Consider the following 245942-nt stretch of genomic DNA (forward strand, 5'->3'; position numbering starts at 1 on the left):
TTCCGATGCAATGTTCCTATTCTCCCCTGCAACAATGTTTTGGTCCCAGGAGGCATTGCACAAACTTCACAAAACACACTGATGCAAGTTGCACTTTGGGATAGCTACCCACAATGCACTGCTTTGTGCATTAAAGCAGGCGCTGCTAGTGAGGACACACTCCATCGAGATAATGAGCATAGTGTGGCCACGCACAATCAATTTCATTAATTCGGAGGTTCGAGGTCAAATTAGATAAAGTCAGCTTCATTTTGTAATGTAGACAAGCCCCTATTTTGACACCATCAGGGCATGCTGCTAGGCTCAAGCTGAGAGAGACTGGGAGAGCTAGCAGGAAGCCATAAAGATCGGATCTATGTTCTTGGCTGCTGTCTTATGATTCATGTTAATTGGTTGGAGGCGGGTACCTAGAGAAGCTTGTGTGTTGAACTGTATTTTTAAAATGTGCCATGGAGCATCTAGAGCAAAGGCTGGAATGTGCGTTTATACAATTTAGGAGAATGTTCCCTTTCTTTGCAGGAGTTTTTATCCCATCCTTGCCATAGGCTAGAGAAAGAACAGGAGGACTTGTGGCACCTTAGAGACTAACAAATTTATTAGAGCATAAGCTTTTGTGAGCTACAGCTCACTTCATCGGATGCATAGAATGGAACATATAGTAAGATATATATATATATATATATATACACATACAGATAAGTTGGAAGTTGCCATACAAACTGTGAGAGGCTAATTAGTTAAGATGAGCTATTATCAGCAGTTCCACTGCATGCATCCGATGAAGTGAGCTGTAGCTCACGAAAGCTTATGCTCAAATAAATTTGTTAGTCTCTAAGGTGCCACAAGTCCTCCTTTTCTTTTTGCGGATACAGACTAACATGGCTGCTACTCTGAAACCTGTCAATATGTGTAATGACCCAGCCACTCCCAGTCTCTATTCAAATGTTCAGATTTGTGTCCATTTATTCTTTTGCGTAGAAACTGTCCTGTTTGGCCAATGTACATGTCAGAAGGGCATTGCTGGCACATGATGGCATATATCACATTGGTAGATGTGCAGGTGAATGAGCTCTTGATGGCATGGCTACAGAAGTGAGCCCAGGATTGGGAGTCAGGAACTCACAAATTCTAATCATCTATGCCTGTGCAAAGTGGCTGTTAAGTGTTACCAAAGCAGCCTGCCATTCTGTCCTTTCTTTGCACAGGTGTTAATTCGTACATAAAGTGCAAGGCAGTGGAGAACTGGGCCCTGGGAGTGTAGAGATAGTGTGTGTGTATATAGAGGTTTTGTGAGAAACAAATCAAGGATTGTTATTCAGTTACATGTGCATGCTAGAGTATTCCACTATTTACTATGAGTCACATATTTATTTTATTATTTTGGGCTAATTATGTGTATGGAATTACTTACTATGGGTAGAAGAATGAAATTAATAAAGTGTACAGGTAAATTGATATAACATGTGGGAACCCTGGGCAACAGGGCCTGATATCCTGTTGCCAACTCTCCTGATTTTTATCACAAGTCTTGTGATATTTCCTGTTTTTTTTAAACCCCAACACCTGGTGCTGAGAATCTCAGCTTGGTTTAAATTTTTTTTTTCTGGACTTCATGTTTGTGGAGGAAAGCCTTGACAGTGTGAATTGAATGTAACCTAGAGGCTGAGAAATCAAAAGAAAAAGAAAAAGAACCCAACATGTATTTATTTAAAATCTCATGATGTTTAAGCCAGTGGTTTTGGGGGGTCTGACTCATGTGTTTTGGAGGACTGGGGCTGGCAAAACTGCACTAGCAAAAGAGCAAACTTGTCTGCATCATAAATACTTATTAACCAGTGTTGTGAACTCTAATGATTTTACGGTGACTTTCACGATGTTGGGTGGTGGTGGTTGTTTTTTTTCCTTTAAAGCCTCAGATCCTGGATTTATGTGATTAAAAATAAGAACTAAGTTTCTATCCCTGATGGTTGCAGAGAACATGAAACCTAATGGCTCATAAAACAGAAGGCAAATACCCACCCCCTCCCGATTTTCTTTTTAAACCTCATGATTTTCAGCCGACCGCGTGGTCAGGCCTGGGGGAGCTGGCTCATGACTGTGTTGCCTGGGGTTGGCAGGGCTGTGGTAGTAAGAGCTCCCATGTAGTGGGGGGCCTAAAGCACTAGGAGAGCACTCGCCAGCCTCTTCAATGAGCTTAGGGTGACCCCACCTTCCGATATTGCCATCCTGATAATAGGGACTTTGTCTTATGTACAAAAAGAAAAGCAGGACTTGTGGCACCTTAGAGACTAATAAATTTATTAGAGCATAAGCTTTCGTGCGCTACAGCTCACTTGAAGTGAGCTGTAGCGCACGAAAGCTTATGCTCAAATAAATTTGTTAGTCTCTAAGGTGCCACAAGTCCTCCTTTTCTTTTTGCGAATACAGACTAACACGGCTGCTACTCTGAAACCTGTCTTATGTACGCAACTATACCCCCCTCTCCCAGAGAAAAAAAAGGGGGGGGGGTCCCGGTTGCTATTAGGTCACCCTATGAGTGACACTGCAACAGCTCCCAGGAGCAAAGAAGGACAGAGCAGGGCCAGGGCGTGGGAAGGAAGGGGCCGCCCAGTGACCCAGCCCGAGCGAGGCAGTGTTAGGAGCCTGGAGCAGGGGAGGGCCCGGCTTTGTTCCAAAGACTACAGCTCCCAGCTGCCCCGGCACGGCCGCCCCTTCTCCCCGGGGAGCGTCCCTTGCACTTGCCGATCAGCAGCGGCTGCAGCCCTGGCTCTGCGCACCGCGGCGGGCTCAGCCCCCCGGGATCCCCCCCCACCAAGGTAAAACTTCTGGGGGAGTTCTTCGGAGTTGCTCTGAGCACCGGGGGGGAACTTCCCTAAGCGGCCAAGTGCTGCTTGGGGAAACTCCCGCGGGGGGGGGGGGGGTGGCTGGGCTGGCTACTGCCCGGGGAGTGGGGCTGGTGGCGGGGCTGGGAATGGGTTAGGTGGGGTGAGACTTTGGGGGCTGCCTGGGGCGGCTGTGATGGGGATGAGCCAGCCTGGGCTGGAGTTGAGGGTTTTATCTGCAGAGGGGGGGAGGAGGCTATTTTGAGTTTCCCTGCCTGGCCTGGGGGGGGGGGGTGTCTCTGCATTGTGGGGTGGGGAGGGAGGCACTGGGCTGGGAGCTGGGTGTGTGTGTGTCTTCTGTGCTGAAGCTGTGGGAGGGGAATGAAGGGGGTGTCTTTCCTCTGTACCTCTTTTCAGTCCTGCCTTTCTGGGGGACAGCAGCTCTCAGAGTAGGGTTCAGTTGCCTCATCCCTCCCAGCTGCCTTGGGCTCTTCTCCCCCCCCCCCCCCCCCGGCTGTGTTCTGGGGGCGCCTGTGGTCTTGCAGGTGGGAGTTCCACTCTCAAAGGCAGGCACTGAATTCTGGTTTCTGTGAGGTTTCAGAGTAGCAGCCGTGTTAGTCTGTATTCGCAAAAAGAAAAGGAGTACTTGTGGCACCTTAGAGACTAACAAATTTATTAGAGCATAAGCTTTCGTGAGATACAGCTCACTTCATGAGTGTGTTTGTTTTCCTGGTGAAGCTGGCTCCTGGTACCAACACTCCTCCATCGCAGGACTTGCTGCTCTTTATCTTTCCAAAATTTGGACCGGCACTAGGCTCCCAAAGCCCCAGGGTATTTTTGGCTTCTGATTTTGGCTTTTGTGTGTGTGTGTGTGTGTTAGTTTTGGATCAGTCTCTTAAAAGTTAAGACACTTGTACAGATATTGCAGTGCAATGCTTTAGAACTGCCACCTTCCTCTTTTCCCTTCCCTTATAACTTTCTGTTGGTGTCCTTTTGCTTTTGCATGATAGTAGACATTTTCCTTTTTGGGATTCTAGCGAGACGGAAAAACTCTTTCTCTCTTCCAAAATCATCTGGGGGGATGAATGCTACAGGTGACAACTTTCAGAGTAGCAGCCGTGTTAGTCTGTGTCCGCAAAAAGAAAAGGAGGACTTGTGGCACCTTAGAGACTAACAAATTTATTTGAGCATAAGCTTTCATGAGCTACATGCATCTGATGAAGTGAGCTGTAGCTCACAAAAGCTTATGCTCAAATACCTTTGTTAGTCTCTAAAGTGCCACAAGTACTCCTTTTCTTTTTACAGGTGACAATGTTACAATAGATATGTGAGATTTTTTCACCGTTAAGGTTTTTCTTCTAATTTAATCTCATAGATAAGTAACTAAACCAAGACCCATGCGTCCTCCCCTCTTGCCTTCTGGTCCTTGGCTTTGGGTTACATTTAATGGGAAGGATTGGGCCCAGTGATGAAACCTGAAACTAGCCTTGGACAACAGTGTTGGTTCACCATTCTGACTGAATGCCAGATCCCTGATTATGAAATGTTAGGGGAGATGCTGCTGCTGACTCTATTGTCCAACACTGTGCTGAATGTTAAGTTATCTATGTATGTGCAGCTACTCAGATTTCGATTTCTTTCAAGTGGGAAGCAGAGCTTTTCTCACCATGTAGAAGAAAAGGCATCTCTAATTTTAAAAGCTTTTATATATCAGATCTGAGCTCATTTTATATATGGCTCCAAATTTTGCAAACATCCTGAAATTTGAGGGCATGACTGCATCTGGGATTTGATTCAGGCTCTATCTCCATTTTACATACACACTTAAGTGATCTTATCAGAAAAAGAGAACCAGTTGTTGTGTGAATTGGCAGCCTCCCTCATTCTTCTGTCTCCCAGCAGGCCAGATCTCCCAATGTGAAAGGTGAGCAATAGTGTGTGTAGGTTTTGATTTCTTGTTTTTCCCTGTTGCAGGCCTGAGGACAATGGAGTCGGTGGAGAAATGGCACAAGGATTTCATAGCCTTCAAGCTTCTGGACAAAAAATGTAACTCAAAGAGGAATGGGGTTACAGGTGAGTGAGAGAAGGGGAAATAGGATGTGGGCCCAGACTCGCCCAACAGGAGTCCCTGGAGGAAAGGGTATAAGAATTGCAGCAACATCAATCTCAGTTAGTTTCAAATGCTGTAATGTATATTTCAAAGCCTGCTGTATCCCCTTCATGCCACCACCTCCAAAGAAGGGTTGTGGCCTAATGGTTAGGGTGGGACATGGAAATCAGAATTCCTAGGTTCTAGTCCCAGTTCTGGTAATTACTCAAGTGAATGCCCAAAGTCATACCCTAACAACTCTATGCCTCAACTTCCCCATCTGCAAAATGGCAGATACTGACTACCTCACAAGGGTATTGGGAGGCTAAACCAGCCTTTGGGAGGTGCTCTTGCCATCTACAGTCCTTACAAAAATGATATGATAAAAGCTTTTAAGCCAAAAAATTCAAATTAGGGAGCCTAAAGTGAGGCCCTCCCTACAGCCAAGCATATGGCCACTGGCACCAGTTTAACTAAAGGTGTCTTTCAAAACCAACTTAGTTAAACTGCTGCAAACCCCTGTGTGGTCACTCTTATTTTAGTTTAAGGTAAACTGAAATAAACTTGTTGTCTCTTAGGAACAAAGTTATGTGGAACTGAAATAAGGCTCCTGTTCTGCTAATCCCATACGTGGGCATGCTTGGGCCAGGATTCTGCAAACACTTATATATGTGGTACACTTCACTACGGTTAAGCCCTGTTGACTTCAAGGACTTAAAGCTCCCTGAGCAGTGCTGAGTACTCACTGCTCTCGCTGAAGCCAGCAAGAACTGCAAATGCTCAGTGCCTATGAAAATTAGGTCATTTTTATGCAGATGCCTCTGTTTGGCTTTAGAGCCCTTGCTTCTGGCTCCCCAATTAGAATGTTTTGGCCTTTGTGTTACAACAGCACTGCTCAGGGAGCTTTGTGAAGTTCAGATGTAGATAGGAATATTGCTTATGTCTACAAAGTCCAGAAGTAAATACACTAAGGGCTCTATCCTGTATTCTTTAAGCAGCTACACGGAGAACTCAGGATCCAGCCTGGTGGGGAAAATTCTCCTCTGACATGGATGATACTACTTGGTGTCAGTTCCACCCATGTACAGCAGTGGGGGGATCTGCCTGTGCAGTGGTAGCAGACTGCCAAGGCTTGATACAGCTGTGTGGGAGTGAGGGGAGTGCTCTTCTCTAAGGCTGCCCATCACTTGCCTTACTCGGGTGCAACAGGATAACACTTCATGGCTGATGGATGGTGATCAGCTGCTGTTTTGAGGCACCATAATGCTAGAGACAAGGGGATCTCATGGATGGAGTGGAAGCGGAAATGTCACACTTGCCAGCCTCAGGAGAGGTGTGAAGATCGTCTGAAAATAGTGTTTGTGTTGTCCAGTTCTGAAGTTAGCTGGAAACTGGCGACAGCTTAAATGTGTGCTTTAGGGAGGGACTCTGTAATAAGGATGTTATTCTGGGGAAGCTGGTTTTAGGACATTGTGGAGTGAATTCAGTACAAACTTGATTATTTTAAGATCTCTGGCATGGGAGGTGGGTGGGTTTCAGCTAATTGAAGAATTGGCCCAATGATCTCTGTTGTCTGCACTGTATCTTCTAAGCCATGATCAGAGTGGAAACAGATTGCCAGGCCATTGGTACTTGGAAGCATCTGCACTCTGGATTTGTGGTTTGTACAGCACAACGAGAAGTTGCTGGCCAGCAGAGCGTTACCCTGTATATGTGGCATAGCCGGGGCTGTACTGTACCTGTTTAAATGATGCTTAGTCATAGGCCGTGGCAGGATGCTTGTGAGCAGTTGCTGTCTGTCCTGTGGGTCTATACTTAGAAATACTCTAAATAAAGTGGGGTTTTGCTCTGATATATCAGGTCATTCACTATGCTCTTGCTAATGTGCATGTCCCTCTCAATTTTCCAGGCTTGATTGTAAAGCACCTTGAGAAAACCTTTAAGATGCCCAGCTCCTTGCAGCTCTCCTCCTCGATGGCTCTCTCCCAGCACTGCACAGGTGGGTGTAGGCGTATGAGCTGTTCCAAGTGGCTGCCTATGTTTAAACCTGGCTTTTACACAGCTTCTGAGGAAACATGGAGAGCAGCAAAACAAATATTGAGGAGCAACTGGTTAGGAGGGAAGTGACTAGCCTTGGGGTTTCGTGTGGAGTGCAGTTAGGCTCTTGCTCCCTTCTTAAAGATGTATAGAGGGTTTCCAGACGAATAGCCCTGCTGTTATTTCTTAGTGGCTTAATGTCCCCTGCTCAGATGCTTGCCTCTTTAGATTGTAAGCTCTTTGGGGGCGCGCGCGCGCGCGCACACACACGGTAGTCTCAGTTTGAGCACAGATTGGTGAATTCATGGTCAGTGCTTCTTAAAATCCATGGTCTTGGATTGGCAAAGCTAATTGTTAACCTGTTGGAGTGAGGTTTTTAGGAGTACTTTCTGCTGAACGCTATAGTTGAAGAGTATGTGTAATTATATCTCAGCTTCTTAGCATGGCAATTTCTGAGCACAGGGCTGGGCGCTAGAAACATATGGCTTCTAGTCCTGGCTCCAATTAGAACATCTGGTAGGTGGGAGGCTGACATTCAGAGGGTTCTGTTACTCAGGTTCCACACACCCTACTCCCAAACCAGCTGTGCATGAGCATAATTAGAGAGAGCTACATGCAGTCGGGTGGGTTGGGGCTTCTCTCCCTCCTGTAGCCTATCCTCCCTTCATTCCCTCTGCTCTCTCTGTGCTCTACGTGTGCGTGCGGGAGAGTGAGACTGAGACTGACCTGTCAGTTTCATTTGTTGCTGCTTCCATGTGGAGTGCAGCATTTGGTGGGGAGGGGTAGGAAGTGTGGCACAAAGTTCTGGCTCATTGAGCTTTTCTGTGGCTTGTGAGACAAGTCGTTTCACCTCTTGGCCTCCGTTTCCTCTTCTCCTTTAAAACTTGCCTTACAGGGACGTGAGGATTGATTAGCGATGGTGCTTTTATAGCTATGTGATACTGCACAGTAAAGCTCCCAAGCACTATCCTCTATGTAAATAAGGGTTGTCGGGAGCCATTGGGTCTGTAATGAAACGCTCCGGAAACAAATGGATTTCCAGCTCAATATTTCATTGTTTCACCTCCCCAAAAAGTGGGAAAACCACAAGCACACTGACAAATTGGACTGAAAGGTTTCACTGTAGCTTCTGAGTCCCTCTGAATCTCCAGCTAAAATGCTCGTCCCATAACTGGCTCAAGCTCTTCTCTCAGTGAATCACAATATTCCTGCAGCAACAGCAGAACATTAAAGGGAGCGTTGAGGAGCGGCTTATTAAGATGCACAGAGCCCTGTCTCTCTACAAGACGGATCTTTGTAATGAAAGCACTTTCTGTGCATGGGTGGCTTTTTCTATCCCTGCAGGCTCCTGTCCAAACTTGACGATGAATAGGAATGAAGCGCTCGATCGAAGGCCTGACAATGTGTCCCCTGCACCCCAGCTGCCCACCAGGAAACATCGAACGCTCTGCTTTTCGCTCTCATCGGATGGGGATGGCCACTCTGATGGCCTGGTGTCCCAGGGGTGGCGGAGGAGTCTGCAGGCTCAGGTGAGGAGTGATTTGGGTGTGTTTGTGGCATGTGCTCTGTCTGATACAAGGGTAACTGGCTAGTTAGATGTCTGGGCATAGACATTTTTGAGGTTTTTAAGGCCTCTAGTGTAATCTGCTCCAGTGGCAGTTTGCTATCTTGGCTGCTTGGCTGGGCCTACTGCCATCTCTGGCCCCTCTGCTGCTCCAGCTGCCCGTGAAGGTCTGAGAGAACAGGGTGCCAGCAGTCTAACCAGTTTCTTTGTCTTGCAGATGGAGCAAGCTCACAGTGGAGGAACAGCCAGCAGCACAGGGTCTCTGGAGCGGGCATCCCTTTTCTGTGCCTCTAGATGCAATTCTTCCTCTAGTTCTACCCTGTCCAGTCCAGTGGGTCCGCTCGCCAAAGCCAAATCCTCCAGCCGGTTCTCCCTGTTCTCTCCGCCATCTTGGAACAGCACTGCTGAGCTGGATTCCAACCCTCAGTCCTGCTCCAGCTCCAAGAAGTCCCGCAACTACAGCCAGAGGAGCGGTGTGAAGCCTGAGGAACCAGGTGACCCAAAGCCAGGAGGACCGGAAAACTTCAACTTCTCTGAGCCGGTCATTGCCAGGGTGATGGACTGCATCTACCTGGGGAACCTCAATGCGGCCTACTGCGGGAGGGTGCTGTGCAGGAACAACATCGACAGCATCATCGACATGAGCAGCCTGCCCCGCAACTGGAGTCTGAGTGTCATTCCATGCACATGCAGCCGAGGAGGCCTCCGGCACAGCTGGTCCCGCCTCAAGGTGGACATCCAGGGCCCCCTGAATGGGGAATGTCCTGCCCTGAGGGAACCTTGCTTCTGGGACATCAATGAGTGCATTGAAGCCTCTCTGGAGAAAAGGAAGCGGGTTCTCATTCACTGCCTGGATGGCTATTCCCTGGCCCCTACCTGTGTCATCCAATACCTGATGGTGAAGCACAACATGAGGCTGATGGCAGCTTATGAGTTTGTGAGGGCCAGGTACCCGCTGAACATCCGTGAATGCCATCAGGATATGCTGGTGGGCCTGGAGAGGTCCCTGCAGCCTGGAGATGTGGACATGGAGCGCTTGAAGCATTCCATGTCCCGGAAGGTAGCATGGACTTAAAAGGACAATGCGGCGAGGGACAGAGTGTTGTAACTGCTTGGTACTAGCCCTGAAGTGAAACCTGAGGCAGCCGCACACACAAATAGCCTTCATCTCCCTTAACGTGGTGACTATAGCTGTTCCATATGGAAAGAGGACAATGCTGGTGCATGCTCTAGAAGCTGTGGCTAGTGCTGCAAGGCAGGTGGCTAACCTGGGCAGTCGCTGCAGTGGCCATAGGGCAGCAGAAATGGAGTGTGGGAAGGTCTCTCAATCAGTGTAACACTTCACAAAGTCACTCTGGACAAGGATTACTGGGAGGGAACCTCAAAGCACGCCAAGGTGTGTGTCAGCAAGGTCCTGAGTTGACTGTCTGTCAAGCAGGGATAGGTAAGACATAGGTTTGTTCAGTGATTCTGGACACGCGTTTCTTATGACCACTCTCCCTACTGGGTATCATAGCTTGGTTATAATGGAATGCACCGGCTAGAGCCAATTCTTTCAACTGTGTTAGGGGAAGGGTTGTGATTTGGATAAAGAGGACATGTTAACACCTGAAAACAAGTGGCAATTCTGGCACCAGAGCACCCTTTGGAACTGTAGATAAACAGACCTTGGTTCAGTTATGAAGGAAGTTAAACTAGTATCTTCTGGTGCCACACTGGATTTATTATATGACACACATGGAGAGCCTGTAGTGTGCAAAGTGCTTTCAAGTAGAAGAAACAGCACCTGTGCCCCAAGAGCTTACAATCTAATAATAGAAAAGATGAGAGGATGCAGGAGGTGAGAATGACAGTGAGGGAGGGAGGACAAGGGTTACAGCAATGGCAGTGGGTAATTGGTTAATTGTATGCTAGTCGGCCTAGTCTTCCTCCATCTCCTAGCAACATCTGCGGGTGGATTCCTGAGAGCCCAGGACAACAGTGCAGTAATCAAATCTCTGGATTATTGGGCAGATCCTCTGTGGTGTGCCCAGGTCTTGTCTAAACTTCAGACAGGAGGAACCCAGGCTGAGTTGTTCCTGGAGCCATGGTCACATTCTTCATTCTGGGGGTGTTGTACCAGTTCATCAGCTCTATGGAAACTCCATCTCTTCCTGAAGTTTCAAGTGTCTGCTCCTGGTCAGGGTGGCTTTCATGTCCTCTAGCCGCAGGTGTCTTCTCTTATAACTCAGAGCAAAGCTCCTCTCTGAAGAATCTGATCAGAGTTTCCTTACATTTTTCCTAAGTTTCTGCATGGATCTTCTCTTCCTTCAGTCTCTAGCTAAGTATTGCTCTTCTTCAGTCAGAAACTGGTGCCCTTTCTCACACTTGAACATCATCACTCTCTGACTGGCTCTTTGATTTTCCTGACACTTGTTGGGTTTCCTCCTTGCCTTGGCTTCCAGTTTGAGCCTCTCTGATTATTTGTACAGAACACAAGGAGCTTGCTGGAGTTCCACCTTGCACTTCTGGGCTGCCTGCTCGAAGGGAAACCTCCCAAAGGCCTGTGACCTCTGATCTCACCCAAGGTTATGAAGGAGGTAGCCTGGTGCCTTTGTTATCATACTAACTGATTGGCTAATCTAAACCTTTCACTTAATAGGACTGTTTGATCCCCCTGTCATTCAAAAATACTACGTTACTTTATTAAAACAACAAAGTGACGGGACCATCAGGTTCTCAGCTCTCCTTAACCTTTCAGGCCAACATTTGAAGGTCTAAAGCAGTAACAAAACTCTTAAATAAAAGTCTATTCCTGTCTTGCTTATGTGGACTCTGATGCTCCTCTTTCAGCTTGGCCAACATACAAGGCGCTCTTGAACTCTGGGAACGGTGTGGAGCAAGCTTAGGACTCTTGTGTATTGCAGTGGGTGTAGGAACTGTCTGGGTGCTGTGGAAGTGAGTTGGGTAACCCAACAATTCTGGGCATCACTCCTAGTACCAAGCAACAATCTGTAGGGCTTGTGGGCAATTTATTGCTGAACTGTGTAGTTTTGTGTGCTGCAAGAATGTTGTTTTGTTGAATAGCTTGCAGTAGAGTCCTTGGAGACAATAATAAAGACTTGTTTAACTTTGGGAAATGTGGCTTGCCTTGCTGGTGATAGTAAGATCAGAAGCAATGCTGTTAACCTGTTTTGCTAAAGGGCTGCCTTAGCCCGATGGGGGGAAACCACCTATTTAGAAATGCTACTGTTCTCTCTTTGTTTTTCATTCCTAAGGAAAAATCTCTGAAAAACAGCCTCTTGCAGAAGAATTGAAGCAGCAGGAGCAGATATTCCTCCCAGGAAGTTGTGGGTATATCTACACTACAGAGGCTATACCATCATTGCTAGGGTTCTACCAAATTCACAGTCCATTTTGGTCAATTTCATGGTCATAGAATTTTAAAAATAGTCAATTTAATGATTTCAGCTATTTAAATCTTAAATTTCACAGTGTTGTAACCGTGGGGGTCCCAACCCAAAAGGGTTTTTTGCGGGGGTTGCAAAGTTATTGTAGGGAAGTGACAGGATTGTCACCCTTACTTCTGCACTGCTGCCTGCAGAGCTGGGTCCTCAGCCAGCTGCCGCCACTCTCTGGTCACCCAGCTCTGAAGGCAGCAGGCGCAGAAGTAAGGGAGGCATGGCATGGTATTGCCACCCTTACTTCTGCGCTGCTGCTGGCGGGGTGCTGCCTTCAGAGCTGGGCACCTGACCAGCAACCGCCGCTATCTAGCCACCCAGGTCTGAAGGCAGTGCAGAAGTAAGGGTAGCAAAACCACATCCCTCTTACAATACCCCCCTCCCCCCAGTGACTCTCTTTTGGGTTGGGACCCCCCACTTTTGAGAATCGCTGGTCTCCCTCATGAAATTTGTATGGTATAAGATAAAAGAGTACACAAAAAGCCAGATTTCACAGTCCATGACACGTTTTTCACAGTCATGAATTTGGTAGGGTCTTAGTCATTGCTGTGTTGGCTTGGCTATGTCAGTATAGCCTCCTCGTATAGAGGCAGCCCACAGCTTCAGAAGGAGTTTTTCTGTCAATGTAGGAACACTAACTCCCCAAATGAAGTTAGCTATACTGACAGAAAGTCGACATAGCTGTGTCTACATCGGGGGTTCTGTCAGCATGGCGACATCGCTCAGAGAGATGTTTTTTTCAAACCCCTGCCTGATGTAGCTATGCAGGTGTAACTTTTCAGTGTCGACCACAGGTAGGCAAACTATGGCCCGTGTGCCAGCCCCCGGCCCCTCCCCTGCAGCCTCAGCTCGCTGTGCTGCCAGTGCTCTGGGCAGCGAGGCTGCGAGCTCCTGCCGGGCAGCCTGGCTGCAGGGTGTAGTCTGTTAAATTGATCCCTGTAGGAATGTGCCACATACAGTGTACTACTTATGGCTGCCAGTCCTGGTGCTCTGAGCGGCATGGTAAGGGGGCAGAGAGCGGGGGCGGTGTTGGTTAAGGGGCAAGGGGTCTTGGGGGGGCAGTCAGGGACAGGGAGCGGTTGGATAGGCGTGGGAGTCCAGGGGGGGCCTGTCTAGGGCGGGGGTGTGGATAGGGGTCGGGACAATTGGGACAGGAATCAGGGGAGTTGGATAGGGGGTGGGTTCCCGGGGGGGCAGTTAGGGGCAGGGAGTCTCGGAAGGGGGCAGTCAGGGGACAAGGAACAGGGGAAGTTGGATGGGTTGGGGGTTCTGAGGGGGGCAGTCGGGGGTGGGAAGTGGGAGGGGGCAGATAGGGGACAGGCTGTTTGGGGAGGCACAGCCTTCCCTACCCGGGTGTAGTATATTTTAATACACTACGCCCAGCCTTCTATACAGTTTTGGAATCCTGATGTGGCCCTCAGGCCAAAAAGTTTGCCCACCCTTGGTGTAGACCAAGTCTCTCTCTCTCTGCTGGCAATATTACACTCCTCGGTAGTAGCCACTTCTGTCATGTAGACCTTATCTACAGTACCATTTTTCATCAATTTTCCCAGTCGCGTTGCCACCAGTTCATCTCCACGGCTGGTAGCCACTAACATAGGCAGGATGCTGGTAGCTATAAGCGTCATAAACTCCACATTTGCTAGGCCCATTCTGAGCATGGAATAAAATTCTGGTGGTCTGTCTAAACTAGTGCTCCCATCATCACTACCATTTCTGGAGCTGCGGCAATGAGGAAACTTGATGGAAAGAAGTCAGTGTAGACAGAGCCAAAGGGGAAGACTAGTGTATGGCTCTGATCCCATGAGGAAGGGTGATCGACGGGATACAGTACTAGCCTTAGACTTGAAAGACCTGGGTTTGATTCCCTGCCCTGATTGTCAAGACTTCAGATTACTTAGTTTCACTGTACCTCAGTTCCTTATCTGTAAGAGGGGGATAATAGTACGTCCCTACTCACAGGAGTGTTGAAGATAAATATGCTGGTAACGGGCCAGATAACTACTTCGGGTCCTGCTCCCGTGGAAGATAATGTCAAAACTCCCACGGACATCATTGGAAGTAGGATTGGACTGTGGGGGTGGAATAAGCAGCTGGAACAGATAATAGAATCAGCAATAGCTACTGTCAATTCCTGACAAATGGCCTGAGTAGCAACATCAGGGCAGAGAAATAAGTCTATAAGGAAACTGGCTTGCAGAGAGGCCACAGTTTCCTAGGACAAGTCCACCAGCTTCTCCGTTATCAAACCGCATGTAAAAATAAGCATGAAAGTCAATGGGATGTGTGCTCCTAATTTAGGCTGGTGCTTGCCAACATCCCACCTTCAACAACGTGTGTACTCTTGCAAGGCTGGCTGTTTCCTAATGCAGGGCCTACCTGAGCAGTGTGAGCTGCAGCAACTATTTGAGGAGGGCCCCAATTATTGTTAGGCCTCAGAAAGGTGCGTTGCCCCCAATAGTCCAATTTGGCTATTAAACCAAACCTTACAATCTGCTCTCTTGGCTCCAGGGGAAGGAAATGAGGGGGTGGGGGGTAGGGCTGGGAGGAGGGAAAGGAAGTGAATCTCTGCTATGCTGCTGTTCTACCAGCAGATGGCAAAAAGGAGGCTCCTTCCCAACCGTGATACATGCACTATAAAAGCCAAGTTTGTCTTCACATCTTTTTTAATGTGTTCACTGGAGGGGAGTGCCTTTTGCATGAAGTTTTAGTGTGATTGCTTTAAAAAGAGAAACTTGACTTGCAGTACTATTCAGCAATTGCGTTGTGCTTCTGTGTAGCAGAGAAGCTCTGAGAGCAGGGGCTATCTTTGTGATTTGTCTGCACAGAGTCTAGTTTACATGGGGCCCTTGATCTTCCTAGGTACTACCAGAATAGAAATAATAGTGCAAAGGAAAAGATTCCCCTCCCACACAAAGAAAGAACTTCCTGGCCAAGGTTATGAAAACAGGGATGTAATTTTACACACATGCTTGCTCATAGAATGAGAGAGGCAGTACCAATAGCACGTAATAGTGTGCATCTCCTTCCCCCCATTAGCAAGAGGCTTTTGATGAGCTAAAAATCTTTCTATGTATTTCCAAGAGCCACAAGGTGGATTACAGCCATGGGGTCAGATCCTCAGCTGGTTTAAATTGGCATAGGTCCATTGACCAGTGGCACTGCACTGGTTTAAAACTGCTGATGGTCTAGTCCCTGATGTTACAGGATGGTTCCTTCTCACCTCTATCCCACAAAAGGGTTGCTGGGTATGGGGGGGGCGGGTTTCCATTGAAAATTTCACTTCTTGCAAGGGGAAAAACTCATTTGCTGCTAAGGTGAGAAATTGGCCCTTCACGCTCTGAGCTTTCTGTTCCTCTGCCATGGTGCAGGCAACAGTGTCTGTGGCTGCTCTGATGCTAGAAGATAGCAGAACAGGAAGTCTGCAGCAGTGAGTCTGCCGCTTGCTCCTAAAGACTTTTATTTATTTTAAAGATAATGCCAGAGCTGAATTTGTATTGGCCTTGAAACACCAGTAGAATTGGAGTGTGAGGGGGGACCAGAGTCAGGTAGAGCAGGTACAGGAATGGGAATCTAGGACCCTGCTTTCTAATTCCTACTTTGTGACCATGAGCACGTCACTTCACCTCTGTGCGTCTCTGTTTCCTCATCTGTAACATGAAGACTCTGACACTAGTCTTCCTTTTCAATGTGCCTTGCGATCGATGGGTGAGGAGTGCTAAGGAGCAGAATGAAATCCTGACATTGTAGTTAGGAAGAATATTGCTATTTACTTCACTGGGGCTAGTATTCTAATGCCTCTCCTCCCACCCCTCTGTTTCCCACAGTGCAGTGGAGTTCTGCCATGCTCACACCCTCCCTTGGGCTGCTGGAGGAAGAAACTGTATCCGTTTTGCTGCCCTCAGCAGACTACCTGAAAGAAAGACAGAAACAGGCCTGTCCATGTTGTGTTGCCAAAAGCATGATCATTTCTTCCGTGGTGGAAATTTGGGCAATAACCTATCCTGCCACCCTCTGTGTGTGGATAGATGTGTGGGTGGGTTGTTAAAGAGATCTGAAAGAGGTAGCTATTTGGGGCCTTTGAACAAACACACACACACACCACCCCCATTGTGGATGTGGATGAATTCAGCCAGCCACAGGCATGCTACTGAGATGAGGCCTCAGAACTACTAAACTACCTTTATTTTCTTCGGTACACATCGGGATTATTCATTTTCTAAAACTATAAAGCATGGGTTTTATTTAACCCCCTCTTTGGTTTGCTTTTTAAAAAAGCTTCTCATTGTGTTGAAGCATCATGTGCAGAAGGGATGGAGGGCCTGCCAGTTTTGATCATGTGACATTTGAAGTTGAAATGAACTTATGATCATATTGTGTGTTTGGGGACCACTGTTTCACATGCTACAAGTGCAGGGGGCTGGGAAGGGGAGATGGTGGTAGGGAGTGAAAGCTTCTGAGGTCATATCTACTCTATAAACTATTGCTGACCCCTTAAGGCCACAACGGCTGCTGATAAAACCCACAGAAGTGCCATTGTCAGTACCGTCACAATGGAAAGGGAACGTTCAGGTTCAGAACTTCCTTCCCTTGCTCCCCTAAAGTTTTAAACAAGACCTGCTTATTGCCACTTCTGCTTCAGAGTGCTTGTGGATGGCGCCACTCATTGGGCCAGCGTGGTGAGTGTGGCCTACTGGGGTGAGGGAAATGAGGAAGGAATTACTCTGTTGCATGTAAGTAGATGTTGGCGTATAGGGCAGTGGCAATGAATACTAGCCCCGGTTTCCACAGGGGGTAGTGATTTTATCTGATATCTCACTCCTATGGATAATAAAGGCACAAAGAACACAGTTGCTGGAGTTCCAAAGCCAGCAGTTCCAACTGCTAGCCCGTGTACTGCAATGGTGCCTGCCGAAGTTATCACCAACTGGTGTGGGAAAGTGCCCCACCACGGAGGAAGAAATAAGGCAGCCGTCTCCAGAAGTCTTCAGGAGGGGATTGCACAGTACCTGCTTGAAAGCTATATTAAGATCTCTCAGGAAGATTCAAGGGACATCCCTATGTATGTAAACAAATTGCTCCGCATGGTCCCCCATGCCTACCTCTACAGGGGAATGTAAAGCAGATAACTCTACCTCTCTCTGCTGTACCGCTACCTCTTCTAGTTGAGTAAAGTAATGAAAAGCTGATAGCTGTGTCCTGTTAAGTGAGGGTTACCATCAGTACATCCTTGTAATGGGGAATAAATTTACACACTTATCTGAGGTTCCTACTCCTGCAATGGGCTTATCTGTGCTTGACTCCCTGGACTGCAGTAGAGCCTCAAACAGGTCCTGGCTCATGGCATAGATGGAACCTCCCAGTTGCAGGTCCCCCATCCTCCTTTTTCCTCCAGCTCATCCTCACTGTTCATAGCAAGAGCCTGTGACTTGGGCTCCTCAGAGGTCTCTACAGTGGTGTGCGGGGTTGTGGTGGGGTCTCCGCCAAGGATGGCAAGCAGCTCTTTGTAAAAGTGTCAGGTCTACAGCTTGGCACTGCGTTGATTGTTGGCCTTCCTGACCTTCTGGTATGCCTGTGCAGTTCTTTCTCTTCCACGTGGCACTGCTGCTGGTTCCTGTCGTACCCCTTCTCCTGCATCCCCTATGCAATCTGCTCGTAGATGTCAACATTCCTATGGTTGGTTTGGAGCGGTGCCTCCACAGCCTCTTCTCCCCACCGGCCCAGAAGATCCAATATCTCCTGTCTACTCCAGGCTGGCATACGTCTGGAGCATGTACCTCTCGTGGTGCACACAACAATGGAGAGTTGCTAAGGGTGCTCAGCAATCCGGAAAAGGTATTTTGAAAATTCACTGAGTTTTAAAGTGGGGCGGAGTGGGCCTCCAGTCTCCGTGACCCCTGGGCAGCAGAGTCACAATTGTGACCAGAGTGGTCCGTGTTAGGAAGACCGTTCTAGTCGACATAGGTAACTCAGTGTCTAGGCTCACACTGCATTGACCTCAATACATCAGCCAGGGCTCAGCACTGCTTGAGGAGATGGCATTACTGTATTGCAATAACAGGGCCCTTACATCGGTGGGAGACAAATTTAAGTGTAGACACATGCACAACTAGGTCAATGCAAGGTGGCTTGCGTCAACCTAACCTTGTAATGTAGACCAGGCCTTACATCCCTAATTCGCACTTAGGCCTGGCCTACACTTACAAATTAGATAGCCTGGCTATGCCGCTCAGGGCTTTGAAAAATGTTGTGCCCTGAGTGCTGTGTTAGGTTGACCTAGCCCCTGGTGTAGACATGAGTAAGTCAATGGAAGAATTTTACTGGATTAACTACGCTGACGGAAACCCCCCTTCTGTTGATATAGGAAGGGTCTACACTATGGTGCTCTAGCCGTTGTAGGGTAGACATGACCTCTGTTAAGGTAACAGCTACAAATAGTCCTGATCTGCCTGCCAGAGCCCTCTCTTGTCTGACTCTGATGTTAGTGGGTCATGACATTGAACCTTCCCTTAACCAGCTTCGCCGACTCCTCTTTTGGAAAGTTTTGTCTGACCTCCACTCCTCGCCACCTAGGACACCTCGATGGGGTATTGAAACCGCTAAGCCCCATGCACAGGAGGGGGGTTCACCCCAACCTGAGTGAGCATCCAAAGAAGGAATGTTCTTGCCTTTGAGCCATGCAAATGCTGTGCCTTTATCAATGCTTCTAATGATGAGATTCTTCCTCCATGATCACTGCAATTCACCCCCGAGTTGCCCCCCCCACTCACAAAGTTGTAAGCCTCCATCTCCCTCCCCTATAGAAACTCCTTGAGTCACTGCAGCTTCTCTCTCCTCCAAGACGACTTGAATGCTGGCTGGATCGACTGCTCCAGCCTAGGGAGGTGCTCTGTATTTCTGGACCCTTGCACATCATTGGTCTGAGGAGATCTCCATGCCCTTAAAGAGTAGGTGGCTTTTCTGCTGAGCCATCGGAGAAACCCATTTATACCTCCTCCCTGAGCCAGCTGCCTGTGGCTTGCCAGTTGATCCTGTCCTTCCACCAGTGCTGTCTGTTTTTCTCCTTGGGACTTAGGTGAGCCCTTTGCATGTCTCTTACTGACCCAGCTTGCTGTTACAGGAGTGAGGGGGAATGGAACTTGCTTTTTGAATTTGAGTTAAGTGCTGGTGTGTCTGGACCTTTGCTGGCACAGCTGAGGAGGGAAAGCTTTAAAGCTCCAATTAACCGGACACCCCATCTCCAATAGTTCAGTCAGCCTTAGCTTTCTCAGATACGTCTGTTTATATTTATTGATCACGTCTGAAGTGGTCCCTCCTGTTCGCTGCAGGTATGCCCTCAATATTTGATTCTATTAGCCCCCCAGTCAATTGCTTTTGCTCACGTAACTGAGTTAAAGGAAAAGCAAAGACCCACGATGCTTAAATCTAAACTTGGATCTAGTTCCCAAGGCTATAGGGGCCAAATCATCAGCTGGTATAAATCAGCATAACTTCATCAGCTACCCTGATTTACCCCAGTTGATGATCAGGTGTTAGGGGTTTCTCCCACACTGAATAGATCTGCAGAGTATGGAACCCTCTAGCTAGGTCTCCCAGTAGAGAGTTCTGATTTGCTGTCAATTTTTGCATGCCATGTGTTAAACAGGCAAGTTAAGGCTATAGGAGCAGATGCTCATATAGTTAGTAAAATAGAAGAGAATGTGAGGCTCTTCTTGTCTGGCTTCCTTTCAACTTGCCATTTAAGAGTCATTAAAAAGAGCAGGGAGAATTTTCTTTAAAAATAACCTGCCTGGAGCTCCCACATTCCTCAGATGCCAAGTCTCTTGTTTGTATTGTTGCCTCTTGTGGTTGCACTGCATTGCCTTGACCTCCCTGACTCATGAGGGCTGGCACAGCAAAAGGCTGCAGCCCAAGGAGACAGCTGGAGCTCCTTGTGAGCTGCCCTGACCATTTTTAGAAGCACTTTCTCCCCAGTTATTTGATGGCCCCCGCGCATTTTCCAGGATAAAGTTTCCTTGGGGAGATCAGCGTGGCTTTCTGCGCCTTCCCCTTGACCTTTCTCTTCCTTTGTCCAAATTAACTTCTTACATCCTTCCCCAGCCCTCCCAAATCTCCAAATAGCTACATTCCGGGATTAGCAGGCACAATCTATGATGGATTATTTATGTTGCTGTAGCACTTGGTACCCCATTGTGCTCAGAGGTGTACACACCCAATGAAAACATTGTGCCTTGACCACCCTATCTATGGCTCTTCTCTGGTCCCCATTAGTGCCGCACATCTGTCATGGATTTATCCCCACAGTGCCCTGGAGAGGTAGAGAAGTGCTATTATCCCCATTGTAAAAATTGAGGAATTGAGGCCCAGAGGGATTGCGACTTGCCAAGGCCACTCAGGAAGCCTGTGATGAGGAAGGGACTAGGGTTCAATCCCCTGGTCTATAGTGCTTATAAAATAAGTACATGATGAGTCACCATGTAGCCCAACATAGTGTAGTCTCATAGCGTGCTTGATGCCTGGGTGATCAAAGAAGGTCGAAGCCGGGGAGGAGAGGGGGCTGCAGTGGTCCTATCACACATGAGGACTTTTTGCCATGGCTGTCATGTTCCCTAAGTATTTTGTCCAATTCAAAAGACTCCGGGTGCTGTAGTTTCCCTGGTTTTGGGTGAGAACATGATTGGCACCTCTCCATAACCTGCAGCCTACTTCTCTAGGAAACTGGATTTTGCGGAAGTTGGAAAACAAGCACAAACCGTTTCCCCTTTCTGATGAAACTGTCCTTTTCTGATTAATCCAAGAAATTTACTTTGAACACAAATAATTGTTACACTTTTTTTTAATTGCAGGTTCTAAATCCACTAAACCAAGATGTCAGAGTAAGTTTCTGGTTTTGTCTCTAACATGATGGCATTGGTTTGCTTTTTAGTCTTTAGAAAAAAAAGTTGGCACTTATTTTAAATTCCTTCTCTTGTTTTTGGTTCTGATGCTAATCTCCTTCTTTTTTCTCTTCTTTTCTCCCTCTCTTTTTCTGTCTCTTTCTCCCTGAACAGTGAAGAAGTAAGTCTCTCTCTCTGGGATTTTTCTCTTAGTAATGTTGCATGAGGATAGTATCACATTTGGCTTTGTGTTATCTTGTTAAAAAGACCAGCTCCTGGAAGGAAATGTGGATCTTCAAAACTCCCCTAACTAAATACATGGACTAAAAGGATTTAAAAGGACAAGTGCCCAGCAGCTGAAAGGCAGTAGATAGTATTTTGGAGGTGGTGTGTTTCTTGGCTGTAGTTTCCAGGTTGAATTTTTCCCGCAAGAGCATCCCTGCTTCCCAAGCTGATCACAAGATGGTGCTGTGGAAGATGTTCATGTACCTGCTGCCCCAGCTGAGTAGAAGGTGTTCATGGTCCATTAGCTGCGTAGCTTCTACCACAACAGAGGCAATTATAGAGACAGGAATGGCTGCAGAGGTGCATCCTCTCTGGCTCAGCTAGCTGTGGCGCACGATGTTGATTCCTTTGCACCCACAAATCCTTGTCTAATCCCTGTTTGAAGGTGATTCTCTGTGACCTGACTCTGGCTGCTCGTTAGAAACTCCTCTTGACTCCAGTCAGAACAGGATCAGGCCCTTGCAGCACTTTGTGTCATGCTGTGCCCAACTCTGGCCAGCATGGAAATGGCTCTGAAGGATTTTGAAGAGTCCCCTCAGCAGTGTAAGCCTGGATGGGGAGGGGCACATATGGAATCCCCTCAGAAGATTTCCTCCCTCCTTGTAGAATCTCTCTGTTCCTTCTGCTGTGTCTGGCTTGTCTCTGACTCAGTCTGGGTGAAATTCTATCCCTGTTTTTTTAGGCATATGTGATGCCTAGGCCTTGAGCTGGGGTGGATTTAGCCCAGAGAGCTGTTACAAACTCAGTATTAGGATGAAGAAAAGGAGTACTTGTGGCACCTTAGAGACTAACAAATTTATTAGAGCATAAGCTTTCGTGAGCTACAGCTCACTTCATTGGATGCATTTGGTGGAAAATGCATCCGATTTTTCCACCAAATGCATCCGATGAAGTGAGCTGTAGCTCACGAAAGCTTATGCTCTAATAAATTTGTTAGTCTCTAAGGTGCCACAAGTTCTCCTTTTCTTTTTGCGAATATAGACTAACATGGCTGCTACTCTGAAACCTGTCAGTATTAGGATGAATTGCCCCATAGTAAAGTAGAGGAGTGGAAGCAATTCACTGCAAGGCTTGATGCTGGTTCTGTGAGCATCGTCCAGAATACCCTTAGCAAGCTGCTCAGTGTGTTGCGTCATGGTGGAACCTCACCCGATCTCCTAAGCAACACAGAATTGGGTCTGTAATTACTTGGTTAGGGGAGAACTCCAAGGAAACCCCAAGCACTGCATGGTGGTGCTTTGATTCCCTCTTGCACCAATGCCACAACACAGGGCTAGGGGGACACTCAGGTGCTGGGGGTGCTGCCGTTCAGATGACAGGTAAAACCTAGGTTCTGCTCACTCATCAGATCAAATCATGGGGTCCTTACCCAGTTTTTAATCAGTCATTACTTAAGCTAACACCCACTGAAATCTAGTTTGAAGGAAATCCCCTGGCACTTCTTTTCAAAGTAAAAGTTTTAGCACCAACATCCTGGTCAAATTTCAGCTGAAGTCACCATAACTCACCTCTCTAATTCTCCCTCTGCACTTTCAGTTGTGTGTAGGGTGTTCTTCAGATGTTCTAAGCCACTGTGTGCAGCTAATCTGCTGCTGCATTCCACCTCAGAGGTGGCTGCCTTTCTGCCATGATGAAGTGATTTTTATGTATTCCATAGCAGGCTCTGCACTCTTTCCGAATGAAAGGTGCAATTGAAATGTAAATAATTATCTACTGAGCTGCTGGTTTTTATCCCCTTCCTCCCCCCCCCCACCCCCGCCCTCCATAAAGCACAGAATGCTTCTTCCCCTCCCCCGCAAATGCATATCAAATGTGTGTATTTCCCCCACCCCAACCATACTCAGACGCACCCAATCTCCATGATGAAATGCTCAGGAAACAGCTGCAGTGCAGTGTGGGACAGAGGTTGTGGCTTCTGTAAATAGAATTGTTGCTGCTAGCCCATGTAGCCTGGAAACGAACAAAGTTTGGTGCTTTGTATTCATTTGAAAGACATTTAAATTGCTCAGTGAGGATTTCTTTTTCATGTTAATTTTTTTAAAAAACCCAATGCAACCTGTCTCCTGCACTCCTGCAGCCCCACCCCATGGGCAGCATTACCTGATTGCCCAAGTGCTTAATGGGGGAGGGATTCTCACTTTCCTCTGCAACATCAGGGTATTGGCCAATGCATGAAACTTGGACGTAGACTCTTGTCCTGTAGAGCAATTCCTTATTGTCATAATCCTCCCCGCCCAAATGATAGTCAGGTAACCGAGGTATGGTCACAAACTAGGGGTCGGGGCGTAGGTTCATGGCCAGCTCAATGCACACAAGGCAATGGAGTGTATTGCTACGGAGTTGTTGATGGCCTTATTGCATGCCTGCCTCCTGCCTGGCAGCTCCCATGGCCCCCCTTGCTCTTTCTTCCTCATGGAGCAATGAATCTGGCTTCCCCACTCCCACAGCCCCAGTGCTTCTCTCCCTCCCCTGCAGTGACAAAGCTGGCTATGTCCCACCCTTCCTTGCTGCAAGGGTGAGGGGGAGTGTGTGGGGGGGGAGATAAGTCTGGCTTTTGTCCTGCCTCCTGCTGCTCTGCCTGTCCCCTTGGAGTGATGAATAAAGGCGCTTCCCTACATGCACAGCCCCACTGCTGTGCTCATGCCATTGTGATGAGGAATCCTCTCATCCCCCACAGCCTTGTCTCCCCAGTCAGCCTTAAAGCCATAAATAGAAAGATAATTAACTGTTAGGCCAGGGATGAGTTGGAAAGTGGGATTAATTCTAACATGCTACCTTCTCCGCGCTTCTTTCCCCTGCATTCCGTTCACTGGCCCTTTAATACTATTGACTTTTTAACAGAGTCGCTATCTCTCATAATTTTGATAGAGTCTCACAATATTTGGTGTTCTTAAAGCCCCAGCTCCTGGAGGCCTGGGATTACAATCTCAGTTTTCAGTTTTTTAAGCACACACATTCCTAGCTCTCCTGGTTGCGGAGAAAAGCTATAACTCTCATGATTTCTAAGCCAATCAGGATTTGAGGTTTGACTCATGTTTTTTCAGTGCTTAGAATTGGCAACATTGGGGTTAGCAGGGAAGATCTGTGTTGAACTCTGCTGGCAAATCTGGATTGCAGCAAACTATCAGTGTCTTCTAGTTTGGGGATTAGTTGCCAAGGATTTGGCTGGGGGCTTGATGCCAGATCCGTTTGTGCTGTGGATGCAGTTCTTCTCTTGCTTCCCATTCTGGGCAGGCTCTGGGGAGGAATATAGATGCTAAAACTGTCATTAGAGTTATATGGGAAGGGGTGGGGAGGAAGCACGTGGTGACCTGCCTTGTCTTTTTTTCTTTCCACCTGTAGAAAAGGAAGAGGGCAATCACTGCCCGCCGGCAGCATCTGAAGGTACGTGCTATTCCTGACATTGCATGATGTACGGGATTTGTCCACAGCCATCCTACTGTCCATTCTTGAGCCAGCCAGTGCTCCTGCATCAGTCCCCTCCTTGCAAAAACCAGCAGCTCCCAAAATTGGCGCTCCCTCCTACCCCATTCCAGACAATGCCTCCTGTTGGGACTGGAACAGCTGAGAGTTACCCATCATTGGTGAATCCTCCTCCAGGCCAGCCAACAGCTGGGATAGCCCGAAGCTTCCCAAATCACTGCTCCTACAACATTCCCTACAGCCAGGATCTCTTGCTGGAAGAAGCTGGTCCTGGGAGTAGCTGTGAGCTCCCCACATCCAGCACTCCTATGCCACCTCCTACACAAAGCAACTCCTGTGGGCAACAAGTTGAACTGGAGTGCACATGACCCCCCTGTGGTGAGCACGCCTTCAGTGATTCCTGCTCGGGTTGGAGTAGCTGGGAGCTCCCTCCCTCCCTGTTGCTGCTCACTCAGACAAGTAACTGGATTTATCTTATTTTTTCCCCCTCCAGAGTGTTATGCTCCAGATTGCTGCTACTCTCCTAGAGAAAGAAACAGCAGCTAAAGAAGCAGAAAAGGCCAATTACCTTGCCGAGCACTGTCCTCCTTTGTCACTCCCACACTCCATGCAGGAGTTGCAGGTAACAGCTTTGTCTCTTCCATCTTTTCCCATGCAAGAGCTGAAAGGTTCGGGGTTCTGCCTTCCCCACGTATATGGCTCTTCCATCTCAACCAAACACACTGCCCATTTCCCTATATTGGTGCTTCTCAACCTTTTCAATCCCATGAAACCCTTGCAACTGAGCAGGGACGTGCCTCCTATTTGGGAATTTAGGAAAGGCAGTTGGTTGTGACCCCTGTCATCTCCTCATACGCTCCCTGGTGGTAATGACTCACAATTTGAGCACCCATGTTCTACATCCTCTGCTCCACTTCTGGCATAGTAGCTAGTGCGAGGTGAGGTCCTGGCTCTACAGTGCATTTGAGGTGTTCTCTCCCGCACAAAGTAGAGATGAAAACTGTGGGTCCAGACATGGATTCTGGCTTTTTAAAAATTTCTGAAGTAGGCTGGTCAACTCTGAATGTACCACTCAAATCGTTGGAGAGGGAAGCTTGCTCAGCTGTTTCCATATGTCCAATAGTTTTGATCATGAACTCAGAGGTGAGGTATGAAGTTGATTTTGTTTGGGACCTTTCAATTCACAGTCATACTAGGTTGCATTTATACAACAGATCCTCCTGCCCAATGCAATCTTTCTTTAAGGTGGAGGAGAAAGGAGTCCTCCAGGTTCCCCCAAAGACTCCATGTTAGGACGACTCATCATTCCCACGTGAGGGGCACAGGGGAATTCTCTTGCCTTGCTTGAGCGCATTCTATGCTACTCAGTTAAATGCACTACTTTCCCTAGGGGGTGGGCACCAGACATTTCCAGCACCATTGTATTTGGATCTTTGACTGGAAATCAATTACAGTTGAGGAAGTTTAAATGCAAAAGCCTCATGCAAAGCCACATGGAGCAATATTTGGACTAGTTTCTGAGCTGTACTAGAGCAGAGCTTAGCCAGCTGAGCTGGGGGAGGCAAAAATGGCTTGAAAGCCTCTTTTCTGTCTCTCCTGAACCTGCCCCCTTGGTGGAAGTACAGCCCTGAGAAGCAGCCTAGAGCTGCCAAGGGGTCATTCCAGCAGCAGCACTTTGACCGCACCTGCTTGCCTCAGTCATGCTCCTGACATGCCTACTGCCCTGGGGCAGGCAGAGAAGGGGCTGGCTAGGGGCTGGCTATAGTGGCCATGTGCAACCTGGGAATTCCCTTGTGCTAGAGGAATCCCCAACCGATGGGTAAGCTAACTTGTCAATTGCGTTAAGCTGCGGGAGCCTTAGAAAGCAGGTGGAACAGAGAGACCAGGAACTGGTTCAAATGCATCCCAGGTGGCCTATCCCAAGTACAGAGATTCGGAGCTTCACCTGAGCTGGGCTCTTCCAGAACTGGAGGAAGTGGTGGAAAGGGTAGGCGGTGTGAGTCACATGCTTTCCAATGGTCCATATCCTTTTCTCTTTCTCTGCAGGAGGTATGCAAAAAGCTCCATGCGAAGATAGAGATGGTGGATGAGGAAAGATATGACACTGAGGCTAAGTTACAGAAAACCACCAAAGAGGTAATCTTCCCTGGCATGCCCATCTCTGCTAACGTGGAGATCAGTGGCGTGTGCCCAGCCCCACGCTTTGTCCCTCTCCACAGCATGTATCTGCCTCCTATGCTCCTGCTACACCGTCCCTGTACCTGCCTGCTCTCCCGAATGCCCATGTCTTCTGCGCTTCCCCGTCTTCTGTGTTTGCCTAAGCTTTGTCAGACTAATCCTTTGCCTTCTTAGGTGCCGTTTCCTTCCTATCACACTCTGCTATATGCACTTGTGTGTGCGCCTGTCCATTCATGCTCTGCTGTGAGTCCATCTCGCCACATCATTTCCCTCTCTCTCTCCGTCTCCTCTTTCTTTTTGTAGCTTGAAGACTTGAGCCAGAAACTGTTTGACCTGAGGGGCAAGTTCAAGAGGCCACCCCTGCGTAGGGTCCGCATGTCTGCTGATGCTATGCTGCGTGCCCTGCTGGGCTCAAAACACAAGGTCTGCATGGACCTTCGAGCTAACCTGAAGCAGGTCAAGAAGGAGGACACTGAGAAGGTACCACACAACTTCCCCTATTGTAATAGGATCCAGGCATTATAGGCTGGAAATCAGACTTCCCTGTGTACTGGTGTGACAGCCACATTTTGGCCAACACACTGGGGACTAAACTGGGGACCCCCAGAGCTAAAAGCATGAGCTACAACAGCTTAAGCTAAAGAGCTTGATTCCCCACCTGCAGCCGTTGTAGACTCTCCTCCTTGTGGGTTGGGTGAACCGGGGACCTGTAACACATACACGCAGACCAGTTGGCCCATGGATCTCTGGACTAAAGACCCTGGCTACTCAGAAAAGGCTGCGGTCTCCCAATCATTGGCCTTATGTACTTCTGCTAGCCAATCTTTGTATTGTTTGCACTTGGCATTGGGCTGCTCTCGCCTTTTCTAACATCCTGAGAGTGGTCCTGTCTCTGCCACATGGTCATTTCCCTATTTCCTCCTATCTCTAAATCCTCCCAGCTGTCATGAGGATGTACACATGGCTGTGACCCCAAGCCACGCAGTGGGAGACGGTTTGGGATTCTCTCACTGCCATACATTTTTACTACCAAGTGGTAAAACTCTAGATTTTAGTGGCCTCCCCATCTGTAGACGGATTAAGAGCTTGGTGTCAAACTATTTTACTTTGCCCGTTCATGGTTGGTGTGTAGGGGAGGATATTCCACTCCAGTTACAGATTAGGTGACATTAGCAAGAATGTCATAGTGAGCAGACCTGCAAAATTCAGACTTAGATCATCCAAATGCTCTCTCCTGGCCCAGCTGTCTATGATTTTATGATGTATCTCTACAGTCCTGATCAATCTCCAGTTCAGGGTAATATCCTTCTAACCTAAATTCCTCTTATTAGATAAACTCTTCTTCACTTCCTGTCCCAAACTGTTGTGCCGAGTTGCTCTGCACTGTTAAAGAAGTTGCCTCATTCCACATCAGAGGGGGCTGCATTTCAACAGTGGGTGAAACAATCTCTGTATGGATGGTTTGGAAAGCACTGTGGGATGAAAGGCATTAGGGGTGCATTTCACCCCGAACTAAGGACCAGCACAAGGCCTAGACATCACTTAAATCACAATCAAGTCCTTCAAAATATGGTTTGTGGGACATAAGCTTTGAGCCAGTCCTCTGCACAGGGGTGAATCTCACCCCTTAGGGATATTAGGTTTGCTAACTGGAATCCCAGGTGGTATCTGTGCTACACAGGGATGGATGTGGGGAGGGATAGCTCAGGGTTTGAGCGTTGGCCTCCTAAACCCAGGGTTGTGAGTTCAATCCTTGAGAGGGCCATTTAGGGAACTGGGGCAAAAACTGGGGCTTGGTCCTGCTTTGAGCAGGGGATTGGACTAGATGACTTCCTGAGGTCCCTTCCAACCCTGATATTCTATGATTCTGTGTTAGTTAAAGAATACAAGGATGGGCATGAATACCACCCAGCGTTGTCAGTACTTCCATTGTTTTTTTTCCCTAATGCCAACAGGAGAAGGATCTGCGTGACGTGGGTGACTGGAGGAAGAACATCGAGGAGAAGTCTGGCATGGAGGGCAGGAAGAAGATGTTTGAGACTAGTGAATCCTAAATCCCACGCAGATGTTCACTGTAATCCTCCTATTTCCTAGTCAATTTCCAAATGTTTCCTCCTCCATCTCTCCTGGCACCTATTTTTCAAACCAGCTCTCTAGCAGCGTTGTTTAGGGCTAAACTTCCTGAGCCCAGGGTCACATTTCACAAAGCAATCCAAGACACAAGACCTACTTTCAGCCCCACTCCCTACTGTTGCTATGGAAACAACTATCTTAAATCATGCAATGTCTTAACTACATTTGGAAACAATGCTAGTGGCATGAACTGAAATCAAATGCAGTTTAACCCTGTAATTTTGTAGGATCTGGTGTTTCAAAGGCATCTTAACTGTGTAAATAAAGCTTTGAAAGTATGGTTGAAATTTTAGCGTTGGAGACCAAGGCATACATTTACTTTGTGTCACATGACCACTTATTTCCTGTGGTGGGAGGGGCTATTAAATACCCCTATAGAGATTGCCAGAAATCTCTTCTCAACAGGCAAGCCCCCATTGAAGTCAGTGGCAAAACTTCCACTCACTTCAATGGGAGGAGAATTGGGCCCAGTATGGGTGTTTGGTAGAGCTCAATTAAAACTAAGCTGCCACTCAGAGCAAAGATGGGGAGATAAACACGCTAGCAAAACCCCTTCAGCAATGGGAGACGCCTAGAGACTGTGGACAGGATGGGGGTCCCTTTGCATAGGCACTGTGTAGCCATAGAGGGAATCCCCTTTGCCTCTCCACCACCTAGCCAGGCCTACTGGGGAAAGCGCCTTGGTGACTGCTATGCTCTTTGAGCTGCTTCAGAGTTGCAGGAGAAGATGCTCCATTGTTGCATGAGCAGGTTGAGAAAGAGTGCAGGGGATTAATGCAGTGAGAGAGGCCACAGGAAAGAAATGGGCGCTGTGTGCTCTACTGCCAGCCGCTGGTTCCCCTCCAGGTTCTCTTGTTTCCTCTTCTTCCACAAGAAGAAAGGCAAAACCTTGCATGGCTCAATCCAGAAATCTGTTCCCCGTTTTCCCCTCCCAGAGGTTGTACTCAGAGCCCATATCTAGCCGAGCCAGGTGAAATGTCCCACTCCCACTGCTGGAATCAGCCTGGTTTCTGCTCCGAGAAGATGTTTGGGAAGCAGGGAAATCCAAACACCAGCTGGCTTCTCTCCCTCCTTTCCTCCTCACTTTGAGCCCTGCAACCTCTTTTCCTATCACTGCTGTAGGGGGAATGAGGTGAGTTCTAGCCACTTCCCTGTCCCACTCCCTTGTGGGTTCGATGGCTCCCTCTCTGGCTGTGCAAGGAGCACAAGCTAAACCAGTCCCCCATCTTCTGTTAGCTTCAGCTAAGGACAGTTACCCCTCTCCAAACCCCCAATATCTCCTGGGAGAGGGCAGGGAGTTCTCCTATCACAGAAACTCTGCACTGTGTCTCAGGGTATATGGCACCCCATAAACCCAAGCTCGGGAGCTGGGAAAGTTTCAGGGTGCCCTTAGTGGCTGGGGAACGATGCAGGGGGCCCTACGTGCTAGCCCTTCCCCTCAGCTGCTCTCCTGGACAGCAGGTGATCAAATTGTATCTTCTCCCCACCAACAAAATATGTAAGATGAAGGACTGGCCACCCAGGACTCCTGAAGAGGGCCCCCAAGATGGGGAACAGATAACCAGGCCTTGCAATGGTCAGCAAGATAAGTAGGAGGTGGGTACCAGGCCTGATAGTGGAGAGGCAGGGTGGTTTTTGGCAGGACATATTCTACTGGAGATTTGAATTTGAACTTCTGTGTAATAGGAAGGGGCTGTTGCCACTTCCCCTGTACTCCACTGCATGGTTTTTTTCTTAAGCAATTCTGCAATCCGAGCCTTGCTGACTGAGCACAGCACACCCTTGTGCAATTGCATCTCCACATAGCAGCTCTGTTGGTTGTATTTTAGTTGGGCACAGAAATCTGATTCAGGTGTTTTTTTTTCTTGGTGGCTCTCCCACACTCAGGACAGAGAAAATATCCAGTTCATGTCTTTTCCTGGCCAAAACGTACACAACAGAGGAACTCCCTTACCCACGCCAGCCTCAGCTCTTTTGGCGAAAAGGTTTGTTACCTATGACTGTCACAGGAACGTCCGAAAATGAACTTTTGAGCCTAGGTGGACTGGATTGCTCAGCTGCTTCTAAACATTGTCCAGTTTTGCCTTCAAGAATCCCTTGCCCTTGTGCGAGTGCCTGAAAGTATTTATGTGGGCACCAGCATGCACAAGAAAATCCACCAAGCACTACAGCCTGGCTAGATTGAGGAAAGGGGGCTGTGCAGAGTTGCAAGGCCCCCCCCCCCCAGGGAAAACCCCTAGCAGAACACTCTTGGGCAAAGGGGGCTTCTGGGCTGGGCCAGAAGTGGGTGGGTGGGTGTGTGGGTGTGGGTGTGTGTGTGTGTTGGAGATGATAGTGGCAGTGGCTGGGGCAGTCTTGCACTCTGACAAAGGGATGCTTCAGTGGCTTTGTGACCAAGGTGTTGTGGCCCGGACAGAACCAATCCTTGGCAGGTGAATGTTATCGAATGTTGCCATTTAAAGATGCAGCCATTTAGTAGTTTAGTATCCACTACGCCATGAGTGGCTATGGTCTGTCTCTCAGACATCTTTCTATTCTAACAGGCCCTCTGAGTGGCTGTTGCCGCATGCTTCCACTGCAGCTCGGGTTAGTACTTCCTGATTTTTAGGCAGTAGATTGAAACAAAACCTTAAATATAACCTGAAAGTAAAAACTCCCAACCCCCTCAAACCTCAGAGGCTTCCGGCACTATTTGTTGCTGGGTTAGAGGACAGGAAGGGTGGTATGAAAGTGAACACACACATGCGCGCACATACATGCTGTACTCTTACAGAGCTCTTTGCAGAGCTCGTTGATTTGACAAGGTTGTTAGCAAGGAAATAAAATGTCAGACTCTGAAGAGTGCCATGGAGACCCCGAGAGCAATAATCAGGACGGGGAAGAGCCCCCGACTGACACTGAAAGGTAAGGCCCTTGGGAGTAGCTGAAGTTTACCTCATGGTTTGGTTTGTAATTCTGAAAGGGCTACAGGTTAGCCAGAGAACTTGAAGGTAGAAGCAAAACAAGGGGTTGAATGAGCCCACAATGAACTTGAGCTAAGAGTCCTTGCAGTTGGCAGTGCATGCACAAAGAGAGGGAAATGCAAAAAGGGACCAGCCATTGGAAGCTCTAGAAAGTTCTTGACCAGGCTCACTAGCTCTTCTCTGGCTTGCTCATGGACACAGGGCTGCAAGACAATCAGACTCTTTGCCTTTCCCGCCTCTTTTGGACTTCAGAGTCCCTGCTGGGGACAAACTAGAGACTGCAGCTCAGGCCAAACTTGGCACTGCTAGACTGAAGCTCCTTGGGTGTTTGGATCTGAGGTTTTGACTCATTGTGGAGCCATGAAGATCAGATGCCCCTGTTCTGTAGGATGCGCACATGTCTAGCATGAGAGGGGACGGAGGGATTCTATTCGCTGTGTTATTCTATTGTCCATTCCTCCATCTCCCTGTAGCAATTGTTTTGGGGCACTGGGGAATGACTCCCATTTAAACTCTGAGTGAGTGGGACTTATATAGTCCACTTCTCTTTCTCCCCAAAGAATTTTGACTCCATATTCAGGCTGTCCATAAATCTGATCTGGAGGGCACCTACTGAGCTAGAGCTGTGTGTGAAGGTTATAATGAAGTGTGTCTGGGAGAGTTTCATGGAAGAAGACCAGGGCAGAGAAAAAAAGTCCCTTTTGCGACTCTGTACTGTGGAAAAAAGCTCTGCCATTTTTGCCACAGCTATCACGAAATTTGTAGATGGATGAGAAACTGGATTTTAATACATTGAAAGTGAGGCACTGGATGGGAGTTGCTGCAGTCTTGATTTCTTTCCCTATATATCATATTTCTCTGGTTGAATTAGACTGGAAGCCTCTCAGAGCAGGGGTGTTGTATTTTGTGTGTTTGTAAAGCTCCCTGTTCACTTACATCATCCCCGAAATAACAGCAATTAGATAATGACACCTCCCTGGTTTGTTTGTCACCAGGGACTGAAACTTGGACTGTTAGCTCCAAGGCACAGACAATCTACCATTTAGGTTAAAAGAGTAAGTCCATTAGCTGGGAGCAGTAACAGCTGGCTTTTGTCTGTGAATTGGCTACTAGAAAAGGACAAAGACACGCTTAGCCAGTGTGCTATCTAGACCTGGGCTCATCTAGATCTGGGTTCAAATTTTGAGCATCTATAAAGTTTGGGGATTTGGCTCTGGCCTCTCCAAAAATAAAATGACCAATATTATTCACCAAATCATATCCAACGCGTGTTCAAAATATATAACACTTCTCCACAAAAGGAATGTCTTATGTAAGTCGATAAAAGAAAATCTCTGTCTGTAGCCCTCAATACTTTTGGAGTAATGGGGATCAGGAGAAGAAGGATTCATGTTCAGTGCATGCTTTGCAGTATCCAGTAACAAAAGGATTGATTGTCTCACAGGGAATGGACATGGGCACACTAAAGCTCTTGAGGGTTTCAGTGCTGCTATGGGTTTGGGGAGCCTTGGCACAGACAAATAGTGATATATTGTTGCAACAAATATTCTAGTTGGCACCTGTATGTAATTAGTCAGGCATTAGCACAGCCCTGGCATAGTGCAGCTTTTCCACTCATTCCTCTGCCTGCCATGTTTGTGTGTGCAGATATGTCTTTTTTGGTGGGGACAGCTCTGCAAAGGCTTCTAATCAGACTACAGTAATGTTGGAACAGTATTCTATGTGTCGGGGGGTTCCCCTCTAGGTTCCTGACCCAGACTTTGAAACAACCAAAGAAAAAGCTGCCTGCAGAGACTGCTCTCCAAGTTGCATGCTGGGGCCAGGGCATGTTTTTGGCAGCACAGGCATTGCTGGTGGGATGCTCGTGCAGTGCCAATGTGATCAGTGGCTCTCACACAGTCTCTCCACTGAGTCTCAGAATCTGGGGTTAAGGAACGCCTTTATGACTGGGGGTATAGCCGAAAGAATGCTTTTCTGTGGTATGTCAGCCTCTGTGCTCCCAGGGAGGAACAGAGGGAGCAGAGATCACAAATATTAGAAACTAGCGCAGATTGAAACTTTTCAAATTTTGAAACTTGGACCAAAAAAATGGAGGGAAAATACAGATGAAATTGTTGTGATTCCCTCCATCCCTGGTCAAATTTGGAAATTGTCACAAATTTTTAAATTTAAAAATTTGATAGGGGGAAGAAAAGTGTTTGTGTGTGTAATTTTGTTTTTAAAATTAATAACCACTTTCCCTCCAAAACCTCTGAATAGGTCCAGTTCTAGGTTTATTTCAGTTCTAGTTTAACCTGCAGTTATTTTACTATCCCCACTCCCCCAGGTGAGCAACCTCTCCTGAAATCCACCTCCTAAAATGTAGGAAAAGGGTTTGTTCAACATTTGAGGTGGGTGGTCTTTATCACCGAGTGGTCAAGGCTGTTAGCTCAACTCATCGTCCTTTCACTCTGTACCCAGTCTGCTTTCAAGCTAAACCTGTTGCTGATCAAGTTACAGCAATGCTCCTGAGACAACTCTGAGGGCTGAGGGCCTGGAGAGAGCCAAACAGGGGCATGGGGATTAAGGTTTGTGGAGGGAGAGTGAATGAGGAGCTGACGCGGGTGGAGGCAGGGCAGAATTTGGTCAGAGTAAGACGAAGGCTAGTCAGAAAATTGCCCACAGATTCCACTACAACGGCACAGGCTCTTTTCACTCCCTCATGGTACGCTGCCAAGCTAGATCCTGCACAGGTTCTACACTGTTATTCTGGGACAGTCGGACACCAGGAGTCAGCAGTGTCGCTTCGATCACCTAGCCTGTGTGCTTCCAACAGTGCTCCTGGCTCACACAGGCCCCAAGGCCTTGCGAAAGTGGGGCCCATAATTCACCTGTGGTAGCAACTCTGGAAGCTCTACTGTAGAGGGGGCTCAAGGCGGGTTAGACGACATGGTGGTCAAAATTACATAGCCCTGTCTACGCTACAGCTTCCTCGGTGGTTGCTGCTGCTGGAGCTGGACTGGCAGTGCATGACATGTGCCGCTTGTGCCAGTGTAAATGGGGGAGGAAGAGGGGGATTTGGCTAACCCTGCATATCTTCAGGCTGCGCATCAGCCTGTGTATCTAACAATGCCTGGTGTACGTATGAGACGTTTAGGCTGTTCTTCCACTGTCGCTCTAGCTAGCAGAGGTGCAGCTCCACTGGTATTAGCTCTAGTGTGCAGATCGGACTCCAGGAATAAAGGCCAGGAGAGACATGCTCACGCACTGGGGCCTGTTCCTCTCTGCCTGTGAGGTCTGGATAGAGGGATGGCTGCTGAGGAGAGGAGGGACAGGGAGGGAAATGGCTGCTTCCTGAAGATTGGATGGGAGTAAGTAGGCCAGCCCCTGAAGAAATCATGCACTGTAGTTCAGGGGGAGCTGGCGCTCCTGTCCCAAAGAGGACAGCTGGCTGATTTGAGAGATCAGGGAGCCATTGTGCGGAGAGCGCACAGCTTACAAAAGGCTGGGATAATTCAGTACACAATGTGAACCTCTGAACCTCCGAGATCCCCCCGTCACTCAATGCAGCATATCCTCCCCATCCTCCTAGTGATCACTTTGGAACCTACGGCAGTTAATATGACTGGTCTTTACACACAAGCCACTTATCGCATATATATCTATATCTATATCTATCTATCTATATATATGCAAGGCAGGTGCTCCTCTTGTTAGTGGGCTTCAGGGCATAGTCAAGAAAATAACTTCTTATAGACACAATCAGCCATTCTAGCTCATCATCCAGTGTCCCCTTCCTTCTCTGGCCTCCTATCCCCCGGGGCTGCAGGGAGCTCTGGGCCGACCATGTATGGTCACTGGCTCGAGATGGCTTTGCTGTGCTAGCAGGCCCCATCCCTTCCTTTGCCACGTCCATCCCCAGCTGTCTTGAATTCTCCAGATCCCTTAGAGGAGGCTTGGAGAGTCCTAAGTAAGATTACCACAGTTGCTAAGTATATCCGAGGCTGGAAAGAGATTGTCTAGGGAAACTGATACCTCAGGAGCTATCTTTGAACTCCTTAGCACCAAATTCCTGGGGGAGGGGAAAGAGGCTGTTAAAAATTTAACTCAACTCACTCAAGGGCATGCTGCCCCCTCAAAGAAAGGAGGCGTGGCGGGGGGGAGGAGGAATAGGTTCTAGTTGAATGAATAACAAAAAGAGCTGGAAAATACCCTAGCTCTGACAAAAGAGTGCCATGTATATGGGCAATTTGCGATTGGCCCTTTGAATTTAAGAATCATCTTATTTAAAGGTGACATGTAAAAAAAAAAGTGTCTTGTGGCCCTTTTTACTTCTTTAAGATGGGGGGAGGAAAACCGGTATGAAAGATTATTAATTATTATTATGTCTAATTTCTTTTTTCTGCTTCATTTTTATCTTGAAAATTCAGGGCCAGCCTAGGTTGGAAGACTCTATGACGGGGTAGTCTATTTTTTGTCAAGGTCCAAATTTCTTGATCGAGGTATAGTCAAGGTCCAGACTCCAGAGAAAATAATAATAATGATAAAAAGTAAATAAAAAGATTTTGGGGTCTGTTCAAAAGCGCCTGGTGGTCCAGATTTGGCTCGCAGTCTGCCTATTGACTACCCCTGCTCTATGATGACAAGTGAACAAGTCAAATGGCGACAGTATAAAAATCGAGAGCAGCTCTCAAGCCTAGTAGTAAGGCAGGGTTTAGTTCCAGAGGCTTGGGAGTACACAAGCCAGTTTTGCACCTTTTATCTTCATGAAAAGACAGCCCGATTTGGATTTTCAGTCTCACACAGGACTGGGTGGAGAAGCTGAGTGAGGACACAGCAGGGATGCTGGGGGCTCTCTCCCTGTTTGGAGATGAACTAGAAACAGTTTCCTGACACATACATCATCTTCCCTTTTAGCAGCTGTGGGTCAGAGCACTGCTATTTTTCCAGTGAGCTGTTTAATAAAACAAAGCCTCAGAAGGAGGAGTGGAAGAAGAAAGAGAAAATGACAGAGAGGGAGGGATGAAAGAGGTGGAGGGATACGAAAGATTAGGAGCAGAGACAGGCTTATACCAAACCGCTGCACCTCAGAATGGAGCAAAAAGTTCCAGACTCTGAAACTAAACTTTGCAGCTCAAAGGAGTTTGATGGGGGCACATGCAAAATGAGGGGAGCTGTGTGGTGGAGCAAAGGGGTAGTGAAAGCAAGAGCAGTGGCATGGCCCAGGTTGGGCTGGCAGTAGCTGGGCTCTGGCAACACACAGGTTGGCTTGGAATAACACAGCTGCAGGGATGTGGCGCTGTGTGGGCTGGAGGACCAGTGGCAGAGCTGGGAATGGGTGGGCAGTGGCTGTAGCATTGTATGGAACAGGCTGGAAATGACAGTGTGTGGCAGATTTTACAGGTTGCTCCTGGAATGGTTGCGGCACTACCCAGGTGAGGTGGGAGGTGGATGCTGCGTACAGTAGGTGATGATGGCACTGGAGAGATGGTGGCAGTGTCCAGGTTAAGATGGTTTCTGAGTTCTTATTAGCAGTGCACAAAACAGCGAGGCACTAGAACGGCTGGGGCACTGTGTAAGGGTGTCGGTGGGTGAAGGAATATCTTTTATTGCACCAACTTCTGTTAGTGAGAGAGACAAGCTTTCAAGCTTAGGCAGGGCCCTTCTTCAGGTGTGGGAAACGTACTCAGAGTGCCACAGCCAAATACAAGCTGAACAGATCGTGTAGCATAAGCAGTTAACACATATTTCAAGGGACACTTCAAGGTGAAGTGGCCTGTTAACACCCCTTCAGGAAAGGAAGGAAGGGGAAGACAGTTAGGGGAGTTGTTATTGGGTTACAGTTTGTTGTCATAAGCCATCAATCCAGTGTCTCTGTTCAGTCCATGAACATGGAACGTGTTGTCTCTTGCATTGCACCGGTTAGGCTTTCAGAGTAGCAGCTGTGTTAGTCTGTATTCGCAAAAAAGAAAAGGAGTACTTGTGGCACCTTAGAGACTAACAAATTTCCAGCAAATGCATCCAATGAAGTGAGCTGTAGCTCACGAAAGCTTATGCTCAAATAAATTTGTTAGTCTCTAAGGTGCCATAAGTACTCCTTTTCTTTTTGCGGATACAGACTAACACGGCTGCTATTATAGAACCACCAAGCGCTGTTTGCTGCTGGTTTGGATGCATGGAAAATGGGAGGACTCTGCCACACGAACACCTGTTCTTAAGCCCAGGCAGCGATGTGAAGCATTTGCCTCCATCAGCCACAAGGGGGCATGCTCTGCTCATGGTTATTTCATAAGGCAGCAGGAAGGAGAGAGCTAGAATGCGAAAAGCCGGTGTTTCAAGGCAAAGTTCTGGGGGAGTGGAAGCTTTAACCCTTGCCTAACACAGCCAGCCATGTCCTAGTCAAGAGGGCAGCCTTATGGGATGTCTTTGTGAATGCCATTGCACAGATTGTTCTGAGCTCAAATAGAAGACAAGATTTGCAGCTTCGTTCTCAGCTCTGCTACTTACAGGCTATGTGACCTTGGGAGAGTTATGTAATCTTTGTATCCCTCAGGTTTCTCATGGTTAAGATAGCATTAGTAACCCTTACCTCCTTCACCGGTGTGCTTGGAGCTTAATTAGTTAATGCTCCCAAAGCACTTTGAGAGTCTCAGTGAGAGGATGTGAGAAAAGGGCAAAATATCACCTCCTACTGGTTTTATGTGTTTGTTCCGTCAGCCATCAGTCCTCTAGCAGATGTCCTTACCCCCTACACAGCTGCCAGAATGTACCTGGCCCATAATCACAATATACATATAAAATGATGGGGTCTAAATTAGCTGTTACCATTCAAGAAAGATCTTGGAGTCACTGTGGATAGTTCTCTGAAATCATCCACTCATTGTGCAGCAGCAGTCAAAAAAGCAAACAGAATGTTGGGAATCATTAAGAAAGGGACAGATAATAAGACAGAAAATATCGTATTGCATCTCTGTAAATCCATGGTACTCCCGCATATTGAATACTGTGTGCAGATGTGGTAGCCCCATCTCAAAAAAGATATATTAGAATTCAGAAAAGGGCGACAAAAATTATTAGGTGTATGGAACGGCTGCCATATGAGAAGAGATTAATAAGACTGGGACTTTTCAGCTTGGAAAAGAGATGACAAAGAGCGGATATGCTAGAGGTCTATAAAATCATGACTGGTGTGGAGAAAGTAATTAAGGAAGTGTTATTTACTCCTTCTCATAACACAAGAACTAGGGATCACCAAATGAATTTAATAGGCAGCAGGTTTGAAACAAACAAAAGGAAGTATTTCTTCACAAAACACACAGTCAACCTATGGAACTCCTTGCCAGAGGATGTTGGGAAGGCCAAGACTATAACAGGGTTCAAAAAAGAACTAGATAAGTTCATGGAGGATCGGTCCATCAATGGCTATTAGCCAGGATGGGCAGGGATGGTGTCCCTATCTAGCCTCTGTCTTCCAGAAGCTGGGAATGGGCGACAGGGGATGGATCACTTGATGATTAGCTGTTCTGTTCATTCCCTCTGGGGCACCTGGCGTTGGCTGTCAGGGATACTGGGTTAGATGGACCTTTGGCTGGCCCAGTATGGCTGTTCTTATGTTCCCAACTGTGAATGCAATTTCCCTTCCATTGTCTGGAATCTTGGGATTTATCACAGCTATCTGCCAGGAACACTGGGCCCACCCCACTTTTTTTAGCTGGATCTGATATGTCATTTAGCAACTGAGTGGTTAAGAGCAATACACCTCCATCCTGACCTGCTGCATGCCTTGGGATTCCAGTCGTGGAGCCCATAACAGCTTTGACCCTCAGGTCTGATCTCTGCTATTCCAGGCCCTCTCACAGCCCCACCATGCTCCTTATTTTTGAACCACAGCATCCCCTGTTGTTATTCCCCCACCCCTGTAGCTCTGCCAATGCACCTAATTATGATTCTGCACAGTTATTATGCATGGGTGCTTTACCACTTCAAAGTGCTGCACAAATGCTGGCTAATGTTTAATGAATTATGGTTAATCATGGTGCCCCACCTTTCCCTGGCAGACAGTTCAGCAAGCAGCTAGGGAGTTAAAACTCATGTCCTTCAATTCTGACCTGCAGCAGCCCTGGTTGTTCCATTCCCAGGACTGACAGACAAGGCTGTACTTACATCGCCACTGTCCATGTTGGGCCCATTCTGTGGGCAAGCAGAGGACTTCTGTGTGTGAGGAATAAATGCACTTTAAACACCTATGCTTCCCCAGAGCAAGGGTCTCAGCAGCATGAACTTCCCCATAGCAGAGTTTGACCGGTCTATGAAGTAACCGGGCCCAGTGGATAGTGTTGGCTTGGGAGCAAGGAGACCTGGGCTCTGTTCTTGTGTGACCTTAATTGGAAGCACTTTTGGGCAGGACAGCACCTGGCACAACAGTGCCCACCATCTTGGTCGGTGCCTCTAGCTGCTACCATAATACAAATAATGAACTTTCCCTTCTCAGAGCCAGCCAACTGCCCCTGAGGCCAGTGGGAGCTGTTGCTATCCGGTGGCAGGAGGCTAAGGCCCCAGTAATGCATCGTGGTATCCCTGTCTACAGTCGTGAGGGCTGACCATGCTTGGGACGGTAGCTTGCTTCTGGACAGCTCTAACTCAGCAAATGCCTCTCTCTCTTTCTCTTTCTTTGTACTTCACAATGGGGATGGACCATAAATGGCTGCCTTTTCCTCCACTCATCTTTCCTCCTGCTTGTGGACGCTCGCCAGATTGGCTGCTGTCTCCTCTGTGCACTCTTCCTTCTCCTACTCCTGCCTTCCCCTTGGAGGACACCTCAGAGCAACTGCACGCATCAGACCAACAAGTCCAGGAGGGGAACCTACTGTTGCCAACAGCTCAAAGCAGTGACCTCCTCACTGAGTGTCACTGAGCAACTTTGTTTCCTCCCATTTCCTCTGAATGGGAGGGCCTGGGGGCTGCACTCTGAAGAGACCGCTTGGGAGTGGGAAGATTTGGTTTGGTATTTTCAAAAGAGTCTCAGGGATGTAGGTTGATGCCCAGATCCCATTGAAATTCAGACGTAGTTGGGCACCTAGGCCTGACAATCCCTGTCTTTGGCTATACTGGACCGCATGCTCTGAAGGAACCGCTATGGGCCTGTTCATCCCTGGGCCAGGGATCTGCTCAGTGCAGGGACTGAGTGGGATGGAAAAGGTAGTGGGGGCAGGCTGGGGCTGGTTTGGCCCTTGGCACAGGTTAGAGCAGCCTGAACCCATCTGCCAACAGCGCTTGTGGGCTGGCCCAGCAGCCAGGAGTAGTTGGGGCATAGGAATGTCCTGGCTACATCTCCCTCCTTGTGGGACTTGCCCTTGCACACCCTGTGCATCAAGAGCTCCTGAGAGGGGTGCCCTAGAGCTGCTGATACCTTAATCCACTCTTATTTCCTTGTAGTGTCTCTCTTTCCTTAATACCCATTTATCTAGTGAACAAATTCAATGTGCTCCTGAAGTCACGCATTGCAAACACTTATTTTGCTTTGCGTCTCTTCTCAATGTGAGCTTCTCCACAGCAGTGCCCTGTAAGCAGGGCGATTGCCTTGGCCCTCATGTTGCTCCGTGCTTGGCTGTGTGTGAGATATTTTTTCTCGGCCAGCCAGGGAGGGCAGCGCCAAAAACATTTTCCGCCCTTGGCAGCAAAAAACAGTGAGACTCCTAGGGCTGGCCCTGCCTGTAGGTATCTGTCTGGACTCCAGCACTGTGAGCTTTCCCACAGCAGCACCCAGCGAGGACTCCGGCGGCACCAGTCACAATTTTAGCAGCATGAGCTTCCTGGCAAGCTTCCTGCTCTGTTAGGGCTAGCCCCCTCTGTCTGGGAGTAATGGAATCTGCTCTCATGTTGCACAGTGTGTGGGCTATGCTTTCCCTGGGAATACTTCATTAGCTGACACTCGCTTTGACCTCAACTAGCCTTGGCCTGGCTTTCTGTGCCCTAACCCATCTTGAGTCTATCACTCTTCTAATAGGATTTCACGTCTAGTGTGATGGCCATTGGGGTCCCCCTGGATCTGCTGCAGGAGCTAGCCCTCCTGGAAATATTTCCTCGAGTCTTCTCTAAGGAATCCGGATAGCCTAAGAAACATTCTGGGAGGTATTTAGCATGGTACAACTGGAATTCATAGGTCCCTCTGTTTTAGTACTCCATGGTATTCCAACAGACATGTGCCACTGGGAACACTACCAAGCCAGTCGCTTGCTCCAGGGCAGCTGTACCTGGTCTATGTGCCACAGGCATCTACCCCGGATGCCGCTGTGCATACTTTGAGATACAGGCCCCTGTATAGTATGGCTGTACAAAGCTGGTATTATTCTCATACTTTGTAGGACCATAGCACCTAGAGGGCCTAGCTGAGATCAGCACCCCATTGTGCTCTGCAATGTATAGATACATACGTAATAAGACACAGTGTCTATCCCAAATAGTATAGAACCAAAATATGCCAGGGAGAGAGGAAGCATGATCCCCTTTTTCCCAGATGCGGACCTGAGACACAGAGACTTTAAACAAGATCACTTCGGAAGCCTGTAGCATAGCTGAGAATTGAACTTCTATCTCCTGAGTCCTAGCCCAGGACCTTAGCCAAAGCCTATCCTTCCACTGCCTGATGTTCCACTGAAAACTGCTACAGGAATGCGTGCCTGTGGTGACCTAGCAATGAATGGGTTAACCATTCTTGCTTGGAATCGCAGTGTATTTTCTTTGCCAGTCTATCCGTCTTAATACACACCAGATGTGCGAGGCAGCTGCCTGAGTGCCTTAATCCTGGGCTTCAGCAGTCTGAGTTGTCTCTCACAAGGGGCAGGCCCACTCCAGACTCACTGGGGATTTCATTTAGTGCAAAGTAGGGGCAGGACGGCTGGCAGCCCCCTCCCTCATGGGAAAAGTGGGTGATGACCCTGGGCTGCTAAATATTAAATCAAGGTCTTTTACTTACTGCAATGAGCTAGCCTTCCTTGGCCGAGGAGTTGGGACTGGGGATAACACCCTCACTGACTCAGCAGTAACGGGACTGTGGGCATACAGCAGAGACATCTCTGATCTAAAGATGGGTACTTAGAACGGATCAGCTCCACAGCTGGTGTAAACTGAAGTAGCTTTATTGACTTCAGTGGCATGGTGCTGGTTTAACCAGCTAAGGATCCAGTCCACTATATTGGCCGGCCCGCCGCCCCCAGCCCCGGGCCACCTGGCATGCCACCCCCAGCCCCGGGTTGCCAGCCAACACCAGCCCCAGCCGCAGTGGATGGAGCAGCCCAGCTGCGCCGGCCTGCCAACTCCAGCCCCAGCCGCATCGGCCGGCTGGAGCAACTCCAGTCATGACTGCTGACCAGAGCCCCCCCAGCCATGACGGCTGACCAGAGCCCCCCCAGCCATGACGGCTGGCCGGAGCCCCCCCCAGCCATGACGGCTGGCCGGAGCCCCCCCCAGCCATGACGGCTGGCCGGAGCCCCCCCAGCCCCTCTCCCTTTAATTGGTTAATTGATTAAATGATATAATTTTAATTGTTTAAATGGTTAACTTTTTAAACAATATTTACATCCCTACTCTCAACCTTTCCAGACTACCATACCCCTTTCAGGAGACTGACTTGTCTTGTGTACCCCCAAGTTTCACCTCATTTAAAAACTACTTGCTTACAAAACCAGACATAAAAATACAAGTGTCAGACAACACTGTTAGTGAAAAATTGCTAACTTTCTGATTTTACCATATAATTGTAAAATAAATATTGTACTTACATTTCAGTGTATAGTATATAAAGCAATATAAACAAGTCATTGTATGAAATTTTAGTTTGTACTGACTTCGCTAGTGCTTTTTATGTAGCCTGTTGTAAAACTAGGCAAATATCTAGATGAGCTGATGTACCCCCTGGAAGACCTCTGCATACCTCCAGGGGTACATGTACCCCCAGTTGAGAACCACTGAACTAGATAATCATAATGGTCCCTTAGTCTTCCAGTCTATGATTCACCATCCCAGCCAAAATAACCAACACTGGAGCTTTGTCGCTGGTTTTCCTACTGACCAACTTAAGTAGGGGGGAAAAAAATGGAGGGGAAGATTCCATGGCAGAGTTTAACTCCCCGGGCTGTAATATCAGCAGGAGATTTTGGTTCAAATATGGAACAACAATTGAGTTGAACGTGTTGGTCTCAGTGGACACTTGCATACGTTGCACAAATGCCATTTGGCAAAGCAGGGGCGTGGCGGATCGCACCCAGTCCTGCCTATGATGGAGAATAGAAAAGGCTGAAGGTTTCTTCTCTGATTGCCTGTACACCACCCCCTCCACCACTTAATAGCCTCGTTTCTTTTCCAGCTGGAAAAATAATGGACATCAAATACATGTTCATATTTCTGTAATTGGAAAAATAAGGAATGCATCTCATGTTTAAGGCTGTGGACGGTTTGCAGAACTGCCCACGGGATTTGGGTGCGCAGTTCCTGTTTATTTCATTGGAAATGGGGTGTCCAATCCCTTAGGGCAGCTTTGAACATCTCAGTCTAAATGAACGCTGTCTGGGGTGTGATCTAAGAGCTGCCTTCTTTGTGGTTGACCTAGGCACCACCTTTCTCTCCCTTTTCTCTCCTGGTTATCATCTCTCTCATGCTTATACCACCCATGACCAGGCCACCTGCAGGTGCTACACAACCAAAAGTCCTGAGACTTTTCCAGCTGCCTTGCAGGCCTGAGAGATACCCCCAGAAGCCGTTTCCAAGCCCCAGATCCTGTGATTATGGGGCTCTAGAGAGGAAGATGCTCTTGTGGTTGAGGCAGTGGACAGAAGCTCAGACAATCTAGGTTCAGTTCCCAGCTCTACTATAGGCTTCCTGTCACCTTAGGCAACTGCCTCTCTGCCTTAGTTCCCTGCTTGTCAAATAATGTGTCTATCTTAATCTGTAAAATCACTGGTACAAGACGTGTCTCTTATTACATGATTGTACAGCACCTAGCACAAGGGTGCCCTGATCCCAGCTGGGGCTCCTGTTATATGAATAACAGTGGTCTCACCAACTCTCTCCCTTGCCCACTTTTTTTTGTCTTTTCAGCATCTTTCTCTCAGCCTCTCTCCCCGCTTGTCCTCTTTTCTTCCCTCTCTGCCCTCGTCTTCGACTCTCCTAAGCAAGGCATCCTCTCCTGGGATGCTGTGAAACACCTGCTGTTCCTAGGAGTCTGTCACCGTGGTCCTAAACAAACCGTTTTGCCTCTCAGGCTGTGGAAAGGGAGGTGGGTTTTGCCCAGCGGGAGTGCTCTGCTTCCAGGGGCAATCCTGAGGAGAATCACAGACTCTTCTCTCCCTGTAACTCCCTTGCCTCTTGATGAGAACATTTTGCATGTCTATAGCCCTTCCCATCTGAGGATCTGGCAAGGCTATAGAGACATTTATGAATTAAGCCACCTAACATGCTTATCATGCAGGTAAGTAATTTTGTTTCCATTTTTCACTGGAGGAAACTGAGGTACAGACTTGCCCCAACCAGCAAGTATGTAGTGGAGTCATGAACACAACTCAGATTTCCTGACTCCCAGTTATCTGTTTTATCCAATTGGCCATCGTCTGCTTTAACCAGCAGACCACCCTCATCTCACACACATTCACACCCACCTGGAGTTATAGAAGCTCTCATTAGAGCCATCAGTCTGCACCTTGGCCTTTTTTCGGGGCCTGGCAACGCTGCTCCTAAACCAGCGAGTAGGGTGTTGCTAATGAGCGACAGAAAACTCAACACTTGTCAGCCCCTTAAGGGAGAGAAGGGACCATCTGCTGGCTCTTCCTTTCTTTCTTACAGGATTAAACCCTGAAAATCATAATAGCTTGGTATAATCCCACAAAATGAGCCATCCTGTCCTAGAATCCTGATTGTGTATTCAACGAGTTTATAAGTGGCTGCTCCTACTTGAAAGATATTTGAGACTGTTAATGCCCCTGTTTCACTGGGATTACCTTTAACGTGGTTGGCTGCCGATCTTCAAGCTTCAGCAAAATGAGATGGGACATATTAATTGGGATCCCACACATCAGTAAGTAACATTTCTTTCACAGGCTAGAGCACACGCACCATTGGTTACTTACATATCCATTAGACTGGCATTCCAATTAACACGTCCCTTCTCATTGAGCCAGGGTTTGAAGATGAAGGACAAATGCTGTAAAGATAATCCCAAAAGACCTACTTCTGTCAGACTTTCTGAGAAATGTGGGTCCATGGGGCGGGGGGGGGGGGGTAGTGATGGGAAAAGTAGAACATGAAGATGATGGTGTATGAAGGATTGTACCAGCTAGGAAACAGCGCACCTCCCTGCCATATCATCAACACCAGGGCTCTCAACACCAATTTTGCTGAAAAGTCCAATGCAATGGTTCACTGGCAGGATGGTGTGTAAATGACCCTTTTGAGAGGCAGAGTGGCCATGCGGGAGTATTACAGACAGAGTAATGGCATGGGGTGTGCACTCACCCCGTCTTACTGTGAGATCTCCTGAAAGTAACCTGTCACGTTGGGGTGCCTTACCTGGTGGATAGGGCATGTGGAGGTGTGCCAATGGGCATTACCGATGTGTAGGAAATCGGCAAAGGGCACCAAGAGAATCACTGCGACTGGACTATTTGAGCTGGCAGCTAATACAAGAACCACCAGGCACAGGTTGAAGTTGACCAAGGGTCTCGCTAAAGATGCAGTTAGGATGCAATTTCTTTACCCAGAGTTCCTGTGGGAAATGGACTCAGTGTAGTCAGTGAAGAGGGGAAACAAGCATGAAGAGCTTCTAAAAAGGAACCATGGGGAGGAAAAAAATATGCCCAGGACACGTCTTCCATGGGACTTGAGGGAACACAGCAAATGGGCTAATCTGAAAAAATTAAAGTTCTAGGGCCCGATTCTCCAAAGCACCCAAGATCCTTTATGCTTCTCTTGTGGTGTAAGGGGGTCTTAAAGGACATGAAATATGGTCTGTGTAAAGGGGAACCTCTGCTGGAGTAGAGCAGCCCTATCCTGGCCCCACTCCCACCCCTCCTGGAGGGACAGAAAAGGGGTGTAGCTGAGTGCACTGAACAATGGGCATTTTGTGCTCTTGCAAGGGGCTGTGAGAAGTAGAACATAAGCTAGAGCAGCCTCCAGACTGCTCTAAGTGAAACCAGAGCTTGGACAGGGCCAGCTGCCTCAGACTGTGGGGAAACACAAAGGTGGCTTCCTTCCCCTCCATCTAAATGAAGTGCCTTTCAATTCATCCCCATGTTTTCTAGTCATTTTGAAGCAGCCCGTGCTGCTCCATCAATAATTCCACTCATGCTTAAAAATCCAGGTCACTCCCGTGCTCCACAGTGCTGGGGCCTGATCCCAGGCCTGTTGAAGTCAGTGGAAAGGTGGGGCAGAGGGCGGATGATCGCAGCGGGTTTGGCATCCCAACACGGTAAACAGGCACATTCCACAAATGCTGGGGCTGATCCTGTCAGGTGCTGAGCACCCTCTGCTCCCATCTCTGGGAGTTGAGGGTGCTCAGGATCTTCAAGGACTGGGCCCTGAACTGGCACTAGATATTTTACTGTTCTGGCTGGAGCTGTATTGGGGAAGTGGCTCCTGGCTACGGGTGCAGAGGGAGCACACTTAAAGGGGCAGCTCCCCCTGCCAAAAGCTGTGCTGGGGGGTCAGGCGGCCAGAGCAGCCAGGATCTGCCCAGGGGGGTGTCAGCCCTCTCAGACAGTGCTGTGTGGGGTGTACTTAAAGCAACAGCTTTCCAGAAACTGTGTTGGTGCACAGCAGGGCAAGGCAACAGGGCTGGAGGTGCCCCTAAAAGATTGGGATCCTAGGTAGCCAGATTACATGCTCATGCCCAATCAGGTCCCGGACTGGGACCTTTGATTGCAACGGTGTTAGAGCAAATCACTCTGGTTGCATTTCTTTGCTACAGTCTTGTTTTTTGCTAGACATACTTTAGCCTCCAAAATGATTTTGCAACCCGGGCTACATAGCAGAGCGATTGTGTCATTAATGAGAACTGGTGCAGCCATATCTCTCTGGGACTCCCTCCCTCCATCCCAGGGCAACAGAACTGAGTCATTTCCGCCCCATCCCACTCACCTTTAAAGCTTTCCCTTTTTGTCTGTTGCTGGAAAGTTCTTTATGAGCCTCTGGCTTAGAGGATGCATGCTAGGCACTAGAAAACTGCCCTGTATTATTGTCCCTGTCTTGTCTTGTGCTAAATGCACCACACCCCTGCAGGGATTTCTTTGATTGATTTTTTGTTAAACTCCAGCAGGAAAACGAATCGTCTTTTTTTTGATTGGTGTCTTTTTCTTACCGCAGCATCATTGCTGTTTCTAGAATGGCACCCTGAGGTTTATGTGGGCAGTGCTATAGGAGCTGGGCAGATGGGACCACGGCTGATGCTAAGCCCTAGCTGCCTTTGAATGGAAGTATAAATCATGTTGAAGCAGCTATGCTCCATCTTGAGCCGGGGTGGTGGTGGTGGTGGGGGAGAGAGATTGCCTATTCTATACAGAGTGGGGCTGAGGGCTTCCCCTGCACAATTGCCTCTGGCAGGCCAACCATGTCGAGCTGTGAGGGGGTAAGATAGGGATCCCCCTTGCTCATAACTTTTGTGATTTTTTTTTTTAATTTTTAAAATAAAGTTGCAGTGTCCCCAGTTGAATTAAGTCAAGGGGAATGGATCATCCCCAAGTGCAATCACTAGCATTTTCCTTTCGCACACTGGAGAGACGGGTCTGGGAGATGCAGGCATTTAAACAGAAGCACTCCCCTGGCCCTCATCGGTGGGGTTCTGTGTGACCATCCCACCGCTGGACATGTATGTTCCTCCCACCAGATCTCCTGCATTCTCTGACAGAGATGAAAGGGAAGGGATGTTGATTAATCTTCACTATAGGAGGAGCATCACAAACCCATCACACCAGCCTGGGGAATTTGCAATCAGGGAGTGGTACCTGGGAATTCCCGTACCCTGTATAATGCAATGGGAAGTGTAACCCCCCGCCCCCTTTGCATATCATGGTGTATTCTGCCCCCACCCTCCAGTTACTTTGAGTCACCCTCCTCAGTTCATTCCAAAGATCTTATCTCCCCTCCCACCTTTCACCCTGCCTGATTCCCCTTAAGACAGCTAATCCGACCAGCTTCTCCTTGATCCTAGATGCCCTGCTGGCTCAGGAAATCCATCTGCCATACAGCGAGCAAACACCCACATCCTCCTCTGCATTTAGGCTTCTGCACTACCTGAGGACATGAGCCCTTGAGGGGAAGGGCGTTGTTTATAGAAGGGCACCCACTTCTAGCTTCTATGCAGAATTGACTATGGTGCTGGATTTTAGCACCACTGGACTCTATCTCCTCCTCTAGGCTAAAAGTTTTGGTTTGAAAACTCTTATATATTTAACAGTCGGCTGTTTCTTTGGCTTCTTTGCCACCAGGCACTGGTGTTTATTGAGTGGAGGGATGTGGGCAAGATAATTATCTCTGGACCAGTCCTCAGCTGGTGTAAATCAGCATAGCTCCACTGAAGCAAATGTTTCTGTGCCAGTTTACACCAAGTGAGGATCTGGTCTCATATGCCTCCCGGTAAGCCCATGTCCACCTCTCACAGCAAGCCTGTGCTCCCAGCCTCCCCATAGTTATCAAACCCAAGTCTTTCACATTCCTCTCTGCCCCTCCTGAGTTTGCTACGGATTGTGTGGCATCTCTGGCTATAATAAGAGCTGTGATTTCATTCAGCAGCAGTTGTTCTGGCCATGCCATAGTTAGCTTCATCACCTCTTTGTCTCGGCTCGCATTCACCACCAGCCCCTTATAAAAACCCTAGAATGGTACCATCCGGATGGTCGGCCCTATACTAAGAGCTGGATCCTGCCTCATTGAAATCAATGAAAGTTTGCTGGATCAGGCCCTCTCCTCACCCCTCCATCTTGCAGGAAGCCATTGGGCATTCGGCCAGTGACTTCAAAAGACCATAGGCTCTGATCCTGCAAATGCTTGGACATGTGCTTAACTTTAAGCGTTTGAGCAGTCTCAATTAAGTCAGTGGGAGTGAGTCTGCTTAAAGCCAAACACACGTATACATGCTTGCAGGGGCAGGGCCTTTATCTTTTTGAATATTAGAGACCTTCGCTGATTGCTTTCCTAGTTCCACCTATCCTCACAGAATTTAGAAGTGTAAAATAAATATACTCCAGCACATAGTCCATCCGTGACCCTAGCGCAAGAGCAACTACTGTGCTTAGCTGCTTTTATTATTTCTCATCATTTATGGGCTGTTTGGTAAATACATAACAAATTAACAAAGAAACCCATTTTTAAGTGTTTTTTTTTAAACATTTAATACCCAGAGGCACAGTAACTTGTCCAACATCACTTGGCGGGATGGGGCAGAGCCAGAAGTAGAATGCACGTCACGTTCTGAGGCATAGTCCAGAGCCGTATCCAAGACCACCCAGTTGACATCATAATAATGACACCAAAATCTGATTCAGCACTTTTCAGTAGATTGCAAAGCACTTTATGAAGGAGGCCAGTCTCATCACTCCCATTTTGTGGATGGAGAAACTGAGGCACAGAGCACGGAAATGATTGACCCAAGCTCACCCAGCAAGTCAGCAGTAGAGATGGGAACAGAACCTAGTTGTTCTGAATCCCAGGCCAGTGCTCTGTCCACTTCAGATGCAGTACTCTGAATCAGCCTGATGCAAACGGGATCATATTGCACTTCATTCTTTGATACAGCATTTTTAACCACAAAGTGTTGCAACCCCTTTGCAAGTTGCTGAGACTTGAAATTAATTTTTAAGCGTAGATTTAGACTATGGAGGCTATGGGTCAGATTCTCAGCTGGTGCAAACTGGAGTTGCGCCACTGATTTTAATGGATTGCTGCTGATTTACGCAAGCTCAAGATCTGGCTCCAGAGTTGTAAATCTGTCCTCTGCTATCTTTCCCCTAATCAGGTTTTGTGTCCCTGAGTGGCTTTTGTTCCTAATTTATGCAATTAGTTAATGCAGAAAGAAACAGATCAGAAAGTGAAGAAAAAGAGAAGGAAAATGAGGAGTGGGGGAGGGGGAACAGAAGGAGAGAAAAAGATGAGAAACAAAGAAACATAAACCAGAAGGAGTGTAAGAGAGGAGAGATAGAAACAGATAGCCAAAGAGAAGAAGAATAGCCTTTAGAGCAAAGGAGAGGTTTAAGCTTTGCATTGAGCTCACTCAGCAGTCAGATGGGAGCAGGGAGGGGACCCTGCTTTGCCTCGAACTACAAAGCTGCTCTCTGAAAGATTTTTCTCTGACATTTCCACTAGGCTGTGGAGGAGGTAGAGGTGGAGGAGACAAGAGGGGGGCTGAACAGGGGCCTTAGAGAAACAAAAGGAAACCAGCTGCAGAACTTCCTGAAGAGAGAGAGTGGGAGAGGATTATTTTTATTTTTTTTTAGAAAAAAGGAAAATTAAAAAAAAGTAGGAAAAGGAGGTTTAGCAGCCAGGATCTGTGAGCCTGCCCTGAGATCAGCCTCTCCCACAATGACCAGTGCGATCCTGAGGAGGAATTCCAGCAAACAAGGCTTACAGAACCTCATAAGGTAAGTCTGTACCTGCCTAGCAAAGTCAGAGAGGCAGGATTCTTTGTTCCATGGAGCTCAGCCCATTGATCTTCCACCATGCCAATTTGATTTGGCTAATTCCAAACTCCATGGGTTGTTTCTTCCACAGAGAGAAATGTGTCCGCTTCATGGCAAGAAGAATATTGTTCCGTTGTGGTATATTTGTGCACACGTATATGTAAATCAGTTGAACCTATTCATTAACAGGGCTCTGAAGCAGACAGAGCATCTTGGAAGCAGGGAAAATAAATAAACCCCAAATAACAATATCAGCAAGGCAGAGCTGAGCTTACTGATGGCTTTTCCAGAAGCACATAGTTAAAATAGCTAAACATGACTGTACTGTGATATTTACCTGAACCTGCTGATTTTTCCTTTAGGCTTGGAGAGTTTGTGTGTATCTCAGCTGAAGGAGAGGGGCTCGGTCTAGCAAAGTTTTTCGGGGCTATTTTGTGCAATGTATGTGTGTTTTTAGGCAACAATCCTTAAAGGGCCAGATCCTCAGCTGATGTAAATCTGCATCAGTCTATTGATTTCATTGGAGATGCTGATTTACACCACCTGAGCATCTGGGTGTAACTGCTTGGGCAGATTGTTGGACAATTAGAAGATCCTTGGTTCCTTTTTTCAATAAATGCTGAGCCCAGATCTCTCTGGGAAGGATGGCTGCACTCTGCTCTGTTCAGTTACTGAGACTGGGACTCCACTCAGTTGCAACCATGCTGCTTTCTAATGCGGTGTAGAAACACCACTTTTGCTCCTTAGACCTTTGCCTCAGTGTCCCCAACACCCGGATGATTACAGGCATTATGGAAGCTTATCGTGAACCATGCAGGAAGGTGTCGAAAACTCAGATTCAACAGGGGAAACTCCCTGCTCTGTTCTTTACTTTAATGCTAAGTTTGACGTAGTGGTGTGGGAAATGGGAGCACTGGAGACTAATGCTCTCCTTGGAACCACAGTTTGGGCATGTTAGTCTTCCCTGGGGTGTATAACTTCCTCAATGGATGCTGGTCCCCGCCTGCAGTGTGTGTTTTTGGGTAGGGGGGATTCCAGTCTCCAGGCTCAGTTCAATTTGGGGATTCCCATTGGCACTATTGCAGCCTCAAACCTTACCTCAGAAGGGCGTTTCTCTTCCTGGATGCAAGAGGAATTTGTTTTTCATGTCCATTCAATCCAGGGACTTCCTGTACTACCCTTTTTGGGGGGCAGTTCAATACCTGCAGGAGACCACAGAAAAACTCCCATTGACTTCACCTGGCATTGAATTGGTCCCTTGGAGAGACAGGTGGATGGTCACCTCCATTCTGACCCATTCATGTTCCTCTGCTTAGCCCTGGCTCAGGAGAATCACCCCATTTGATGGAATCTCATTTTGTAACCATGACATTTGGGGCTGAGTTGGAAGGTGTGAAGAAGTGCAAGTGGAATAGGACCATCAAATGCATTCAAACACAGGACACGGAGCTCAGAGAATGTACCAGGATTGAGGGCTACTGGGCAAAACAGTTACACTAAAATAAGACTCCCCTGTTCAGTCTTCCCCAGAACTCAAATCTGGGCTGAAACTCTTTGGAGGAGACAAGGGTGATGGATTCTGGCGTGGGTGTTTGTATACATCGCCCCTGTTCCATGTGGGGAAAAAGAGATGGATTTCACCTTGGGTTACACAGCTATAACCCCACTGAGGTCAACAGAAGGCAGGAGGCTTGCTCAGATATAAGCAGAGGATGGTCCATACACTGTGCAGAAATTTTCCTATACAGTGAAACTCTCCTGTAGAGGAGTTATATTTCTGCACAGAACTTTGTTCTAAGTTTTGCTATAAGCAGAATTGCCGATTGCACAACTAAACTATTCAGGACTTTCTGTCTTCCTACTCTGTAACAGGACTGGTGTGGGGCTGAACTCATTCATGTTCCTAACGTGCTTTGGGATTCTTGGACTCAAGATACAACAGAAGTGCAAGGGAGTATTGCTATTATTCTGCTTTGCTACATGAATGGAGTTTCCAGGTTCACTGTAATCCCCGGGTGGTTGCACTGCAAGCCTACATAGTGCATGTGCCCATCTTGGTATGTCACATTTATATGGGTAACACAGGGACAGACTCTGATCTTAGTCACACTGGTGTACAACTAGACTAAACTCCAGTGACTTCAGATGCTGCTGAATCACTGAGCTTTCTCCCACACTTGCCTGTTGGAGGCAAGAAGTTGCTGATGGCGTTCCCCACTTTTAGTTTTGACACTAGGGCTCAGTAACTGTGTCCAATGAAGGGACCCAAGGGACCCAGCAGCCCCAAGTTTGCATCTAATTTTCTGGAAATAAAGAGATTGCATCCATGCTTGTCTTTAATAGGGAGGCGCGGCCCGCGGGGACTACAGATCCCAGCATACAGTGTTTAATAAGAATTCAAGCAGCCCAGCTATGCTGCATGATGGGAACTGGGAACAGTAGCCTAACGGGGCTTCACCTTCATACTAAAGAGAAGGGCAGCCATGGGCTCCCTCAGACTCTGTGGGCTGCACTTAAGCCTTCACTGGCCCCATTGCCCCACATAAGCTATTCACTGCTGTGCTCCTGTGTGGTGATATACTCAGTATGTGGTAATGTACATGTTGTCCAGTGTAGCCCAGTTGGCTAGTTTACCATTGTTAATATTCACTGCTACTGAAGCCCAGTGGGCTAGTTTGCCTTTATTATATTTACTGCTTTGCATTGTATCTTGCTTTGAATTATATCCAGCAGTAATACAAGAAACCTACAGGCCTATAACCTGAAATATATTAGCTTCAGCAGGTTAGCATAACGCTTGAGGTCTATGAACTTTGAATAGATAAACTTTGCACAGATAAATTGCCCAGTGGAAAACCCCAAGTATTTTGGGAGCTGAAAATAAGAGTTTAAGGGGAAGTTCTGACCACAGGTACATGAGTCAACCACAGAAGTGTCCCGGCAATGACTGATGCTGTTTCCATAGGCATCATTTACTATCAGTGAAGACCCTAGTGGAGAAATACAGGAATGATGATTGTTCCAAGTTGTACAGACTTTGGATTGAGGCCTTAATGCCCAACGGATGGCATGATAGTGAGTGCTCTCTCCCCTGGCAGTTGTTCCCTGAAGGGCCATGAGCAGTATCTTGTTGCATCCTGGAGGTGGATTGTAAAACAAGCCCTTCTTGCTCTTTTTCTGGCCACTGACAAAGTGGGGATACTGGGGGTTGCTTTGCATGAAGACACTTGATAGGAGCACGTCATTTGCATCTGAAAAGTTGGTGACTGGAAAGTGTCCATCAGGCTAACAGAGCCCAGAGATATGCCTGATGATTGCAGAGAATACCCAGCGCAAGTGACTGTAATTAACTAGAAATGACATCCGAAAAGAATAGGCAGTTTACAAGCTTATCTAATTCTTCTTCTCTCCAATGTGTACCTAGGATCTCCCATTGTTGTGTATGGTCTCTATCAGTCAGTGGATTGCAAAAGAACATCCATCAGACATCAGGCTGCTTTGTCTTGTTTGTAATAAGTTAGCAATGATAATACCTGCGAGACAAGGTGGGTGAGGTAATAACTTTTATTAATATCTTGTAAGAGCTCTGTGCAAGCTCAAGAGTTTGTCTCTCTCACTGATAGAAGTTGCTTCAATAAAAGATATTACCTGGCCCACCTCATCTCTCTAATGTCCTGGGATCAACATGGCTATAACAACATAGCATACAATAATAATAAAACCTAGCTATGGGACTTTGTATTTTCAGATCTATCTATCTATCTATCTATCTATCTATCTATCTATCTATCTATCTATCTATCTATCTAATGGATTCCTATCAATAAGATATGCAACTATTGCTTGTCCTTTTGATTAATTCAGTTCACCAGCCACCTCTGCTAGAATTTTATCTTCTTTGTATTTATTGAGTCTCAAGTGTTGTACAATAGAATATTACTATTTAATTAACCCACAAATCAACTTCTTCATAAAACTGTTGTACTGTAAGTGCCTCTGTTCAATAGTGATTTAAATAGCATCTTTACGAATGCAGCTTCCACTGTCTTCTGAGTATGAGCAGCAACCTTGAGATGGTTTCATGTAATCAGATTTCCTTAGCCGTTTCATTAATTATTACAACTGAAGAAGGGGTGTGTGTGGAGGAGGGATAATAGAAAAGCCTCTGCTCTCATAGCACCTGGTTCTATTTTCCCCCTTCTTTGTGTGGAGGGACTCAAAAGATTTAGGCTCGAACTGATTCATGATCAACTCCCCGGGGTGGGGCTCATCGGCTGGTTCTGTGTTTGTATAGCACCTAGCACAGTGGAGTCCTGGTCCAGGACCGGCATTCCTAGGTGCTAATGCAATACAAACGAGATAATAAGGATAATTTCCAAAACGTCAACATCTGAACTCTGAATATCATCACAGGAAAAAGGGAGTGCCAAGGAATCAAGAAGAGATGTGGAGGCTATCAGTGGAGAGAAGGATCTAAGGCATTTTTTCAGTCATTCCGAATTATTGCTCTTCTGGTATCTTATCAGTCTGGGGAGTCATTAATACTTGCAAGGAAAGCCAAAGTATGGAATTTTAAATTATACTCCCCTTACTTGCAGGCCCAGTGTAGATGGTACCTTAACATGGAGATGCAGCCTGTGGAAACTGCATGTCCATGCATGCAATGCTGCATCTTGAGCCAAGCATCCTTGCTCCAGGTACCTACAGGCTCCATGGCTTGTATCTCTTGATTAAAAGTGAGGGATGCTGTGATCTGCATTGTGGAACTCTGTGAACCAGTTCGGCCTATGGGTCCTGTTCTAAATTCTCCTGGGTTTTAGGCATTCTCACAATTCCACTGGCTCCTCGGATTGTGGAGTCATCTCCATTTTTCATAGCTCTTGGGAGGAACATTTTGTTTGATGGAGGATCACCTTGCTCAGTTGTTTTTCCCGCCCCTATTATTCTGCCTACCTTTCCTCACACACCCCCCAACTTTCCCTGGGGTCACAAGTGTTTGTGTGATGGAAAAAATCCTCTGCTCAGTTCCTTGGTGCTGCTTTGTTTGACACTCCAAGCACTGAGCTTTCCAGACAAAATCTGGGAAGGGAGTGTTCGAAGGGGTGGGAGGTGGGCTGGATTGGGAGTGAATTTCTGGGCTGAAGAGGGAAGCAGCTTGTGGGAGGGTGCAGGGGGAAATGGCGACTGGGGTGCAGGTCACCTGTGACTGAGATTCTGGAATCAGGATGGGAACCAGCAGTGGGCGGTGCGGGGAAGGGTTGGGGTAGGTTGTCTATTAATCAATCACATTTTTATGTGCCCATCACCGAGTTATCTAGGGGCTAGATACCAGGAGGTGGGGGAGAGAACTTGCAATGAAGAAGTGGGGCAGGTGAAAACAATTGTCTGCTGGGGAGTGAGGAGGGAGCAAGTTGCGGGTGGCAGAGCTACTGCAGTGAGTGGAAAGGCAGAGGCAAATGGGAGGGGATCAGGCTACTGGATCAGGGATCGGTGGGGTCCTAGGAGCAGCAGGAGGACTTAGAAACTCCAGCTGAGTATCCCAGTGCAATTTACTGAGGACAAGTACAGCCCTAGGGGTTAAAAACGCTGCCTTCCACCCTGCCTCCATCTTTCCCCAAGAGCCCACAGATCCACAGTGGCGTCTCTCCTGGTGCAATACCCTTTCAGTCCCTTTGTTGTCTTCCCTCCCCCCCCCGCTCTTTGCATCATTACTCACTCGGTCGGGGCATAGCTGACAAGCACCTTAGCAAGCTCATTGAGGCAGAGGAATGAGTGGGGGGTGCGGGAGAGAAATGTCCATATGCCGTTTGTTGGGCCTTTGCGCACGGGCTCTGCTGGGCTCCCAGGACACGCTACCAGGCTCGGTGTGCCAGACTGATGGATCACACAGCACTGGAGGGGTGTGCCCTGATCCTTAGGATTCCCAGGGTGACCACCACCCTGCCTCCTCTCCCTAAAGCTAGTACTACTCTAGTGCTGTGCTGTTTGCAGGCCATATTACTCTCCTGATATCTGAGGGTCAACACCAGTCCTCATTGTCTGGGTGGGAATGATGCATGTTATCTGGGAAGCAGCTACCCTCTCCCCACCCGGTATTGAGTGTTTCTCTGGGTGCACATCTCCACACAGGAGAGGGTAAGCCTGCCTGTAAGCCGCTCCAGCACCCGGTGTCTGGGAAGCTGTAAAAGGGCAGAGGGGAAGGTCCTCATTGCAGTCCCACCCTGGTGCTAACACACCCACATGCATGTTGTAGTACTGAGCTCTCTCTTGGCTTTGAGCAACACTGAGCTCGGCCAGAGGAACTGACTGTTATTTCAGGCCATGGACAGTTAGGCCCCTTCCTTCGCTGTGAATGAAGGAGTTGGGAGCAAAGCAGGGCTTGGACAGCAAATATGCCATCCTCCTTCCCCCCACAAAATCTGTCTTCTTTGTTGTGATCCAGCACCCTTCAATTAAAGGATGTCAAAGGAGCACTTTGCAACTTTTAATGGGTTAACCCTGTGAGGTAGGTAAGTGTTGTTAACCCCATTTTACAGATGGAGAATCTGAGGCTAAGTGACTTGTCAGTGATCACCCAATGAGTCAGTGACCATGCTGGCAACAGAACGCAGGAGGCCTGGCTCCTGTGAAGCACTCTGCCTCCCCTAAAACAGTTAAATCATCAACCGTTAGCGTCATGCTGGCAAATAGATTTGCAGCACGAAAGCCAGATGCTCACAAGCAAAATCTTTTCATTTGCAGACAGAGCTTCACGCCCACCTCTGGAGCCTCGGCTGGGAGAATGACACCCTGCCCCATTTGAGCTCACTGGTTGGCTGTGGAAGGCTCCATTTCCCTTCCCCGGAGCGACTTTGCATTCGTAGGATACCCACATTCCACTGTTCCTGCCCACCTGTCCCCCCAAAGTCTGCTGAATAATCCTGCTCTCGCCAATAGAGGAATGTGAGCGTTCCCTCCTGAATACCATGTGGATTCATTCCCAGAATTTCCTAGCTCTCTGGTCTGTTATATCAGAAGCTCTGCAGCTGCCACGCATCTAGCCATTAACTATAACGTTACTGCTCTATATAGTACAGGGGCTCCCTATGGCGTGATCAATTTTATTGCATTCTGTTACCACCATTCCACTTACCCTGCTTCAGAGCTTCAATTTCTCCAGACCTATAGGCTATCTAGGGCCCATTTCTTGTTCCCGTTGAAATCAGCGGGAGTTGGACTGAGCCCTTCAGTGTCATGGAGTGCGGTTTATTCCTGCCAACCCTGAACAGTCTTAGTAAAGCAAGCAAATCCTTGGGGATTGATGGAGCATCAGCTGATGGTGGTCAATGAGCATGTTGGGGGAAAGGGTTTGGTTTGCAAGTCTAAAAATGGCCAAATCAATCTGAGAGCTCTTTTCAGTAAGAAGAGGCAGTGGACAGGACACTGGTCTGGGTCTCAGGACACTTGGTTCTGTTCCTGGCTCGGCTGTGTGATGACAACAGGCAAGATGCTTCACTATCATGCTCCTGTCACCCCCTCCCAGCCTTTGTCTTAACTGTAAGCCCTTTGGGGCAGGGGCTGTCTCATTATGTGTATGTACAGTGCCTGACACAATGGGGCTCTGAGCTTGGTTGTGACTTCTAGTTGCTACTGTAAGATAAATAACAGTAATAAAGGAAGCACACCGTAAATCCCACTGAGAACTGAAAAGCACATTCCCATTGCCTCTCTGCACTCCGCTGTTCAGTGCAGTGCAATGTGCTGATCTCTGCCCTACATGTCAAGGACTCAGGGGAGTTCTGTAGAATGAGTGAATGAAGAACTATTGTTGAGTGCCTGGATTCTAACCTCTCGACTCATCAGTACTATAAAAAGCATCAGGCCTCATTTTCATCTCACTTATGCTAGTTCTAAATTGGCATAACATTATTAACCTCTGTGTGGCCACTCCTGGTTTATACCCGTGTCAACGAGAGCAGAATCAGGTCCCCATTGAAATTGGCCGGGAACGGCGAACCGCGGCCGCTGGGAGCTGCCGGGGACCGAGCCTGTGGATGGTCAACGTCAGCAAAATGTCTTGTGGCCCACAATCAGATTACCCTGATGGGCTGCATGCAGCCTGTGGGCTGCAGATTGCCTACCACTGATTTAGAGTATAGACTCTTGGGGGTAAAGATAATCTCTTACAATGCAGAGCTGAGATGAGCTACGGTGCATTAAAATGAAAACTCATTAGAAGAAGCAGTGAAGACAATTCTTTGGAAAGCCCAATCCAGTTTGGTTCAATTTCTGTTCAGGAGATGGGTGAAGCTTTGGGCTGCTGCTTATTTTACCTGTACTGCTTGGCCTGTCCCTGTCTCAAGATTTGCTTTGTTTTGTTTTTCTTTTAAGCAAGCAATGTTTCTTTTCCCCAGCTCCTTGCACCAAACAGGTCAGCAGGGATGAGATCGGAGGTGATTCAAGGGGTGTGGGGGCGGGGGAGGGGCAGCTCAGCCCTATCCTGCTGCCTCGATCCTGTAGGCAAAGCTGTGATTTATAGGATGGGCGGGGGGAAATGACTGAGACAGGACAGCTACAGGCATGGCAGAAAAGCTTGGTATGAGAGAAAGGCATAAGATGAATTATATGCATCATTTTTTCCCCAATGCTCTTCTAGTCTAAACTTTGTAACAAAGACTCCAAACTGAGCTTTGCAGCCCAGTAATTGAACTAATAATGGCCCAGCACAGTAATGTCTTTATATTCGTGTCTGAACAATGACCTAATCTCTCAGCGCCAAAATAAACATTTCTTCCCTTGAGGGATAGGTTTGGGAGACTAGCCTCCCTGCCTATATGGATATCTGTCACTGGGTTTCCCCTGTCTTCTTCACACTATCCAACCCACTCCTACCTACCAAAGTAGGTAATGATTTTACTGAGTCTTTGCTATTAAACAACATTATTCATAGGTCATAGAATCCTATCTCCCAAGAAACATGGCTCCATTTTCTGGTCATCTAAGTTAAAGATACCTCCCGTTGTAGTAATTTTGTCGGCCGGAGGGAAAATTGAGCCTTGTGTTGAGGAGTGAAACCACTTTCTCCTGCATTCCATAGGAAGAAGGATAGTCCAGTGGTTGAGAGCTAGCTGGAGAGCTGGGTTCAGATCCCTGCTCTGCTACAGGTTTCCTGGGTGACCTCGGGTAAGTGACTTGGGGCCTGATGTTTTAAAAGGTATTAGATGTCTAAAGAGGTAGCTGGGAACCTATTCGGACTGTCAAAAGAAGAAGTCCCTAGGCACCTACCACATTGATTTCCATTGATCATAGGACTGTGTGAGAAATCAGGCTGATGCTAGTTTGACCCAAGGGATGTATGGCTAGCAGTGATGGGAGTAAACTGAGCAGAGGAAAACTTACAGTACATGTCCTCAAACAGTGATGTCTGACAGACACACTGCAACAATCTCCTCAAGGGAAGCACTGGAAGCCCCATTATTTGGGTAGACAAAGACTACAAGAACATGCCATAGACAATGACCAGTCACATTTGGTATTAAGGGGACTTTTATTTATCATTTATAAAGGTTAATACATGATTAACGGATGGTTTAATCAATTGTTATAGGGTCCAACAGGTCTTGCTTATAACCATGATTTATAATCTTCTGCAGATGCCTTAAAACCATCTATAACAAGACCAACTCATGTCTATAACATGCTTATCACATCTATTAATCCTTTATGAACTAATGCTAAATGCACCCTTAATATTAAGTCAGCAGCAGGAGGAATCAGTTGATTGACGTAGGTCTTTGTCTATCATGATGTCTTGTGAGTCACTTGGGTCACATTTGCTGGTGGTCGCTAGAAATGAGTTTATTGGCAAAGGGAAGACCCCATGAATAAGTCCGGGGGATCTTCCTCTCCCTTCCCTCTTGGCTAAAACTAATGGGAGGGGTGCTGGAGAAACCTCCAGAGGGCTGCCATTGCTACCTGCTTTCAGCTTCAGACACCCCTCCTTCTCTATGGTGGTTTTTTCAGAAGCACTCAGCATTGGCCTAACCTGGCTCCCATTGAAGTCAATGGAAGTTTTACCATTGAGTCCAATGGAAGCAGAGTTAAGTTAACCCCGACTGCTTTTGGAAATACCATCCAGAATGTATGGCGGCACATGTAATACATTCCTGCTGCGAGTGCTAGTAGGTGATTCCAAAGCCTGAGGCTGCCTTCACCTAACCTGGTCTTTATGTATGCGGGTGGGGAGAAGGGGGACGAGATTGTCTCACATACACAGGCACCAAAGAAAATAATTGTATAGCACTTGCTGCCACTGCTAGTTCAGGAGACAGGAATGCTGAATTCACTTGCATAGGGGTATTGAATTCTGGCACAGATCCTTGAAGTCTAGCCCCCATTGGAGGCTTTTCATTTTCCTTTCTGGAATTAGCTTCGGCGCTGAGAGCTGGTTCTGGGCCAGCAAAACTTCCTTTTAGCTGTGAACCATGCAAAAGTTTCCCAGAGTCTGGGGCACTTCCCTTAAAGACGGCAGAAGCTATGCCAGAAATTCTCCTGCCTGGTCACTATCATTTCCTCAAGCGTGGGTGAGGAGTATGCCCCAGGGAACATGACCTTCCTTGAAATCCTTGGTTGTGGGGAGTGGGAGTTAACAGCACCTTGCCTCAAAAGAGCAGCGTTAGAGGAACTCCACATCTGGATCCAGAGGTCCCAGCTGTAGAGAAGAGAAAGAGTTAAAACTGTTACGGACTCATGGCTGGAGAGTCTTATTGCAGTCCACAACTGCCCTTGCTTCACTGGCTCTGTACATGGTAATATGGCGTAGCTGATCCATTATGCACCTCTATACCATGGTGGGAAGGGAAATGATTACTCCATGCATAGCACAGAGGCTTCAGGACAGCTACAAGATCACTGGAACCCCATGGGCTGGAGATGAGGCTTTTGTCAAAGCATTTGGAATGAATGCAGTTCCTCCTTCACTCCTTCTCTCTTTCCCTCATTTCATTAATTCCACACAGAGAGATCTATCATGTAAGGATGCACTGTCAGGCTTCTCCTGCTCTCTGAGCCCATCCCATGGAAAGCCTGTGAAGAGGACAACAGAGATGGAGGAAGGAGCTGGTGAGCGTGGGGTGGTGAAACCTTTGGCTCCAAACTCAAGTCCATGCTGACCCATTGTCCCTCTTTGAGAAAGCCCTGGGCAGACAGACAAGGGGTGGGGGAGAATCTGGGTCAGACGGGATAGCAGCTATTATTGTAATGGCTTTTTTGTCCCAATTCCATTTCAGCAGGGAGATTGTATCTGGGGAGAACATGCCCTGTGGGCTTTGGGGAGCTAGATGATACATGACTGTTCCCCAGGGTTCAGAGTGCAGGGGATGGGAGGCAGGATCATAAAGGTTACTGCAAAAGAGCCATATGGCAAGTGAGCACATTTTAATCAGTCATAAATAATCCATTCCATGCGTTTAAATATGCCTTTTGGTATTATCATGGCCTGGCCTCAATCACACCCTATGCAACCCCAGGGATGGGGTAGAAAAGAGGTCAAACTCAGACCCACTGTGTGAGACTGTACAAGTTTTCCCTCTTTCTCCACCTCCTTTTCTTTCGTTCTTTTCTGCACATTGACCTCATGTCGTGTTCTCAGGACATATTTGCAGTTGTCTCTGCATCAAGAAGTTAGGACGTCACAAAAGTTAGGACTCCTGGGTGAAAGGATAGGCGAAGGAAGATGCAGGTCTATGGTAGGGAGTGGGGTGGGGGGGAGGCTGTGCTGTGCAGAAGAGTCTTTACATTGTTTGGTAGAAAGGCTGCATTTAAAGCAAGGGAGATTCAGAGGTGATGAATGTCAAATGGTCGCTAACACATGTGCAATTTCTGGATCTATGGGTTATTCACTGTGATGTACATTTGCAATTGAAAATAGCCAAACTAGCTGTATGTTGGGGGGCAGGGGAGGGAAAGCCTGGATACAGTGAGATAATGGACTGTACTAATCCTTCAGCTGTGATCCTTACCCATAAGGCTAAACCCCACAAGTGTAATGAACGTGGGTGTTCTAAGGCTATGTCTACACTACAGATCCTAGATTGGCATAGCTGTGCTGGCCCGGTCCCCTAGTGTAGACTCAGCATATGCCGACAGAAAGAGTGTTTCTGGCAGTATAAGAACACCATCTCCCCAAATGATGTTAGCTTTGTGCTTTTTGGTTGGCCAGGTGTGTCTACAGTGTAGGTTTTGTCAGCATAGCTATGTCCTTAAAGTGTGTGGGTTTTTTTTCCACATCCTTGACCGATGTAGCTACGCTGGTAGAAGTTTTAAGTGTAAACCAGGCCTAAGTCTAGTCCCTAGTGGATAATATCCAGTTCTTTAAGCCACTGTGTGATTAGCAGCTCCTACTTAGGACTGGAATGGCAGGGAGTAAGCTTGGGCACGTGTGTTGCATCCAGGCCAGTTTAGAGTCACGTTGGCAGAGCTGTAGTGAAGAAAGCTTGGCCAGAACCTGCTTGTGCAATGCCCGGATCTGGTCAGTTCTCCCAGACCCTACACTTCTTGAGCACTGAAATTCACCAAATCTGCTCAAAAGTTTTGAAGAGGGGACATCTTTAGCAGTGCCATTGACAAACAAGTGACATCAGAGAGAAACCCCAGCCTGAGCTGCAGCTGGGACTGTTTGGTGTGCCCCCTCTTCCTGACAGAAGCCTGGGAGAGGCTTTCAGCATGACAGCACTTCCCTCCAGCTGGAGGCCCCGGGCCTCTGAGCACTGTGCAGGACAATAGAAAGCAGCGTGCCCCGTGTTTATGGCAAAGAGGCTCTCAGCACTGGGATAACTGCAATGTGAGTCAGTTGGAAGAGAAGCCAATATGCCAGGCTGTCCTTTGGCAGGGTGAATTTGGTGGGTATCTTTCGACTGGGCCGAGCAATGATTTTAATTCCCACCCCCCCGTTTGTTCTTGTTATTATTGTCCTCCGCTCACTTGCCACACAGCCAGTTCAGAAGATGCAGTGACAGAATAGTGAGCCGGTGAGGTCATGGAGAGAGAATTAGTCACATCCAACAGGGAAACAGAGAGGGCTGCAAGCCAAGCTCATTTGATAATGTAAATGACTGTCGCACAAATTTCTACTGGAGCCCCCGGGAGACTCCAGCTCACCCCTGGGGGGTAGGAGGGGGTAATTATAATTCTTCCCCACTGCAGCCCCCTGGGGAATTCCAGGTGAATTCTAAAAATCCCACTCATTCTGGGGCCCTCACACCTTATGTCTGGGGGAGTCCAGGACAGACGGGGTTAAGAGCCTTTCGGAAACAGAGACTTTATCAAGTTCTGTCACATAAGAAAGGGAGGTCGAGGCGGAGCTTAATGAATGACTTCATTTATATATCTTACCTCCCCCCCATCCCACCTTGGCTCCTGGCCAGGACCACAGACAACTGTTTCTATGGGAACTATGGAGAAAACAGTAAATATGAGTATGGAATGAATAAAGAAGGGGATTTGCTTGGGTCTTGTTTCTTGTGGCTTCACGCTCTCTGTGCCTGTGTGGAGTAGGGCAGGGTGGAAGAGGCAGGATGGGAGAAGGGGGGTGCAATTTAACTCACGCAATGTAATTTTTAGAAAATGCAGTGTCCCTTCTGGCGGTGGTGTTGGGTCGTGACCGGCAGGAGAAGCTCGTTCCTGTGGCGGGAGAGAGAAATCCGGGCTGGTCTGTGCACGGTAGCTTTGCTACACCCCACTAGGGTGCTGGAATCACCACTCTCTCTGTGGTCTTTCAGTCCTCCTCGCCAGCTCCTCTGAGGTCTTTGGCGTGCTTGCCATGTGCTGTCGTGCCACACTGGGATGGTGAGGAGCTTTAAAAGGAGGTGAGCTCAGACACACTGTGGTCTGAGAACACACAAAAAAGGGCTGGAAAACAAGCTGGTCAAAGAAACATCAAATATGCTGGCCAAGGTTCTCAAAGGTCACTGATGATTTTGGATGCCGGGCTTGAGACACCTGAGTGATGGCTCTTGACAGCTGCCTGAGGAAAGCACTTTGCAACAATTACTCTGAGGCAGTGTGATCTAGGGACTATGGCAATAGACTGAGAGTCAGGGACCTGTATTCTCCTCCCAGCTCTGCCAGTCACCTGTTGTGTATCCTTGGATAACTTACTGTGCCTCAGTTTCCCATTCCCACACTTTCTCTGTCTTGTCTGTTTAGATTGTAAGCTCTTTGGGGCAGGGGCCATCTTTCTCTATGATGCTGTCTACACATCCCTTTGCATCAGGTTCGTTAAGATGGTGCAAACACCTGTGGGAACATACGTATTCTGGTTTGAGTACTTTATTTAGGTTTTGCTTAAACCTGTCCCTAACCGATTTAAGGTAAAGATTTAAAAATGAGCCTTGTTTAAACTGCAATAAGCGTGTCCATACAGCCTTTTGCACCAGTTTAGCTAAATCACTTTCAAATCTCACACTTTTAGTTAAACTGGTGCAGCTCTACATGTACACCAGCCCTCTGGTGTGTATGGCACCTAGCACTATGTGGCCTCGCACCTGGAGCCTCTGGGTGTTACTCTCATTACAAATCATCAACATAACAAAGGACCTTACTCTTTGCTCAAAAACCAATGCTTTCCTCAAAGCTCTCCTTTATATATGTTTGCAAAAATATCTCCAGGGGAACATCCAGGGTCAGATAGACACCCCTACAATGAAGCAAAAGGATTGGAGCCCTTGCTATTGCAGCTGGAGCCTGGCTGATAGGGGCCATGAATGACTCAGCCCTCACTCTATTACAGCTATAGTCTGAGACCCTAAGAAAGCAGGAGCCTGGCAGGAATGAGCTGGTGTTCCACTGTGCTGAAGTTAGACTGGTCGGGTCACTGACATAGCTTGTCCTTCTCACACCGAGATCAGCATGGTGCTGAAAGAGGCGAGAAGGGGAGGAGCGGATCCTGCGTGAAAATTCATGTTATCACCAGTGTAGGAATGTTGCCACGGTCTTATCGTTTCCTCTGGGATCTGAGAGGTCACTTTGCTGACAGAGGCTTTATTATTTGGAGGCTGGGACATTCTGGGAGAAGCCAAGCCAGGATTTTCTTCTATGCAAGGGAGGAAGGAAACAGCACAGAGCACAGCTGGAGCCCGGCTGAGCGATAGCACTGGGTACCCTCCTCCAACATTCCCTGCACCATTGTAGCAAGGGAACAGCTTGGCACAGGAATTCTGATTAAAATATAACTACTCAGCTGATTAAGAAAACATGTCAAGGTCTGCTCCGTGTAGGGCTGTCTCCCTGGGAGTGCAGGGGCCCACAAACCTGGATTTGGATTTCTCACAGTATTGGGCAACCTTTCAGCTTCAGGGCCTGGGATTTCTGAGAGCTGGATCGTTGTTATGTATAATATAATATTTGTCATTCTTTTTATGTTACTGCAGGGGGGCAGAACTAATGGAGCTGAGGGCTGAACTCCTTCCTTTGGCCCAGAGTATGGAACAAATCCTTGCTCTGCGCAGCACTTGAGCATGTGCTGAAATCCCTTTCAAGTGCACTTGCTTAAGGCCTTTCCTGAATCAGGACCATCATGTACAGAACAGCTAGGCAGCACACTTCCCCCACGCTGCCCTGTCAAGGTGCTTCAACTCTGACCTAGGGGTTAGAAGGTGATTTAGTTTCCCAGGCCATCCAATGCTAGATCTTTTTGTTGAGGCTGCCAGAAGGGCCACCAGTTGCCATGATATCAGTGTGATAGGAACAGCTGCCCCCTGGGCGGAGATCCAGACCCTCTTTTCACATGCCCTTTTCGGTCACTGCCAGATGAGGCTGGATGACACACAGGGAAAGTGACCAGACGATCAAACTGAAAAAGCAGGACATCTATCCCACAGCAGGCGTGGGCGGGCTGTGGGGCGATACCTATCACATAGGTGGCACCAGGTGCTGTAGGGAGAGTTTCCCTGCAGTCTGGGATTGCTCGGCAGCACCCCTGCTGAGGCAGTGTGAGTCATGCTGTTGAGCATCCAATAGGATACTAGAGCTGTTTGGAATCCAGAATTTCTGTCCTGTGGGAAATTCCAGCATTTGGGGCGGGGGGGGGGGGGGAGAATGGGGAGGGAAAGGAGGGAATTCCAGATGGGAAATAAAAGCTGAAATTTTGAAATTTCCCACAGAATGAAAATTCTGACAAATTTAAATTCGGGACCATTCAAATGGTTTGTTTTGATAAAGTCAAAATGTTTAATTTTGTCCGTGTCATTTGAATTTATTTCATGTTGATTTTCATATTATAGTAAAATATCACCTATAATGTATTAATGTAATGTAATGGTGAAATCAATATTTAGTATAAAGGGCAGCATGAAATGACTTGCAATGAGAGTCAAAAAGAAATGTTTTTACCTTATTGAAGCAAAATGAGAAACGATTTGTTCTGACTTTTTTCCCATTGAAAATTTCATTGAAATGGACGCATCCCCCATGAAACGTTTAGAGTCTGACAAAACTGCATTTTTGGGGAATGGAAACCAGTTCCATGGAATCCATTTTGACCAGCTTTACGGGATAGTTAGGTATCCTGTTTTAGTTTCGAATTTCTGGTATAGGCCATTAGAAAATGGGACTGCATTGGAAAGAATGGGACATATTGTCGCTTCCTTTGTGAAAGACTCTACAATAGACATAGTTACCCATCCCCTAAGAAGCAATCCAGCCCTCTCAGAGAAGGCCTAATTCTGCAATCCTATTGTTTCATGTTGTGTAACACTTACACAAGTGGTTTCCTTAGCTTCCAGGCATGCTGCTAGCGTAAGTAAGTGCGCCTCGGCAGGAGTGAAGCTCGCAGAATGAGGCCCACCCAGTGCTGTGTTTTATCCTGGGATTCCAGGACATTTTCCCTTTATTTGCTTCTCTTGGAACTGGCTGCCTGCATTAAGAATGCATTTCCCTTCTGGCTGACAGGCTGACAGCACAGTGGAGTGTGGAGGACGAGGAAGAGGCAGCAAGAGAGCGACGTAGAAGGGAACGGGAGAAACTGCAGCAGTCCCAGGCAGAAGATGGCTTGAACAACGCCAACTCCTTGTCAGAGAGTGGACTGCCAGTACAGGAAAACCAGTAAGAAGAGCTTGAGTGTAGAACACTCTTCAAACACGCGCCATCCTAGTGGAAAAAATCCTCACTTTTGGCGAGTGCTTGTGTTACCCAGATACCACTCACTGTGCTGCTCTGCCCCGTCTAGCGGTAGCTGGGCCACATATAAAGGTTGATAGGCTTGGTAAAGCCTTGGCTGGCGATGGAGGGTTATTTATGCTTATGCTTTAAAATTCAGAGGTCCCAGTTTCTAACCCTACTGCCGCCAACCCTTTTAGGGGGACAGTTTTAAATTTTCCTGTGAGATAAAAATGCAGGGAGCTGGGAGTTTAAATGAGGAGAGTTCAATAAGGGTTAAATTGATGTACAAGAACCCAGTTCAGCAAAGTGTTTAAACACATGGTTAACTTTAAGGATATGCCTAGTTCTGTTATATGCATAACTTTAAGGATATGAATAGTTCTGTTGAAGTCTACAGAACTTGTTTAAGCATATTAAGTGTTTTGTAGGATCAGGGCCCAAATTAAACAAGAATTGGAGCTGATTGAAAAAAAAAGTGAGAATTTTTCATTTGAATTTTTAAAAAGTGTCAACCAGCTCTGTAAGGCCCTGATCCTGCCACCACTTATACATGTGCTTAACTTCACCACTGATGGCTGAGCACGGGCATAAGTGATTGTAGGATCAGGGCCAAGGCATAAAAACAACAAACAAAATAGTGGGGAAAACAAATCAAAATTTGTTTGTGAAAAAAAATTTCAGGAAAAAGTCTGAATTTATTCATGAAAACAACTCTAATTTTTTCATGAAAAAGTGCAGAATTTTTCATGAAAAAAATTCAATTTTTGTCAGGAATTTAAAAAATTTTCTCAAGATTTTTATTTTCAAATTCTTGTGAAATTGTTTCTTTTTTTGTGAGAAGCATTTCATCAATATTTGGAAAATTTAAATATTTCTGCCAGCTCTAAAAAGAAACGTATTTCATTAAAAATGTAAGATGTACCTTATAATATTAATTGAGAGCATTTCTAGACCACCTTTCATACAAGGATCACAAAGCACCTTACAAACATTCATTAACAAAGTCTCAAATCATCTTGCTGAGGCAGATATCTCTACTTTACAGATGTCTAAAGGCACAGCAAGATTAAGTGACTTGCCCAAGGCATCAAAGCAGCAGTTACAGTAAAAAAATAACACCCCCCAATAATGCAAACACTGAGGCCCTGCCCTGAAATAACGTACACACATGCTTAACTTTATACTGTGAGTGGTCCCATTTACAGCAAGGGGGACTATTCACAATGTATAAAAGTTAAGCATGTGCGTAAGCCTTTACAGGAGTGGGCCTTATGCATGTGTTAAGGTTTAGTAGTCCCATTGAAAAGAGTGAAAAAGACACAGTGAAACAGAGAAGAGAAGGAAAGAATAGAGAAAAAAGGTGTGTATGTGGGGAAGCAACTTTTGGGGGGAGTAATTAAAGAAAATGTGTTTGATCCATTTGTCATATAGGATACAGTGGGCGGTTGACAGTTCCTGACAATATACAATAAATAGGAACAAAATTCCCAGCTGTATTAAGGGGAGACCTGCCCTTCCAGACTTGACCTTTGGCTCATGGTCATTCTCTTTCTGTTGATAGGCAGGGATTCATTTCCCAGTCCAAGCTCTCATTGGTTTTACTGGGAGCTTTAGGTGTGCTAGAAAAAGAGGAATGAATCAGGCTCAAAGCCAAAATTTTGTAACCTGAATGTTTAAATTTAGGCACTTGGAACCATATTTAGGTACCTAAATAAAAGTGGCCTGACCTGCTTGTCAAAGGTGCAGAGCACCAAGAAGTTCTTATTGTCTTTGGTGGGCTTTGTGGTGCTGAGAATTTTCTGAAAAATCAGGACACTTTTATTTAGGTGCCTAAATATGGACTTAGGAGTTTAACTGTAGACAGGCATGTTTGGAGATTTTTGGCCTGAGTGACCAAAGATCCAAGCGTACAGTGGCAGATTAGAAGGTTGTTGATAAACATCAGCCCGCAAAGAAGGAGGAGAAAGGCGATATATCACGCAGAGAGGTCTGAGGCATGGTTTACAATTTAAAATAAACCATGGAGAACTAGCCTCACTCACTGAGGATGGGGAAAAGATCGGAAGCTTGTGGGCATCTTTCCACCGGGGCCAATAGAGACCAATGTAACCCATGCTAGGATAGTGTGACTCTTTGTGCCCCTCTGATGGGCAGACAACATAGAGAGATTTAAGAGTTTGTTACTAGAGGTGAGCTAGTCCCTTAGCTCAGGCAGTGAAGTTTGTGCTTTTTTTTTTTTTTAAAAGATCCAGAGGTCCTGGGTTCAACCCCCCATACAAATACACATGCAAATATTTGTAGATGGAGAGCTGAGGGTTAGGGAGAGTGCTGGGAAACCTATAGGTATCGTTTAGATAGGGATGAGCCTGGACCCAAATCCCACATCCAGAGGCCCCAGAATAATGGGGAAGTTTGATAATAAAATCCGTCATCTCTCAAAACATGCCTGCTGGCCATCTTAACTTCTTATGGATGAGCCTTAGCCAGCCTCTTTGCTTTGTTATATGCTCTCACCGGTAGCACTGAGCCATTTTGCCGCAGTCCATCTGAAATTGCATTTCCTTCGCTCCAGCCTCTTCTGCAGCTGCTGATGGCCACCTGGGCTGGCTTGCTGAGCTGGGGTCAACCTGCCATTAATCTTCCAAAAGTCTTTGCTTTCTGTTGTGTAAACACCACGCCCCCGTACAATGACTCACCCCATTCATGCAACTCATCTTTGTGTAAACAGGCCCTCGTCGTTTCCTTGGGGTGAGGGGCTTTGCACAGCCCCAAAAGAAAATCTGAGTCACATTTTTTTTCCCCCAGACAGCTATGGTGGCTTCCCTGTAGGCCTGGATGCTGGAGTGGCGCGAAGCCATTTAGAATTGAAGTGTGGGAGCGGTATTATGCCAGCCCCACTCTTACCCCTTTTATTTCTCCTCCCCGGTGATCTTGAGTTCTGAGGGGAGACAGGGGGAGACCAGGCTGTGAAATCAAAATTGCCCCAAACTCCAGCCCAGTGGCATCCGACCTTTGCAGCCTGAGCGCTGGGGGTGGTATTTCAGAAAGGTAAAGGAGCTGCAGTCGGGACATTGGGGCAGATTCTTGAGCATCACAGAGGGAATGGGGACCCCTGCCAGTCCCCTGCTGTAGATTTGCCACGGAGCATAGCGCTCTCTCTGTCCCTGGCAAAGGAGGGCATTGGGGTCAGGGAATGACTGGAGTGGGCTGTGCTCTGGCTACCTGCAACTGGAGTATGGCCTTTATCTATGCCTTTAAGGGCTGAGCTTCCCACTCAAGGACCGCTCTTCCCCCAGGCACTGACCGGGGATTTGGAAAACCTGGAGTCTTTTCCTGGCTCTGCCACAGAGTTCCCTGTGTGTCCTGGGCAAGTCACTTACCCTGTCTGTGCTTCAGTTAGTCATTGGTAAAACAGGAACCATACTTCCCATCCTGTCTATTCAGATTGTTAGCTTTCTGTGGCAGGGATTCTCTTACTATTTGTGTGAACAGAGTCAAGCACGATGTCTCACTCAGGGCCTCTAGGAACTACAAGAATAGTAAATTCTAATCCACTTTCACCTGTGACATCACAGATTGTCATTGTATCACTTAGTCAATATGGGAAGGTTCAATGTGAAAACGTCATGAAGAACCCTGAAATCACGTTCTCAGCTTCTCCACTGGCTGACTACCTGATTTGGGACAGGAGTGAATGCCACCCCAGTTACTGAAGATCCTTGCATTACCAGGGCACTTCTGGAGATGTGGGGCATTGTGGGTACTTAAATCTGGGCCTGTCTGTTGTTGTCAGCTGTTACAAGGCTTCTGATAGCTGATTCCCCCCCCCAAAGACTCAGCTGCTGGAGTCACGTGAATAAGAGAATCTCAGCTTTCATTCTTTAAAAAAAGTAAGTTTCTAGCCCTCGCGGTTGCAGAGAAAAGCTGGAAAATGTATGCAACCCAAGTGTTCCCTAAGGCTCCGAACTAAGAAAACAAACAAGACCCCCCACCACGCATTTATCTATTTAAAAAATCTCATTGGTTTTAAGCCAATCTCAAGATTTCTTGAGGCCTGACCTGTGATTTTTTTAACATTTGGGGTTGGCCATCATGTGTCTCAGGCATTTCACTTGAAGTCACCACAAGCCTAGATGGTGAAGGAGAAAGGGAGAAGCAATGAGCATAAAATGGGCCAAAGTTGCTCTGCAGCAGGCAGCCATGTGATCTGGAGGAGCCAATCCTCCTTTGACCACCTACCGTGCACTGGGCTTCAACTGTGCACTGGGCTTTGTTGTGTCTTTGTGTGAAATCACAGCCATTGGGTTGCATCAGCGCTTTGGAACATGGTCTGTGTATGCCGTGCCAGCAGGGTGATGAAGCTCTGCAGGCTCTTGGCAGTTGGATAGAAGTTCTTCTTCACCTCTTTCCTTTTCTGTTTGGTGAACGAGGAGGGAGTTTTCCCCTCACCAGTGGAAGGACAGGAAATCTTTCCAGAGGTTAAGCTCCTCTTGGTCCCCCTTCTCCCCCTGCAGGGCTTTTTAAGAAGCAGAGGGATGAGCAGTTGGCTGTGCCAAACTACGCCAGCGTATGCCAGCTCAGAAATTGGCAGTGGGTGGGGTGGCATGAGGGGGAGGGGAACTGCCAACATGTGTGTTTTCAGGAGCACTGTAAAGTGCAGTTATGAATCCAAATGGGAAAGCAAATCTGGGAAAATGACACCAATTCACTGCCTGTACCTGCCGCCTTTGGGGCACATCCAGTTCTCAGTGGAGTCAATGGCAAAACTCCCCTTGGTTTTCTTAGCACCAAGGCTCTATCCTCCTGAATCCATATCTGCTTACTTTGCTGGTAAGAGCAAGTTTGTTAAACTGCTACCAGCCGTGAAGAGTCCAGGAAGACACAAAAGAGCAAAGCCTGATTGTGTTCAGCCTCACATATCATCAGTAACAGTTGGTGTCTACAAACTGATCCCAGAACCCTTATTGCTGGCAGCGAGTCATGAAGCAGAAGGCTCGTAGGTAGGTTTGCACTGCCAGATGGGGACCATTCTATCTAAGCCACTAGTCTGCCCACACCCATTACCACAGATCCAAACATCTTATCATCTGTAATGCATTTATCCTCCCAACACCTCTGTGGGGGAGAGCAGTGCTATTATCCCCATTTTACAGATGGGGAACCAAGGCACAGAGATATTAAGCGTCTTACCAAGGCCACACAGGGAATTTGTGGCAGAGCAGTGGATTGAACCCAAGTCCCTGGTTAGAGCCCTAACCACTGGACCATCTTTCCTTTCTGACTCATCCATTGCTGTGCCCGTGTGTTGTGATTTACACCACTGCCAAGTGGGTGCAACGTGCTTTAATTCTCATTTGAGAGTGTTTCGCACCCACCTGGCACTAGTGTAAATGGCATATCCAAGCTGCAGGGCAAACATGAATGGGACCTGGATTCCTAAATGCATTTAAGAAGATTTTACACCAGAGTCTCTGGTCTGGCCAAACTGTGCTCAGTGCAGGACCAGAGAAGGGGTGAAGGCACCGGTGGCCTGAAGGAAGCTCTAGCTTATGCTAGGACTTCCTGTGGTCCCATGAGGCTAGCTGAGGAGCCAGAAATCACTGGAAGCACAGCGGACAGGTCACTGTCTCTTTTGCCCCAGGAATGGGGAAGAGGTGGAGTTGCTATGTTGTTCAGGGATTCCCCTTATACCAGGAGACGTCCTAAGTGGCTGCTCTGTGGTGCTTTCCGAAGTGGTTTAGGCTGCTTTGTGACCTCTTCTTTAATGGAGAATGAGGTTGGGTGGGATTCCGGAGACCAGGCCCTTATTGGTCCTGCAGCTGCAACTGTATGAGAGGAGCTACTAGATGGTTGTGCTAGCCAGGTTAGTGCAGAGGGAAGGAATATGACCAGCATGGGGATCATCTGTACCAACTTCGATCCTATGTAGTTCCACTGTTCTAATCTTTCTCCTGGTGTGTTTCAGGTTTGACTTTAAGCCCTCAGGGACCTCAGAGCTGGAAGAGGATGAGGGGTTCAGCGACTGGTCTCAGAAGCTCGAGCAGCGCAAACAGAGGTGGGCTGCAGAGGGAACACAAGAGGGGGAGCAAACATCCCCCAGGGAATGGACACAGGCCCGGGAAGCAGCGCCTACTTGCATAGGAGAAAGGTACAGCAGTAAGCGAGGGAGGGATAGCTCAGTGGTTTGAGCATTGGCCTGCTAAACCCACGGTTGTGAGTTCAATCCTTGAGGGGGCCATTTAGGGATCTGAGGCAAAAATTGGGGATTGGTCCTGCTTTGAGCAGGGGGTTGGACTAGATGACCTGCTGAGGTCCCTTTCAACCTTGATATTCTATGAAGGGGCTCCTCCAAAGAAGGTGGCATCTTGCTGAGGGCAAGCCCAGAGCATTGCTAGTTGGGGGCAGGAGGGTTTAGGCTGAGCTAGGTCTGCAGGAAGAACTAGTCTAAAAACTCAGAGGCAAACATTCAACTCACAATAATTTGTGCTATTGTGGAGAGACAAGCTCAGATCCCAATGCTTTGGTGATGTTTGGAGTCAGAACCAGCTTTCCACAGCACTGGGGCAGATTCTGTGCTGTAACGTACCTCCAGGAGGCACAGCACAGAAGTTTAAGTCCGAGGACAAAGTTGGCTTTAAGCCACTTCTGCACCCTCCTGAGTCTGAGCTGCTGCAGGAGCTGAAATGACCCTCCAACATAATTTAGGCAGCCCAGGGAGCTGTTCTAAGTTATGGCAGTCTCCTAGCACGGCCTCTGGCTTGTGGTGCCAGCCAGAATGGTGCATGTTATTGTCCCCCCATCCTGCTCAGGGCACCTCCCGCAGCAGTGGAAAAAGTGGGCAACATAGGGCTACCGTATGCAGCCGAACAGGGTTGAACTTGGGACCTCGGGAGCTAAGTGCATGAGCTGCTACTGCATGAGCTAAAAGCCATAGGGCCCTTAGCTAAGACAGTAGAGCAGACTGATTCATCTCCCTCTCTCCCTATGTGGTCTTTGTGCCACTAGAGAGGACAGAACACCACACCCAGGAGGTGTGTGGGTTACACCCATACCTGGAGAATTTTTCAAAAGGCACTTGCAGACTGCTTATTGTCACTGTACTCTATCAGTGCTGGTTCCTCCCTTCCCCATTAAGAGGGTAGGTCTTTAGCTATGGCTGGGCCTAGGCCCACCCGTCCCAGAATCAGCAGTAGGTAAACTTCCAAATCTCTCACTTTGCTTCTGGTCCCTATTCCCTTGCTGAGCTGAACCCTAGATCCAAACCCTTCCCTGGGGGATAGCTTATATCTGGATCTGAACATCCTGTCTGAGCCCCATTGTTAATCTGATGTTACTGGGATTTTTGTTTTAAAATCTCTTAGTCCCTTTTTATCCAGAAGGGTGAAAAGCTGCATAATTAACATTGCATCAAAAGCAGACAGAAATATAGTTTTCTCTGTCTCTCTAGCTGTATTTCTTTTCAAACATCTTAGCTAAATAAAATCCAAAGCGACATCTCCTCCCTCCTCTTTAAGGCCCTAACCCTACAAACACTCACCCATGCTGAACTTTTTACACAGCACTCATCCCATTGTCTTCAATCATACTTGCAGGACTAGGGCCTCCTTTATGAACAGGCCCATTTCCCCCAAATCCTCTCTCCTCTCTTTCTCCTCTATGAAGATTTCTTGCTAGAAGAGGCCCACTCTTCTGTGTGTGTGTGTGTGTTTGTTTGAGCAGGCATACATGTGCTTTGCCTTTAATGGGGAGGATTTTCTATCCTTGTTGACCAGAAATGTTGCACCTTATTCGCCTGCTCCTTCCCGGCAACACTCCCTTAAAAAAAAAAAGCAACTTTGTTTCTTGCTTGACAAACATAGGCTGTGTGAGATGAGGCTGCTCGGCAGCAGCTGGAAGAGGGAAAATTGCAAACACCTGTAGCAGGTAAGGCTCAGTGAAGGGAGTTGCCAAGCAGCTGTCAGCTGGAAAGCATTTAAATCCAGGCACTGGCACTCATGCAATTTTTTTGGGGAGGGTATTGAACTGATGTAGCAAAGGGGCAACCTAGGTTATCGCTAGCCGCTGTCTTTGTTTGACTCAGTGTGGGTGTGATTTATGGGAACCTGAGGAGGTACCTCACAAACCTATAGAAAATTTCATTTTGCTTCATATGTTGTGCTCCCTAATAGCATCTCCTTTTCCACTTCTTCTGCTGATATTGTCACAGAGTAGTTGGAAGCCCTGTGTGAGCTCTCAGGTATGTCATGTGCTCTAGTTTCACCCTGTTTTTCAGTGGTTGTGTCTGCCATTCCCACTGAAGGAATGTGACTGTAGTGGAGAGGACAGTTCTATCTCATTCCTGAGCTATGGCTGGGATCCCTCCCCTTGGGAGGGGGAAAGGTGTTTTTTCATATTATGGACCACTGTATTACCACTGTAATGAGCTGGCAAGTGGGGAGAGTTGTGCCCTGCTGGATGGAACTGTGACTTGTGTCATAGGCCCAATACTGCTATGGGATGTCTACACTGCAGATTTATAGCTCCATGAGCCTGAGTCAGCTGACATGGGCCAGTCCTGGGTGCTCTACTGCAATATAGAGAGGCTGCTGTGAGAACAACCACAGAGTAGGATGGGGAGGGCTATTTCAGCTAACATGTTAGACCTAGCTTTGCCTAGGGGTGTTGGAAGGGGGGGCAGGTCTGCTGCTGTAGAATGACACGCATCTCCCTGCTGCTGAAAGTTGGGTGGGAGGTGATAACTCCACCCCCTGTTGTAGGAGGGCAGCAGAGTCAGAAGTTGCTGCTCTTTCAGCAAAGGCCACAGTGAAACTAGAGAACCTTTCTGCCCACTTCTTGCAGGGTCCATAGTTGCCATTTCAAGGTGTTTTAATAAATATCAAGTGGAGAAAGCGGCTTCTCTCCCCTGCCCACCCCCCTCTCTCCAAACAATTTAAGCTTAAAATAAAATCCCACTGCAGAACTGCTGGCTTCTGGCAAGTCTGGTTTTCACTAAGTAGCCATTATCACTCACCCACAGCCTGCTCCGAGTGGGTCTCTGCTGTAAGCTGCTCTCCTGGCATTGAGTGTGGTTCTATGAACTACTCTGAGTCTGGTGCCACCCTTCTTGGTTATTGTAAATGTACTGGGAGGATTTACCCTTCAACATTGACTGTGGAACCAGTGATGTAATCCAGCTCCCCAAGAGTCTAGCTCTGGTTTTACCCAATGCTCTGCATATGCAGGCACGAGACTCTTTGGGAGCGCGCAGCACTGCACCAAAGGTGTGTTTGTTGGGGTGCTGTTTTTCTTGCCTTAACATTGAGACTTGGGGTATTAGTTAAAGGCTTCTGCTCACCTGTAGTATAACGGTAACTACAAGACACTTTTTCTTGTAGAAACTGACTTTTCAGAGACATGTATGTTGATACAGTCTCAAGCTTGGGGGTGTGACCTACTTCTATTAGGGTACTGAAAAAACCACCACCACCCACTACTGAGCATGCTTGCTAAGTGTACTCCTTTAGCTCAAGGGGGAGAGGCCAGTGCTTTAGAGCCCTGGGTTGGATCATGCTGGTCACCTGTGTGTGGGGTATGGTAGGATTAAAGGGTGCTAATATACCCACATTATGCTGGCTTTGTGCCCCTGCACAGGGTGTTCTTCAAGAGGCACTGACAGATGCTGTAGCTGGGATGTGATGTGCCCTGACTATTCTGTAGTGCCATAGAATCTAGTGGGCTACTGCATCAGGGATGCAAGTTAGGGTACCCCTTGGGGTTGCTCTAATGGGGGATGGGGGAGCAGGGAGGGTCAAGCCAGCACTCTTCAGGATCAAGGGATGCAAGCTGCCCCTCCTCTGACTCAGCATGGGGGTGACTTTGACCTCTGCTGTCAGTGCTCTCAAATAATTTTTGTGAGATGTTTAATATCTTGGTGGTGGTGTAGCTGTATTAGTCACAGGATATTAGAGACAAGGTAAGTGAGGTAATATCTCTTACTGGACCAACTTCTGTTTGTTGTAGCTCAAAAGCTTGTACCTTCAGAGAGCTTTCCATCAGGTCTGGGGAAGGAAGCAGTGTGTCTGACCTAAGTACAAGTTAGGACAGATTGTTAAACAGAAGGGATAATACAAGGGAGGCAGTCACTTGAATGGGCAATTGGGGGTTAGATGATTATGCATAAAAGGTTTGAAGTGGGCAATTAAGGATAACAAGGGGGTGTGTTACAAATTGTTGTAATGAGCAAAAAAACAGTGTGTCTGTTAAGTCCAGGGCTTTCGGTATCTAGCAAAGTTATATATTTAAATTCACAGGCTTGCCTTTTGAAGGTGTTAGGCAGGTTTCCCTTGAGAACAAGTATTGAAAGATCAAATCTACCCTGCTCTATAGCTGATTTAGATCACGATTTAAATCACTAGCCAGGAAGACTCGTTTTAATCATGGATTTCTACATAAAAGTGCATTCTTATTGGTTATTATAACCTTAATACATATTCTTCACAACTCAGATAGATGTAGGTTTCACTTTTAGAAGGTACACATTATACATTTTTTAAAGTGATTTATTTTGAGAACTTTTCAGATTAGTTTTACAGCTATATCAGAAAATGAATGATTGGTTATTTCATTTACCAAAGGTAATTGAAGCAGATATTTATGAAGTCACTGGGAGGTGAACTATCTCTAATTCAACAGGTTAATCCTTAATATTAGAAGGATTTTCTTGCCATGCTGTGTTAGGAGGAGAACATCACCAGACAGACACTTAAATTGTTTTATTTAACTAAAACGACGACATTATGTATTCTGGATTTTTTTTTTCCAACAGCAAACATACAATATTTTAACAAAATAAGCATATGAATTTTTTAATTTAGTTAAACATTCAAATTTTTTAAAATCAGGTTTGTTTTTGTTAAAATTGTTTTAACTAAAATAGTTAAAGGAAATATTTAAAAAAAATTAGACTGTCAACCAGGTCAACACAAGAAACTTAAATATTGGCTTCTGCAGCTAACTCAGTTGTCTTCACCTTCATTTTCCTATTTGTTCATAATTTGGAAAAGAAAAAGCTTTCCTGTTTTTTCAGGTCCCAAACGATTTCTTAATTTGGAATGAATTAGTCCAAAGGAAGAAAATATTCTTTCTGCACGGGCTGAAGAAGCTACTGCTGTTAAAAGTGAGATTATCACTTCCAACAGTCTCTGAATCCAAGTAGGGTGACCAGATGTCCCAATTTTATAGGGACAGTCCCGATTTTTGGGTCTTTTTCTTATATAGGCTCCTATTACCCCCCCCCCCCCCCCCCGTCCTGATTTTTCACACTTGCTGTCTGGTCATCCTAAATTAAAGTGCTTAAGTGACTTCCACCATTTCACGAGTGTGACTTTCTTTAAAATATCATCAGCAAACATATATTTCTTGAATGGTTCTTGTTCCTAAACTGGGTCTCTTTTATGGCCTGCTGCCATTATAGGTTTTCCCTTCTAGTGAGAGAATGGTAGATCTCAAAAGAAGGCTACACTCGGAAATACCTCAAGGCTTCTGGAATATGCTGCTCAAACAGTTTCATTTTTGTTTCTACTGCCTGTCCCTCTCTTCTCACATTTATCTTCAGACTTCGTCTCCTTGTCCAGATCTATTGCGCCCCCAACAATCTTCTATTCATCGAACTTTTAGAAACTTTGCACTTTTAGAGAGAGGTAAGGGATTGACTCTGTGTACGCAAATTTGCAGAGGGACAATAGGGTTGAGGTCCATTATTTCTCACCTCTCTCTATATATTTATTTATTTATTTATTTAAAACAAAACATTTTTGCTCTTAACAAGCGTGTTATCTCTGGAGACACAAATCCACAGTTTGAGAACTGCAAAATTAAGCATCTCTGATGATATCTTCTAGACTGAGCACCAAGTCCCATTGGGTAAATAGAAAGATTAACCTAAATCATCTATACAGAAGCCCCTGGAATCCCATAAAATTGGGTCCCTAATCCATGAACTGTTGGAACTCATTTACAAAACTTTTCTTAAACATTACATGAATATATTGTCTCATGCTATACAATTAGAATTTATAATCCCTATTCCATGATGAGATCTTTGAGCTATAATGTAAAAATAGTTTTAATTAATATACATAGGTTTTTCCCTCAAAGCATTTTATCAAAAAAATCCATTTTAAATTTAAAAAAAAAATCCTTTTATTTAAAAAAAAAATTTTTTTTTTTAAAAATCATTGATTTTTATCCACCCTGCTGTGGAGTGATTGCTTTGGAAAAGTTTGTATATGGATGATATGGTGTTTTGTCTTTTATCATCTTTCTGCATGAGCTCACTGGAATGCAGTGATTGTCTGGTTTCACGCACATAGTTGTTGTGGGGGCACTTGATGAAGTATACCATGTGGTGTGATAAGCATGTGTAGGATCCATCAATTTTGAAAGGTGTCGGGGGGGGAGGGGAGGGGAGGGGAGTATTGATCATTGTAGCAGTGGAGATATCTGCAGGTTTTACATCTCTTCTGGTGGTGCTTTGAGTTGGTGTGTCCTGGTCTGTGAGGAACTTGCTTCTGGTGATGAGGTTGTGGAGTTGTTTTGAAGGCCATAGGGTATTCAGGAAAGATTTCTTTCAGGGTGTGATCTCCATCAAATATGTGTTGTAATTGTTTAATGATACCCCATATGGGTTTTGGTGTGGAGTAGTAGGTGATAACTATGGGTGTGCCATCAGTGGCTTCTCTTTCCTGTCTTCAGGCAAGTTCTCCTGGAGTATTAGGGTGGCCCTTTCCATGATGCAATCTCTGCCAGAGTGTCCTAGTTTAGTGAATGCAGTGTTGTTGTATCCATGTTGGTTCCAAGTAGAGTGACCAGATGTCCTGATTTTGTAGGGACAGTCCTAATATTTGGGGCTTTTTCTTGTATAGGTGCTATTACCCTCCAACCCCACCCCAATTTTTCACACTTTCTATCTGGTCATCCTAGTTCCAAGACATTAGAGAGACAAGCTGGGTGAGTGCCTCACCGGCCTTGTGTATCTTGTTTAGGGAAGTCGGGTATCAGAGGGGTAGCTGTGTTAGTCTGTAAAAGCAGCAAAGAGTCCTGTGGCACTTTATAGACTAACAGATGTATTGTTTAGGGAAGGTGGTTTTAAGTGTGTTTAAGGTGTGTATCTCGGACTTTCTCTTTTGGAGCAAATTCTGTTGTTTGAGTGTTTGGCTGTAGATAACTTTTTTGCATGTGTGGTCTGGATTGGCTGCTGGATCTGTGGAAGCAAATGTGGTGACTGGTAGATTTCTTGTATATCGTGATTAGATTAAGTGGATTGTGGTGTCCAGAAAGTTGATGCTGGTATGGGAGTCTTCTAGAGAGAGTTGTGGTAGAAATCTGAGGGAGTTTAGATTTTCTGTCTGGAGGATGAAAATATTGATGCATCTCAGATATAATATTGATGTTGCAGTGCATTTGTCCAGAAATTCTTCCTTGAGGTGGCTCATGAAGAGGTTGGCATATTGGGGAGCCATCCTGACACCCAGGGCTGTTCCAGTGGTTTGGGCAAAGTGTGTGTTAAATTTAAGTTGTTGTGGGTGAGGGTGAAATGGGTGAGTCTGAGTGGATTTCTGAGTTTTTTATACATGATCTTGTGTGTATTTGAGGCAAGCAGTGATCCTATCATGTCCCAACTTGTATTTAGCTCAGACACTCTGCCTCCTCCCCCAGACCTGAAGAAGAGCTCTGTCACTTCAAAGCTTGTACTTTCCTCCAACAGATGTTGGTCCAATAAAATATATTACCTTACCTTATCTACTATATTTAATAAATTGTAGCTTTATATAATATCCTCTCAGAGTTGGTCTCTGTTCAGAGATAGTAGCTTTTGGGATGCTTTCTGCCTTGTCAATGGCTGACCTCACTGTCTTTCTCAAAACGAGCCAAGGTAGTGTTGGTGAATGGTGATGGTTTAGCAGACCTGGAGACCAAAGGCTTTTAGTCTCCTAGTAGGGACAGCAAAGCATGAAGGGTGGCAGTGTCAGCTTCCCCCTCAGCCCTGACCTGGGAAGCGCTGGAGCATAATTCTGTCTCTGCCTGACTAATCCTTGGCTTCTCTGTGGAGCCTGCCAACTGTGATGCTAGATGTGATGTGATCACGGCAGTCTAGAAACTGATTCCTGCTTGTACTGGCCTGAACTTAACCCAGCACATGAGGGTGAAATGTGTTCTAAAGAGACTAGTTCTGAACGCGACACATCCTGTAGTGACTGTGCTAGTCAGTGCACTTCCATTCGGTGGCAGTTTACTTTATAGATAGCAGCACCACAGAAGCCTGTGGTTTTAAGGCTGTGCTGCAAACCTTACTTAGATCATAAGATCTGTGGGGCAGGGACCATCTCTTGTTCTGTGTTTTGCACAGTAACTAGCACAGTGGGAAGTGGTTCATGACTAGAACTCTTAGATGCTATGGTAATACAAACATATTGGTGAACGGTTTCAGAGTAGCAGCCGTGTTAGTCTGTATTCACAAAAAGAAAAGGAGTACTTGTGGCACCTTAGAGACTAACAAATTTATTAGAGCATAAGCTTTCGTGAGCTACAGCTCACTTCAATGCATCCGATGAAGTGAGCTGTAGCTCACGAAAGCTTATGCTCTAATAAATTTGTTAGTCTCTAAGGTGCCACAAGTACTCCTTTTCATATTGGTGAACATAATTTTAGACCTGAGCACTTTTACAAATGCCAGTGAATTGAGCCTCTCAGCATTGCTGTGAAGAGATCAAGTCTGGATACTTAAATCCACTCCATTTTTGGCAGAAGAGAGTAGGTGCTGGTGGAAGCTGCTGTATTTACAATTCCCCACCCCTCTGGAATCCCAGTAGTGCTGGGGATGGATAGGGTGGGGTCTCAGCTGTTTGCAGCACCCTGTAGCCATCTCCCCTCAAACCTGGTGCACCGCTTTGGGATGGTATGGGAATGAGACCTTCAAAGAAGGGTCTCCCTTCAATGTGCTAGAGAAGCTCCAAAGTAGACCTGAGTTGTTGTTTGACGTTTCTGGCGTCGCTGCCAAACTGAAAAACCAGGGGAAATGTTGTTTAGTTTCAAAAATGTTTTCTAATTTGCTGACAAATTCCAAAGTTCATTACAGGCCAGCAAAGAGTGTGTGTGTGTGTTTGCACCTCACTCCTTTGCCTTCAGCCCAGTGGTTAGGCAAACAGGATATGCAAGACATAGGACTGGTCTGCACTGAGAACTTACATCGGCAGTGAAAAACCCACACTCCTGGAGAGACGCAATACACTGAACTAACCCAGGGTGACTGTGCTGGGTCGACGGAAGAATTGTTCTGTTGATCTAGCTACTGCCTCTCTGGGAGGTGGATTAACTACAAAAAGAGGAGAATCCCTGAGGTTGGAATTCCTGCTCTGGAGCAGGGTCTTGAGCTCAGACCTTTCTTCCTCTCCTCTTTCCTTTTCTCCCCTCCCCTCCCCAAACCAGTGTGTGTCCAAACTGCCAGTCTGGAGGTTGTTATGGGTGGGTTGCTCTCAGTCTCTCTTGTTGAAGCTGTTCCACTTTAGATAAATATCTAAATAGTCATGGTGACAAAGAGTGAGGAGGAGTCTCTAGCCTGGTGATTAAAGCACTGATCTGGGAGGTAGGTGTCCTCATTCAGATCTTCTCTGAATCAGAGAAGGGGTTTGAATCCACATCTCCTGCCTTAATTACCAGGTTAGAGAGTGGTACTTATACTATCTCCTGGGCACAATGAAGGAAAGATTGAGAGCCTGGGTATGTGCAGACACCTGTTGAGTTTGCTGTCCTCAAATTACCTGTTTTCCCTGGCTGAAACAACCAGGTCAAATTCACAAATAGTTTTGGGTTGATCAAAACTGTATCTTTCACCAAGTAAATTACTTGCCTGAAAAACATCACCATGTCCTACTCCTCTGGGCAAGGAGTAAGGTGACAAAGGGCAGTGAGTCTGGGCCAGATAGCTGTTTCTGCTACAGGGATGCCTCTACTAGTCCTTTCACATGAAGAACTGTTGGGAAGAACCCCTTGGGTGAAGCCAGGCTGCTGCAGTGTCAGCAGCCCATCACTTTATCTTGCAGTTCTGCAGACTTCACCAGAAGAGAAGGTGCAGGGCAAGTCTGGTTGAACCATTGTTCCTTTCATTCCTCTCGCTGCTTCTGGCAGAACTGGCACTTCCTAATAGAGCCTAAATCCTTCCTCAACTTCCCCTTTCACCCTCTGCCACCTCTTGCTCAACGCGCTGTCTGTTACCTAACCTCCACTCGGTCGCTCCATCTTTAGTTGTGCAGAGATGGCTGATGATAGCTACTCTGGATTCAGGTGAGGGGACAATGCCTGGGGTTAAGAAGGCAATCGGCTGCGGACTTAATGAATCTGATTGTTGGCCTGGCAGCATCAGCAGCCTGCCTGGATACCAGCTGCATGTGCTAGTATCTAACTGAGGAGGGAGGTGTGCATTTGTTCACTGTCTTGTGCTGTGGTCAGTGCCTAGCTGGCCCATGCCCCCTACCAGAGATTGTTGTATGTTGGTTCCCTGGAACCCCTGCCGACACAATGTTGCTCTCTGTTCTCCTCTTGTGGTAAGGTCAGGTATACAGGTTTAAACCGTATAAGTCCTATACTGCTGTCATGTTAATGACCTCTGCCCTTCCACTCAGGCAATAAAAGCGCTTATGCTTTTAGAGCCAGAGCTCCCTGGTTCATTGCTTGTGGATGACCAGTCCTGAGTCATGGCTACATGAACATAACTTTGTTCAGTAGCAGTGCAGCGAAGAGCTTAAGTGAGGACCATAGCATTCCTGGCTCTCTGATAAGCCAAAATATACTTAAATCCAATGAGCAGTTTAGCTGGCTTGCTGGTGGTGGCTGCCTTGGTGCAAAGGGACACTGCGCTGGTGACAGTGTGAAAGCACTGAAGACTATAGACTGGCTTAACAGCCGAAGAACTGTAAAATGAATCCATAAATCACTCCATGGACAGTGGCCTGGCATGAAGTGGTGGGGAGCACATGCAATGCCCATTGACTTGAATGGTATCTGTGGTCACTATAATGCTCACAGGAGTGTGAGTACCAGCCTCGGGGCAGACTGTTTGTTTTTTAAAAAACAAAACAAAACAAAAAACCCAGGGCACAAACCTTAGATTTCACCAGCCGATTTCACCAGCCAATTCCACCAATGGCAAACTCCTCTGGCCCATTAGCTGCCTTAAACAGAATCACAGACAGTCCCCTTGGGTACTCCAGTCTGTCTTGCCAGTCAGGTGGTGAGCTGGAGCCGGTTCGCTAGAACTGGTTGTTGAATTTAGAAGCCCTTTTAGAACAGGTTGTTCCGTGAGGGACAACCAGTTCTAAAAGGGCTTCTAAATTTAACAGGCCAAAAGTGGTGCCTTAGGTGCCGACTCCATGGGTGCTCCAGCCTTGAAGCATCACAGGGGAAAATTTGGCAGGTACAGAGCACCCACTGGCAGCTCCCCGCCCCACCCCTGGCCCCGGTCACACAAAGACAATACTTGTAGCCAGCCCTATGGGAAACTATATGAAGATTTATTAAACAGGAAAAGGAAATGAGTTATTTACAAGCAAACAAACATAGGTAACACAAATGTTAGTCTTTGCCTATATTAAGTTTTGAAACCTTCTATAATCAGCAAGCTCGGTTCATTTGTTTGTTCTTTAGGGCTAATCCAGGCTAAGGAGCTGGGGATCTCTTGCTTATGGGGAGGTTAGGTCAGTATAAGAACGTCTCTCAGGGGTGTGGATATTTCACACACTCCCTGAGCAACTTTGTTATACTGGTACTGTTGTAGACCTGGCCCTTGCCTCCCCAGAGCTGCAGCAGCATAGAGATAGCTAGTAGTTCCCTTTGCTTGGGGTTTTTATCTCCTTCTTGCTACATGCTTTGAGCTGCAAACTCTGCTGATAGAAGGAGTCCACTTGCATGACTGATCTTCACTGGGAGGAGAGCGGAACAACAAGTCTTTTGTCCTCTTGTTGACAATTCCTCAGTTGTTGTAAGATCCACCCGCAGCCCATCTGGTATTGATGGGCAGCCTCTTTCAACAGGGTCATAACAATTTCTGTAGAAGAGCAGCTCTTCATGCTAATGTCACTCGCCAGTACTGTACAGCAATTCATACAGTATCAGAGGTTCACAATACAACTGCTCCAATATTATGTTACAGTATGGAACGCCACTATTGAAAGTAAGATTAATGCACACAGCAACTCGCATGCATTCAGTAGTCTAAACACTTTATTATAAATCTAATACCTGTTTGATCAGTATTGACCCACAAGTGAGCCAAATGGATTCCAGCTGTGTCCAGTTGAGAGATGGAGACCTTGCTGTGACCTGACAAATGGTCTGCAGCATCAGTCATTTTAGTGCCTCTGGAAAATCAAGCCTTGAGCCTCTTTCTAAATGTGTCAAAGAAATATGTGCATTGGGTACCCTGGGCTGGGGCTACCTTTTAGAGGTGGGCACATGGGATGCGTACCTACCTTGGGACTAGAGCTGTTTGGAATCTTTGAATTTTGAAAAAAGTTGCACAATTTTCCTCTTTCTAGCCCTACTTTTGACAATGTAGATTTGAATGTTTGGCTTTACCATTGCTGGGTTTTTATTCTCCTTTGGCTGAATTCCATTAGGTTTTACGGGTGGGGGGAAAAATCAGATAGAAAAATGGTATATTTAAAAGAAAAAAGGAGCAGCATGGACAGACATGCAGGCAGGAGTGTGTGTGTGTGTAAATGGTTCTTGTACCCTAATGAATAATGCAGACTGTCCTGTAGTTAGAAATCAAATTCTCCCGGAAGATGGCAGAGGAACAAAAGAACAAGGGGGAGAAATCTCCTTGAACTTAAGCTAGTCTTGCCCAACCTCTGACCACACAAGTTAACCCAAATGGCCTCAGAATTAGAAGGGATCATGGTTAGAGCCTAGCAGGGCAGCGGAAGTCCAGCTCTGGAGCTCAGGGAGAGGGGGTGGGGATCTCCTTTTGCTACATACATCTGGAACTAGACCTGTGGAGGCATTATGTCTTATCTTTGCAGTTGAGACTGGAGCAGGAATTCTGTAGCACGGAGAAGTGACATTTACTTCTTAGTTCTTCCCAGACTTCCTCCGCCATTACTGTACTGTACTCTTCTCATGCTGTGCCTTAGCCCCAGGCCCATTGAAGATGGGATTTGCGTCTGACATGAAGGTTGAGAAATTGGAGGCTTGAGGTTTTGAAAGTGCTCTCCTGTCTGTGTAATGCTGGCATCTGGTATCTAGCACTGCAGAAGTTGTTCAGAAGGGAAGTTGCCTCATGTAATCAAGTACAGTACATGGAGCCAAACAAATGTAATAAACAGCCTAGGGCCTGAGCCAAAGTCCACTGAAATCAATGGAAAGGATCCTATTGACTTAAATAGGCTTTGGGTCCAGCTCCTGCTGCTGGAATGAATGTGGACCAGTGGACAGAACACCGGACTGGGAATTGGGAGACCTGGCTCCTGTTCCCAGCTCTGCCATTGACCCTGGGCAAGTCACTCTGCCTCCGTTTTTTTTTTTTCCCCTCCATCCTCAGTCTGTTTTAGACTGTAAGTCCCTGCCCTGAAGAGCTACCTCATGCTCTGCTTGTACAGCATCTGGTGCAATGGGGCCTCTGTCTTAAGTTGTGGCTTCCATGTGCCACCACAATGCAGACAATGATAAAGGAGTGGACCTGATTTGCCTTCTGTTTTTGAAGGATTTCATCCATGTCTTAGTATAAACTTCCCGAAAGTGTTTGTAATTCTTCTTACTGTTCTACTGACCTGCTCTGCCATGCACTAGCTTCTCATTAAACCAAAACCGACTTCCACTAACGAGTACATCTGTATTTGTACAGTATTTTTAGAGCTCCCATTGGGCTATTACTAATAAAGATAGCGTTTTAAAGGTATGGGACACCAGATTTTCAGTGGGTTTGAAACACTCATTTCCCTTCTCAAAGGCTTCTTCCCCTCCCCACCTCTAGGTCTCCAAGACACTCCTATGAAGAAGAGGACAGTGGTCTGAGGGAAGCTGAAGTCAAGCTGGAGCAGGTCCAGCTGAATCAGGAGGGCCCGGAGGAGATTCCTGGGGAGAATGAGGAGATGAGGCAGGAGCCGCTGGAAACAGAGGAGCCTCAGCAACTTCTTGAGGCAGAATGCATTCAAGAGCATAAGGAGGAAGAGGAGGAGGAGGAGAAAGCTGGGCAGGAGGTCAGAGCAGAAATATTGGATCTGTGATCTCTCTTGGTATGGCTGTGACTTCATGGGGGACCATCCATGAGGGGTAGACACATCGCAGCAATGTGTAAAACAGGGCTTGTACTTGTGATGCTTACCTATCCCAGTAGCTTAAAGGGTCACACTAGTGTACGCTCTGCCTTATGATGGTGCAGCACGTCTACCCCGGCAGTTTGCATTGGTATAGCTGCAGCTATGCAAGCACTCCCAGTTAAACATAGCTTAAGTGTGCAGATGCCATGTTCATGTTTACTGGCTCCTTTCTTCTCCCCTCCCCTCTTCCTCTCCCCTCCCAAAAATCAATCACTGCACATAATGGAGAAATTAGTGCTGCTCTGACAAGTAGCACCACAAGGCCTGTAATTCTGTGTTCTAATTCTCTGCTGTGGTATATGTTCTGCCTTCTCTCATCATCATTCATTACGGAGAGTGTCACAGTTTCTCCAGTCCTACAAAGCCACAGATATAGGACTCTTAAGGAAATTCTGAACCCGTATGTTCAGAACTGCATCCCTCCCCTTTTTTTTTGTCCCATGCTCTGAGAAGCCTTAGCCTGATCTACTAATAGATCTGAAATTGGGGTCCAGCATTGCTGTCTTCCATCCCCTAGGGGTGTCTGTGCTGTATATAGTTCAAGGAGTGGTGTGGCCCTGATAAACAAGGGAGACAAAGCTGGAACTCAAGCTGTATGGAAGCCTGTGTGTGTCACTCTGAGTTGTAATAAACGTTGAAGATTGCTGTGATTGCATACATCATGGCATTCCTCTTATGAGGGGGTGGTATGGCTTCATAGATCCTCAGAATAAATTTAGTTAGTTTCCCTGTCCCCTGCCTGAGAATGAGGATATATATTCCTTTCTGATGGGGGTTGGGCAAAATTGGTGGGAAATGTCTTTGTGAAAACTCATGCAGAATGCCTCACCAGTTCATTTTGTTACCTTGCACCTATAAAAATGTTGTCTTTTTAAATGAGAACTGGGAGAATGAATTTTTTTGCATGTGAAAGAAAGCTCAGTGTCTTTGCCCAAAGTTTCATTTGTGAGGGTGGTTCTGACACTTGTTACAGTGGGCGTTTAAATGACTTTGCTCCTGATCTGCTCATTCTTTGCATTCAGGAGAAAAAGAGGAGGAGGAATGAAGAGGAGGAGACACCAGAAAAACGCCAGAAAGCTCCAAGCACCTCCAGCGTGGAAGGGGAAGAGGATGAACAATGTGATAGCCAGTCCCCAGCGAGTTCCACAACGGTATATGCTGCAGAGAGTGCTCTGAATCACAAGTGCACTTAGAGCTGGCCTAAACCTTCATGAGAGGAGACCTGACTGGTGTGGCTATGTAGTGGGGAGGAAAGATGGTCTAATACTTAAGACCTCAGGAGATCTGGATTCACTTGAGAGCTTATCCACAGACTTCCAGCGTGACCTTGGGGAAGTCGCTTACTCTCTTTGCCTCATTTGTAAAATGGGCATAATCCTTTCTCCATCTGTTGTCTGGCTTGTCTACTTACACAGTCAGCTCTTTGGAGCAGGGATTGCCTCTCCCTATGGGGATGTACAGCACCTAGCACAATGGTGCCCTGGTCTCAATTGGGGCCTCTAAGAACTTTTATAATACAAAGAAGGAGTAACCTTGGCCGTCTTCAACAATCATGAATTTAATCAAAGTGGTAGTCTATCTTGTTTCCTAGCATGTTATACTGCTTTATACACTTCCCCTCAATGTCCTGTGGATACACAGCCCTGTGTATCCAGATATGGTAGGTGTATGGGGAAAATGGATCTTCTCCTGTCAGAGTTGATCTTGTTGGCCATGGATTAGGATGGAGAGTGAGGAGTCCAGTGCTTTCAGATTTCATTCATCTTTGGGGTGAAGGCTGAGCGTTCGGGTGGCCTCTTAAGCACCTGTTAGCATTGTGCTCCCCTATTGACTCTTAAACCCCATGCTGCCTGCAAGTGACTCAAGGTTGCCTGGTCAGGGAGAGTTGTATCACTCTCAAAAGGTGTTGACAAGAAACATGTAGCAAGGGGAGTGTTTCGTCTGTAACTGTCGGAAGAGCTGCTCAGACAGGGAGCGGAGCTTTGTTACATTACAGGAAACATTAAGAATAAAAATCAAACTTCTGGGGAGCAATAGAACTACCTGGATTCTGGCCTCAGTCTGTTTGCATTGTGACGAGCGATGGGAATGTGTGTGACTATCAAGCCAGGAAGAAAAAACCCTCACTGCACTGAGCAGAGTGGGTGGCAAAAGAAAAACAATCTAGTTTTGGAGCTTAACCATGGACTTCGGTGAGAGCAGAGTTGGGCTTCTGCTTCTGAAAAATCCCACCCTACCTTTGATACTAGGGACAGAAGCTCTCTTGCAGTGTAACCCTCAAATACCTATACCTTCCTAGGGAACTGTTGCTTGACCAATCCCATACACAGCAGGGAAGGGGTTAAATATCCACTGCCTCCAAAGGGGCTTTTATGGTGTTGGTGGGAAAGCTTCCCCACCAATCAGGCTGTAACACATTCATTCAGGGGAGAGAGGTGCTTACAATCTTTGCAAAGCAGAAAGGACTTTTTATGCACAAGTAGTGGAAGGAATTTCGTTTAAACTATAAAATATATATTTAAAAGCCTGGATCATCCATAAGAAACAAAGAATGGAATCATTCCAGGCCGGGACTGGTTTGGAAAGGCATGAGCCCATGGGGAGAAACATAGGATTAGGACAGGTTTCAGAGTAGTAGCTGTGTTAATCTGTATCTGCAAAAAGAAAAGGAGGACTTGTGGCACCTGAGACTAACAAATTTATTAGAGCATAAGCTTTAGGACATGCACACTTATTTTAACCACAATAGTCACTACTGGCGTGAGACGGGGAAGCTTGCTCCTTTAGCTCAGGCAGTTGAAGCTTGTGTCTCTTAGATCCAGAGTTCCTGGGTGGGTGGGTGAGGTCTTAGCGTAACAAGTAGCAGTCTGATACTCCAAAGGCCTCTTTGGCCAGGAAAGAGGGATTTAAAAAATGAAAGCAATGGAGGAATGAAGGGGTTCTCAATGCATGAAGTAACCAGCCACAGAAGAAGGGATGTTAGGTACCTGAAGTCTTGCCACAGACTTTCTTCATGGCCTGGAGCCAGGAGGTCAGCTAGATATTTATAATGTTCTCTTCTGTCCTCTAAATGAATTGAGGAGTTCAGAAAGTTCATCAGTGTGAAGGTCTGGGCTGGGGAGCAGGGTTCGGGTAAATGAGCAGTGCAGAAAGGCTGTGAATAGACTTTAGAGTGTCATGCAGAAATGAAGCAACTTCTCTGGTTTGTCTTTGTAATAGCTCTCTGTGGACGTGCGAGCAGTGTTAATGCTGGACTCTTGGTGGGGGAATGGAACAATAGAGCAATCCCTTGTTCCTGTATAGTGCCTCTCCTCCAAGGATTACAAAAATTAATGTAAATACCCAACAGATGCGGGTTGTGATGTGCTATCCCTATTCTTCAGAAGCCCAGACACAGATGGTGATCTACAGCCTGCCCAAGTTGCCAATTAACTTGCTGCTTGAGCTGGGAATAGAACCTAGAGTGCTGATTCTCTGTTTCTGGATTCACAGTCCTGAGCTCAAACTACAAACACTCCCCAGCCTCTGAAATGTTGCAGCTCTGACAGGCTGAGCCCTGCTAATAATGGAATAATTTTCCAGAGCAGAAAATGGATGTGATATGAACTGCTCAGCGAGAGGTGCATTTTACAGAGAATACTCCCAAACAAGTATGCTATAAACCAGCCGAACAATCATCCTAATGCATCCCCGTTTAAAGTAATAGAGCTTGAGGGCGTCGACAAACAGCCTCTTCTAATGTATCTTGTGTATGTCCACACAGCAGTTGAACAAGTTTGTCTTGTCAGATGCTCATGGGATATGTAAGCTCATCTGCTGCACCTTGGTGTGTGAGTGCACAGCTTGTTTTGGGCTAATTTCTTGTACAAGTCCTTCTGCAAGTAAACTTTTCAATAGGGTTTGCTTTGCCAGAAGGCTCTGCTGGTTAAACCACTCCTCTGTCTTGGAGCCTCCTTGCAGTGGAATGGCCAGTGCAAACTATGTACCATCACAGATGCCATTTTCGGTCCATCTTACTCTTTTTTCCTGCTTTTATGTTTCTTTTTTTGCTCTTCTCTTTACCTTTCTATACCTGCCCCTTTCTTTCTCCTCATCACCAAGAGCCTATGTGAGTCTTACAGTGGAGAGGCCCTGCAGCTTGGCCCCAGGGTCACCCATGTGCTGGAATATGATAGGATAGGAGGAGGGAAGCTTGGTGGTCAGGTTACTGCTTGCACTGGAAGCCAACATGCATGTTAGCGGCTCCTGTGGCCAGAGGAATTAGTGACCCTCAGAGAACAGGATCAGGCTGTGGCTGCAGTGGGGAATAGACGAGGTACAGGTGTCATGCAGTTTTTCCTCCTTCACTCTGCCCTATACATGACTCTTCCTTCAAGATGGGGGAATCATTGGGCTGAAGACATCGGTGCAGGGGGAAGCTTTTTAAAATAGATGTTTGACTCTTCACTGCTGTTAATCCTATGATGTTCTGGAAGCTCGCTTTCCTGATCGCTCATCCACTTCGAAGCCATCTCCAGAACTTGTTGGTCCAGCACCATCAGATCTCCTGCATCTACCATCATGGTATTGCAGAAGAAGATGCCACCTCTTGATTGCAAAGTGGGGAGTTTTAGGGACACCCCAGGGGCTGACTGATGGTTCAGTCATTCCAGGGTATAGGTAGGGAAGTGGGCGGAAACATGATAGTTTTGAAACTACCCGAATCTCTCAGTTAGGGGTGGGAAGAACTCACTGATTCGAGTTATGACCAATTAAGATAAGGGACTCAGGGCAGTAGGGAAAACTGATGTCTCTTTCTTTCTTTTTAGATCACAGACCGAACTGAATCCCTGAACCGCTCCATAAAGAAAAGGTAATTCTCCTTCTACTGAATGACCTGGTGGTAATTCTCCACTGGGCTTTGACTTGGGTATTACTGTAACACAGACCCGCACCTGAACCAAAGGCCCAATTTCAAGTGATTGTGGGTTGAGGGGGAACAGTGTCCTATTGCTTAGTGGGTCACTTGGACATCTTTCATAACCAGCATTTGTGATTTTGGGGGGGATGGGGGGAAACTAGTGGCTTCTTCCCAAAAGAGGCTTGGGTAGACCTCACTCTGATGAACTTAAAGCAATAAGACTCAATTTCTCCTTCCTCCTTTCTCCAGCAACAGCGTGAAGAAGACTCAGCCACCACTTCCTGTTTCCAAGATTGATGACAGACTGGAGCAGTACACTCATGCCATTGAGGTGATGCTCTCAATCACATGGGTGGCATGCTCTCGACCCCTAGCCCCATATAGACTCTATTCTGTTCTGGATAGTCCTCACCGTCTTTGGTCCTTGTAGACTCTGCCCTAGCAGCTAGCTATAATAATACTAGAAGGGGTTGAATCTAATCTTCCTAAATCCCTCCATGCTCTTTAATTCATCAGGATAAGGAATCTTGTGGCTTTTGAGCAGGAGTGCTGGAGATGTGAATAAGCCATTTTCTCCTATCTTACTACACCAGACTAGGGCTGTCTCGTCCCTGCATCTCTCTGTCCTGAATGGGCACAATGTTTTTCTACTTAGCCTCCATGTTCTTATTTGCTTCTGTCCTTTGACTTTGTAGTTAATGTATCCATCGGAATGATAATTTACAACCTCCTTCCCCAAGAAGCTATTCACAAAAATCTGCAAGTGTTTGGAACACTTTCACTTTGATTTGCTTCATTTCCAGACATCCGAGAAGGTTCAGAAACTCGTCCGACAATCTTCCCTTGAACTTGCCACCACAAGCATGGTTGTAGCCAGCACAAAAAACCTCTGGGAGACTGGAGAGGTTGCAGCTCAGTCCTCTGTTAAGTCGCCATCCTGTAAGGTAAGACTGCTGAGCTTTATATGCCCACCCAACTCTACTGCAGGAGAAGGGGGTACAGCTCTTTGTTTCATGTCAGAGGGATGCCCCTTTGTCTAAAAGCATGACCTTCAGAAAGAAAAGTTACCCTGCTACATGATTGGCTGGGTTTACTCAAATTGTTCAGGTGCATATCACTGTGGAGTAGGGACATGAAAGGACAATGGTATCAGGAGTAGCAATGTCAGGTTAAAACCCCATTCTTCCCCTTTTCTATTGACGTCCATGTTAAAACTTTCAGATGTTCTGTCTCTACTTCCTATAATTCACTAAAGCGTTGTCTGTACCTGGATTAGCCCCGTTACAATAGTGCACATATCAAGGAAACTGGTTTTGTTTATCCTGGCTTGAAATGGAGTTAAACTGAATGGCTGAAAACAGTTGTTTCCTTGTCTGCACTAAGAGCCACCTCAGTTGCTGTGTATTGATGGCTCAGTGGGGTCTAATCCAAGGGACAGGCAAGTGGTAAATAGGAACAATGGAAAGAAGCTACTCTCCATTTCTAGTGAATTGCATTTTCTGGTTCAAATGCTGGCACAATGCTGCAACATCTAGGTTGCAAAGGGCTCAAGGCAAAAATGTCTCTTTGAAAACTGTTTCACTTAAAGTTTCCTAGGAAAAAACTTTCCTATTAATACTTCTTAATATTGTAAACCCTTTTCCCTATAAAACCTACATCTTGGGCCTTGGATCCAGTGTCCTGTTAAAATTCCAAATGTTGGAGGATGGTTAAGAAAAGGGAGTCTCATGCCCCCTGATATGCAGCCATGTTCCTGCCCAGTGTGACTCTACCCAATCACATGGCCAAATACCATAGTTATTGGGCAGATGGCTTCAGTAAGTGTGAAAGGAACAAAGGCAGCTTTCAGCTTTGTTGGTGGCAAGGTGATGAGATTCATTCTTGTGTCCCCAGGATATTGTGGCTGGAGATATTGTGAATAAGCGAAGCATGTGGGAACAGAAGGGTACCCCCAAAAATGAAGGCAACATCAAGGTAAGTAGCTTCTCCCTAGGTGTCTCTGTTAGAGCGCTTGCTTTATGGTATTGGGGCTGAGTTTGTTCAAGAGAATTCTCCTGTAGGTCAGAAGGAGGCCTGTGTATTGGAGCATGGGTTTAGGTTGCCTACTTTTGGAAGCCTAGGCCAAAGGAGGTATCCTCCATGGCAGTGACAGGAAGGCATGCTGTCATCTTTTCTAAACTTATCTGTTGTAATAAACATCTCCACTAATTTAATGAAGGGTTGGGACGAAAGCCCAAGGTTCTCTTCTTCCCCTACCCTCCCCCCCGACTCTGATATAATTTGCATTTGGATTGAAACTCTGCAGGTTGGGCTAATCGTTAATAGTTTTTTTTTAAATTTTGAAATAATAACCTAATTTTCTGGAAGTGCAGAGTGGCTCAGATACCTGGGATTCTGTTTCTTGGCTGCCTTCTAGTTCTGAAAGGTGTAGAGGCCTCTAAGGGTGCATGGGTATAGTGCATTAAAAGGTAACTGACCCAAGATTGAGCCTAGTCCTGGCTCCGTAGAAGTTCAACTCTGATACGGCCTTTCCTTTTGGTATGGGGTTACTGGAGAGGTTTGACTGAGCTGCATCTTGCCATTGATGTTATGATGATTTTTAAATTATTGTATTATCTGACAGTTACAATAATTATCCATCTCCATTATTATTTTATTGTATGTATTTGTCTAGGCAAAAAGGTGGTAGGAACAGGCAAGAGCAAGCTCTCGCCCCATGTGGGAATCTGGGCCACATTAAAATATTGAAGTCAGAGAACCTCACCTGCTCTTCAGACTTCAGTTTATTTGACTCCTTCTTTAAGTTTCTTAAATATTAAGAATTATTTGCGTTGGCTGAGATACAGGTTGGGAGATGGACATTTGAGGAAGGACCCTAATCCTCACTTCTTTCCCCCATTCAGACCACCGCTTCTGGCAAGAAGTACAAGTTTGTAGCGACTGGACATGGCCAGTACAAGAAGGTGTTGATAGATGACACAACGGAGCAATAGCGTGTGTGGAGTACCAATCAACCAGGTAGGTGAGAGACAACCTCTGACTGTAGGAGAACCACCTGGTACTTCTCTGGCAGGACAGCTAGGACGATTCAGCACAATAAGCATAAAACCTGTTTTTTCAGCCTATACATTCTACATTGCCAGCTAGACTTGAGTGGGTTGGAAGGTACTGTATGGACAAAAGGTGGGTTTCTCCTTCTCGGCAAACAATCCTCTTTGGGGTAGAAGGAGAAGGGCATGCACGAAGAAATTCTCTCTGGTAGCTGTGCAGAGTAGGTTGCCCATGTTAGCTGCAGCTAGAAAACTTACCTGGCAGATCAGACTATTTATGGAAGCTACTGACCTCAGCCCCACTCAGAGTAAAAGTGCCTTGGTTGAACTAGACATGGCTTAATAGGATCTCTTTCTTACTGTAAAGAGTAAGAACTGCAGGTGCGGGGGGTTGTTGGAGTTCATTCCAGATAGTCATGGAAGCTGACCAAGTCCTCTGTGTCCAATGTGTTCATGTGACCTGATCCAGTGACCATTGAGGTCAATGAAAAGATTCCTATTGACTTCAGTGGCATTTGGATCAGGCCTATGCTTAGGGGTGGGGTGGGGAGTGATCTTGTGGAAAGGTGCACTGTTTCTAGATAAACGGCGCAGAAGGAACGGTCTAGTCATGTTAAGCAGGGAGGGGAAGAGCGTAGATGTTATCTGTGCCCATTTGAAACCCAGAGACTGTTCCCCACCCTCTCAGGACCGTGGTGCTTGTATTCATAGATATCCCTGTGCTATCTTAAGTGGCCAATAGTAGATGACTTAAGGGCAAAGAAGAGCTCGTTCCGAGTGGTGTGATAATGGCAAAGCACCCTGAGGGATGCTCTGCGCAGGAAAAAACAGAGTTTGACTTCTCATAAAATCTTTATTGACTTTCCAAGCTTTATGTAGCGCTCAGTCTTTACAAAAGCACCTCTTCCATCCCTCCCTAATTACCACACGCATTCCCATCCCATGGGATTGTGTATACAGACATGGAGGGCTGTAGACCACTTTGTGACCATACCTACCTCTCTGCTCCTCATTTCTAAAACCTGCTTCAACTCTCTGCTTTCATCATATACTTTGTCTTCTAAATCTACATAGATTTTCCCCTTGCTGTACTCTCCTTTCATGTGTCAAGCCTGGCCTTGCTGAGCTTGGCTCTCCTAGGTGCAGTTAAACCTCATTATCTGAGTTTCTGCTGCTCACATAAAGGGGTTTTCCTCCCCATCCAGGGAAATAAACCACTTCATTAGTTTGAGCCTGTCTAGGAGATTTAGACTCCTGTCTCTGAATCACTCAGTCCCTCCTCGAAAGGCAAACAGGCAACAACTAGACCTCCCATAAGACAGCCATAGCCAATACTCTAAATGGTGAGGGCTTGGCACCGTTGCCCCACAGTACTGCAGTTCAGAGTCTTTCTCTGGCTCCAAATGTTGGTACTTAAACACACAAAGGTTGAAATGGCTTTGGGTGCTGGGCTTCACCTCTGCTTTTGCTTGCTTCTGTGATTTTCATGTTTTTGAGTGCGTCTTCTCTCCCTACCTATCTTGTTTAGCACTTCTCTCCCCCTTCCTCATCACGCAGTCCCCTTTCACACTCTGCTTTCCTGCCCAAGGAGGCCTGGGGAGCCCCATGATGCCACTTTTTAAGTCACTGGAAGGCTCGCTATGAAGTGTCGCAGGGTGTTGCGCGTTCTCCCCCGCAGCCTCCGCTTCCTCTTGGCAGCCTCATGAAACAAGAGGTTGTCTCCAAGTGATGGCTTGTAAAGTTACTGATTGGCTGCCACCACATAATACCTTAGTAACTTTAACCACACCTTGAAGGAATGGTTTAGTTATTGCCGTCCCCTTATTCTTTCCACAACATGTCATAAGAACATAGGAACATAAGAATGGCCATACTGGGTCAGACCAAAGGTCCATCTAGCCCAGTATCCTGTCTTCTGACAATGGCCAATGCCAGGTGCCCCAGAGGAAATGAACAGAACAGGGAACAGAACAAAACAGAAACAGGTGATCCATCCCCTGTTGCCCATTCCCAGCTTCTAGCAAACAGAGGCTAGGGACACCATCCCTGTCCATCTTGGCTAATAGCTGTTGATTGACCTATTCTTCCTGAAATTATCTAGCTTTTTTTTTTTTTTTGAACCCTGTTATAGTCTTGGCCTTCACAACATCCTCTGGCAAGGAGTTCCACAGGTTGACTGTGTGTGTGTGTGTGTGTGTGTGTGTGTGGCGGGGGGGGGAATACTTCCTTTGGTTTGTTTTAAACATGCTGCCTATTAGTTTAATTTGGTGACCCCTATTTCCTATGTTATGAGAAGGAGTAAATAACACTTCCTTATTTACTTTCTCCACACCAGTCATGATTTTATAAACCTCTATCCTATCCCCTGCCCCCCCCCGCTTAGTATTCTCTTTTCCAAGCTGAAAAGTCCCAGTTTTATTAATCTCTCCTCATATGGTAGTCATTCTATATCCCTAATAATTTTTATTGCTCTATTCTGAACCTTTTCCAATTCCAATACATCTTTCTTTGAGATGGTGCGACCATATCTGCATGCAGTATTCAAGATGTGGGTGTACCATGGATATATATTGAGGCAATATTATATTTTCTGTCTTTTATTATCTATCCCTTTCTTAACGATTCCCAACATTCTGGTCACTTTGACTGATGCTGCACACTGAGTGGATGTTTTCAGAGAACTATCCACAGTGTCCACCAACCTTGATCAACAGAGGTCTTAATACATTGAACCTCTTAGGAGACAACTTGTAGTAGGAGTGCAGATTGCTAATACAGATAGTTCCAAAGGTCTCCTGTTCCCTCTGGAAATCCATGATCTCTTCTTTCCAATGTCCATGGTTCCAGAAACAAGCCCTCCTTTACTGAATGTATCTGCTTCCTGCTCTGACATTCTGTGTGTCATAGGGCTAAGCAATGCAATGTGGCCTGCTTTGGCCTACTCTCCATTCTGGAAACTAAACTCTCTGCAAGTTGTTTTGCCTATGCAGCAGACTGGGCTTCATTGCAAATGCAGTAAGGTGGCAGGGGAGGGGCACAGCAAAAAACAAGCAGTTGTACACCTTTTTAAATTGATAAAACAAACAAGTACCTTCCCTCTCATCTTTGTGAGACCTACCTTGTTCCCTGGGTCACTGTCACTATAGGACAGAATGTGGGTTGAAATTTCAATAACTACTGAGTTATCTTCTCTTGCCAAATTGGCCTAACCTCCCAGCTGTAATAAATGTTAGTTGCTCCACTTGATGCTAATAATGCATATCCCATCAATGGTAATTGGTGTCCTTTGTGTGTGCCAACTTTGCTGCAGTGGAGTTACTCTTACTAGGCAACAAATAGATTTTCTGTGTTTCTAGGTTCTGGTTTTGTTTTTTTTTAAGCAAATTTGTTTTGGCATTAGAAAGAGGCTACTGTATGCGATCGGACAAAAGGACTGCCAATCAAGGGCATCTGGCTGAAGAACTGAACTCTTGACCACTATTACAGGAAACTGCAAAAAGCTGATGATGTCCCAAAGCAACTATGCTGAAACAAACTAAAACAACAAAACAAAACTGGTGAAGCGTTTGGAAACCTTGTCATGAAAAGTTAAAATGAGACTTTCTCAGTGTATTTTCCCTCCCTGAAAATTCCAAACCAGCATGTTTTATAAACACGATCTTCAGATTTAAAAATCAGTGACCTGAACTATTTATATTTGAGTTTAATTTGACTTCACCGGAGACAAGCTTCTTGGCAACAATTTGGCGTTGACTTTGCTAGAAAATTAGGCCGCTTAAGACACTTATCTTGATGCATCATTAACTAATGGCACCTTAAAGACAGATTTATTTGGGCATAAGCTTTCGTGGGTAAAAAACCCACTTCTTCAGATGCAGCTGAAGAAGTTGGTTTTTACCCACGAAAGCTTATGCCCAAATAAATCTTAGTCTGTATCCACAAAAACAACAAGGAGTCTGGTGGCACCTTAAAGACTAACACGGCTACCCCCTGGTACTTGACATCATTAACTAATATGACTTCGCAGTCAGTTTAGACATGGACAACGTGTGTTCAGTGTTTGTTCCAACTGCTCATGGCTAAACTTTTCCTGCAATCAGCAGACAAGTTGTTGCACTACCTGTGCGCTGTCTATGCTGGTTGTGAAATCATGTTCTGCATCATATGAATTAGGTTGTAGCTTCCTAGGGAAGACAAGCTCCTTGTGCTGTATTTGAAGAGTTGAAGAAGAAAATAGGTACTGCTTAAAAGGATTGTCTTGAAGTTTTAGTAGAGATTTCTGTTGACTAAAGCCTTGTACAACTTTCTACTTTAGACTGTCTTGACTATACTGGGATAGTCATAGTAAAACCCAATAGTTCTGAGGTACTTACATTGGTCTAAGTGTTTTATATCAGTATAGCTATTCCTATAAGGAAAGATGAATAAACTATACAAGGATAAACACCTTTATACAGGCATAACTACATCCACTCTAGAGGTTGTACGGGTGCAATTAGATTGGCTAAAAATCCTATCTCTAAATTAATTCATTAGTTTTGTGTATATAGATTAGGCCTAAGGAGGAATCACAGAGCCATTTCTGAATCCTCACCCTGTAAATATGTAATTAACAACAAAATAGCAATTGGGGAAAGATTTTTAAATGGCTGGAATTTTTTCAAAAGACCATAAGGGAGATAAATGTCCAAATCTCACTGAAATTCAATGGAATCTGGGTGCCTAACTCTCTTGGACTCCTGAGAATACCAGCCTATCTGCACATATATATTTTGACTAAAGCAAAATATCTCCATTCTCAGCCTAGGTCAGCATAAGGTTGTCTTGTAGCAAGCCACCTTTCTGTGTTGGTGGAATTTTAACTCCCTGACCACCTGTATAGCGTATTAAAGCTGGTCCAAAAATAGGAAGTACATTTTGCCAAGCAATTGTTTTGTAGAAAAATATTGAAATTTTTCAGATTCTTATTTTGGGGATTTCCCTCTTTTCGTTTTTGCTACCGGAAAATGGCCAGGGGCAAAAACTGGAGTTCTGACTCTTCAACACTGAGAATTTTCAGTTTTCGTTTCTTCTCAGAAATTAAACTTCCCGCCCCCCCGCCCCCCAAAAGTGTGGGTTGTGTGGGGTGTCTTTTTTTTTTTTTTTTAAAGGCTGTTGGTTTGGAATGAGAAATTCCAGCCTGTGTGTAGGCGCAGAAGGTGGTAGCAGGTATCAAATTTCCCGTTGGGGCAAAACATACCAATCTTATATTAGCTATGCAGAAACATTCCCCCTTATGGTAACCTCACTAGGGAAGTGGAAATAGCTGCATGCTTACCCTATGTGAGCTCACTCCCTAAGCCTGGCGACTATGGAGATGCAAACAACTGTGAACATTTAAAAACAACCGAACAACCCACAAAACAAACCCCCAAAATAGCCAGAAAAAACAGATCTCAGTGTAATGCTGCTTAATATTTACCAATCCCACCCCCCATGTGTTAAATCTGAGCAGCTGTGATCAAAATAAATGCAATAGAATGTCACTGCCATTAGAAGTGCAGAGGAGCCTCCATGTCTCCTACAGTGCTTGAGAACTGATGGGTTTTAAAAAAACCCAATTGTAAGGCCTTGCCAAGGCATGCTTTGGCCATATCTCTGCTAGGACATCCCTAATGCATTGCATTGGGGCTTGCTTAGGTTTGGGAGAAGACTGAAGGCGAGAGAGAGAGCTCAGAGGTGAGTGCATGCCAGTGCTGCCCATTTTGTAGAGCAGAATGGAAGAGGCAGCTCGTGGAGGTTTTAGCCCAACAAATGTTACTGACACCTGGGTGGCAGGGGATCAAGTGTGGCAAAAACTAGTTCTTCATTGCTAACTAGTCTGTCCTGAGTTAGAAGTGAGGACAAGGAACAGTTGGTCGCCATTGGCTTCCCTGGGTGACTAATAGGAAGACCAACAATGTTCTGTTCTGTATGAGGTGGTCACTATAATGTACCCTTTCTATCAATGCCCTTCAGGCAGACTGATAAGGGAACACTGGAGCTGCCACATTTGAACAGATTAATCTTTCTCCTAGTCTGCCATCTTAACAGTGGCTAAGATCAGATGCTTCAGAGGTTTCTATTCAGTAGATAGGAATCGCCACTCGGGGTTAGATCAGGGTCCATTCAGTGCAGTATGTGGTCCTTGACAATGGCCAGCTCTGGCTGAATGAGAGGAAGGTGCAAGAACCCTTCAGTAGGCAGCTATAGGATAACCTGCCCCTAACAGTCAATAGCTAGAAGCTGGTTCATAACCTGAAGGTTTATATTGCTTTTGAGATTTTTGTTTCATTTACTGTGACTCTGGATAGTTTTTGTAATCCCTATCAATGTCCAGGGTGATCTGCTCTGGTGAAAAATATCTAAGCCACATGAGAACCCCATGAAGGGTGTAATGTGTGATTTCTCATGATGTGCCTGAAAATGGAACTACTGATCCCCTCTCAGCTACAGCCAGGACAGTGGGGGTGGCTGTAGCTTGGAAATTTTTAGATTCAGGCCAGCGCTCCCCACTCAAATCCTGCAAAATAGTTCCATATAAATGCTGCTATTTGTAGGAAATGTTTTAGGTCTGTGCAAGAAAAGATGCTTTTGAATCTCTCTGCAAAAAACCCACTTTATTTTCTAGAAACTCTGTTTTAAGCCTCCTGGTCTTTTTTTTAAATCCCTGCTGTATTGGCCTATGTGGAATGGCCCAGAGTCACTAGTGGCTTTGGGTGCCCAATCTGAGACACCTTAAAGGGACCTAATTTTTTCAGAAACTGCTGATTGCCCACCCTCTGAAGCTCAGACCCCATTAAGGTATGTCAAGTTGGGCATCCCAAAAGATGAAGCAAACAAAACCCTAATCATTCTGAAAATCCCTGGCCAATAAGTGCACTCAAAAGCATTTAAGAATGGAAAAACTCTGATCATTGCAAAACTAAAGGGTCTCTTTCCCTCCCTTCCGCCCCCCCCCCCCCCACTCCTGCAACCTCAAATTTACCTCTAGGAAGATCTAATTATAAAACCTAAAACTAATGAGATTGTTTTCTTGACTGAGTAAAGTGTGGTTTGAGAGCAGCATGAAATATACCACAACCTGTCACCCATGTTCTATGCAAAGGGAATTCATCTCTGTCTAGTTCTGAGTGACCAGAAATTGAAGCTACTGCTGTGGGTTCCAACAAAGAACTCAGTGGCTTAGAAACCGAACCCTTCCTTCAGTCTGAAACTGGATCCTACAGCCTAGGAGGTGGACTATTAGTTGGGGCAGTGTGGAGCAACTTGCATTACCACAACCTGTCCTGTTTCTGGGCTTGCACTGTTTGGGATTCACTTAAAAATAAAGCTAAAATTTCATTGATTTACTGAATGAAAAACAAGGTGCCTTTACAGTGGGGGTTTTCTACGGGTTGCTTCACTGCTTTTTGTGGGTCCTTTGTTTTGGTTTTGTAGCCTGATCTCCAATTGGAATATTTTAAATGAAGCTGCATATAGATATAGAGCTGTTCTTAGATCCTCAAGCTACTTTGGAAATGTGTGCATGCACTACAGATATATCATATATGTACAGTCATATATGTACAGTCATAATAATCCCCTAAAGCCCTCACCATAAAGTTGCTGGCTGTGAAGGATTTTATTTATATTTTTCTCACATTTGGCCTCCATACTGCATGAAAATCTAGCTCTAAAAGGCACTTTCCTGCTCAGAACTCAGGCAGCGCCTTGGAGAGGCCTGAGAAAGTTCAGGGCTTGTTGCCGAGGTGGAATCCAGCTGGCTTCACTTGAGCTGCCAACCTGATGCAGTCCTGTTAAAATTCTTGGGCTCCTTGGGTGTCTTGTGGTGGAGTAGGCTCGACTCTAACATGGTGGTGATCTTCGTCATTGGTTTGGAAGCCAGCTCCTTCAGTTTCCGGGCATCGAAACGTGGTCTGTGGAGAAGGGGCAAGCGGCACCGGAATGAGAATCCCTCCTCTTTCCTTATTCCTTTTTCTTCCTCTTGCTGCTTTCTCCTCTTGAGGGCTGTCATCTGATATAAAATGGCGTCCCACATTTTGGTGGCCCTTGATTTAATCAGCCTGTTGTCTTGGCTGGCATTACCTTGAGAGCATTCTGCTTTACTTCCTGCTTCCTCCTGTTCAGGCTTGGCTGGCTTAGTTTCTGGGAATTGGGGCTCCTCAGGTTCCACTGTCAAGTGCTTCTTGAGGCGAGACCATCCACCAAGCTTGGCTGTAAGAGGTCTGGCCTTCTCCACAGATGGTGGTGGAGGCTCAGCTTTGGGGGAAGGACTGGGAATGGTGGCTGTTGGCTGTGGTGGCATGACCAGCTCTTCCTTTGCTTCTGTGGAGAAAGCCCTGGTATTGTCAGCTGGCACTTTGGCTTCTTGAGCTGTATGGGGAGTCATTGGCCTTAGGCTTTTGCTGTGTGGCTCAGGGAGTTCAGGAACCCACTCTGTTCTGGACCTTGCTGTGTCACTTCCTGGGGTTTCTGGTCTACTGAATTGGGGATCTGGCATCCGGGGACTGAGGAAAGCAGTCCCAACAGACTCTCTGGGAGTTGAAGACTTAAGAGTTTTGTAGGGGGGCTCTGCTGTCATGGTGGGAAGCATGGGGTCCTTTGATTTGGGAGTAGCAGCTCCAGCCTCATCAGCATTGAGAGTGACTGGTGCTGGCCCTGCAGGTGGCTCTGTGTTGCTTTTGCCAGTATGGGCTGCTGAAGGCTGCCTGTCCTCACTGCTGAGGGCTGTAGAGGATTGGTCTGGTAAGGGGGTCTTTGCTCTGGGTGCCTGTACGCTGTGGACACAAGCGTGCACTTTGGTGACGTGGGTAACTTCCACCGGGGCTTCTATGACAGGTGAGATGGAAACAGGAGGGTCAGGGAAAACGAATACACAATGTGCCTGTGGAGAGGGCAGCTGGGTGGGCGTGTCTGGTTTTGTCATCCCTTTTGGTTGCCATGGGGACTGCCTGTGCACAGGGGATGCTACTGGAGAGACGGAGAGCTTGAGGTGTTCAGAGATTCTCCTCTGCTCAGTTACTTTGAGCGTGAATGGCTTGGCCTTCGGGAAAGGAGATGAGACGTGGTGGATGACTGGCTTGATGGAGAACCGGGGAGGGAGGCGGATGGTGATGTGCATCGACGTTTCTGGGGTCTTCAGCGGGGATGAGCGCTCGCAGTGCTCTAGGTCTGGGCTGGCCTCGCTCACTGGGGAGAGGTTGGACCGGAAGGATTTGGCTTGCTGGGAGGCTAGTGGTGTATTTTTCTTTGCAACTTTCTTCAAGAGTCTCTGGAGCCTAAGATTGTCCTTACCGGGTTTCGGTAGTATGGCAGGGGGTGGAATCTGTGGATGGAGGGATGCTGGCTCGTCAGGTGGTGTTACCGTGATCAGCATTTTAATTCCCTGAAATGAAGCACACAAAGCTTAGAGCTGACATTAGCAACTGATCTGCTTAACCCTGTGCATGCTGCTGTGCTGTTTGCGCATGCCATGGGGCCACAAAGATGGGTCTGCTGGCAGGAGACCCCAAACATCTGTCTGTAGAACTTCTGAGTGCTGTCCCAGAGGTGTCTGGTCTGTTTCAGAAGCAAGGCTTTGTCTGGGAGAGGGAGGGACATTGTACTAGTGCTTTTACCCTCGCCCTCTCAATACAACCAGTGTCTAATCGATATTTCTCCACATCACTCGCACACAACAAAAGAGTACGAGTGACCACCAGTTTAGGGCTATGGGTCAGGATTTGAGATGTTAGTAGATTGTTAGAAGCAGGGGTGCTGGAACAATTTTTATGGTGGGGCTGCTGAGAGCCATTGAACCAAACTGTAAACCCTGTGTATGATGGAAACCATTTCAAGCTGGGAGTGCAGCACCCCTCCTTGTTCCAGGACCTATGGTTAGAAGCTTGCTAAGCATCTATCCTCACGCTGCCTGATGCTAGCAAGTCCCTTGCTGCCTCAAACACTAAAATGCATTTTCCTTCCTACTCCCACAACCCTAGTGATAAAAATTAGCTCTAATTTGGCCTTTAGATCAGATGGTATTGCCTGTTCCTTCAACTCTGCATCAAACAAGACCCCTTGCTCTGAGCTGTCTGAAATCCCAGTCTGAACTCTGCAGCTGGAACCATGTCTACAAAAATTGTTTTTGAGTTTCCCCTAGAGTACATCCAGGCACCACCCCAAAGTCGGGTGACCAGACAGCAAATGTGAAAAATCTGGACAGGAGGTGGGGGGTAATAGGAGCCTATATAAGAGAGACACCCAAAAATCAGGACTGTCCCGATAAAATCGGGACATCTGGTCACCCTACCCCAGAGGCTGGCAATGCCCTAAGCTGTGTGAACCTCCACTGCCCCAGCTCTCTTCCCATTCTCAGCCTGGGCTGCAACTTCTGTGACCCTGTCTAGAAACCAAAGAAGTTCTTCATGACCGATTATAGCTGCTTTGTGTAGAGATTACCAGCAGGGGCAGCCGTGTGATCTGAGCAAAGACTGGGAAGTCTATGCAGGGCAATAGCATAGCTAGGTGGGGAGCAGGGCAGCAGCTGCTCTCCGACTGAGCAGAAGTGGTGCCTTTTTAATATATTGGTGCCTTTTTAATTTTTACTCACCCTGAGGCACAGGTCAGGTAGCGCTCCAGGTCTTCGGCGGCACTTGGGCGGCGGGCCCTTCACTCGCTCCGGTCTTCGGCGGCATTTTGGTGGCGAGGGGGTCCTTCAGTGTCACCGAAGACCGGAGCGAGTGAAGGACCCGTTGCCAAAGACCCAGAGCGCGGCCTGACCTGCCGCTAAAGACCTGGAACGCTGCCGGGTGAGTACAAGTGGGTCGCGCCTTTTTTTATCTCTGCTCCCGTTGCTGGGGTAGGGAGTGAGGGTGAGCACCTGGCTTATTCCATCCAGCTCTCCCTGACACAGGCTTCAGCTCCCAAGTGTCACAGTTTAAACTTTTTTCCTCCAGTTATTGCCAGCTTCACAGTTGCTGAGCTTGCTTGGCTAAGAAGTGAGGCACAAGTGAATGGATCTGTCAGCTCCCACTGCTGGATGGTGTCAAGTGTCCTGAAAGAAGGAATGAACGGGAGGAGGCTGGGAGCGTTCTAGGGGCTGTAAGGTGCTCTACTCCTTTTTGGCAACTGCCCAGCTCGTTCCAGCTTTTCTTGTCTGTGGTAGGTAAAATTCTAGTTTTGGGCCATGGAGTTCTAACTCACCTGGTCCCAGCCTTTGAGGAAGGTAATGCAGTATGCTGCATCAATGTTTCTAGAGGTGCAAGCCTTAGTTCACTTGTAAACTACTCTGAGCAAAACCTTTTGATGGGTAGAACAGATGTTTCCACTTCAATGCACATGAGGCTTAAACAGCCTTTGGCTGCGTTTGCAATCTGTCTTTCAGCACTGGCTAACTACTCCTGCTGGGAGGCTGGCCTTTTGCTTGCTTGCTACAGAAATTTCTGGCAGGTGGAGTGGTGAAGAAAAGGGAGGGCTAAAGCAAACTCTAAAGTTAAAGGCTCTTTACTTCCCCACAGGTTCCAGTTGCCACCCTAATTCCAGCAAAATCTCAGCAGGAAATATTTTCTTTGCACAGCTGGAGCTGTTCTCTAGGCTGTAAGGAGTGTGGTGGCTTGTCGGCATAGGCAAAAGGCAATTGCTTTGTGTATGTGCCCACACACAAAAGCCACACAGCATTTTGTGAGGAAGCCTTGAGGGGGACTTGTATATGTTAGATGGCAACTGCTGGAAATTCGAAGTACCTGATCACTTTTAAGCAAAGCCTAGAATTAGGCGTAGCTCTATTCCAAGAGCGGCTCTTATGTGTGAAACTCATTTGACCGAAGAGGGCTAGAAATCCCATTCCCCATTGTTCTGTTTCACAGCATACATGCACAACTTGGATAGAACAGATTCTCCTGCTGGAAAGTTGCACCAGAAAGCTACTTTGTTAGTATTCAGAATGCAAAAGAACCCTAAAACAGAGATGCAGCTCCCAAAGGCAAAGAGGCACAACTTGCCCCACCTTCCCGTAGACGGGCTGGCTGCTGACTCTGCTGGAACACTTGGCTATGGAGCCCTGTAACCTGCAAGCAAGATCAGAGAAGCCTTCTCCCAGCTCCCAGAGTGATAGCTTGCAAGTCCAACAGAGTCCTCGTTACACCAAACCTACCACACATCCCCAGGGTTGGGGGTCTGAAAGACCTCAAAATGCCTGACTTAAGCTTTGCACGAGTGTTGCTACATTGCTGTCATTGCATGAGCGTAAGCTCCTACTTGAGCTATGCTGCACCGGCGTAAAGTGGATTTACTCTGGTGCAGTTGGCTCTGGTAACTTACTAGTGCAAGGTGCAATAGTGTATGCCCAACTTCGCATCAGAGACCTGCCTCTGGCTACAGCTACGCTATGAGCTAGGGATGTGATTCCCCTTGTTTGGGGTACACTTAAATAGCAGCGTAGCAGCAGGAGCACTGGGTAGCAGCATTGGCTGAATAGTGCTGTGTACAAATCTGCCTGAAACTTGTGAGTATGAACTCAGCACATCTGTGCCATTGCTGCTGCAACCTATGCCACCATGGCTATGCTGCTATTTATGCTCAATGTAGCTTGCTTGTATATGTATGTGAGCAGGGGAATCGTAAGACTATATAAGAGGTTTGCACCCCTTTGGTATCCACGTAGTTACACCACTGCAAATGTCTTTTATGCAGGCAGGACCTCCTAGGCACCTTTCTTTAAACCTGCTTTGAGCAAAACACACTCTACATCTAGGGAATATCTGGAGTGTAGCCATGGGTAGGTCTTTTTTTTAAATATATAAATCTTCTTATGGCCAGCAGTAGACAGACCTCTAGCTGGCTAAAATATTGCCTGGTGTGCTAAAAAAAAGGGCATTTCTTGCTGTTTAGACTGACTTGGGGCTCTTATGTTTCCTGGTGCCAGTCACTGAATCTGAAGCTATAAAGCTTTGTTTGAAGCATCGCTGCATAAATGACACAAGTATCACCACTCTCTCTGAAAAGGAACCAAAATGCCACTTTAGCTTTTAATGGCTTGTGACCCATGGAGGGGGACAGGTACATGGGAGGCACCAGCCTTTGTTTTGTGTAGCTGTACAAAACAAACTGATCTAAGCAAAAGGAGGCAGGTGGAAACACATCTCCCTCCCAATAGCGTGACGCCTCATGGTAGAGTTGACGACTTTCCCTATGCCCCAACCCCCGAAAGTGACGTCTAGGCTATAGGAATTGCTACACTGGATGAGAGCAGTGCCTCATCTAGTCCTGTATCTGTCTAATGCTTGCAGCTGTTTCAGAGGAAGATGTCGGGTTCCCCGCAGCTGGGAGGTAATCAGTCCAGTGTGAAAGTCTTACTCCCAATAGTTAGAAGCTGACTTATATACTGAAGCATCTGGGTTCATATCTCTTCCAATGCTCTTGATTTTTTTTTTAAAAAGATCCTTGCTATTATAACTCTAAATATTCTTGTTTATCCATGTAAATGTCCAATTTTTTTTGAATCCCACTAAATCCTTGGTCTCAGTGATACCACATGACAATGGACTCCACAGAGTGGGAGTGATACCTTTCATTACTTTCAAATTTGCCGCCTTTCAGTTTCATAGATTTGTGTGTGGGGGGAGGTACGACGACATGTTTTTGTCACGAGATCTACCATCTGTGTCTCCCCCACAGAGTTCTGCATGCTTTCTGGAGAGCTCTCTCTTGGAGCAATCTGTCCTCCTTGTAGGAATCCCTCCCCTCACCCCTCCCAGTGCTGTGTATTGGAACAATAGCAGAGCAAAGAAAGATGCATTGCTTTGCTTGGTCTTATTGACTGCAGCGGATATTTAAAAGGGATTCATTATAAAATTGAGGGGGAATGAACTTCTCAAAGAACCCAGATAGCTTGTGAAGCTTCAGGAAAAGCAAGTGAAATGAGACTAAGTCCATGGGATTCTTAGTGTTAAGTGTGTTCTTCATGCTGATGCACAGCCTGAAGGCTGCCTGGTCTTGGGATCCCTCTTATGCTGCTCTACTGTGCTTAGACGCTTTAATCAAACTTAGTCTCTAGTTTGACCTTTAAACAGGGGAAGTGTCCATGTGGAAGAGTCATTAACTTCAAGATGGAGAAGTAATTTGGGCTGCTGGAGTGGTGGCACAGAATCAGCTGTTCTGTGCGGAAGAATGAGCTGAGGGAACTTGATCCCTTTGTTGCTGCAGCTGGTCGCCAAGGGAAAGAAAGCTTTGCTTTAGTATTTTTCTTGGGCTCAGAGGGGAAGACTGGGGCAGCGTCCCCTCTAGCATCTAAATGATGACTCCTAGGGACGAGCTGACTACATTGAAATGCATCTCTCTCTCTCTGCCAGGGTAACATGACCAGTTCAGGACCCTTGCTGCTGTTTCTGGCAACGGGCAGGAGACCGATCTCCTCATGTCACAGTAATAGAGCAGCAGAATCCAGAGGCCTTGAGAGTGATTTGATTCTTCAGACATTCTAGGCTCCCATTCTGGGTTGCAAGCAGCTCCTGTAAACAGGCTGAGCCAGGGTATAGGGGCTGTAAACCCAGGAGGAACACTCAAAAGATATGGGGGGTGGGGGAGGGAAGCATCTTGGGCTGACTATCTGTAGCCCAGATTATCACTCTCACTAAATTTGTCCTTTGTTCTGTTTTTCTTTGACAGCAGAGCTTGGTCCTGACTAGATGCAACCCTGTACTCAACGCTGATGCTTCCTCTGCTATAAGGGAGATCACTGAAGGATGTCTTTCTCCCAGTCCTTGGCAGGCAACTTCTCTCTGCTCCAGAACAGCCTGGCTGTATCCTCGAGTGGGAGCATCACCCCACGCTGCTTTCGTGTGGATGAAAGGAACATAATCAGCTGGCTATTGTTCCTCCCTTTAACTTTCTAAATGACTCTTTGCTGTTTTGTATTTGGCTCCTCTGGGCCCTTTTGTTTCCATGCTGGAGATGGGAGGCCATTACTTTGGCCCTCTCTAATCTCTCGAACACACGAAGAGAAGGATCTGCCAACTTGCCTAATCAAGCAGGGGGTAGAAGGTGTCTCAATAACCAATGAGAAACCTCCAGCTACTAACTCTTTGGGGGTAGGAGGGATAAAGCTGAACAGAAAAAGATTATTGGGTGTGGTGGGAATGCTCAACAGATGAGGTTGGTGGACTGATTTTTAGAACCACCTCTATTTTGGCCTCCATAATCCGTTGGAGCCACAACTGTATTGGCAACCTAGATCATCTTATAGGTATCAAAGAACCACCATGTTCTTCTGTAAGTGGGGAAAACTTATCACCTGTTTGTTTGGTTTTTTTTGTTTGTTTTTTTCCCCCATCTCTTCACCTGTGCCTCTTTGCTGTGAACTTTAATATGAGGTGGGGAAAACCTATATGACTGACCCTCTCCTCGGCCTCTGTGTGGATGTCCAGGCCAGGTTAGTCTATTCCATCTGAATACAAGATTCTAATCCAGACTTTTCTAATTCTACAGCCGTTTCCATATTGAGGTGGTCCCTTCACCTGTCCATCACAGTGCCAATCTCTTCCAGACCCTGACTGTCCCATGTGAACAGTGGCAGCCCAGACTTTGGGTTTGAGCCCATGCAGTAGCTCTTGCCTTTTGGTCTCCACTGATGAGTCTGAGGGTTCCTTTTCTATTTGCTGCATACTCAAACCCACCGAGCTCATCTTTTTAACATGAGCCCCAGTGGAGCTGTGTCCAGTATTGCTGTCAAAATGCATCAGCAAACTTTGGCCTGTGCTCCTGTGTGTGGACTGTGTTGGTGCAGCTCAGAAACCAGCCATCTTCGCCACTTTCCTTCACCCATTGGCACTGCCTAGGTAGAAGGGTGTTCTGGGGAGGTAGGGGCTGCTTGTAGGGGTGGGGAGAGCCCTTGGAGATTAGTAAACCTCAGACCTCCATGATAACCCGACAGGATTTGGTTTGCTCCCAGTCCCTGCAAACTAACTCTCCTGGGTCAATTTGTAAACTCCTTCATGTCCTCTAGCTCACAGTCTTTGGCACATCCCTGATCTCCTCTCATTTAAAAATGTTTCTGTTCTTCCCCCTGCAGCTTGCTTCTGTTCTCCTCAGATAGGAACTCCTGCCTTATGGGGCGCCTCTCATCCCTCAGTTTGCTTACTGCTTTAATTGATTCTGTCCTGGATTTATTTTCGCGTGTGTGAGCATTTAATAAAATGTCTGAGGAAGATATTGTAACAGTTGTGGCTCTGAGGGTTTCACTAATGGTCAAAATGGTTCAGTTCATACAATAAAGTTGTTTCCAACGTCTCTACTTGTCCGGCTACAGCAAAATGTTGGGGGAAGCAAAATTTCCCAGCTTCTCTGAAATAAAGAGAAGAGGAGCCCAGCAGATACTAGAGAGTTTAGGAAAAGATCCTGCCATTTAAAGTTTTCTGTGGTAGGAGAATTTCTGACTTTCACCAGTAGTGGGGAATCGGGTGAGTAAAATGATCAGATCCTATTTAGGGAGTGGATAAAAGATGGCGGCTGTAGCATAGAGAATTGTCTAGTTTTTAAGAGAGCCTCTAGAAGGAGCAGAAAGCAAAGCTAGTTATCTCGGTCCATAGAGACGGTCATGGTCAGTTCTTTGGCTGAAATGCGAAAATTTAACACTGAATCTAATTTTGGAAAGCGTTGGGCACGCAGCTCTAGGTTAGTGAACCCGTGGCATCACTTCACACGAAGACAAAGCCGCACTGAAGGACAGAATGAGGCTGATAAAGATAAATGCCGTGGCTGTGGGTTTTTGTCTTCGGATGGTTCCAATGTTGCCAAACCCACTACAAAGGCCACTATGCCAAAACTAATCAGCCTTAGCAGTCGTACCACCCTCTGCATGTACAGGCAAAAGCCATGCAGTGCTATCCTTGCCCATGCTATCCAATAATGGTTGGGGAAAGGCTAGTCTCCTATTCAATTATGTTGTCTGTTTTCAATACCTCCACAGAAGCCTGAAACTAGAAGTCTTTCCAGCATTGCCTTAGCCAAAACTTTTTTTTAATCTGGAGAAGGCCTCTGCCCCAACACACCCGTATCCTTTTAATAAAGCTCAGAATTAAGATGCTGCTTTCATCAGAGCACTGAACTTTTCTCTAGGAATCTCAAGCTGGCACCTTGCCCAACATTCAGTTCTATTTTGGAGGGGTAGGGAAGCAGGGAGACCTCTTTTTATGTGCCAACAGCATGCTTTCATAGCAAAACGCTGAACAATATCTCTGTGACATGGGCTCTCTTTAGCAAGAGTTACTCTGTCTGGCGTATTCACCTTCCCTCCCCCACACTTGGGCCCAGATTCACAAAGGTACTAACTCCCACTGGGATCATTGGAAGTTAGTGTCCAATTACCTCTGTGAATCTGGGCCGTTGAGTCTTGGGTCAAGTCACAACTGGTCTCAGTAGAAACAACGGTCATAGTCAAGGAGCTGACTTTAATGGAGGAATGAACAGATTTCATAGCTGCTTCTGTAACCCACGCACCTTCTGGGGGTGGTGTTCAGTCCCACTTGTAATGCCAACAGACTGGAGTTGTCAGCAGGCAGTATCAAACCAGGGACCTCTGGAGCTTAGTGCATGAGCCTCTACCACATGAGCTAAAAGCCAAATGGCATTTAGCTCATGTGGTAGAAGCTCATGCACTAAGCTCTAGAGGCCCCAGGTTTGATCTTGCCTGCCGACGACTGGGATCTGTCAGGATTACAAGTGGGGCATTCTCTCTCGAGTGTTCTCGGTGCTACTAGACGTAACGAACACCACACCCAGGAGGCGTCTCTAGTGATGGGGAGGGAGAGAGAAGACCCAGGAGAAATTGGGCCTGAATACTCTCTGGTTGCTTTCAGGAACTACCTGAAACTGGGACTTTTTTCCATACTTCATTTAACTTTCATACTCACTAGAATTCCTTTCCCTGGGGCTGCAGTGTGGACATGTAGCTGGCATTGGTAGTGGTGGAAGCCAGCTGACAAGATCATTAAGCAGGCAAAGGATTTGAAGGCAGATGGGGCCTTTAATGTTCTATGAGATCCTGATGTGAAACTCGGAGAGGCCCAAGAAGCTGCCTAAGGCTGCCAGACCTGTTCAGTAGCGAGTGAATGGAAGCAGAGTGGAAGATGTGGTACTGTTAGCATCAGAGCAAAGAATGCCCCAACACTTTCTGCACTCTCCTCCTCACATCTCACCCCTACACACAATGCCCACTCCCACAGAGAAAATCCCTATGAGAAGCAGGCCCATTGGGCAAGTTCTGTCTGGCTGTAATTTCAATAGAGTACTTAGATGGAGGCCAGAATAGCTCCTCTTCTGAGTGCAAGTTTGGTTTGCACATGGATTTCACATTGGCCCATTTTCACTGCTTTAGTATAGAGTCTGCTACCCTTATTCATGTTGTCTACTACCATCGGCGGTGATTGGTCCCCACTGACTTCTGTTGGAGTAAGTGTGACAGAATGGGCCCTTCTGTCACATTTACCCCTGTTCCATAAAATGAAACTGCTCCCCATCTATCTAGATGTTAATATAGCCGTCATCACTAGCAGCTGAGACCCTCCCAGACATTAATGAATTTATCCTCATGACCCCTGTGATGTAGCAAAGTAGTATCCCCTTTTTATAAAGGGGAAACTGAGGCACAGATTAACCGCTTTGCTTGAAGTCATGCAGGAAATCTGTGCTGGAACTGGGAGCTGAATTGAGATGGCTCGGGCCTTAGTCCAGTGCCTTAACTGCAAGATCATCCTTCCTTCTCTTGTGTTGCTTTAACAATTCCAAGCTACGTTCCCCTAGAATGCTGTCAGGTGAAGCTTGAATCAAACCCTACGTTCTGAATGCCACACCTTGAATTTGATCCTTCCAGATCTGAACTCTGGACTGAGCCAGTGGGTGTAACGAAAAGAATAGGGATCATTTCTTTTACTAAAACACGTCCACTTCAATGCCGCTTTCTCGAAACAAATCGATGCACAACGTCTGGCACTTTTGGCGAGCAATGCTAAAATAACAATAACACTGAAACATGTTTTAGTTTCAGCCTTCACAGCAGTGACTAAAATGACAGACTAAAAAACTGATGAAAATAATTTGAGAAGATCCTTGAGTATTCACTATTTCCAGGGCTTGCTCTGTTTAAGGTTGAAGGCTGGATTTGAACTAGCTTCTGTTTCTAGCTGTAAAATAATTGTAGGTGCAGTTTTGTGATTGCACTTATGCATGCTCACAATTTACATAGTGAAGAGTCTGATTGAAAGCCCCTTGAAACAGACAGACTCCTACTGGCTTCAATGGGTTTTGGATCAGGCATTAGCGAACAGCCAAAAGCAGGGGAATTAGGTAGATTTCTAAGTTAAATTAATTGGTGGTTTTTTGTTTTGATTTTTTTTTCTTTTTAAATTGCATTTGTACCTTGTCCCCTCTGGAAATGGAAGCTGGTGTCTGAAAATTTGGTCTGAATGTCAGGTTTTCCTCCTTGGAAATATTGGTGGAACTCCCACAGAAATAGTACTGGATAAATGTTTTGAAAGCTCTCAGTGCAAGTATACTGACATATCATCCTCTTTTGTTGGGTCTAAGAATCTAAGTACTGCTGGAATAAACTTTTTTCCCCTAGCTGTATAAAGAGTGGGTCTGACATTGACCAAAAATATATATAATAAATAATTTATAGAATTTAAGGCTAGAAGAGACCACTGTTGTCTAGTCTGACCACCTGGATTACACAGGGTCTAGAATTTCACCCAGCGAATCTTGCCTTGAGTTCACTAATGGTTGTATGAATAGTTGTGTGGTGGTTGAACTAGAGCATATCTTTCAGGAAGACATCCAGTCTTTGTTTAAAAACTCGAAGTGATGGAGGATTTGCAATGCTAAACTGTTTAAACTTCATTTTCTTTCTTTAAATAACAGGGTAAAAGACAGGGAAAACTTGTCACTCCAATCCCGGTCTCTGGCATGCATGCATGAATGGTTACAGATTACACAAGAATGAAAACAACTCTTCATCCCACAGTGTAATCAGATGTTTTATGAAGTTTGTAAAAACCTTGGATAATTCTAGTTGATGTCCATCTTCTTAATGTTGCAGAACTCTGCACTGCCAAGTTTTGTCCAAAAGTAGCAGTAATGAAGTCTGTCTCTGTGATATTTCTGGTTTTAATAAAACCAGCAACTACTAAGTGTCAAGTCCAAGATTTAAGAGAGTTATGGCATTGACTTCAATGGGAACAGGATTAGGCCCAGTTTGAATAAAGCATCCCTTGCAAGTTTCAAGTCTGATTTCTACACCAAAGAAGTCTGGATAAGCTTCAGACAAGTATGTGACCTTTCCATTCCAAACTGAAACATCAAGATTGCTGGAAGTTTGCCAGTCACTCAGCACTGGCTGGAATCTGAGAATACCCCTGAATAGCTATTCCACTGCTGATCCTTCAACTTTTGTTCCTCATCTCTGGTTTACATAGGATGATGTTTTAGAAATTGGATCTAGCATTCTTCCTGTAGGTTGCTTGGAATTCATGCTGGGTTGTGGTGATCAATTTATAGATGCACAAAGCCAGATCTTCAGCTGATATAAATAGCTTCATTGAAGTAAACAGACCTATGCTGAGGATCTGGTTCATGGATTTTAAGGCTACAAAGATCTTATATGACTACTTGCATAAGACAGGCCATAGAGTTTCACCCTGTGATTCCTGCATTGAATCAAATAACTTATGGTTGAACTTTAGAGTATATTTTTTGGAAAGACATCCAGCTTGATGGAAAGACGCCAAGTGTTAGAGAATTTACCACATCCAATGGTTAATTACCTTAATTATTAAAAATGTATGTCATTGTATTTCCATTTTGAATTTCAACTTGACTTCAATTTCCAACTGGTGGATCTTGTAACACCTTTATCTGCTATATTAAAAAGCCCTCTAATCTTCTCCCAGTATGGGAACTCAGAGTCTGTGATCAAATTTCTTCTTAATAGTGTCTTTTATTTAAGATTGGAGATTCTGGATCAGACCAATGGTCCATCTAGCCTAATGTCCCGTCTTCTGACAGTGGCCAATGCCTGGTTCTTCAGAGGGAATAAACAGAACAAGCGATCATTGAATGACCCTTCCTCTGTCATCCATTCCCAGCTTCTGGTAGTCAGAGGCTAGGGACACCCAGAACATGGGGTTGCATCCCTGACCATCTTGGCTACTAGCTATTGACGGATCTATCGTCCATGAATTTATCTAATTCTTTTTGGACGCCTGTTATAGTTTTGGCCTTCACAACATCCCCTGGCAACGAGTTTCACAGGTTGACCATGCATTGTATGAAGTACTTCCTTTCCTTTGTTTTAAATCTGCTGCCTATTAATTTCACGGGGTGGCCCCTGGTTCTTGTGTTATGGGAAGGAGTAAGTAGCACTCACTTTCTTCACCCCATTCATGACCTCTATCATATCCTTCCTCCTCCACCCCCGCCCAGGTCGTCTCTTTTCCAAACTGAACAATCCCAGTCTTTTTAATCTCTCCTTATATGGAAGCTGTTCCACCCCCTTCATAATTTTTGTTGTTCTTCTCTGTACTTTTTTCCAATTCTAATGTATCTTTTTTGAGATGGGATGACCAGAACTGCATGCAGTATTCAAGGTGTAGGCGTACTATGCATTTATATAGAGTTGAATCATGATATTTAGTGTCTTGTTATCTATCCCTTTCCTAATGGTTCCTAACATTCTGTTCGGTTTTTTGACTGCAGTTGCACATTGAACAGACGTTTGCAGAGAACTATCCAGGATGACTCCAAGATCTTTCTTGAGCGGTAACAGCTAATTTAGACCCCATCGTTTTTTATATATAGTTGTGATTATTTTTTCTAATGTACGTTACTTTGCATTTATCACCATTTAATTTCATCTGCCATTTTTTTGTCCAGTCACTCAGTTTTGTGAAATCCCTTTGTAATTCTTTACAGTCTGCTTCGACTTTAACTATTTTGAGTAATTTTGTATTGTCTGCAAATACTTTACTCTTAACCTCTTTTTCCAGATGATTTATGAGTATGTTGAACAGCACTGGTCCCAGTACACATCCATAGGGTATACCATTATTTACCTCTCTCCGTTCTGAAAACTGACAAAATTCTTACCCTTTTGTTTCCTGTCTTTTAACCAGTTATTGATCCATGAGTGGTCTTTCCCTCTTATCTCATGACTGCTTACTTTCAGAAAGCCTTTGAAAAGGTCCTTAAGCAAAGTCCAAATCTACTGGATCACCTTTGTCCACATGTTTGTTGACCCCATCAGTGAATTCTAATAGATTGGTGAGGCACGATTTCCCTTTACAAAAGCCGTTTTGACTCTTCCTCAACAAATTGTGTCTGATAAGTCTGTTCTTTACTGCCTACGATGGCATGTAGCCAAACTGCAACTAATAGCAGCAAATATCTTCAATGGCCAGTGATGGGACGCTAGATCGGAAAGGCTCTGAGTTACTACAGTGAATTCTTTTCCAGGTGTCTGGCTGGTGGGTCTTGCTCACATGTTCAGGATCTAACTGACTTGCATATTTGGGATCAGGAGGGAATTTTCTCTCGGATCATATTGGCAGAGATCCTGGGATTTTTTTTGCTTTCCTCTGCAGCATGGGGTCCACCTGGGTCACTTGCAGCTTTAAATTAGTGTAAATGGTGGAGTCTCTGTAACTTGAAGTTTTTAAATCATGATTTGAGGACTTCAGTAGCTCAGGTTAGGGGTCTATTTCAGGAGTGGGTGGGTGAGGTTCTATGGCCTGCAATGTGCAGGAGAACAGACTAGATCAGTGGTTTTCAAACTGTGGGTCGTGACCCAGTATTGGATCATGGAATGTAAGGCACTAGGTCATGGCGGCTCTGGTCAGCACCACTGACCGGGCCATTAAAAGTCTTGTTGGCAGTGCTGCCTGACTAAGGCAGGCTAGTTCCTACCTGTTCTGACACTGTGCTGTGCCCCGGAAGCGGCTAGCAGCAGGTCCGGCTCCTAGGTGGGGGCGCCATGGGGCTCCGTGCGCTGCCCCTGCCCCAAGCACAGGCTCCGCACTCCCATTGGCTGGTAGCTGGGGGGGGGATGTGCCTGCAGGCGAAAGCCGTGAGGAACTGCTTGCGCACCTCTGCCTAGGAGCCAGACCTGCTGCGGTCCGCTTCCAGGGTGCAGCGTGGTCTGCCTTGCCAGGATAGGCAGGAAGCCTGGCTTAGTACCCTCGCTGCACCACTGACTGGGAGCTGCCCAAGGTAACCCCATGCCCCAACCCTTGCCCCAGCCCTGAGCCCCCCCAAACCTGGAGCCCCCTCCTACATCCCAAGCCCCTCATCTCCTGCCCCATCCCAGAGCCTGCACCCCAGCCCAGAGCCCTGACCCCCTCCCGCACCCCAACCACCTGTCCCGGCTCAGAGCCCCCTCCCACACCCTGAACGCTTCATTCCTGGCCCAACCCTGCAGCACTCACCCCCGCACCCCAACCCTCTGCCCCAGCCCTGAGCTCCTCCTACACCCTAAACCCCTCATCCCCAGCTCTGTTGGGTCACAAGCATCAACAATTGTCTTCAGCTGCATTGCCAGAAAAAAGTTTAAAAACCACTGGACTAGATGATCATGATGGTCCCTTCTGGCCTTAAAGTCTGTGAGTCTATAGTTTTAACCAATTTGCCCTGTCCTGAAGTTAGACCTACTGGCCTGTAACTGCTAAGATCACCTCTGGACCTTTTTAAATAAAATTAAATAAACTAAATAGATTGAGCTTCTTAAATCACTCATTGCAAGGTGTTTTCCAGGCCATGAATCAGTCTTGTAGTTCTTCTCTGAACCCTTACCAGTTTTTCAACATCCTTTCAACATCCAAACACTCTTGTTTCAAGACTACAGGCGGCTGAGTGATAATTTTTCTTTGGGCCTTTGTAGTTTGAGATGGCAGGTAAGTTACTAAAACATTGTATGGAAAGGGAACCGGTGACGACTTGATATTTTATAGTACCAAATGAATCCGGGAGATTAGTGCTTCTATATAAAACATCCTCTTTGACAGATGGAAAGTTCCATTGGCTAAATGTAGCATGAAGATCTACTATCAGATAACACCATCACATGTCACTAGACTTTGCTTAGCAAGATTTGGCATCTAAGCTATTGTCGATTTGAAAGGCTGGTGATGGACACATGGTGCCAGGATGAATATTCTGGGATGGCCATGCTAGATGGGGAAACCAATGTGAGGCTTTGTAAGTTCACCTTTCAGAGCTGCTACTCTTCTCAGCGATCGCAATCACAGAACATTTCTTAGCTGCAAGCTTGAATCTATGCACTGGTTACCCCTGTACCTGGAAAATGTGAACTTGAATCTTGGCACTAGTGTATTGGCATATATATATATATATATATATGGAACCTACTGTCCAGAGAGGCTGGAAGTTTGAATCTGACTATACTGGCATGTGGATATTGCATTTCAAACAGAGGGGCATGTGTCCTGGTTCTATGCTATATTGATTCTCCCACAGAGGCTACAAATCCTGCCCTGTCACTAATATGCTGGCATATCTCCTGCTTCACTCCTGGCATTTGCTGATGAGCATGGCATTCAGTATGTGGAGGAAAAGCTTGTGGCCATAGCAGAGACATAAGAAGGCAAATAGTGAGACCTAGACACAATCACAGTGGTAAGTGTCAAAACAACTGGTGGTGACTGAAAAAAGTGAAATACCAGGGCAAAGGTCAGTTATTTCAAATAAAATGTGGTTAGAGAACCTCTCTGCTACCTATATCAACCCAACCCTAGGCTCACCAGGAGGGCAGCAACATCATCAACACAAAACACCTTCTCTCCACTCTTGGATAAAAACCTCACAATGCTGCTCAGAAATAACCATCCTGTCTTGTGCCTGCACTATTGTGTGAATTGTCCAAAGTTTGTTGAGTTAATCTCTCCTCCATCTTTGCTGTGCATCTGGTGCTCTGGTGACCAATGGATGGTATTGTCCGTTAGTCAGCAGAGAGTTCCTTTCAATCTCCCATTCTCATGACATGATCCATCCGCAGTTGCTTTTGGCTTTTCCATGGTCTGCAAGATGCCTTTCACCTTGGTTTGCTCTCTTACACCTATGCTTCTCCACATAACACTTTCTCCATACCCCAATGTCCTAGTCAGAGCTTCCACACCAGCTTCTTGGAGAACACTGTGCTTTTGTGACAGGCACCTCGATTGGCAGCACACAAGTATCAAAGCAGCCATCAGGTTAAACAGATGAATGAAAAACCATTTTCAATAGTGAATGAAACATAGCAGAAGTGATTTTTCTAAGGTCCCCAAAGTAGCTTCAGAGTTCAATCAAACTTACTCTCTCCTGCTTGGTTTTAGAGCTGGTGGAACGTGCTGGGATGACAGAATTCCTCTGCTTATCCAGCACGACCACCAGCAATCCGAGCTTTCTCATTTGCTCCTCCTAAGCATTAATGTACCTCAAATTGGACTAACAAGGACCACTTCTAGGAGCAAGGGGATAGTTCATTTTCCATGCTCATTCAATCTTCTGAGACTGACAGCCAGGGTAGCAATGGTGACAGTGGTGGCTTTGATGGGTGGACACATGTTCACTAGGTATTGCATTGAGATCAACTCATTTCATGAAAGTCACTAAAGAACCTTCAGGTGCTGGCCTCGCCTGTCCTGGTTCTAAAGGTGAAAGGCTCCATATTCTATTACCAGTCCTGTATCCATCCAGTCCCCTTATTTATTTTGGTGCATGCAAAAGATGCATCTAAAAATGAAATACAACTGAGAATATTAACAAAGTAACCAGCCACAATGGGCAGCACTTCAGGTCGTGTATGTCATCATAGCTCCCTTGACTTTTACAGAGCTAGACTGATTTTCACCAGTTGAGGATTTAGCCCTTTGTTTTCCCCTGCTTGATTTATAATCATTGTAGATGATCAGCATCCTTTGTTTATTCCTGCTGGTTAATGAACTTCTTGCTTTCTGTTCTTTGCTGTGACATTTCGATAGCTAAACTTTCCCCTCACAAGGAGGTGAAGCCCTAAAGCGGGACAAAAATCCCTGCTGCCAGGATTTCACGTAACTCCCCTAAATTACTAGGGCAGGTGCTATTACATCTGGAAACCGAGAGCTGTGGGAATGGCAGGGAGCTGGTTGTAGTTCTAGATTCTCACGGTGTATCTACCCAACACCATCTCTACTGGGGCAACTCATGTTCCCTGGGGGATGATAGGTCAACTGTGGATTGACAGAGCAGAGCACACACTGGCTATGCTGTATGCCCCCTATACAGAGGTGGAGGAAAACTCCTATAGGAATTGGATATGCTAGATATTTACTAACTGAGAGCTCCCCCTACGCTGGGGGACTTCTCAGCTGGATGGCTCTGGCTGCTTTCCTGCACCCATGTATCAGAAAGCACATAAAGAGGCTGGAGAAGAGTAGAGAATCTGTCCCTGAATGTTTCTATTGGCCTGATGCGTGATATCAGTGCTTCATGTAATCTGAAGACCAAGGATTGTGAAATGTAAGGGAAATAGATCTCTCTTTATATCAGTGATGTCCTCTTCCCAGCATTTAGATAAGAATTCAGAAACACTGGACTCCATCTGTAAGATGAATGATTAACTTCAATAGGTCAGCCAATAGAGGGAACACATGGAAAGGTCTGATTCCAACTCCTACACACAGCAAGCATGTGATGCAGTATATTCCTTATGAATACCCCTGACTAACCACTCTTGGCACAGTTCCCTATTGAAAGGAGGTGCAATGTTTGCTTAAGTTTATTCTATGGGTATTTTCTTACGGTCTCTGTCTCTATATATATATTCATCCCAGGCACCAGTTCCTAATAAAAGGTGAAAATGGGTATCAGGTATCCTGCTCTGGAAGAAAAGTTTGTGCCATATAAAAATACAGCAAACCTTCTCCGTAAGAGTTGAGATAAGCAGCAAAATGTCCTTTATCTAGATTGTTTGTGACTCAGACATACACACATGAGATATAGTCACACCTACATTTGTTTTCCTTAATGTCATCTTATAGACAGATAGAAGAGATGTGGTTTAATAAGCCATGGAGCTTGCCACAACCTCACTTAATTAAGTCCCATAGATCTTAGACCCTAATGTAAGACTGGACATGAATGATCATATTCCATTGTTTGAGGTATTAATTCATTAGAAAGTATGGGATTGTTTGCTGCCAGTAGCTTATTCTTCATGTTGGTGATGGTGTACAGAGGACAAGATGTTGTTCTTCATGCAGTTCATGGATGATGCAAAGAATAGAGAGATGGGTCCAATGAGCAAAGATGATGTGTGTAAGAAAGAGTGAATAGAACAAAAAGATAGGATAGAGAGCAGGCAATACAGAAAGCAGAGAGATGGTCAATGGGGAAAATACCATAGGTGATGTATGAAACAGATGCATGGAATCAAGAGATGAAACAAGAAATAGACACCTTGTACGTGGATAACATATGGAGCAGATGGATGAACCATGAAACAAATAGTTTAGATCAGAGGTGGGCAAACTATGGCCTGTGGGCCACATCTGGCCCGCGAGACCATCCTGCCTGGCCCTTGAGTTCCTGGTTGGGGAGGCTAGCCCCCAGCCCCTCCCCTGCTGTCCCTCCTCCCACACAGCCTCAGTTTGCTGCGCCGCCAGAGTTCTGGCCCCCCGCTCCTGCCGGGCAGCACGGCTGGCTCTGGCTGGGCGGTGGGGCTGCAAGCTCCTGCTCTGAGCGGCAGCTGGCATGGTAAAGGGGGGGGGGGGCTGGATAAGGGGCAGGAAGTCCCGGGGGTGGTTGGATGGGGCGGAGGTTCTGGGGGGGGCAGTCAGGGAATGGGGGATGGGGGGTGTTGGATGGACGTAGCAGTCCCGGGGGGCCTGTCAGGGGGCAGGGGTGTGGATGGGGTTGGGGCAGTCAGGGGACAAGGAACGGGGGGGTTGGATGGGTCGGGGGTTCTGAGGGGGGCAGGCTGTTTGGGGAGGCACAGCCTTCCCTACCTGGCCCTCCATACAGTTTTGCAAACTCGATGTGGCCCTCGGGCCAAAAAGTTTGCCCACCCCTGGTCTAGATATATATGGTTATTATTATGAAGGAGGAATGAAGCATGAGCCAGAGATGATATACAAAGAGAAGACAGAGAATGCATACCAACTACAGATATGAGGCATGAGCCAGAGATATGATACAGTCATGATCCAGATGATCATGGAACAAATTGAGACTGCACGAATCAGCTAACTTCTCTTTCAGAGAGACGGTGCATGGTGCCAATTGATCATGTATGAGGAAACCTATATCATGCTAGGAACAGAAAGATAATGCATAGATTAGGATATGTTTTGCATAGCACGATATGTATACATGAGCTACTCAGAGACGTGATTCATGAGGTAAGGAGGTAATGCATAGAATGTATAGGCAATATGGGGAGCAGCTAGATGACTCATTGAGCAGATGGGCCATGAATGAAACGGAGAAAGGAATTGTGGAACAGACGAATGATGCAAAAAGCACACCGATATTGTATGGAGCAGCTACACTATGCATGAGGCTTATGGACAGCGCCAAGAACAGCTGTGTGGATAAAGTGATCAGAGGGGTGTTGTGAGAAAGCATATTGATAAGATGTTTCACAGAGCAGATGGACCACATCGGACCTGATCCTCCACCTGTGGAGTCAATGGGAGTTTTACTATTGATTTTTTCAATGAGACTCAGATCAGAGCCATAGGGAACGGATCCAGTAGATGATGCACGGAGTAGATACTACAGATATTCAAAATGAAGCATGAGCTGAGATTAGATGCATGGAGCATATGGGTGAGTCAAGAAGCAAAGAGATGATGCAGAGAGACACGGGATCAATAGTCCACCAAAAAAATCTATGTCTGTTGAGGGGGAAGGGGAAGGTGCAGTAGGAATGCCTGGTTCCTGCCACTAGGTCGGAAATGACTTGGCCTCAACCCCTGTCTGGACATTTCCCCTTAAGTGGGATTTGGTAGGGCAATTCAGGCCCTCTCTCTCCACTGGGCCACAGCCCAGGGAAGTAACACTGGCAGGGTCCTCCCTCCAGGGAGTCTAAGTTTGCCACCATGGACTACTTCCTATCTATGTGCTCCTTCAGTCTGGGGTGTGGCCCCTACAGTCCAAACATACTAGTTTCACAAAAACCGTCCAGAGAGTCAGATCTGCTTGTTCTTCAAGGGGCTGGTAGCTGGAGAAAACACTACCTTCCACGATCTGTGATCCCCTCTCAGGCTCTCTGGTCCCCCCTCTTTGCCTGATTTCCCGGAGAAGTATTTGTCTCTCCTCCAGACTGTCCCACCACCCTTTGCCTAGGCTTCTGAGCTTCTTTTAACCCCATCCTCCAGCCACAGCACGTGCAGCAGGCCTACGCTGGAGCTACCTGGGCCTAGTATTGCCTTTTAACTCCTTTTGGGCCCGGGGTGGGGTTTGAATACCCCACAACAACCTACATCAAAATGTTTGCCTTTGGCATGGCAGTCAAAACAATCTGGGTTATTCAGGTGCCTCTAAGAGGAATTGAAAGGCCCTTGCTTCCTTGCAGGTCATGCATGGACAGCCGGACTAAGGCTTCGCATTTTTGCAAGATGCTCAGTTTGTTTCCATGGAAGGACTTCAAACAAATGCGCCAGATCCTCAACTGATGGAGCCAATGGAGCTGCTCAGATTCATACCGGCCAAGGCAGTGGCCCAATAGATTTCCAGATGATTTCTCTTTTTATTTTTGGGGGTGGGGTGAAAGTCCGTAAATTTTCCTTCTCTGCTTCCAACTAAGGGACTGGGTCAACTGACTGGAGACAGACACCATGCAAGCAGGCACTGTACAGTTTTGTCCTGTACATAGCTCTACCAGTGCACTTCAGTCCTTGAGCCCTCTACCATAGAGTAGGACAAAATGCCATGTCAGCACTAAAGGCACACTATAATAGGCAAGCAGTTAGTCAAGTGAGACTAGCAAATACACTCCCTTCGACATTGCCAAACATGGTACACCGTTCGTATAAAAGAAGGGGAGATGAAAATGTGGTATTCCCTTACATTATATCCATGTGCCACTATCTGATGAAAGGCAGTATTTCCTGGAGAAATGCCAGCCATTTGGTTGCCTAGGGGCAATGATCTAGCCAAATGTGGCAAAAATGCTTAATAATGCTGAAAATGCCACAGAACTGTGTTCATTGCATTAGTGCTTTCAGTGGCACTGAGATGAAAAAACCCAACATTACATGTCCTAATAACTGTGCACCTTTGCTAGGGATTCCCCCATCTCACCTGTGTGGGGTTTCCAACCCAATCCATACATGAGTCAGATTCCTTCTTCCCCTGTGTGAATTACAGAATAATTATAGCACTGGGGACAGATGTGAGCCCTTTCCACTTTTTAGCAAGAGCTCCCTCCTCTCCAGCTAACCCTCAAGAATCTTGTTTCAATATATTTCAGGGGGAGAAAGAGGGGGAGAGGAAAAACCAGCCTACATCTAAAGAATGAAAAGCTCAAAACACAATTTTTGCTTTTGTACGTTACCTGGTGAGTGCTGAGTGATGGTTAGAGGCTGCAGCTTGTTGCTCCCAGCTCCGTGTGCTTAAAAATCCATCTGAACATCCTTGGTTTGGACTCTTCCCTTCCTACAAATGGCAGGGAGAGGGGGAAGGAATTGATCCATGATGCATGCCAAAAATAAAAACAGCCCCACAGCTCCTGACCTAAACGTTTTCTCTGCTCTTACCGGCTGATAGCAAAGAGGGCTGCTAAAGCTGTCAGCCCCACTGGAGGGCATGGTCTATATTGCTGGGGTCCCCTGCCAACTGGAGGTGGAGACGGGGGAGGGGATGTGTGAGTGAGGTGAAGCCTGAAGGCTTAAAGAAATGGAAACAGTGTCACAAGGGTTGTATTAGGTTTCAGAGTAGCAGCCGTGTTAGTCTGTATTCGCAAAAAGAAAATGAGTACTTGTGGCACCTTAGAGACTAACAAATTTATTTGAGCATAAGCTTTCGTGAGCTACAGCTCACTTATATAAATCTCCCCACTGTATTTTCCACCAAATGCATCCGATGAAGTGAGCTGTAGCTCACGAAAGCTTATGCTCAAATAAATTTGTTAGTCTCTAAGGGTTGTATCAGCACTGCAAACCTCTACTGGCAAATTAATGCAACTGCAGTGAGTGCATCAACAAACCAAATCCTCCAAAGGGTTCTCTTTCGGTCTGTGTTTGTTCTTGTATCTCCAGGGCCTTTGGGAATCACCTAATTCCCTCAAACTTTCCCAGATCTGGATGCAGCGATCAGCCTACCATGCTTCAATCATGTATAGGGAGAGGCCCTCATTTTAAAAGCCTTTTCTCATTGCAATGAAAGGCACTTGAAATATATCTCTAGTAGATGGTCAAAAGAAAAGGAGGACTTGTGGCACCTTAGAGACTAACAAATTTATTTGAGCATAAGCTTTCGTCAGCTACAGCTCACTTCATCGGATGCTTTTGGTGGAAAATACAGTGGGGAGATTTATATACACACACAGAGAACATGAAACAATGGGTTTTATCATACATACTGTAAGGAGAGCGATCACTTAAGATGAGCCATCACCAGCAGCAGAGGGGGAAAGGAGGAAAACCTTTCATGGTGACAAGCAAGGTAGGCCATTTCCAGCAGTTAACAAGAACATCTAAGGAACAGTGGGAAGTGGGGTGGGGGGGGGAGAAATAACATGGGGAAATAGTTTTACTTTGTTCAATGACTCATCCATTCCCAGTCTCTATTCAAGCCTAAGTTAATTGTATCCAGTTTGCAAATTAATTCCAAGGAGATAGTCAAACACCTGCACTCACTGTGTTTTAAAAAGACCCTGCTCCTCTTTGACATGTCCCTAGTGTCTGCTCGAATCTTCTGCTCATTTCTTTCAACCCTCAGTGGTGTGCACACACCCACCCAAAACATGCTTCTGAGCTAATACACACCACTGAGTTCCTGCTGGGAGAAAGGGGAGGAATATCACACTGAAAGAGTGGTATGTCTCCGCATTTCCTTCCTGAATCCCAATTGTACCATGTAGCTCAAGCCTTTTAAACCTTTAGTGTAGCAAGAGAGAGGGTCTCTGCCAGGCCTAGCGGGTGTGGATATTGTCAGTGCTGGAAGTGACTGACTTCTTTTAAATACCATGCACCACCTATCTCTGTGTTTCTATGAGAACCGCACTCCAGTGCATGAAGGAGAGCCTGTCACTTCCTTGCCTTGGATACCCCTCTTTAAATGTTGCTTGCATGGGTGGGTTATAAATATAGAAACATAAGCCTGCTGGGTTTTTTCTCCAAACACGTCCCTCCCATCTTAACATAATCTATGCAATTCCTCCAGCTGTTCCTATACTTGGTATGACCTTCTTTCCCTTGTCCTCCCCCCACTCCCTTGCTCCTTCCCTGCCTGACATTGCGGGCCTGGTGGCCAATCGGCTTCTCCAGAAGATCAAATGTCGCTATAACATGAGGACTTAATCACCTTGGGAAGTTTGCAGATCCTGCAGCCCGTCCCATTCGGCAGGGAACTCACCACTTCTCTCAGCTTCCCCCTCTCAGGTAAGAAGTAGATTAGGCGGGGGACATGTCTGTGTGAGTAGAAGAGGGACAGCAGACTGGACCCTTGGTCTAAATGGGGAACAGTAGGGGAGCCATGACACTCGCTCATGAATAAGACTGAGCCTCAGAACCCTGGCATTCAGATGAAGGCACTAAGGAGGGCAATGGACCTATTCTTTTTCTTATCTACTCAGAGGGGGATTTGTTGACCTTGTTTGAGGCTTGAGAATGTCCATGAAGATCTGGATTATCTGGTATATAGCAGATATTCCTTTGGATTGGGAGCAGGGGGAATCTCCACCTAAACTCAAGGCCCTGTGGATGAGAACTAAGTGACATGGCATCTCCCATGACTTTGAGGTTGACAGGACTATTGAAGTGATGAAACAAAAAGTACATGTGCCAAAGACACTTTGTAAAGCCTGGGATGAGCTGACTGTTTAAAGCACTGCCAAGAGCTTTATTTTGAACCCAACTCTGCAAGAAGGCAAAGGGCTGAGGCTGGGGGAGAGGGATATATGCAAAGAAGTGATGTGTATTGGTACATCTCATGGAGATGTCCAAAGGCAGGAAGGGTATCTGTAAAAACATGAAGCAGCTTGCTCCTTGGATAAGGCTAGTATTCAGTTTTAAAGGAGAAAAGGAGTGAGAGAAAAACATGAAGGACTCCCTCCTGATCTGTTAAAGAAATGTGTGTCTGTGTTGGGGGAGGTTAAATTAAAGATGTCACTAGGAGATTTTTTTTGTTACACAAAGATAATGTGAGTTCGAAATGTCACGAAATACAATAGCTATCTCTGAGACCTGCCATGCAGGGGGGTGTCAAAATCAAAATAGTCCAGAAAAGGGGATTAAGATGGGAGGTAAGCATGCTACAAAGACATGGTTTGTGTCTTTGCTTTCTGCCCTCCATGCCCACCTCTGAGATAATTCAAACATCCCGCATGCCTCATCCTGGCCAGGGATCTGTCAGCTAGGTGATCACATACAGCAGCAGTGGTTCAGTAATTGTATAGGGCAGCAGAAGAAACCCAAGAGCCAGCTTGGACACCAAGGAGGGTGTGGGACACTGGGGTAAGTTTCTAGCATCCCAGAAGAGTTGTCAGCTTACACTGGCTAGCAGATGCCATTTTGTGGGTGGGGGTAAATTGAGATGTATACTGAAATGGTCCGTGATGACATCCCAAAACTGAGAAGCGATGTAAAAAGTCCACATGTTCATGTGTGGCCCAAACCGCTTTTCTCATCCCTCTTCACCAGCTTGCTGGGTGAGTGAGTATTGCAGACTACTCTGCATTCCTTATACCTCCCCAGGGCCATGTGGGTTATTATTACACAGATGGCTCACTGGTGTGTTTTTCTCCTTCTGCAGTCATGCCTTAATTATCTCTGAAAGCTTGGGAGGCAGGGTGTTAGTGAACAGAGTGCCTTCCCTTTGGGTGCTGAGCATCTACATCGTGGATCTAGTTGTGATGGCGACCAGTGGCTAAATTGTCGATTGCTGTGTTGTGTGAATGCAGCTGTATGATGCTCCGCTGTCGGTGACAAAGTGGGGTAAACCTCACTGGTGCAAGTTACCTTTTACACCACTGTGGTATGTCCTACTCTAGGGGTTTGCACTGGTGTAGCTATACTGGCATAAAACCCCAGGGTAGATAAGACCTAGTACAGTGAAAGGATTGGTGTTACAAAGGATTTGCCAGTGTTCCCATTCAGCTGGATGGGATGTAGGAGGAGGGATGGGATGTGTGCAGGCGTGGGAGATGAGGGGAACTTGGGGTTTCATTTCTCTTTTTTAAAGTCTTCTTATTCCTAACGAACCCTGGCAGTGGAGTGAGATAGCCTAGAGGCACAAATGGATAGAATTAAGATTACTTAGACTGTAAACTCTTTGGGGCAGGGAGTGTCATTTTGTTCTGTGTTTTTACAGTGCTTAGCACAATGGGGTCCTGGCCCAGGACTGGGGTTCCTACGTGCTACTGCAATACAAGTCATAAATGATTGTGTTAAGATTGAACAAGATGGATTTTTCATGCTGGGTGTTGGTTTCTGGCCCCCAAAATAGAATCACTTTTATCTTCCAAAGCAGTGAATAGTTCAGAGAGGAAGAATTCCACCAAAGGGGGGAGGGAATGAAGGATGTACATAGAAAATGTTATTAGATGTGTCAGATTTACAGGAGCCCCTGCCAGGGAACTATACCCATCTGCTACTTGATAGATTGTACCCAGCCATCTCGCCTGACAGTTATTCCTGCCAGATCTGGTCTTCCATGCATGTCCATTTTCTTTCTCCCCCTTTCTTTAATAATCTCGCTACTTTACATCCCTTTATGGCAGACAGTGTCTGGCTAAGGAGTGAGAATGATTGATAGGAGGGTTATTTTCATAGACGGCCTCTGAAGAGCAAGGGAGTGAATTTAATCTGTCAGCTGGCAGACGGGTACATTCTCAGCTGTTAAGATGCTCCCTGGGAGATGGTAGCTGAGTCCAAGACAAGAAGGAACTGATTTGGACCAAAAGGAGCATATAGTTCAGAGCAAGAGACATAGACAAGTTTGCTAGATAGAATCATGGTCCACCTTGTCCACTTTAATATGACTAGGAACAGAATATTTACCCTTCACTTTGAGCCCACACTAATTTATGGGGCATCATTCATAGAGGGTATGAAATAAATATACTCATTTGGTTCTTCTGCTTTGTGAATGGTGAATGAAGCATGCATGTTCTTGACTTTAATTTCTGGAGGCCCTAGATATCAGGCCCTGAAGATCTTAAACAAACTTAGAAAGAAAACAATTTAGACCTTAAGCTCTTGAATTAAATGTGGAAAATAAACCTTGGCACTTGGGAAACTGGGTTTTAGAAGGCAGACTGATAATCAAAACAATCTTTTTCTGCATATGTTTAGATTTGTTTCCAGTGGACATCAATAATAATAATAATAATAATAACTAATCAACATTATTTATTAACCCATAAACCTGAGTCAAATTCAGGCCCCATTTTGCTGGATACTGTACAAATATAAAATAAAAGACAGTTCCTGTCTCAGAAGCGAACAGTCTAAATAGCTGATATTTTTGTTTTGTGATATCTGTGATGAGACGTGTTATCTCCACTAGGGGCCTGATCCAAAGCCACTGGAGTCTTTCCATTGATTTCCATGAGCTTTGGATCAGGCCCCAGCTGCACAAAATATTGCTGTTTTGTATTTTGTTTTATTTATTTAATTCCATTTGGGTGTACATAAAGTTTCACTTATTCATTGTTCTAATACATGAAGTAATTATGTGAATAATGCAGTGAAACCAGTCTAATAAAGTGATTTTGGCTCCCAATGGAAGTTTTGACATTGACTTTAATAGAAACTAGATAAGGCCCTCTATTCATTGAGAGCTATGAAGGGCCCAGTCATGCTGTCGTTTCTGAGGCAAGACCTTGATCAGCCTCACTGTAGGGGCGTGGGTTGCCTGGGCAAGATCTCAGGATAAGACATTACATGTCAACTCATTTTGTTGGAATTAGTAAACCTGACACTGTGTTTGGCAAATGATTGCCACACTCAGTGTCCACCAATGTGCTTCTGTCAGGTATCATTGGTCTCCATCTGGAAACCATGGATCTCCATCCCAGTGAGGCACACTCTAACCCCAACCCCTCCATAAGAACCATCATTAAAAATAAAGGCAAGAATAACCAGTGAGGGGCACAAGATGGAAAATTCAATTCCAGATTCTGAATATCACAACACTATGGAATATTTGGAGCCAGGATTTTTGTGGATTTTTTTTTGGCCCATTGTAAACCTAAGGGCCATTTGTGAACGTTAGTTCTAGACCTAGGTTTGGATTTTGTAACCCCCTTTAGGGTTTGGGGATCTGGGGCCTTGTTTTTAATCAATTCTGGTCCATCTCTGCATATTGCTTGCCTTCTTCTTTGTATTACTAATGATTATTTTTGTTATCCATGTATCTATTTACTAATTTTGCCCAGTTCCCAGAAGTCCCATCCAGTATGCGCCCTCATGCTAGACTGTACAAACAGATGGAAAGATGTGGTCCCTGCTCAGACAAGTCTAGTCATATTTTATAGCATGCTAATAGGTGCCTTGTAGAATCCCATTGGCTTCCTCAGCACTTAGACTGTCAACAAATATGGAAGAATCTACGGAAAAACCTGACATGTCCAAACCTCAGCGAGATGTCCTTAAAGGAGAACAGCTAAATGGCAACAGGATGAGCTCATTGTGGGAATCATTAAAAGAAAGACTTGTTTTGTGTCCCAAAGACTCTGATTGTCTTCAACGGGCTTTGGCTCAGGGTCTTTAAAGGAGGACAGTGTACACTGCACTGCATATTTATCCTGGATTTGGTCACAAAAATAAGTCAGCCCTTAAATACTCACATTATAAATGTGCATGAAGAACTGTCAAGGCCTCATTCTCCTCCCAAAATACACTACTGCAACTCGGTTGACTCCATTGAAATTGTATCGGTGAGAGTGAGTCTTTTAAAACATCTATGTTATCTTCAGACCTTAAAAGAGAGAAAGCCAGGTTTATATAGCGCAGGCAGAGAAAAAGAGGGGAATTGTCCAAAATTTCCACAAACCCGTACAGAATCATCTAGACTGGAAGGGTCCAATAGTAGGTCTTCTAGGCAGTTCCCCCTGGATCGCAGCAGGATTTGCTCTGTAATGGCTCTGCTGCCCCAATCTATAAAGCATGGTACTTATTCTTTATTTTTTAATGTATCATGGTATTGCCTGGAGGCCCAAACTGAGAGTGAAACACCCATCTTGCTAGCTACTGTTCAAACACATAGTAAGAGACAGTCCCTGGCCTGAAGAGTTTATAATCTAAATAGATGTGGGACAGGAGAAAGTAAATATGATTATGCCCATTATACAGATGAACAACGAGGTGCAGAGATTAATTGACAGAAGAAGACTGTGGCCATGCTGGGACCTGGGATGCCTACCCTAAGCAGAGTTTTGATGTCAAAAAAGGGATAAGTGCCAGAGAGCCTATGAAGTCCCCTAGGAATTGCTACTGATTTTTTGTGGAAGGTGCTTAGATGCTACGGTGATGGGCATCAGTATAAAACGAAAAAAATAAATATATAACAGACCCCAGAGCTCCTGGGTCCCAGTCCAGCGCCTTATCCAAGAGATCAGTCTTCCTTTCTAGTGGGAGATGGGCCTGGATTAGAGTCCTGGTTCCTTATGCCTTGGGGGAGCTGGAGCCAGACCTGAGCGTATCAGACCAATCTCTAGTACTGATATATACAGGCACAAAATGTACCTGACTGATACAACTTTCAAGGAGTGTTTGGATGGAAGGGGACAAAGGAGTAAATGAACAGGAAGAGCATTCCATCCTGATCAGAATATATATATACATGTAAGTCCTTTTGGGTGTTTACTCATGCTATCCAATGTTATCGTTGGGAACTGGACAGGATCCCTTATACAGCAGGGCCAGTGCCTATGGGATTATTATACTCATCTGAAATAGAAACCTTCTGAGCTGCAGTTGTTCCTCTTGGACATAAATCAGTCCGCCTGGTCCTTCAAGACTCCTCTCATATATCGGCTAAGTAATGAAGTCATGAAAGCCAAGTCTTGGGTTTCCGGCGAGGAGGTGTCTTGCTTTCTAATTTAAGACCCATCATGGATTTAGAGGAAGGTTGAGTGAAAGGCCCCTTACCCTCCAGAGCTCCTATTCCCTCCCCCCATCGCCTTGAGGCAGCTATCTCCTTAAAAATAGCCCTCTCTTCATCTGCCTCTCTCTCTGCAGAGAGCAGTGTGTGGAATTAAGAGTTCTGCAGTGTTCACAGGAAATGCTGGCTAAGTCGTTCCCCCTGGTAAATCATAGGAGTATAGGGCAGCTCCTCAGCCAGTGTCAGTTGGCCTAGCTCTACTGACGTCAATGGAACTATACTGATTTACACCTCAGATTTGAGGGCCAGAAAAGATCAGATGAGCCATCCGATCTGACCCCTGATTTTTTCAGGACTCCCTACACTAGATCTACCCCAGTCTATTGATTACAGTGCTAGCTTGGGACTCAGGAGGCCCAGGTTCACTACCCTGCTCTGCCACGGACTTCGTGGGTGATGTTGTGCAAATCACTTTCTCTCTCTGCCTCTGTTCCCAGACTGTAAAATAGGGATGATAGCACTGCCCAACCTCACAGGGATGTTGTACAGACAAATACCTTAAAGAGGGTGAGACACTCAAATACTGCACTGAGGGAGACCATAAAAATAACATAGTGAGATCTGTTTCACTATCTATCATATGAGGTGAGTATCTGCTGTAATAAATACTACAACTAGCCAAATAATATTAATCAAGCTGTCTCCTCTATGAATCAGGCCAGTTTCATACCCAGAATGAGTTACTGGATAATTTTTCACACGATTCAACTAGACTTTCAAACCTGTTGCTACTTATTCAGTTATTTATTTGACAGTTTTTTGGCATTAACCATCAAATAGCTCAGAGCCAATATTTTTGTACATTATTCTACCCGCTCCCATGTCTACTTGAATCTGATTGTCCGCTCACTTACTCTAGTATAAAATTTATTGAGCTCTTTGGAGTGGCACCAGGGTCAAACAGCTGTCAAAGGAGAATCAGGACTGGATTAGAGTTGACGGATGGGGATGGACCCGTTTCCAAACACCTCTGATGTTTGGAAAGCTTTGAAATACACCCAGATCCCAACCTGAACTCTTTGCAGCTCTTTGCGTCCATGCTAACCATCTTTGCTACAAAGCTAAAGGACTGTATCTTTTTAGATGACTCGTTTTTCCTTTCCTCTGTCCTTCTCATTTGATCTGACCCCCACTGATCTCTATAGTTCCAAGAATGGTGGTAGTGGTGGGGATCTGCTGCTTTCTAGGGCATCAGCTGTCTTTCTTTTCAGCTTCAAACGTCAGCACAACTGCTTCTGTCTTGTGGTTTGGTTTTTTTTGTTTTTGTTTTTTGTTTTTTTTAAGGAGACCCTTTTACGAATAACTTACCTCTTGCTTTTCCCCTTCATCTAGAAACCCACTGCCAACATGTCTGACACCGAGGAAGTGTAAGTAGAAATAAATCTGTCTTCATGTTAATCCATTCAGCTGGGCCATTTCAAGCAATCTGGGTTTTCCCTGTGAAGATAAAAGATGAGTTCCCACAGCTGCAAGGACCAAGAGCTGCCCATTGAAGTCAATGCACAGAGTCTCACTGACTTCGGTGGGCACTTGATAAGGCACCAAGGGTCCAAATGCAACCTGCTCTTCCTGCACCTGCCCCAAACTCCCCTACCAGGGTAAATCTGGAGTGGTAACACAAGTCGATGGAGTTGCTTGGCATATACACTGTTGTAGCTTCAGAATGCAGCATCTGACGTATATGGAGGGGGCGCGTCAGGGTAATATGGATGGAAGTTTCCTATTAAACAGAAGTTAGACCTTACAATGTGCCCTCAGGTAGGGTTGCATTATGGGGAAGGAGAACATCAGGCCTGGCCAGAGGACTCAAGTTGTGATGACTGAGGACCCTGAATCAGCCTGAAGCACCTTATGCAGCACTCGAGAATGAGCAATAAACATACTCCTTGCACTGGAGACCCCAGGACTTAGGGAGCCCCTAACACTGCTGATCTGGGAACAGTCTGGCCTGGTCCAATCATTCAAAAATGGGCTTGGCCAACAAACCAATGACAACTTTTACTACCTATCACCCTCTCCTACAAACACTTACCCACATAAGTAATTGGGATTACTAGTGTGTGTAATTTTACACATACGAGTAAAACTTTGCAAGCCTGGCCATAATTGGTATTTTAAAAAATGTAGTAATTTTATTGACCTAAAAACAACTGCCCGGGAGGTGGGAAGGGAAGAGAAGAGAGATCTATTTGTGTTTTAAATGTAAATGTGGCATCTTACTCAAATACACAGTTTAAAGCAAAGCAGAGGGATAGCTCAGTGGTTTGAGCATTGGCCTGATAAACCCAGGGTTGTGAGTTGTGAGTTCAATCCTTGAGGGGCCATTTAGGGATCTGGGGCAAAAATTGGGGATTGGTCCTGCTTTGAGCAGGGGGTTGGACTAGATGACCTCCTGAGGTCCCTTCCAACCCTGATATTCTATGATTCTATGATTCATTCACCTATTGTTAATGTAGAGTGGATGAAATATAAATTCAGTTTGATCAGACTCTTGCTTTCTTTGTCTCTCTTTTCACAGGGATCAGGTAGAGGGTAAGTCTTAAATTTCCTTGTCTCTAATTCTTTAATCATCAGCCTGATGTGGTTTTAAACAGCCTTTTCGATTTTATTTTTCTGCTGCATATTATTTTTCTTTTCTTTACTCTGGGTGAAGTCCCCAGCTGGTGTAAATGTGTGTATGTAGCTTCTTTGACTTCAGTAGAGCTATGCTGATACAGCTGGTATCTATCTATCTACAGGTTTCAGAGTAGCAGCCGTGTTAGTCTGTATTCGCAAAAAGAAAAGGAGTACTTGTGGCACCTTAGAGACTAACAAATTTATTTGAGCATAAGCTTTCGTGAGCTACAGCTCACTTCATCGGATGCATTTTAAAATAAATTTGTTAGTCTCTAAGGTGCCACAAGCACTCCTTTTCTTTTATCTATCTACAAATTCTGATACCCAGACTTATATTATGGAGCCCTTAACTCCATGAGTGGTCCTGTTGAGTTCAATGGGACTGCTTGTGGACTAAGGGCTGCATATATATAAAATCCTTTGTTATCCACTCAATCTGGCCTTTAATGTGTTTGTTAACAGCAAATGTTTGGTTGGGTGTGGATGGATTTATTTTATTTTTGTAGAGCTGCTGCCATCTGCTGGTGATTGTTTTTATTTGCAACCTTAGCCCCTGTGTATTTTGATTTTTTTCTTGCTGCTTTATTCTTATATACATTGGGCCTTCTGTGGTTTTTTAACCTGCTAAATTGCTTATAAGTCTCCATGCCCAGGATAAAATGTAATAGTAATTTTATAATTTAATAATATTTTCCCCCCATCTTCTCTGTCACTTTTTAATTCTCTCTCTTTCAAGGTCACTTGATTCCATATTTATTTTTGTCATTTTTGGAATGATCTCTCAGCAGCCGTCTGTCTTGTGTCCCCCTTCCTGTGTGAGGTCAGAGATTCAAACGCAGGAGCTCCCTCAGAATATGTGCACCTACAGGGTGAAATATCTTGTATGTTTGTTATGACATTTGGCTGTATGTTTGTTCATGTTGATGGTGCCACCATCATACATGTTACAGGCTAACATGTCATTGGTTAGTGAACCTAACTTTGCTCACTGTAGTGAAATGTTAGATTAAATGTGGTGGCCAGCAGTGTAGGGCCTGTGTTCATCTGTTATGATCCTTTTTCTCTGTGGTTTGAGTGAGGTAACTCATTAGTTCTCACTTTACCGGACATTCCCCATCAAACTGATGCAATTTGCCAAAATTTCTATAAGGCCTTGATCCAAAGCTCACTTAAATCAATGGAAGTCTCCCATTGACTTCAATGGATTTTGCATCAGACTTTTGCATTAGAGGAGCAAAACTGTTCCTAGCATGAAATTTCATAGCCATTTAATCACATTTTGGAACAGTTCAGCCATCTTTTTTCTTTATATTGGCATAAGATGCCTTTTGCTTACAGCTGCAACTCAGGAAAGTGCTCAGTTGAAAATCCAAACCCTACATTTTCACTTTAAGTAGGTGACAGTTTTCAATTTGTCTTACTTTGGATCTCTCCTATTGTATGTCCTCTTGAGCTGGCTGTTGCTGTTAGGTCCAATGACAGAATCGTTGCATTCATTGAAATGGTTCTGCATGTTTCAGTCATGAAAGGGTATTTAGATGAAGCCACTGATTTTGCAACCCCCTATCTACGGAGTCTTGTATCAGAGTGTGAGAAACCCATCAAAGTTTTGTTCTGATGACATATATGCAACTTGATACCTGCTTGATACCTGGAAAACTTTGGTGGCTGGAGTTCTGTGAAGTCAAACAGAACCAGAATTCCCTGGACCTGATTCTCATCTTGCTCACAACAATTTTACACCAGTAGAACTCAGTTGACTACTTTGGAGATACTCCGGATTTATACCAGTGTGAGCTGGATAAGAATCAGACCCTTCCTTTCCAACTTGCTCATGCAGTTTTAATTAAGCTCAGCACAAAAAGCTCAGTACAATCAGCCTCTCAATAAAGTCAGTAATTATTTTTCTAACTTGACCATGGACTCTTAAATATGATTACACCAAGCCCCTTGGAAATCTTTATGCTCTTTATAAGGACAGGTTTCAGAGTAGCAGCCGTGTTAGTCTGTATTAGCAAAAAGAAAAGGAGTACTTGTGGCACCTTAGAGACTAACAAATTACAAAGTACTCCTTTTCTTTTTATAAGGACAGGACTCTTTGTTGTCACTGGCTTCTTATCACCATGTCAGCTTTTGCGATCTATGTGCTGGAATGCTCAGCCTTGTTGTTGATTTTGCTGCCTTTTTTTTTTTTTTTTTTTTTAAATTTCAATGCAGAGGAATACGAAGAAGAAGGTAACAAAAAACTGGAATGTAATTTCTCTTTCTGTGACCCTTGACCCCACCTCTTTCCTTGCCTGTCAGGCACCTGTCTCTTTGTTACATGCCGCTAAAGGTGATCTGGAATGCTTGTTCACTAAATCAATCCAAACTGGTTTGGAGCCAAACATGTAGAGATGTGCCAAAGCTATGAAATTTAGAGCTAGGTATGATTTTTCCCATGATAGAATCATAGAAATATAGGACTGGAAGGGACCTTGAGAGATCATCTACTATATCTCCTTGTGTTAAGGCAGGACCAAGTACATTTAGGCTATCTCTGACAGGTTTTTGTCTAACCTGTTCTAAAAAGCAACAACCTCCCTTGGAAGCTTATTCCAGTTCTCAACTATCCTTAAAGTTAGCAAGTTTTTGTAAATATCTAATCTAAATCTCCCTTGCTGCAGATGAAGCCAATTGCTTGTTGTTAGGGCTGTCAAGAGATTAAAAAAATTAATTGTGATTAATCATGCGATTAAAAAAATTAATCGTAATTAATTGCACTGTTAATAATAAAATGCCATTTATTTAATTTAAATATTTTTGGATGTTTTCTACATTTTCAAATATATTGATTTCAATTACAACACAGAATACAGAGTGTACAGTGCTCCCTTTCTATTTATTTTTGATTACAAGTATTTGCACTGTAAAAAAAACAAAATAGTATTTTTCAATTCACCTCATACAAGTACTGCACTGCAATCTTTTTATCATGAAAGTTGAACTTACAAATGTAGAATTATGTAAAAAAAAACTGCATTCAAAAATAAAACAATATAAAATTTTAGAGACTGCGAGTCCATTCAGTCCTACTTCTTGTTCAGCCAGTCACTCAGACAATCAAATTTGTTTACATTTGCAGGAGATAATGCTGCCCGCTTCTTGTTTACAGTGTTACCTGAAAGTGAGAACAGGCATTCTCATGGCACTGTTGTAGCCGGCGTCACAAGATATTTATGTGCCAGATGTGCTAAAGAATCCCATGTCTTCATGCTTCAACCACCATTCCAGGGAACAAGCATCCATGCTGATGACGGGTTCTGCTTGATAACAATCCAAAGCAATGCAGATCAATGCATGTCCATTTTCATTATCTGAGTCAGATGCCACCAGCAGAAGGTTGATTTTCTTTTTTGATGGTTTGGGTTCTGTTGCTCTTTTAAGACTTCAGAGAGCATGCTCCACACCTCGTCCCTCTCAGATTTTTGGAGGCACTTCTGATTCTTAAACCTTGGGACGAGTGCTGTAGCTATCTTTAGAAATCTCACATTGGTACCTTCTTTGCATTTTGTGAAATCTGCAGTGAAAGTGTTCATAAAATGAACAACATGTGCTGGGTCATAATCCTAGACTGCTATAACATGAAATATATGGCAGAATGCGGGTAAACAGAGCCAGAGACATACAATTCTCCCCTAAGGAGTTCAGTCACAAATTTAATTAACACATTTTTTTAATGAGTGTCATCAGCATGGAAGCCAGTCCTCTGGAACGATGGCTGAAGCACAAAGAGGCATACGAATCTTTAGCGAATCTGGCACATAAATACCTTGCAATGCCGGCTATAACAGTGCCATGCAAATGCTTGTTCTTGCTTTCAGGTGACATTGTAAATAAGAAGCGGGCAGCATTATCTCCTGTAAATGTAAATACACTTGTTCAGCCAATTGCTAAGACAAACAAGAAAGTAGGACTGAGTGGACTTGTAGGCTCTGAAATTTTAAATTGTTTTGTTTTAGAGTGCAGTTATGTAACAAAAAAAGATCTACATTTGTAAGTTGCACTTTCATGACAAAGATTTTACTACAGTACTTGTATGAGGTGAATAGAAAAATACTATTTCTTTTGTTTATCATTTTTACAGTGAAAATATTTGTAATAAAAAATAATATATTTTGATTTCAATTGCAACAAAGAATACAATATATATGAAAGTGTAGAAAAACATTCAAAATATTTAATAAATTTCAATTGGTATTCTATTGTTTAACAGTGCAATTAAAACTGTGATGAATCGCGATTAATTTTTTAAATCACGATTAATTTTTTTGAGTTAATTGCATGAATTAACTGTGATTAATTGACAGCCCTACTTGTCTTACCTTCTGCTAGCATGGAGAACAATTGATCCTTGTTCTTTTTATAATAGCCCTTAAATGTTTGAAGACTGTTACAAGGTGCCCCCTCAGGCTTCTTTTCTCAAGACTAAACATGTCCAGTTTTTTAAATTTTTCTTCAGAGGTCAGGTTTTCTAAAACTTTTATCACTTCTGTTGCTTTCCTCCGGACTGTCTCTAATTTGTCCACATTTTTCTCAAAGTGAATGGTGCCCAGAACTGGACACCGTACTCCAGATGAGGTCTCACGGATGCCAAGTAGAATGGGACAAATACCTCCCTTGTCTTACAGATGACAGTCCTGTTAATGCACCCCAGAATTATATTAGAGTTTTTTGCAACTACATCACATTGACTAATATTCAATTTGTGAACCACTATAACCCCAGATTCTTTTCCATAGTACTACTGTCTAGCCAATTCTCCATTTTGTAGTTGTGCATTTATTTTTTTTCCTAAAAGTGTTGTACTTTACACTTTTCTTTACTGAATTTCATTTTCTTGCTTTCAGACCAATTCTCCAATTTGTCACGGTTAATTTGAATTCTAATCCTGTCCTCCAGAGTGCTAGCAACCCCTCCTAGCATGGATTCATCTGCAAATTTTATAAGCATACTCTTCACTCAATTATCCCAGTCATTACTGAAAATACTGACTTGTACCAGGCCCAGAACAGACCTTGGTGAGACGCTAGTAGATATGTCCTCCCAGTCTGACAGCAAACTATTGATAACTACACTTTGAGTACAATTTTTCAACCTTATATAATTTCATCTAGATCACATTATGCTGAGACAGAGGCTAGCTGAGTGGTTCAAAGCTGAATCTATATAGGGTCATTCCCTAAGTTCAGGGCTGTTCAAATTTGGGATTTGCATATGGAGCCTCTGCTACTAAAATACCACATATCCTGGGCCAAATACTGCAGTCCTTACTCAGGTAAACCCGCAATTGACTTCAACAACATAACAAATATTTTGAAAAAAAAAATCTGAAAAATGTTTTCCTCCTTTATCTCTCTGCTGAGATCAACTCACAATATGAGAATCTGTATTTCCCTTAAATGAGCTGATCACCTCAACAGCACATAAAGCAATGTAAGGAAAGCAAGGGCTGCAGATTCTTGTGTTCTTTCAGGCCTCAGATGTGGTTAGCAATATATAAATAAATTACAAAAATTTCAGCTTAATTTGCTCTTTTCATTGAAATTCAAAATTTCAACAGGATATTTCATTGAAATTTTGAAATTCAAACATGTTTTTGGTCTAGCGTCAACCTGAGGGACATCAGCAGCTGTTGCTAAGAGGAACACAAAAGCTGAAACTCAGAGCTGGGCAAGAATAAGTATTTTTGGGTCACCTTTAGCAGGCCAATGATTTGACAAGCTACTGTAGAAATATAGGAGATTTGAAAAAAGATGGAGTGTGCAAGGCTGTCATCTCCATGTTTTCCCAGAGTGATTTCACTGGTAAGATTTTCCCCTGTGTTAGGGAGACGAAGATTTCAGAGATATACCCCTATTGCCACTGCCCAGCCATTCTGCATATTGCCTGGATGTAACCAGCCTTCAAGTTCGGCAGCTGTGCTTCAAAACTGGCTTGCTTATTTTCTTCCAAAGAAGTTTGAATGCAAGGAAAGTGCCCCCTAGCCATCCCCCCCCCCAATTAAGTGAAATTTATTTTCCAGTCTATTTAGATAGATGTTTAAAAACCTCCTGGGACAGAACTGAGGGCCAAATTCTGAGAAGTGCGGAAGTCCGTTGGACTTGCAGGTGCTTTTAGGATTTGACCCCAGTTCTTTAGCTTCCTCTGGTAAAAGGTAGGCAGAAAACCCCTTTTGGGAGATGGAGATATTGTTCAGCAAGGTTATGACACCAACTCTGGCTCAAAGGCTGCCCAGGGTTTTCTGAGGTATGCCTTGTCCTTCCTTCTGTGCCATAATCACTCTCAGAGGTTTTGTGCACATTGGGCATTTTTGTCCTAAATTTCCCAAATTGCTACAACCAGTTCATTTCCATCGGGGTAGTGACAGTGGAGGTTGCAAATGTAGACCGAGTGCTAGGATTATAAGGGCTGTATTGTGTAGATTTGCCCACAGCAGGACTAGACATCACAGTGCTAGAAACACCAGCAGCCACCTGGAGTCCTGCCTGCACTAGCACTCCCAACATTGCTACCTGGATGGAACCTTCTCTCATGCTTGTGGCATCTGCAGAGCAACATCCTATAGATGCAGCTGTATACCCATAAGACAGTGCAGGGCCTCCTCTGTGACGTGTGGATATCATCCATGTCACATGGATGGAGCTGAAACTGTAGCAGGGCTAAGAGATTTTTTCACAAACAAGCCTCATACAGACGCCCTCAAAAACTCAGAGCAACTCAAATGTCTTGCTGCCTCTAATATTCTGCTGCCTGATCTGCCCTGAGTGGCAGTGCCATCCTTGTACTGGAGAAGTAGCCAAATTTTCAGATTTGCTTCTGAAAATCAGAAGCACGAACTGATATGGGTGAAGGTGCCATTCATACTCCATGTTTATTCACTTCTTGTCAAACATGCAAAGAGAGAGATAAGGATGTTAATAATGCAGGCAAGTATGCCCAGTAAAAAAGATTCTTCCTTGTCACCTTTGTACCTTTCTCACCTAACTTTCTCCTTTTTTGATTTCAGAATTAAATATTAATATGAAATTGTTTTTTCCCCTCTTTAATCTGCACACTCCTATGCTCTAAGCATGCTTTCTCTAACTCTTTTATGGTTTCCCAATTCATAACTTTGCTTGACCTTTGTTTTGCCCTTTTCCGAGGTGATTTATTTCCTTTTCATATAACCTCTTTCTCTAAACCCTTCCCACCCCTAAGTCTTAGTTTGCAAGACTTCAAGGATCTAATGATTTTCCGTTTTATTTTCCCATATGCTATTGCCTTTTTTTGGTTTTGTTCTGTTGCCTGTTGTTCTGAAGACATTCAGTAGGACGGTATGTGACGTGACTTCTGATTTCTTTCTCTTCAAATTTGGAAGAGGATTTTGTGTGAAGGAATCCTCAGATGGCAGAAGAGAAGGGACAATAAAGAAAGAAACATTAACACTAAGGCTTGGCCCACACTGCGGGAGGAAAGGGGGAATCGATCTAAGTTACGCAACTTCAGCTACGTGAATAATGTAGCTGGGTTGACGTACTTAGATCTACTTACCGCGGCGTCTTCACTGCGGTAGGTCGACGGCTGAAACTGCCCCGTCAACTCCACCTATGCTTCTCGCTCCAGTGGAGTACCAGAGTCAACGGGAGAGTGCTTGGCAGTCGATTTAACGCATCTTCATTAGACGCAATAAATCGACCCTCACTGGATCGATCGCTCCGGAAGTAAGTGTAGACATGCCCAACATGTCCAAGGGCATGGTCCATAGCCTATTGACATCAGTGGAAAGACTCCCATTGATGTTAATGGTGGAGCTGATCAGAAAATGGGGTTTATGTCTGTGAAAAATAATGATGAAAACAACAACAAAAAATCATTTTCATCTAAAGTTTGACATTTTTGGTGAAAAATTAAAATATTTAGTCCAAAACCCATTTTTTCATTGAAAAACGAAAATATTTCAATTTGGAAATACCATTGTAATGCTCATGGGAGTTGTTGTTTGGGTGCTTCATTCTCCTGTATAGGCTGAGCTTCCTTATTGGACTAAATATCGTATGTTGCATCACAGTCTCCACTTGTGGTGAGGGCAGGCAGTTGTATCATGGGAGTCCCTGGCTGTTGTGCATCATGGGAGATGTAGTCCAGCTGGGGAGCCTACACCATAGAGGAGAATGAGGACATGAGGAAAATAAATTACAAATCCCATGAGGCATCCTGCCAAGATATTTAAATCAAAGTATTTTGGGTTTCAGGCATTTGAGTTTTCAATTAAAAATAAAAATGTTCTGTGGAAAGAAGACACTCTTTACAAAAATTTTCGTTTAGTGGAAAAAAACCAATTTTCTGTCAAAAAAAATTTTTCAGGGAACATATCAATCAGTCCTAATCTCAGAGGCTTTGGATCAAATGACATCCTTGCAGATCCAAAAGTCCTATTTGCCTCAGTGGGAGTTTGGATCACACCAGAATCAGGCCTTTTTATAATGGAACAGAAGTAAAATGAAATGTTAACATCCCATAATTATTAGACCTGGTTGAAATTTTCTGAAATTTTGAAATTTCAAGAATTTGTTGGCAATCTTTTCCCCACTTTTTTTGGTCAAAATTTTGAGGATAAATGTCTCTGAAAATTCAAAATTTAAAAAATATTGATCCAATTTTTAGCCAGTTGAAATGTAGAAAAAAAATAATGAAAAACATTGTACAATCCCATTTTCATTTGGCCAAAATTTCATCAAAAATCCAATTGGGTAAAATTTCAACCAATTCTAAATCTAATAATATCATCTATACCAATGTTACTGGTTTTTTTTCACTCAGCCATGTTTTCACACCCCAGTATCTTTTCAGTTCACCCTCAGCTTGCTCTTTCAGTTCCTATCAATTTTATTAATTCTCTCTCCCATGTCATAGCTTCTAAGTTCCTCTTTTCTTGCACCCACCCCATTAATTTAACAGAGTTCAAGGTTGTCTTAATCAGGTATTTCTTTTTCTAATTTTCTTTTTGTTATTGCCTCTCATTCCATGATGCTTTGATCTCAAGAAGTTCATGAGGAAGGTATGTGAAACAACTTCTGAATGTATCTCTTTCCCTCAGCAGTGCTAGCATATACAGGAATTCTTAAGAAGGTGGATGGAGACAAGAAAATGTTCCATTCGTGTCAAATTATTACTCACACAGCATCATTTGCATTTAAAATGTTCCATCTGTACATTAATATGTAAGCAATGATCACTGCATGTAAAAAGGCACTAAGCTTGGGGGAACATGTAAATGCTTTGAAAACCTCCATTTGTCAAAACAATACAGAGTCCTATCTTCCCTTTTTCCCAGTTTTCCACCATGTAGCTCCACTGATTTCTCTAGAGTTCTCCTGTTGTACACTGGGGTGAAAAAGGAAGCATGTTCTGTAGGCATATTGCGCCCTTGGTTATGTGTGTATGTCTCTCCCATTTGATAGCCTAATCCTCTCTTCCTTGGATGCTTAAATTTCCCACTGACTTCAATGAGAGAACTGGGTGGATGAAAAATGCAGGGTTAGGTCCTTGATATGTGCCATATCGGAGCATCCTGGGATAACGTTTAGCCAAACGTGTTTATATAATGCATTCTATTGCCTACCTAAGTGTTCCTCTGTAAGGTTTTAATCCAGCTGTGAAGCTTTCTACTAAATGTCAAAATTATGTAACTTTGCAGACTGTAAAGAGAAGGTTTTTTCTTTTTAAAACATAACTTTGCAAGGCTGTTGTAGCATATATAACTAAATGTATGAAGCTATGCTACACAGCAGAATGTAGGTCTTACAAAGTGGATTTAAGTAAACCTTTACATAACAGTGACACATGGATACTAGCATTGTATAAGATATTTACAAGCTAGGTAGATGCATGAAGGGAGAGCAAAATGGTGGAACTGAGCTCTGGGACCAAAACATAGTGAGATATTTGTAAACCTACATTCTAGATATGAATAGTAACACAGGTTGTATATTCCCATCAGATTTGTAAATTTATGTTCACGGTCATGTTTAAAATAAGTACAAACACCTTAGTAAGCCAAATGGATTATCACCGCTTGGTTTACAATTTTTTTACATATTATGAAGGATTTATATTTCTTACCAGGCACCTGCATGCTCCATTTACCTGGCTTCATTCCATCACATCCTGTATTTTTCCATTTCTCACCCTTTCTCTTTCTTTTAATGGTATTACTTTTCTTTCCCTATAATCAATTCATATTCCCCTCATTGGCTTGAAAGGTTTGAGGTTGTTATAATCATGTGTTGCTTATTCTAATTCTCTTGTTTTCTGTCGCATCAATCTTGTTCCCTGACACTTCCCACCTGATGAAGTTCATGAACCAGGTATGTGACATGACTTCTGAATTCCTCTTTCCATCCTGCATTAGTGTGCAAGAATTCAAAGGTGGTAGAAGGGGAAGGGACACAATTCTGTTATGTTATCACTTACAATATGTTGGCTTTCAATCTTTCTTCTGTAACTTTGTCTCTGTAGATTGACTAGTGATAATGATAATCACTGCATGAAAAATGTTATACATTTTAATATACTGGGCCAGAGCCTCAGCTGGTTAAATCAGTGTAGCTCCATTTGGGGATCCACTTATTTATACCAACTCAGGGCCCACGTTCCATCTGAGGGCACGATTTGGCCCAATTCAGTTGGACATTGTTTTCCTAGCACACTAATTCATACACTCCCCCTGCTGCACCAAAGCATACTCCAGTTGTATAAGATGTATACTAAGCTACAAGTCTGTTCTAGTGCATAGCTTTGTAAAGCATAGATTAAACCCTCTATGCTTTGCCCTTTATATAAGTACAAGGTAGAGCCTGTGCATGAGGATCCATTCTTTTGGGGTGCTGGAAGAAAAGAATGACCACAAGCACAGAATAAAAATATGATGTCTCTATTCTGTTCACACTTATAAAACTGCATTGATGTAATAAATATGGTTCTCTGTAAACAAATGGGAGCCAGCAGTACTTAATTCACACAATATTTATGTATTTTGCAAGATTTACACTTTTTTTACCTTTCATCTGCATGCTCCTTCCCCTTTTTCTCCCATCCCCCTCTCTTCCCATTTCACACCTGTATGTGCCATTTGTTTTCTCATTAATGTCCTTAGTTTTCTTTCCTTGTAACCTATTCATAGAGTACACACAAGCTTGGCTTGAAAAAATTTAGGGTTATTGCCATCCTGTGTGTCTTGTTTCTAATTCTGTGTCTTCCTTTGCATCTTTTTCTCCTGACACTTCCTACCTAATGAAGTGCATGAGCCAGGTATGTGATGTGACTTCTGAATTTCTCTGTTTCAGTCTCAAGGGTTAACGTGCACAGGAAATCACAGGTGGTGCAAGGGAACAGGAGATAACAATAGTTTTTTTCTTTACTTCTCTACTTTTAATTGTTTTTCCTTAACCATTTTTCCAGAAAATAAAAAATTATGATATCTAATCCTAAATTCAGGGTGTAAGAATAACACATTTTAGGAAAAATATGAACCATTTTAAAATCCACTTAGGACTGCATCTGTGGTCTGGGGCTTTGCTCCTACAGCAGGGATAGAAACTCAGATCATCATTCTAGAGAAGCACAATGCAAGCCCCTTCCACTTGAGCTAATGGAGAAAATCCTCTAGCTATTTTTGAACCTCTCTTTTATGAACTAATGGGGGATTGAGTTCATAACATTGGAAAGTTCATAAAACTGAACATCTCAAAATCACCGTATATACAGTGCATAAGTTAATTGTTAATCATTCAGTAATGGTGTACCATAATGAATGGTAACAATATATATAGGGTTCCTGAATTCTTTGTGAGAACTGCATCTCTTCTTTGCCACCAAATCGCTGTGTCTTTTCAAAACTGTACAGCTGCTTGGACGTTGGCTGAAGGACTGAAATGACATTTGGTGGAAAGAAAAATGATGTTGGCTGCAGAAAGATGGTTCATGTAACCATCATTTATAAGACAGATGTTCCTAAAACTAAGCTTCTACTGTATTAAGGGTAGACCTTTGCAGAATTAAATTATATCATTAAATGTCGGTAAAGGTCAATTTCACTGTTCACACACAAACCAACAGAAGATATCAATATTTATTTTAAGCATTTAAAAGATTTTTATTGATTTAAATGTTCACATTTGTGCAAATTATGGATTTTAGGCTTTTTTTTATTTTTATCTATTTAAATTTTCACAGTTGTAGGAAATTGTGTGGGGTTCAATCAGTGTGGAGGCCAGACAATAATTATTTAATGATGGTAGAAGTTGAGATTCAAAATGTTAAAGCTTTATAACTGTTAAAACACAACATCACATATCAAAATATACACAATAAATATCCCTAAATCAAACTCTAATAAGTTCTCAAGCAGCATTTTTCTTACTGCTGGCTCTTACCTAGCTGTAAATTTTAATTATTGGTAGAAATATTTTTTCATCAGTTTTGTGTATGTGTGGTGAAATCAACCTGTTATTGACATTTACCAATAAAAATCTAATCCTTCCAAGCCCAATGAAGGGTATAGATTCCATCACGCAAAGTGGAGCAGTTCTGATTCCATCCAATAGAGGGCAGTGTTGCAAATAGGCCCTCTCCAGTTCAGTACAGACTAGTTGAAATCTATTTGAGGAAAAAGCCATTTTTGGCCCATTTGATTGTATAAAGGGAATCTAATGCTGCTTGGATCTTTGCATTACAGTTATGTATAATTAGCCATATTGTCTGGAATGCTTGCAAGAGAACCACATTTAAAGGTCAAAATCTTGATCTCAGATGTATAGGGTCAACCCTTTTGCATACTTGGAAAGTAGAGTACTGAAATTCATATCCTAGCTAGGCTGAAATTCACCACACAGACCTGTGAGCAAGGTTTTCCCCTTATGAAATAACATGTTTATAAATCAAAACTAGAAATAGATGTGTATAGCAACAAGAACACGTACAGATGCCCTTCCAAAACTGTATTCAAGGCATAAAGTGGCCTAAGTTGTAGATCCAGGAAAAACTAGAGAGAGATTTGTGCTGTTAGTTGATTATTAGTGATGGACCATTATATGTAACCAGGTTTTCAAGCCCTATAATGTTATAATGCAAATGAATGAAATCCCACTCTTGGAAAATGAGAGACCCAGTATTTCTTTGAGATCACTTTAAGTCCTATGCTCATGTGTAGCTTTAAAAATAGGAGAAACCTTTATAAATCATGGTGTTCAGTTCCTCTCTATAGGTTTTGCAAGCTTTATATTTCTTACCATGAAGCTGCATGTCTATTTCACCTGACAAAATCCTTTCACAACCCTGTCAATTTATTTGCCTTTTAAATGTTATTAATTTTATTTACCTATGATCTACTTCCTAAACACTCTCCCCTCACCTCCTCTGGCTTGAAAGAGCTTAAGATGCTTCTAATAACATGTTTCTTGTTCTCATTCTCTTGTTCTTGTTGCATCTTGTTCCATGACACTTCTCACCTGATGAAGTTCATGAGCCAGGTATGTGACACGACTTCTGAATTCCTCTTCGTAGTTCCAAAGTGCGTGTGTGTATGTGTGTGACCAGGAATCCTGGGTTGGTAGAAGAGAAAGAACATAAGAACAAATATAACCACAAATGATCACTTACAGCGGATTTTCTCCTTTAATCTCCATGCTTGCCTGCTACTTTAACTTACCGCATCTTTAATTCCCGCAGCCTCTTCCAACACCTTTGTTTCAAGTGTTCTCACTTTATTGCATCAATATTCTTATTTTCCTTCATTCATTCCTTGATGTCTTTCTCAGGCTCAAAGTGGTTTACATATGTATTCTGTGTTCCTCTTTTTCTCTGTTTCATCACTGCTTGCTCCATGACGCTTACAGAAGTTCACGAAGAAGGTATGTGACCCACTTAAAGAATCTCACTCCCTTTCTCTTTGGGCTGGTTTCCACTACAGGGAGATCAATGCTGCCCCAATTGATGCAGCAGGGATCGAGTTAGTGGGTCTAGTGAAGACCCGCTAAATCAACGGCAGAGTGCTCTCCAGTCGACCCCCGTACTCCAGCTGTCCGAGAAGAGTAAGGGAAGTCGACTGGAGAGCATCTTCTGTAGACCCAGCGCAGTGAAGACACTGGGGTAAGTCGACTTAAGTTATGTAGACTCCAGCTACTTTATTCACATAGCTGGAGTAGTGTAACTTAGGTCAACTTACCCTGGTAGCGAAGACAAGCCATTCCATTGCTGGGAAAACAGTATTCAAAAAGGTTAAGGTTGCACAAGATGAGGACCAAGAAAGGGATGTGGGAGGGGAAATTACCTCTTTTATGAAGAGTTTTGGATGAATGTTGAGAAAAGGGTTGTGTTTGCCAAGAGTTGTGGTTTCAAGCAATATGAAAAGTGTTACAGGTTCTGAACTGAAACTTCTGGCCTAAATTTTCAAGTGTGGCCTCAAGTTTTGGCTGCTCAAAATGGCCTGATTTTCAGAGAGTGGATGCTCAGCATTTTCTGAAAATCAGTCCCCTCTAAGGTGTCTCATGTTGGGCATCCAAAAATTGCAGCACTGATAATCCATAGACACTTGAAAATTTAGGCTTTTGATTTTAGCTAGAGCTACTGAAGGAGCTTTGGGTTCTAGATCAAATTATCGGGAGTGTTCTGAGTTCTAGAATGAAAAAATTAGCATATTGGGCAGTCCCTGCAGTGATGTTGGAAAATGCTTGAAAGACCTGTGGATGCTTTTGTGATCTTTGAGAGAGAGAGAAGGAGATTAAAATTTTGCTCTCAGAACTACTTATTTTGCTGCAAAGCTTGTTGATGATCCTTCAGATTATACGGTGGTATTTGCCAAAATTGTAATTCAAAGTACAGGTTGATCCATCTTGTCCATCTATAATTCTATAGTGTTTTTTGGAGAGCGTCCTCACACATGGTTGAGAGGGATTGTAGTCACAGAAAGAGAAGAAATAATGGATGAAGATTTAGATGGATGGAAGGATGTCTAGATGAGTGGATAAGAAAAGTGACTCCACAGAATTCTGCCAAAGTGAAAAACATACTGTAAAGAATAAAGCCACCCAATTTCACAAAATATGTTAGGTTATTTGTTATCGTCCAAATTCATGATTTCAGTACCTAATATACCTAATCTATAATGCTCAGTATGGAACTGCAAAGATTGCGGGTCTGGAAGGTGACATTAAAGAAAATGTCAGTAATTCAACACCCACGTCATTCTGTTAGGGTTTTTTTTCAAATTGGGGATTAACTGGAGAGAGATGCAGAATTGGTTTGGAAATAGTTTCAACTAACAATAGGAAAACAATCTTCTATGTAAAAAGCGCATGGCAAAATGCTGTTGTCTGTTGAGTCTGGTGTTCTCCTTTCTTTGTAAATTAGGCTAAACAAAGCTCATATTGCATGGTTGAGAGAGATTCTGAGGAGGCAACATCTAGAATATGGAGTCATGTGCTTTTCTTGTCTTTGTTCAAATCTCCACGTATGGGATTACTAGTTTTCTTCTCACTGAAATGAGACTATCCCACAGCAGGGTAGAACCTTCTGGGTCTTCACTGAATTCCAGTTGCTTGGGAGATGGTTCTCCCTTAAACTCTTTCCTTGACACCTTTTATGATACTTCAAGTTGTTCTCTTCTTGTAATTTATAGGAGGTTGAAATTCTGTATGCTAATGAATATGATCCCATGAAATTCGGTTGAGAATCTGGCAAGCACAGATGATTTTGATTATATCTGTCAGTCATACCCTGATGGATTCCAAGCAACGTAAAATCTGGATGTTTTTTAGATTTTCGTTGGAAGTGGAAGAAAAATGCAAAAAAACAAAAACAAAACAAACAAAAAACCCCCATTCGCTTAATAATTTGCTTAAAATAAAATTGCATATGAGGGTATGTTTGTGGAAAGCAAATTTTGAATTCACAAATGTGAGGGTTAGCACTAGAAACCTGATTCTAAGAAGGAACAGAAATAATATTATGGCCTATCAAAACTAATCGACACGATATGAATTTCCAGTATCCAGTATTAATACTCTCAGTCTGAATTATGAATACTTAAGATAAAAATTCTGGAATTATTCTACAAACAATTTAGAAAATGGAAAGCTCCTTGCAGCAAATTTGTAAATACATGTAATCCTTCTGCCAGTCAGAGTTGGCATCAACAAAGATCGGATTCAATATCTAGGGATTCCTTTCCAAGAATACAATGCAAAACAGGCTCAAGCTCCCACCCAGTGACCTGGGACAATTACACACTATCCCCTGGGCACCTCTAAGAGGCAATACTTCCCCTCTCGCAAGCATAGAGTCTGAGTGTAGCAAAACCTTTTAATAAAAGGAGGGGAGTAACTCAGCATTAATTTGGGAAAATACTGCAACTAGGTTCATAAACATAAATCCTGAGCAAAAGACCCACCCCCAAGTAAGTTAGGCAGTGTCCTTTTTTCCTCAGGTTCTTAAGTCCAGCAATCCAAAAGTCCCTTTAATGTGCCCGTCCCTTCTCTGCACCCCACTCACAGTTGCTGTCCTTGGTCAGTGCAGCCCCAGAGTCCAGAGGTTCATTTGCAGAGTTCACCTCCCATCCTGGGTGGAAGGGGTGGTGGTTAAAGAGGCACCTTATACACTCTGCTGCTTGGGCACACTGCCAAGCCAGCCACTTGCCACGCCTCTCTGCAAGGCTCTTCTCTGGCCCTCTCCACCAGCTGCCTTGCTGGCTATGCCTCTCCACCAGCCGCTCGGCTGGTCATTCACCAAGATGTCTTCAGGGCCCACCACTTAACACAGCTGTCAGTGATTTCAGCTCTCAGTGATCTCAGCTGTTAGTGGCGGTGGGGGGGGGGGCAGGGCCTCACTGCTGGTGCACACTGGGCAGTCTCTTGCACCAGAGACACTGTCCCAAATTAGGTCTAATACTTAGACCTAGATATCAGTGATTTCAGCTCTGCAACATGTAACAAAACTCTGTTGAGTCTAAATTAGCTCTTTTATTATACGTGGAGAGAGGAAGGGTCAAATGGTGTCTAGGACCCTTAAATATAATCCTCACCACCAGATACAAGTACCTGTACCCACCCTCTCTCAACTCATTGGGCTTTGGAACCCATGTCCCCTGCCTAGCGAGTTCTGTTCAGTTGAGGGTGAGTCCCTCCACTGGGGTATGCCAGGTACAGTTCTGCTGCCCTCGATTCACACAACAAGGATAACAACCCTTTATTACTCCTGCTCCAATAACAAGGAGACTGGGGATCCAGCACCAGCCACAAGTGATCATTTGGGCAAGTAATGCCATCATGCCGAGTACATAGGTAGGGTGGCTGTGCCCATGCAAACGAGATCAACTCCTAAAATCCTTTTCCACAGCTCACCACTAGATGTCAGGGGAGAGCTCATTCAGACTCTGCTTACACACACAATCAGACACAATTTCTCAAATAAATCATATGCTTCTAGTTTTCACCAAGTCTTCCTTCTAAATTCTATACTCCATCTCTTACTTGCTATCCAGAATTATGGGCATATGTTCTCACCTGAACTAAGTGTTCAAGAGATAGACAACAGAACTTGTGCTTTTAAGGCTCTTTTAAAAATCTCACCCTTTGGTGTCTAAATTTGGATTTAGGAGCCTACCTTTAGTTTCCTATTTTTGTAAATTTTGGCCAATGCCAATATTTGCACTTACTGGGTAACTGGGGATGTGCACTACAAATTGAACATGCAGGGTGGTAAAATTGATAGTATGCAGTTTGCCACAACTTCTTCATCTGACAGGCAGAGGAGCAGAGAGGAAAAGTCACTTTCTCATTGGCCAAATATTGCTTTTGATTACACCGGAGTAAATCTGGAGTAGCCCCGTTGAGGCATAATCTGGCCCCAGAAGAGTAACCAAGGGGAACAAGTGCCATCACTAGATGACATTATCCTCTGTTTCATCTTGACTTTATTGCCTTACAATCGAGCTAATTTGACTTCTCCCATCCCAAGCTCCTCCTGTACATCTCTAATGTTCCTTGTGCTTTCTTGCACTTGCTTTTCTTTTGTATGTGTGTGTGTTGCCCTTTAAGAAGAGGCCCCTGAAGAAGAAGAGCAAGAGGCTGAGTATGAAGAAGGTAAGTCTGTCTTTCTTTCTTGTCCTTGAATCTGGGAACTGATGGGCTTTATGGGATGCTACCAAGTCTCAGCATTGCTGCTTCATGGTGCTGTCATATTGGTCAGATCTATTCAGTCTGAGTCGATGTCTCCTGTCTTCTGCTATGGTATTCCTGGCTGAATCTGAGTTTGTTGCTTTACTCTGGCTTTAGCATGACTGGAGAGCAAAGCTTCAGCCTTCCTAAGGGCCACATAGAAAGTTCTTTGGGGATGCAGGAAAGGTTGCACTTGTTAGACAGTTGTAAAATCTGTTAATGGGTTTGTTTTAGGATGAGGCTAGTGGGCCTAGAGGTGTGATACTTCAGATAAATACTGAAAAAGCTGATGTTGACAGCTGTTTGCCCAGCACAACAACTCACTGGAATTGCTAAACCAAGGGTTGTGAGTTCAATCCTTGAGGGGACCATTTAGGGATCTGGGGCAAAATTTGGGGATTGGTCCTGCTTTGAGTAGGGGGTTGGACTAGATGACCTCCTGAGGTCCCTGATATTCTATGAATTCTCTGAGATGAATAGGAGGGAATTTTTTTGACAGCTGCTTGAGCCTTGCTATCCTCCATCAAAGCTTTGGGAGTACACATTTTAGGGGAGATCCGCAGCTGGTGTAAATCATCAAGGCTTCATTGAAGTCAATGGAGTTGCACTGATTTACACCAGTTGAGGAATTAGTTTTGTTTCTGTATCAAAGCTATATTTTACAGAGCTCCATTCAGTTCTGTTAAAAAAAAACAAAAAAACAACAAAAAAACCCCAGACGTTCAATATAATTCAAATGAGCAGGTTGATCCTTTAACAATTTGTTATCAGTAGGTCCCTACCACAGCCATGAAAAATGTGTCACGGCCATGATATCTGGTCTCCCTCCGTGAAGTCTGGCCTTTTATGTACTTTTACCGTATACTATACAGATTTCATGGAGGGAGACCAGCATTTCTTAAATTGGGGATCCTGACACAAAAAAGGGAGTTGCAGGGGAGTCATAAGGTTATTTTAGGGGGGGTTGTGGTTTTTCATCCTTACTTCTATGCTGCCTTCAGAGCTGGGTGGCCAGAGAGAGGCGGCTGTTGGCCTGGCACCCACCTCTGACGGCAGCACCCTGCCAGCAGCTTTGCAGAAGTAAGGGTGGCAAGACCATACCAGGCCATCCTTACTTCTGTGTTGCTGCTGGCGGTGGCTCTGCCTTCAGAGCTGGGCTCCCGGCCAGCAGCCGCTGGTCTCCAGCTTCCCAGCTCTAAAGGTAGCGCCGCCACCAACAGCAGTGCAGAAGTAAGGGTAGCAGTACTGCAACACCCCCTACAATAACCATGTGACCCCCCCACAACTCCTTTTTGGGTCAGGATCTCTACAATTACAACACCATGAAATTTCAGATTTAAATAACTGAAATAATGAGATTTATTTTTTAAATCTTATGACCATGAAATTGACCAAAATGGACCGTGAATTTGGTAGGGGCCTAGTTATCAGCTATAAACTAGTCAGGATAAACAATTGCTAACATACTTTATACAGTAACTGCAGTGATTATTTTAATAATAACAATGACTATATTAATAAACTTATGTGTGTTACAGACAATAGCTGTCAATGGTCTTGTGACTTGCAGTATAATAATTACAAGTCACTTTGGGTTTCAGTAGCTCTGTTGGGCAAAGGTACTGTGTCCCATGATTCCTCTGGGTAATTTCTTTTCATGCACTTGAGTCATTGGAGACCCTCTTCTCTCCTTTCGTTTCTTTCTTCTTTGTTATCCAGAAAGTTCAAGATTCCAGGAGTAGTGGAGAGGGAAAGGGAAAGAGTAAGTGGGGTATTTACAGAAGAACAGCATCAACTGTGGATTGACTAGTATACTTTCTTTCTTTTGCTTTTGTTTTTCAATCTGCAGCTGGAGATGAAGGAGAATGCTACGATGGTAGTTTGGTGGTGTTCTGAGACAACAAAAATATTTTTCTAACCCTACCCTTTTGTTCTCCATCTGCTTCTAATCCTCACTTGATTTAAACTCAGGAACTGGGCCAAAATATCACTGCTGCAAACATTCATTCACTGTGCATATCCAGGCTCTCTCAGGGGACTCTGCTGTTTCTGAGGTGTTTATTCGTGCATTCCATCACCAGGGAAATTAGCACTGGGAGAACCTTGTACTCTAGAATGTTCAGCTCTAGAACCCTGCCCCGTATTCTAGGTGTGAACTAGAACCTTGAATAATGTGATATTTTCAGCGAGGCCCCAGTTCAGAAAGGCCTGTAAGAATGTGCTTAAGTTCTATTGACATGTTTAAAATTAAGCAAACACTTAAATGCTTTGATGAATAGGGAAGTACTTAGGCATATGCTAAAAGTTAGGCACATGCTTAAGTGCTTTACTGAATCGGGATATGTCTTTGATCTAAATTGGAACTGACTCAGAATAAAACAAAATAATTCCTATTAAAATGGATGAGTAACTGACGGAGGATTTTAAGAGTTATAAGCAAATATTCATGATACGTAAAACTTGAAATTATGCCTTCCAAATATACAGCACATGTGCCCTAACTTGAAAGCTGATCTGTGCCAGAGGCTCTGTACTCCCACCACAGGTGAAGCCCATTGTATTCAATGGTGCTGTTTATGGGTGCTAAGATCCATCTGCATGGATGCAAAAAAACCAGGCCATGATGCTTCAAATATTTAAATCCTAGTCCAGCAAAGCACTTAAGCACATACTTAACTTCAAGTATTGAAGTTTATGGGACTAAGTTAAGCACATGCTTAAGTGCTTTGGTTGATTAGGGCCTTAAACATATATCTAACTTCACTTCTGTGAGGTGTTTAATTGGCTTCAATGAGAGCAATTTACAAGAGAAAAGCTGTGCGCATGCTTAAGCGTTTGCAGGATTGGGGTGTAAGGGAGTTTTGGCACCGCAAATAAGCAGATTAACAACTATGTAACAGAGAAACTGCTTTTACAGAGTTGGTAAACTCCAATTATTGCTGACTTAATAACTATTATTGTTCATTTTTATGATTACAATATTACGAGGTCTACCGATGAGCAGCACTACATAAGAGCGAGGTGATATATTATTACCTTATTATCTCTAATCTTTGTTTGGAAATTCCTCCCTCAATGAAAGATTTTTTTTAAAAGATATATTTTTCAAACAACTTTGCCCCCTGCCCCATATGAGTTCTTTGTGATCATCAATGAATACAAAGGACCAATGGGCTTTGCATACGGTCTTAAAGGAAGCCCTCATTTCTTGATGTTGTTTTGTCGCTTTCTGGATCCCAGGAGCTCTAGAGTACTAAGGGACAGCAGGTTCTAAAGTGAGAGTCTGAGGTTCTTCTAACGTTAATTGAAATCAACTCACTTTTTTTAAAATTTATTTTCTTGCTCACCTTTTTCAGCTTTTTTCTTATTTTAGGAAAAACACTTTGAGAACTTTTCTGGGCCCTTTACATCAGTTTTCACTTCAGGATGTGAATTCTCTCTCTCTTTTTAAATAATATATTGCTTTGCAAGCTCTTGATGTTGGTTAGAAGTGTTGTTTCTGGAAGATGAGAGGAAGGGAAGTGGCTAGAGAAATCTAATGCAGTTGAGGTGTAGTGAAGTTGGATTCTCGGAAAAGGGAAAGCACAGTGAGAATATGTTATAGATGTAACAAAAACAATGGAGGATGCCTTAATGATACATATGGAGTTCCTGTGCTATTCCACTGTGAATACCAGCAACTTCTGGAATATATGTATTATTGCAGCATCAGTGAACCTGGATTTTCAGTGGTTCTTTGCAGAACTGGCTTCTTTTGGCAGGGTGATTGTGAAGGTTTTCTCACAGACCCATGGTTCATGGGCAGAATGCGCAGAATATGAGAGTCAGAATCCACCATGTGCATCAAAGAATAGGAATTTGCTATGACAACTCCTGAGTGTTAACAAATTTTGGCCCAGTTCCTTGACTGATAGCCCTGAAAGAGAGAGCGTCTTAAAAATAAATCCCAGCCCGGTGGCCGGTTTTAGTGCATACAGTACGTTCTGTGCTGGGCCATGCACTAAAACTGCAGGATGATTTTTGGACGAAAGCTGACCTTTTTTGTAGTCTCACCCTTTTCTAGTTTCCTGGTGGTGCATTTAGATGTCACATCTACAATACTTTATTTTGGCAACAGCAAACTAACTTTTTTTTTTTTTTTGGTAATCATTTGTTCATTGAATTATTCAGAAAGCAACAATTTAGCAGCAACTGATGTGGTTGGATTCACCCAGTCAATGACAGATGGGTCAACCAAGAATAACAAACAAGCACAAAACAATCAGTCTTTCCCCAGATCTTTTTCTCTCTCTTATGTCACAAATGCCACTAACTTACAACTTCCTTGTTAAACTGGAATGGTTTGGTTATTTCCTTGGAATTTCATAGGCGAAGGGAATCCTGCGTGTCTCTGAATAATGTCCAGGTCAAACTGGTTGAAGCAATTTCCCCCCGCAAATAAATAACAACAACAACAAAAAAATCATACGAAAAGCTTGCTGTCTATTGGACAAATCTAAACAAAAGAAGATGAACAACAAAAATCCTACCTGGAGAAATAAGCTAATTTTGCTTTTATCGGGGATGATCTGTGACTTATTTTTATTTATATTCTTATGAGAGTACAGTAAAACCCTGATCATTTGACACTTGATTATTTTATTATTATTATTTATTTGCACCATTATAGCATCTAGAAACCCACAACTGCAATCAGGGCCTCGTTGTGCTAGGTACACCCTGCAAGCAACAGTTCAAACACCCTGTAAGCAGCCGTCCTTGTCTCAGAGGATTTACAGATCTAAACAGATAAGACAGCCAGAGATTGAGAGAAAGGAACTATTACCACCTGACACTCACTCTTCTGTGGCCCTTAGGGTATGTCTGCCCATGGGGCTAGGGCTGTGATTCCCAGCTCACTTAGACATACTCATCCTAGCGCCCTAGAAATAGTCGCGTAGCACAAGCCGAGGTGAGTGGCAGCATGGGCTAGCTGTGCCGAGTACAAACCCGCCAGAACCCCTGCGAGCACGTACTCAGCACGGCTAGCCCGTGCCGCCACTTGCTGCTGCCTAGGCTACCTCAGCTATATTGCTATTGTGAGCCAGCTAGCTCAGCGAGGGCTAATGCAAGTGTGTATATGCAAGCTGGAGTCATGTCCCTAGCTCTAAGTGTAGTCACAGCCCTGGTTATGCCTCTCACCTTGAATCCCTTAATCAGCTCCCCCCCATTAGCCAAATAGCTGATATTTCCTGCAAGGATTTTTCACCACTGATTTTAGAGGGGATTTTTTTGGCCTTATGATCGACAGGACATTGACTTTTGTTTTATTCTCCCTTGTCCCACTCGCCCCCATGCTCCCACACTTGCAAAAACGGGAGGATGACGGGGCCTGTGTTGCCAATTTAGTCGTTTTCCAACACCAACACCTCCCCTGTACATTCAACACCCCCTCTAATTTAAATTCCTGGGGAAAACATGCTGATAGTAACCTGTCACTCAAATCCCCACCAATATAGGTTAATTGGGACCTAACTAGAGGATCAATTAACAAATGGAGCCATGCTGAAGGGCTAATTAGAGGGTGAAGCAATCCCACCAGCTAGCAGCAGCTAAATACAGAGGAAGGCAGCCCTGGGAGGATAGGTGGGTGAGTGAGTGAAGAGCCTCATGGAAGGCAGAACTGGCTGCTAGCACTGCTGCCTTTCTCCCCAGAAATAAGAGCGGACTGGGACTTGTAAATATGGCAATAGTATGACTGGCAATGGCCTGCTTGAACACACCATGGTGGTGAAGGTGGCCAGGAGTGAGACTCCCAGAGTACAAGTGCTCCATTTAAAAAAAGGTCATCCTTTGAAATGCATCAAAATATAATTATCTGACTTAAAATAATTACAGGGAAAACGTATTGTTTCTGGATAACTGGGTGCTTGGACCAATTCCTGAATGAAGCTGAGCTCCTCAAAGTTGGCTCTGTCCACAATAGGCTGTGAGCTTTTTATTTCTAATCCACCCCACCAAGCAAACAATACAAGAGCATTGTATGGCAGAATTCAGATGAATTCCTAAAAGTTCAAACTCGGCATATGGCTATGAAAGTCAACCTGGGTCCATAAGAGACAACATTGGGATAGAATGTATGGGCTTAATACTCCTCCACTTATGGGAGTAACTCCATTGAATTTGCTGGCATTACACTGATATAAACCCAGCATTAGAGAGAGGAGAATCAGGCTCAAAGTGTATACAAAACAGCACATCACCAAAACAGTAAATGGCTGTTTGATGCAGTAAATGTGTCTCATTATGAAAAGCCCAGGATTGACTATCTTGGAGATAGTTTACATTGCATACTGAGGGGGTCTGTCCTCTCCTGGAGACACAAGTGTCACTGTCATTAACATTCATGGGAATTTTGCTTAGAATATCCACCAGTGCCCCCTTATGCAGAATAAGCCCCCTTAGGCAGGATAATCTTTCTAGGTTGGGTTTGAGGGGCACTGCTGTGTATGAAGGAGAGAAAGAGAGAACATGGAGACTTTGGGAAACACAGATGCCATGTGGGGATGTCTGGGAGTGAATGCGACTGGAGGTGATTTACCATAAAGCTGTTCCCCTTCTGGGCCATGTATGCAACATTTTAGTAGATCTGTAGCCAAGTTTAGTTCTCCTTTACACCAGTGTAAACCCAAAATATCTCCATTGACTTTAGTGGAGTTGCTGAGAATATCCACCAGTATAAAAGAGATGAGAAACTGACACTAGTAGGGGGAATATTCTTTTTTTTACCCTCCAGCTCTTTCATCCTCCCTATAGCTTTGGTCTCCAGGGGGTAAGAACTAGCACTCATCTCATAAATGAAACCATTAACTTCCAGATGCTACGTTAGGACTTTTAAACAATCTCTTGTTTCCTTTCCTTTTCTGTAGAGTTCTGATCTGAGGTCAAATTAGCCTGCTCTTCACTCACACCAAAGGGAAGGGTCTCTTTTGGATATATATGAGGCATAACCAGTTACTCAGGAGTGTTCCTCCTAAACCTGGATTTCCCTTCAGTTTCCCAGCTTTAACAAACAGCAGCTGGTGTTGTTGTTTTTTTCATTCTAACTGTTCTCCCTCTTTTCTCCCCTCTCTTCCTGTTTTCTGTCCGTGTTTCCAAACTCAGAGGAAAAGCCCAGGCCAAAGTAAGTGTGCATTAATGTTTGTTTTTAAAAATACTGGCATAAATGTGGTGACCAACCATAGACCTCCTACCAGAGAAATGTCTCCCACTACCTATGCACAACCCTCTCCTCCCACCATTCATGCAACACCCAGCATTTCTGGACTGTTCCCTAGACTGCCTCCCTCTGTCAGAAGCTACTGTAAGACTAGCTACAGGCCAGGAAATAGAGACCAGTCCCAGACCACTCATACATCTTTATTACAGCAAGGACTGGCACAGACATCAGGTCTCCCCAGCCAAGTACTCCTACTCCCCCGTAGCACCTCATGTTGGGTGAAGCTGAGCTCATGTTATCTGCTCATTTCTCCTGGGTAGCACACAAACGGGAAGAGGGGGTACCAAGAGGGGAAAGGTAAGTGTGCAGTATACTCTGCCCACCTTTCTCTGCCTGCTCTGTGGCCCCCTTTGCAACAATGTGTGTGGGTAAAAGAGAATGTCTGACAGGGGATGGCAGTTTGCCACAGACAATGAATGCTGAGGGGTTCAACATTAAATCCTTTCCATTGTTCTTCAAACCATGAAAGGGGGCATGAGTTGCAGCAGCTGGATGTGGGGAACAGGGCAGCCAATGGCAGCATGTCATGGGAGTTACTCATACTTCCAGCGTTGCTGGCAGGCAACACAGTTGGTTTGTCCTGGACTCCACAAGGCTTGACCAGGATTCCCCAGGGATCTTCTGGCTCTAGTGGATCAGTGCCCTGATTCTCCACCAAGCCAGCATCCCAGGATGGATCATGCAGCGTTCTCTTTGTGTTAGCAGCCTCATGGAACTTTACATGTGAGTTGTCCCATATTGCATCTTTTTGTGCAAAATGGGATGACCCCATAAACATTTGGGATGGGTCAGCTCCCTCCATCTATTGGGTCACTCTTCCCCTCCTCCTGTGGGGGACAGTGCAGATTGTCCCTTAACACTGCTTCCAGCATCGTTTTCAATCAAGCCATAACTTCAGTTGTACCTCCTCATCAACATTTCTCCCTCAGCATGGCTCCATTTGGTGAATGAGTTAATCTCTTGGCTCTTTGAGGTTCAGTTCCTTCTATTTTTCATCCCCTACAGACTGACTGCTCCTAAAATACCAGAGGGTGAGAAAGTAGACTTTGATGTAAGTATTCCTGACACATGTCCATCACGTACACACACCTGCATCACTACTAGCCTTTGTGAAAATGTCACTGCCATGTAGCCAAGGGCAAAAGGAGTCTATTTTCAGTGAAAGATTAAGCTGGGGTCCATATCTGAAAAACCTGCTTACACATTGCTTTAGTTGTGTAGCTGTATTTATAGCTTAATTTGTCTTGGAAAGAAAAATCTGAAGGGTGGAAATGGAATTAGTAACTGCTTATAAAGCCTTTAGATCTTCTTCCTTGCAGACCTTTATTGTGATCTTTATCTTGGTCAGTTAATTATTCCTCAGTTTCTCAAGGACAATCCAACTGCCCTTTCAATCACTTCCTAGCCCTGTCTTTTTGCTTAGTGTTCCAGGCAGCTCCCCTGACTCAAGAATGATGAAATAAGATTAACTTTGGAGTTTCAGTGGCCAGGAAATGGCTTTCATGGTATCAAGAAACTGCATATAGTGCATGGGAAATGGTTATGTCCTTTATCAGAGGGGTAGCCGTGTTAGCCTGTATCCACAAAAACAACGAGGAGTCTGGTGGCACCTTAAAGACTAACAGATTTATTTGGGCATAAGCTTTTGGGGGTAAAAAACCACTTCTCCTTTAATAGGCCACACAATAGATTTAAACTAAACAAACAAAAAAACCCAAACCCCATAACAATGCACCAATAAGCAGAAAAGAGATTTAAAGAAACAAGTCCCTTGGAGGAGGCTTTCCCAGCTGTGCATGTGCCTGTAATGAATCCACACACATAGAATAGAATATCAGGGTTGGAAGGGACCTCAGGAAGTCATCTAGTCCAACCCCCTGCTCAAAGCAGGACCAATCCCCAATTTTTGCCCCAGATCCCTAAATGGCCCCCTCAAGGATTGAACTCACAACCCTGGGGTTAGTCGGCCAATGCTCAAACCACTGAGCTATCCCTGAGGGATCATTGAAGCAGGTTGTATCAAATCTGTCTCTGAGAAATAGTGCTCAGAATGGCACCACCAAATAACCAAACAAGCATGGACCCAAATATGTTTCTAGTAAGTCAACAGGAAAAGAAAAAGCCCTTGTGATGAGTGGTACATGATTACATCAGGATAAGTTGTATGCTCATTTAGGATCACTGTAGTGTTCACCTTGTCCACAAGTAAATGAAGCTTCTATTAATTTTGACTGGTGTAGGAATATCAGGTAAAATGAGGAGCGTACAGAGAAATGTAAAATGTAAGAGTAGGTGAAATAGGATGATCCACTGAAACGAGGAAGTGGGAGCTGGGAAACCAGGACTCTGTCCCTTGTTTTACCACTGGCTATTAATTTGGGCAAGTCACTAAATGTCTCTGGCCCTGATTCAGCACCCAAGTCAATAGAAAGGCTCCCATTGACTTCATTGGTCTTCAGATGATGCCCCTTGTGTTTCAATTTCCCTATCTGTAAAATGAGGCTGTTAGTATTTAGCCACCTTTGTACAGGGGGCTGAGATCCTCAGATGGAAGGAGCTGCACCAGTGTTAGATTGTTATTGTAATAACGCCTTACTGCTCCTTCAGGACATCCAAAAGAAGAGGCAGAACAAAGACCTGATTGAACTGCAAGCCTTGATTGACAATCACTTCGAGGGCAGGAAGAAGGAAGAGGAGGAACTGCTTGCCCTGAAGGAAAGAATTGTAAGTCTCTATGGTGCGATTCCCAGTGATGTCTGCTTCAGGAGGATAATGTGTGTAATTACCTCAGAGACTCAGAACTGAACTGAAACCTTACAGACCAAATTGCTTCTTCTGTCCAACAAGTGGAAACAGGAGAACAGGGGAAGATAGTCCTTCAAGGTGACTGCATCTTGTTCCCAATGTGATCAAGATAATGATGGTGCATTTTTGGCTGTTGTAGAGTGGAATGTGCCAAGGTGGAAATCAAGGACACCTTGCAGTGGTAGCCTTAATGAGGCTTGGGTCAGTGCACTAGCCTCTCAGCTCTGAAGAGCTAAATGCAAACCTGGGTTAGATCCCAAATGAAAATAAGTCTTGGGTCTTCTCGTCCTTCCTCAGGGGTATGTTTGTTTATACTACAAAATACCATATACAGTTAAGCACAGCTCGGGACCACAGGCCATTTCTGCTCTGACATATCCAGGAGGAGGTTGCTGCAGACCAGGCCTGAGGTGAATTGGGTAAAGTGATAAGGTGGACTTAAGACTGGAGCAGCAGGGCTTAGGCAGGTCAAGGATGAGGTAAAATTGCAGAGGTGTGGGGTGGGACTCAGAACTAGAACATCAAGGGGTGTTGCAGGTTAGAACAAAGGTGCATTAACAGAGCTGTGTGTGAAGCCCATAACTAGGATAGCAAGGGTTGTTAAAGGCTCCAGCGGCGATTTAATGGTGTGGGGGGGAAGGGGCAGCTGTCCCGGGGCCCAGCGATTTAAAAGTGCCTGGGGCTCTGGCCGGTGCCGCAGTAGTGCTGGCTCGGAGCTCTGGGCCCTTTTAAATCACCGGGCCCTGAGACAGCTGCCCCTTCCCCGCCTCTACCATTGGCGGCCCTGCTGGTAGGATCCCTACTAGCAGGGCCGCCAAAGCGGTGGGGGTGTGTGTGCGGGGAGGGGGGGGACACAAGGGGCAGCACTTTAATGTTGGCTGCGTACGAGCCGGTACCGGCAGCCACTTCTGACTGGTACACTGTACTGGCCCATACCCACCTCCTTTCACCCCTGGGTGGATGAGGGCATAACCATTTTGAAAACAGGTGTAGAAACCATCTGCTAGCCTTGGGTCCCCTCTGTAGATGGACAGTCTATTCTACTTGCTCAATTCTCACTTGAGGGAAGCCTGTTCCACAGAGGTGACCATACTCATTGTAACCCATCCCTGTTCTCAGCCTCCCAGGTGTTTTACAGTCATGGAATTCACCTGGGCCCTTCAGCTGGCTATGTGCCTCATCCTGCATGTTTTGGTAAAGTAATGGGAAACTAAAATATTCCATTGCCTAATATGGAAACTAAAATCCTTTATAAAGCTTTGGAGACAAATAAAGCCACATACTGATGACTTTGTGCCTCTTCCTTTGTTTCGGGCAGGAGAAACGCAGAGCCGAAAGGGCAGAACAACAAAGAATCCGGGCTGAGAATGAGAAGGAGCGTCAGGTCAGGCTTGCGGTATGTGCCTCTGCTTTCTGTTTTCCTCTTGACAAACAACAAGAAAGAACCTGGGCTCAGACCTTGTTCGGGAAATGTGAAAGGAGATGGAGAGAAGCTTTAGGTCCTGCCTGCCTCAGGAACACCAGAGAAGATACTGCTAGTCTCCTCATTACAGTGAGGCTAACTGGGCAGAGCCTGGGAAGGAAGCAGCTATAACTTCTCAGACGCATACATTCCTACATCATTCACTGCAGTGACTCCTGCTGCTAGTGGAGTAGGTGTTGGCTCCCCCAGCCAAAGTCCTTTCAGTAACTTGTTTTTCTATGGTGCATTCTGCAGGAGGAGAAAGTAAGAAGAGAGGAAGAAGATGCTAAGAGAAGAGCTGAGGATGACCTGAAGAAAAAGAAGGCTCTGACCTCCATGGGTGCCACATACAGCAGCTATTTGACAAAGGTAAAGGCATTGATCAATGGATGAAATAGGGAGGCAATAAACACATCTCTCTGAGTTTTTTTTATCACCACTCGCATACCTCTCTGTCTCCATTGAGTCTCCCAAATTCTCTACCAATCCTTTGGAATTCTTTAAGTTTGTTCCAGCAGTTGCTAGGAATCCCTTAGATTTTCATGACAACTTCTATAACTGCTTGGGATTCCCTGAAGTTTCAAGGCCATTGCATAACTTTTAGGAGTGTCTCAGCTCCTGTGGAGTAAGTGTTGTTGAGAATGTGCTAATGACTCCAGAATGACCCCAGTGCATCTGCCTGGAAATGCTCGAGTATGTGTCCATGGTTCCTTAGCCCTTTTCCACAATATCCCTGTACTTCATCCTGAATTTGTGCAGGGCAGCATCCACTGATATTCTGGGCATATGTTTCCTACAGGCTGATCAGAAGAGAGGAAAGAAGCAGACTGCTAGGGAAATGAAGAAGAAGATCCTGGCAGAGAGGCGCAAAACACTAAATATTGACCACCTGAATGAAGACAAGCTGAGGTAACATGCCATCTTCATTTCCTGCAGGTAGATTAGATGATTTCTCAGGGAGGTCAAGACTGACAGCTCTGAATGAGGACACAGAGAGATTTCTTCTAGTGGTCTGGGGCCTACCACACTGAAGGAACTTCCTGATACGTTTCAGAGTAGCAGCCGTGTTAGTCTGTATTCGCAAAAAGAAAAGGAGTACTTGTGGCACCTTAGAGACTAACAAATTTATTAGAGCATAAGCTTTCGTGAGCTACAGCTCACTTCATCGGATGCATTTGGTGGAAAAAACAGAGGAGAGATTTATATACACACACACAGAGAACATGAAACAATGGGTTTATCATACACACTGTAAGGAGAGTGATCACTTAAGATAAGCCATCACCCACAGCAGGGGGGGGAAAGGAGGAAAACCTTCCATGGTGACAAGCAAGGTAGGCTAATTTCAGCAGTTAACAAGAATATCAGAGGAACAGTGGGGGGTGGGGTGGGGGGGGAGAAATACCATGGGGAAATAGTTTTACTTTGTGTAATGACTCATCCATTCCCAGTCTCTATTCAAGCCTAAGTTAATTGTATCCAGTTTGCAAATTAATTCCAATTCAGCAGTCTCTCGTTGGAGTCTGTTTTTGAAGCTTTTTTGTTGAAGTATAGCCACTCTTAGGTCTGTGATCGAGTGACCAGAGAGATTGAAGTGTTCTCCAACTGGTTTTTGAATGTTATAATTCTTGACGTCTGATTTGTGTCCATTCATTCTTTTACGTAGAGACTGTCCAGTTTGGCCAATGTACATGGCAGAGGGGCATTGCTGGCACATGATGGCATATATCACATTGGTAGATGCGCAGGTGAACGAGCCTCTGATAGTGTGGCTGATGTGATTAGGCCCTATGATGGTATCCCCTGAATAGATATGTGGACAGAGTTGGCAACGGGCTTTGTTGCAAGGATAGGTTCCTGGGTTAGTGGTTCTGTTGTGTGGTGTGTGGTTGCTGGTGAGTATTTGCTTCAGATTGGGGGGCTGTCTGTAAGCAAGGACTGGTCTATCTCCCAAGATCTGAGAGAGCGATGGCTCGTCCTTCAGGATAGGTTGTAGATCCTTGATGATGCGTTGGAGGGGTTTTAGTTGGGGGCTGAAGGTGATGGCTAGTGGCGTTCTGTTGTTTTCTTTGTTGGGCCTGTCCTGTAGTAGGTGACTTCTGGGTACTCTTCTGGCTCTGTCAATCTGTTTCTTCACTTCAGCAGGTGGGTATTGTAGTTGTAGGAATGCATGATAGAGATCTTGTAGGTGTTTGTCTCTGTCTGAGGGGTTGGAGCAAATGCGGTTATATCGTAGTGCTTGGCTGTAGACAATGGAACGAGTGGTATGATCTGGATGAAAGCTAGAGGCATGTAGGTAGGAATAGCGGTCAGTAGGTTTCCGATATAGGGTGGTGTTTATGTGACCATCGCTTATTAGCACCGTAGTGTCCAGGAAGTGGATCTCTTGTGTGGACTGGTCCAGGCTGAGGTTGATGGTGGGATGGAAATTGTTGAAATCATGGTGGAATTCCTCAAGAGCTTCTTTTCCATGGGTCCAGATGATGAAGATGTCATCAATGTAGCGCAAGTAGAGTAGGGGCATTAGGGGACGAGAGCTGAGGAAGCGTTGTTCTAAGTCAGCCATAAAAATGTTGGCATACTGTGGGGCCATGCGGGTACCCATCGCAGTGCCGCTGATTTGAAGGTATACATTGTCACCAAATGTGAAATAGTTATGGGTCAGGACAAAGTCACAAAGTTCTGCCACCAGGTTAGCCATGACAGTATCGGGGATACTGTTCCTGACGGCTTGTAGTCCATCTTTGTGTGGAATGTTGGTGTAGAGGGCTTCTACATCCATAGTGGCTAGGATGGTGTTTTTAGGAAGATCACCAATGGACTGTAGTTTCCTCAGGAAATCGGTGGTGTCTCGAAGATAGCTGGGAGTGCTGGTAACGAAGGGCCTGAGGAGGGAGTCTACATAGCCAGACAATCCTGCTGTCAGGGTGCCAATGCCTGAGATGATGGGGCGTCCAGGATTTCCAGGTTTATGGATCTTGGGTAGCAGATAGAATACCCCAGGTCGGGGATCCAGGGGTGTGTCTGTCTGGATTTGTTCTTGTGCTTTTTCAGGGAGTTTCTTGAGCAAATGCTGTAGTTTCTTTTGGTAACTCTCAGTGGGATCAGAGGGTCATGGCTTGTAGAAAGTGGTGTTGGAGAGCTGCCTAGTAGCCTCTTGTTCATACTCCGACCTATTCATGATGACGACAGCACCTCCTTTGTCAGCCTTTTTGATTATGATGTCAGAGTTGTTTCTGAGGCTGTGGATGGCACTGTGTTCTGCATGGCTGAGGTTATGGGGTAAGCGATGCTGCTTTTCCACAATTTCAGCTCGTGCACGTCGGCGGAAGCAGTCTATGTAGAAATCCAGGCTGCTGTTTCGACCTTCAGGAGGAGTCCACCCAGAATCCTTCTTTTTGTAGTGTTGGCAGGAAGGTCTCTGTGGTTAATATGTTGGTCAGAGGTGTGTTGGAAATATTCCTTGAGTCTGAGACGTCGAAAATAGGATTCTAGGTCACCACAGAACTGTATCATGTTCGTGGCGGTGGAGGGGCAAAAGGAGAGGCCCCGAGATAGGACAGATTCTTCCGCTGGGCTAAGAGTATAGTTGGATAGATTAACAATATTGCTGGGTGGGTTACGGGAACCATTGTTGTGGCCCCTTGTGGCATATAGTAGTTTAGATAGCTTAGTGTCCTTTTTCTTTTGTAGAGAATCAAAGTGTATTTTGTAAATGGCTTGTCTAGTTTTTGTAAAGTCCAGCCACGAGGAAGTTTGCATGGAAGGTTGGTTCTTTATGAGAGTATCCAGTTTTGAGAGCTCATTCTTAATCTTTCCCTGTTTGCTGTAGAGGATGTTAATCAGGTGGTTCCGCAGTTTCCTTGAGAGTGTGTGGCACAAGCTGTCAGCATAGTCTGTGTGGTATGTAGATTGTAATGGATTTTTTACCTTCAGTCCTTTCGGTATGATGTCCATCTGTTTGCATTTGGAGAGGAAGATGATGTCTGTCTGTATCTGTGCGAGTTTTTTCATGAAGTTGACAGATTTCCACTCTATACGGCTAAATTCAGTGCCTTGCATAATGACAGGTTTCAGAGTAGCAGCCGTGTTAGTCTGTATTCGCAAACAGAAAAGGAGTACTTGTGGCACCTTAGAGACTAACAAATTTATTAGAGCATAAGCTTTCGTGAGCTACAGCTCACTTCATCGGATGCATTGGTGGAAAAACAGAGGAGAGATTTATATACACACACCCAGAGAACATGAAACAATGGGTTTATCATACACACTGTAAGGAGAGTGATCACTTAAGATAAGCCATCACCCACAGCAGGGGGGGGAAAGGAGGAAAACCTTCCATGGTGACAAGCAAGGTAGGCTAATTTCAGCAGTTAACAAGAATATCAGGGAACAGTGGGGGGGTGGGGTGGGGGGGAGAAATACCATGGGGAAATAGTTTTACTTTGTGTAATGACTCATCCATTCCCAGTCTCTATTCAAGCCTAGTTAATTGTATCCAGTTTGCAAATTAATTCCAATTCAGCAGTCTCTCCTTGGAGTCTGTTTTTGAAGCTTTTTTGTTGAAGTATAGCCACTCTTAGGTCTGTGATCGAGTGACCAGAGAGATTGAAGTGTTCTCCAACTGGTTTTTTGAATGTTATAATTCTTGACGTCTGATTTGTGTCCATTCATTCTTTTACGTAGAGACGTCCAGTTTGGCCAATGTACATGGCAGAGGGGCATTGCTGGCACATGATGGCATATATCACATTGGTAGATGCGCAGGTGAACGAGCCTCTGATAGTGTGGCTGATGTGATTAGGCCCTATGATGGTATCCCCTGAATAGATATGTGGACAGAGTTGGCAACGGGCTTTGTTGCAAGGATAGGTTCCTGGGTTAGTGGTTCTGTTGTGTGGTGTGTGGTTGCTGGAATTAATTTGCAAACTGGATACAATTAATTTAGGCTTGAATAGAGACTGGGAATGGATGAGTCATTACACAAAGTAAAACTATTTCCCCATGGTATTTCTCCCCCCCACCCCACCCCCCACTGTTCCTCTGATATTCTTGTTAACTGCTGAAATTAGCCTACCTTGCTTGTCACCATGGAAGGTTTTCCTCCTTTCCCCCCCTGCTGTGGGTGATGGCTTATCTTAAGTGATCACTCTCCTTACAGTAAAAAGAAAAGGAGTACTTGTGGCAACTTAGAGACTAACAAATTTATTAGAGCATAAGCTTTCGTGAGCTACAGCTCACTTCATCGGATGCATTTGGTGGAAAAAACAGAGGAGAGATTTATATACACACACACAGAGAGCATGAAACAATGGGTTTATCATACACACTGTAAGGAGAGTGATCACTTAAGATAAGCCATCACCAACAGCAGAGGGGGGAAGGAGGAAAACCTTTCATGGTGCCCCCAGCAGTTAACAAGAATATCAGAAAGAAAAGGAGTACTTGTGGCACCTTAGAGACTAACAAATTTATTAGAGCATAAGCTTTCGTGAGCTACAGCTCACTTCATCGGAAATGCATCCGATGAAGTGAGCTGTAGCTCACGAAAGCTTATGCTCTAATAAATTTGTTAGTCTCTAAGGTGCCACAAGTACTCCTTTTCTTTTTGCGAATACAGACTAACACGGCTGCTACTCTGAAACCTGTCAAAGAATATCAGAGGAACAGTGGGGGGTGGGGTGGGGGGGAGAAATACCATGGGGAAATAGTTTTACTTTGTGTAATGACTCATCCATTCCCAGTCTTCCTCTCCAAATGCAAACAGATGGACATCATACCGAAAGGACTGAAGGTAAAAAATCCATTACAATCTACATACCACACAGACTATGCTGACAGCTTGTGCCACACACTCTCAAGGAAACTGCGGAACCACCTGATCAACATCCTCTACAGCAAACAGGGAAAGATTAAGAATGAGCTCTCAAAACTGCATACTCTCATAAAGAACCAACCTTCCACACAAACTTCCTCGTGGCTGGACTTTACAAAAACTAGACAAGCCATTTACAAAACAACTTTGATTCTCTACAAAAGAAAAAGGACACTAAGCTATCTAAACTACTATATGCCACAAGGGGCCACAACAATGGTTCCCGTAACCCACCCAGCAATATTGTTAATCTATCCAACTATACTCTTAGCCCAGCGGAAGAATCTGTCCTATCTCGGGGCCTCTCCTTTTGCCCCTCCACCCCCACGAACATGATACAGTTCTGTGGTGACCTAGAATCCTATTTTCGACGTCTCAGACTCAAGGAATATTTCCAACACACCTCTGACCAACATATTAACCCACAGAGACCTTCCTGCCAACACTACAAAAAGAAGGATTCTGGGTGGACTCCTCCTGAAGGTCGAAACAGCAGCCTGGATTTCTACATAGACTGCTTCCGCCGACGTGCACGAGCTGAAATTGTGGAAAAGCAGCATCGCTTACCCCATAACCTCAGCCATGCAGAACACAGTGCCATCCACAGCCTCAGAAACAACTCTGACATCATAATCAAAAAGGCTGACAAAGGAGGTGCTGTCGTCATCATGAATAGGTCGGAGTATGAACAAGAGGCTACTAGGCAGCTCTCCAACACCACTTTCTACAAGCCATGACCCTCTGATCCCACTGAGAGTTACCAAAAGAAACTACAGCATTTGCTCAAGAAACTCCCTGAAAAAGCACAAGAACAAATCCGCACAGACACACCCCTGGATCCCCGACCTGGGGTATTCTATCTGCTACCCAAGATCCATAAACCTGGAAATCCTGGACGCCCCATCATCTCAGGCATTGGCACCCTGACAGCAGGATTGTCTGGCTATGTAGACTCCCTCCTCAGGCCCTTCGTTACCAGCACTCCCAGCTATCTTCGAGACACCACCGATTTCCTGAGGAAACTACAGTCCATTGGTGATCTTCCTAAAAACACCATCCTAGCCACTATGGATGTAGAAGCCCTCTACACCAACATTCCACACAAAGATGGACTACAAGCCGTCAGGAACAGTATCCCCGATACTGTCATGGCTAACCTGGTGGCAGAACTTTGTGACTTTGTCCTGACCCATAACTATTTCACATTTGGTGACAATGTATACCTTCAAATCAGCGGCACTGCGATGGGTACCCGCATGGCCCCACAGTATGCCAACATTTTTATGGCTGACTTAGAACAACGCTTCCTCAGCTCTCGTCCCCTAATGCCCCTACTCTACTTGCGCTACATTGATGACATCTTCATCATCTGGACCCATGGAAAAGAAGCTCTTGAGGAATTCCACCATGATTTCAACAATTTCCATCCCACCATCAACCTCAGCCTGGACCAGTCCACACAAGAGATCCACTTCCTGGACACTACGGTGCTAATAAGCGATGGTCACATAAACACCACCCTATATCGGAAACCTACTGACCGCTATTCCTACCTACATGCCTCTAGCTTTCATCCAGATCATACCACTCGATCCATTGTCTACAGCCAAGCGCTACGATATAACCGCATTTGCTCCAACCCCTCAGACAGAGACAAACACCTACAAGATCTCTATCATGCATTCCTACAACTACAATACCCACCTGCTGAAGTGAAGAAACAGATTGACAGAGCCAAAGAGTACCCAGAAGTCACCTACTACAGGACAGGCCCAACAAAGAAAACAACAGAACGCCACTAGCCATCACCTTCAGCCCCAACTAAAACCCCTCCAACGCATCATCAAGGATCTACAACCTATCCTGAAGGACGAGCCATCGCTCTCTCAGATCTTGGGAGACAGACCAGTCCTTGCTTACAGACAGCCCCCCAATCTGAAGCAAATACTCACCAGCAACCACACACCACACAACAGAACCACTAACCCAGGAACCTATCCTTGCAACAAAGCCCGTTGCCAACTCTGTCCACATATCTATTCAGGGGATACCATCATAGGGCCTAATCACATCAGCCACACTATCAGAGGCTCGTTCACCTGCGCATCTACCAATGTGATATATGCCATCATGTGCCAGCAATGCCCCTCTGCCATGTACATTGGCCAAACTGGACAGTCTCTACGTAAAAGAATGAATGGACACAAATCAGACGTCAAGAATTATAACATTCAAAAACCAGTTGGAGAACACTTCAATCTCTCTGGTCACTCGATCACAGACCTAAGAGTGGCTATACTTCAACAAAAAGCTTCAAAAACAGACTCCAATGAGAGACTGCTGAATTGGAATTAATTTGCAAACTGGATACAATTAACTTAGGCTTGAATAGAGACTGGGAATGGATGAGTCATTACACAAAGTAAAACTATTTCCCCATGGTCTTTCTCCCGCCCACCCCACCCCCCACTGTTCCTCTGATATTCTTGTTAACTGCTGGAATTAGCCTACCTGCTTGTCACCATGAAAGGTTTTCCTCCTTCCCCCCCCTGCTGTTGGTGATGGCTTATCTTAAGTGATCACTCTCCTTACAGTGTGTATGATAAACCCATTGTTTCATGTTCTCTGTGTGTGTGTATATAAATCTCTCCTCTGTTTTTTCCACCAAATGCATCCGATGAAGTGAGCTGTAGCTCACGAAAGCTTATGCTCTAATAAATTTGTTAGTCTCTAAGGTGCCACAAGTACTCCTTTTCTTTTTCCTGATAAGGTAACTGTGGAACCCTTATGAAGCCAATGCTAAATTGTGCCTTTGGCTGTGCTGGGACACAAAGGGGAAAAGGGGCAACAGATATCATTGTACATGAGGTGGACATCCAGCTGTGGTCATGGCTTAGTCAGACTGCCTTCCTTCTGCTGCTAATCAAGCTATGGTTGCCACTCATCTCAAAATTCCTGGGACGATGACATCCTGTAAACCTACAGACTAGTTCGGCTCAGCTGAGCTCAGATTCATTTTGGGCACTGTGCTATCGTGATGTTCCACCATGGCATGTTGTCACAACATGAGGCTGCCTCTTCATTCCATGATGTGTGAGGGTATTAGGCGAGGAGAGAGTGTTGCAACATCAACACACGCTGAAGCACGTGCATAAGAGGTAGAGAGGAGCGTGTTAGCTTTGATAAGTCCCCTCCCCCACACAGCTAACCTTCTAGGCGGTCCTCAAAATCCTAAAAACCAAACAGTCTAAAATCTAAGGGAAATCAGGGACATAGAAAGAGAGTGTGCTGTAGGAGGACCTAGATTCATAGATACTAAGGTCAGAAGGGACCATTCTGATCATCTAGTCCAACCTCCTGCACAACGCAGGCCACAGAATCTCACCCACCCGCTCCTACAAAAAACCTCACCTATGTCTGAGCTATTGAAGTTCTCAAATTGTGGTTTAAAGACTTCAAGGAGCAGAGAATCCTCCCTCAAGTGACCCATGCCCCATGCTACAGAGGAAGGCGAAAAACCTCCAGGGCCTCTCCAATCTGCCCTGGAGGAAAATTCCTTCCCGACCCCAAATATGGCGATCAGCTAAACTCTGAGTATATGGGCAAGATTCACCAGCCAGATACCCAGGAAAGAATTTTCTGTAGTAACTCAGATCCCATCCATCTAATATCCCATCTCAGGGGATTAGGCCTATTCACCCAGAATATTTAAAGATCAATTAATTACCAAAATCCCATTATCTCATCATACCATCTCCTCCATAAACTTATCGAGTAGAATCTTAAAGCCAGATAGATCTTTTGCCCCCACTGCTTCCCTTGGAAGGCTATTCCAAAACTTCACTCCTCTGATGGTTAGAAACCTTCGTCTAATTTCAAGTCTAAACTTCCTGGTGGCCGTTTATACCCATTTGTTCTTGTGTCCACATTGGTGCTGAGCTGAAATAATTCCTCTCCCTCTCCTGTATTTATCCCTCTGATATATTTATAGAGAGCAATCATATCTCCCCTCAACCTTCTTTTAGTTAGGCTAAACAAGCCAAGCTCCTTAAGTCTCCTTTCATAAGACAAGTTTTCCATTCCTCGGATTCGTGTGTGGCCTGGGATATAAAAGGAATGGGTAGGGGCCACTTTATAAATGGCACCCTACAGAAGAGCCAACCCTGGTGGAGATGGGGGCAGAACAATGGTGGATGTCCAGAAACAGAAAGGGCTGTTTGTAATGTGGTTAGTGTCATAATTGTAGGAGTATTGCAATCCAAGGAGGTGGATGGATAAGGATAGGGAAGAAGAGCAGGCCTCTACCAACATCAGTAATAGTAGAGATGGGTCTGCACTGCAAAAATCTAGATGTGAACCGTCTCAGAGTTTGGGGGGTTCTAGAGATCTAGTGTTCTGGTCCAAGCCAATCTCTAACTAATGTTACACTGGGTCAGTTTTGATCATCCACCTTAGCCCTGAGACTGGCGAAAGCTCCCATGCCAATTGCTCATTCAAGCTTTGGAATTCCACTCACCACTTCCCCTCCAGTTCCCCTGGGTTCTTTAGTGAGCGACAAAGAGCTGAGTAAATAAATAAACTTGTGAAAGGGTGTTAATGCCTGATAGAGGAAACAGTGCAAGGCTGAAATGTTAACATGGATAAAGCTGAGGAAAATAAAATCTGACCATAAACATAGTCAGTGACGTGAAGCTGGGGAGGAGTTTTGAAGGGGAAGCTGTATGGGCTTATGCACACACACACACAATTTGCTACTAGTGTCCTGAGGGCCACAGCAAACATGTGACATTTCAAATGTATGAAATATTTCTCCTGTCTTCCTCCCTCCCCAATGCATAGGGATAAGGCCAAGGAACTGTGGGATTGGTTATACCAGCTGGAAACTGAGAAGTATGAATTTGGAGAGAAGATGAAGAGTCAAAAATATGAGGTGGGTTGAGAAGCAAGTTGATCATGGCACCAGTCACCTCTGGGTCCAATCTGTAGGAAGCTGTGAAACTCCCATAGGAAATGTGGTGTGGAGATATCATTACGCTAGTTCCACACACAACTTTTGGAATATATACCCAGCAGAGCCATGCATGGCATATGGGAATCATATTTCCCATAACTGTATACCTACCACATGCATGGGGCTACTATTAGCCGGCTGCAATTGAATCTTAAAGTTGGAATTGATTAGACCAGAATCTATGAAAATGAGACACGCCCCACAATGGCAAAAGAAAAATTCCATTGTTTATTCGTCTGGAAGAGAGGTATGAAAAGGGTTTGGTCAGACGCTTTCAGTTGCCTGTCTCCATCACCAAGTGACTTTCTTAACCACATGTTCATTTTCATACTTAAATTTTGGAATTTTTATTTCCATCATAGAGTTAAAACAAAAAGAGTGGGACGGAAATGACTCCCTGTGGACTGAACTCTTAGGAGGCCCTTGATGAAATCTATGCCTCTGTAGATGTGCATCTTACTGAAGTGTCAAACGGTATCAGAGTGCTGACATGTCCCTTTCACATCTGATCATGGGATTGCCCATACCCAACTGCACTACACTTCAGTGACCAGAATCCTGCTGGGATCGATATTTCTGGCTGCTTTTCTCTCTCTCCACTTCCTTTTTCCAACTTTTTTTAAAATACTTGGACTGAGAACAACCCACACCAACATGATTATCTTAATCTCTCTTAGATTATATCACTACGTGGCAGGGTGCAGGCACTATCCAAGTTGTAAGTACAAAGAGTTCGCCCATGTGACAGCAGCAGCGAAGTCTGCTAAAATGCATGAGCCTCCTGCATGGCGAGATTTTGCGCGCTTGCGCACGCAGGTGGACAGCGCCCTGGCACTCAGTTCTATCTGGCAGAGGGATGAGGAGACTGAGTCTTGCGTGTCTCCCTTCACTTCATTTTTCTCTCACCTTCCATTCTTGTAAAGCAGGGTATAGTCTGAACAGTGGCACAAAATCACAGTGGTGTTTAACAGTTGCTGTTGGATGATTCATGTATGCTCATGCTTGTAGAAAGTACAAAAGGAAAAAGAGAAGAGAGCAGAGTGTAATAAAGAAAGAGTGAGGGAGAGGAAAAGGGGACAGAAGGAAAAAAGGACAGAATGAGTAGGAAGGCAGAGAAGAGTGAGAAAGAAAGGAGAGAGAGATGGGAAGGGAAAGTGTAAGAAGGAAAAAGAGAAGAAGACATAAATAACAAAGAAAGCAAGGGAGAGAAAAGGAAGAAAATTGGATACACAAGATGACAGGGAGGGGGCCTGGTTTTAAGCACTGGCCTCTATGTGTGCATCTACACTGTGTTTTAAAACCCGTGGCAGTGAGTCTCAGAGCCCAGATCTACATACTTAAGCTCATGGGGCTTGAGTTACTGTGCTAAAAGCAGCTGTGTAGACATTTGAGGTCAGGCTGGAGATCAGTGGAGACTGTGGTGGGAACTGGGCTTCAGAGCCTGAGCTCCCGTCTGAGCTGCATTGTCTACACTGCTGTTTCTAGTGCCAAAGCATGGGCCCCGTGAGCCCTAGCCTGTAGACCTGGCCTCTGAGACCCGGTGCTGAAAGTTTTAAAATGTAGTATAGATGTACCCCTATTGCTTACTGGTACTGTGCAAGACACTGAATGCTGTGCCTGCTGTCACTGGTTTAGCAGGAAAGGTGAGTCTCAAACCCTTGAGTCAGTTTGAAGGGCAAAGCTGACTCTCTGCCAGGTCTGAAAAAAATACCCAATTGCGATAAATGAGTCAAATCCATGGAGCAGATTTTTAAACTACCATGAGTAAGTACAGAATGCAGCAGATCTTTCCTTTTTGATGTTGTCCTGTTGCCTCCAATGTCCCAGTCTCAGTCTTTCTTTTTTTTTTTTTTTTTTTTTTCTCTTCCTGTTTGCCATGGGAAAACTTGGCCCAGGAAATCCGAGATGGCAGACCATTCTGAAATGTGATCTTTTCCTGTTTCAAACACTGGGAATTTCCAATGCCATGTAACCCTTGCTGGGTCACCAGTTCTTGGACTGTGAGTTTGCTCAGAACATGGAGTCCAGAGGCAATGGAGAATTCTGAATTTCACCAAGAGCAGAAGTGGGGGAAGGAGGGGGTTCAGCCGGTGAACTTTCACCTCTGGAAACCAGGGTTCTATCCTGATTGGGTTACACAGGAAAAATGAAACTAACAGAAGTGGGTTGTAGACTCATTCTAGTTTTTAGTGGACATATATTCAGAGCACAAAGATCACTGCAAGACTTGAATAGCAAGACTGCATGTCAGGACTGAGGTGCTAAATCAGACAAAACAACATAGCAGCCACACAATGGGTCTACACATCTGGTACTTTATGTATTAGCCCTTCACTTTCCTGAGCATCTAGTTTGTATCTAAAATTCCACCATGATTAAGAGAGGATGAGCTCATCTTCATCATGAATTCCCCCCCCCCCCGGCTCCAGGGGCAATGGAACACAAGTATTACCACACCACAAATTGCCACAGTCTGGAAGATGGCTTGGGAAGGACCTCAAATCCCCCACTCCAGCCCTTCTTTCTAATATTTCCTCTCTGTCCCCTTTGATAACCCTTCAGTCTATTAGAGAAATGTCTGCAAAGGGTTTTGCATTGTGCATTCTCTACCTCCTGCCCCCAAATCAGCTCCACAGCTGCTCTACTAATTAGCCTGCAGAAGGTACTAGGAGAGCAGGTGCCCCATCATCCTAATGCCTTGGGGCCTGATCCAAAGCCCACTGAAGACAACAGGAGTATTTCCATGGACCCGTGGAGTCTAACTATCAAGATATCAGGAGGTGCCTAAGCCCAGTAATACCCCTCAGTTGGAGTATCCCTCATTCCCAAAGTGCAGCGGTCTCTTTATATGATATTGATGGGTAGAGACAAGTGCATCCTGCACCCCTCCAATATACGTCCCCTCTCTTGAAAGCCCTGGAGTTATTTGTTGCTGAGCATTCTCACTAGTTTGCCTCCAGCTTTGGAGCTTTTCTGTTTCCAATTTCTCACCTGTCCAGGTCAACCCCACCTTCTACTTCAATGTTGCTAGCTACCTGGTAAATTTACAGCTGGGATGGCGGGAGGGTGAGGACAACACACACAAGGAGATCACACCTCTCAGGGTCTCCTGAGCTTTCAAAATGGCCAATTTATGACTTTCTAGGCCACTTTCCTGAAGTTTGGCTATACATGAGTTCACCATAAATGGGTTCCATTGTACATGAATTAATGAATTATTTTAACAAGGGCAACAGCATCGTCCCTTCAGTAGAATCCCTCATCTGTGCCTCCTTGTAAAACATGAAATTAGCTTGTACTGCTAGTTAGCAACCTCTCACTCAAGAGAGTTTTCATTTGAAAAGAGTTTCTCCCATCACAGGCACCTGTCTCCAGAACTCCAGCCAGGTAAACCACTTCCCTCCCCACGGGGAAACCAGGTCACTTGGCAGAGTCCTTTGAAAACCCTAGTCATGTATGTTGTTTGCAGATCACCACCCTCAGGAACCGGATTGATCAGGCCCAGAAGCAGTAAGTACCTATGTCCCAGCCTAAAGTCTGGGATATCTGCTCAGTGTTCCAGCGGACACTTCAGCTTTGATGCTAACATTTTCTTCTCAGAAGGCGAGAGGTGGAAGGGCAACTTCCATCCCGCCCCCACCCTTAGAAAATGATGGTCAAACTGAAGTGAATCCATAACCTAATGTAAAAGAACCATCATCTCCCACGCACACACCTTCCCACAATCGCTGCAGACATCAGTCGCTCAAGCTGTGACTGTTAGTATTGGCTGAAGTGTTTTGAACACAGGAACAGAAATGGCCTTTGCTTATACAGGATGGAGAAGTGATTGCCGAGATTGCAAGGAAAGGTGTGTAATAAGACTGACATCCAGGCTTACCCCGTCACATGAATGTCATGTGATCAGGGGTGTGGGTTCTTTTCATTGGTATATGACCTCCCACTTTCCTTCCCCACCTTACCTCTTTAATTTCTTTCCTGCTTGTGAGTCCCATGTCTTTGTTGTTGCATGTTTTCATCAGGAGACCTCAATACATCAGAGACAAGGGGCTTGGGAAGGGAGGGGTGTGTAGAGAAATAAAAGGCAAAGAGGAGTCATCACGGGAAGAAGGTGAGGGAAGCTCTCTGAAAGCTGAAATCTGCTCTTTGCAGTTTCTCTGTACCATGAAGAGTTCCAGTCATGCAAATGACTCAAAGCTATAGGTATCACCAAGGACCAAACATTCTTTCCCTCGCCCCCCATTCACACTGGAATGTCAAATGAATTTAACATTTTGGGTGAAGTTCTCTGTAGATTTCAAACACCAAAGGGCTTGATGTATTTGCTTCATAGGGAGTATGGGGGTGTCAAAGAACCTTGCAAGATTATACCTTGCAAGATTAGGCTCATCTGCGTGGTTTTCTTTCTCCTATGTCTTCTGATCTCACTACCAAAAAACCAACATGAAATGTTACCATGCTAGGGACCCTCCCAATTACCCAAAGAGGTGATATTTTTCCTGGAAGCCTCTCTTTCCAGAGATGGTTCTTCTGGGTGTGATGGCACTTCATCTGGAAAGGTATGGTTGTGGATCCCTCCAGGTATTAAGGGGCATTTCTCCGTCAGAAACAGAGCACGACATTCTAAAGTAAAAGTCTTTCATCCTGGTGTATTAGCCTCCTATGGTCCCTTTTTGTTTTAAGGAACAATAACCCCCCATAAGCATAGTCTAAAGGCAGGCATAACATGAAACATCTTAGGCCTTGTGAAACTCAAAGTGACAAGGGCTCTGCATTAATTTGGGGAACTGACGGTTAGGCATGAGGCTCCTACAGTGATTTTTGATCCAGTCTAAAAGCCAGCATAATGGAGAATGAGATGAGTTTAAAGAAGACTGAGCTTAATAATATGTCAGCCAGGATATTCTCTGAGTAAACAGACAATAACCCCTTGTCTCTCATGTAAAAGGTTAATTTTCGGAATAGACTGTCTTCTATTCTAAAGTGGGTTGAGAGGTAAAGTATTCACCGTATGTGTGTATGAGTCACTATGGAAGACTCCCCTACATATGCCTACTACTCCTGAACAAACCCACTGTAAGTTGGGGCCTATATAACCATAGTAAATATGCCCTTCTGCTGTTGCCTTTTAATCCCTTCCCTGCTGCCTCGAGGAACGTGTTCCGAATGCAGCTTCCTTGGAAACATCCATTCCAACCAACACAACGTTCGCTATCTGCTTCCACTGGCCAGACAGATGTGTTTGCTCGGCACCCTTGCTTTGCCGTTTAGCACCAAAAAGATTAAACAGCTTGCAAATGGTTTGATTCAAGAAGTAGCCTTATTGGCGTATGTTTGGGATGGAAGGGTACGGGTTATGCAGTGCACAAGAAATCAGTGCATTGCACGGGGACCCATTGCTGACACAGTGCAGAGCCTAACCAGACTAACTTTCTCACTTGGAACACACCTGGAAGCAGGCATGCATCTGTTTCACAGCAGGAGGGTAAGTGGATTGCATGTTGAAATGCTATAGTGCATGCAAGAAGATATTACTTGGTAATCATTTCCTCTGGGTGCTTTACAAGCCTTAGCTTGAGGATCATATGGAGACTACATCCATATATCCCCCAGTAAGACTGGGTTACTGGTACCAATGAGGGTCAGAAGAGGACACATGTAATTTTAGGGAACCAGAATCATCTCTTTGCATGTGTTTAAAACATTTTATAATTCTTTACATTCCCCAGGCATTGTGTGGGGGGGAATTCAGTCCCCTTTACTATGGCAAAGCAATTCTTTTATTCAGCCTTAGTTTTATTTAAATATTGTTCTGATCATTGTGCATGGGAATAATTTCTAAAATTCTACTGTCACGTGACTTGGGCCTCTGGGTACTGTACTGGCACAGTCCTGTTTGAGGAAGTCCTTTCCATTTCGAGAGTTGCACCTGAACCCATACTCCAAATCTGAACTTGGGAAATGTTCAGATCTGGACCTGGATCTGCACTCTGCAGTTTGGGGCTCATGTCCACTAGTTTCAAGGATCCCCTGCTCTCTGGGCATACAATTCAGTAAGCGGCAAAGCCTCTTACCCCTCCATGCCTATACTTCCTGGCCATCCTCTGAAGACCCAAGTAAAAATCTGCTTCCACCAATATCTCTTTCCTCAGAATGTGCTACATCTGCTCTGGAGCAGGTGGCATCCAATTCACAGGCTATCTGTTCAGCCTGCTCTGCTGACTTGAGGTTTAGAGCTTCTCAGCAAAGAAGCAGCTGATTGAAAAGTCAAAAGGTCAGAGGACTTTTCTGCAGCAGTCACACTGATGTGTTTTCCTTCTTTCTGTACTACAGCAGCAAGAAAGCAGGAGCCAAGGGCAAAGTTGGAGGGCGCTGGAAGTAAAGAAACAAGAGGTGACTGCAGGCAGGATCATCCCCGGTGGCGTGGCTAAACATTGCTGGCCTCCCCATAACCCCTTCACAAATCAATTTCACTCCCATGCTTGAGCAAAACTACACCACCAGCCTGGTTTGCCTACTCCTTTTTTTAAGGATTCCAGCAGTGTCCTGAACCAAAAGGAAGGAGGTTCCCGTGGAACAGAGATGACTCCCTGCTGGCACCTTTCCTGCTTCATGTGTCCTTTGTTTTCCTGACACCAGCCCTCCGCTCCCCGTAGATGGCTATGTATGAATCTCTGGATTTTGTAAATAAAGTGCGATCGATACCTTCTTCAATGATGTATCTCATGACTGCTGTTTCGGGTTCTTCTATTCAATTCCAATAGATTAAAATTGTATCCAACTTTGCAAAGACTTCAAGAGGATGTTCAAACATTATATAGAAGCAATTCATTCAAACATTATATAGAAGCGTCTATTAGGGCAATGAAAACTTAAATTTAGATCTGGGTGATTCAGCAAAGATGCTCTCTGAGGCCAGGGAACACAAAAACACTCAGGGTAAAATGCATTTGGTAAAGTAAGGATTCAAGAAGTCAGAGTTCTCCTGGGTGTTTTATTTGCCCAGTGTTTGGCTCATCATGAGGGGAAGAGGGCAAGCGGAAGTGCTGGCCAACTTTTATCCGTTTATATTTCTAACTATCATTAACTTTTCAGAGTTTCTGGTGCCCAAAGTTGGATGAAATTTTAGGTTCCCAAATGGGATCAGAAATGGTAACATTTTTTTCACAAGGTGTTTTCACTAATAAATGAGGAAGGCTGTTGAATTACACCTTTCTAATAAGAAATCATTCTAATATAGTCTCATCTCCTTTTTGCTGCAGTAATAGGCAGAAACTCCATTGACAGTTGAAAGAACACCTAGAATTATCGAAGGATACATATGGAAAAGCCCTGCTGAGTCGTCCAATCCACCTCCTGGGACCAATGCAGGACTGTTCCCTACAGCAATGGGTCTCAGTCAGGGGTACTGGTACCCCCAGGGGTATGCAGAGGTCTTCCAGGGGGTACATCAACTCATCTAGATATTTGCCTAGTTTTACAACAGACTACATAAAAAGCACTAGCAAAGTCAGTAAAAATTTTATACAATGACTTGTTTATACCGGTCTTTATACCCAAACAATGGGTTTCCACCACTTCCATTGGGAAACTATTTTATAATCAAATAGATCTCACTATGTGGAATCTTCTGCTGGATACTTAGCCTACTGTTTTGCTTTCTTAATTGTCTCCCAATACTTCTCACCATTCTCCTTTGTTCCACACTGTAATTCTTCTAGCTTGGTGTTTGTATCCTTTAAGGCTGGTGTACAGTTCTGGCTATCCATGTTCAAAAACGATGAATTCAAACTGGCACAGGTGCAGAAAAGGGCCCCTAGGATGATCAGAGCAATGGAGAGCCTATCTTATAAGAGGAGACTATAAGAGAGAGATTTGTTTAGCCTAGTAAAACAAAGGCTGAGAGGAGTTATGATTGCTCTCTATAAATACATCGGGGGAATAAACCGCAGAAAGGGTGAAGAGCTATTTAAGCTAAAGGACAGGGTTGACAATAACAAATGGGTATAAACTGGCAATGAATAAATTTAAGCTGGAAATTAGAAGATTTCGAGCAGTCAGAGGAATGATGATCTGGAGCAGCCTTCCAATGGTGCGTGTAGGGGGGAGAAACAACCTAACAAGTGTTAAAATGGTACTTGATACAATTACGATCAGGATTATATGATGAGGTTGCCTGCAATAGCAAAGGGCTAGACTTAATGACCCAGGAGGTCACTTCCAGTCCTATGTTCAAGTATCTGTGGATTTTGACCAATCCTCTTTTAGTTATTTCTTAGCCAAACTACACATGAAAACTTGGCACAGTCTCTCAATCTTTCTTCACTAGCCAATCTCTTCCATTGTACTATTTTCCCCCTGCACATAGTCGCATGAATTTTTCCAAGGTGAATCGTATTGGGTTATTTTCTGCCCATATTTCTAATCTATCCAGGTCACCTGGTATTATTTCTCTGTCCTCACTGGGGTTTGCAACTTCTCCAAATTTAGTATCACTGTGAATTTCATTAATGTGCTGTTTACTCCCTCTTTGAGTAGGAAGTGGTGGATAATTAACTACGGGTATGTCTACACTACAACTGCTATAGCAGCACAGCTATGGCACTGCAGGTGTGCAGCTGTAGTGTAGATACTTCATACATCAATGGTTTTTTTTCCCCACTGATGATGTTAATCCACCTCTCCAAGAGGCAGTAGCTTCTGTTGACCTAGCAGCATCTACACTGGGCAATAGGTCGACCTAAATATGGCATTCATGGCAACCTGAGTGACATAGCTAGGTCCATCTAATTTTTAAGTGTAGACTGGGCCTAAGCCTGACCTAAGGAACCCTGATTAGATAGATCTTCCATATACTCTGTACTTAAATCACTGCCCTGTTTAAGGTTTTGATCCAGTTTTTAGTCCACATAATACTGCTCCTATGCAAGACAATTGGAATTAATTTTTCAATCTAGATTGAAACACTGTGTCAAATACAATAATATCTGAATATACATCACAGCCACTGCATTTGCCTTGCCCACTAACCAAACACACACAGAAGGACGCTGGAGATCTGGAACTCTGCTGCCTTGGAAAACATAGGCAGAGACAGCAGGTTGCAGCTGGTTTACATTTAATAGGACAAGATGTGAGTGATGATGCCCTGTGCAAGAAACAAACAAGTCCATTTTGCCACATTGCCCCAGGCTATGACTGCTGCATTCAAATGCCTGCAAGGCTGGACCTAAAGCAGGGCCATAGCAAATGTTTTGACCCTGACTTATAGAAATTGACTCCCTCCCCTTGAGTCACCCTGGGATCTCAAATGCTTCTTGTTTTTTTTACTCTTGGTTCCACAACCTACACCAGCATTGCCAACCCTCCCCATTTTACTGTGACTTTTGTGACGGTGGGTCAGTGTTTTTCTTCAAGCCCCAGCTCCAGGAGAATCTCAACGTCCATTTACAATAAAAGCAGGCATCTGGCCCTGGCGCTTGCACAGCAAAGCGGCAGGACCCCCCACCCCAGCCCAGGCTCAGTGTAATCCACAGGCTCAGAAACCAGGGAGCCAAGGCGATTTTTAAGGCAATCTGGCGAGTTTTGGGGGTGGGGCTGGCTGCTGATGGGTTTTTTTTTTTTTTTTTTTGAAGGCTGGGGGCTGCCACCCAGGAACAGGGGTTGAAAAGCCCTGCTGTGGCTGGGGGCCAGGCACCCCTGTGGAGCCCACCTCGCCTACGTCCCTGGGGCTGGCTTGGGCCACGCGCCCCCTTCCCCGGCCCAGCCCGAGCGAGGGGCGCCCCTGGCGCGGAAGGCTCGCGTGTCGTGAGGGCCTCCGGACCTGCAGGGGGCGATAGCGCCGCCTCCGCCGGCAGTGAGCCGGCCGGGGAGACTCTCCTGCGCCGGGCCCGGACGGACACTGGACGCGGCCGCTTGGGGGAGGGGGAGGGGGAGGGGGAGGGGGAGGACGCTGCGCGCGCGGCGGGGCCATGGCCAGCGGGAAGGTTCTGTGAGTAGCCGGCCCCGCCCCCCTCCGTGGTTCACCCACGCGCGAAGGGTCCCGAGGCTGCCGCGTCAGGGCATCACCCCCCCCCTCCCCCCAGTGCGCGCGCGCGCCGCGAGCCTGGCCCCGGGCGCGGCCTGGCTCCCCTCCCGGCTAGGCCGCGTCGGCGGGGTAGGGAGGCCGCCTCCGCTCTCGGGGTAACCGTGCCGCTGGCGCCGCCCCCCCCCCCGCCCAGATTTCGCACGGGGGGGGCCCCCCAGGCCGAGCCCCCCGCCTCCAGGGCAGCTCCGGTGCCCCGCCGGGCGGGACCTACCCGTGTCTGGCTACCGCCGCGGGAGGGGGGTGGATTTAGTCCAGCCCTGGACCCCCCCGCAGCAGCGGCTCAGTTCCCTCTCTTCAGGGGCACGTCGGTCTCTTCTCTGGATTTCTCCCTGGATCCGTCCGGTTCTTTCCCGTATTTTTGTGTCCTTCCCTCCGCCCCCCCCCCCTTCTTCCCTCATGGCTGGTGCTGCCCCACTAACGTTGCCTCCTTCTCCAAATCCCGCCTGCCGTCCCCATCCCTCTTGCTGTCTCGCTCCTAAACTGCCCACAGCCTTCTGGCTCGCAGGTTTGGTCCCTTCCCCTGTTGCAAAGTCCTCTCTCAAAGGACGTTGTGTCCTGCTTTGGGAGGTAGAGAAGAGCTGAATCCTGGCCCTCCGTTAAAGCAGCGTCTCTGGGCTTGTTGGATCCTTAGAAATACCATCGTATGGTGCTGATTAAGGGGTGCCGCCAAGCACGTGGTTTATTCTTTATACATGCTGCTGCCTGTTTTTTTAAAAACTAAAGTGCAAAACCATGCCTGTCTGGCAAAGGAGTAAGCCAGTTTAAAATAAAATAGTGCTGTGGCTGAGGTTTATGTTCTTTGCTGTGAGTACAGTATGTGATTTCACTGGGGGGGGGGTAAAACCATTAAAACCAAGATTTTATAATAGCACTAGTGTTTTATGAGTAACTTTGATGTTTTTCCCGCCCCCTGTAGCTACCCCCTGTACCAGCTGGGAAACCCCCAGCTGCGGATTTTCCGACCTAACTTCTTCATGACCCTGGTGAGGCCCGGTGTGCCACAGCCAGAAGACACTGTACAGTTCCGTATCTCCATGCAGTAAGTGCAAGCAGAGAAACAGTAGATGAAAGGGTCATTTGCTTCTCAGTTTGAAAGCCTTCAGGGATAGCCATCCAAATAATGAGAAGAACAATCTCTCTGGAAATGCAGTTAACTAGGCTTAAGGTCAGATTTTGTTGTTGTTAGTTACAGTAGACTTAGGTTGTAATTAGAATTTGTTAAATCTCCCATGTTGTGAAACTTCATGCCCACTGTTTGAGCAGATAAGCCCATTGCCTGGATGCCATGTGCAGTGAATGTTGCGCGGGAGCAAGTATGCTTCTTGAACTAGAAATAATATCTACAATATTGATAACATCTTACATTGAGAAGCATCCAAAAGCCATTTGCCAACCGAAATGCATACTGTTATTGGAATTGCTTCACCAAAATGCAGCCATCTCTGGAGTGAAACATAGCAACACTACATTGCAGTTTCAGACAGAATGTGTAGAATACGATATCTAACTGAAACTCAAGGGGAATTTTAGGTAGGACCTTTAAGCAAACACTCCTGCACCTATTTAAAGGACGTAAGATCTTTAATTATCACAAGTGTTCAGGAGCTCAGTTTTACATATCATCCAAAATATACCACTTCCAACAACACAGTGTCTCTTTACAACATGCTTGGTAATAGTTCTGTACTGATTTGGAGGGAAGAAGTGACAACTGTTTAGTTATTGACACTGTTTCCTCCACCATGTAGGTAATCTTGGAGTTTTCTCCTGCAAAGATTTAACTCACTTTGACCGTGTTTAGCATATGTGATCTGACAGGATCACAGGCTAAGGTGGCATGGCTGCAGATCCTGAAGCTTTTAACATATAGTGATTGTGTGGTCCTGCATGTGAATCCACTTGGCAAGTGATAGTTCTATCTTCCAAGCAAGCTAAGGTTTTATACCCCAGGTTTTTTTATATTTTCAAATTAAGAGTCCAACTTTGATGTCTTTCCACAGCTGCGTCCCCTTACTCTAGAGAAAAACACACACTTCAAAAGATTCACTGTATGCACCGCTACTTTTGGACCTCTGTTCAGCTGCTGCAGAACCTGTCTTGGATGACTATACAGATAAAGAGGATCCTAAAGAATCTGTTCCTTTGATTTCAAGACATAATCCCTTTAGTTGACACAAGGTCACAGGATTTTGTTCAGTGGATTGCTAGCCAGCCAATAGCTTTTTTGGGGCCAATAGCTGTTGACCAGTAAGGAGAACAGAACTGTATTTGTTACATAACCCTGTCTTCACAAAACTGATTGTCTGCCCATTGATACTTTGATATACCGAAACACTCTGTAGGAAAGGAATGTTGATTAGTGGTCAGAACAAGAGTTGGGAGTCTGGTGTTTAGGATTCTAGTCCCACCTTTTCCACTGATTTATTGTGACCTTGGACAAGTCACTAAAGCTCCTTTTGCCTCAGTTTTGACAACTATAATTTGGATTTAATCCTTGCCTTCCATACTGGGGTGTTGTGCGGCTTAACACTTTTAAAACACTTGAAGTTTATTTGAGGAAAGCTGCTATAGAAGAGCACCTGTTAGATATATAATGATTTTTGACAGTGAGTCCCACTTAAAAATAAACATTTTTGGAGCAACAAGATTTCACTGGAAATCTGTACAAATGGACAATAATAGTGACAGGCTTTGAGAGCAATAACTGTAAAATACTGCCTGAGGAATAGAGAAGCTGATTGTTGTATATAGTCTGCTTTGGGCAATGAATCACAGTTGAGGTAAAGTATATCAGGGACAACACTAGGCTGTGAGCCCGTAGCTTCCAAATGCATCCGATGAAGTGAGCTGTAGCTCACGAAAGCTTATGCTCTAATAAATTTGTTAGTCTCTAAGGTGCCACAAGTACTCCTTTTCTTTTTTTTAAGCATTAAGTTTTCCCTAGCGCCTCTTTCATGTGTTAAGAAGACTCTCCATTTGTCCAAGGGAAGAGGCTTGGGAGAATGCATTGGTTGTAATGAGACCCTTCCTAGAGGCAAGGTGTTGCTGTGATATCCCGCAGGATGCAACCAGAACCACTGTGGCCCCTTCACTCTCCAGCTCAGAGTGCTTCTTACACTGCTTTGCTACTGAAAAGCAGCCTCTCCAGGCTCTGCTCACACAGCCATTAATGTGTAAAGGCACGCCCAGCAAAGTTACATGAATGCTGTAGCCACTCATGAACTATATAGAGGGTGACACCTGCAAATTTCCCAGCCTTGCACCCCAGAAAGGTGCATCTTGCACTGTCCAGCACACTACTGCACAGAGCAAGCTCGTTAATAATTTGTCATTTTATCAAAGAAAATGATTATGCCTGAGCTTTGTTAACGTGAGTGGAGATTCCCCAATCACTTCAACTAAAGCACACTGGTTTAGATAAGACAATAAAGTTTATTAATTATAGAAAGATAGATTTTAAGTCATTGTAAGCGGTTACATGGGGTATTGTGTGTCACAGTTGCTCATCCATTTGTTTTCAGTAACTCTTTTGTTCACCAGCTGTCTGGACACAGCAAAGTCTACAAGTTTGTAGAGGATCCTATAGAGATTAGAGACTTCTACAAAGATAACAAAAGAATTGTCCACTGGGATAGAGAGAGTGAGCCCATCCACCCTCTTTGAATACGACTGGCGTTTGAGTTTTTTACTATTAAGACTACATAGGATTATATAGTTGTTGTTGCTGTGGCCTATGGTTGCTTATAGCACCATTGTGAACTATGTTGTTTGTATATTTGTGGCAGTCAAATTATCTTGGCCAAATGAACTTGTTGATATATTTGCTCTAAAGCATTGATAAGCCTATACATATTTTTTTTCTGTTTTGAATTTAGTTTAAACATTTACGCTTTTCTTCTCTCCTCTCCAAAATATTTCCTCTTTGCACAGGATGACAAGAGTGGATGTTAAGAATTACCTTGAAAAAATATACAACGTGCCAGTGTCTGTTGTGAGGACCAGAATACAGTATGGTGAGTACAGAGGCTAAACTTCTTTTTGGGATGTTTAAAAAGTTTTTGTTTTAATAAAGCTGCTCTTCAGCCTACAACTGTGGTTTTTTTTAATCCCCAAGTGTTGATTCTCCAATAAGATATTTTGAGAGGGTGATGTGGTGAAATTTTTCTCCCCCCTGCCACCACGTTGATCCCATCACTGTGGTGAAGAGATCTTCCTCTCCAGTGTTGAAGATCGGCTGCGTCTGTATGGTCATCCAGTCCTGAGCTTTCCTAAACTCCTTTGTCTGTGAACTTCAACAAGAAGAGACTGTCCTATTCTAGGGAAAATAGAATTTGGTCTTCATATTTGTTCAATTCAGGACCTTTTCTTTTGTCCCTGAGCCAGAGGACCCCCTCTCCTTGGTATGAGGTAAAATCAGTATCTCTGTTTGCTCAGTCCTTACCTTCTACCATTATATTTCACATCACATAACCTTCACACAATTTGTCAAGATCAGCAGCTTCTGTTTGGCAGGACCCAAGACTGAAATAGCAGGAGGGTTTCTGTTGGCTGTAGGTTCTGTTGGCAGAATTCTGTTAGACTTCTAAGGGTAGCCCAGGACTGGAATAGCAGGAACTTGCAGGTTTGTACTGTTGGATCCTTATTTTGCTGAGCATAAAATCTATCCCCTCTGAAGTTAGACACCTGCCAACCCCAACCTTCATTCTTATATAAAATTAGTTAAAACCAACAAAGTATTAAGAAATAGTTAAGGCCAAAAGTAGTTGAGTTTACCTAATAACCAGACTCTATAACTGTCATGGTTGTGCCCTGGTCCCTACACCCAAAAATCCATAACAGTCTGCTCTGATTGATGCCTGGATCTGACCTGATGCCAAACAGTCCTTGGATTAGGGTACATAAAGGTGTCATAAAGCCTTTGCATCTGATGCCCTCCTCCCTGGAGCTTTTGTAATCATAGCTGGAATGCATTGGAAGAGTGATGCAGAGTAAGGGGCAGGATTTTTAAACGTCATCAGCTTGATTTTCAAGCAGTAAGTAACTGAAATGTATCTTGTTCTGACGGACAGGTCAAATTGTGTTGGGTTGCTGGATGTTTTTCTTAGTCTGCATCTCACATCTAGAGAGGAGGAACTGATTGGATGTGTGTGTGAAGGCCAGCAGTGGGGAGGACATTAAAAAAAAAAAAAAAAAGATTATAGGAGAAATCTGAGGAGGAAGAGACAGGAGGGAAGTTAAAAATTCCTAGAGAAAACATGAAGAAATGTTTCTAAAATTCCTTAAAATAGATATGTATTTGTGTGTGTAGGGGAGAAAAGTAGAGAGTAAATTAAAGGGATAGCAAATGTAGTATTTTCAAATTTTTATTTTATAAATAACTTTATATTGACTTTATGCACATTTACTTCCAAACAACTTCTAAAAATATTCATATCCAATTTGACAACCTCTCCACCCCAACTCCCCGTAAATCCTACCCTGGCTGGTGGGAGATGGTAGTTGTGCGTGTATGTTGGGAAGAGGTGGAAGATAGTCGAGCAGGGAGTGGGAAAGTGTCATTAGTTGGGGAGCTATAATGAAGCACAGCCACTATATTTTAGAAAATTAAAAATTGCTAAACTTTTTGGATTTTGTAATTTCTTTAAAAGCAGAAACAGTAAATTGTACTTGTGCACTACCGCTACAGAGTGCCTAGTTTAGATGGGGAGCTCCATGGAGCAGGGACACTGATCTTGTAGCCACTTAATAAATGAGTATTTTCTTCCTTGGGAGTACTGGTTCTCCATAGCTGTTGAAAGAGGAAAGATGACCTAGTGGCTAGTATACTAGTGGAGATCTGGGTTCAATTTCATGCTCCACCACAGGCTTCCTGTGTGACCTTCAGCAAGTGCGCCTCGGTTCCCAGTCTAAAATCGGGATAATAGTATCTACCAAAGGATAAATATGTTTTAATCATTGTGAGGTGCCCAGATTCTATGGTAATAGTATAAATATGTAAGATAGAATTCTTCCTCACAAATGAATCAAAACTCAAATCAAACCTTTCTGTTGGGGGAGCTTGTGACTCTGGGAAAGTAAAAGGGAGTTTCTCTTCACTTGAACAGGTGCAAACAACAAAAGGAACCACAAGAACCAGAAAGTGAAGAAGCCAGATTACAAGGTTGCGTATGTGCAGCTGGTGAGTAAACATGTATGTGTGTTTGAAGTGAGAGTAGGGTCTGTTAATCAGCATAATTAGTAATAATGCTCAGTGAATTGTCCATTGTACTGTATAATTATGCAACTTCAGCCTTCCTTGTACTAATGGTGTCATCCCCTGCTACTTCTGCCACCCTTTAGATCTCATGGTGAGGTTATCTGAATGAAAAGAGTTTAGTTCAGAAACACCCAAACAAACCATTAGTTTTTAAATCCCTTTTTGTTTGAGGCCTGAATCTAAGGTCCAGTCTGGTAGCATTGAGTATCAATCTGCCAGTGAGTTTCATGCTGATCCTGTACTCTGCATATTGAAAGGTTCACCATTTATGTGGCTGATTGCTGAAATGTCTACTAAGTTAAAGAATAAAGGTGGGGGTATTTTAATAAAACTCTTTGGATGTTGGATTGGTTGGAAGAGTTTAAGGCAATGCCCTTGGAGGGCTTTCAATCATGTCTTAACAAGTATGATTTGTGGCTAAACTGGGTTCTAAAATCTTGGTGTTCCAGTGGAGATGGAGCCCAATATTTTGTATAACTGAGGTAGTTTTTTTTAACAACCCAAGCATATTATAGTTCAGATTCCTTCCTGGAATAACCTCTCTGATTTAAAACTTACACTCACAAAAACTACCTTAAAAGAACATTATTAAATTGCCAAATCAAGCACTGGAAACTTAGGAAATGCCAGAATTACTATTGCCCATACAACCTTAATCCTACTCCCTTGTGCATCCATCCTGTGCATTGAATGAAGCAAGTGTTCTGTGGGAAAAATAGTATATGATCATATAATTAAAGACTGGATCGTAATGTATTTGCACAGAAAACTGAATTAAGGTTGCATAGTCAACCATAAATCTGGCATTTCCTAATGTTCTGGTGCTTGACTTTGCAACCTTAAATGTTCTTTTAATGGTTTTTATATGTAATTTATTCATTTTTTTTAAAAAAGACCAAGATAAAAATAAATTCCATTATGTACAACTGTGTAACAGCCCTCTTGGGGAGTGTATAGAGTTGACCCCCCGCTAACTTACATGGAGGTAAAAACTCCAGGTCCTTGTCTCCACTAGGATTTTACAACATGCAATAGCTATTGATGTAAAAACACACCTATTATTTTCAGTGAAGACATAGTTTGAGATACAGGGGAGATTTACCCTGAGAGAGGGTAGGCAGTGTTACTATATTGTCTATGCTTCTTGGGGCTTCCAGTGTGAGGAAGCCTCTCTAAGTCACAGTCAAGACTTAAAAGGAGCCTTGCAGGTGGAGGGGATTTAGGGGTGCATGGTGTCCTTGCATTTCCTGGCCAGGCTCCACTTTCTGGCCAAGGCAGTCCCCTAATAGAGACTTGGCAGCCACATTCTCTGCTTTCAGGAAGGATCAGCCAGATTGTAAACAAGCATAGATCTTCAGAAGATGTCTACACTGTAATTAGAAACAAAATTCTCCAGTGTTGTGGAATAGATTGCAGACTCAGAGCAGTATTGTGTGTGCTTACCGCAGGCCAAGCATCTGTACCTGGAACAATCACAGACATCACATCTGTGAGGCAAGCATTTAACAATGCCATACTTTATCATTCCATGATATCAGACAGCTTTGATGCTTTGGGGCAGGGATGATTTATTTGCTCTTCACTGTGTTAGGCGCTGTACAAATGGAGCCCGGATGCATAGTCAGAGCTCCTAGACACTCCTACGGTAATACAAGTAAAGTAATAACACGAGGCACTACAAAGTGATGCAGTGAATCTTGAGCCAGGATATCATATGTGTGTTCTGTTTCCCCTTACCTCTAGGTTTCCAGGCTCTTCCTGCCCTCTCCTATTTCTTTTGTGTGTGCTCTGCCTCCTGGCCCCCAGTACTCTTTACTTTCATGTCTTCCGCATGTATTTCTCCTCTTTGTGTCTTTCTTTTTTTTTTTAAATACTAATTCTTGTCTGTCTCTCGCTCTGCTCCCAGTTCTGTTTTAGTGTTGATTTTACAGCAGTGGACTAGAGTTCATGCCCCCACTGTTAATTCTGAAACTTTTGGTTTGTCTGCATTAGGCCCCATGGAGCCCATGGTTAAAATAGAACTCTATTCCTAGTGTAGAAAAACCTCTGCTAAGCACTTCAAAATCCCTTTTTGATTAGAATCATGCTGCATCTGTAACAACTCCAACTAAGGTCAAACTAGTGAGTGTTTTTTGCTTCCCCATCATTTTTACCAGCTGTGTTTTCTCTAGTCCGGTTTCAAGTTAAAATGGTGTAAGAGTATAAGAAAATTGAAGAGGTCAGGAGTGTTTTGTGTTGGCCTTCTTATCAACCACTAGGTGGAAGCATTACTCTTCCTAGTGTAAGGTTTCCTGAGCTACAGCTCACTTCATGCGATGAAGTGAGCTGTAGCTCACGAAAGCTTATGCTCAAATAAATTTGTTAGTCTCTAAGGTGCCACAAGTACTCCTTTTCTTTTTTGCGAATACAGACTAACACGGCTGCTACTCTGAAACATCTTCCTAGTGTGACTTCCTTCGCTAGCAAGTCTCTGGTTACCTGGATAAAATCAGATTCATTTTAAAGAGACCTAGTCATCCTGGTCTACTTCAGAGAACATCAGCTTCCATAGCACCTGCACATACTAATGTACTGAAAGTGTTTTGAAGATGAACGGTACATTATTAAGAACCGTATACAATATATCTGTTCAGTCTCTTTTAAATTCTATTTCTTGGGGATTTGAAATGGCTTTCTTTTTCCTCAGACTAACTTGCCAAATAAGTTGTCAGTCCAATTGTTACTATTCTCCCATTAAAAATGACCTTAAATCGTCAAAGCTGTGGTCAAAAATGTCTTAAGTCACTCTAGAGCCTTGTTCCTTCTCTTCTCTTCCCACCTTCTGGGGACGCAGGGGGAAGGCTTTATGTTACAGATTCATAGTCCTTAGTATGGAATGCTGCTGCCTTTTAAGCTATTTTATTTTTCATAAAAGTCAAGTTATTTATCTTTGCAAAGAAGCTGCTGCAAATGTGGTTTAGCTTTTTTTTCTCTGCTTTAATGAAAAATGAACTGGCAAATGCTAGCTCTGATGAAGGTATGGATGCCATAAAAAGTCAGTGAGAGACTTTATGGCCATGTCAACACTGGGGAAACTTAAAAATATATAGATATATATTCCTACCAGTGCTGTCACTAGTTCTGCTAAGCAAGTGGAACAGAAGTGTAAACAAGGCTCTGAAATCCAGATCTGTTTTTACCTCCATTTTAATTATACCTGCTTAGAGAAAATCTAATGGAAATGGTAGTAAAAAGAAGAGCAGTCTTGTCTACTTTGGGCTAGTACCTGTTCAGCTGTACAAGGGATGGCACCAGTGGGAATTTTTTTGTAAATATTCCTACATATATCTTGGCTACAGTGCCTATTAAGTATGTATTTAGCAGTTCACATGTCACTTTAAAAATGCTCCCATCCAAACATGACAGCAGTTTGTAGGGTTTCTCATTGTATTTGAGGAATATTGGAGAAAGTAAGATTCCCCATATGCTGCTATGTTACAGAAAGGATTTTAAAGTTAAGTCTCCTATTCTGCTTGGCCCTACTCTTTATTTTAATACCAGATATTATTATAAGACACAAGGAGAGTCATTCAAATATATTAGGTTATAAAACTGAGCTGCCTTTGCTGCTGGCCCACGTTCCACACTGTAGGAGTCCAGCATATTTTAGATGATGACATTATAAACATTACTCTACCCTAATTCTGAAGGACAGTAGTAAGCGTCTTAATTATCCAAATAATCAAAAGAGCTTTCAGCTGTTGGCAAACTCAACATTTGTTGCATTATTCCTATAGAACAGTTTCTGTGCTGCCCTTCTGTTTCTAAATTTGTAAAATAAATGGAAGGTCAGAGCACGTATAACTAGCTTGTGCTGGACAAGCCTATTAGCTGGATATTTCCGGCATGAGGCTCAGTGGTGAAAAGGTTAACAATGTTAACACTTAACTTTAAAGGCCTAATTATGATCACTTAGCAGCCCATTAAGCTGAATGGAGGCAATTCGTACTTCTTGGTGTGATATTTCTCTCTGAAGACAACCTTTATTTCCACCCTGAAAATGATCTTCCTAACCAGAAGAGCTAAAAATGTAAACTAAAAATAGACTTAGCACTTATTATAGCATTTTAATCTTCAAAGGTTTGAGCAACATTTCATGAATTAATCCTTACAATAGCCATTATGTAAATGAATTTTATACTAGGGTAAACTGAAACAGAAGGATTAGATTTGAGGAGTTAATTGCTTCCTTTTTTTTATGTAAACAATGGACCATGCCCCTCTCTTGCATATAAATTTATAATTTGTAGAAAACAATTACATCTGTGAGAAGACCCATAATCCTTGCAATACCTAGATTTTTAGCACCAACATGTTTTACTGTCCCAACAACAATAAAATATATTTATAAAGCCCCCTTCATTCAGTAATCTCAAAGCACTTTTTAGACATAAAATCTCACCACACCCTGGTGAGCTGGGCATTATCTTCAGTATACAAAAGGAGCAGTTTGGGGCCCAGTGTGGTTAAGTGGTTTACAGAAGGTCACACAGCAAACCATTGTGAGTACTAGGAAGAGAACGCCAGAAACATGCCTTCCAGTTGCATGTTGTAACAGTCAACATTCCATCATGTGGGAACTTCGAGGTGAAGTTGTGGCCCTGTTGAAGTCAATGGTGATTTTGCTTTTGACAGGTCAGGATTTCCCTTATGAATCTTTTCTCATATGGCTGCCAATTGTTTACTGTATTAGTTTAAAAAATTATAAACTTGTATATTTTATTTACAAACAATGCACCTAATGCCTTCGGTATACTGAATTTAAATATGTCTGAATGTACGCTCTGCCCTTTACATAAACTTATGCCTGCTGATAAATTTTAAGTTTTGAAAAGTCCAGAAATAAGCTTTTGAAAATTAGCTACCAAGCATGCACAATATCTATTTTTCATGCAGCTTTCATCACTCTAGTCTTACAGTGCGGTATTACAGTGTAGTATTATTAGGATTTATAAACCTTCAGTTCCAGGGTGTAATGTCTTGGCTGTTTGAAATCGTGTCTGGCTGCTAGCCAAAATCAGAATTTCTTTACAAAACAAGAGCTGAAAAGAGCCAACTTATCTACCCTGATTTTATTTAGTAAAAAGCTCCAGATACAGATAGACTTAATCTGCTCAATATTTTACTTTCACCAGCCTTGGAATGGGAACTCTGAGCACTTTGATAAACGGATGAAAGGTTTGTCTGGTTCCACTGTACCCTCTGTGTATAAGTCTGTATTCTCTTTTTGCAATGCTTAGTGAATCACAACGGATATCACTGGTATGCTGCAGGGACTATTTTCCTTCATTCTCCAATAATGGAAGCATATTGGTATTGGAAACATACCAAAATGGCTGTGCTACATCAGGAGATCACTCCTTTCCACATTGTTACCAGTAAAACTCGTGCTTAGGTCCTGCCTACATGTTGGCTTGAATTGTTTTCAGATCAGTTCTGCTAAAATGGTTTAATCCCCAGTGCATATGAGGCTTTAGGGCTGACCTGGTCTGTGTCAGGGAATTTTGTTGCAACATGTTTGTCCCTTGTTTTTGTTAAAGCATATTAATATTGTGCAGTGTAGACAGGATCTTAGCCACATGGCTGAAGTCTTCTAAAGTCTCGGACAGCCTTGGGCTGTAAGAGTGCTCACAGCTGGTCCAGTCTGTGTATTTTCTAAGGGAATGGTATAACTACTTTCATGGTACTTACAGCAAAGGAGCTTCAATACTCCATGGTTTCAGCACTGTTTAGGAGTACTAATGAGACCCAATTCTATACTATGAAATGGAGCTGTGCTTTAATTGTTGTAGAACAGCTGTTCTGTACCCAATCCCGTTTGTTTTTTGTAGTGTAGATAGCCTCTTAGGAACTCCAGGAAGCGTATGCTACAGAAACAACCCGGGAATCTCATTGCACTAGTTGAACTTGTGGTAAGTTCAAGCATGGATAAGCTCAACTGGGGCAAATTTGCAACTTCCTTATCTACGTTTGGGGTTTAGAACATCTCTCACTTGTAAATTGCCATGTAGTGTATAAGGCTAAATAAAAAAAATAATACAAGGACAGCTGTGTCAAGTGATATGGTTACTGTTCTCCTCAGACCGAGTTACATCACATTTTCAGTTCTAAAATGAAGTGTAGATGGGAACACAACAGTGTTCTGGAAGCAGAGTTGAGCCTTGTTCTGATGCCAGCCTGGCATGAAATGTGATAAAGCTCCCATCTAGAGCTGTGTTGTAACTGGATCTCTGATGTGGTTGTGTTTGTAGTGTAGATGGGCCTTTACCCATTTTTTACAAATGCACTCTAATTTGCAAAACCAATTTCAGTTTATAGACTGGCAATAAATGCATATAAAAACCCTGAGAAATGTGCATTTATTTGTCAAATAGTTTTAAAACAGCCCCAGTATTATTTGTATAACCTTTCTCTCTCTCTGCCATACTATTGTGTGTGTGTTTAATTATGCAGCATTTCATATTGAAGTGAATGGACAGGGCTTGCATTGTTGATTTAAAGAGGTTGCGATTGGTACAAACAGAGAAATAGAGATAATGTCAATGGGATAGAACGTTGTCACAGAATAATGGTTTCCTGCTGTTAGATAAAAGCTAGAGGCCAAGTGATGTTTATTTTCCATCCAAGCGGGAAACACTGATCCTGTGATAGTGATATACTACAACAGCTTGTCTGTTAGGCGGAATGATTGATATAGGTTTAATCACTTTATCTCATGAACGCTGTTGGTACATTATAGTTTTTTTCCACTGTACTGTTGTTTTACATTCTATTCTTTGTTTCAACTGGTGAGAGACCCCAGCCATCCACTATCCTGTACGACCCCCCATAGTGACTATTGCTGAAACTGAACTGTAGCACTTGTCACCATGATAGCTAGGCATATTAAGTATAACATTTATATTATAAATTAACCAGCCATAAACACAGACCATTACCTAAGTGCTAAATAAAATAAATGGTCTTTACATGGTTCACTGAAGTTGGCACTCTGGCAGAACTGCTCCCTGCCAGTGGCCTTGATTTTATCTTAGGAGCTAATACAAACACCTCTTAGTTGATGCACTGTGGTATAATATAAGAGATGGATCTCAGATAGTCATCTCCTGAGCATTTATGCCTTGAAGATAATTGCCAACACCTAGATTCGCACATAGAAGAGAATAGGAAACCAGTGAAGAGTATGTGCTCTTGGCGTGTGTAGGGCCCTGTCCTGCTTGGGAGATGGGAAGTAACATTCTTCACCAGCTGAAGCTTCTGGGTGGTCTTCAGATGTAGCTGTATGTATGTACATCACAGCTACTTCAGAGAGAGGTTGGAATGTGTATCTTACCATTTGTTCTCTCTCTTTAGGGTCAGGGACAAACCTTCCAGTTCCCAAACCTATTTCCAGAGAAAGAAGAAACCCCAGAACCTGGCTCTGTCGAAGACATCCAGAAGCAATTTATGGAGAACGAGAGACAGAGGCAGACAGCTGACCCCAGGCGAGGAGGAGTCACCGACTGGTTTGGACTTTGATGGAACAAGGCAGCTGCCTTTCTTTATGCCTTTTTGATGGATTTTAATCAGCAGAACCTGTGTCTTTCTCTCCCTGTGACATAGGGTTTATTTTCGAGCAGCCTATCTGTGCGTAACTGTGACAAAATGGCACAAAAGAGAAAAAAATAAAAAGACAGCGTTTCAGATCTTTCTTATAAAGGCTCTGGACCTCATAAATACAGACTCACTGGCAGTTCTCTTTGGGTGGGTGAGTGTCACCCACCCCCTCCCACTTAGAGCCCTGCAACTCGACCCAAATCAACGGAACCCAACTACAAGTGTCAGGTTTGAGGCAGGTCAGAAAACAACCCAACCCTCTTGGGGTCAGGTCAGGTTGTCTCTGATGACCTTCTGCCGCCTGTGAAGTTGGTGTGGCAGCAGCTTTATGCCCCACTCCTGGTGGCTGTTGCCATCTCACTGCACTCTGTACGTGCTGCAGAGCGAGTGTGCTGATGAGGTGCAGTGCGTCTCTCTTTGCCATAGTGCAGTGGTGGATGGTGGTTGGCAGGAGTGGGGCATGCAGCCACTACTGTGCCAACCCCATGGGCAGGAGGCAGGGGCAGCAGTGATTCAGGTTTGGGGTGAAAGATTCAGGGTTAGGTTGGAAAATGACTAAACCCTCTCAGGCTTGGGTTGGGTGGGCTTGGGTCCAGTTCAGGTATAGGTCGGGCTTAAATTTAAAGGCCTAAGCAGACCTCTACTCCCACTCTCCTTACCCACTGCCTCCTGCAGGTCATTTGAGCACCAGTATCAGAAATGTCACTGTCCAACGTTAATTGTAGCGTGCATTGAATAGATTGTATAAAGAATGAGCTGGGTGGATGCTATACTGATGGGGCAATATAAGATGGACTGGCTGCTCTAGCTAACCAGTGGATTGGTTACATGGGTTTCAGAGCACCAGTTTCCATCCTTGTCAAGTGGACTAATGCTTTGATCACAGGATACTATGCTGTAGTTATTTCCAGTGATGACTTCTGCTTGGGGATGTAGCTGTGATCTAATTTCACTACTCCTTAATGTTTAATATCTTCTGGTGTTGTGGGGCTTTTAATGTTGGAGGAGGAGGAGGCTATACAAGATGGATGCACATTTATATAGTCCACAAAGGCTTTCAGGAACTAGTGAATATGATTCTCCTTGAATGCTGATACGTGACATAAGTAGTTGATTCTTGGGACAAGTGCACACTGGAAACTTCTGCTGGCATAACAATGTCAGATAGGAGGAGGATTTTTTTTGAGATAGCTATTCCGGCACAAGCCCTAGGGAAGATGCGATTATACTGACATAAAATGCTTTTGCCAGCATAGTTTATTTTCGCTCACAGATCCGGTGTAAACTATGCTGGCAAAAGCACTTTCTTGCTGCTATAGTTGCATCTGTGATAAGATGGTCTGCCAGCTGTTATACCAGCAAAGTGTTTCTAATGTAGGGCCGCTGTGTTCAGATTCTTCCATTGTCTTGTGTTCCTGCCTTTTCTCTTTGCTGTGGTGAGGACGTATCCTTTCCTTCTCTCCTCTTCGCCAGGTAATGTGCTCTGCTTGTATGTCAAAAGGGAGGCTGCTTTTCAGCAGCTAGAGTAACTGTACTACTGAGGCCTTTGGAAAGGAAGCTGTGCCGCCCTCAGCGCTCTCGTTTCTCTCGGTTGGCCACTAGATATATAAATCTCCTCCTCTCCATCATGTGAGAGGTCAAACTTTCAGCTCAAGTTTCTCCTTCTGCCATTTGAAGCTCTTGGCTGTGCAATGAATGAACTCCCCCCTTCAACACCCTTCTCCCTCTACCCAGACACTCTCCTTTAGTTCCTGTCTCTTTGCAGACTGGACAGCTGGCAAGATGTTTACAAGGAGACAGCTGTTCCCCAGAGAAGCCATCCAAATAAGATTTTATGCACTCTGTCCTGCTCATTAGCTGCCTGTCCCCTGCATGACAGTCTGATTCCTGTGGTTGGTTCCGTACAACACCAGTGAATACCCCACCCCCTCCTTGTACAACATCCAAGAAAGAGATTTAGAGTGCATCACAATCTGCCAGCCAATGCTTAAACAGAGAGATGCTCTTGGGAGGGGGAAACGAGAAGGGAGGTGGTGTTATCACGGAACTGCTAACAGAGCTACTGTAGTAGACATAGAAAAATACTAGGTCCGTCTGAATTAGTTTTTATGGCCAGCATATGCAACAAACCCAGCAGTGCCGAAAATCGCTAGTGATACTTGAAACCTCGTGTAAGTCAGGAGATGGCCTACAATTTTAGAATAGAGTGGCTGAATTTCCAGACCAGTTGGTTTAAAGGGGCTATGCTCAGACTAGCATAACCCCAGTCTTAGACTGTAAGCACTAGTGTGAGGGACTGTCTTTTACTGTGTGTTTGTACAGCTCCCAGCACAACGTGGACCCGATCCTGTTGGGGGTATCTAGTTGCTACTGCAGCATGAATGCTAAATAATACATGTGGAAGCCAGCTGGTGTACTGAGCTAGGTATCTGCCTCCACCTTGTACCATGGGCTTGGGAGAGCTGGAGTGGAACCACCCCCATGCTGCCAGCTTGCTTTGGGGAAGCCGGCTGGTGTTCTTTACTACCTTTTTCCTCGTCACTGGTCAACCAGCCTTAACCAAAGAGTCGAGCAGCTCTTCGCTGTGAAGAGTATAGTATAGTCATAGGGAGGTATGACTCAGCTTCGGTTAACTGGGGTTGCTCTTTGTCTATAAGAGCTAGACATAATAGGAACAGGTACCTGGCTTAGCCATGAGACTCTAACCTTCAGCCTTTCTGCCCTGCCCAATTCCTGGTTCTCAGAGTAGCTCTGGGCAGGATAGGCCCGCAATGCAAGTTAGAATAACCTGAGGATGGCTTGCCTGAGGATGACTTGCACCAGCAGTAACAGCCCAGGATGACGATAGTATGCTGCAGTCCAGAGCACACCCTATGCGGGGGGGATTTGCTATGGTGGCTTCTTGCCACCCAGGGGTTCCCCTATGTAAGAGGACTCCCTATCTGGCTATTTAAGCCAGCTTTTTGCCCCTTTTGCACTGCAGGCTGACACAAATGGGAAGGAATAGGGGCCAGGATCTGGTGCTACGAGTCTGTATAAAACTGGCCCTTGCACATTGTAGCAGATACCCAGCAGCCAAACCCCACAAAGGAGAATTTTCCAATCCGAGTGAAGATAAAGTTAATAAAATACTGAGTGAAAATCTCACAAAAATGTTGTTCTTGCTTGTACAACCCCAGTTTCCATGGAACTGGCATCAGAGAGGTGGCAGATACTTTCAGCTCTCATGCTGGCAAAAAGTTTATAGAAAATGACTATCAATACTGGTGTTTAACATTTATCTAGGGCTTTATAAATCCTATGGCTGCCCCTGCATGGTCACTATCACAATCATTTTACAGATTAGAAAATAGATTCAGACCTGCCTGGGGTCCACAGCAAGTTGGTGGCAGAACTGGGACTAGAACTCAGAACTATCTGACTCTTGGTCCCATGTTGAGGTCACAAAACCATGCTTGCCTCAGTGCACCCCAATGTCCCATAGTATGCCAAATGGTCAGCAGTGGTTTCTGGGAGGTCAGATACTGCCCTGTTGCCGGGAGGTCGACAGCTGTCTCTGATAGGCCAGAAGGGCAGCAGCTGTCTCTGAGAGGACCAGTATTGATTGTAGAAGTAAATAATTTCTCCATGGAGTGAACTGATTACTTGATAGAAGGGGTGCCTGAAAAAGGCATCATCATAAGATTCTGGTATGACGCACAGAGCCATACTTGGCACAGAGAGCTCTGCAGCTGCCGGCCTCCCTGACACGTAGCGGAGATGCAGAATGGTTCCTTTCCCCTCTTGTCATGTACAGACCCCAGAATGGCGTAACATATTGGAATGCAGAGTAATGTGCGAGGGATGGGGCATGTCAATTCAATTGAGTGAGGGATTCTGTTTAGTTGCTGGGAGAGATGATCAGCTTGTTGTAAAAATACGAATTCAAACAATAGATCACCCTCCTGTTGCCATTTATTTTAACCTGAATTACAAGCCACCACAACCTGTAAAATAACTTCCTTAGTGATACAGCTTTAAAATAGCTTTGTACTATTACTCTCCTGCTTGCTCAAAAGCTTTGTGTGAAAAGCTAATGATTGGTTGGGTGAGACAGGATTACACAGTTCTCATTTGAAATGAAAAAGCGCAGCCTAGAGTAACCATTTTGGCACGCTTAGAACAGAGAGACAATTGAAATATCCCACACAGTTCAGCCTTTGGTTCATATTCCATTGTCCTGTGCTGCCTTTTTAACTTATCAAGCTATATAGTAAGGGAGATGCACTGAGGGAAAAGGCTAAGCAAAATAATGGTGTAAGAATAAAAGTAAATATTACTTTGCATTGCTGTGGTCTGTCCCATCAAAGCATTTTACAATTAATTAAGCTTTGCAAAACCCCCATGGCACAGGCCAGTATTATCCCTACTTTACAGCTGAGGAAGCCAAGTCACTGAGGAAATGTCTACGCTGCAGCTGAAAGCATGCCTCTCATACTGGGTAGACACATGTGCTACCTGTGCTCAAGCTAGCGCACTAAAAATACCAGTGTGGATGCTGTGGCACAGGTGGCAGCTTGGGCTAGCTACCGGAGCTAGGACCTGGGCTTGTTCTTGGATGGGTAGCCCATGTTGCCACCTGGGCCACAATGTCCACACTGCTGTTTTTAGCATGCTAGCTCAAACAGAGCTAGTGTGTGGCTGTCTACCTGGGCTGGGAAGCTTGCTGCCAGCTGCAGTGTAGACATACCCAGAGAGGTTTAGTGACTTGCTTATGCAATAGGTGGCATAACTGGGTATGGAACTCAGAGCTTCTGGTTCTCAGTCCCGTGACCGTTAGTCTGTGCTCCCAGTGGCAGAAAAGATGGGTGGAACTATCTGTCCCTGAGATCTGGGTAACACCAATATTTTTGAATGAATGAAACTGAGGAAAACGTTCGCTTATATTCATCCAGGATGATTGTTGCGGGAGCTTTGCCATTGTCTGGGAGCCACATGATCTGCAGAGGGTTTTTTCCCCCAGTTGTTTCTGAAGATGTAGCTATTGAGGAGAAAGTTGTTCTACAGACTGGAATTTCTCTATTGCTTTTTCAGCTGGGGCAGAGGAAATAACCTCCCGTGGGTAGTAAGGGCTGGTACAACAGGTCTGCTTTGTAAGTGAAAAAGGGCAGCGTCTATAGACATACCATAGTATTGCTTTAGGGTGTGGGAGCTAAAAAAACTAAGGTCCTGCCCACCCTGCCTTCTCCTGAAACAGTTTTCAAAGACTGCCCATAAACCATTTAAAAATAGTTGGCTGAAAATGGTTTTGCCCCATCCACATTAGCTGACACTCCCATATTTATAGTTTAAGCCCTGAAAGGGACTATTATGATTATCTAGTCTGTCGTCCTGTGTAACATGCCATAGTTTTCATCTAGTAAGTCCTACATTCCACCACAAGTTTTTGGGTTCTATGTATCTAGATCAAGCAAGGCAAACTTCCCTAAATAGGCAGTGCTTGAGCAACTGGAAATTAAGTAAGTGGAGTAGTTCTGTCTTACTCACTTTTGACTTGATCTTAAAGAGGCTTTGGTGTAGAAAATTGAGCATTGATATTAATTATCAAGGGTTGGTAAAGAGGAAGGATAATTTTATAAAAAAATCTTTAAATCCAAAGGGTTTTAGAGTAAACAGTGAGACACCCTGACTAACTGGGGCATTCCCTGTAGAATGATTTATGTCTATTTAGACAGCATATAGCTCCTTGTGTATATTATAGCTTATCAAAATGAGTGCTGCTCATTGAGCATAACTCACTGTTATGAACACACCCATCTTCTAGAGTTTACAAGGTATCCTCTAATAATTCAATGCATTGCCTGAGAATTTGGTGCACTATGTCTTGGCCCAAAAGCAATTGTTTTTATTACAAAACACAACTCTGGTTACCAATCACTGCTCCTCCTTTTCTGCCTTTAGCTGTTCTTAAATCCTAAGAGTTCAAAACAATCACAAGTTATTTAGGGCAGCGTTTTCAAAAGTCATTTTTTAGGCACTAAGTCTCACTGAAAGTCAATGAATTACGTGAATGATCCAAAGTCTGGAAAATTTGCCTTCTTACAGTGAGAGACTAAGGCAACGTCTACACTACAACATTAAGTTGACCTAACTTATGTCAGCGTACAGCTGCCACAGTAATTACATCATTTGTGCATGTCTACACTTTGCTTCTCGTATCAGTGGTGCGTGTCCTTACCAGGAGCATTTGCATTGATTGTGTTATCAGTGTGGGGCATTGTGGGATGGCTCCTGAAAGCCAGTAACAGTTGATACTGACACTGTGTGGACCAAACTACATCGACCTTGACTCTATGCAGCTCGCAGAGGTGGAGTTATTAAGTCGGTGTAGCGGGGTGGTTACGTTGGCGGGAGGGAAATTTAAGCGTAGACACGTCCGTAGTTAGGTCGACGTCAGCAGCCTTGTGTCAACCTTACTCTGTAGTGTAGACCAGATCAAAAGATGCTCAATCTATTTAATTCATCAAAGAAAAAGTTAAGAGGTGTTTTGATCACAGTCTGTAGGTACCTATGGGGGGAGAAGATTTGTGATAGCAGAGGGTTCTTTCATCTAGCAGAGACATAGTAAGAGCCAATGGCTGGAAGTTGAAGGTCGACAAAGTCGGACTAGAAGTAACCTGTGTAGAGTAGGCAAGTATTATTCCCACTTTACAGTTGAGGGATTCTGACGAGGAGGGGGACAGATGCATTTCAGACCTGTGATCCTGTGCCTAGATGTTAAGAGTTGGGATAAGTGACCAATTTGGTCATATAGTTGACCTCCACAAGTTGGGAGGGACTGCTTCTGCCTACGTTCAGGCACGTGTACACATGACAAGCCCAGTGAGTGGCGTGTCCCAACAGCTGCGGACGACTGGTCATCATACCCAGTGACTCTAAACATCCTGTTTATCCCTGCAACAGGGAACAGTTGATTGAAAGATAAATACCAACAAATTCTGTGAGGAACGACATTCCCCCTCACTCCAAATTGGGCAAACAACCCTGAAAACAAAGCAAAATAAACATGTTGATGGAGACATATGTATTTACACATAGTGCCTGTACTCGGGCGGGGTGGGCAGGGGATGTGTATGCATGCACCCATGTGGTGGTTGCAGAGGGGGTGATCGCAGTATATTCAGGCTGCCAAAAAGCTTTTTTGCAGGGTCACCCTCGGGGCATGGCTCTTTTTTATTGAAAAATAAAACAGCCTGAAAACCCCCCGAATTGGCAGTGAGATCTTTTTTCTTCCCCCTCCGTTTGTTTGTTGTTCATTTGTCGCTACACAGGAGGTCTGTTTACTTTGTCAGAGAGAATGAGGGACTCAAGAGACACTGCTTTGCATGCAAAGCTTTTATGGAAGGGGCTAGGAGAAGAGGAAGTTAGAAACTTTCCAGTTCCTTTGAAACAGAGCTAAAAGATTCTGGGGGCTCTTTCTTTTGCTTGTTTGCTAAATATATATTGAGCCTGAGTCTGGTCTGTTTATGCAGACAGAACTGCCATTGACTTCATGGACTGGCCTGGGCCAACTGTCATTGCTCATGGATGCAATTTTCTATAAAGCTGGTGTGAAAAGCTTAAGAATTGTGTAGACTAGAAGCCGAGTTAAAAACCAGCTACACCAGATTGCAGTCTTTTCTTGCTTGTGGGATCTTCCTGGTTTGCTTTCAACCCACATGTGCAGCCTAGTAACATACCCTCCGTGCCCCCCCACAACATTGGCCCTGAAGCTACAGGTGAATTCATAAAAAGAAAAGGAGTACTTGTGGCACCTTAGAGACTAACAAATTTATTTGAGCATAAGCTTTCATGAGCTACAGCTCACTTCATCGGATGCATGCACCCATGTGGTGGTTGCAGAGGGGGTGATCACAGTATATTCAGGCTGCCAAAAAGCTTTTTGCAGGGTCACCCTCGGGGCATAGCTCACGAAAGCTTATGCTTAAATAAATTTGTTAGTCTCTAAGGTGCCACAAGTCCTCCTTTTCTTTTTGTGAATACAGACTAACACGGCTGCTACTCTGAAACAGGTGAATTCATCTTTCCCTTCACTGATCAGCTCTTCACAAAAAGAAACTAAATTCAGCATGTTCCAGTGATTAAAGAAAGGGACTAGGGGGCTGTATTCCTGCCTGCCACTGCCTTACTCTGTGACTTTTTGTGAGTCATTTAACTTCTTGTGGCTCAGTTTCCCTATCTGAGGTCAGTACTACATACAGACCTCACAACAGGGCTGGATGTTTGCAAAGCAGTTTAAGATCATCTGACAAAAGATGCTGTGGAGATGCAAAGTAGTAGTATTAGTTTTGGTCAGCTTGGAAGTCTCAGGTGGTTATGTTAAACCATCCTGTTGGACCTTCCTTTTGTCTCTTGTTGTGTGCAGTGTTGTTGTAGCTGTGTTGGTCCCAGGATATTAGAGAGACAAGATGGATGAGGTAATATATTTTGTCAGACCAACAGAAGTCCAATAAAAGATATTAACTCACCCAACTTGTCTTACTTTCTTCTGGCACCTAAAGAATTAGAATACAAGGACATAAGAATGGCCATACTGGGTCATACCAATGGTCCATCTAGCCTAGTATCCTGTCTTCCAACAGTGGTCAATGACAGATGCTTCAAAGGGAATGAAGAGAACAGAGTAATTATCAAGTGATCCATCCTGTTTCCAGACCCAGCATCTGGCAGGCAGAGGCTTAGGGACACCCAGAGCATGGGATTGCATTTCTGACCATCTTAGCTAATAGCTATTGATAGACCGATCCTTCATGAACTTATCTAGTTCTTTTTTGAACCCAGTTATAGTTTTGGCCTTCACAACATCCTCTGGCAATGAATTTCACACGTTGACTGTGTTGTGTGAAGAAGTACTTCCTTTGCTTGTTTTAAACCTGCAGCCTATTCATTTCGTTGGGTCCCCCCCGGTTCTTGTGTTATGCTAAGGGGTAAATAACTCTTCCTCCACACGATTCATGATTTGATAGACCTCTATCACATCCCCGCTTAATCGTCTGTTTTCCAAGCAGAACAGTCCCAGTGTTTTTAATCTCTCCTCAAATGGAAGCTCTTCTGTACCCTTAATCATTTTTGTTGCCCTTCTCTGTACCTTTCCCATGTCTAATACATTTTTTTTGTGTTTTTTTGGAGGTGGGGTGACCAGAACTGAATTCTGAAGGTGGGTTTGGGGAGCAGATAAAATAGGCTAGGGGTAGGGACAATTTTTTTAGGTTAACAAATGGAGGTATCCCAAAAGGTGAATTCTTCAATTTGGCTGGCTTTATTTTGGGTCTAACATGGCTATACACGTAATGCCTGTGGCTAACCACAGTAAGCTTGACATCAAAGGATTGGTTAACAAGTAGCCAGACAGTAAAGGAGAATTGCTGCATAGGAACAACTGTGCAATTCAGCTGTAATAGGTCCCCGTTTTATGCTTCAAAGTGATGAACTGCCTTGCCAGGTGCAGTTTCTCCATTTTCTGTGATTTTATAGCTTTCTACTAGGGGTGACAGAGAGTAGATGGACAGCCAGATCAACCACAATCAGTGACCCTCTTTCCCTCCCTCCCCTCGCTCCATTAGTTAGGCACAGGTACATTCTTTGGTACAGTTATCTTCAGTGGTCTGTGGAAGACAGGAAAGTCTTAGAACTAAGGAGGGAGTTAGCTTCCTTTGCCTCCAGATTCCTTATTTTAACCAACAGGAGAATAATACAGAAATATTATAATGCTATTGTATGCGTGTCAGGTGCACCCTCACTTGGGATCCTCAGTGCATCTCAAAAAGAAAATAGCAGAATTAGAGGGCATGCAGAGACGTGCAATGAGAATGATTATGTACACGAAACATTTCTCATTGGAAGACTGGGATGGTTTGCCTTAGAAAGGCGATGAACAAGAGGAGGTTGGGAACTCCTGTTCTTGTTTCTTATACAAGTGTCCAGAGCCATTCAATGCAATTTAAAAAATGGCAAATTCAAAACTGTTAAAAGGAAATGAATACTCTTTCACGCGATGCACAATTAGTCTTTGGAACTCATTGCCACAAGAAAATCTTGAGGCTAAGTGCTTAGCATGGTTCAAAAAAGGATGAGACAGGTGTATGGATCACAAGAATAATTGGAGTGATAATGGTAAATATTAAAACAACAAGAGTTCTGGGAGCAATATAAATCCTCATGCGTCAGGTCATGAGCCAACCTCTAGCTATCAGGGTTTAGGAGGGAACTTTCTCTGGGTGCAGGTTATCCCCTTACTGCTGAGTGCAGGGTTTCTTGCACCTTCCTCTGAATCCGCTGGTACTGGCCACTGTTTAATGACAGGATACTGCTTAGATGGACCCCTGGTCTGAGCTAGTAGGCAATTCTGATGTTCCTAGCAGTGTATTAAAAGAGTGATCTTTCTAGTAATAATGACATCATTTCTAATAATTTGTTCCCAAACCCTTCAAGATTGGATACTAGCTTCTACATTCTGCCAAGTTATATATTGTAAATGTCATAACTTCCATTGAAAGAAAGGGTGGTTTTGGGGACTGGGATTCAGGAGAGCTGAGTTAAATTTCCAGCTCTGCCACAGACTTCCTGTGTGACATTGGGCAAGTCACTTAATCTCTTTCTTTGCCTCAGTTCACCATCTGATACATGAGGATAGCAATCCTTCCTTGCACCTACGCTTTGTCCGCTTGACCTATTTAAATTGTAAGATTTTGGGGGTAGGGACAGCCTCTTGTACAGCGCCTAGCCCATTGCGGCCACCATCTAAGTTAAGGCTTTGATATACTATTGTAATACAATAATCATAATAATGGTGCACTGAGGATGAAGTCCCGTGTTCTTGGTCCTTGCTTCACCATTCTTTAAGACCAGTACTATATCCTGAACATCTTATCCATGGCAACATGCAGGTCAGCACTGGACTTCTCCATAAAATAGCTGATCATTTTTCTTTGTATTTTCTACTGCTTTTAATAGCAATAAACAACCTCTACATCGAGCATTTCTTGGCAGTCAATGACCAGCCGGGTGAAGGGCCCTTGTCTTGATTTCAGGCCTGTGGTGAAGATAGTGCAATAGGTCCCCAACTCCTCCAGCCACTCATTAGCTGCCAGGAAATGCTGAGACAGAGCTCATTAGTACATAAGTAATTCAAAGTTAATCAGCGCTAACTGACTAACTCCAGCACTAACTCCAACTGCTTAATGCCATTCTAGTAAGGGGCATATACTCCCACTCGCCTACGGTCATTTGTTTTCTGTTTAGATAGATGCTCTGTTTTTCTTGGCTTGCCAAGGGAAGTTATGAAGTGTTTTGCACTAGACTCGGACTCCAGCAGTTCTGCTATCAAAGGAGATGTGATTTCTCCCTGTACACAGAGCGGTACGCTAGAACACTGGTTAATATATTTCCCTCACCCTTCCAAGCACATATACCAAAGACAGCTCTTCCACAGGTTTCAGAGTAGCAGCCGTGTTAGTCTGTATTCGCAAAAAGAAAAGGAGTACCCGTGGCACCTTAGAGACTAACAAATTTATTATTAAAATTAATTAAATTAAATTATTAAATTAAATTTATTATTAAATTTGTTAGTCTCTAAGGTGCCACGGGTAGCTCTTCCACAGCTGATGAAAAGCAGCCCAGGTCATTCAAAGGTGGTTTATGGAAACTAAAGGTATGTCTACACTACTGCGGTAAGTCGTCCTACGCTACCCAACTCCAGCTACGTGAATAACGTGGCTGGAGTCGATGTACCGTAGGTCGAGTTACCATGGGGTCTACACCGTGGGAGGTCGATGGGGAAAAATCTCTCGTTGACTTACCTTACTCTTCTCATCGGGGGGTAGAGTACAGGGGTTGACTGGAGAGCGATCTGCAGTCAATTTGATAGGTCTTCACTAGATCTGCTAAATCGACCACCGGTGGATCGATCTCAGCATTGATGCCAGCTCTAGTGTAGACTTGCCCACAATTGAAGCCACATTTGGAATTTTAACAGAACAGTGACTTTGAATGTTTGCGGCTGCTTCACCCCAAATCACTACTGCAATGGAAAAAATCGCGAGCAAGGTCCCAGAAATCATGAGTTGGGCTTAAAGATGAGATTTAATAAATAAATAAATAAAACGTGGGTTCTTTTTAATTCGCCTTCTGGTGTTTGAGCTTTTAGGGTTCACATTTTCAAACTTTTCTCTGCAACCAGAAGACCAAGAAACTTACTTAAAAAAAAAAAAGGTAAGCTGAGATACTGACAAGCTGAGGCTTTGAGGAAAAACATCAAATATCAGATTCTCAATAGGATCATGAGTGTTAGTAGCAGTGGGCCTCGTTTTGATCAGACTGCTCTTGAGAAGAGCTTTTCTGTGGGTCAGGAAAGCTGTCAGAAGTGTGTGGCAGCTGGTAAGGATGGCTTCTCTCTGGTTAATTCCCCATCTCCTTTCTCTCCTTGAACAATCAACCACCAACAGCAAAATCCTTTGTGGCAGCAGTTTCCTTTCTTTTCGTCCATCTTTCCAGCAGCACAATGGAGAAAGCAGCAGGGTGGAGGTGGGGAGAAGGGAAAGGTTTCCAGTCCTGTTAGTACAGTGGCACCAAAGGGTGCTGTCTGGGGAGGCCGAGGCTGTTTGCTCTAAGAGAGCTCTTTTCTCTATTGAAAGTATAGATCAAGGCTGAGACCAGAGCCTCCTCGCTGGCTGCCTTCTCAGTCCTCCTTGTGATTGAAGAAAATTTGCCCCAAAGAGTTTGAGCAGCAGCCTCAGTGCAGAGCCACGCCCCAAACTCAGGAGGAGCAGCAGAGGCCCAAGCTGGGGAAGCTGAGGCAGAGGGAGTGAGGAGCAGGCCAGCCTGAGACCGCCAGGGAGCAGTAGGTAGGTTGATCTGTTAGAGGGGAAAATGGGGGGGCAGAGCTTGTGGTCCAGGGAGGAGAGTGGAAGGAGGAAAGGGGCAGCAGGCAGGGGAGTCTGTGACCTAACAAAGGAATGAAAGAGAGAGAGAGAGAGAGAGAGTCTGCTAGCTCACTTGGAGAGGAGCAGTGGGGATACAGCCAAGGAGATAATGGGTAGAAGGGTTACAGAATTTTGTAATGCGGGGGGAGAGAAGAGCCCCAAATTCCGTGGATGGCTGAGTGATTTTATCTGGAAGACCAGACATGATCTTGTGTCTGTGGGCTGTGTGTGTATCTAATCACCAGCCCTCCCATTTATTTTGGACGCCACTTGTTGGAAGTCAGGATGTTTGAAGGTAATCTTAACCCCCCTACAATAAAGCAGAGGGGGACCTTCTGAAGGATCTCAGAAGGCAGGCGCTGCATTCCCACACATGAGTACACCCCAAAGCAGCAGCCATACAACACAGGGAAATGGCCTGTTTTACATTTGTATTTCATTCACTTCCCATATGGGATCATTTTCCCTTTTCTTTATTTTTTTTAATAGTACTTTTCCTAGTCATAATAATCAAGTTGTTTTTTTTTTGTTTTGTTTTGTTTTTTACACAGCTGGCTTTGATTGGTTTCAGTTCTGTAGATGCTACTTGCGTCTAAGGCAAGGAGCAAAGGTTCTTTTGAGTTTTGTGTGCGAGGCAGACGGGTGGTTTTTTTCAGAGAGGGGGCAGGCAAAGTTGACCTGGCCAGGAAACTCTTCGTTAAAGCCTCAGATCAGCCTTTTGTGTATCTGGGCTTGTTGATCAAATTGTGGCTCGTGGGACAAATTCTCGTCTAAGTATCATGCCTGGAAAAAATAATACACCAGTGATTCTGCACGCTCCCCCACTTCCCCTTAGTTTATAGACATTGATTTTCAAAAGATATAAACAAGGGAAACAGTCTGACTACCTGTAGGCACCCTGTGTGCCCAGACTGTGGAAGCAGATGGCAAGAGTGCATCTGTGTTGTGGAACTGCAGAGATAATATGCAAGAGGAGAGGATGAATCAAATCTTTGTTTCTATATTTATAACACTGGCATTAGTTCTCAAGAAGCAGCAATCCCAGGCAGTCACCTCTCTGCCATCAAACTGCATACTCTACATAATATAGCCACAGAATGATGCATAATTTACCTGTGGAACTCACTGTTTCGAGCAACTGTTCAGGCCAAAATGTGCATATGAATAAAAACATCCACAGTTACACTAGCAGGGATTTAAAAAAAAAAAAAGTAAGGAAAACTAAGTGCCATGCTTCAGGGCATAAATCAAACATTAACTGCATGGGGATAGGAAGAAAATTCCCATAAGGCCATGTAATTGTTCACTATGGGGTTTCTTGTATGTTCCTCTGAAACAGCTGGTTCTAGTCACTGTCCGAACTGGGCTGATCTGCTCTGGCTAGTCCAACGTTCCAAGAATTATCCGGCAGGAAGAGACACAGTTATTGTGCAAGGCTGAAAGAAAGTAAATGTTTACAGGGATAATGCACAGTTCAGCTTGTTACATGTTCCTGTACAATGAAAGAACAGAAATGAAAGCGCAATTAAAATAGGTCCCAAGTCTCAATGTGTATCTTGGCTTTCTGCTTAGCCTTGTTGGAAGGCTGCCTCTGCCTTTCTCAGACCCCAGGCTGAACAGGGACCACTGGACCATTAGATCCAGGTCAATCTCTTTCCAATTTTTCAAATCACATTGTCTTTCTGAGAACTGCAAAACCCTTCCAGCAAACAGGTTTATAGCTTGTGATAGATTCAGATGCTTAACGTGGCCCTTGGCCTAGAGGCAAGAGCAGTGAGAATCTCACAGTCTCATCAGGAAAATCTTTGTCATTTCCTAGCGTTTCATTTGTAGGTGAATGATGGTTCGTTTGATTTTAAGGAGGAAAAGTGATTTTTTTAAAGGTGTCTTCCATGAATGGCATTGATTTGTTGCTGTAGCTGCAGTTAGACCCCAGAGTGATAGGCACCTTTCAAATAACTGCAGGCTATGTTGTCACAGCCCTTACTTGGCTGCACAGGGGGTTAAAAACAAGTAAAGCCTCCTTGCTCTGCTGCTCAGATTGCAGCTCTGGCCATAGTGGGGGAGAGCAGGGGCCCCTAGCCAGGCAGAATAGCTGATGGCAAAAGGGTGGGTGCACAGGAGTGAACTAACATATCCCACCCCATGAGTAAGAGGAAGCAGGGAGAGAAATGTGACTCACAGAGCGGTGTTTGACACACAGTGCCTCCTGGGGATACTCCTGGGTCTGTGTGGTTTGCTCAAGGCTGTGTTTACAGTTGCAACCTGGCCCTAACAGAGAGAACAAACATGTCACGTCAGGGAGCCTTGCTCTTGGCAAGGATGAGGCATCTTAAGGAATTGCTAGCCCACACAGCAAGCAGTTGTAGCTTGTAATCAGGAGGACCTCAATATGGCATCTAACCTCTGTGATTTCTAACCCACATTCCAGAGGCCTTGGCTCATCACTGACTCACAGAAAATAGAAAAGGAGTACCCGTGGCACCTTAGAGACTAACAAATTTATTAGAGCATAAGCTTTCGTGAGCCACAGCTCACTTCATCGGATGCATTTGGTGGAAAAAGCAGAGGAGAGATTTATATACACACACACACAAAGAACATGAAACAATGGGTTTATCATACACACTGTAAGGAGAGTGATCACTTAAAATAAGCCATCACCAGCAGCGGGGGGGGGGGGGGGGGAAGGAGGAAAACCTTTCATGGTGACAAGCAAGGTAGGCTAAAGGATCTACAACCTATCCTGAAGGACGACCCATCACTCTCACAGATCTTGGGAGACAGACCAATCCTTGCTTACAGACAGCCCCCCAATCTGAAGCAAATACTCACCAGCAACCACACACCACACAACAGAACCACTAACCCAGGAACCTATCCTTGTAACAAAGCCCGCTGCCAACTCTGTCCACATATCTATTCAGGGGACACCATCATAGGGCCTAATCACATCAGCCACACTATCAGAGGCTCGTTCACCTGCGCATCTACCAATGTGATATATGCCATCATGTGCCAGCAATGCCCCTCTGCCATGTACATTGGCCAAACTGGACAGTCTCTACGTAAAAGAATGAATGGACACAAATCAGACGTCAAGAATTATAACATTCAAAAACCAGTTGGAGAACACTTCAATCTCTCTGGTCACTCGATCACAGACCTAAGAGTGGCTATACTTCAACAAAAAAGCTTCAAAAACAGACTCCAACGAGAGACTGCTGAATTGGAATTAATTTGCAAACTGGATACAATTAACTTAGGCTTGAATAGAGACTGGGAATGGATGAGTCATTACACAAAGTAAAACTATTTCCCCATGGTATTTCTCCCTCCCACCCCACCCCCCACTGTTCCTCTGATATTCTTGTTAACTGCTGGAATTAGCCTACCTGCTTGTCACCATGAAAGGTTTTCCTCCTTTCCCCCCCCTGCTGCTGGTGATGGCTTATCTTAAGTGATCACTCTCCTTACAGTGTGTATGATAAACCCATTGTTTCATGTTCTCTGTGTGTGTGTGTGTATATAAATCTCTCCTCTGCTTTTTCCACCAAATGCATCCGATGAAGTGAGCTGTGGCTCACAAAAGCTTATGCTCTAATAAATTTGTTAGTCTCTAAGGTGCCATGGGTACTCCTTTTCTTTTTGCGAATACAGACTAACACGGCTGCTACTCTGAAACCTGTCACAGAAAATAGCATCAGCTATTGAATCACCAACACCACTGCTCCAGTGGCCTCCCATTCGGGTACAGCTGGTATTTGTTTGTTTTATTATTTATTTTGATTTAAATAATAACTAAAAAAGATGCCTATCCAATAATCTACATGCCCTGACACACCCTTGATAATATAAGAAAATCCCAGGAGCATGAAAGTGATCAGTTCGACAGGAGGAGAGCAAGGCAGCCTTTCACAGCAACTCTTTTCTTCCCCTTCATCGCCATAGGAAGCAGTCCCTCAGCCTTCTCCAGGAACCCAATCAACCAGATTTGATCTGTTGCTTAGCTTGTAAGGGCTAACAGGCGCTTGGCACAAAGTTGGTATGGCTTCAGGAGAGCAGGTGATGATTGTTTTTAAGGCATGATAACCCCTGCCTCTCGTCTTTTATAGCTGAGTTGTCTGAAGCAGTGAGCATGTTATGGACAAGCAGTAGCTTTTCTATAGCTGACATTGCAAATTTCTTTCATATTGAAGTTCCCACTAACCTGGGCTTGGAAAAATTTGGTTTGGTTGGACATTTGCTAGATTTACACTGAAGGCAAGTGACCATGCTTCTGCAAAGTCTGAAGAAAATGTGTCAATGTGAAATGCATCCAATGAAGTGAGCTGTAGCTCACGAAAGCTTATGCTCTAATAAATTTGTTAGTCTCTAAGGTGCCACAAGTACTCCTTTTCTTTTTGCGAATGTGTTTTAAGTCACAGGTCATTAAAAACAACTGTGATTTGAAAAATTGACATTTGCTTCATGTTTGTGTTCCTCTAGCTCAAAAAACCAAATGATTATTACCCCTTCAAACTTTTCACATAGTTAAATCTCCTTTTTACTTGTGTGCTGGCTGTAGTTGAAGAAAATATGATGTAACTAAGCAAATTATTAACAATTTTTGTTGTGGGTCATGTTGGGGTCCAGTCCAGCTTTCACTGAACTACAATAAATAGTAGTTCTGGGCCTGATCCTATTCTCATTGATGTCAATGGGAAGGCTTTTTCTTTTATTTGCTGATAACTTCAGTGGGAGCAGGGTAGGGCAGTACATGTATCTGTGAGGATATTTCTCTAGCTGGGAGCTGACAGCTCCCATTGCTAGAAAGCGATCTCTCTTTTAATCTGTCTCAGGTAGTAGGGAGGGACCCGTGTTTGTGGAGCAACAAGAGCCAGGGTTCTAGTCCCTGGTCAAGTAGGTGTTGTTTTATTATGGAAAAATCATAGCCTTGCTCTCAAGTTGCAACCATGATCCTCATGATTTAGATTGACTTGTAAATTCTTATGCTTTCAAAATTCTTGGAGCTATTTCTCATTGACAATTAGAACATTCCCTGAAAAATGCTGATGCAATGAAGTACGTACTACTAGAGATTAAAAGATTTATTCAGTTGTTCCTTTTTGAAACTTTTGCAAGTGTCTAACATTTTATGTCCCTCTAACTGCCAACAAAATCATATTACACCACACAGTTTGCAACATTAGGCACATTTGGACACTGGCTCACACAAGAGGCAGTTTTCACTAGCCAGAATTGTAAAAATAGCATAGAAATTGCCATGCTTTGAAAACTAGACCCAGTTCAGTGAAGCAGTTGGATGTACTAACAATTACTTTAGAAGGCCTGGAGCGCAGCTAGGCACAAAACCTTAATCTCTGAGGAGCTGGGAGACTCAAGTCCTAGTCATTAGGCCACGGCACCTTTTGTGCCTTTGGTTCAAATCCCTCTAGTTAGTTAGGCTATGTGTAAAAAGGGTATAATAACGTGTAACCACCTCTGTAAAGTGCTTTGAGGGCAGCGCATGGGAATGCATTTGTAAGTGGCGGTAACTAAGGAACAATGAGGCTAAAAAGTTTGATCATAATGGGTTACAGATTGGCTACAGAGTTAATAGAACTGGACTCTAGTCCTGCATCTGATACTTAATTTGCCATGATACCTCTTAGCACTTTTTGCCAACATTTGTAGGTTCACAGATTTTTAAGTTTAGAAGGAGCCATAAGATCATCTTGTCTGATCCCCAGTATAACACAGGCCGTAGAATTCCATCCAGTTATTCCTGTAGTGACCCCAATAATTTACATTAGGAGTGAAGGTATGCTGTGCTGAAGATGCTTAAGTTACTAAGCCATATAGTGAATGTGTGTATCTTGTCTGTTGTGCACTGAATGAGGCTGGGTGCCACTGGAAATGTTATTAGCTTAGTTAGTGCCACAAACTCTTTAAATTTAATATGCTGGTGACCAACATATGCTGTTCCTTTAGAAAAACAAAATAAAACCTATGGGCAAGATTCTCAGCTGTGTAAAATGGTGTCATTCCTTTGTCATCAATGGAAATTTGTTGCTTTACACTAGCTGAGACTCTGGCCCCATTTTTTTTTTTTTTTAAAAGGGAGTACGGGATGGGAAAGGTTTCAGTAGCAATAGAAAAAAAAACCCACTACATCTTTTTGCAAGAAAGGAGGGATTCTGGTTTCCCATTGTTAGAATGTATTACAGTGCCTTCCTCTTGAGAGAAGCCTCCTCAAGATCCCTAGATATAGCACATAATTCACCAGCATTAGAACATGAACTCCGATACCACCTACCCATATCTTCCTGCTCGAGCCTATTCTAATGTAGCAACAAAACAAAAATGTTAAGCCATTGCTATATAACCATTCAGTACTGTGGGGTAATCCAGCCGCATTAAATTCAGGCAAACCAATGGTGCAGAAGCGATTGATAGAAAAGGTTGATGTTAGCCTTGTCGCATCCAATCTACACAGGAATACTTTTAAGTCATTGCAGCAATAATTTGGCTGCAGTTTTGGCAGCTATAAATTAACTATAAAAATTGGCAGTGCCACACATTTATTAGCCAATCAGTTTGGCCCCAGTGCAGTAGCAGCTCTGGAATCAACTAACTTTAATTTATTAAAACTTAAAAAAAAATGGCCAGCATACCAGACCCACTGCATCAATATATGCCTATTTACCTTCCACTGGCAAAAGTATGGAGAACCCTTCCAAATAAATTGAGTCAGGATTCAAGGATCCCAGGGACAGTGGAACAAAATTGAGCATGATACAGAAAAAGCATTAACTGGGATCTCCTCTTTAACTAATTCACCAGGAGATTATTTTTCACATGACTTGGACCTTTACATTCCAAGTAGGCATTAAATAAACATATGGGTATTGGAAATCTGGAGGATTCCTTAGCTCTCTGTCATATCTAATGAACCTGTTTGTTTGTTTTTTTTTAAAAAAGGTGCACTTAGTATCAGGGACTTCTTTTGATCCTGCCAAATTGTTTATGTTAGTGTCCACCAACCAAAAGCTTACTTTTAATGATTCATGGGAATATTGGTTCTGATGGGCCTTGTTGGCAGTGAAACATCGAACCGTACAGCACCAGAAATCACCTACATCTCCCAGCATACAGAACTGGATGTGAGTGACATGGGAGCTCTGGGAAGAGTACAAGCAAAAGAAGGGAAGAGCTCTTCAATTTTCATGATAGTTGGGGCCAGATCCTCTGCCTGTAATTAGTGTCAATGGAGTGCTGCTGATTTACATCAGCTGAGGAGCTGGCTTGATGTCTTTATTTTTAGAGTTGGTTGGTTGACCAAACTGCGGAGTGGCAATACATATCGGACGCTTTATCTGTGGATCTGGTGTAACAGTGCTGAAAACAGTTCTAGACAGATGTCATCATTGCATGTGGACAACTTTCTTGTTCTTCATGGTATTTCTTATGTCTGACCTACTTTGTCTACAATATCATCTTTCTCTTTTTTCCTATGACTTGTCTGATGTTTCTCTGGCTCTTTTTCTCCAAGTGCTCTTACAATGCAAAAGGAATGTACAAATGTCAAACATTTGTAAAGTCTGATGAACTTGATTGTCTTTTTTCTTACTTCACTGTAAACTCTATAGTGCTCTTTGTTTTCCTTTGTACGATAAAAATATTGATTGGAAAGAAATCTTATAAAAAACCTTGTTAGCCTAAAAACATGCATTCCCTTGATTTCTGGTTCTTATAAAGTCATGTACATGCAGCCAGGGCATAAACGATGATGTATCTCTTTTGAAGAGGCAGATAAGATGGAAAACGCAGAAGTCTAGTTTCCCTCTGATGCACGTACAGAGAGGAGCGTGAGGTTACCAGTGATGTCATTCTTGTGTCTACGACCTACGGTTCCAGCTATTTTCTTTATTTTTAAGTAGACATACCATTTCATAATCTCAATAAAACAAGCTAGGGAGTGTGTTATGGAGTGATTACTTCATCTTTCTGTTGGCTGCAGTTACTGGAGCGTTGGCCATGTGCATTAGATCACTCTGGTACAACTAGATTCATAACTATTGTATACAAAAACAGGTGTAATGACCCCCTAGACTATTGGGCTGTAGGGACTGAAACTGGGACCTCCAGATCCAAAAGCATGAGTCTACAAAGCGTGAGCTAAAAGACTAGCTATGTTAACTTGAAGGCAGTATCAGATTTATAAACTTCTTTATATGGTCCAACTATTGTGGGGGAAAGAGGGGAGCGAGGCAGGGCAAAGACTCACTTGGTCATTGAGTTACATATAGCCTTTAGCTAGGGAAGCTTGTCCTAAACATCAGAGGTTCACAGCAGTTTGAATCACCACTTCTGACAATACCTCTAGATGGGTTCCACAAGTGGGGTCTGAACTTCTGACCTCTGAGTCAGAGCACATGGGCTTCTACTATTGAGCGACAGGGTATATCCTCAAACCTTGTTATATGGTTCATCTGCAACAGAGGTAGTATGGGTTGAGATAACACAGACACTTTGGCCAGTGTGTTGTTGCACAAGAGTGATCTGTGGTTCCAACATCACATTCCATCTGATCCTACACAGTTTAGCATTTTGCTTGTGTCTCAGAAAATACCACCCTTTTTTGAGTTACTTCAGAAAACACAGCACAATTTGCTGGAGATATGACAATGAGAACATCACTTAACCCTGCTGTTATGGAAATCTAGCTCTTACCTTTTTGGCTTTTGCAGAAGAACACAGCACAAAGCATCCCCAGTAACTTCCCAAGATGTCTAAGAAAATCAAATGACAGTAGTTTGCTAATGGTGGCTTTCTTTATTCCACTGAGAATATTATCACTGTCCATTTTCAAATGATGATAAAGGCCAGTGTTGTTTCATAGTAGGTACCAGGATATCCTATGATGTGCGAAAACATCATGCCTTGTGCACGTCTTTCAAAGGAAGGAATCAATTGGATCTCATTTCAGTTTGTTATGGAAGAGGAACAGAAGTGTTTCTGAAGATTCAGAGATTGAGAAGGGCTGTATATTTGCAGCAGCAGGTACACCAAGTTCATTGAATCTGGAGATATATTGCCAACCAAATTACTTGGTACTGAAGAATGGCTTACTGGTCTGTGATTCTCAGATCACACCTGCCATCTTCTTTAAAAAAAACAAAACAGGTACAATCTCTGCTACCTTCCATCCCTCTTGTAAAGTAGCTGATTTTAGTGAGGTTGTTTATTTTTGTTAGCAGCTCAGCCACTTCATTTTTAAGCTCCTTCAGAGCTCAGGGACGTAGACCATCTCACTCTGGTGTCTTGTTGCTCTTTTTAGTTATCAGTTTTTGTTTCAGCACCTTTTCTTTTGACAACTCGATCCCTGACAGTACTTCATCCTTATTACGTGAAAACAAAAAGTATGGATCTCCCTAGCATCTTCTGTGGTGGATAATGCAAAGAAATTATTTAGACTCTCAGCATTGTCCTTATCTTGGTAGTCTAGCAGAATTGCCTGATTCTTTTGCAGGCTTCTATGCTTCTGCTCTACTTGCAGAATTTCTTAATATTTGTTTTTATTGCTGCTTGTTCTTCAAAATCCCCATTAGAACTTCCTACTTTCCTCCTTACATATTTCCTGTCATAGTTTATATTCCTTTGTATTGGCTTTGGTAGGGCTGGATTTCCGATCTGAAAGACACCTCTTGGTCTCAAAACAGAAAAAGCCTCTTCAACCTTTCCATTAGCCATACTGATTTACTTCTTGACTTCCTACCTCTCTTTTTGTTTAGGGTTAAGCATTCTTTTTGTGACCATCTTGGTATGGAGGCTTCCAACACATACCATAAATCTAAGAATTATTTATTTTTTATCAAACAAGAAGATCTGGATGACCTTGTAAACTGGAGTAATAGAAATGGGATGAAATTTAATAGTGCAAAGTGCAAGGTCATGCATTAAGGGACTAACAACAAGAATTTTTGCTATAAACTGGGGTATTAGTTGGAAGTGACAGAGGAGGAGAAAGACCTCTGTATATTGGTTGATCACAGGATGACTATGAGCCACCAATGTGAATCGGCTGTGAAAAAGGTTAATGCAGTCCTAGGATGCATCAGGTGAGGTATTTCCAGAGGACAGGAAAGTGTTAGTACCATTATACAAGGCACTGGAGAGACCTCATCTGGAATACTGTTTGCAATTCTTAAACATGGGAGGTGAGAAAGATGAATTCAAACTGGAACAGGTTCAGAGAAAGGCTACTAGGATGGTCCAAGGAATGGAAAACCTACCTTATAAGAGGAGACTCAAAGAACTTGACTTGTTTAGCCTAACCAAAAGAAGGCTAAGGGGAGATATGATTGCTCTCTATAAATGCCTCGGGGATAAATACCAGAGAGAGAGAGAGGAGTTATTTAAGTTAAGTGCCAATGTAGATACAAGAACAAATGGATATAAACTGGCTTGAAATTAGGTGAAAGTTTCTAACCATCAGAGGAGTGAAGTTCTGTAGCAGTCTTCCAAGGGGAGCAGTGAAGCAAAAAACCTAACTGGCTTCAAGACTGGGCTTGATAAGTTTATGGAGGGGATGGTATGATGGGAGTGGGACTGCCTACAATGGCATGTAGGCGATCTGTGACTGCTAGCAGCAAATATTTCCCATGGCTGGTGATGAGACACTAGATGGGGAGGGCTGTGAGTTAATACAGAGAATTCTTTCCCAGGTGTCTGGCTGATGGGTCTTGCCCACATGCTCAGAGTCTAACTAATTGTCATATTTTGGGTCGGGAAGGAACTCCCCCCTGGGTCAGCTTGGCAGACCCTGTTTTTTTTTCCCCTTCCTCTGCAGCATGGGGCATGGGTCATTTGCAGGTTTAAACTAATGCATATGGCAGATTCTCTTAACTCAAAGTCTTTAATCATGATTTGAGGACTTCAGTAACTCAGCCAGAGGTTATGGGTCTATTACAGGAGTCGGGTTGTGGGGGGTCATGGGGGAGAGGGGACTGAGTTTCTTTGGCCCGCAACGTGCAGGAGGTCAAACTAGATGATCATGATGGTCCCTTCTGACCTTAAAGTCTATGAATCTATTTGAACTAAGGCCCTTTTACACCATTGTCGCAGTATAAAGGGGCTTTACGGTGAGTAGCCTTTGCCATACTTGTGCAAAGGGACTTTAATGTAAATGAAAATCAGGCTCTTGTCTTTTTTAAAATTCATCGTTTACTGTTATTTGTTTGTATTATTGTTGCACCTAGGATCCCCAGTCAGGGACCAGGACCCCATTGTGCTAGGTACTGTACAAACAGAACAAAAAGAGAGAGCCTGCCCCAAAGATACATGTAAATGTAGGGTTCAATTGTAAACCCTAATGAAGAGAGTTTCCATCTGTTATTTCCCTTTCTTACTGCATCTCTTTCTTGCATTTACTCTTTTTTAAAAAAATTATAATATTTCTTGTGATCTAGAGGGTTTTTCTTTTTAGAAGACAGCTTCCAGGATAATACACTTTCCTAGACAAACAAAACTCTGCTTCAGATTAACACACGCATGAGAGAAAGAAAATTCTACTGAAGGAAAAAGCATATTTGGCTAGGTTCCCCTCCGCATTTTGAGGTGTACAGTATTTTGTTATTCTTAGATGGTCTGTTATTGTCTTTCCCTTTTGCGCAATATGCCAGCAACCGTGTGTGTGTGTGTGAGTTGCTTGTGCTGTATATTGAACTATATACTAGTAGTGTGGCAGCATGATCTAGTGCAGGGGCGGGCAAAATTTTGACCTGAGGGCCACATTGGGTTTTGGCAATTATATGGCAGGCCAGTTAGGGGAGGCTGTGCCCCCGCACCCTATCCGCCCCCCCCTTGCTTTTTGCCCCCTGACGGCCCCCCCAGGATCCTTGCCCCATCCATCCCCACCCCCGCTCCCTGTCCCCTGACTGCCCTCAAAACTCTTGCCCCTGACTGCCCCCCACCACCCCATCCAACCCCCCCATACCCCACCCTCTGACCACCCTGACCCCATCCACACCCCCGCCCCCTGACCACCACCTTGAACTCCCCTGCTCTCTATCCAACCCCCTCTGCGCCCTGCCCCCTTACCATGCAGCACAGAGCACCAGTAGCTGGCGGCGCTAAAGCAGTGCCACCCAGAGCGTTGCCCAGCAGCCCCGGTGTAGTGTAGTACATTCCTTTCAGTAACTGCTACCAGTGGCACATTCCTACGTGGAGCAGTTTAATACACTATACTGGCAGCATGGTGCGCTGAGGCTGCGGGGGAAGGGGAACAGCAGGGGAGGGGCCGGGGGCGAACCTCCCGGGCCAGGAACTCAGGGACAAGGCAGGAGGGTCCTGCAGGCCAGATGTGGCCCGCGGGCCATAGTTTGCCCACCTCTGATCTAGCGGATAGCACCAGTATGAGCACCAGGAGATCGGGGGTCTGTTCCAGGCTCTACCACTGACCTGCTGTGTGACCTTGAGCAAGTCGCTTCATACCTGTTTAGACCAGTGGTCTCCAAAGTGGGGCACGCAAGCCCATCCCAGGGGGTGCACAGCAGGAGGAGCGCCGCCGAAGGAGCGCTGCCGGCACGGTGGCAGCAGCACTTCTGCACCTTTGATTGTTTGGCGACGTGCTGGTGGCAGCTCAGCTCTCCCCGCTCCATCTTCAGCAGCACGCTGGTGGCAGCTCTTCTTCTTCTTCTTCTTTTTTTTTTGCTTCCCTAGAGCTGGCCCTGGGCGTGCGCAATCCAAAAAGTTTGGAGACCCCTGGTTTAGACTATAAGCACTTTGGGGCAAGGACTGTACAGTCCTTAACACAATGGGTCCCTGGTCTTGACTGTGGCTTCTAGATGCTACTGTAATAGAAATAATAACATGGGAGAATATAAAGCTCTATAGATCAACTTTATTTACAATCATAATAATACTTCGCTTCGTACCTAGTTTTGGGACTTCAGAATGTCGATCAGACAAGCTACTTCGATAATGTAGCAGTTCCTATGTTAAAATAACGGGCCATGTCCTCAGCTCGTATAAAGTCAGCAAAGCTCTATGGAAGCCAAGGGACGTTCACCGACTTACACTAAGGGCATGGCTACACTTGCTGATGTAGAGCACTGTGAGTTAAACCCGCCTTTGTAGAGCGCATTAGGGAAAGCGCTGCAGTCTGTCCACACTGACAGCTGCAAGCACACTGGCGTGGCCACATTTGCGGCACTTGCAGAGGCATGGGGAGCGGTGCATTGTGGGCAGCTATCCCACAGAGCACTGGCACTGTGGCTTGTAGGAAGGGGGCAGGGAGTGCGGGGCATTCTGGGTCCTGTCCCAACGCCCTGTGATGCATCAGTTCGCATCCCAGCATTCCCTTTGCTTCCGTCCATATTTGGCGCCAACTTTCAACCATTTTTGTACTGTGTGCTCTGTCTTCCCTTTCAGTCTGCGAGAATGGAGCCCAAACTGCTGAGGAATATGCTGACAAGTCTCGCCAGCACGTCACGTTTGGCAGTCGAATTATTTCTTAAGATCCAAAGTGACAGTGAGGACTCCGACGATGACATTGACTCGAGTAACGCAAACAACACGAGTTTGCTTGTGGCATTCATGGGCATGCTCACCACCGTGGAATGCCACTTTTGGGCTTGGGAAACAACGTCATGCAAGTCTGGGATGAGAGCAGTGGCTGCAGAACTTTCGGATGAGAAAAGCCACTTTCATGGGACTGTATGAGGAGCTCGTCCCCACCCTGTGGCGCAAGACACGAGATTGAGAGCTGCCCTGACTGTGGAGAAGCAGGTGGCTATTGCAATCTGGAAGCTAGCAACTCCAGACAGCTACCGATCGGTCGCTAACCAGTTTGGAGTGGGGAAGTTGACCGTTGGAATCGTGTTGATGTTCAGAAGAACCGTGACTCCGGGTAACGTGCATGACGTGGCTGGCTTTGCACAAATGGGTTTCCCTAACTGCGGAGGGGCGATAGATGGGACGCATATTCCAATTCTGGCACCATCCCATCTAGCCTCCGAGTACATTAATCAGAAGGGCTATTTCTCTATGGTTTTCCAGGTGCTTGTGGATCACCGTGGGCGTTTCATTGACATTAATGCAGGCTGGCCCGGAAAGATGCATGATGCATGCATCTTTCATAACACTAGCCTGTTCAGGAATCTGCAAGCTGGGACTTCTTTTCCCAGACGAGAAGATCACCATAGAGGAAGTCAAAATGCCCACTGTGATCCTTGGAGACCCTCCTTACCCTTTGATGCTGTGGCTCATGAAACCCTACACAGGAAGCCTTGACAGCAACAAGGAGCGGTTCAACAACAGGCTGAGCCAGTGCAGAATGACTGTGGAGTGTGCTTTTGGCTGTTTAAAGGGTCACTGGCATTCTCTGTATGGGAAGCTGGACCTGGCCAATAACAGCATCCCTGCGGTTATATCCACGTGCTGTACCCTCCATAACATTTGTGAAGGGAAAGGTGAAAGATTCACCCAGGCATGGAACTCGGAGGTTCAACACCTTGAGGCTGAATTTGAACAGCCAGAGAGCAGGGCTATTAGAGGAGCCCAGCGTGGGGCTGCAAGGATTAGGGATGCCTTGAGGGAGCAATTTGAGGCTGAAAGCCACCAGTAATGTCTGGTATGATGCTCTGCATGGGAGTGAAGTGCAGTAGGAATCTGTGTTTGCTACATGTGATACACTGACTTGCAGTGCCTGTTGCTTTCCTGGGCTAAGGTTTCTTTTACATTATGCAATAATAAAGAATGTTTTCAAAGCCAAAAAATCAATTTACTGAAAAGAAACACAACACAACTGCTTGGGGAGGGGTGAGATGGGGAACAGTACAATCACAGATTTGGGTATGTCCTGGCTGGAGTGCTGTGCAATGTGTGCTGCACTTCAGGATGGCTATACTGCATGGTGATGGGGGTCGAGTGCAGTGGGTAAGGGTCATACTTTTCAGGGCTGGGTGGAGAAGCTACAGGTGTTGGAGGCAGCGGGTGGCGGTAAAAACCCGGATTGTTGGGGAAAGTGGTTTGGAGGTGACATGATGGCACAATGGAAAGAGTTTTGGGACAAGGGCTGCAGGAGGGAACGGGCGTGGTAGTGCTCTGCCTGCATGGCTATGAGCGCCTGGATCGAGTCTGCTTGGCGCTCCATGATGCTTATCAGCCGCTCTGTGCTTTGGTGCCGGCGATCCGCATTCTGCTGGCGGACCCTCCTTTCACTCTCCCGCCACTCCTGCACTTTTTTATTTTCATTAGTTGTCCTCTTTGCTTCTACGTGGCCTCTTCCTGATTCTTTGCAGCCTCTCGGCCGTTGATAACACGGATGGCTGAGATCTCAAGGTTGCATCTGTAAAGGCAAAATGCAACACTTAACAGAGGCAGCATTGTTCACGCCAGACAGAGCAATGATTTCCCCGTACTCAAGGGCAAGCACAGTCTACACAATAGCATAATTTGCCTGTCCCAAAGCAAGTGCACATAACCCATGGGAGCCCCAAAATGGTGAGTAACCACAGGGTCAAGCATGACTGATTGTTCCACGGCTGTACTGTCCTCTGGGTTTCTGTGCTTTGGAGAGAGCCAACAGCAGCAGGGGGCCCCTGTACTGAACACTGTCCCCACATTTTCCACAGGAGTTCATCCTGGAAGATATTTTGCTGCTGAAGGTGACCAGGGAAACAAGGGAGGGTTTTCTACTGCAATGCAGCTTCTGCCCTGGCCCTTATGCAGCCTCCCTGTGTGCAGCAATGGTCTCCCTGCCCCTCACGGCACAGTGGTGCGGACACATTAGCCTGAGTGGGACGAGGACCACAGTGGCTCTTCCGAAAAACCTGCGCAAGCGCATTGCCCAAGTTCGGGTTGAGACCTTTGAAGAGATCACTGAGGCCAATTACCGCGATGTGAGAGAGCACATCAATGCCCTATTCCGCATCCAGGCATGCATGCAACCCCAACCCTCCTCGTCCCAAGAGCCCACACTGAATAACTTCCTTCACAAAATAAAAGCCGCTTACCGGGAACCTCCTCTGGTATCTGTCCTTCCCCAAGCACCGGCTGCCACGACTGGCTACCTTCCTCCTTTCTTGAGAACAGCTCCTGGCTGCATGCATCTAGGGATGCCGGGGTGTCTTCCTCCGCCGGAGCACCCTCGCTCCTGCTTTGTGCTGCTCCTACTCCTCCTCCTGCCTTGTTGCACTGGCCTCTGAGGTGTCCATGGTGGTACTCGGCATGGAGGTGGGGTCGCCCCCAAGTATCGCATCCAGCTCTTTTTAGGCCCCCAAGTATCGCATCCAGCTCTTTTTAGAAATGACAGGTCGCGGGGGCAGCACCGGAACTGCGGTTTGCCTCATGGGCTTTGCGGTAGGCGTTCCGCAGCTCCTTCACTTTAACCCTGCACTGCAGTGCGTCCCGGTCGTGGCCCCTTTCCAGCATGGCCCCTGATATGTTCCCGAAGGTATCGTAATTCCTGCGGCTGGTGCGCAGCTGGGACTGGACAGCTTCCTCCTGCCAAACACTGATGAGGTCCAGCACCTCGCCATTGCTCCATTCTGGGGATCGCCTGGCGTGTGGAGGTCTGGAAAGATTCGCTGAGAGCACTCCATGCTTGGCTGAGCAAACGGGAAGTGGATTTTCAAAATTCCCAGAGAATTTAAAGGGCAGGTCTGAAGGTTGCTCACCTGAGCGCAGGGCAGTAGAGTTCAAAGTGATGAACAGAGTGGCTAGAACAGGCATTGTGGGACGCTTCTGGAGGCCGATCAGAGCGCAATAATAGACCAGGGCGTCCACACTGGTGCCACAGCGCTCCAGCGGGGGTGCATCAAACATTATTCCACTCGCTGAGGTGGAATACGAGCAGCGCTGTAGCCACAGAGACAGAGCGCTTTATGTGCCTTGCCAGTGTGGATGGGTAGTGAGCTAGGGCGTCTGGGGCTTCTTTATTGCTCTGTAACTCGCAAATGTAGCCATGCCCTAAGTGAGCATGTGATTAAATATTTACACATTAGATAAATCAGCAGGAGCTGATTTTTCATATCACTTGTTAAAATGTAATCCTTACATCCCTTATCATATCATCATTGAAATATAGGGCTGGAAGGGACCTCAGGAGGTCCTTAGTCCAGTATCGTGTGCTGAGGCAGGATCAAGTAAACATAGACCATCCCTGGCAGGTGTTTGTACAACATGTTCTTAAAAAGCTCCAAAGATGGGGATTCCACAACCTCCTTTGGGAGCCTATTTGAGAACTTATAGTTATAAAGTTTTCCATAATATCTAACCTAAATCTACTTTGCTGCAGAATAAGCCCACTAATTCTTGTCTTACCATCAGTGGACATGAAGAACAATTGGTCACCATCCTCTTTAGAACAGCTCTTAAACATATTGGAAGAAGACTATTATCATGTCCCCCCTCAGTCCTCTTTTCTCAAGACTAAACATGCCTAGATTCCTTTGTAACTTTTCCCCCTAGGTCCTTTTATCACTTTTGTTGCTCTCCTCTCTTCTCTCTCAAATTTGTCCACATCTTTCTTAAAGTGTAGCACCCAGAATTGGACCCAGTGCTCCAGCTGAGGCATCCTCAGTGCCAAGTAGAATGGGACAGTTATCTCTCGTGTCTTACATACAACATTCCTGTTAATGCACCCTAGAATGATGTTAGCCTTTTTTGCATCATTGTAATCCTAAGCACCCCTGTAGTCACATCTTACACACTACTGCAATGATATTTATCCAAAATACACCTTGTAAGGAATAATTTAAAAACGAAAAGCACACTGGTCAATAATATCATTGTAAGATGCATGTGTTAACCTTATATGTGAAGTTATGAATTCCCTCTGTATAATCTTACTAGAACAGGTTCAAGAAGATAGCCTAGCCTAGTTAGAGGTGAGAAACAGGTCTGTCCTGGACAAAGGAATGTGGTTTATGTTAATTTACATATTAGCTGTAAACAAAGCTATCAAGCAACCCAGCAGAGCTTGAGCCTGAATTCAAGAGACAGAGAATTAACATGGCTCCTGTGCCTTGGAGAGACACTGGAGACTGAATCCTCGGGAGGCCTTCCTAACTTTGAGAACAAAGGCCATTATCTATCTGCTACAGCGCGTCTGGTGAAGACGCTCTCTCCCGTCGGCATAGCACGCCCCCTCTCCCGTGCGGCAGAATCTATGCTTCTCCCGCCAACATAGTGTGTATGTCTGTGTAACTTATGTCACTCAGGGGTATGATTTATTCCCTTTTTTTGTAGAATTCCTTTTGGATGTTCAGGTAGTTAAGGAACTCCTGATGGAGCCATATTGGCCTCTTACTTTTCTTCGTATCTTTCATTTGCATTAGAAAAATTGGCAGTTATGCATTCAGTATGTTTCCTTGAGACACTGCCAGCTCTCCTGAACTCCTTTATCTTTTAGATTTTCTTCTCATGGGATCTTAGTTCTGAGCTAAACACTTTTAAAAGCTATTATGCATCTGGCTCGATGATAAATATGCATGGTGATTAACAGACAAATAAGAGACCAGGAGTCAAATTCTTCATTACCTTATGCCTTGTGTGGTCACTTACACCAGTGCAAAGTAAGTGCAAAATGTGTGTAACGCACTACAAATCAGAATGCTAGCGCTTTGCATTAGTGTAAAATACTTCTCAAGGTGCAAGATGACAATGAATTGGACACCTCGGGCCAGATCCTTAATTGGTATAAATCTGAATTCAGTGGAGCTACACTGACTTACACCAGCTGAGGATTTGGCTCCTGGCTTCAATTTAAGGGCCTGATTCTCCACAGAGTTATGTTGATGGGTGTACTGACTCCTGTTTGGAGTCCCATTGGCTACTGGTGAGTCAATGCAGGCATGCCACAATGGTGGTAAAGGTTCACACTCTGAAGAAGTCTTTCCCCACTGACTGGTGTGTGCTGCCCAACTCGGTATTTGCAAAGACCTCACTGGTCCTTCCCAGCCTCCTCTTCCTTGTTCAATCAGCCCCAAAAGAACTGGAGCAATTAGCAGATCACATTGACTAGTCAAGAAGGAAAATCTGTTATTTTTTAAATCCAGTACGTGCAAGAAAAAACAGCATGAGGTCTTCAGGTATTGGATCACTTCTATAGACCTACTTAAATGCATGGTGTTCTTGTAGTGAATGAGTGAAGACATCAATGGAATTGTGGTACAAGGTAACCACAGGTCCCTGCTTTCAGGGAATAAATAGTGGGAGGGTGTGTCTGCATATAAAAGTTGTACTGATTTTAAATCTACTGGATAATTAAAATGAAACAACCCCGTAGTATGGATGCAGTTATACCAGTATAACTTATTCTTGTCCAAGCATGAGAATAAGCTATTCTGGTATAAGGCATCTTTATACTGATGTAATTGCACCCACATTGTGGATTATACTGGTGTAACTATATTAGTAAAAAAGAAAAACATTCTCCTAACTAACATAGTTCTACAGGCACAACTGTCAAGTACAGACCAGGCCTTACTTAGGGTTTGTTGGTACACAAATTTGCACCAAGGTTTTTAAAATTGATTGAGTTAAACCACTGCAAATGACTATGTGGACACTTTTTAAAATCATTATAAACCTCATTTACATATAATCAATTAGGATTAGATTTAAACTAAACTGAAATCAGAGAGTCTATACATGGTTTTGCACTAGTTTAACTCAATCAGTTTAAAAGCTGATTTAAGTTAAAGCAGTCCAACTTCTATGTGTTGACAAGGCCTGAGATCCAGTTGGAAAACAGGGGAGAATTGTTAATGCAAAAAAAAATTTTGTTTGGAGGAAATTTCAAAGGTTTCTCATTAGCTGTAGTCTGACTGTTTATCTTTTCAGGAGATGACACTTCTCCTGCTGGGAATTCAAAAGGAGGAGAACTGGATTCTCTTTTTGTGTGTGTGTGTGTGTGTGTGTGTGTGTGTGAGTGAGAGAGAGAGAGAGAGAGAGAGAGAGAGAGTTAAAAGGACAGCTGCAGTTTATTTATCAGAGACATGAGGTTTTGCTTTCCTCACAGATGAGGAATATCAGATGGATCTTATAGTGGAGTTTTCCTGTTAAATGAGGACAGAGTAATCTAGTCAGGGGAGGTGACCGGTCTTGGTACGCCTGGAATGCTGGTGGGAAGAGCCCTCTGCATGGATGCTGCACAACTCCATCTGCTTTTATTTATTTATTCCTTCAGTTTTTGTTGTTGTTGTCTTTGTCTGGATGGCCCTCTAGGCGTTTTGAGCATGGGCGGTGCCCCTTCCTCTTCATGCTGAGATGATTCTCTCCCTCCAACTGGGAGTGTAGAATGCTCCTTCCTGCACTTTGCGTATTGCAGCCTGCAGTGCTGAGTAACACCAAGGGTTGGTATGTCACCCATTCCCCAGGAGACCAGCCACATTGCCACTGACATCTATTGAGTCTGGGGAGGGAGCCAAGTCCCAGACTCAAGTCCTGCCTGGCACTGCAATTTGGTGCTACCATGCCTTCAGTCTGGCTCCAGTTTGCTGCTGGATTTGTTTGTTTGCATTTTATCTTTATTTGCCTACCCCAAAGAAGACAAGTCACTTGTGGAAGCTGTTGAGTTTCTCCTGCTCCATTGTCACTGATTTGCTTGGGACCCTTTCCATTAACTTCAGTGGGAGTTGGATCTAGATCTCAGACCATTAAGACCATAGTCAGTACACTCCCAGTAACTATGTGCACCAATCTACTCAATGCAGTACAGGGGCAAGGGGGAAGTATTGTGGTGTGATAAGTGAGATACAGGCAGGCCAGGTGCCACCTCATGCCAAGTCCCCAAGGTCTCACTGAACACTGACAAATGCATAGCGGGAAACCGGGTGGCTCAATGTGTTTAGTGTTTAGACTTGATAAAATGCTTGTAGGATGCTGCATGTATTGATCTCACTTATAACATCTGTAGCCCATGGTCTAAAATTATACTGAGCGTTTGCATGGTAAACCTCTGTAATTGTGTAACTCACCAAAGAGGAGAGAAGCATTAATTTGTGTAAAATGCTGGTCCTGCACACAAGAAGGCCCACCGAAACCAAATTAGCCATTGTGAAACATCAAAGGACAAAGACTTTGTAGATTGCCCTCCACCCCCAATGAAGAAGTGATGGGCACTGACACTTTGGGGGAAGGGAATAAAAATGCCTGACTCAAAGGAACTGCTGCCTGGAATTTGGAGAGGACAATATTTCTAAGCATAAGCAAGGGATCCCCAAGGTGCTTAGTTTGGGTGAGACCTAAAGAACATATAGAGCTTGTATATAGAGCAGCTACTATCACCTTTTGGAATCTAACACTATAACTCATTTGTGTATGTATGTTTACCTGCTTTAACCTTGTAAATAACTCTCATTTCTTTTTCCTAGTTAATAAACCTTTAGTTAGTGTGTTACAAGAGTGGCTACAAGTGTGGTCTTTGGTGAGAGATCTAAGGTATAATTGACCTGGGGTAAGTAACTGGTCCTTTGAGACTGGGAATAACCTGAATATTGTTGTGATTTTTGCTGTAAGGGACCATCTATCACAAAGACAGGTTTGCCTAGGTGCAAGATAGACTGGAGTACTGAAGGGGACTGTCTGTGACTCCATGTTAAGACTGCTGTAGTGCTTGAGGAGTTCACACTTGGTACTTGGTTGATGAAATCTAATAATAGAACACACAACGAGTTTGGGGTTTGTGCCCTGGTTTGTAACAGTTTCCCCTGAGGTTGGCACCCATATTCATGAGCCACTCTAGACAGCTTCACAGTAAGATCACAAATCCAGGAGCCAGAAAACCTGTGTTTGAGTTCCAGCTATAACACAGACTTGTTCTGTGACCTTGGGCTAGTCATGTAATCCCTCAGTGTCTCCCACATTGCCTGACAAAACACTAACATTGAGGTTTTCTGAAGTGGCTGGTGATTTGTCTGGATGCCTCAATATTTGGGTGCCCGACTTGAGACACCTGAAAGGGGCCAGGTGTCCAGAGAGGGGGTGCCCATCACTTTCTGAAGTAAGGGTGGCAATACCATACCAGGCTATCCTTACTTCTGTGCTGCTGCTGGCGGTGGCTCTGCCTACAGAGCTGGACTCCTGCCCAGCAGCTGTCACTCCCCAGCTGCCCAGCTCTGAAGGCAGAGCCACCATCAGCAGGAGTGGAGGAGTAAGGGTAAAAGTACTGCAATCCCCACTACAATAACCTTGCAATCTCCCCTCCCCCCACTCTCGCCTGCACACACAACTCCTTTTTGGGTCAGGATCCCTACAATTACAACACTGTGAAATTTCAGATTTAAATAGCTGAAATCATGAAATTTATTATTTTTAAAATCCTATGACCATGAAATTGACCAAAATGGACCATGAATTTGGTAGGGCCCTAACTATAGGTGAGAAATCACCTGAGAGCAAGATTATAATCTGTTAAACTTTAGACACTAGAAAGCATGTTTTATTTTGTTTTGTTTATAACCATATCAGTCTCCTTTTCTCTTGCTTAGTATCACTTAAATCTCTGTTCTTTATTAATAAACTTATTCTTGGTTTAGTACAAAACCATCTCAGTGTTGTATATTAACGTGAAGTGTGATTTCAGCTAACCTGACAAGCTAGTGGGTACAGTGTCTCTTTGGAGGCAGTGAATTTGATAGTTTCTGAGAGTGTCACAGTGAGATCTTAAAGCGCTACCCTATACACTGTTTCTCTTATCAGTGATGAGGAGTCAGTCTAAGGATGAGGATGCATGCACACACAGCCAGAAGCATAATCGATCCATGTAGCAGACCCTGTGTCTAATCAAGGTCCCACAAGCCCACTTGCAAGGTCCCACATGCCCACTCCTGTCACAGTGTATAGATAATTTTAGCATAAGCTTTCATGAGCATGCATTCGTGTGATGCATCGGATACATCCGATGAAGTGAGCTGTAGCTCACGAAAGCTTATGCTCAAATAAATTTGTTAGTCTCTAAGGTGCCTCAAGTACTCTTTTTCTTTTTTGCGAATACAGACTAACACGGCTGCTACTCTGAAACCTGTACAGATAATCTTTTCCACTGGTATTTTTGCTGATCATCAGATGTCGATGTTGTCAGCAGTTGTTCCATGAAAAGTGGCCATAGTTTGTCATCCTCCCTGTTGTGTGTGTCCTCTTTTGGTGCCACCCAGAGACACCTCTCAGACATGGAGTATATTCTGATGAACACGTTTCCATGTTTTGTTTTGGGGTGAAATTCTTCCTTGCACTGTCTACTGAAAACTTGGTTGAAATACACATTGTTGGCTTCATAATGGCGACCACCATATTTGCTTTTGTTTGCAGTATTGCAAAGGACTTTCATCAATATTATCCAAAAATAGCAGCTCTCTCAATACAGTGCATCTATCTTGTCAGGCAGATGATAGACTTGTTCTGGAGACGGAGCAAAGAGTTGCAGCCTGTTTCATAATGACCAGATCCGATTGTTGAGCTTTAAAGTAATCTGATTAACTCAGAAATTTGAAGTATTTTGGTGCAGTCTTTTTGTTGATCTTTTCTATTGCTCTTAGGGATGGAAATCTTGCGCAAACCCATCTCTTGTTTGGCAAACAATTTATGCATAAACTGTTTCCTTCCAGCAGCTCAGTTGTGAGGCATCATCTGAGACCAGCCTGGATACCATATTGCTGTTGAATCATGGATCTCACGTGGTGGGAAGATAGTAATGCTCACATCACAGCATCTTGGAGAAGAATATTGACAGATGGTCTCTCCTATCACACCCTTATTCTGGCTTCAACACTGTTGTCTTTGTCACGCCAACCTTTGAGTCGACAGATGTATTTGTGGGATGGTTTGGCTGATAATGTCCATCTGTATGCTGAGAGCATGTGTGGTTTTAGTACATTTGTTATTATTCTTTAGTTGTTATTTGTATTACTGTGACACTAAAGAGCCCTACTCATGGATCAAGATCCCACTGTATGAGACACTGTACAAATGCAGACTAACGACCAAAAATGTGGCCCCTGTTGCAAGAAGCTTTCAATTTAAGTCCAAGATGAGAGACAACAAGTGGATACACACAACTGGGGGAGTCCAAGGAAACAATGAGACAATATTGCTCAACATGATGGGCAGTAATCTCAGATCATGGAGGTAGCTTTGTGAATGTTTACAGGGAGCACCTCCCAAGCATTTGGGGCAGCATAGGAGGAAGCACTGAGGTGTTTATATGAAAATGTAACAAGTGGGCAATGGAGGCTGGCATTGTGGGCCAGTCACGGGGGAGTGTCGACAGCTCAACAGAGAACGAGAGATGAATAGGGATGGTGGGTGGGGAGTAGACTATGAAGGGCCTTGAAAGTGAAGACAAGCAGCTTACGTGTGATGTGACTGAGAAGGGAGAACCCATGGAGGGATACAAAGCGACAGATAGCCCATGATGTCCACGTCGTCATTTACCCTTTTGCAGATGTCCATGTGAATTCTTTGCTTGATGACGGACCTTACAGCTGGGCTGCACGGTCATTCTTCAGGAGACATAGTGCACATGGATGAAGATGGATATTCCTCAGTGCTGCACGGCACAGATGCTTGCATAGCTCTTTCTTTGGTTCTGTGTATTCTGCGCTGCCTGGAGCTATTCCTGTTTTCCATGGCTGTGATTTTTCTGAAAGGCCTGGCTGGGGTGCCTGGGTAGGTTTTCATGTGAATGAAATACTGAATTAAAAGTGACAGTATAAGTCCATTTACAAGCAGCAATGCAGTGTATAAAGGTGTGTGCACCGGATCAGGAGTAGGGGCCCTATTACAGTGTGGAACACAGTATATAAATGGTACAATGGCAGCCCCTTATTACAGTGTGGAACTGTGGAACTCAATAACTAATAGTGGAGTAAAAAGCCTCTCTGTAGCACAGTGTATATAAATGGTGGAGGAGTGAGCCTCTCTTACAATCTGGAATGCAGTGCATAAACAGTGGACACACAGATTTAGTGGTGAGCCCCTATTAACGATTTAGTGGAAAGTGCTAATAAATGGTAGAAACTTGGGGTCAGGGTAAAGCCCCTATTCCAATCAGGCTTGCAATGTATGCATGAAGGGAAGGTTCAGCCTGATACTTTAGATACAGGTGCTGAAGGGAGAGCACCCGGTGTGCTGTATGGAATCGGGGCTCCCTTTGTAGAAAACCCTCTCTGCATTTCTAAAGCTGGGTGCTACACAGATTAGAGATCACCCTCCTGGCTTTTGCAAAGCTGGGTGCTTTGCAGCAATCACCTTACTGGAATGTTATAAAGCTGGGTGCTACTTCAATTGGAGATTTTTCTGTATTTTGGAGACACCCCCACCCCCCATTCGTGAAACATGTTGAGGGTGGGGTTAATGAGGAGTCGCTCTTTTGCACTCTCTTTCTTCAGGCCCTCAAATTTCCCTCCCTCCTCTGTTATCTGGATCAAGATACATGGAATTGCAGATCTTCTTAAACAGGAGGCATTTCTTAACCAAAACAACAACTACCACCAACAAACAGACTTCCACTCAGCTCGGGTTCCAGCTCTAACTGTGTTGTTTACCAGAGACCATACCCTGTCTGGAGCTCTATACAGCACACAGACATCTAATAGCTGAATAATGTAAAGCAGGTAGATATATAATTATAGACTATAAACCAGGGTATTATAAGAACAGGGCCATGTGGAAAACAAACTATTTCTTTAACAGTGCAGGGGCATCTTTTTCCTTCTCCCCCTCCCTTCCCCGCTTTATTCTCTATCCATCCCCAAGGCCCCAAACTATTTGATGAGGCTTGTCAGTGACCTTTGGCTCTGCTCTCCCACTAGACCACCACTGCCTCTACTGCTACCACCTGCAAAATGGCACCCGCTGGATGGTGCATTGGCTTTTATGGGGTTGAGATCTTTTAAATGATTCTTGCAAAGTGTTCAGCCATTTTGATACCTATTCCTGCTCCTTTGCTGCCCATTTGAGATCTTGCCTGGATCCAAAACCAATATGGAGGGGCCATATCCAGCATTCAAAACTCAGCAGTTCTCAGAGCCAGAGTTTTGGGTTGGGTCCCTCTCTAAATTTTATATACATAAACCGGAATAACTTTCTTGTAAGGACCCTCTTGAGCAGGTAATGTTCCTGGCCATTTAAAGACAGATTAAATCATAATGGAATTCAGAGCAAAATAAAGCCGATAACTATTTATGAAGGGATTAGAAAACAGCTCATTCCCCTGACTCACTTTGCTCTGGGAATCCCCACCGTGTCAACTTTCTAATCCTGGCCTTGTTTTCCATTTCTTCCCCACTCTCTTGAAGAGCCCTTTTGTCTCTAATTGCAACTATAAATAAATCACCATCGCCAGAAGAAGTATTTTTCCAAGTCTACAACTCTACTGTCCAAGCCCATGAGTTTCCAGGAATTCACTTGATCTATTCAGAAGTGGGAACAAAGAAGTGAAAACTGTATTCAGTCTTTTTCCGTACCAGCTCCTGTCTCCGATCAATAGCCTCCCTAATAGGGTTTCAGTCCTAGATCCAGACTACTCTGCTAGCTATAGCAGAGGTGAGCACATTGGCACTACTTTTGCTGGTCTTGATAGGTGGTTTAAAAAATCCTTCCTGTATCAAAACCAAGCTTCCTTGTAAGCATTTTCTAAAATCCAGGCATCTTTTTTTGATGCTTATATACTCAGCCAGCAAAAAATTGGGGAAGAGGGAGAGATCTGCAATTTTAAATCCCACAAGCCAAGGCAAACACTTTCCCCAAGACTGCTTGCATGTGAGCAGCCAGCACCCTCCTAACTTTGTAGTCTCTTGTTTATGTGGGAAGAATTCAAAGCAAGACTCATAGGCAACACATCCCACTGATATTTTTAGACACATTCCTATTACAGTGCATGTTGTCTGTCTGTCTATCTATCAGTGTACTATTAGAGTGTTTCTCAATCTGTAATGTATTTATCCTCACAACACTCCTGTGAGGTAGAGGAGTGTTGTTATCCCCATTTCACAGATGGGAACTGAGACACAGCAAGATTGAATGACTTGGCCAAGCCACACAGGAAATCTGTAGCAGAGCAGGGACTTGAACCTATGTCTCCTCATTTCCTGGGTAGCACTCCAACACCTGGACTATCTTTTCTCTCTAGGAAGGTCATGTGACACTGGGTCACCACAGGAGTCAGCTGGCCTTGATTCACTTAATGACATTTTTCTCTGGAGAATTATACCTTCCTTAACGGTTCAAGAAGGCATGTTTTTTTTTTCTCTGTTAATGCCACAAGCCACAGTACTGGAGAAATTAAAGGCCTACCAGATAGAGCACAAGAATGGGCTGAGGAGAGCTTGGTTCTATTCTGCTGCATGACCTTCGATAAATTGCTTCTTTTTGCCTCAAATTCCCCATCTGTCAAATGATGATAATGATACACAAGCCTGGTCCACACACAGATTGAAGATTGTGTACCAGGATACCTGTATCAGTCAGGAGTGTGAGTGTTCTTTACTGACAGAGATATGCTGGTACAATCCCCTAGAGTATATATACTATAATAACATTTAACATTCCTGTGATGGGAAGAACACCTCAACAGCCCAACACTGTGGCATTTAATTTCAGAAAGGGGAACTTTGCAAAGATGAGGATGTTACTTAAACAGAAATTAAAAGGTACAGTGGCTAGAGTCAAATCCCTGCAAGCTGCATGGACACTTTTCAAAGACACCATAATAGAGGCTCAACTTAAATGTATACCCCAAATTAAAAAACACAGGAAAAGTATCTAAAAAGAGCCACCATGGCTTAACAACCATGTAAAAGAAGCAGTGAGAGATAAAAAGGCATCTTTTAAAAAGTGGAAGTGAAATCCTAGTGAAGTAAGTAGAAAGGAGCATACACACTGCCAAATTAAATGTAAAAATGTAATAAGAAAAGGCAAAAAGGAGTTTGAAGAACAGCTAACCAAAAAATCAAAAGGTAATAACAAAATGTTTTTTAAATACATCAGAAGCAGGAAGCCTGCTAAACAACCAGTGGGGCCCCTGGATGATCGAGATACAAAAGGAACACTTAAAGACGATAAAGTCATCTCAAAGAAACTAAATGAATTCTTTGCTTCAGTCTTCATGGCTGAGATTCCCAAACCTGAGCCATCTTTTGTAGGTGACAAATCTGAGGAATTGTCACAGAGTGAAGTGTCACTAGAGGAGGTTTTGGAATTCATTGAGAAACTTAACAGTAACAAGTCACTGGGACCAGATGGCATTCACCTAAGAGTTCTGAAAGAACTCAAATGTGAAATTGTGGAACTATTAACTATGGTTTGTAACCTGTCCTTTAAATCAGCTACTGTACCCAATGACTGGAAGATAGCTAATGTAATGCCAATATTTAAGAAGGGCTCCAGAGGTGATCCTAGCAATTACAGACCGGTAAGTCTAACGTCAGTGCCGGGCAAATTAGTTGAAACAATAGTAAAGAATAAAATTGTCAGACACATAGAAGAACATAAATTGTTGTGCAGAAGTCAACATGGTTTCTATAAAGTGAGATAATGTCTTACTAATCTATTAGAGTTCTTTGAGGGGGTCAACAAACATGTGGACAAGGCGGATCCAGTGGACATAATGTACTTAGATTTCCAGAAAGCCTTTGACAAGGTCCCTCACCAAAGGCTCTTATGTAAATTAAGTTGTCATGGGATAAGAGGGAAGATTCTTTCATGGATGAGAACTGGTGAAAAGACAGGGAACAAAGAGTAGGAATAAATGGTAAATTTTCAAAATGGAGAGAGGTAACTAGTGGTGTTCCCCAAAGGTCAGTCCTAGGACCAATCCTATTTAACTTATTCATAAATGATCTGGAGAAAGGGGTAAACAGTGAGGTGGCCAAGTTTGCAGATGATACTAAACTGCTCAAGCTAGTTAAGACCAAAGTAGACTGTGAAGAACTTCAAAAGGATCTCACAAAACTAAGTGATTGGGCATCAAAATGGCAAATGAAATTTAATGTGGATAAATATAAAGTAATGCACATTGGAAAAAATAACCCCAACTATATATATTGTGACAGGGCAAGGCCAGATGGCTATAGAAAAGTAGTGGGAGATAGATATATTAGCTCCAGGCTAAACAAATCCCTGGTACCAGGATAAGTGAAATGGCAGCTGCTCCAGGTCAATTAAGACATCTGGGGCCAATTAAGAACTTTCCAGAAGGCAGGGAGAAGGCTAGGTTGATTGGGACACCTGAAGCCAATCAGGAGCTGGCTGAAACTAGTTAAAAGCCTCCCAGTTAGTCAGGTGGGGGTGCATGTCAGGAGCTGTGGGAGGAAGTTGCGCTGTTGGAGAGACTGAGTAGTACACACATATCAGGCACAAGAAAGGAGGCCCTGAGGTAAGGGTGAAGTGGAGCTTGAGGAAGTGAGGGCTGCTGTGGGGGAAGTAGCCCAGGGAATTGTACATGTCATGTTTCTAAAAGGTCAGCTACCATGGCTGATACTATTAGGGTCCTTGGGCTGGTGCCCGGAGTAGAGGGTGGGCCCAGGCTTCCCCCCATCCCCTTTGCCCCCAATTAATCACTGAGACTGGGAGACAACAGAGACTGTGCAAGGAAGGATAACTTCTCCTCACCTCCCTCGCTGGCTTATGATGAAAATGGCTCAGTAGACTGTGACCCTTGTCTCTAGAGAAAGAAGGGTTATGTGGAGGGTCACAGTGAGCCTCGGAGGCTAGCAAAATCTGCCAGGAAATGCGGGACCCATGGAGGCAAGGATAGAGCTTTGTCACAATATATAATATGATGGGGGCTAATTTAGCTACAACAAATCAGGAGAAAGATCTTAGAGTCATTGTGGATAGTTCTCTGAAGATGTTCACACAGTGTGCAGCGGCAATCAAAAAAGCAAATGGGATGTTAGGAATCATTAAAAAAGGGATAGAAAATAAGACAGAGAATATCTTATTGCCCTTATATAAATCCATGGTATTCCCACATCTTGAATACTGCATACAGATATGGTCCCCTCAACTCAAAAAAGATATACTGGCATTGGAAAAGGTTCAGAAAAGGGCAACTAAAATGATTAGGGGTTTGGAATGGGTCCCATATGAGGAGAGATTAAAGAGGCTAGGACTTTTTAGCTTGGAAAAGAGGAGACTAAGGGGGGATATGATAGATGTATATCAAATCATGAGTGGTGTGGAGAAAGTGAATAAGGAAAAGTTATTTACTTGTTCCCATAATATAAGAACTAGGGGCCTCCAAATGAAATTAATGGGCAGCAGGTTTAAAACAAATAAAAGGAAGTTCTTCTTCACTCAGCGCACAGTCAACCTGTGGAACTCCTTGCCTGAGGAGGTGGTGAAGACTAGGACGATAACAAGGTTTAAAAGAGAACTGGATAAATTCATGGAGGTTAAGTCCATTAATGGCTATTAGCCAGGATGGGTAAGAAATGGTGTCCCTAGCCTCTGTTGTCAGAGGGTGGAGATGTGTGGCAGGAGAGACATCACTTGATCATTACCTGTTAGGTTCACTT

General features: G+C 44.9%; 6 protein-coding genes across 22 annotated transcripts; 5 read left to right on the forward strand and 1 right to left on the reverse strand.

Annotated features, from left to right (window-relative positions):
* The first annotated feature begins 3541 nt into the window (after window positions 1-3541).
* LOC122455367 lies at window positions 3542-11631 on the forward strand. The gene is made up of 5 exons (XM_043517795.1): window positions 3542-3653; window positions 4797-4895; window positions 6821-6910; window positions 8293-8477; window positions 8730-11631. The coding sequence occupies exons 2-5, from the start codon at window positions 4808-4810 to the stop codon at window positions 9585-9587; spliced, it is 1221 nt and encodes a 406-aa protein (XP_043373730.1). The 5' UTR covers window positions 3542-3653; window positions 4797-4807; the 3' UTR covers window positions 9588-11631.
* A 3589-nt stretch (window positions 11632-15220) lies between these two features.
* On the forward strand, window positions 15221-29162 carry TNNI2 (troponin I2, fast skeletal type). Of its 5 annotated transcripts, XM_043517797.1 has the most exons (8): window positions 17797-19027; window positions 20799-20828; window positions 21003-21009; window positions 24456-24497; window positions 25030-25158; window positions 26583-26672; window positions 27018-27194; window positions 28670-29162. In XM_043517797.1, exons 2-8 carry the CDS (start codon window positions 20821-20823, stop codon window positions 28766-28768), a joined length of 552 nt encoding a protein of 183 aa, XP_043373732.1. In that variant the 5' UTR covers window positions 17797-19027; window positions 20799-20820; the 3' UTR covers window positions 28769-29162. The 5 variants fall into 5 exon arrangements, with proteins under 5 accessions (XP_038262599.1, XP_043373732.1, XP_043373731.1 ...); XM_038406671.2 differs by lacking the exons at window positions 17797-19027; window positions 21003-21009 and adding an exon at window positions 15221-17787; XM_043517796.1 differs by having other exon boundaries at window positions 17797-20828.
* A 2282-nt stretch (window positions 29163-31444) lies between these two features.
* On the forward strand, window positions 31445-113099 carry LSP1 (lymphocyte specific protein 1). Of its 6 annotated transcripts, none has more exons than XM_038407105.2 (11): window positions 31445-31751; window positions 68374-68526; window positions 74549-74731; window positions 88589-88814; window positions 89957-90085; window positions 93743-93786; window positions 94084-94165; window positions 94638-94778; window positions 95728-95808; window positions 96738-96852; window positions 111552-113099. In XM_038407105.2, exons 1-10 carry the CDS (start codon window positions 31672-31674, stop codon window positions 96825-96827), a joined length of 1209 nt encoding a protein of 402 aa, XP_038263033.1. In that variant the 5' UTR covers window positions 31445-31671; the 3' UTR covers window positions 96828-96852; window positions 111552-113099. The 6 variants fall into 6 exon arrangements, with proteins under 6 accessions (XP_038263033.1, XP_038263038.1, XP_038263035.1 ...); XM_038407107.2 differs by having other exon boundaries at window positions 31573-31751; window positions 111555-113099; XM_038407108.2 differs by lacking the exon at window positions 31445-31751 and adding an exon at window positions 50615-51408.
* On the reverse strand, window positions 100248-127808 carry LOC122460854 (proline-rich protein 33-like). Its single transcript, XM_043517800.1, has 2 exons — window positions 127465-127808; window positions 100248-106290 (listed from the first exon to the last, which is right to left on the reverse strand). Exon 2 carries the CDS (start codon window positions 106279-106281, stop codon window positions 104671-104673), a length of 1611 nt encoding a protein of 536 aa, XP_043373735.1. The 5' UTR covers window positions 106282-106290; window positions 127465-127808; the 3' UTR covers window positions 100248-104670.
* Window positions 127809-129338: 1530 nt separating this feature from the next.
* On the forward strand, window positions 129339-185208 carry TNNT3 (troponin T3, fast skeletal type). 6 transcript variants are annotated; one of them, XM_043516747.1, is made up of 16 exons: window positions 129340-129511; window positions 136569-136603; window positions 137755-137768; window positions 146917-146931; window positions 148229-148240; window positions 149172-149183; window positions 151391-151402; window positions 163229-163247; window positions 164349-164394; window positions 165951-166067; window positions 167467-167544; window positions 167866-167979; window positions 168410-168519; window positions 178325-178415; window positions 179174-179214; window positions 184830-185200. In XM_043516747.1, exons 2-16 carry the CDS (start codon window positions 136584-136586, stop codon window positions 184876-184878), a joined length of 750 nt encoding a protein of 249 aa, XP_043372682.1. In that variant the 5' UTR covers window positions 129340-129511; window positions 136569-136583; the 3' UTR covers window positions 184879-185200. The 6 variants fall into 6 exon arrangements, with proteins under 6 accessions (XP_043372677.1, XP_043372682.1, XP_043372681.1 ...); XM_043516746.1 differs by lacking the exon at window positions 179174-179214 and adding an exon at window positions 181966-182006; XM_043516742.1 differs by lacking the exon at window positions 179174-179214 and having other exon boundaries at window positions 129339-129511; window positions 184830-185208.
* A 3118-nt stretch (window positions 185209-188326) lies between these two features.
* MRPL23 (mitochondrial ribosomal protein L23) lies at window positions 188327-202572 on the forward strand. Of its 3 annotated transcripts, none has more exons than XM_038405723.2 (5): window positions 188327-188487; window positions 189500-189622; window positions 192514-192596; window positions 194688-194761; window positions 202232-202572. In XM_038405723.2, exons 1-5 carry the CDS (start codon window positions 188468-188470, stop codon window positions 202394-202396), a joined length of 465 nt encoding a protein of 154 aa, XP_038261651.1. In that variant the 5' UTR covers window positions 188327-188467; the 3' UTR covers window positions 202397-202572. The 3 variants fall into 3 exon arrangements, with proteins under 3 accessions (XP_038261651.1, XP_043371835.1, XP_038261652.1); XM_043515900.1 differs by lacking the exon at window positions 188327-188487 and adding an exon at window positions 188690-188821; XM_038405724.2 differs by lacking the exon at window positions 188327-188487 and adding an exon at window positions 189167-189387.
* The last annotated feature ends 43370 nt before the right edge of the window (window positions 202573-245942 follow it).

The sequence above is a fragment of the Dermochelys coriacea genome, chromosome 6 (assembly GCF_009764565.3).
Source record: "Dermochelys coriacea isolate rDerCor1 chromosome 6, rDerCor1.pri.v4, whole genome shotgun sequence".
Classification (NCBI taxonomy): Eukaryota; Metazoa; Chordata; order Testudines; family Dermochelyidae; genus Dermochelys; species Dermochelys coriacea.

What these genes read in the sequence shown, in the direction of transcription:
- LOC122455367 (XM_043517795.1), top strand. Translation starts at nt 4,808, where the DNA reads ATGGAGTCGGTGGAGAAATGGCACAAGGATTTCATAGCCTTCAAGCTT. An exon ending in TCTCTCCCAGCACTGCACAG is followed by an intron (nt 6,911 to 8,292) that starts GTGGGTGTAGGC and finishes CTATCCCTGCAG; the next exon opens with GCTCCTGTCCAAACTTGACG. An exon ending in GGAGGAGTCTGCAGGCTCAG is followed by an intron (nt 8,478 to 8,729) that starts GTGAGGAGTGAT and finishes TTTGTCTTGCAG; the next exon opens with ATGGAGCAAGCTCACAGTGG.
- TNNI2 (XM_038406671.2), top strand. Translation starts at nt 17,521, where the DNA reads ATGCCTGTGCAGTTCTTTCTCTTCCACGTGGCACTGCTGCTGGTTCCT. An exon ending in CCCGCCGGCAGCATCTGAAG is followed by an intron (nt 24,498 to 25,029) that starts GTACGTGCTATT and finishes TTCCCCCTCCAG; the next exon opens with AGTGTTATGCTCCAGATTGC. An exon ending in AGAAGGAGGACACTGAGAAG is followed by an intron (nt 27,195 to 28,669) that starts GTACCACACAAC and finishes TAATGCCAACAG; the next exon opens with GAGAAGGATCTGCGTGACGT.
- LSP1 (XM_038407105.2), top strand. Translation starts at nt 31,672, where the DNA reads ATGTCAGACTCTGAAGAGTGCCATGGAGACCCCGAGAGCAATAATCAG. An exon ending in CCTACTTGCATAGGAGAAAG is followed by an intron (nt 74,732 to 88,588) that starts GTACAGCAGTAA and finishes CCCCACCTCTAG; the next exon opens with GTCTCCAAGACACTCCTATG. An exon ending in TTAAGTCGCCATCCTGTAAG is followed by an intron (nt 94,779 to 95,727) that starts GTAAGACTGCTG and finishes TTGTGTCCCCAG; the next exon opens with GATATTGTGGCTGGAGATAT.
- LOC122460854 (XM_043517800.1), bottom strand. Translation starts at nt 106,281, where the DNA reads ATGCTGATCACGGTAACACCACCTGACGAGCCAGCATCCCTCCATCCA.
- TNNT3 (XM_043516742.1), top strand. Translation starts at nt 136,584, where the DNA reads ATGTCTGACACCGAGGAAGT. An exon ending in ACAGCAGCTATTTGACAAAG is followed by an intron (nt 167,980 to 168,409) that starts GTAAAGGCATTG and finishes TGTTTCCTACAG; the next exon opens with GCTGATCAGAAGAGAGGAAA. An exon ending in CTGAATGAAGACAAGCTGAG is followed by an intron (nt 168,520 to 178,324) that starts GTAACATGCCAT and finishes CCCAATGCATAG; the next exon opens with GGATAAGGCCAAGGAACTGT.
- MRPL23 (XM_038405723.2), top strand. Translation starts at nt 188,468, where the DNA reads ATGGCCAGCGGGAAGGTTCT. An exon ending in CAGTTCCGTATCTCCATGCA is followed by an intron (nt 189,623 to 192,513) that starts GTAAGTGCAAGC and finishes CTCTTTGCACAG; the next exon opens with GATGACAAGAGTGGATGTTA. An exon ending in GAGGACCAGAATACAGTATG is followed by an intron (nt 192,597 to 194,687) that starts GTGAGTACAGAG and finishes TCACTTGAACAG; the next exon opens with GTGCAAACAACAAAAGGAAC.